A 288,358-nucleotide genomic window follows, 5' to 3' on the forward strand; every position below is an offset into this window, starting at 1 on the left:
TGGATGTAGGAGCAGTGGAAGCTCCGAACCACTATAAACCTTTGCATTTGCGATTGACTGTGCTTACAACTTAATTTTACTTTTGCACATACACTTGTGTGTTTTATTTAATTAGACAAAAAGTTTTAAAACACCCAATTCACCCCCCTCTTGGGTGACCATCTCTGGGCAACAAGTGGTATCAGAGCAGGTGCTCTGTGTATTCTTGAAGACCTAACCGTCTTTGCCAAAGATCAAGATGGCAACACCCTTCAACAATGTTCCTGCTGAGGGGCAGGCTACCAATAGACCTCCACTCTTCAATGGGACAAATTATTCCTATTGGAAGACTAGAATGAGAATTTTTATTCAAGCACAAGATTATGCCTTGTGGAGGGTTATAATCAAAGGACCACACGAACCATCTCACATAGTTAATGGCGTTCAGGTTCCCAAACCTGAGGAGGATTGGGATGAGAATGATAGTAAGATGGTTCAACTCAATGCTAGAGCCATGAATTCATTGTTTTGTGCTCTAGATGTAAATGAGTTTAATAGAGTCTCCACCTGTAGTTCCGCCAAGAAAATATGGGATAGGCTTGAAGTTACCCACGAGGGTACTAATCAAGTCAAAGAGTCTAAAATGAACATTCTAGTTCACAAATATGAGTTATTTAAGATGGAACCCAACGAAACTATTTCATGCATGTTCACACGCTTTACTGATATAATAAATGGTCTAAAGAATTTGGGTAAATCTTACACTAACTCAGAACTTGTGAGGAAAATTCTCAGGTCCTTGCCAAAAGTTTGGGAAGCGAAGGTCACGGCGATCGTAGAAGCCAAAGACCTCAACACCTTGGCACTTGAAGAACTATTGGGCTCATTGATGACGCATGAGCTCACAATGAAGCAACATGAAGAAGATGTGCCAAAGAAGAAGACAATCGCCCTCAAGGCTACTTCAAGTGTTTGTGAAGAAGAAAGCAGTGAAAGTGAAGAAGAAAGTGAAGATGAAGACTTGGGCTTAATAGTAAGGAAGTTCAAAAAATTCATAAGAAGAAAGAAGACCTTCCCAAGAAAGAAGTTTGGAGGGAGAAATGATTGGAAAAAGGAAAAAGAAAAAGAAAGAGACCCAATCATATGTTATGATTGCAAGAGACCGGGACACATCCGCTCCGAATGCCCTCAACAGAAGAAGCACTATGGAAAGAAGAAGAAGAAGGCGTTGAAAGCAACTTGGGATGATAGTGACACATCCTCCTCCGAGGAAGAGAAGGAAGAGACCGCCAACTTGTGTTTCATGGCATTCGACGACGATGAGGTATGTCAAAGCTCAACTACAAATTTTACTTTAGAAGAATTATATGAAGCTTTCTAAGAACTCATGAATGATTGTAGTATGTTAGGAGTAAAAAATAAAGAACTAAAGGCCTCCAATCAAAAACTAAAGGATGATATTAAAAACCTATTGATTGAAAAGGAGAGCTATGAAAATGATAGCATCATTGACCTAAAGGATAAAAATTCAAAACTTAGCATTGAAAATGAAACGGCAAAAACACTCATTAAGGAATTAAATCTAAAAGTCAAATTCCTACTCAATAGTAAAACTTCACTTGCACAAAATGTTGAATCCCTTAAAAATGATAAGGAAGAATTAGCTAAAGAAAATTTGGACCTTAAAGATGAGCTACACAAGTACAAACCAATTGTGCAGAAATTTACACATAGCTCGGAAAAATTAAATCTTATTCTATCCAATCAAAGAGCTGTTTTTAATAAAGCCGGATTAGGATACAAAACTAGCAAACAACAAAAATATCTAAAGAACTTTTTTGTAAAAGCAAAAGATGTCAAAACTGAAAAACCTACATGCTTTTATTGTGGGAAAAGTGGACATAAAGCTTATTCTTGCATTCAAAGAAAGATTCAAACTAATAAGAACACACTTGTAAAAGGTAAAAACACAGCCAAAATATGGGTGCCTAAGGGAACCAACTACACTAACCAAGAAGGACCCAAGAAAGCTTGGGTACCTAAGAGCTTCACATAATTATTTTGCAGGTATGCCTTGCAGCCGGGAGCAAAAAGAGAATGTGGTATCTTGATAGCGGTTGCTCAAGGCATATGACCGGTGACAAGAGCCTTTTCGTCACCTTGAAATCAAAAGAAGGAGGAGTAGTCACATTTGGAGACAATGCTAAAGGTCAAATCATTGGCGTTGGTAAAATCTCCATATCATCCTCCTCATTTATTGACAATGTATTGTTAGTTAATGGATTAAAACATAATTTATTAAGTATAAGTCAATTTTGTGACAAGGGCTTTAAAGTGTCATTTGAATCTTCCCTATGCATAATTAGTAGTCCAATTGACAATGAGATCATACTTATGGGACATAGGCGTGGAAATGTTTACATGGTAGATCTTGATGATCTCACCATGAAGGATGGCCAATGTCTTGTAGCCATGGATGCCAAGGTCAATGAGACAAGCTGGTTATGGCATCGTAGGTTTGGGCATGCTAGCATGGATTTAATTTCTAAATTGATTAGAAAAGATCTAGTCAAAGGATTACCAAAAATAGACTTTGAAAAGAACAAAATTTGTGCTGCATGTCAACTAGGGAAACAAACAAGAAGCTCTTTCAAATCTAAGAACATAGTCTCAACATCAAAACCCTTAGAACTAATTCACATGGATTTATTTGGACCCACTAGAACTGCTAGTCTAGGGGGTAAGAAGTTTGGTCTTGTAATTATTGATGACTTTTCACGTTTTACATGGGTTTCATTTCTTGCCCACAAAGATGAGTCCTTTCCCGCTTTTATCAAGTTTCATAATAGAATTTCGAATGAACTTAATCTTAAACTAAAAGCAATTAGGAGTGATCATGGTACCGAGTTTGAAAATCAGCATTTTGAAAAATTTTGTGAAGAAAACGGTATCAATCACAATTTTTCGGCCCCTAGGACACCCCAACAAAATGGGGTGGTAGAAAGGAAGAATCGCACACTAGCAGATATGGCTCGTACCATGTTGTGCGAATCGGATCTATCAAAGTATTTTTGGGCTGAAGCAATCAATACTGCCTGCCATATTTTAAACCGGGCTTTAGTTAGATCTATCTTAAAGAAAACACCTTATGAGTTGTTGAAAAATAAGAAGCCCAATATAAGTTATTTTCATGTTTTCGGTTGTCGCTGCTTTATTTTAAACAATGGAAAGGACAATCTAAGTAAGTTTAGTGCTAAATCAGATGAGGGGATCTTCTTAGGTTATTCCTCATCTAGTAGAGCATACAGGGTCTTCAACAAGAGAACTCTCGTTGTTGAAGAATCCATTCATGTTGTTTTTGATGAAGCTAATGGAGATTCTTCTAGAAAAGAAGAAGATGGTGATGCAGGTATACTTGAAGACAGAATGAAGGAATTCTCCATACAAGACAAACAACATGAGGAAATCAAAGAAGATACGATTCAGCAAGATGAAGAAGATCAACCCCCAGCGAGAAATCAAGATCTTCCTAGGAAATGGAGGTATGCACATGGTCATCCAAGGGATCTAATCCTTGGTGACCCTTCACAAGGGATAAGGACAAGATCCTCTTTAAGAAACACTAGTAATTATCTTGCATTCGTTTCACAGATAGAGCCTAAATCACTAGAAGAAGCCGAAAAAGATGAAAATTGGATAAATGCTATGCAAGAGGAATTAAACCAATTTGAAAGAAATCAAGTTTGGACTCTAATGAAAAGACCCCCTAATGTTTCAATTACAGGCACCAAGTGGGTATATAGAAATAAACTAGATGAAGATGGAATAGTAATAAGAAACAAAGCTAGGCTAGTAGCCAAAGGCTACAATCAGGAGGAAGGCATAGATTTTGATGAAACTTTTGCTCCTGTCGCCAGGTTAGAGGCTATTAGACTACTTTTGGCATATGCATGCTTCATGGATTTCAAACTCTATCAAATGGATGTAAAAAGTGCTTTTTTAAATGGTTATAAAATGGAGGAAGTTTATGTAGAACAACCTCCAGGTTTTGAAAACCACTTACATCCAGATTATGTTTTTAAATTGCATAAAGCATTGTATGGACTTAAGCAAGCCCCTAGGGCGTGGTATGAGAGATTAAGTAATTTCCTAATTGAAAATAAGTTTAAGAGAGGAAATGTAGACAAAACACTCTTCATTAAAAGAAAAGGGAATGACTTATTGCTTGTGCAAATTTATGTGGATGATATAATTTTTGGTGCTACTAATGATAGTCTTTGTCAAGAGTTTGCTAAGCTTATGCAGGGAGAATTTGAAATGAGCATGATGGGTGAGCTCAACTTCTTCCTTGGGCTACAAATAAAATAATCAGAGGAAGGCATCTTCATCAGTCAGTCCAAATACATCAAGGAAATATTGGAGAAGTTCAAGATGAAGGATGCAAAGGAAATCAGCACACCCATGGGCTCAAGTTGCAAGCTTGACAAAGATGAAAAAGGTAAAAGTGTAGACTGCAAATTGTACAGAGGTATGATAGGGTCTTTACTTTACCTTACTGCTAGTAGACCAGACATATTATTCAGTGTTTGCATGTGTGCTAGATACCAAGCATGTCCTAAGGAATCACACTTGCAAGCTGTTAAAAGAATATTCAAATATCTAGTAGGGACATCTAATGCAGGTTTATGGTATTCTAAACAATCTGATTTAAATTTGATTGCTTATTCCGATGCTGACTTTGCCGGGTGCAAACTCGACAGAAAAAACACAAGTGGCACCTGTCAATTCTTGGGTGCTAACTTGGTTTCTTGGTTTAGCAAGAAACAGAATTCAGTTGCCTTGTCCACAGCTGAGGCTGAGTACATTGCAGCCGGAAGCTGTTGTGCCCAAGTTCTTTGGATTAAGCAACAACTTGAAGATTTTGGTATCAAAATGGACAACATTCCAATTAGATGTGATAATACAAGTGCAATTAATTTAACAAAAAATCCTGTCCAACACTCTAAATCAAAACACATAGAGATTAGGCATCACTTTATAAGGGATCATGTGCTGAAAAATGATGTATTGATTGAGTATGTATGCACTGAAAATCAATTGGCCGATATCTTTACAAAGCCCCTTTGTAAAGATAGGTTCAACTTTTTAAGGAATGCCTTGTGCTTGTATGATCCTAGCAAGTAGATTGAATTTGTAATGCAAGCATGTTTTGATTTCAACACTATAGCTTAAATGATTTAACTTGTCAAGCATATGCAATGCTTTGTATGCTCTAGAGATACATGTGAATGCTACTCAAACTAATAATACACTTCAAGGTCACATATAGCAAACCTAGTGCCTAATAAGTGAAAACATGAATCTATCAAAGTTAGATGACGAATTGTTTGACTTTCCGGAGGATGGTTACCCTCCCTTGGACTCTTCATAGAGATATTTTCAGAGCCTTTTCCATAGGCATTCGAAATTTGGTCAAACATTCCTCATTTCAATATTGATAATTCAAAAATCATTGTCAAGCTTTTATTGGATGTATTATTAAGGGGAAGGATCACAAGCAAGCTCACTTTATATTCGCCAAAAGAAATTAAACTGATCATTGAGGTTGAATAAAACAAATTGGGAAAAGATAGGAATCGTTCTGAAATTTTTCAGTGCCGGAGACGTCTCTGGCAAATCACAGAGACGTCCCCCCGGCGAGACGTCTCGCATTAGTCGCGGAGACGTCTCGGGGACAGAATGAATGTTTTTTTAAATAGGCCGAAACAGCTCGAGCCGTCCCGAGCTGCTTTCCTTCGTCCCCAACGAAACCCTAAACCCTAGCATCCATCTTCTCTCCACCACAAATCGAACCAAAATCACTCCCCATTTCCCTAGATTTTCGATCAATGGCACCTAAGAAAGCTAGGCGTAGTGGTGGGAGGCGTCCTAGGGTGGCAAACGACGAGGAACGGAGGGAAGAGTCCTCCGCGCCGTCTCCTCCGGTTGCTCCGCCAACCGTGACTCCCTCCTGTGCGAATCGCACAGTGACAACAGGTAGGCACATAGATTTTTATTTCTTAGCAAGTGAGGGGTTCTCTATTGGAGAGAGACTCCGTGCCCAAGGTTGGGAACACCTATGTTCCCTAAACATGTCTACCTATCCCGGCCTAATGAGAGAAATCTTTAGTAATTTGGCCTTAGGGAGCTCGGGGTACACCGGATATGTCCGAGGCACATTGGTAGAAATCAATGAGGACATTTTATCCAGTTTATTGCAAAGACCCAAGTACGGTGAGGCTCCGACCTCACATCCTCAAAGGGAGATTGCTTTAAACCTAATTTTAGGTAGAGAGGACTGCGGTCCTCTTGACATAGTTAAGTCCCAAGACCTCAATGCTGAAATGAGATTGCTCTTGAGCATAGTTAACAGGGTCTTGTTCCCAAAAACCGGTCGCTTCGACTTCGTTTCGGAGCGAGATTTAGCCATTATGCACCACATCTTGCTAGGGATTCCCCTAAACCTTCCTAGGCTCATGTTGAACTACATCTCAATATGTCATAGGTATTCCAGATTTAGCATACCATATGGGATGGTCTTCACCCTACTTTTCAAGCACTTTAAGGTTCCTATCCCTGAAAATGAGCCAGAGAAACCCTTGAGAAACACTGATTTCTACAATGTGAGCACACTACATAGGATGGAGTTTCACAAAAAAGACGGGGCTTGGGTTAAGGTCTGTAAAAGAAAATCCCAAACTATAGAGCCTGAGATCCATCATCAGGAGCCTGTCCACCTCTCTCCTCCACATAGCCCTATGCCCTTTCCTGATCATATGGAGAGCTTTCCTGATGTACCTTCCAGCTCGGCTGGACCATCCACTTCCATGCCTCCTCCTCCAGCTTGTGGATCGATGTTCTTATCAGATGAGCAGATGCACACCCTGGCATCTATGATGTGCCAGCAAATGAGGGAAGAAATGAGATCAGTGATTGCTGCTGAGATAGCTCCCATCCGCACCTCACATGAAGCACTCTTAGAAGAGTTGAAAGAAATCAAAACTCAAATGGAAGCTATAGGGTCAGAATTGGTTTGTGTGGCAACAAACCAAACTAGAAGATCATGTGAGATACAGGCTGAATTGAAGATCATATCGGATGGTCTTCAAGAGTTGACGAGCCCTGAAGGCAATGTGGGCAGTGTGGCTGCCCAGCTTAGAGGAAGGATTGACAGGGCAACCCATGAGTTTGAAGCATTAGTGACAGCACTCAATCAATCTCAGGGAGACAACTTTGAAGTCTAATGGATGCAATAAATAGATTTGTAGAGGCTGCTGCTGGGGCTATTGAGCGTGGTCGCCGGTGAGGCACATTTTGTGGACATCTAGGGTTCATCTTTTTGTAAAACCCTAGGCTTATTTGAAACTCCTTCTTTTGTATTAGCAATCAATCCTTGTAATGGCTTCAAATGATTGTAATACTATATGAATGTCATAACCCTTCTTTTTGAATCTGGGTGTATGTTTCTAATTCTGTGATGTGCCATGGAAATGTCATAACATACTTTGAATGTTCAAACTTGACAATGTGCAACCATTTTACAATTTTGCCAACTTGACAATGCATATGAAACAGGGGGAGCACAACTTGTAATAACTGCATTTAAAAGGTCTGAAATGAATTCCAAAACAAAGGGGGAGTAAAATGAATGCTGAATTCATTGATGGAAATAACTTGGAAAGGGGGAGCATAACTTGGAAATCATTGATTGTTTCATGGTAATATGAATGCTGAATTCTAATAGGCATCGCGTTTTTAGGTACCTAAGGAAAATTTGTCCCCTTCATTGTTGATGACAAAAAGGGGGAGTAGAACCAATATGGAATGCAAAATGCAAAATTTACACTCATACTTGAAAGTTGAATTAGAATCAACAAAATGAAAAGATAAAATTGAAGAATATTGGCTTTAAGACAATTGTCCTTCTGGAAAAGAAAGGGGGAGTCAAAAGTATTTGGTTTTTAATTGTTGTTAGCATCAATATTTCATTAATTTACACTTTAACTTGATTTAAATCTAAAAGTGATAGATGATATGCCAAAATTGCTCAAAGAGCTACTAAGATCAATACTTATGCATAAGGATAGAACTGACAGTGGACTATATTGAATTATGCATACTGTATCTAGCTCTAACCAAAACACAATACTTGTACATCTGATCAAATACTGTGTATATGTTTAAATTTTAAATTTTGCATATACTCAGTGTTTTGTCATCATCAAAAAGGAGGAGATTGTTGACCCCCTAATGGATTTTGATGAATACAAAACACTAGAGTATAATTCCCTTTATATTAACAATTTATTTGAGCATTTCAGGTGTTTAACTAAGAATATTGTTAAGAATTGTCAAGGCATGTTCCCATATTTTTTGAGGATTTATTGAAGATTTTTTGAGATGAAGAAAACGGATCAGGGGCAGCCGAGACGTCTCCGGTTTGTTCCAGAGACGTCTCTGGCACGTAGAGGAGAAACTAGCACGTCTGGAGACGTCCCCGGCACCTGCCGAGGCGTCTCGCAGGGTCGGAGTCGACTCCCGGCTTTTCGGAGTCGACTCTCTCAGAGACGGCAGAAAGGCCGATTTCAAGGGATGCGCGTGAGTCGTCTCCGAAGGACGCGGAGTCGACTCTCTCAGGGATTCCAGAGGACTTGTTTTTTCGTTGAGAAAACGTCGGAGTCGTCTCCGACGTCGCGGAGTCGTCCCCACGCATAAAGCACCAACATCCCGAGACGTCCCCAGAAAGCGCCGAGCCAACTCTCTCAGAAAAACAGAAAAACAAGAAATCGAGCTGTTCTTCTTCGGAGTCGTCCCCAGAAAGCGCCGAGTCGACTCCAACATCGTCAAAAGATTTTTTATACAGCCGAGATGTCTCTCGTTCAAGCGGAGACGTCTCCGGAACGCCTGGGACGCGACTGACACACTTTTGCAGGTTTGTTTGAAATTCAAACGGCTATATTTTTGTGTCTAACGGATCTATTGCTTGTAGGAGTATAAAAAGGAGCTTTTAAGTGCCTTTAAACAACTTCTCACCAACCAAACATAAGATCATTCAAGAGAGGAGAAAGAGAAAGTTTTTCAAGGGAGTTGGTGCTTTCAAGAGGAGAAATCAAGAGCATTCAAGTCTTCTTCATCTGATTTCGTGCTCAACTACTCACTCCCACTCGGCAATCAAAGCTCGCATTCAAGCCAACGTGATCCACATCGGAAGAACCACCATCATCCACGCTTTCAACGGCAAAGAGGGTTCTTCCGGTTTTGTTGTTCTTCATTGTTTTATTTGCTTTCACAGAAGCTTTTAAATCCTTGTAAAACACTTGAATATTGTGCTTGTTCCAGTCAAGGGACTTGGAACAAGGGATAGGCGTCCCAAGCCTAGGTTAAATTGGGGGATTGTAGGGTTCGTTGTTAGCCCGGGGTAAAACAACGAGTTGGGTAGTTCACTCGAAAAACTACCGGACTGTAATCGCTGATTATAGTGAAAAATTCCCAAAGGTGTTTGGGGAGTGGATGTAGGAGCAGTGGAAGCTCCGAACCACTATAAACCTTTGCGTTTGCGATTGACTGTGCTTACAACTTAATTTTACTTTTGCACATACACTTGTGTGTTTTGTTTAATTAGACAAAAAGTTTTAAAACACCCAATTCACCCCCCTCTTGGGTGACCATCTCTGGGCAACAAACCTTGAGTTGCAGCAAAGTGTGGATTGAGTCGACCCCAAGGATGATTGGGTCGACCCCGGCACATCAAGAAAGCATCTGGCACACTTCTGCAAAAATGGCACGGATGAACAGTAGTTGGGTCGACCCAAGAAAAGCATGAGTCGACCCAAACCTCAAGCCTCTCAAAGACTCAAGAAAACAGTTCTCTGGAAACACTGAGAGGGTCGACCCAAGAGGAAGTTGAGTCGACCCAAGCTTGAGTCGACCCAAACACTGAGAGGGTCGACCCAAAGGCAATGACAGAATACATGACAGAAAAGGTTCTCTAGAAACCCTGAGAGGGTCGACCCAAGTGGAAGTTGAGTCGACCCAACTGAACCTTGAGTTGACCCAAAGAAATGTTGAGTCGACCCAAGTGAAGGAAGGCTGAATTGCAAGTTTCTGTGGTTCTGAGAGGGTCGACCTAAGGAAAGGTTGAGTCGACCCAAGTGAAAGTTGGGTCGACCCAAGGACAGGTTGAGCCGACCCAAACACGGGCAGAAACATAACGGCTAGTTCTGCAGAAGTACTTTTTGTCCTTCCAACAGTGAGTAACGGCTAGTTTTTGAATTCTAACCATTGGGGCTTGTCCAATGGATGAAGAAAACTATTTAAAGTGGCACTATTCATCAGAGAGAACATCCTTTTGCAAAATATCAAAGAGTACACAAGAAAGACAAAGTGCCCTAATCTTCTTCATCCAAGTGCTTCATTCAAGAGTCAAAAGAAAGTGGTTGAGTAGATTCAAAGAGTCATTAAGAGCTCCATCCACCCTTGAAGAGTGAAGCATCCTTGACAAAGAAGAGAGAAGTCACATCAAGCGATAACTATTCTCTAAACTCTTCTTTGTAGATTATATTGTTATATTTGCTCATCTAGGAGCTTAAATCTTCTTACTTTGGTCATTAAACTCCTTGTAAAGGTTAGTTGGTTAGCCCGCAAAACCAACGGTATAGGTTGATTGGTGAACCCATAAAACCAATTGTAAAGGTTCGTTGGTGAGCCCGGAAAACCAACATAGGTTCGTTGGTGAGCCCGTAAAACCAACATAGGTTTTTGGTGAACCCGGAAAACCAAAGTGTAAAGGTTTTTGGATTGTGAGCCCGGAAAACAATCCAACTGTAATCCGCGGGATTATAGTGAATTTCCAAGGGGTTGCTTGGGGAGTGGACGTAGGTGCTTAGGAGAGCACCGAACCACTATACTTCTTGTTGTTTGTATTGTGATTTGTTTTAATTCCACTAACTCATCAATTAACATAAGTAAGATAGTTAAAAGTAAGAGAAACCAATTCACCCCCCCCCCCCCTCTTGGCTTGTCACCTTGGGCAACAGCCAAAAACTTGCTAAGTCTTTAATCTCGCTCTTTTTTAAAAAGAGAAATTAAATGTAGAATACCCCAAGTATAGGGTGTAGCAAAGTAATATTCTCGGTGAGTCTGAGATCGAATCCACAGGGATTTGACAGTGAACAAAAACTAAAGGCTAAATAATATTCGGATTGACAAAAATATAACTAAGGCATTAGGATTCAGCCTAGCACTTCATCATGCTTTTCTTAAAATCATGAATGGGATTTTAATATTTTTGATTTGATTTATGGTGCAGTAAATTTATAAAAATTATTTCAAACTTATATATATTTTTTTATTTCTTATTTCCCCCGGGTATAACAGATGCTTAGAAATCCCTGTAGTTTAAAATAGAATTACTGTAATGCTGCCCATAAAACTAAATCTATTTTATTAACGATTAATTGGTATTTTCACCGTTCCACTTTTCGGTTAGGTCTTTACTCAGATCTAATTGAGATAATAGGTGATTTTAAGAAAAGCATGATGAAGTGCTACGCTGAATCCTAATGCCTTAGTTAAAAGAGATTTAGCTATCCATATGAGATGCAAACATTTTTATAAAAGGGATTAGCATAGAATAAATAAAATAAAGCATAAATCCCTTTTTTTTTCTTCTCTTAAGAAAACAGAGTGCTCTGTTTTCTTTCTTTTCTTTTTTCTTTTCTCTTCCGATGGTTCCCTGGCTTCCTCTCTTCTTCCGGATCGCCTCTCTTCCTCCTGCCTCCACCGGTCCCTCCTCCCCTTTGCTCCGTCCTCCTCCCGATGCCACAAAGATTTGGGATGCTTCGTTCCGAAGCAGGGGAGAATGGGAAGCCAAACGGCTGTTCGGGAATTTGGAAGAGAAGAGCTGCTAACACTTGGATGGATCCTCTTTTGCTCGTTCGGCTGCCATCTTATAGCATGTTGAAGAGGCTGGATGAAACGCGGCTGAGACGCAGGGTGGAGGGAGTTGTGAATACGGGAAGACTCCTCGCGGATGGATCCTGCTGGTAACAGCTGGAAGAAGATAAAATGATCGGATGCCACGATCGCTTGGAGATGTGATGTGTCGAAGGGACTTTGGGAGATCGCAGGGGAGATCGCAGAAGCTGGAACGCTGCTGGGATGAACCGAATGGATGGGGAACGTGGAATGCGGAGGTGATTTGAGCTGATGGCTTGAACGCAGACGGTTTGGGACTCTTCGGCTGCTGGGACGATTTGGTTGCATGCTGCCACGGACGGTTGGAAGATGCTGGGAAGAAAAACTTGGAGATGACGAACGCTGGGAGGCTCCTCACGCGTGCTCTGTTCGTTGGGAGCCACGGGTAGATGAGATGAAGGAAACGTGGATGGCTGTTGGGGTGTTGCTTCACGGATGAAAGAAAGAGCCGTTGGAATGTTGCATCTGGAAGGTGGATGCATGGAACGAGCGAACGAGATCGCGTCTGAACTTTCCATGCAGGCGTGAAATACGTGGGGGCGACGTGAATGAGCTGGAATCTCCATGACGAGGGTACTTGTGCTGGCTAAAACAGCTGGACGCAGTAATATGGATTGCATGCGGATGACGGGCAACGTGAGGCTCAGATGAGACGCTAAGGATTTGTTGAGCTCGGGCTGCCAGGCATTGGGCTCAAACCCAGCGTTATTGGATCTCTTGAATTACTTGCACTCAAACACAAATAAAATATTAATTAATCAATTTTATTAATAAAGATTAGCTATAATACTAATTAAGATGGTATGAAGATTTCACTTTTGTGCTCTTATCAATGAATTAAATAATTAATAAAAGATTATTTGGCATTATTCATCGCATATATTCTATACATCTTTTTGAATTCTTATGATGTGATAAAGTCCTTAGGACTCTTTTAAGAGATAAAGGAGGATTTGTCTATGAGTCCTTAAACCAGTTCGCGACCAAACGACATGCTATTGCTAGGACAATAGCTTAATCACTAATAGGTCATTGTGTGCCATATTGTTGGTTGTCCTCTTAACCAAAGAGTGTAGAGACACTGATATGCCACACAGGTGAAGTGTAGGAGTACATTTCACTGAACATGACCAGTTCCGGAACGCTCTGCTATCAAAAAATTATTCCGAGTGGATATGGATATATGTGTCCCTCCGACCCGAGATCACCACGGTGACCAGCAAGCAACTCACTGTACTTTGGTACCGGACTATCTGAGTTTCTAATTCAGTGACGGAAGGTTACTGGGTGCAGTCAAGTAATTGCGAAGTCGGTGTGTGAGTCAAGATGGAATTGACCCCTCCTGGTGACAGAGATAATGCCCTTGTGTTCAATTTAGCAAAATCTTGGTCAGGATAATCCTTGTGAAGAGTTACAGGATTTGTAAAGTTGAAACACATTATGGATGAACTAATTAAAGAGTTGACAGTGAACTCTGAAGTTGTCCTGAGCATTTGGAGTCATAAGGATGAATTATACGGTAGCCATAGTCCAAGGATTCTTGAATGTTGTTGTGCAATCATTCGGCCTATCCGGACGTCGGGTACCATTGCAAGATGGTCATTTCGATTAGTACAAGAAGTTGTTCTTGTGCTACCGGCTTAGGTTCGAACCTATGCGGTCACACGCATAGAAATTTCTAGGGTGATCAAATGGTTGATTGATGATTAAGAATCATTCAGGGGTGATTTGGTCAATTCGATTGACAAATTATCCTAAGCAAAAGTTGCATTAAAATAATTATTGAATTATTGAAGGATTAATTAGCAATTAGATTGCTAATGAACTCAATTTGATTGAGTAATTGGGCTTAGGCTGAGCAAAATTGAATAGGTTTCAATTTGGGCTACATCAGGGTTTGACCTAATTGGATTGGGTTCAACCGAAGTAGATTGAGCTTGACCCAATTGATGGAACCTGACCCAATTGGATTAGGCTTGATCCAAATCAATTAGAAGACCTTATTTGATGAGGATTATCAGTCCAAATAATCAGAATTGGATAAGGACAAGAATCCCTAAATTTTAGGAACACATCCTTATCTTTTTTGGAGAAGAATGACACCTTGATTTCCCACGCCTATCCTCTTTATTTTTGGCCAAAAATTGGTGTGAGAAGAGAGGAGGCGTGGGGCTATATTTTCTATAAAAATGGCACCTCAAATATTCCTAAAAAGATTTAGATGAATTTCCTAATTTGTAGGGATTGCATGGCGCGTGAAATAGGGTGGTCTGTGGCTGAATATTGGATGCATGAATTTCTATCTTTTAGGGATCCAAAAATATACAAAATTTGGATATATTTATCTCCTCTTAGCTTCCAAATCACCAAAATTTTTTAGAGATTTTATCAGCCAAATTAATTGGCTAAATTAGGTGTGAGGCGTGGGGGAGTCTTTTAGCTATAAAAGACCCCCATGCCTAGGGTTCAAAATATACAATATTTAGATGCTTCAAAAAATTCTGAAAAAATTTTCTAAGGGCCTCCATCCCTTCTTCTCCTTCTTCCTCACGTCCATCCTCCATCTCCTTGAAGAACAATCAAAGGTTGAGTGTTTAGAAGGAGAAAGCTTCGGCCATTGCAGCGTTCTTACGCGAGTTAGCACTCCCACGGAAGACGATCTACCTAGGGCTTCGCGTGGACAATATATAGAGGCCAGACGCGTGTGCAGCTGCAAAGTGTGATCAAGGAGTCATCCAAGATCTCCAAGGAATCAGGTATAAGATTTGATCACATTAAAGCTAAGATTAGGTCTTAAACATGGTTGCTGAAATTTTAGGATTGCTGAAATTTCAGAATTGTATGTTAGACATACAATCATTGTTTCATACTTTACATAAATATTTAAATCATAGTTCTTATTTTTGTTGTAGAGATATGATCTCTAGCATGCATAAAAATTAAATAGTTTAATTTTTAAATGCTTCCGCTGTAATTTTTTGAAAAATAAATGCATGCAGCCCGCAAGGGATCCTTTCAATGGTATCAGAGCCAGGTTCATTGAATGTTTAAACTATTTATGCTTAAAACAATTGTATTAATCTGAGTAGTTTAGTTAATCTAATTGGATTAATCACCCGGCCGTCCGGTCATAGGAGAAAGAAAGGTTCGTTACCCTTTTTTTCCATTCGATGGGATCTCTTATGGTGTGTAGGGGTGCCACTGTGATAGATCCTTGAAGATGAACAACGAAAGGTAGATTAAAATATATTTTAATCTTTGTAATTAAATTCGAGATTTATAAATGTGTTTAGATTAGATCTAAAGAGTATTTATGAATGATTTAGTTACTGATTTTACATGATTAATCAGATCTGAAAATCAGTTGCATGTGATGCATGAGATCTAGGTAAATTCATGTTGATGTATATATGATATAAAGAACATGAATAAATCTGAAATCATAAACTTGTTTAGATTAGATCTAAATAAAATTTATGATTCATTTATTTTCTGATTTTGTATGACAAATCAAATCTGAAAACAAATGCATATGATGTATGTTGTTTAAGTTAATTTATATTAGTTTGTATATGTGATATATGAACATAAATCATCTAAGATTTAAACATGAATTAAATTTGAATTAAACATGATTAATTGCAAATCTCAGATCTGAAAATAAGTTTTAAGAACTGAAACTTTGTAATTAATATGTAATTAAAAGAATATGCAATGATCTGAAATTTTCATAAGCTTACACTTAATTAAGAATTAAGTAATATGAAAACCTAGATCTAGAATTGTGAACTCAATTCAGTGACATTGCATAATTCTTGGAGCATTTGGGTTAACTCAAATCAAGTTCTTAAGATTGGGTTAGATCTGGGATTAGAATCAAACATGGTCTAATTAGAGTTAATTGATCAAATCTAATTAAGTAGTAACTAGATTAGGTCAAGGAAACTCTAGATCAAATACAATAGTTGTAGTTGATCAAATTCCATATCTTTGATTAGACCAAGATGGAACTTGATTGAGGCTCAGAGGTTGAGCTCGAGTCATTTGAGTAATCCAATTAAAATTGATTAACCAATCGGTGTCTAAGGTAAGTTTGACAGTTTTGACCGGTGATTTTTAATTGGGAGTTACTTATACTGATTCGTCTTTGTCGAGTTAATGACATATCCCTTCCACCGATCTCACTTACCTGGCCGACTTGGTCAATCATTTTTGATTAGATTACTTAATAATTCGAGTTGACCCATGCCTTTAAGGAAAATCAGTCTGACTAATTTAGGTGCCTCCTTAACCGGATTGAATCTAGTTCTTATTAATCTGACTTGATGAAGTCAGTGGGAGGATCTAGATTAACTGGTTCTTCTCTTCTCTTCTCAATTGAATCAAATCCTCTAAAATTATTAGGTCCCTAAAATGAAATAGTTATAGAGATAACTAGCTCAAAGCCTTCCATTAAGTTGAATGATAATGGATCCAATGGTACGATAATCATTGGAGGCGCCACATGCTTGGTGCTTATCGACCATTGGAATTATCATCCACAATATGATGATTCAATTGTGCTCTCTGATAGATAATCAGGTAAGCCGAGCCACACTCGGGCCTGGTCATTTGTTAGTGGGTTACATTAAATTCTGTCATGTTAATGGTTGGACCTAAGCAGGACTTTCAGTGGAGGCGCCACATGCCTGCTGAAGAGGTGCCTGGGGCAAAATTAACACTAGAAATTGTTTGGATGAAATAATTGGTTAAGAACCTACCTATTGATGCACATGGGTTAGCCGAGCCATACTCGGTTCCATATGTGATCAAATGGATTCTGCTGAGTTACGCCCCGTTCGATGTGATGTTCGCAGCGGAATTCGAACGGGACGCCGTTCATCATATGAACGCGCCTCAGATCGTAGAATTCAAAATTTTTTCTAGATCCAAATCCAGAAGATCTTTGAACTCATTAGGGAGGAGAGATTAGGATCTGAGGAGGGTTGATTAAGATTTATAAAATTAAAAAAAAATCAGAAGTTTTAGATTTGAAGATCTCATCTTCAAAAATTCTGCAGGTGTAGAACACCGCAGCCTGATGATCTATTCTAGGTTCCTATTTGAGCCGCACAATTGTCCGGCCTCTACAGGTATCCATACGAGGATCTAATCATCTGAGAATAGGTATTCTTACCGGAGTGCTAGCTCCTTGCAAAGACCTCTCATGACTATCATAAGTTGGAATAAGAATATGCAAATTACCTCCTTGAAGAAGTACCCTTTCTTCTTCAACCTTGCTTGCGATGGAGGAAGAGGAAGGAGGAACCTTGCACGTGGATCTTCCTTGCCTTACTACCGTGGAAGTAGAGGAGGATGAAGATCCCTTGCTACCGTGGAGAAGGAGGAAGAAGAAGGGCTATGTGGCGTGAGGAAGAACTCCTTCTTCCTTGCTGCCGTGTGGTCTTTCTTTCTTTCTTTTCTTCTCAAACTTCCAACGCCTTGAAAGGGGAAGAAGGGAACTCCTTTGCTGTCGTGGAGGAAGAGAATGAAGGCTCCTCTTGCTGCCGTGGGAAGGAGGAAGAAAGGAAGAGGAGGCATGGAGAGGAAGAGGAGAAAATTGATCCATAACCGTCTCCCTTGCTACCCTTTTATAGATTGGATTTAGAGCTTCTCCTAATCTTATTAGGAGTATGGAACTATAACCCACCCTTGGATTAATGCCAAGTGTCCAGTTCTTGTGCTCATAGATGCATGACATGTGTCCACTTAATCAATTGATTAATTCTTAATCACATTAGGACTTTTAATCTCATTAGGAGAATTAATTGATTTGGAAGCATGCATCCAATGACGCCCTGTGGACTTTAAAGTCCGCATAGTGTGAACACGACTTAAGTCATATTCATTCTACGACGACATGTGGAATTTAAAATCCGCATAAACCCTGGTTTAATCCAATTGATCCAATCATGAACCCAAATCAATTTGGGTCAAACCCAATTTGATTTGGCTTATTAAATCAGCCCAATTGCAATCCAATTGCAATCAATTCCACTTAATTCTTCTTCCATTAACTCACTAACACTTAGTGGGTTAATTCAATCACCAATCATATTGATGATTGATTTCTATTGTGATTCCAAATCACAATTATGATAGTCTGACTAACTAAATCCTCTATGTGTGTGACCCCATAGGTTCTATTCTGACTGGTAGTGAGACATATTGAGATCTCCATCTCAATATTACTGAAACTCCTTCCAGTGGACTGAAACAATTTCAGTTCTACTCTTAGGGTTCACTGATCACCAAGTGAATGCCTTTGAGTCTCACAATCCACTAGTGACACCTAGCAGTATGTGGTGGCAACCCAGCAGAATGGAATGTCTAAACCTCTAGGTGCAGTTAGTGTATGATACAGTCCCTTTATTATGGATCCCGATGTGACGGAGGTTATGGATATCTCGTCAAATCCCATCGTCCGTCATATGTTAAATTTATTCGACTTCCAGTTCGAGATATGAAAATCTCTTTTTCCAAAATACCTGGCTAGGAATTTTTCGAACTAAGTCTCATAAATCATATAGGATCACTCCTAATCTATCAAGATCGATAGATCCCATCTAGATGCAACCCTATTCCAAAATGAATCTACTATAGCCAATCCGCACTACAAGAACTTGAATGGCTAGGGCCCAAGTTCACATGCTCGTCAAACTACAGCAACCTCACAGTGAATAGCTGAGGTATCGCAGGTCAAAGGACTAGTCATACAACTGCAGCATAAGTAGTCACTAACGAGTGGATAGACATCCACGTGATTACTATCTTTGGTCACGCTCAGTACCTTATTCTCTAACAAGTACTTGCATAATCACTCCAGTGTCTCTACACCGTGGACTCGAGACTCGTCCATCTGACTAAGTGATCTATGCACTAATCTCAGCAGATCGATCACCGTCCCTCATGATGGATCCATCGATCAGGAGCATTTAGAAATTAATCCCTAATGACACATGCCTTAAATTCTTAACTCCTTGAGAATATGTGTCATCATCTATTAATTTCTTGGACGATTCATGGACACATACAAACATGAATGAAAAATAAATTATCCAATCTTATTTATTGATAAGAGTCAAATTACAAATTTGTGCCCCAGATTACAAATACGCGTCAGCCACATTGGCTTCTAGGGCATACTTCTAACAGATTCTAGTGCCTACTAAAAGGTTAAAAGTAATTCTTCGAATTGAATGTAGAGGTTATTGTATAAAATAGTGGGAGAACCTTTAGACTAAGGTCTAAGTCTTTGGGTCTAATTAATTCATATACTAATTAGGTTCATGATTTTTCTTTATGCAGAAATGGCCACAAATTTGTCGCTCCAATCGCTATTGGATAGTGATAAGCTGACAGGATCCAACTTTAATAGCTGGCTTAGAAAGCTGAAAACTTAGTATAGTCAGACCAAAAAGATTAAGGCTGACCAGAGTTAGGTAGAATGCTTCTATTGTAAGAAGCAGGGGCATTGGAAGAGAAATTGTCCTCAGTACCGTGCCTCACTTGACCCGAACAGGCCAAGCAAGAGAAAAGGGCAATCAGTTGCTGATCGAGGTATTTATATGATAATATCTTGTAATTTCTCTATATGTGATAATTCGACCTGGGTATTAGATACTGAAAGTCCGTTTAATATATGAAATTCGTTGCAAGGACTTCAGGTAAATGAGAGATTTGGAAACAATGAGAGAAATTTCTGAATGTTGGAGATGGAAGATCTGTTCCAATTCTAGCTTTAGAAAATCTCAAACTTGTTTTTAATTCTCATGTAGTTGTCTTGAGTGATTATCACTATTGTCCTAAGTTCTTATTGAATGTAATTTTCGTAGGCCTTTTGGCCATGAACGGTTATGAAATTTCAATAAAGAAATGTTCTTGTGATATCATTATGAATGGTGTTACTGTAATGAATGGACGATTGAGCAATGACATCTACTTATTATCACAACCTGTTAATATAATGTACACGTCAAGTAAGCGCCCTAGAATAGATAGTGTCTCCGATGTTTACTTTTGGCACTATAGGCTAGGTCACATTAACAAGAAAAGGATAAACAAGTTAGCTCAAGAGGGTATCCTCAAAGTTGATGATTGTGAATCATTGACTACCTGCGCATCCTGTCTTTTTGGAAAGATGACCAAGTCACCTTTTACTGGAAAAGGTGAATGAGCCAATGATATATTGATCCTTGTACATTCTGATGTATGTGGGCCAATGAGCATAAAAGCCAGAGGTGGATATTCCTATTTCATTACGTTTACAGACGACCTATCTAGGTATGGGTACGTCTATCTTATGAAACATAAGTCTGAATCGTTTAAAATGTTCAAACTATTTCGTAATGAAGTAGAGAAACAAACTGAAAAGAATGTTAAAACTCTTCGGTCAGATCGAGGAGGTGAATACCTCACCAGTGAGTTCATGATATATCTAGGAGAGAATGGGGTTCTCTCTCAGTGGACTCTTCCTGAAACATCACAGTACACTAGTGTGTCAGAAAGGAGGAATCGAACTTTGTTAGACATGGTTTGATCCATGATGGGCAATGCTAGTCTGCCGATATCCTTTTGGGGATATGCACTCGAAACGGCTTGCTATGTTCTTAATAAGGTTCCGAGTAAGTCTGTGACTAAAACACCACATAAGATGTGGACAGGGCGTAAACTGGTGCTCACTCACCTCAGGATTTGGGGGTGTCCAGCCTACGTCAAATGTTTAAAAGCAGACAAACTCGAATCTAGGTCTGACAGATGTTTCTTTGTCGGCTATCCAAAAGAAACTAAGGATTATTATTTCTACCTTGTTAAAGAACAATTAGTACTCTGGTTGTGTACCACAAAGATCTAGTTGACTTCTTTAAGGGCCCCCTCTTTCAGATTCTTAAGGGAGACAAGAGAGGAAAGCATCAGCGTATCGATCCCCAATTGAATTAGTTGACAGCCTTGCTTTCTAAGTATTGCAAATAAGCCTTGGAGTAAAAGAGGCTCTTCTTGGATAGAGAGGATGGTGAAAGGGAAAGATTGAATGAGAAGTAGAGTCAGTGTAGGAAGAGAAGATCATCATATAAGAAGAGAGAGTAAGAGAGATGACTAAAGGGGGTGAAAGAAGTTTCATCATTTTTCAGAGTGAGATGTGCTCTATCATGAGTTGAAATCTTGTAGTCTCACTTTGAGCCATGAAGTGAGAGGCAACTGCAACTGCAAGCTGGGTATTGATAAAGCTGAAAATATTTGATCCTATGGTGGATGATAGAGCATCATGGGTGGGCTTATCCATTAAAGCTCACCTCCTATTCTGATCTAAGGCCTTGTCGGGATTCGAGATGAGTGACTATGCTCTAGCCCAAGCTAACAAGACAACGAGATACCTTGCACTAAGGCTTGGTATGCGTTCTAGCCCTTAATGCGACTATCGTGCTATACTGCACTAGCAGGACAAGATGCTACTGCAAAGAAAATTGCACTTTGCTCGCCTCAACAAAGATTCCAACAACAGCTTCCCCTTATTTCGTATCATGGTCTATGTGTCATCCTCCTCATTATCATCCTCCTAGAATCCAATGGATTTCGTCAAATTATATCATGTCTTTTCACCTTTGTAGTCCTATGCATAGTAAATACTATAGCCCTAATCATAGCTACTAATAAAATCCTATACATAGCAAAAACTAGATCGAACTCCAACTTCATACCATTCCAGCATGAACCAAATATATTAGAAAGGTCATATTTCTGTGGGTTGGTAGTAATAAAATGGTTTCATTATCTAAAATCAAGAATATTTTCCACCAAAGGATCAATCCAATAATACCACTCAGTGGTAAATAGCGTAATACTTCTTTATGAATCTCCGCTATTTGAATATTGAACATGGTAGTTATGAATAGGAAAAAAATGGCTATAGCTTCTATATGAACTCTTGGGGAGATCATAATGGAGAAGTCGAGACCTAACAAAATAAGCAAACCAGAAGTGTTGCAAAAGAATGGTATGAGAAATGAAATAGAATGTATCATATTTTTAGCACATACAACCATCAAACAAGACACCAAAGCAAGACTCAATGAAATAGAAAGTATCATGATACGTTTTCCTTCCTTGAAAAGGAACTTGAATGCATCTTCTTGCTCCAGCATTCAAGTCGATCTATTATGACTAGTGTGGTTGTTCGTATTTCATTTTCTTCTTCCAAGCTAAGCTCTTCTTATAAGAAAAAGCACTCACCGAATTACTTACAGAATCTTGCCTTTCTCTTGACATTGAGAATTTTTGATGTATCCGGATCGATCATTGGTTCAGCTTGCTTCTCCCCCACCTAGCAAACTCCAACATCAAAGCCATAGCGTGCTAGCACGCTTAAGGGCGAACAAGCTACATATTAAGAATTGGTGAGTTGACTAAACTTTATATTCTTTTGATGTCAATGGCTAAGGATCTATAGCCATTAGCCATCACAATTTGACTAAACTTTTGATACCATTTCTTAGGACCTTGTTTCAATCAATATAAGGACTTGAGAAGTTTACAAACTTTATTTTCTTATCCGAGAACTACAAATCATTTGTGATATTCGATATATACTTCTTCATCTAATTCACTATTTAACAATGCAATTTTCACATCCATTTGGTGAATGACCAAGTTATAAATTGATGCAAGTATAATTAGTGCTCTAATAGTCATGATGTTGGCTATTGGCACATATGTATCAAAATAACCAATTCTTTAGTTTTATGCAAAGTCTTTGGCCACCAATCTGATTTTGAACTTATCAATGACTCCATTCACTTTTATTTTCTTCTTGAAAACTTATTTACAACTTATGTGAGCGAGCCTATTAAGCTACGATTGAGCCTAAGTCTTTCCAAAAAGAGTAACTTTATTGATAAGTTTCTAAAATAATACCTTTCTCATCGATAACTTACAACAAGCAAAACTGAAACTGATGCCCACACCAAACAAGATAACTTAGTTGGCTTAGGGTTTGTAATTACACATGATGGGAGATATACTAATTTCCATGCATTGTTATCCATAATAGAGTCCATTTAGCTTCTTTCCAAAAGGTAGCATCATGAGATTTGATTTCCTCTTCATAAATTGTAAGGGTCTACTTTTGTAAAAGAATATAGTATATGCTTACCGATAGATTCTCTTGTCCCTTAGAACATAAAGAAATCCGGTATGAAGGTTTTTGCCTTTCTAATTATTTTTCCTTCTATGCTCAAAGTTTCTTCTTTGTCATTCTCTAGTTGCTACTTTTCTAGAATATGAATTTGTTCTAGAACATGTTCTTTAAGTTTAGAAATTAAATTAAATCTATTTTTATCATATATGGTATCTCTTTACTCTATTATAGTATTAACTACAAGATTCTATTAATATGAATATATATGCTTTACCGTTCTGCGCATATCCTAAAAATATGCATTCAATTTCTCTCTCATCAAACTTTTTCTTTTTTAGGTTTAGGAACCTTACAATATCTTTACATTCCCTAGACACTTAAATAATTTAGGTTAGGCTTTCTTTTCTTCTAGAAATTATAAGGTGATAGGTTACTCCTTTTATTAGGAACTCTGTTTAATATATGATAAGTACTTACCAAAGTTTCATCCTAAAGACCTTATCTTAGACTAAAATTGGAAAGCATTACATTAACTATTTATGTGAGCACCTTGCTCTTCCACCCTGTCATACAATTCTATTGTGGTATGTATGGTGTAGATGTTTCATGTACAATTTCAGAGGACTCAATATAATTGCTGTCATAGTATTCACTTTCAGTATTAGATCTTAAATATTCAATAGTTGTCTCACTACAAAATTTTAATTCAAATTTATAAGTTTAAATTTTTCTAGTACTTTATCTTTAAAATACAATAAATAAATATAGCAATACCCAGAATAATCATCTATAAATATACAACTATGTACAAGTTCAAGCAATTTTGTGCATCTTTCAACTTTAGAAAAAAGATTTGTTGTAAACTTTGTAAGCATGCATGTTTTACATTTAACAATATCTTTTTTAAATTATGGAATTAAGTCTAATTTAACCATATTATGCATTCTTTTGAAATTTTTATGTTTAAACGATTATGACATAGATAAGAAAATTCAACAATATAAGTAGGAATAACTTTATTCTTATTAATGATATTAAGCTTGAACATGCGCTTATATGTGTAGCTTTTCTTACAAATATTCCACCATTGGATAGAATAAACTTATTTGCCCCAAACACTACTTGAATCCAAACCTATTATGAAGATGACCAGACACAAGATTTTTTTAACTTGTGGTACATAATACACATCATTAGGAGTCAGAATTTTTCCAGCAATGAATTTGAGTTCCACAGTTTCTTTCTCTTTGACTTATGTAGTAGACAAGTTCCTTATGTATAGATCTTGAATAGCCTCTTGTTCTTGCACATATGTTTGGTTGTGCTAGAATCAACCCACCAGGTCTCATCATGTTCAAGAATATTAATTTCTAATGTCATTGCCACAAATTTTTCCTTTGCTGCTAGTGCACCATTCTTTTTGAGAAGACAACATTCTGCTTTATGGTGTCCATATTTCCATCATGGAAACATGCACCTTTCTTCTTCCTTTTGTTCTTGTCAGTATTGGTAGATTTCTTGGCTCTCTTTTTTATGGATTTTGTTTTCACCACATCCTAACACCTATGGATCACTATATGTAGGCGGTGCTCATCACATTCGAAGACTCCGCCAGACTTGGAAAGACTATTTGAAGAGATAAGGTCATCAATTAGGATGATGAGGATCCACTGCAACGACTTCTTTGCCATCCTCACTTCTATAGTAGTATCAATTGATGAGTGGTCAATACAAGCATTAGCTGATCAAAACAATAGTCTAGCTTTGTTACTAACCAGAGACTAGAAGGTAGAAAGATGACCAAGGCCCTTAAAAGAGGATTAGGCTAGTACATAGAAGGATTCTATAGTACAAAAAAAAGATAAATAATATCTCGTGGCTAGCAATTGAGGAGTTGGGTAATGGTGCTTTTGGAGATTTAGATGGAGTTAGGATAAACGAAGGCTCAGACTTATTGGATTGAGAATTGTTAGCCACATCATTAGTCGCAAGGGCCAATGGGTGCTCGGGTACTTGTAGCTCTTGAAGATGGTCAAAATGTGGAGATTGCGAAGGAGTCAATTCGGCCAACGGAGCCTGATCTTTCGAATTTTGGCTTGTGGCAAGTCCACGACATCGAGTGATTCTTCTTTCGAGTCCTCACTGATGTTTAATACTACAGACTTAAAAGAGGTAGCCTTGCTTATCTTTATGGGGCATCTCACTCTACCATTGCATTGAAGAGAAGCAAGCTAGGCTAGTGAACCACTGACATTATCCTCTTTAAGGTGGGACTTCAGCCTTTTAGACTAGCAGAACAGGAGGAATATCAAAGGAGTTGCAAGAAAAAGATTAGTCATAAATGATTGCAAGCATGCAGTCAGAAAAAAAGAATATTGATACCTTTGCCCTTCATAGGGATTGGAGTCTTACTTGCGGATGCCGAAGGCTTACCATTAGTTGGCTATGAACTGAAAAGAGTATCAAGTGTTGAATCAAGAGGAGCGTCGACGTCAATATGATCCAAGATGGAGGTGGCACTCTCATACTAAATGTTTGTTATATGAGCATCCCACCAACTTATAAACTCTTAGGTCATCACACCAAAGGTTAAAAGGAACAAAATGGTAATCGAAGTACCACTGGTCATAGAAAAAGTTTGCTGCAACAATTTGATGCAACTCAAAAATAAGTACCTGAGAAAAAAGAGAAGCATTTAGCGAGTGGAGGGGCAGACAAGGAATGTCTTGGACAAGGCAGAACTAGTGGGCAAAAAACTTTTGGAGAATAGTGCTTGACCAAGCATTTATTGTTGATTAATCTATCTCTAATAGATCCAATATGAAGATCTCTGTGGACTAGGAAATCTCTCTAGAGAAGTCTTAATCTTTTGGAATACTAGCGAAGTAGGCTTAGGAGAGTGAAGAAAAGGGAATTTAAGGTTTACACCTCGATGAGAGGGGCTCTCATAAACAAGCTTGAAGTATTCTAAGGGCCCTCTAAGTGAATATATTATTGATCGATGGGGACAATGTTGGTTACATTGAGCGCAAGAAGGTAGATTTTTGGATAGTAGACATGCAGTCAGATCTAGAGTATCCATAGAGAACCTCCACATCCCCAACACCTATAGGTAATTTTTTTAATGCTCTATTAGAAGTAGGCCCGAACAAAAGGAGATAGGGTTATTGACGGTCTTCAGCAAGGGCCACAACCAACCTAAGTAATGCCTCGACCATTTGGATCAGCTGAGAACAGAGTAGGTACTTATAGAAGAAGGCAATATATTCCTGATGTGAGATCAATGTAGTGAGAGGATAATAAGTTTGCATATAGAAATTGTAATATCCAGATCTACTTAGACGTAGGCCAAAATCATTATTCGGAATGTCGATAGGAGTGTTGGCATTAGAAAGTTCATTACTTGATCTAAGGTTGTAAAGAACAACCAGGTCTAAAAGGATCAAATTAGTCATGACATGGTTAAGGTGAAAAGTATTAGTTGAGGGAGATCAAAAACATAAAGCGCTGGAAAAGAAAGGTCGGTTAGCCACAGGAGGAGAATTGAAAAAGGGATATCCGAAGGTCTATTTTTCTTCTAAACAAACAACTTTTCTTGGGAGATGCTATTGGACCACCAATTCTAAAGGTTCCATCAGAGAGGCTATGGCCAATGGAGATTAAGGTTCTTCCAAATTGATGTTTCGAACCTTGGTCACTCATAATGAAAGGTTTTTTAGGGTGGCAAGAAAATATGGAAGAGAAAGGTCTAGGTAGTTGAGATTTGAAGATGGGACCTAACAAGCAAAAGCCAGAGGGCTTTTGTAATAATACTTGAGGATTTATTGGTGGCATAACCTTAGAGCACTCTAGTTTCTCCTTCTCCTATTTCTCATGGGTGAGGGCATGGATTGAAGTAGGTCTTGGCTCATCTTAAACAGGTAAGCCCATCACCTCATTATGACATGTGGAGGATCCTTGGGAGAAGAGAACATGTATCAGCAAGAGTTATGATCGAGTATCCTTGGATGCGTGGGAACGTTAAAAGAGCAGTGTCGTACTCATTTATGTAGTTGTGCAATACATCCCATCATCCTTCTATTCAACAGCTGATGGGATGTAAGAGGCATTATATACACCATATCCTGATAACTGTGGATCATTGTATGCATGGCAGCTCTAAATTACAACTAGACAAGAACCTCCAACCTTGAGCTAAGATCTAGATCTACTTTGGTTGCCCAAATTGCTGGTAAAAGGGATGCTTGATAGAGTGAAGTAAACAAGTGAGGCATAAGGTGAGCTAACCGAACCAGTCTAAAGAAGCATAGAAGGTCCTACTATAGGATGATTAGAGGGAAACGGTTAAAGTACTTTTTCAGGATAGGCTGAATGAAGGTTAGAAACAAATTAAGGCTAACATGCATAATTATCAGTCTGGCAAGCGATACAAAGTCTGGCAGTTTTGAGGAATATGAGTAGTGGGTGGACTGCCAATAATCAGACGTGAATCATTGCTAGGAGTGGGTAATTATGCCTCGATTGTCTTCTAGTATAAATAAGAAAATTATATTTTAAAAAAGGACGTCGGACATATCAATCAATCCAATTTCATCTTAATTATCTTTACTTTACCATTACTTTATCTTGCACTTAGATTACTAGTAAGACTCTACTATAGGAGTAGTTAAATCTAAAGTTCTTAAAGGTAAATCTAAATTACTTTATCCTGCACTTAGATTCTACTGTAGCCCTACCTACACTATATGTAAATCTAAATTCTGTAAGACAGTGTGATAGTAACGAAAGTTCTTAAAGGTCGAGGCATCTAGACCTATGCTATTCTCATTATCATCCTTTTGTTCATTCTTTTTCTAGTTGCTTGAATGTCAATGGCATGCCTATGCATCTAACTACGAGACTTGCCACCATTCTCCACCGGCAACAAGGTCTTTGGCACACCCAACTCCTGATGGTCTAAAGAGCAAGGAGGGCTGATATAGGTTTGCTTGACTAAACTTTCTCCACCACTTGGACTTTAGAAAGATAAGCATTCTACTCCTTGTTTTCATCATGTTTATGATACTCCTTAAAAGAGAGATGGTTAGCCAAGTTCTTAAGAGATGTATTTTTTTATATATATTTCAGAATTCTTTCAAAGTTCCATAATAGAGGATGTTTATCAATAATAGAAGACACAACTATAGATTCATCCCTGTATATACTATGCAATTTATAACTATCAAGAATGCACTTTATTTCAGGTAGTTGTTTCAAAATACATCTATCATCAACCATCTTATAATTATTAAATCTACTAACAAGAAACATTTACTAGTTGCATCCTTTGACATGTATCTTCCCTCTAGTTTCTCCCACGGACTCTTTTGCAGCAGCAACATTCTACTATTTACTAATGAGTGCATCAAACATTCCATTGAATATGTGTCCTCTCCATATGTAGTCATCATTATCCTATTTTTGTCTAGTGCAAGTGTTTGTCGTAGTTTTATTCTTATTCTCTTCGAGCTTGGTGTGTTCAAAACATATACAAGCTTGAGAGTTGCAAGGAGAAAGTACTTCCTTTCTTCCATCTTAAAAAGTTTCCTCCATCAAAATGTTCTAGTTTGACAAAGTCCATAGCCATGTAAGTGTTGCAAATACCATTTTTACAGAACAAAAGGCCTTAAGAAAATTGAATCACATGGGAGAAAAATCAGAAATTCCTCTAGGACATTATTTGTCCCCACCAATTTGCTATGCAAGGAAAATTTGCGGTAAGCCTCTAGGATGGAACCGTAGGATAGAATAAAGTCCAGTGTTTGATTATGTCTTGCACTGAAAAATCAAACCATTGAGCATTTACATCTCAGAAATGTCTTTCTGAATACACACATCCCATCCCAGAAATACATTAGACACATCATAACAGTTTTATTAACTAATATTTAGTTTTATTAACAGATATTTCAAATTTTAAAAATTTAAAGTAATTTTAACTAAATAAATCTGATTATTGCATTTATCACAAATTGAATTGGTGTCCTTGGTGAGAAATGCCAACCGTTTAGCCACTGCAATGGTTTTCAATTTTTTATGTTTCTGTTTTATTTTAGGAATATACAACGTACACTTTAACCAAACACTTTTGAAGATGGGACCCATTAAGATGATTCCAGGCCAGGTCGTTTTTACCTTCTTAAGTAGATGTATGGATTCAGGTGGGCTACAGACCTAACAGGTTGAGGCTATTAGCAAGCAAAATAAAAAAAGACAAGAGTCATGCAGGCCACGACTAAGAATAGACTTAATTACATAAAGTAAATCTCCTCTTTATTTCCATTACTTAATTCCATTTATTCAAGATGTAACATATAAATAAGAAAGTATCCCTTTTTCGATAGTTCAAATTTGTTAACAATAAAAAAGATAATTTTTCAAATTTAGTATAGATTGTAGAATTTTGGATTAAGTTAGCACTAAAAACAAATTATACATAAATCACATATCAGTATATCCATATCCCTATCTATCCTTCTTTGGCTAATATGGTTATAAATACAGATATTAATTGAATACTAAAATTTATATCCACATTCATTTTAAACAAATATTTGTTCAAATAAGATATTGATAATATAAATATAAAAGCACATATAAATCAGGTAGTTAAAATTTATGGGCCACAAATACAAAGATGGCACTCTATTGAAGATAAATTGAATTAAAACCTTGTTAATTGTCGCTTAGTTTCATTTGAAGTTCATGAGAGCTATATGAGATTAAATAGGTTGGCAAACAAATGCAAATATTTGAACGTGAATTGGATAATTGTGTACCTATACTCAACCTCTTTTCTTTGATGGACACAAATATCGATGCAAAAATCAGTCGGGTGCTAAGGTTTCGATCCATATCTCAATAAATTCCGATATGTCATATGGAAATAGATTCGAACATTATTATCTAATACATTTTCACCCCCTACATTTTTAACTTTTAAAATTCTAAGATTTTTCTCAAATATTAAGATCTATAAATTTAATTATTGCTAAAAGCCAAAAATACGGAACGAAAAGTTTAATGCATTATTCTCCAAGGCATATAATTCATTGTGGTGCTATTCAACTCTTAGCATATTGATGGAAGGGTTCATATTCCAATCTTATACACATATGATTAAAGTATATAATGTGTAATATTTCCACGTATTGCGCCAACTTGAACAATGAATAATTCTCATAATAATGAATAGAGCTCCTTGTTGGAACCCCAAATTGAATGCTAGCATAGGCTAAGTTCACTAACCAGCTGCCCTGGACTTGAAATTCTAAAGATTAGTCCAATAAATTTGATATAAAATGTTATTTAGATATAGAATATTGTAAAGTATGAAGCATGGTCATTTGGATAGTGGAAGTCATTAAAATAATGGATATGGAGAATATTCACATGAAGTAGCAGTATATTCATTGATGATCTACATGCTGATATTGGATTGCTATATGCAATTTCTCATGGTGGTTTCCACATTTCCATGCTAATCTTCTTCGTTGACCAAAAAGAGAAAAAATTGAGAATTATATGACAAATCCATCACTGATTGTTGAGTTCTTTAGTATGACGCTGATGCCAGATCGGATATAGAAGCCTTCAAAAGATCTATCTGCTTCCTGCACCCTCTACAACCACCAATTGAAGAATTGAATAGATGAATTACGAATATTGATCCAAAAAATACAATTGATATATGAAAATAGCAATCCTAAACAAGCACATATATACATAAAATCCATCTAGAACCTGAAATCCCACTAGTATTTGAACAAAAACAGTACTATTAGAAAATGCTCGTTAATATGATGAATCATTTGAATTGAAAAACAATTATTTTTGTCATGCTTTAAAAAAAAAAAACAGACGCTTTTGGGTCATGAGCTACCACATTTGAAATTATCAAAACTTAACATCAGATGCTCTACAAGTTCCTTAATTATGCATCTAGTGGATCCAATGCTATGAAAGCATGAAAATACCTTGTAAGCAATAAAAATTGAAATCTACATCTTTTGATCATGATAATCACATTGTAAAACATTTAGATAATTACATTTTTCTATGAAAATTGTCCTTTTATAACCATATTGATGCATCAAGATACCATAGTATCTAGATCACGATTAAAAATGTGGATTCCAGAATGATCCATCAAGCTTTCTTAATATGATCCTAGGCTAACAAATATATAAAGAAACAATAGAGACTCATGGTAAGTCAGAACATGTGGGTGTCAAATGTATGCATTGTTGAACAGTTACAACTTTATCCGTCAATCATCTTGCTGGAAAAGATCTTAGAACAACATTGTAACCAAGGGTCTGTTTGTGGAAGAGGCGGGGGAGAGAGAGAGAGAGAGAGAGAGAGAGACTTAAAAATACGATATTCAAAATTAATGGCAGTTATGATATAAATTATGACACACATTTTTTTCTTGTGTGGAATTTAAAGGTGCATTTTTCGAAGTACTAAATATACAATAGGTTAAGGCATAATATTTAATTTTCTGAAAAAAGAAAAAAAAACATATTTAATTTTTTCTTGCATAAGAACCTTCACCCTCATTATTAAAAGTCTTATTATGCTACTACATTGATACAAATAAAACACCTCAAGGCATCTAGCATTCTAACAAAAACCCGGGGGTCTGTACAAGTCACTGCTTGGATATCTAAATGGGGTTTCCTAATTGTAAGATTAAGCAAAGTAAATAACTGTGCTTGGAGAAAACCACCTTTTCATGGCCTTATTGTCAAAAATGAACTGCACCATTGACATTTTTAAGCTTTCTTAGTGTGGATGTATTCTAATTGTTCCATACTTTAAATTTGTTCAGGTAAATGTACACTATATACCTATATGTAGGACGCCACTTGATATTCGTATAGGGGGTGGTTGTGCATATTATTTTTTCTAAAGTGGACTGAAGAGGCTTTACCACTAGCTGAAAGAGATACCCAGATTGTAGAAGTTACTTCTAGCAAGAAATAGCTGCTACAACTTGTAGGAATGATGCTTTGTGCAATTATTTGCACTCCTATGATGAAAGTTTATATATATATATATATATAAGATACAATTCTCCAAATTTGGCCTATTGCAACAGAACTAGGTCAGGTCATGCAAATACTAAAGAAATCTTGGAAAGGAGGCACCACAACCTAGTCTTATCTATTTGATGAGTTTCTTTGTACAAGATATAAATTTTGGTAGCTATGTTTATACGAATTAAACAATTTTTGTAATGCATAAATTTACAGATTTTTTTTCATAAAAAGGAAAACAGTTAAAGGAAACCTTACATCTGAGTTTGAAATTATCACATTCTTTCCAATTCTTGCATTCTTGTCAATGATACATTCCCTGCAAGATACGTATATTAATATAACATATAACGAACTAGAAAACATTAATAGCCTAAGGAACAAAAGAAAATACCTTATTTTTGTGTTTTCTCCAATTCCAATAGGAACCCTTCCTTCAGCTAGCAATGATGCTATTTCAGCATCTGTTTCATAGTAGTCAGCACCAAGCATAACTGTGTCCTGCATATGTAGTTCTAACACAACAGTAATATCTACGACAAGTTTAAATGTAATGCTTACAAGTAGAGACACTGATTTCCAATGAGCTGTGATTAGGATTAAAAAAACTAACCTTTAAATGCACATTGCAGTTTATTCGAGATCGAATACCAACAACACTGTGCTCTATCAAGCAGCTGTCCAAGAAACTTCCATGGGAAACAATTGAATCGACAATCTAAAAGGCATGTCAAGATAAAGTAAAAGTGACATGTTCAATATAATCAAACCTTAAAAGTTAAAAAATAATGGGAAGTAAAACTCAGTACTATATGATACAACATGTATGGGGCATATAAGAAGAATATGACGTGAAGTATGGTGGGATAGATGGAATCTTTACCATGTAACTACCAATATGTTGGAGATCCCATTAGAGGCAAAAAAGGTGATGTTTCACATGTAAGTTAATTTGTCATCACTGTTTTTGTGACTTATGAGGGTTGCAGAAATAGTCTTCCAATGTTCCAACGTTCCAATGTCATGACTTCTTAGGATTCTACTCCTTATTTATAAGCATAACATATATAGATCATAAGCATAACTTTGTCGAAGCTTTTAGTATCAGGATTAAAGTATTTAACAATATGGAAAACAAAAATCAAAGCCTTTCTCATCAGATTGGATAATAGTGTTGCATGCATGGTCTGCCGTACCAGTCCGTACAGGCCGGTACGTACCGGTCCGGCCTGGGACCAGTACCGGATCAGCATGGAATCCGGTACCGGTAGTTTATTGTTAAAGAACCGGTACGAGACCGGTTCGGACCGGTACGCCACCGGTGCGGACCGGTACGCCACCGGTGCGGACCGGTTCGGACCGGTACGCCACCGGTACGGGACCGGTTTCGTACCGGGCCGCCACCGGTACGCCGACCGGTACCGATACGGCGGACCTTGGTTGCATGCATTATGTAAATCAATATATTAATGAACTGGAAAATGATCTCACCTCCAGAGATGAACTTAAGAAGTATAAAGAGATGTTAAGTCTACTGCCCAAAATTGAGATTTAAGTGAGATCATACGTTTGAACATGCTCAAGGCCTCACCAAAAAGGCTAGCTAGAAATTATTTAGGTTTCTTGGTCCTATATAAGTACCCAGGATCTATCCATTGTATAGCTGATGTGGGACTAAACACAAATCCACATGGTCCTCACATAACCTAAATAAAACTCGGATAGATGAGGACGGCTTGATAAATCAAAGTTATGTATATGTAATGAGGAGCTAAATAAAACCTTATTAAACTTACTAGAAAAAACAAACAAAAAAAAAATCTTGGATAGTACGTGCAAACATCTAAAGTAAACAATTAAATCTACACAGATATAATTATAATAATGTATCAGTTCTTAGGCAAAATTGATAGGAAGAATACTCATATCAAAATTAAAGGGTAAAGCCTCAAGCCCATTTATAGGTCCAAAGCAGAATGATTTCAAAAATAATAAGAAAAAATAGTAGTTTTCAGAAATCCAACCGTTCACTTAAATCATCTATTAAAAATTATCAACAAGACACATAGGCAACCAGAAACACTTGACTGAAACTCAGCCGCATCCTAATGTGCACATTAAATGAATAAATGATGACAAAAAGAAAAACCATGTTTCCAATCAGTGAAATCACCATTGTGGATCCATTATCAGATCTTCAGCAGAGACAGTTGATTCACAAGATTTTCACTTGTTGTCAATCAGACAAAGAAAACAACCATTAAGATTGACAATTAGAAAAATCCTTACAGGATGGTTGGTGCATGAACAATGATTAAAGTTTGAAACAGCACCCCATGGAGGGCCAAGATCAGCATAACAGTCTAGGGGTTGGTTAAATATTTTAATTTTATCCTTGCTTGTAATTTTCAAAATGATCCAGTTCTTTGATTAAATACCAATTGAGATTTGAATATTCATGGAAGTGGTTGGTTAACTTAGCTTATTAGCTTATTTAATGATTTTTAAATTTGAAGAGAATCAAGGTCTATTGAACCAGTACCGGAACCTATACCAGTCGAGGGACAGGTAACCGGTACCGTACCGACACACGATATGTTTGGGTGTGCCGATTCCATACGGGCACACCCGTTTTTTTTGGAGTTTTTCAAATTGATTTAATTATTAATCAATCTTTTAGAACTTTTTTAATGATTTTAAGTCTAATTTGATAATTTTTTTGATATTTTTTAATATTTTTTGATGTTTCTATGATCCCAGTTTAACCTAAAGGATCCATCTTATTATTTTAAAATGATACAAAACATAAAATGATTAGTGAGATGGTGCATGCTACAAGTAACATGAAATATTCTCAAATCAAATAGTGAGGTAAAAAATATAAAATAATATAATAAATTACATATATTTAAAGTACAACAGACATACGGATATCTAAAAGCTCGTCAAGTAGCGATGCTTTTCGAAGATATCCGGATCATTAGCATAGTTAAGACGCACATTTCCACCCTTCTAACCAAGCGGCCTTATAGTTTTATATGTTTATCCCCTAAGAAACGTGTTCCGCATTATAAGCACTATCGGATCTCTCGCTGAAGCTCTGGCTCTGAGAGGTGTCCTCTGGCTAATAAACTGGCTGATAAAACAACTGTGAAGGGCCCAATTGAATAAGTCGACAATAAAATCTGACTTGTAAGATGTTTCGGGCTGTGTAGGATAATAGCCACTAAAAGATGCCTCAGATCCACCATATCCATATCCGTATGGGTCATAGGTTGTCTGTGGCTGCGGATAATAAGATCTAGTATATGACTCAAAATCTGATACGTCTATGGATTCTACTCCATGCACAAGATCATCTGCAGTTGCATCGTATCCTCTTGAATAACCTCGAGGAGCCCGTCTTCCATATACATTCGAATCCTCGCGGGCTCTACCAGATCGTGAACGGTGGTCCCTATCCTGTATAAGCACTATGGATTAGATTTGTGTACTTTAGCTCCACTTTCTTCAGAATGCACTTCAACCTCAACTTCAGATTGTAGTGAACATATACAAGGTCATTGAGATCATAAAGGTAGATCCGACGTATGCCCAGGAGTACATGGACATTATTGAGTGGCGGTGGGACTACCAGATTGAGTACATGCCTCAGTCCCACCGCCACTCAATAATGTCCATGTACTCCTAGGCATACATCGGATCTACCTTTATGATCTGAATCTTTGTCGTCTCCATCATGTGATACAAAAGCCATCTGAGGGTAACTTTCACTGTCCACGACTCGAAGTACTTCATACAATGGTCTGATAGCCTTCACTATTGTGGTGGCCTGCTACCAGAATGTGTGCCTCGTCACTAAGTCCTCGACAATGCTCCCTTCAGTGTTGGCCCTCACATATCTACTTTCTTGCCACTCAAGACTGACAAACATCTAACGTAGGGCTGCTTTCTTCTCAAGAAAGCTATCAAATGCAACATAGTTGATAGTAAACCGTATGACCCTGGTCTCAAGATCTCTTCCCTTGCAGATCTCCTCATCAGTGAAAGGACCCATATAAGGTTATAAATATATCTAGTGATGGTTTGGGTTGTCTCCATCATCTGTTGCATCCTATGAATCTTTGCAATATCCATCAACATGAAATCAATGCAATATGCAACACATGAGGTTCAGAAAATATATGGTCATTGCTGCATCAAAATCTCTTTGGCGGCCCATTATTAGTGATGACCTGTACGACATTCTTCTTTGCTACCTAACCAATCACCTCCTCCATCAATTTGAGGATGTACGTGGCATCGCGTGTTGGAAATTGTATCCTAAAATGTCAATCGTCAGCATGTTGATGATTGAATTTTGTAAATGAATTGACAAATTAATAAAGTGTTATTTGGCATTATTCATCATTTCATTGTACATCTTCAAATGAACTCTTATATGATGAAGTTCTTAGGACTTGTTTTATGATAAAGAAGAATTTATCTTCAAGTCCTTAAAACTGTTCGCGATCAAATGATATGCTGTTACTAGGACGACAGCATTATCGAGATTAGGTCGTTGTGTGACATATACGTTGGTTGTCCTCTTAACCAAGGAGTGTGGAGACACTGATATATCACACAGGTGAAGTGTAGGAGTACATTTCACTAAATGTGACCAATTTCGGAACGCTCTACTGTCAAAAGATGTTCCGAGTGGATATGGGTATAAGTTTGGCCCTCTGACCTGAGACCGCAACCTGTGACTAACAAGCAACTCACTGTACTTTGGTACTGAACTACCTGAATTTCTAATTCAGTGACGGAAGGTCACTGGGTACAGTCAAGTACTTGCGTAGTCAGTTGTGAGTCAAGATGGAATTGACCCCTCCTGGAAACAGGAGATAATGCCTTGTGTTCAATTTAGCAAAACTTTGGCCAGGGTAATCCTTGTGAGGAGCCACAAGATTTCTAAAGTTGAATCACATCATGGATGCACTTATTACAGAGTTGACAGAACTCTGAAGTCATCCTGGCTTTTAGGAGTCATAGGGATAAATTATACAGTAACCATAGTCCAAGGATTCTTGAATGTTGCTTTGCAATCATTCGGCCTATCCGGACGTCGGGTACCATTGCTAGATGGTCATTTCGATTAGTACAAGAAGTTGTTCTTGTGCTACCGGCTTAGGTTCGAACCTATGGAGTCACACGCATAGAAGTTTCTAGGTTGATCAAATGGCTGATTGATGATTAAGAATCATTCAGGGGTAATTTGGTCAATTCGATTGACAAATTATCCTAAGCAAAAGTTGCATTAAAATAATTATTGAATTATTGGAGGGTTAATTAGTAATTGGATTACTAATAAATTTAATTTGATTGAATTATTGGACTTTAATTAAGCCAAATTGAATTAGATTCAATTTGGGCTAAATTAGGGTTTGACCTAATTCGATCGGGTTCGACCCGAGCCGATTGGGCATAACCTAATTGATCGGACTTGACCCAATTGGATTGGGATTGACTCAAGTCAATTAAGAGTCCTTATTTGATGAGGATTAAGAGTCCAAATAATCAGAATTTATTATGGAGAAGAATTTCTAAAATTTAGGACCCTAGCTTTCTTTATTGGAGAAGAAAGACACCTCATCCTTATCCCTAAAAGCAGTGGTGCCTATCCTCTTTATTTTTGGCCAACTTTTGGCGTGAGGAAAGAGGAGGCGTGGGACTATTTTCCAGAAAAATATGGCGCCTCAAATCTTCCTAAAAAGATAGGAATCAAATTCCTAATTTGTAGGGACTGCATGACGCATCAGGGTGGCATGCAGCTGAAGTTTGGGGCGCAATAACCCCCTGATTTTTAGGGATTCTTGGCACAAGATTAAAAGAGAATTTGTTCATCTCTTAGCTGCCGATTCATCAGAATTTTTTGGAAATTTTATCAGCCAAATTCGTTGGCCAAAAGAGGTGTGAGGCGTGGGGGGTCTTTTGACTATAAAAGGACCCCCACACTTAGGGTTTGCAGAGATGGTCTTGAGAAAGGGTTCTAAATTCTGAAAAAATTCTGAGAGCCAGCCACCTTCTCTCCTCCTTCTCCTTCATCTCCATCCTTCATCCTCTCGAAGAAGAATCAAAAGTTGAGTGCTTCGAGGGAGAAAAGTTCAGCCATTGCAGCACCTCTGCCCGAGCTAGCACTCCTGCAGTTGTGGATCTTCCTAGAGCTTCGCGTGGACTATCCGTAGAGGCCGGACACGTGTGCGGCTATACAAGGTGATCAAGGAATCATCAAAGTTCTCAAAGTAAAAAGGTATAAGATCTGATCTCATTAAAAATTAAAATTAGAAATCAACTAGGTTGCTGAAATTCTGCATGACTACATGTTAGACATAGAATCATGCCTACTTGTTTAGGATAAATGTTTAAAGTTCTGAATCTATTTTTGTTGTAGAGATATGATCTCTAGCATGCATAGGAATTAAATAGTTTAATTCATGCTTCCGCTGTAAAATTTTTAAAAATATATGCATGCGACCACCAAGGTTTCCAACATCGCGCACCTAATCAAAAGCATCAACCGACTTATAAAAAAAATCTTCATATCATAATATATTAAGAAGTTGATAATGCTCCGCCTGGTAGGACCGATTCAACCATCTCACACCACTGTCAATCCATATGTGAGCCACTTGCTCTTGTATGAGGCAATCCATTTTTCTAGCTCTTTGTTATTATTGCCAAGAAGCTCATTGTAGATATCATTCGAACTTGAAAGATCAACATCGGGACCAACAACCTATATGGCGAAAATGGCAGACCTATAGTACGTATTGTTTGCCACATTCGCTGGGATGTGGCTGAAGTAGAACCAGAATCCAATAGCTCACCATATATCTTTCTTCCTATTCTTCTTCAGCATTGTGTCAACCCTCTGCTCCTTCGAATCTCTGCTAGAAAAGGCATATGGATCTAAATCATGGATTGCTGCTCCTAATGGAATCTCTCTAGATAACTTTTTTTTGCTACCAAAAGCCTTCAGCATAGATGCAATACGGCCACCACCTCTGTTGACGGCCTCCATCAGGATCTTTCTAAACTTTGGATCTGCCCTACTGCTCGCAAAATCGGAGCCTGATTCATAATATGAGGGCCCAAAGCGAGCCCTATGCTTGACCACCTCATTCTGTTGCCACTAATCATTCAGGCTCGCCTGTATGGCAGCCTAGATCTATGCCTCCTCGTCATCGGGAGCGGATGCCTCCTCTAACTCCCTAAAGTGATAGGATACTCGCCTTAATTCAAAAATAAATTTTTAATTTTTAAAATTATATATAATCCAAAAATTAAAACTTTTTATGTCATTGTGTAGATCATCCATAGATCTACATGTAATAAAATCAAGTCGAAATCAAAAATTTTGGCATGATCTCTCCTTATTATGTAAATTTTAAGCTATTTTTTCAAGCCAAAAAAATAGAGAGAATAAGATAGGGGAGAGGAAGTGGTGCGGAGACCAGTGCTAGATTGCCCATCACTTGAGTCTACAGTCGCCGTAGAAGGATGGTTCAGCCAGTTTCATTGTGGTTGGAGTGATTTTATTTTATTTAGGCTTATTAGGATATTTTGTTATTTGATAGCCTTGGGGCTTAATTTGGTATTTCGTTATTTGAGGATCTTTTGGGAGATTAGTTTCTTTTTAGTGGGTCTTTGCATTTTGTGGGTCTTATAAATATGTGAACTATATATCGTATGGAGTATGCGATTAATAAAATTGTGATTCCTTTCTTTTAGCTCTGGCATGAATCCCTGAGCAGAGCTAGGTGCGAAGCCTAGTTTCTTCTTCCTCCTTCCTCTCTCCTTCTCAATTTCTTCTTCTTCCCTGTTGTCCGGCATCAGCATTGGTATCAGAGCAGGCTACAGGAAAGAAACCCCTGTCTTCCCATGCCCTCCCTGTTCCGTGGGTTCCTTCTTCCCAAAAGTTCCACTCCAAGCCCTAAACCAAGCGATGCTCCCTCACGGCCACAGTATTTGCCTTGGATCCTATCGTTTCCAACCTCGCCGAATCATCGTTTCCCGCGCGGATCGAGATCCCTCACGGCCAGATCAACCGAACCCTCGCTCCCGTCTTCGCCCGTGACCAGTCACGACCACCGCACACCAGATCTAGGAGAAAAAGAATCTCCCCGCTATTGAGGAGCTCCACCGGTCCCTCTCCGAGCACGTTGTCACACCGTCGTCGCGCGCCAAATTCGAAGAAGAAGCCCCGCGCATCCTCACTATAGGGTCTCTGCTATCGAGCCACCGCCACCCGCGACTCCTCGCTCGGCCGTTACCACGTTCCTCGGAAGCAGGTAACCACCTGCAACTCCTTCCCCTCAAAAGCCTCCACGAAGGAGTCGGACTAGGAACGAGATACCGGAGTGGTCGTGCCCGTTAACCCGAGTCCATTCTACCTAGAAAAAAAATCCGTATCGGGTACGTAACAGGTTCCGAAGTGGGTCGTGCCCGGTAACCCGAACCCTATCGGATCTAAGTTTAAAAAAAAGAAGAAAAAAAAGAAAGAGTTGTTCACCTTCTTCCCCATTTTCCGGATCCCCTTCCTCCGCGACCACCCTGCAGCGCCGCCTCCGCCCTCGCTGCCTCCACCACCGTGACCCCCTGCAACACTGGTGCCTCAACCCCCTTCTTCCCCATTTCCTTCTCTCTTTCTTCCCCGGATCTCTTGACCCGTCATGGGTATCCCGATGCTTCATCGCCGCCGTCCAGCTCCGCCGCCAAGCTCCCTCTTCCCTTCCGCTTCTTTTTCCGCCGCTCCCTTCTTCCCATGCCGCAATCCGAATCGAGAGCTCTTCATGCCTCTCGGCACCTGACCCTTTCCTCTGTGAAATCAAGGGTTCGGCTTCGAACCTACCGCAACCCACTACCTCACCTCCCAACCCCCCCATCTCTAACCTTCAGCCCATCAGGCCCACACCGCCACCATACACCCCACTGTCTCACACTACCATCTTCCGCTCCAGCCCCTCCTATTCTGCAGCCCATCAAGCCCATACCGTATACTTACATCTTCCCCTCCTGCCTTTTCTTCTAACCTACGGCCCATCAGGCTCGCACCACACAAACCGTAGGCCCATCAGGCCTGATCACCCCCCTCCCCTTTTCTATCCCGCAGACCCATCAGGCCTCATCACCACCCCCCCTAATCCGCAGTTCCTTCAGGCCTGCCACTGCACACCCCCCCAACCTCTCTTCTAATCCAACGGGCTGCTGCCACTAGGCCCACCAAGCTACTTTGATCAGGCCCCACGAGTTGCTGAGATCAAGCCCACCGAGTTGATGTGATCAGACCTGATTTGAGCCATTTGACGAGCCTGCTTGCTGTGACCGCGCTTCTACTTGTCGTCCCAGCCCAGGTCAAATCCCTCTATCTCTAGAAAATCTATTTGTTTATCTAAAATTCAACATCAATGAACTCTTGTATGCTCTGTTGATTATCTTACTATGAATTCAACACATACACCCCAACATCCCGAGAAACCCTTGTAATGGCCCATTTTTGCCATTAATTGTAGGGCTGCCTAATCTTTGGGAGTTCTTCGTGAAAGAATAGATGCCCTACAAGCCAATCGCAATATGTATTGCGAAGGACTTTTCTTTGATTTTTCAAATCATGTATGTGACATTTAATTATGAATAAAGGCATTGTGTTTCATCATATGCTGTTTCTTATATTTGTGATGAACCCCTTAGATTAGGGCAATGGTTTTAGGACTATGATGAGATCATACTAGTGAGACCTAAAATCCTAAAACCCTAATCTTAAGTATTCCCAGTCGTTGGTACATTGAGTCGGAGATCAATGCTACCGAAAGACTGGCACATCTTATGTATGCTCGATGCAGAGGATGATTGATCTTGTGTGGAGACACTAATACAAAGATATAGGTGCTCATTAGAGGAATGAGTTCACTGAATTGACCTGCAAAGAGAAATCTTATGAAGTCTTACTTACATGTCAAAAGATGATTCTCTTAGTAGGAGTTATGCAACTGATCCTATAATCTGAGATCACCATAGTATCTTGTGCACATAAATCCATGTTTTGGTTTACACTCATTCATGACAATAAGTTCTATACGAGGTCTTCTAGATATGGTGGATTGTGTACGAAGATTATGAGTAGGTCAACAAGGAATCAATCACTTCTAGTAAGAGAAGATCGCATCCCATTTATTCTAATCATATGATAATTCAGGGAGTCATTGATCAAAGCAGAATGAAAATTAGAAAGAATTTCTAACGTTTCATGATTCGAATTATCATTAGAAGATTAAGAGAAATATGAATATGAAATTGAGTTTGACATACATTCATACTCATATACATATTCGGGATGCAGTTTGATTGAAGGATTGAATTGCACGGTAACTTGCCACTGAAGGGTATATTTGGTATTTCCTCAAAATTTCATATTTTTTGGGTAGACATGACACGTTGCTAGACGTCAATCTTGTTTTATAGGTTTGATCGAATTAAAGAGTTTAATTCGATCACCAATTAGAAAGGATTCTAATTGTTAAGTTCGAGTTCGCGTAGTTTGGACCTAAATCGATTAGAAGAGTTCTAATCAAGTTGGGTCAACTCGTACTCACACCTATTGCTGGCTAAGTATGGAACCTAATGGGTCACACACAAGAAAACTGATCAAGGGTCTAATTGGATTAGATCATGTTTGCAAGATAAATATCCTAGCAGGTGTTGCAAACCTTAGCTCCTGATTCGAATTGGATTCGAATCTAATTCGAATTAGATTCAAATCTGATTCTTAATTGATCTAATTTGATTAGATCATATCCTAATATGGGTTAGCCAAGAGTTGGCACCTAATTGGCTTGGTTTGAGTTTAATTGGATTAGATTTGATAAAATATTTATTTTTGACTGTTGGATCTTCTTCAAGCCGTTGGATGAAGACTTAGTGGATCAAATGGATGGCGCCATGGATTGGAGCCATTGGATTTTCATCATAGGATGATGGAAGATCATGATGGCGTGATGGATACCATTGGGAGGCGTGATGATGAAAAATACGTGAAGGAAAAAGAGAGGGGGGCGTGAAGATTGAATGGATAAGGATGAATCATTTATTTGATCTTATCCATTTTCTCTCTCCTCTCTTCATCACGCCTAAGGTGATTATGGCGCCCTCTTTTATGGCCTTTGGATCATCATCGAGCCTTAATCAATGGATGAGAATGACTCCTACTTTTCATGCGTGAGAAGAAAAGAAAATAGGGAGGAGTACGGCACATGAATGAATTAGCGTTAGAGGTATTCTTTTATTCCTACATTTATATTTATATATTATTTGATTGTTACCATTAAGGTCATCTAGGCTTATAAGGGTTTCATGTTAAGGGACTTTATTAAGAAATTTTTAAAATTCCTAGCTTCCGCTGCCCATTATGACATGTTAGAACCCTTCAGTGGTATCAGAGCAACCCTTAATTGGTTCAATCAAATGATTATGCATGATGTATGATTGTTAATTTACTATGAGATAGTAATGTCATATGTTTAGAAGAATGCTGAATTATATGATATGATATATAATAAAGTGTCATGATATGAATTTTTCATATGAAGATATGTTGAAGCATGTTAATTGATTCAATCAATTGGTAATAATTTGTACATGCTATTAGATAGCTATGATGTATGATAATTGCTTTTCATTTATATATGCTATGAGATAGATATATAGTTTATTGTAGCAATTACATAGATGAGTTAAATATGTTATAATTATAGAATGTGCTTGAGCCTAGTAAACCCTCAATAAAAATTATATTAAGTCATAGTGTTGAAAAACTTTGAGCTAACTCATTCTAAAACAATTAATCTAATTGGTGTCTAGAAAAGCACTAAAGGTGGTTACTTAATTAGGACCTTACTCTCTGAATAAAGGAAGCCTCCCACCTGCTTACCTGGCCAATTGTTTGATTGCCTATTATGGATAAGCTTAATGTTGATAAAACACTACTGACATCCTTCCTTCATACTTCGACATTATTATGTCAAGATCCATGCTAGTTTGTTGTGCAACCACAAGGCTTGCAATGGGGACTGATGTTATACTGTCTTGGTGCATAGAGATGATTATGGCATATTTTAATATGTTGCTTTGTTGTGCAACTACAAGAGCAATATTATTCGAATATGACTATATGGAAATGAAGGGTTTGACTTAACTAAAACATTATAGTTTGTTGTGCAACCACAAGGCTATAAGTGTTTTTTAGAGGACAAGATAAAGTTGAGAATTGCATGAGATGAAATTGAAAAGAGTTTCCTACCTTTGAACTCATAAGAGTTTGTTGTACAACCACAAGGCTTTTATGATGAATTAGGATCTCAACCCTACTAAGAAAAAATTAGGTTTTCTCGTTTATCATAGGAGAGGGCTATGATATTTGATAAAAATAGTAGGAGCAACAATTAGATAAATTCCTTGTCTAATTGCATACATGTCACCATGATTGGTCTGCTTATGTTAGTTTTGTTCTTGCTTATGTAGAATTATTAAATGGCTTCTTCACTTTCACTAAGAGGCATCTTAGATGCCAACAAATTGACCGGTCCAAACTATATGGACTGGTTGAGAAATCTAAAAATAGTTCTCACTCAGGAGAAAATTTTCTATATACTTGAAACCCCTGATCTTGGAGATATAGGAGATAATGCTACTGAAGAGGAGGTTGCCACACATAAGATGTGGAAGAATGACAGTTTGACTGTCAAATTTATCATGCTTGCCTCTATGAGTAATGAATTACAAAGGCAACATGAAAGCATGGACACTCTATCTATACTTCTAAATTTAAAAAAGTTGTATGGAGAGCAAAGCAGGAGTGCTAGATATGAGATATCCAAACAGTTGTTCCGTGCTAAAATGAATGAACTCCAGTGCAAAACCATGTTCTTATGGTTATAGACTTGATCACCAGATTAAGTCAATTAGGTTTTGCTATGGACAGTAAGCTTAGTCAGGATTTGATCCTGCAATCACTACCTGAATCATTCTCTCAATTTGTTGTGAATTTTCACATGAACAAGCTGAACATCTCCCTGCCTGAGCTGTTAGAGTCGACCCCAGTCAGTTTGGAGTTGACCCTGATACTTTTGGCACACCTTAGAACAAGTGGCACACCCTTGGAACACTTGGCACAGAGTTGGAGTCGACCCTAGAAATAATGGAGTCGATCGTGGCATGGTTTGGTACATTATGGCACAAAATGGCACAGAGCTTGAGTCGACCCCAGGTTGAGTCGACCCCAAGAGAAGATGAGCCGACCCCAGCCAAAAGAGCCAGAAAAACAACTCTCTGGAATTCCTGAGAAGGTCGATCCCAGATAACCTTGAGTCGACCCCACTGTAGCTTGGATCGACCCTAGGAAAGCATGAGTCGACCCTAGCTTGAAGAGTCAAAAAATCAAGTCTCTGAAATTTCTGAGAGGGTCGACCCCAGAAAAGCTTGAGTCGACCCCACTGTAGCTCGAGTCGACCCCAAGAAAAGTTGAGTCGACCTCAGCCCAGAATGACAGAAAGATAAGTCTCTGGAAATCCTGAAAGGGCTGACCCCAGCCAAGTTTGAGTCGACCCCACTGTAGCTGGACCCGCCCCCAGGAAAACATGAGCCGACCCCAGTCTGTGGAACAATACCTTGGGTCGACCCCAGCACGACTGACAGCATAATGGCTAGTTCTACAAAAGTACATTTTGAGTCTCCAACGGCTAGAAATGGCTAGTTTCTCTATTCCAACAGCTAGGGAGTGACTATTAGAGGTTGGGAAAGTATTTAAGAAGCATTATTCATCAGGGGAAAGAATCTTTTGCAAAAATCAAGAGTGCATTCAAGAAAAAAGAAAGTCCAAGTGTCTTCATCAATTGTGCTTCATTCAAATTCTGAAAGAAGATGGTTGAGCAGTCTTCAAGTGTATTCAAGAGCTCTACCAACCCCTTGAGGAGTGAAGCAACATTGACAAAGAAGAGAAGAGCAATCTACAAAGCGATAAATACTTTCTTAACTCTTCTTTAAGTGCATTATTGTATTACTTGCTCATTTAGAAGCTTTAAACTCTCTCTCTTTCATTTCTTGTAAGGTTTGTTAGTGAGCCCGCAAAACCAACGGTGTAGGTTGTTGGTGAACCCGTAAAACCAACGGTTAGGTTATTGGTGATCCCATAAAACCAATTGTAGGATTTTTGGATTGTGAGCCCGGTAAAACAATCCAACTATAATCCACGGAATTATAGTGAATTCCCAAGGGGACGCTTGGGGAGTGGACGTAGGTGCTTTGGAGAGCACCGAACCACTATACTTCTTGTATTTGCATTGTGTTCTCTTTTTAATTCCACTGCACATATATAATTAACACAAGCTAAATTATTCATACATCTATCACCTTAAGTAAGATCCTAAAAATTTAGAAAACCCAATTCACCCTCCTTCTTGGGTTGTTATCTTGGGCAACAAGTTTTCTCCTCGAACCGTTAAGAAATTGCAGTCTCGTAGTGCTGATTCAGAGTGTTGCACAGGGTTGGCACTAATGCCTATGTCATTGACCTCCCCTCTGATTATGGTGTTAGCCCAACTTTTAATGTTGAAGATTTAGTTGTTTACAAGGGCCCACCAACAATCCCCGATGACCCTTATGCTGAACACTCTCCTGAGCCAGATGATTTTTCTATTATTGATCCCATACCAGCTTCGATTCCTTTACCCCTCCGCCGAGCACAAAAAAAGCACATTGATGCTATTTTAGATGACCAGACAGTTTTTTTACCAGTGATGGAGGCATCCAACGCTTCTTGGTTCATTGGCGAGGACGACCAGAGTCCGACTCCACTGGGATCACACGCGAGGAGCTTCAGCAGATTGACCCGGACCTCTTGGAGTACTACTAGAGCCACACCAAGCCGCGCTCGTCGAGGTCGACTTCTTTCCACCCGGAGGAAACTGGTGCGAACACCAGTGCCAGATTGCCCGTCACTCGGGTCTATAGTTGCCGCAGAATGATGGTTCAGCCAGTTTCATTGTGGTTGAAGTGATTTTATTTTATTTGGGCTTATTAGGGTATTTTGTTATTTGATAGCCTTTGAGCTTACTTTGGTATTTCGTTATTTTGAGGATCTTTTGTGAGATTAGTTTCTTTTTATGAGGCCTTTGCATTTTTTGGGTCTTATAAATATGCGAACCATATATCGTATGGAGTATGCTATGAATAAAATTGTGATTTCTTTCTTTTAGCTTTGGCATGAAATCTTGAGCAGAGCTAGGTGCGAAGCCTAGTTCCTTCTTCCTCCTTCCTCTCTCCTCTATTTCTTCCTCTTCTTTCCTGATGTCCAACATCAGGAAGCACACCTTATTTAGGCTTGGATTTTTCTTCAATCGTGCTGCATCGGTATGATTTTCACTATAAGGGGAAGAGAGAAAGCTCTTTAGTTTAGAAACACAGTAAGGATATTGGGAAGGCCTTTCCAACATCCTTTTATCACGAAACAAAGAAAGGGGGAGGGGGCCCAGTTTCGAACCAATTCGACTCGGTGCTAACCGGACGGTTCGCGCTAAGTTCAAATGGAACCGGGGGGAGGGGCCCAGTTTCGAACCGATTCGACTCGGTGCTAACCGGACGGTTCGCGCCGAGTTCAAATGGAACTGGCCGGTTCCAATAGTTCCCATCGGTTCTAGGCCAATTTCAGCCAGTTTGGTCTGGTTCGAGCCTTTTCTGACCGGTTTCGGTCGGTTTGGAACCGGTTCTGACCGATTCTGAGTTGGAATTGAATCCAATAGGCAAACCAACCTGGCTTTCTACCGGGTCGGTTCGGTCCGGTTCGGCCTGCCTTGAAGAGAATGTTGAGGACTATAGTATTCTGGAAAGAGGCCTATATATGTCAGGTTTACTTCATGTTATTGCTACAGATGATACACCTATTTCTGCCACCTGGGCTAAGATCATTCTATGAAATGTACAATATTCACTCTTCTCCTTCTATCTTTTTCATCGGTAAGGTGACAGTTACTCTTTTTGATTCTAGAACCATTTCTACTGCACCTATTGATCTGATAGCCAAAATTTATGGCCACCACCTGCCCTTCCAAGGAAGCAGTCGAACAAAATAAATAGAATCTTAGTATTGTTTGAGAATTGTCTCAAAGATAGATTGAGTAGTCGTGCCTCCAACCACCAAGATGGACCTTGGGCTTACACTAGGAAACATGAAAAGAGAGCTGCCTTAATAATGGAGCCTGACTGCTAATATTGAGTTCTAAATATAACATCTCATGGAACATTGACATATATTAGCATTTGAAAGGCATAATTATATCCCACAAAAAAAGGGCATAATTGTATGAAAATGAACAATTGTTGTTTTTAACTATGCATATGAGTGATTCTTTTCCAAAAATATATCCTTTATAATGACAGTGAAAGATAAGAACTAGAAACAAGCCTGTAAAAATAAAAGGGAGAGAAAAGGGCAGTAATTTTCTGGAAATCCTACAATACAGGAAACAGATCTCTTTCTTCCATATTAGGTACTATGATATTTCCTACCTCATAAAATATTCTGGAAAACAAAGAAATCAACAATTACAGAGAGGTAAAATAAAACTTCTATCCAATAGTTAACTGAATACCCACCTTGCTATTGTCAACCGTTGTTGGTGGCAAGTTTCTGCGTGATGTATAGATTGGCTTTGTTGCATCATAAAAGCTGAAGTTTGGTGGCTGCATAATTCACTATATGAGAACAGTTTTTCTGTGTATAATTCAAGTAGTGTAATTATGATATAGAAATGCGTAAGCATTTGTGTATATCTGAGTTGAGGCTAGAATAGAAAAGGTTATACATAAGCAAGCATATTGTGCAAAAATACATGAATTTTTTCCATGGTCCATATTCAGGACATAAAGCAGCCTTCTTGGTGGAAAAGTCACAACACGAAAATTTAGGTGATCCTTTCTTCTGTTTTCATCTCTCTATGATGGGCTTGCTTGTTAAAGTTTTTATCACATCGTCCTGATTCTTTCAGATAATCTTACTGAACTGGGATTTAAAAGTCTTCCAAATTTCAGAATTGATAGGCTTGGATGATTATGACCCTAAAATATTATTCTGCTTTTTAATAAGTAAAAATGTGAAGTACATTGAAACATAACTCTACCTTAGTGGATGGAGATTCGAGTCATTATTTCTTAGAGAATATTGACTGATATTAAACTTAGGTAAAATTATATTCTTTTGGAGAGCATAAAAAGCATGATATGTGTAACAGATTCACAGTCCATAGGAACTTGACCATTGAACCAGCAATATTAAATGACAAACATACTCTTTTTCCAAATTATAAATTGGCATGTCTACTACATAGAAATGTAGGAGGGTGAGTCTTGGTGTAACGATAAGGTTGCCCCATAGTATCTTCGAGGTCACAGGTTCGAAACACCAAAATAACCTCCGCACAAGATTAAGGCTGTGTACAGATCCTCCCTAGACCCCATAATAGCAGGAGCCTCGTGCACTGGGCTGCCCATGCATACTATATGGACATGCAATTGAGTTTTATACAAGGACAATATCAATTTTAGATATACACTTAATACAAAGCAATTCACTTGTTCTAATATCAAAAGATTCAAAACCTTCCTATGTATAAATTTTAGGTCCAGAAATATTTGTGATTCAAATAGAGATTTATGATAAAGTAGTAAAGTACAATAGTAATACTTCTGACATTAAAGAAACCAGATAAACCTAGATTTGCTAAAATCAGAAACATTGGACATTGAGATGTAAGTGGTTTAGACTTACAATTGATAGGAACTTTAAAAGTATATGACGGAAAAGAAAAAGAAAAGCAAAAATTTGAGAAGTATATCTCAAGTACATGTTCATTATCAATAGGGTTGTTAGTTGATATGAGCAGCTTGAATTTGGCTCAAGCTTGGCTTGAATATAAGCCCAATGAGACCTTGGTCAAAGTTAATTGACCCACGCTTAAAATTGCTTTCTGAAATCAAAATAACATTTGAGGCAAGGGATAGATAACCTAGCTCGATCAGGCTTTAAGTGGGTGATTAATGCGCACACGCATGCACAAAAAACTAGCTATTGGAATCAAGGTATGCTGAACCAGTACCGATAGGAGTACCAGTCGCCTACCAGACCGGTTCGGCAGCATGCGGCATAACATGCCGCATGCAGGCAGCGCGCGCGAGCGCGCTGCGGCGAACCAGTGCAAACCGACTGGTTCGCACCAGTTCCTAGCCATACCTCCGTCCGGTACGTATCTAGTACCGGCCGGTTCTGGCCTGGTACTGCTTGGTTCCGGCCCCTACCGTTTTTTAAGGCCGAACCAAACCGGTCAGAGACCGGACCAGTTCGGTACGGGCTAAACCGGCTAGTACAAGCCAGTTCAGCATACCTTTATTGGAATAAGATCCAACTGCTTAAGTTTAGGGAGCTAAGGGTTAGAAAGCTGAAACCTGTCAACTCTGCTCTCTATCTAGAAGACTGCTCCTTCCTCCCCCACCTATCTTTCTCTTTTTTCTTCTTGAAATTGTTGTTCATGATTAAGGTTTTGATTAGTTGATTATTTAAATTGTTAAAATCAGGTTAAAGTTTAACTCAAGTTTGAAATCAGCTATTATTCAAGCTTGAACTGAGCTTTGATCAAGCTCGAACCTCTTATTGAAAAGGAAAGAGAGAGGGAGAGAGCAGAAAGAGAGGGAGATTGTGCAGAGCTTGAATCAGGCTTGACCTGAGCTTGAGCTTGATACAAGCTCAATTGGTTTTGGCTAGATTTAAGGATATAAACCAATCAAAATAGGCAGATGTTTGTTTGGTCCAAAATTGGGCTAGATTAGGTTTGATCAAATAATAAATGACCTAAGCCTAACCTCAAACTTCCGGCTCAAAATTAATCTGAAGCCAAACATCATCCAGACTAGGCTTGACAAGTCTTGTTTTTATCACACCCCTAAGAAAATCAGACCACCAGTATCTTTCAGACTATGTAAAACTACCAAGAATTTCACAGTAATTATACTGTGAAAACTGAAGTGAGGAAAACTTATCTAAAAAGTTAAAACTGCACTCAATTTTTTCATCAATCTAAGTCATTACAGCAAGTTAACCATCAACAAATACAAGAAACAATTAGGCAGGTCACTGCAGTTAAAGAAACATTCGAAAAACATACAACTTGAATGATTTCCATGTACAAAGGACTTACATGTGCAGCAAGGGCAAGGTTCGCTTCAAAGAAGGATTTAATAGTCCCAATATCCTCCCAGTAATCGTTGAAAAGATAAGCCTGCAGAACAGGAAACAGTTTCAAGTTTTCAACTTTCCATTGGACAACTCAATTGGCTTTATAACAAAATGTTGTCATATTATATTTCTATATGCCAAAGGTTGTGATTCTGGTGTAGTGCAAAAACGTACTTTCCTCTGCAACATTTAGTAATAACTTTCTGGTGTAAATAAATCATGCAACCTATTTGGTCACACAGTTTCCATAAAGCTGGGATTTACTTGACTACTTTGAAGTGAAAAAGGTTCAAAATTCGTGAAGAACAAAATATTAGTAGCTCTTGATGAGAACTGTGTACAGACTTATTTGTCATTCAGCTTGCTTACCTCAATCCAAGTGGTAAACTGACCAAGATGCTTCTGTTTGTCGTTTAGTCTTAAGCAAGAAATATGAACATTGGTTTACTTACCTTAGAAAAAACATAGGTTTTAAAGTTAGCTGTCTCTCTCTCTCTCTCATTTCCTCCATCCCCTCCCATCTCTTCTCCTTCATCATTCTAGAGAGTAGAGAGCACTAGGTGTAACCCCTGAAGGACTATCAAAAAACATTATAACAAGGTAAAAAAATACAAGAGCTGATGCATGCTAAAGGGATCTAAAACTCAATTTTTACAATCATTTGATTGTAAAGGTTCAAATTCCAAAGGATGAAGAGGGCTTTGCTATAAAGACATTTAGGAATATTTGCAGCAGGTATATGATTATTGGGACTAATATGCAACCGAATTGAGAGACTGATACAGTGAGGTCTGCTACAGATATCCATTCTTAGTACAATCCTATAAATATTCATTCTAACAGTAAGGTCTGCTACAAATGCACTCTTGTGTATGCAAAAGAAGCCTACACGTGCTGTAGGTGCAACATGCGGCATGTTAATCTTGTAAACATCCTGAATTCCCAACCATGGTATGCGGTTCCAGCACCTGGTTTGGGATCTTTTGGGCCCCTTACTACTCCAGTAGAGGAGGAGGTAAAGAAGGCCTCTCGTGCCTTCTCTTTCTTGCCCTCTTCAAAAAAAAAAAATTCTCAGCAAAACAGGAGGGCGAAGAAAGATTTCCTTCCAAATTTGAGGGTAGGTCCCACCAAAAGCAGGTACAATTCCCTCCATTCTTTCATTTGCTCTTAATCACGCCTAAAATAGGCAAAAGTTAGGAAAATGAGGGGGCATCATGCTAAAATTTTGTATTTTGTCATGGTTTAGCTAATATGCTATAGATGTGTGGATGATCCATGGATTCAAGTAGAAAACTTGATTTTTCATTGAGGTTGTACTTTTTTCTATATTTTTGGATTAAAAATAACAAATAAAATAATGTAAAAAATTGGTAGCATGTTTGAGGGGCATGCATGCTATTTGCTATCTTATCATTATACCAATTTCTTTAAATTTGAGCATTGTTATGGCTACTCGAACCTAAGCCCAATTTAAAATAAATTTCAAAATAAGTGGAGATTAATGCAAACCCATAAGCTGAAAAAATATAGGGTTTTTTTTCAAACATATACTCCTAAATATTGAAATTTGAATGTATACCCTTATAAAATACTTATTTTGCATGTATACCCTTCATTTTTCTTTTTTCTTTCATATATACTCATCCCATCTAACGTCGTAAAATTAAAAGTGACTGAAATACCCTAAATGGGTAGATATGCAAAAAGAAATATTTATAAAGGTATACATGCAAATAACACTTTGTGAGGGTATTCCTGCAATTTCACATATTTAGGAGGGTTTACATGCAAAAAAATTTAATTTTTTTTTTAGTTCAACTTGTTTTAATACTTGGATTTGTCTGGTGCCTGCTCTTCAATATTCTTTCGTAAAAATATTGCTTAAGAAAAAGATTGATTTGACAATTAGATAACAAAAAGAGTTATGGAAGTTCTTTCACTAATCATAGAATTATTGTACTTTATTTTTTTTATTTATAACAACTATATCTTATTTCATCGAAACATAGCTTATAATATTGATTGTTATAGACGCATATATGAAGGCATGTATTAAAATATAGAAAAAAATCAGAATCTCTTAAAGGCACACAATAGATTGCAATGATCTAGCTTCCTTACTACTACTATGCTCATGGGTGGAAAAACATCAATCATCTCCCAGCAAAATCATTGAAGGACTTTAAACCCTAAACTTATTAACAACCTCTGCGGCCATGTAGTAGGCCACCCCTTATGTTGTGTACCTTAAGCTACTTTTCTTTGGATCTTCAATTTTCTAGAAGAATAAAAGATCTAGTATATAGGACCCATCTTGTCACAGTAATTTTAAATCAGCAACTAGCTTGCACATAAGAAATTTTCCAATTCTAAAAGATAAATATTGCAAATCTCATACACTAAAAGATAAATATTGTAAATCTCTCACAACACTTATCTTTAAATAATTCATAAAGCTAAAAGCAGGACCCAACCATCTTCATGTGAAAAAGGATACAATGAAGGGTTGTCTATGGTGGAGAAGGGAGTCGAGGAAATGATTTTGATTTCAGACAGAAAAGTAAAAAAGAGGGTCAAGAGAGAACGAAAAATTTCTTTAAAAAGGTAGAGATATTAGTTTCTAGTGAAACTTGGTAACCTATACCCGCTTCAAGAATAAAAAGATATTTTTATAATTTTAGTTATTTTTTAATTTAAATAAAATATGATTTTGGCTAATCATGTTAGCTGAATCGCTATATTAAAGGTATTCATACAAAAATAGTATTTTGTGAGGGCATGCACGTAAATATCAATTTGGAGGACATTCATGCAAATTTCAATATTTAGAAAGATATTTTGGCAAAAATCCAAGAATTTTTTTGCGTGTATACCCTCCTAAATATATGAAATTGTATGAATACCCTTTAAAATCGCTATTTGCATGTATACCCCTATAAACATTTCTTTTTGCATGTTGCCCATTGATAGTATTTTCGTTATTTCAATTTAAACCGCTAACTTCCTAACGACATTAGATGACATGGGTACATATACAAAAAAAAAAGGATATACAAACAAAATAAGTATTTGATTAGGGTATACATGCAAATATTAATTTTGGGAGGATATTCTTACAAATTCTAATATTTAAGAGTGTATGTATGCAAAAATATATGTAGTACCACCAATAAGATTTTATGTTTTTTTGAATGAAAATTAACTTTTTCCATATTGTATAACTAAATATTAATTTATTATTTAAAGATTAACTATAATAATTAAAAAATATGAAAAATTAATGTTATATATAGATAATGCAGTCATCAAGGTTCGCTCAACCGATATATGAAGGCGTATCAGCCAACTACCAGTTCGGCATGGTATGGATTCGTACCGTGCCATTTCAAGGCACACTGGAATAAGGAGAGCTGGGGAGGGAGGGGGAGGGAGGAGATAGAGGAAAATAGAGAGTCAGAGAGGGAGGGACAAGAAGAGAGAAAAAGGGAGAGAGAGGGAGAGGGAGAGGGACAAAATGAGAGGCTGAGAGAGGGAGGGCACGAAAGCCCTCATCGTCGTCAAAAGGACGGAACCCTAGGCCATAGAGTTAGGGATGATAGAGAGAGAGAGAGGGAGGGGGAAAGAAGGTTACTAGTAATGCTAGGAGAGGAGGAGAGGGCATGTGTCGAGCAAAAGCATGCTTTGAGCAGTCGTGAGCGTAGGTTGGGGGGGGGGATTGCTACAATCGCGAGTGGCATAGGGGAGGGGGTCTCAAAATATCATCAGCCGAAGGGGGCAGGGGAGGCTTTTTAGTGAGTCAAACAAGGGAAAGGGGAGTTTAATCAAATCAAGCCGGGTGGGTGGGTTTTTAATCAGTTACAAGGTTAACATGGCACTTGTTGCACCGGCAACGTGTGTAACCATCTTTTGCCTACGCGAAGGTGTTGGTCTAACATGCCTCTTCTAATTGCCATCAACTAGACCCAATCATATATTTAGTGATTAATGTGCAAATTCAATAACTAAGGGATTAGTATAAAAATTCAGAAGATTTTAGGGAAATTCAATCATATGAATATGACCAAACAATTCAATGTTTTGTATAGAATCTAAACCAACTTATAAAATCTTTAATACAAACCTTGATGAAGAACTCTTTCGCAGAGGCAGGAATTATTTCAGATCCAAAGTCATTTGCAGTTGGAAACCGCCATCTGACCTAACAATGATGCACAATATTTAAGGCTTCTATGTAGCAATACTTTATTGCTTTTATTCTGACGATACATGAATGACTCAACAATATAAGCATTAACCAGGATTAGATAAAAATATGCAAAATGCATACTGTTTCAAAAAAATATCATGCGAACACATTTTCATGCATACCTATGTATCTCTGTGTAATTAATTATTTATGCAAAATTCCAAGTAACCATAAATCATGCGTTTTCCAGCTCATTTACCTATGGATCAACTGGTCCAACCATCCAAGTATAGATAGCTTTAACAGCAATGGCTTGATACAATGTTCTGATAGTATCTACAATAGAAAAGGACCCAAACAATTTGAATTTCAATTTATATATGTTTTAATATGTCCCGTTATATTTAATAATGGTTCAGAATTGGATTTAAAATTTGCATTATTATCCATTTTAACATAATAGCATTCTTGATCTCCAAAGTACATGGTTCTTAGTTTTCAGGTGTGATGAAGGACGACTTAAAGGAAGACTTCAAATCCTTTTCTAAGATGTGATGACAAGCAATTCATGAAAATCTGAAACTAAACTTAACCATGAAAAAATCTATGTAGAGCTAAAATTAATGCTACAAGTAAATATGACAAGTAACAAATGATTCGATGATCTAATATAATGCAAATAAAGCTTAATAAGATGGATGAAACATGCAAATCCAAGATCAAATGTAATTATTGCAGCAATTTAAACTAATAGTCAATGGCTAGAAACCCTAAGAAAAATCAAGGCTCGGAATGTTACCTAAGCAATGGCGTCTGTTAGAAACTCAAAGGCGCCAGGAGGTGGCAAAGCAACATTCATGCCAATCAACCATGCAGAAAGCAAGTTTTTCCACAATCAGTGTTGTTTAGAAACATGGCAAAATCTCTTTTGTGGTGAACTAAAAGATAGGAGACAAGCGGGATGTTGCTGCTGCAGCAAAGAAACAGCAGTAGCCCTAAAACTTAGGGTTTGAATGTGTTTAGAATTGAAGATGGGGGCCAGTCTTAACTGTGGCTGGATAAGGGATCAAAGGTTGACAAACATGCTTCTAAAGGATTAAGAACAACGCAACCAGACCTGGAGTACGGGCTGCCCAGGTTTATCTAGGGCCAGGCAAAGTTGTGTGAGGGCTAGGATTTCTGATGAGAGCACAAAAGTGCAATCTTCATACCATCTTAATTAGTATTATAGCTAATCATTATTGATAAAATTGATTAATTAATGTTTTATTTGTGTTTGAGTGCAAGTAATCCAAGAGACCCAATAACATTGGGTTTGAGCCCAATGCCCAGCTGCCATGCATGCATCCAACTTCAGCCGTCCGAGTCAATCCAACAACCATCTTCAAACCGTCCCAGCCAAGAATTCCCAGCGTCTGTCCGTGGCTTCCGTCTCCCCTGTTTCGAGAACAAAGTCCGAGAGCCTTCCCAAATAAACTCTCCAACCGTCGCACCCCATGCATCCCAGCAGCCGAAGAGTCCCAAGCGATTCGTGGCATCCAGACTTCATTCATCCCGCGTCTCAAGCAACCGAATCATCCGCGGCTTCAACGCTCCAGCAATCTTGTTTCGGCCGCATCCTTTTCTGCAACGGAAACCAACACGTCTTCGCTTCCTTCCACGCATTTCAGCCGCATCCCTGATCCAACTCCGAAGCCAACGCCCCTACATCCGCATCTCCTCCATCCAGTTGGAACCGCGATCTTCCAGCGTCCTTCCGTCTTCCCAGCCACACCTTCAACACGCTGAAGGTGTCTATAAAAGGGATCCGGTGGAGGAAGGAGGACACGAAGAAGGAGCCATTCGGGAAGAGAAAACAATTTCCAGAGCTCTGTTTCTGAATAAGAAGGGAGAAAAGAGTTTATGTTTTATTTTATTGCTAATCCCTTTTTACAAAAATGCTTCCATCTCATATGAGTAGCTAAACCTCTTTTAGCTAAGGCTAGGGAAAAGCCTAGCATTTTCTTTATGTATTTTCTTTAATCATCAATGGGATTTTAATGTTATTGATTTGATTTATGGTACAGTAGATTTATAGAAATTATTTCAAACTTATATATTTTTTTGATTTGTTATTTTCCCCGGGTATAACAGATGCTTAGAAATCCCTGTAGTTTAAAATAGAATTACTGCATGCTGCCCATAAAACTAAATCTTTTTTTTTAATGATTAATTGGTATTTTCACCGCTCCACTTTCCGGTTAGGTCTTCACTCAGATCTAACTGAGATAATAGGTGATTAAAAGAAAAGCATGATGAAGTGCTAGGCTGAATCCTGATGCCTTAGTTATATTTTTATCAATCCGAATATTATTTAGCCTTTAGTTTTTGTTCGCTGTCAAATCCATGTGGATTCGATCTCGGACTCACCGAGAATATTACTTCGCTACACCCTATACTTGGGGTATTCTACATTTAATTTCTATTTTAAAAGAGCAAAATTAAAGACGTAGCAAGTTTTTGGCGCCGTTGCCGGGGATTTGCAACATGCGAACGAGAACAAGACTGCAAATTTAATTTTTAATTTCTGGTTCTTCAAGTTTTCTTTATTTTTAACACGGCTGAAATTTCAAATCTTTTCAGATTCAAGGACGACACAAAGCGGGACTAGTAACGAGGAAGATCGAGATCAAATTTTTGGATTCCCGGAGTGAACGAACTCCGGCTGTGAGTATTTAAATTATTTTTCCTGTTTTGTTCATACTAGTCCTATTTTAATAATTCCTAGATTAGAATTTTACTCTTGCTATAAAAAAAAATTCGAATTCAAATTTCAAATTTCAGTTTTCAAAAATTCAAATTTCAAATTTTATTATTTTTTTTAAAAAATATTAATTAAAATAATAATAAAAAAATAAATTTAGCTAATTTGTTTGATCAACTATTCAAATGCAATTTAATATCATGACATAAAACGTTAAAAATTTTCTTGATTGTTGCATATAGTATAAAGCATTTACATAAAATAATCTAAGGGCTGAACCCATTAAAAAGATAAGGTCGGGACTCGGAATTTCATCACTCGTCCTTAGCCCAAAAAATCATCCCAGTGCATAAATATCCTAAGCCTAACTAAAATCAACTAGACGTTGGCCCCTAAGGATACTCGAGCTCAATAAGACGAAGACCACCGAAAGTTGCACCAATTTCGCTCTGTGGCCCGGTCAATGTCTAGGCAAGCATTGTCCCTCTAAGTGATTGAAGGGAGACAGTTTTTGTTCGAGGAAAGTGGGTCTTAAGTGGGACCTTTGCTACACGCATCGTGACTCCTCCACTTACCTGGGAGCTTACCTGGTCAACTAAGGTTACTAGACCGGATTGGAGGCTTAGGTGTCCTCTTCAAACCAGTTAGGAGCTGTCTAGAATTTTTAGGAAAACATTAGAAATTGTTGGGTGATGCATGTTTAATTTTAATTAAATTTTTGTTAGGGTGTTTGTTTAGATCTCTTTAGGTGGTACTTGTACCAACCTAAAAAAAAAAAAAAATTCAGTATATGCTATTGTGGGAGAGAGATAAAACAAATAGATTATTTAGAGTTGAATCAAAAGATAAAAATTTAATTGTTCAAAATTCAAATAATCAAATGGAAGATAATGATAGTAATCAGGGAGATAATGAATTTCAAGATGACTTACCTATTAGAACGCTTCGTGATTATCTACAACCCACTAGGACCAGTACCCCATCCTGTATGGTTATTCCTACTATTGCGGGAGCTTTTGACATGAAACCAGGAATAATCCAATTACTCCCAAAGTTTCACGGACTTGACTCTGAAAGTCCCTATTTGCACCTGAAAGAATTTGATGAAGTGTGTTCAACACTTCATTTCAACAATGTCACTGAAGAGGTAGTTAAGCTTAAGTTATTTCCTTTTTCTTTAAAGGAAAAAGCTAAGTCATGGTTACACTCCTTAAGGCCTAGGACCATAGCTACCTGGCAAGAAATGACAAGAGAATTTTTAAAGAAATTCTTCCCAACACATAAAACAAACACACTTAGAAGAAATATCATGAACTTTGCACAAAAAGATGGAGAAACATTTTTTCAGTATTGGGAAAGATTTAAAGACCTTCTGCTTGCTTGCCCACATCATCGATATGAAATTTGGAGGGTCATTAGTTTCTTTTATGATGGTTTGTCCTCCAATATGAGACAATTTGTAGAAATGATGTGTAACGGTGAATTCATGAGTAAGGAACCAAATGAAGCCTAGGATTATTTTGATCTTTTAGCAGAAAATGCACAAGCTTAGGATACAATAGATAAAAATGAAAAATCTAAAATAGCACCTAATGCAAAAGGAGGAATGTATCTTATTAAAGATGATAATGACGTCAATGTAAAAATTGCTAATCTAACTAGGAAGGTTGAAGCCATGGAATTAAGCAAAGCCAATATAGGAAAAGCACAAACTATTGTTGAAAGTATATGTGGAATTTGCGAGAGTAATGCACATGTGACCAAGGATTGTCCTACAATCCCTGCTTTTCAAGAAGTGTTGCATGATCAAGCAAATTTCATTAATACTTATAAAAGACCATTTTCAGAAACATATAATCCTAATTGGCGAAACCATCCTAACTTTAGTTGGAGACATGGATCCACTGCCAATGAATCTCAAGGAAATTCTGTTTCTACTCCTTATGTGCCACCACATAAGAAATCCCTTGAAGATACTTTGCAAACCTTCATGCAAGGGCAGACTCAGATAAATCAGAATACAATGCAATCACTCCAAGAACTTAAAAATTCTGTAGGTAGAATTGAGGCTCAACTCAATGTAAGGGAAAAAGGGACATTTCCAGCCCAACCTCAATCTAACCCAAAGGGTCAACATGAGGTCCATGAAGCAAGTTCATCCCAACCTAAATTTGAACAAGTTAAGTCTGTCACGACCCTTCGTAGCGGAAAAATAATTAACAAAGAAATTCCGACGAAGGATGACAAACCTGAAAAATCTATTGAAAAAAAGGATGAAGATGATAATGAACAAGATGATCCAATACCCCATCACAAGATAGTTGCTCCATTCCCTCAGCGCTTGCTTGCAGCTAAAAAGGGAATACCTGACCAAGAAATTCTGGATATCTTTAAACAAGTAAAGATTAACATTCCTTTATTAGATGCCATTAAGCAGATCCCATCTTATGCCAAATTTTTAAAAGATCTTTTTACCATAAAGCGAAAGCTTTACGTACAAAAGAAAGCTTTTCTAACTGAACAAGTGAGTGCTATTCTCAAACACAACACCCCACCTAAGTATAAAGATCCTGGTTGTCCTACCATATCTTGTATCATAGGAAACTTCAGGATACAACGAGCCCTTCTTGATTTAGGTGCAAGTGTTAACTTACTACCCTATACGTTTATGAACAGTTAGGACTTGGTGAACTAAAACCCACCAAGGTTACTCTTGCGGATGATAGTATTATTTCGATGATTAACACAACCATTGAGGGAATATCAAATTAATTGTTGACCCCCTAATGGATTTTGATGAATACAAAACACTAGAGTATAATTCCATTTATCTTAACAATTTATTTGAGAATTTCAGGTGATTATTTAATAATATTGTTAAAAAATGTCTAGGCAAGTTCCCATAATTTTTAAAGGATTTATTGAAGAATTTTTGAGTTGAAGAAAATAGATCAGGGACAGCCGAGACGTCTCCGGGTTGTCTCAGAGACGTCTCTGGCACAAACAGGAAGAACTGGCACGTCTGGAGACGTCCCCGGCACCTGGCGAGGCGTCTCGCAGGGTCGGAGTCGACTCTCTCAGAGGCGGAGTCGACTCTCTCAGAGGCGGCAGAAAGGCCGATTTCAAGGGATGCGCGCGAGTCGTCTCCACAGGACGCGGAGACGTCCCCGCGAGTAAAAAGCAAACTTCTGGAGTCGTCCCCGAGGTAGCGGAGTCGACTCTCTCAGGGTATTCCAGAGGATATCTTTTTCGGTGATAAGGCAGCGGAGACGTCCCCTGAAAAAGCGGAGTCGACTCTCTCAGAGAATTCCAGAGGACTTGTTTTTCAGAGATAAAGCAGCGGAGTCGTCCCCAAGGCAGCGGAGTCGTCCCCATGCAAAAAGCGTAAACATCCCGAGACGTTCCCGTAAAGTGCCGAGCCGACTCTCAGAAAAACAGAAAAACAAGAAGTCAAAGAGTCCTTCTGCGGAGTCGTCCCCGTAAAGCGCAGAGTCGACCCCAAACAACGTCAAAAGAAAGTTTATACAGCCAAGACGTCTCGCGTTGAAGCGGAGACGTCTCCGGAGCGCCTGGGACGCGACTGACACCTTTTTGCAGGTTTGTTTGAATTTCAAACGTTTCTTTCTTTGTGTCTAACGGCTATATTTGCTTTTTGGGCTATAAAAGGGAGCTCTTAAGTGCCTTCCAACTTCTTCTCACCAACCCAACATAAGATCATTCAAGAGAGAAGAAAGAAAAAGAGGTTCAAAGGAGTTAGTGCATTCAAGTGAAGAAATCAAGTGCCTTCAAGCTTCCCAACTGATTTCGTGCTCAACTACTCTCTCCCGCTCGGCATTCAAAGCTCACATTCAAGACAACGCGATCCACATCGGAAGAACCACCATTTCCCACGCTTCCAACGGCTAAAAGGGTTCTTCCGGGTTTTGTTATTTCTCACTGTTTTATTTGCTTATTTAGAGCTTTGAAATCTTTTGTAAAACCTTTGGTTATTGTGCTTGTTCCAGTCAAGGGACTTGGAACAAGGGAAAGGCGTCCCAAGCCTAGGTGAAATTGGGGGTTGTAGGGTTCGTTGTTAGCCCGGTGTAAAACAACGAGTTGGGTAGTGCACTCGCAAAACTACCGGACTGTAATCTTGGATTATAGTGGAAATTCCCAAAGGTGCTTTGGGGAGTGGATGTAGGAGCAGTGGAAGCTCCGAACCACTATAAAACCTTGTGTTTGCGATTGTCTGTTTTCATACCTCTATTTTTACTTTAGCTCATACATTTGTGTGTTTTATTTTTAATTAGACAAAAAATTTTAAAACACCCAATTCACCCCCCTCTTGGGTGACCATCTCTGGGCAACAAGTGGTATCAGAGCAGGTGCTCTGTGTATTTCTTGAAGACCTAACCGTCTTAGCCAAAGATCTAGATGGCAACACCCTTCAACAATGTTCCTGCTGAGGGGCAGGCAACCAATAGACCTCCACTCTTCAATGGGACAAATTATACCTATTGGAAGACTAGAATGAGGATCTTTATTCAAGCACAAGATTATGCCTTGTGGAGGGTCATAATCAAGGGACCACACGAACCATCTCACATGGTTAATGGCATTCAAATTCCCAAACCTGAGGAGGATTGGGATGAGAATGATAATAGGATGGTTCAACTCAATGCTAGAGCCATGAACTCATTATTTTGTGCTCTAGATGTGAATGAGTTTAATAGAGTCTCCACATGTAGTTCCGCTAAGGAAATATGGGATAGGCTTGAAGTTACCCATGAGGGTACAAATCAAGTTAAAGAGTCTAAAGTGAACATTCTAGTTCACAAGTATGAGTTATTTAAGATGGAACCCAACGAAACCATCTCATGCATGTTCACACGCTTCACCGATATAATAAATGGTCTAAAGAATTTGGGCAAATCCTACACTAACCCAGAACTTGTGAGTAAAATTCTCAGGTCCTTGCCAAAAGCATGGGAAGCGAAGGTCACGGCGATCGTGGAAGCTAAAGACCTCAACACATTGGGACTTGAACAACTATTGGGCTCATTGATGACGCATGAGCTCACAATGAAGCAACATGAAGAAGAATTGCCAAAGAAGAAGACAATCGCACTCAAGGCTACTTCGAGTGTGTGTGAAGAAGAAAGTAGTTAGAGTGAAGAAGAAAGCGAAGATGAGGACTTGGGTTTAATAGTAAGGAAATTTAAGAAATTCATGAGAAGAAAGAAACCCTTCCCAAGAAAGAAGTTTGGAGGGAGAAATGATTGGGAAAAAGAAAAAGAAAAAGAAAGAGACCCAATCATATGCTATGATTGCAAGAGACCGGGACACATTCGTTCCGAATGCCCTCAACAAAAGAAGCACTTTGGAAAGAAGAAGAAGAAGGCATTGAAAGCAACGTGGGATGATAGTGACACATCCTCCTCCGAGGAAGAGAAGGAAGAAACCGCCAACTTGTGCTTCATGGCATTCGAAGATGACGAGGTATGTCAAAGCTCAACTATAAATTTTACTTTAGAAGAATTATATGAAGCTTTTCAAGAGCTCATGAGTGATTGCGGTATGTTAGGAGCAAAAAATAAAGAATTAAAAGCCTCCAATCAAAAACTAAAGGATGACATTGAAAACCTATTGATTGCGAAGGAGAGCCATGAAAATGTTCACACCATTGATCTAGAAAATAAAAATTCAAAACTTAGCATTGAAAATGAAACGGCAAAAACACTAATTAAGGAATTAAATCTAAAAGTTAAATCCCTACTTAATAGTAATACCTTACTTGCACAAAATGTTAAATCCCTTAAAAAGGATAAGGAAGAATTAGTTAAAGAAAATTTGGATCTTAAGAATGAGGTACATAAGTACAAACCAATTGTTGAAAAATTTACACAAAGCTCTGAAAAATTAAATCTTATTCTATCCAATCAAAGAGCTGTTTTTAATAAAGCCGGATTAGGATATAAAACTAGCAAACAACAAAAGTATCTAAAGAATTTCTTTGTGAAAGCAAAAGAGGTCAAAACTGAAAAACCTACATGCTTTCAATGTGGAAAAAGTGGACATAAAGCCTATTCTTGCATTCAAAGAAAGATTCAAACTAACAAGAATACATTTGTAAAAGGTAAAAACACAACTAAAGTATGGGTGCCCAAGGGAACCAACTACACTAACCAAGAAGGACCCAAGAAAACTTGGGTACCTAAGAGCTTCACATGATTATTTTGCAGGTATGCCTTGCAGCCGGGAATAAAAAGAGAATGTAGTATCTTGATAGTGGTTGCTCAAGGCATATGACCGGTGACAAGAGTCTCTTCGTCACCTTGAAATCAAAAGAAGGAGTAGTCACATTTGGAGATAATGCTAAAGGTCAAATCGTTGGTGTTGGTAAAATCTCCATATCACCCTCCTCTTTTATTGACAATGTATTGTTAGTTAATGGACTAAAACATAATTTATTAAGTATAAGTCAATTTTGTGACAAGGGCTTTAAAGTGTCATTTGAATCATCACTATGCATAATTAGTAGTCCAATTGACAATGAGATCATACTCACAGGACATAGGCATGGAAATGTTTACATGGTAGATCTTGATGATCTCACCATGAAGGATGGCCAATGTCTTGTAGCCATGGATCCCAAAGTCAATGAGACTAGTTGGTTATGGCATCGTAGGTTAGGGCATGCTAGCATGGATTTAATCTCTAAATTAATTACAAAAGATCTAGTCAAAGGACTACCAAAAATAGACTTTGAAAAGAACAAAATTTGTGCTGCATGTCAATTAGGGAAACAAACAAGAAGTTCTTTCAAGTCTAAGAACATAGTCTCAACATCAAAACCCTTAGAACTAATTCACATGGATTTGTTTGGACCCACTAGAACTGCTAGTCTAGGGGGTAAGAAATTTGGTCTTGTAATTGTTGATGATTTTTCACGTTTTACATGGGTTTCATTTCTTGCACACAAAGATGAGTCCTTTCCCGCTTTTATCAAGTTTCATAATAGGGTTTCGAATGAACTCAATCTTAAACTAAAAGCAATTAGGAGTGATCATGGTACCGAGTTTGAAAATCAGTATTTTGAAAAATTTTGTGAAGAAAATGGTATCAATCACAATTTCTCGGCACCTAGGACACCCCAACAAAATGGGGTGGTGGAAAGGAAGAATCGCACACTAGCAGATATGGCTCGTACCATGTTGTGCGAATCGGATCTACCAAAGTACTTTTGGGCTGAAGCAATAAATACTTCATGTCATATTTTAAACCGTGCTTTAGTTAGATCCATCTTAAAGAAAACACCTTATGAGTTGATAAAAAGTAAGAAACCAAATATAAGCTATTTTCATGTTTTCGGTTGTCGATGCTTTATTTTAAACAATGGAAAGGACAATCTAAGTAAATTTAGTGCTAAATCAGATGAGGGGATCTTCTTAGGTTATTCCTCATCTAGTAAAGCATACAGAGTCTTCAACAAGAGAACTCTCGTTGTTGAAGAATCCATTCATGTTGTTTTTGATGAAGCTAATGGAGATTCTTCTAGAAAAGAAGAAGATAGTGATGCAGGTATACTTGAAGACAGAATGAAGGAGTTCTCCATACAAGACAAACAACTTGAAGATGAAGTCAAGGAAAATACAATTCAGCAAGATGAAGAAGATCAACCTCAAGCAAGAAATCAAGATCTTCCGAGGGAATGGAGGTATGCACATGGTCATCCAAGGGATTTAATCCTTGGTGATCCCTCACAAGGGGTAAGGACAAGATCCTCTCTAAGAAATACTAGTAATTATCTTGCTTTCGTTTCACAAATAAAGCCTAAGTCACTAGAGGAAGCCGAAAAGGATGAAAATTGGATAAATGCTATGCAAGAGGAATTAAATCAATTTGAAAGAAATCAAGTTTGGACTCTAATGAAAAGACCCCCTAATGTTTCAATCATAGGCACCAAGTGGGTGTATAGAAATAAACTAGATGAAGATGGAATAGTTATAAGAAACAAAGCTAGACTAGTTGCCAAAGGCTATAATCAGGAGGAAGGAATAGATTTTGATGAAACTTTTGCTCCTGTTGCTAGGTTAGAGGCTATTAGACTACTTTTGGCATATGCTTGCTTCATGGATTTTAAACTCTATCAAATGGATGTAAAAAGTGCATTTTTAAATGGTTATATAATGGAGGAAGTTTATGTAGGACAACCTCCAGGTTTTGAAAACCACTTACATCCAGATTATGTTTATAAATTGCACAAAGCATTGTATGGACTTAAGCAAGCCCCTAGGGCATGGTATGAAAGATTAAGTAATTTCCTAATTGAAAATAAATTTAAGAGAGGAAATGTAGACAAAACCCTCTTCATTAAAAGAAAAGGGAATGACTTATTGCTTGTGCAAATTTATGTGGATGATATAATTTTTGGTGCTACTAATGATAGTCTTTGTCAAGAGTTTGCCAAGCTTATGCAGGGAGAATTTGAAATGAGCATGATGGGTGAGCTCAACTTCTTCCTTGGGCTACAAATAAAACAATCAGAGGAAGGCATCTTCATCAGTCAGTCCAAATATATCAAGGAAATGTTGAAAAAATTCAAGATGAAGGATGCAAAGGAAATCAGCACACCCATGGGCTCAAGTTGCAAGCTTGACAAAGATGAAAAAGGTAAAAGTATAGACTGCAAATTGTATAGAGGTATGATAGGCTCTTTACTTTACCTTACTGCTAGTAGACCAGATATATTATTCAGTGTTTGCATGTGTGCTAGATACCAAGCATGTCCTAAGGAATCACACTTGCAAGCTGTTAAAAGAATTTTCAGATATCTAGTAGGGACATCTAATGTAGGCTTATGGTATTCTAAGCAATCTGACATAAATTTAATTGCTTATTCCGATGCTGACTTTGCCGGGTGCAAACTCGACAGAAAAAGCACAAATGGCACATGTCAATTCTTGGGTGCTAATTTAGTTTCTTGGTTCAGCAAGAAACAGAATTCAGTGGCCTTATCCACAGCTGAGGCTGAATACATTGCAGCTGGGAGCTGTTGTGCCCAAGTGCTTTGGATTAAGCAACAACTCGAAGATTTCGGTATCAAAATGGACAACATACCAATTAGATGTGATAATACAAGTGCAATTAATTTAACAAAGAATCCTGTCCAACACTCTAAATCAAAACACATAGAAATTAGGCATCACTTTATTAGGGATCATGTGCTGAAAAATGATGTGATGATTGAATATGTATGTACTGAAAATCAATTGGCCGATATCTTTACAAAGCCCCTTTGTAAAGATAGGTTCAACTTCTTAAGGAATGCTTTGAGCTTGTTTGATCCTAGCAAATAACTTGTAATGCAATGCTTTGCTACTCAAACTAGTAATCCACCTCAAGGTCACAAATAGCAAACCTAGTATCTATCAAGTGAAAACATGAATCTAAGTTAAATGACGAATTGTTTGACTTTCCGGAGGATGGTTACCCTCCCTTGGACTCTTCATGGAGATATTTTCAGAGCCTATTTCATAGGCATTCGAAACTTGGTCAAACATTCCTCATTTCAATATTAATAATTCAAAAAATTATTATTAAACTTTTATAGGGTATATTATTAAAGGGAAGGATCGCAAACAAACTCACCCTATATTCACCAAAAGAAATCATGTTGATTAGTGTGGTCAAATAAAATAAATTGGGAAAAGATAGAATTCAGTCTGAAATTTTTCAGTGCCGGAGACGTCTCTGGCAAATCGCAGAGACGTCCCCCCGGCGAGACGTCTCGCGTTAGTCGCGGAGACGTCTCGGAGACCGAACGAGGGTTTTTAAAATAGGTCGAAACAGCTCGAGCCGACCCGAACTATCTCTTTCGTCCCCAACAAAATACAAAACCCTAGCCTCCATTTTTCTCTCCACCTCAAACCGAACCAAAACTCCCCATTTCCCTAGGGTTTCTAATCCATGGCACCCAAAAGAGCTAGGAGAACAAGTGGGAGGCGTCCTAGGGTAGCGACCGACGCCGAGGAACGGAGGGAAGAACCTTCCGCACCGTCTCCTCCGGTTGCTCCGCCAACCACGACCATTTCCTGTGCGAATCGCACAGTAACCACGGGTAGGTTTATAGATTTCCATTTTTTAGAGAGTGAGGGGTTCTCTATTGGAGAGAGACTCCGTGCCCAAGGTTGGGAATATCTTTGTACTCTCAACACATCAACCTACCCCGGTCTAGTTAGAGAGATGTTTAGTAATATGGCCTTAGGGGACTCGGGGTACACTGCCTATGTCCGAGGGACATTGATAGAGATCAATGAGGATACCCTATCTAGTGTATTACAAATCCCTAAAGACGGTGAGGCTCCGACCTCACATCCCCAAAGAGAAATAGCCCTAAACCTAGTTTTAGGACGAGAGGACTGCGGCCCTCTTGATGTGGTTAACTCACAAGACCTAAATGCCGAGATGAGACTACTTTTGAGTATTGTCAACCGGGTCCTGTTTCCAAAAACCGGTCGCTTCGATTTTGTTTCGGAGCGAGATTTAGTCATCATGCACCACATCCTACTAGGGATTCCCCTAAACCTCCCTAGACTTATGCTGAACTACATTTCTATATGTCATAGGTATTCTAGGTTTAGCATACCCTATGGGATGATCTTTACCCTAGTATTCAAACATTTCAAGGTTCAAATTCCAGAAAATGAGCCTGCAAAACCCTTGAGAAACACCGACTACTATAATGAAAGCACAATGCGTAGAATGGAGTTTCACAAGGTAGATGGGTCTTGGGTCAAGGTACCAAAAAGAAAATCTCAAACCTTAGAGCCCGAGATCCCACATCAGGAGCCTGACCACCACTCTCCTCCACATAGCCACATGGCCTTCCCTGATGTACCCTCCAGCTCAGCTGGACCTTCCACATCTGTGCCTCCTCCTCCTCCAGTCAGTGGATCCTTCTCCTTGTCAGAAGAACAGATGCACACTCTAGCATCTGTGATATGCCAGCAGATGAGAGAGGAGAAGAGATCGATGATCACTACTGAGTTGGCCCCCATCCGGACCTCACATGAAGGGCTTCTACAAGAATTGAAGGAGATCAAAACTCAGGTAGAAGCTACAGCATCAGAGTTGGTTCATGTGGGTACCATCCAAACTATACGATCAATTGAGCTACAGGAGAAATTGAAGATCATATCAGATGGTCTTCAAGAGTTGACGAGCCCTGGAGGCAATTTGGGCACCGTGGCTGCCCAACTTAGAGGAAGAATTGAAAGGGCAAGCATTGAATTTGAAGCACTAGTGGCAGCCTTCCATCAGTCTCAGGGAGATCAATTCAGAACACTGCTAGATTCAATTAATGCATTTATAGATGCAGCTGCTAGGGCTTATGAGCAACGTCGCCGATGAGGGACATTTTGTAGACATCTAGGGTTCATCTGTTTTTGTAAAACCCTAGGCTCATTTTGACACTTCTTTTGTATTAGGAATCAATACTTGTAATGATTTCCTCTTTTTTAACCTTGTAATGCCTTCAAATGATTGCAATGACATATGAATGACATACAATTTCTTTTGAAATCTTGTGTTTGTTTCAAATCCTGTGGAATCAAACTTTGTGTATATGATTCTGTGTTGTGCCATAAAAATCTCATAACATACCTTAAGTGTTCAAATTTGACACAATTTATCAATGCATATAAAACAGGGGGAGCACATCTTGTGATAACTATTTTAAACAAAAAGAGGAGTCTGAAATGAATTCCAAAACAAAGGGGGAGTGAAATGAATGCTGAATTCTTTAATAAAAATAACTTGAATATCCTTGAGTGGTTCATGGTAATATGCTGAATTCTACTAGGAATTGAGTTTTACGTACCTAAGGATAATTTGTCCCCTTCATTGTTGATGACAAAAAGGGGGAGTAGAACCAATATGGATATTGAATATATTGGAATGCAAAATTTATGGAGTGTATTGAGTAGATATATATATATGGAGTATATGGAGTAGAACCTAAATATGGAACGCAAAATTTACACTCATACTAAAAAATTGAATTAGAAAAAGATAAAATTGAAGAATATTGGCTTTAAGATAATTGCCCTTCTGGAAAAGAAAGGGGGAGTCAAAAAGAACTTAGCCTTCAATTGTCTTTAGCATCAATATTTCATTAATTTAAATTTTAACTTGATTCAAATTCAGTTGATATGCTAAAATTGCTTAAGAGCTATTAAGATCAATCTTATGCATAAGGATAGAACTGAAAGTTGACTATTTTGAATTATGCACACTGTATCTAGCTCAAATCAAAACATTATACTTGTACATCTGACCAAATACTGTGTATATGTTTAAATTTCGAATTTTGCATATACTCAGTGTTTTGTCATCATCAAAAAGGGGGAGATTGTTGACCCCCTAATGGATTTTGATGAATACAAAACACTAGAGTATAATTCCATTTATCTTAACAATTTATTTGAGAATTTCAGGTGATTATTTAATAATATTGTTAAGAAATGTCTAGGCAAGTTCCCATAATTTTTAAAGGATTTATTGAAGAATTTTTGAGTTGAAGAAAATAGATCAGGGACAGCCGAGACGTCTCCGGGTTGTCTCAGAGACGTCTCTGGCACAAACAGGAAGAACTGGCACGTCTGGAGACGTCCCCGGCACCTGGCGAGGCGTCTCGCAGGGTCGGAGTCGACTCTCTCAGAGGCGGAGTCGACTCTCTCAGAGGCGGCAGAAAGGCCGATTTCAAGGGATGCGCGCGAGTCGTCTCCACAGGACGCGGAGACGTCCCCGCGAGTAAAAAGCAGACTTCTGGAGTCGTCCCCGAGGTAGCGGAGTCGACTCTCTCAGGGTATTCCAGAGGATATCTTTTTCGGTGATAAGGCAGCGGAGACGTCCCCTGAAAAAGCGGAGTCGACTCTCTTAGAGAATTCCAGAGGACTTGTTTTTCAGAGATAAAGCAGCGGAGTCGTCCCCAAGGCAGCGGAGTCGTCCCCATGCAAAAAGCGTAAACATCCCGAGACGTCCCCGTAAAGTGCCGAGCCGACTCTCTCAGAAAAACAGAAAAACAAGAAGTCAAAGAGTCCTTCTGCGGAGTCGTCCCCGTAAAGCGCAGAGTCGACCCCAAACAACGTCAAAAGAAAGTTTATACAGCCGAGACGTCTCGCGTTGAAGCGGAGACGTCTCCGGAGCGCCTGGGACGCGACTGACACCTTTTTGCAGGTTTGTTTGAATTTCAAACGTTTTTTTCTTTGTGTCTAACGGCTATATTTGCTTTTTGGGCTATAAAAGGGAGCTCTTAAGTGCCTTCCAACTTCTTCTCACCAACCCAACATAAGATCATTCAAGAGAGAAGAAAGAAAAAGAGGTTCAAGGGAGTTAGTGCATTCAAGTGAAGAAATCAAGTGCCTTCAAGCTTCCCAACTGATTTCGTGCTCAACTACTCTCTCCCGCTCGGCATTCAAAGCTCACATTCAAGACAATGCGATCCACATCGGAAGAACCACCATTTCCCACGCTTCCAACGGCTAAAAGGGTTCTTCCGGGTTTTGTTATTTCTCACTGTTTTATTTGCTTATTTAGAGCTTTGAAATCTTTTGTAAAACCTTTGGTTATTGTGCTTGTTCCAGTCAAGGGACTTGGAACAAGGGAAAGGCGTCCCAAGCCTAGGTGAAATTGGGGGTTGTAGGGTTCGTTGTTAGCCCGGTGTAAAACAACGAGTTGGGTAGTGCACTCGCAAAACTACCGGACTGTAATCTTGGATTATAGTGGAAATTCCCAAAGGTGCTTTGGGGAGTGGATGTAGGAGCAGTGGAAGCTCCGAACCACTATAAAACCTTGTGTTTGCGATTGTCTGTTTTCATACCTCTATTTTTACTTTAGCTCATACATTTGTGTGTTTTATTTTTAATTAGACAAAAAGTTTTAAAACACCCAATTCACCCCCCTCTTGGGTGACCATCTCTGGGCAACATTAATAATACAATCTAACATGGTACATGACTAATGAATACGACACCCTCGATACATTCATGATATATTAAGAGAATGAGATCAAGACGTCTTCCAATGATTAACAACGAGATAAAATTTGTAGTAGAAAAGGGATAGAGAACTCTTAATTCTAATTCAGCAAAGTTTCAAGTGAAATATACTCTCAAGGGCAAAACAGTGATTTTCATTGTTAAGAGTATGTAGCTCTATCGTGGATGTGAGACCCCGGAACTGGGCCCGGTCCATTTGACCGGCCCAGTCCCAGGTTTCGGCCTCACGTGCGTGGCACGTGAGGCACCGGGATGGAAGGATCCATCCCGAAGGAGGAAGCCCTGTTTTTAGGGCTTCGTCTCCTTCTCTTTGAGGCCACCCGAGTCCTCTCTTCTTCCTCGTGCAGCCGCCCAAGAGGGAGAGAGGGAGGGAGCCATTGAAGCCGGTCTTCTTTGATCCGGGTGGTTCCATTGCCGCCGGAGAGGAAAGAGCCGCCGAAGAGGGAGGAAGCCGCCGGATCTTCGCCGAGGCAGAGGTAAGGTTCCTAATTTCATTTCTCTATTAAACCATTTGAAAAAAAAAAGAAAGAAAGAAAGAAAGAAAGAAAGAAGAAGAGAGGGAAGATGAGACTTACCCGTGTGCGGCCGCGAGCACCGCCGATGCTGCGGGTCCCCGCCGCAGGCTCTTCCTCTCTTGAGCTCTCTTTCTCCTCCATGGGAAGAAGGAGAGAGCCAGCGGACGTCTCCCGAGCTCGCCGACCTCCCTTCGTGGGAGAAGAAAGAAGAAGAGAGAAAGGGGGGGAAGGAGAAGAAGTCGGGAGAAGAGGAGGAGAAAGAAAAAGAAAGAAGAAAGAAAGGGGGGAAGGAGGAAAAGAAGTCAGAGGAAGCTTCGGGAGAAGGAGAAAAGAAAAAGAAAATGGAAGGGAAGGAAAGAAAAGAAAAGAAAAAGAAAAGAAAAAGAAAATAAAAGAAAAGAAAAGCAAGAAAAAGAAAAGAAAAAAAATAAATAAATAAATAAAGGGAGAGGGTGGTTTACGGGTATGAACCCGAAACCGAACCCGAACCCGAACCCGGGGCGCTAGACACTTCTGCAGGATCGGCCCTGGGAGAATGTTAAAATTTAAGTTTTATAAATATATATTGTGATGAAATTTAAAAGAAAAATATGATTTTTGGATATTAGGTTCTGCGAGAAATTTGTGAGATTAATTGGATTTACTGTGGATCGCGTTCAATGTAAGTAACGAACTGCCTTCTCTAGACTCTTCATTTATATAATATTATTTTTGCATTGAATAAATTGTTAATGAATTTATATTTGATTTATGAATTTTACGAGATGATGATTTGAATGAAAAATGGATATGTGAACTGGAATAATATTTTTCGGATTATTGCTATATTTACTGTTCTTGCATCGTATATGCATATTTAGATCGGATTATGATACATGTATTATGTTACAAAAGAATTTTGATGTACATCAGATTTAGAACTCTCAGCCTGGCTATGTTCTGGACCCTGCCAAGAGGGGGTTATGCATTGGCAATTCTGGCCCCACCACGGGGTATAAGTGTGGTATTCTGGCCCACTCCGCAGGGTATAAGTGCGGTATTCTGGCCCACTCCGCAGGGTATAAGTGCGGTTCTGTTTCTGGCCTAGCCACAGGGTATAAGTGTGGTCGTAGCTAAAGGCTGATGAGATGAATGTGATTTGTTTCGAATCAGATTTATGATTATGTATATGGATATTTGAAAGATATGGATTTTAATGAATTTGTGCTTGAAAAGGAATTGATTATGTTATTATGTTGAGTCATCGTAATTTGTATTTATATTTTATGTTATTATATGAATTGACTAGTTAAGGTGTTTATTACTTACTGGGCTGTCTAGCTCATTATACAATTTCTTGTTGTTTTACAGATTCCGAGAACTAACCTATCAGGGATTTAAAATGGGAGAGCGACTAGAAGAATGGAAGCACAAGTTATCCTAGATTAGGCTTTGTTTAAATTGATGTTTTATCTTTATTGTTCCGCTGCGTATTTAGACTTGTGAGACCTTATGACTTGAGTTAGTCAATGGTAAGATTGCATTTATTTCAGTTGAATAATTTAGAATTACATAATTGAGGTGTTTTGGTTTAGATGCCTTGCATGCTCGTGGGGAGAGTTTCCTACGGGTGTGCGGCGGTTGGCGCAACCCCCGGCTCGCGATCTCGGGCCGGGGGCGTGACAGTGGCATACACTCAAAATTGCTTGAAATATGTTTCATTGATTATATGAATTAGTCTAACCTTAAGATGCAGGAAAGTGTGGATTGAGTCGACCCCAAGCTAAGTGGAGTCGACCCTGGCACACCATGGAACCATCTGGCACACCCCTGCAAAAATGACACAGATGAACAGTAAGTGGAGCCGACCCCATGTATCTTTGAGCCGACCCCAGGTGAGGAGCCGACCCCAAAGAACCTTAAGCCGACCCCAGTTTGAAGCCTCAAGAAAACAACTCTTTGGAATTCACTGAGAGGGCCGACCCCAAGATTCCTTGAGCCGACCCCAATGGAGCCGACCCCAACTAAACATGAGTCGACCCCAAGGTTGTGTTCAAAACCATGTCTCTGGAATCCCTGAGAGGGTCGACCCCAATGGAACTTGAGTCGACCCCACTGTAGCATGGGTCGACCCCAAGAAAGCTTGAGTCGACCCTAGTGAAAACAGCCGAAAATACAAGGTTCTGTGATTCCTGAGAAGGTCGACCCCACTGTAGTAGGGGTCGACCCCAGAGAAAGTTGGGTCGACCCCAGAGGAAGTTGAGTCGACCCCAAGTCTGATGAACAGTAAGTTGAGTCGACCCCAGAAAAGTTTGGATCGACCCCAGCACAGGCAAGGGCATAACGGCTCGTTCTGCAGAAGTGCTTTTTGACCTCCCAACGGCTAGTAACGGATAGTTTTTCAAATCTAACCAATGAGGAGTGACCAATAGAGATGGGCAAGTATTTAAAGTGACACTATTCATCAGAGGAGGTATCTTTTGCCAAGAAATCAAAGTTCATTCAAAAAAAAGCAAGCCCTAGCATCATTCATCAAGGTTCTCCATTTAAGTCTCAAAAAGGAGGTGGTTGAGCAATCTGAGTGTGTATTCAACAGCTCCACCAAACCATTGTGAAGTGAAGGAACCTTGGCAAAGAAAAGAAGAGCATCCTCAAAGCGATAACTATTTTCTCATCTCTTCTATTAGTGTAAAATTGTTATATTTGCTCTTTTAGGAGTTTCAAACTCTTTCTTCTTTATTACTTTGTAAGGTTTGTTGGTGAGCCCGTAAAACCAACGGTGAAAGTTTGTTGGTGAGCCCGCAAAACCTGTTAGATGTATGCCCTAGAAGCCAATCTGGCTGACACATTGTTAATTCTAGGGACATAATTTTGTACTTGATTATTTATTATTGAATAAATAAAAGGCATCTTTTCATTCATATTATTTATGTGTCTATGAATCATCCAAGAAATTAATAAGATGATGATGCATATTCTCAAGAGTTGAGAATTTGAGCCATGTATCATTGGTGATTAATTTCTAAATGCTCCTGATCAATGGATCATCATGAGGACGGTAATCGATCTGATCAGTGCACAGATCACTTTCCTTCTGGATGGACGAGACTTGAGTCCACAGTGTAGGGACACTAAAGTGATAGTGCAGGTGCTTGTTAGAGAACAAGGGTACTGAGCGTGAACAATACAAGAAGTCACTTGGATGTCTATCCACTCGTCAGTGACTTGCTTGATGTTGCAGTAGTGTGACTGGTCCTTTGACCTGCGGTGCTTCGGCTACTCACAGTGAGGTTATTGTAGTTTGACTGCACACATACATGGTCTCTAGCCATATGGGTCCATGCAGTGTAGATTGGCTGCAGTAAGTTCACTGTAGGAGTAGGGTATGCAGCTATAAGGAATCTATCGACCTTGATAGATAAGGAGAGATCCTATGTGATTTATAAGACTGGGTTCGTAAGACCTCGGCCGGGGCAGTATGCACAGTGGAGAAAGAGTTTTCCACTCTCGAACTTAAGTCGAATAAATCTTCACATATGACAGACGATGGGGTTTGACGAGTTGTCCATGACCTCCGTCCTGTAGGGATCCACGATAGTAGGACTGTATCACATGTTAACTGCACCTAGAGGTTCATCTTTCTATTCTACTGGGTAGCCACTACATGCTGCTAGGTGTCACTGGTGGATGGTGGGACTCACAGGGATTATCTCGATGATCGATAAACCCTAATGAGTAGAGTTGAAATCGTTCCAATCCATTAAAAGGAGTTTTCAATGATATCATGATAGAGATCATGATATATCTCACTACCAGTCAGAGTAGAACCTATGGGGTCACACACACTAGAAGTATTGACCGATCCGATGGTTGAATCGTGATTAGGAATCACAAGTAATCAATTCGATTGATATTCAGTTGAAGAAGGAACAAAGGGAATTAATTAATTGGACTTGAAACAAGAGTCCTACTTCGAGTAGGATTCCTAGAGTCCTAATTGGATTAGGACTGGGAATCCTAGTTGGATTAGGACTGGGATTCCTACTTGGAATAGAATTTCTACAATCCTAATTAGATTAGGATTTTTGAATTAAAATTGGATTCCTACTTGGAATAGGATTCCTAGAAGACCTAATTGGATTAGGACTTCGGATTCAAATAGAGTCCTAATTGGATTAGGACTAAAATTAAATGTCCTAATTTGGATTAGGGTTTCTTAAGTCACAATTAATTATTAATCTAATAAATCAATAAGACTCCTAATTGGATTAGGATTGAAGAGTTCAATTGAGTCAAAATTGATTTAAGTTCTAATTGGATTAGGACTTACCTAGATTGGATCCAAATTGGTTCACCCTTGGGCTAAGCCTAATTGGATTAGGGCTTGACCACATTAGGGCATCCCAATCCTTACTTAATAAGGATTAGGGCAACCATGAAGGAGGGGCACACGCCCCTCCTCCTTTTCTTGGCTTGTGGCGGCAACACAAGAGGGGCTTGAGCCCCTCTTGGAAGGTGATCAAGGGCTCCTAATTTGTAGGAGCCCTTCATACCTTTAAAAGGGGAGCAAGGGGGCCGGCGCCCTATTCATGTGAACCCTCTTCTCCTTGCTGCCGTACGCCTCCTTCTCCTCTCCTCTTGGATCAGCCGCAAGCAAGAAGAGAGGAAGCCCCTTGGCGGTCTCCTTGTTCCTCCTCGGTTTGGGATTCAACACAAGGGAAAAGAAAGGCTGTAGTCTGGCTTTTGTTTCCTCTTCATCATCCCTTCTTCTTCTTCCTCCTCTCAAGCACAATCAAGGGTTGATTGAAAGAGAGGAGATCAGCCATCAAAACATATCTCTGCAAGGGAGCTAGCACCCCGGGAAGATTAGAGCGATTGGATCGGTCCTCTGCTTCGTGTGGATACCCGTAGAGGCCGGGCACTTGAACGGCTTCAAGCGAACCTTCATCCTAAACCATGAACTTCAGTTTGCGGTGATCATCTACCCGCACAAGGTGAAGATCTGATCTTCTAATTAGATTAAAAGTTTTTAATCCTTACCCATCTACGAACGGTTCATGAAACAACGTTCATGAGATGAACGTCGATCCCGCACATGCCGATTCCGCTGCCATCTGAATTTTTTTGAAATATCAGCGGCATGGGCGGATTCCCAACAAAACCAACATAGATTTTTGGTGATCCCGGAAAACCAAAGTGTAAAGATTTTTGGATTGTGAGCCCGGAAAACAATCCAACTGTAATCCGCGGAATTATAGTGAATTCCCAAAGGGACGCTTAGGGAGTGGATGTAGGTGCTTAGGAGAGCACCGAACCACTATACTTCTTGTGTGTTTGTATTGTGTATTGTTCTAACTTCACTACACGCACTCAATTAATATTAACTAAACCACTTACTCATCAATTGACTTAATTAAAGGATTAAAAATTTAGAAAAACCAATTCACCCCCCCTCTTGGCTTGTCACCTTGGGCAACAACTCTCCAACTTGCCGATCGATCTATAAAGATACCAAGAGGAGTAGTCGAGGATGTACTTGTCCAAATTGATAAATTCTATTTTCCAGTCGACTTCATAGTATTAGATACCCAGCCTGTCATGAATTGTACCACTCCAATACCTGTCATCTTAGGCCATCCATTTCTAGCTACTTCCAATGCTTTGATCAACTGTCGAAATGGAATAATGAAAATGTCATTCGGGAATATGACTATAGATTTTAATATATTTAACATTTGCAAACAACCCGATAATGACGACGAAAATGATGAAATTCATGGAGTTAATCTGATCGACTCCATTGTAGAAGATGCTCTTGTCCCATCTCCTTCTTGTGATCCTTTAGAAACATGCCTAACTCATTTCGGAAATACAGATATAAACCAAAACTTTAGAGAAATTAGTGCTATATTAGATTCAGCTCCTTTGTTGGATACAGATAGGTGGAAATCTCGTTTCGAAGAGTTGCCCCCACGCAACAATAGTCCTCTACCATCTAGTGTTCAAGCACCTAAACTTGAGCTAAAACCTTTGCCATCTAAGCTCAAGTACGCATACCTTGGTCAAGAAGAGACTTTTCCTGTGATCATATCATCCCAACTCGAACAAAGTCAAGAATTAAAATTGTTAGAAATTCTCAAGGAACATAAGGGAGCAATAGGGTGGAATTGCTGATATCAAGGAAATTAGTCCCTCAATTTGCACTCATAGAATCCACCTAGAAGCTGATGCCAAACCTTCTTGTCAACCTCAACGTCGATTGAACCCAAACATGAAGGATGTGTTTAGGGCAGAAGTTCTGAAACTTCTGGATGCGGGTATGATCTACCCAATTTCAGATAGTAAATGGATAAGTCCAACCCAAGTGGTCCCAAAAAAATCTGGTGTTACTGTAGTCAAAAATGCCAACAATGAATTAGTTCCAACTAGGGTCCCCACTAGTTGGCGTGTATGCATTGACTATAGGAAACTTAATTTTGTCACTAGGAAGGATCACTTTCCTCTACCTTTTATTGATCAAATCTTAGAAAGGTTGGCAGGCCATAAATTTTATTGCTTCCTAGATGGCTATTCAGGTTACAACCAAATTGCAATTGATTTTGAAGATCAGGAAAAGACCACTTTTACATGTCCTTTTGGCACTTTTGCTTACAAGAGAATGCCATTTGGATTATGTAATGCTCCTGCAACCTTCCAAAGATGCATGCTCAGTATTTTCTCTGACATGGTTGAGCGCTTTTTGGAAGTCTATGGATGATTTTTCGGTTTTCGGCTCCTCTTTTGAAAACTGTGTGGACCATTTAAGACTAGTCTTAATTCGGTGTGAGGAGAAGAATCTAATCTTAAACTGGGAAAAGTGTCATTTCATGGTAACTAGGGGAATTGTTCTCGAGCATGTCATTTCATCTGAAGGGATTGAAGTAGACAAGGCTAAAATTGACTTAATTGCTAACTTACCCAACCTAAAAACTATCAAAGATATACGCTCATTTTTGGGTCATGCAGGATTTTATAGGAGATTCATTAAAGATTTTAGCTCAATATCTAAACCCTTATGTAATCTTCTTCAAAAGGAAACCACCCGACTTAATTTGCGTGGTCTGAAGAATGTCAAAAAGCTTTTGATAAACTTAAAAGCTTGCTGACCTCTGCTCCCATCATGCAACCACCCGACTGGTCGTTTCCTTTTGAAATCATGTGTGATGCTAGTGAATATGCAGTTGGGGTAGTTTTAGGGCAAAGAAAGGAAAGGAAGCTCTATGTTATCTACTATGCAAGTAAGACTTTAAATAGTGCACAAATGAATTACACCACTACGGAAAAGGAACTACTCGCCGTAGTATTTGCACTAGACAAATTTAGGTCTTACTTGATTGGATCCAAAATCATTATCTACACTGACCACGCTGCCCTTAAGTACCTTCTTTCAAAAAAGGATGCTAAGGCGCGCTTGCTTAGGTGGATCCTTCTACTCCAAGAATTTTTTCTAGAAATAAGAGATAAAAAGAGGGTAGAGAACGTAGTAGCTGATCACTTGTCCCGTCTCCCTCTTCCAGATTCCATAGACAATTCACTCATAAGAGACACTTTCCCTGATGAGCAACTCTTTGAGATCACGTCGTCACCCTGGTTTGCAGACATTGCAAATTTTCTTGTCACGGATGAACTTCCGATTCATTGGAATAAACAGGACAAAAGAAAGTTTCTGACCGAAATAAAAAATTTCTTCTAGGATGATCCTTATCTTTTCAAATACTGCCCAGACCAAATTATTAGGTGATGTGTACCTAATGACGAATTTATTAGTGTCATTTCCTTTTGTCATTCTGAAGCTTGCGGTGGTCATTTCTCTACTAAAAAAACAACTGCAAAAATTTTACAGTGCGGTTTTAATTGGCCCACCTTGTTCAAAGATTCCCATAACTTTTGCAAAGCTTGCAAGCGTTGTCAAAAGTTAGGTGGGATAACTCGTAGGAATATGATGCCCCTCAACCCAATTTTAATTATCGAAATATTTGATTGTTGGGGAATAGATTTTATGGGTCCATTTCCTCCTTCATTCGGAAATTTGTACATCTTAGTAGCTGTAGATTATGTCTCCAAATGGATAGAGGCAATTCCTTGCAAGAATAATGACCATAAAACTGTTTTAAAATTTTTAAAAGAAAACATTCTCTCCATATTTGGAACGCCTCGAGCCATCATCAGTGATGGGGGTTCACACTTCTGTAATAAGTCTTTTGAGGCTTTAATGCGAAAATATGGGATCACCCATAAAGTCGCCACCCCTTATCATCCACAAACAAGTGGACAAGTTAAAGTATCCAATCGATCAATTAAGAATATTCTGGAAAAAACGGTTAACCCAAATCGCAAAGACTGGTCTTTGCATTTAACTGATGCACTTTCGGCTTATCGTACTGCTTTTAAAAGCCCAATTGGTATGTCTCCGTACCGTCTTATTTTTGGCAAACCGTGTCACTTGCCTATGGAATTGGAGCATAGGGCCTACAGGGCTATTAAAAGATTTAATTCTGATATGGATAAGGCTAGTTCACTACACAAACTTCAACTTAATGAACTAGAGGAAATCAGGAATGAAGCATATGAGAATGCTCGATTTATAAGAACAAAATGAAAGTCTTTCATGATAGAAATATTATAAGGAAAACATTTGAGCCTTCCCAGAAAGTTCTATTGTATAATTCAAGACTTCATTTATTTCCAGGAAAATTGAGATCTAGGTGGACCGGCCTGTTTATAGTTAAAACTGTTTATCCTTATGGAACCGTTGAGATAGAGAATCCAAACAACGGTAATATTTTTAAAGTAAATGGCCAACGTTTGAAGTTATTTTTGGACAACTTTACCCCAAAGGTTGAATCGACCAATCTGGGAGATCTTATTTATCAGGATTGATCTCTATATCTGCTAGAGATCCTCTGTTTGCATCATAATTTATCTCTCTTTCATTTTCTGTTGATATGACAATTGGTGAGCAACAACAGTGTGCAGTCATTCTATCAGGTAAATTCTAACCTTCATCCTTATTATCCTTCATACAATCATTAATGCCATATTTCATGCATTCATGTTGCAACATTGGGGACAATGTTGAATTTAAGTTGGAGGGAGAGATTACTGATGTATTTTTTTTTCTATATATCATACCAATTTTCATATCTTTAAAAAAAATATATATATATATATAATAATAATAATAACAAAAATATATTTTGTTGCATTTAATTACCACTTTAATTTTTTCTAAGCAAATAAACATGTGCAGCTATTAAGGCAAGGAGCACGTTATGACTTATTAGAGACCTATTATTAGATCCCCACACAAGTATTCAATGACAATAGGAAAGCCTCAGGAGTTCACTTGTGTTACCTATATGTTTGTTAACCTTATTCGCAAAAGAAGTACGAGTGTTCTTGTCCTAAAGTTCATGATTTGGTTTTCATATAAAGATATAGTTTGAAATTCCCGGCTAGATCACCTGGGTGCCTTATGTTCTGACCTTGGTTGACCTATAGTCACAATACAGTCATGTTATATATATGTATATATTAAAAAAAAAGAGAAATAATACAGTTTGCCTTCACTGAGTAACCGGGCCTCTTGCCTACAAAGCAGCGAGTGTTCGCGTAAAAAGGTGAAAATGACTTAAAAAAGTGACTAGTCTAGCCTCGTGGCGTAGTCTGGTTCGAGTAAATTAAGTCCGAGGGGTGTTTCACCTAATGCCTTGAGCCAACTGGATCAAGAGTCATTGACCCAAAGCTCGTTACATGGACCTTACTAGAGCCTAATGGAGTTGGACCGTTGTAGTCACTGTGAAAAAAAAAAAAATCTTATTATTATTAAAATAAACATGAGTGGGTTAGTTAAACTAAAACCAAGTGACATACGGATGACTGGTTTGACTCCATTGTTTTAGAACTCTGTGAACCTAAAATGTCTAGTTGGGATTGATAGCTTCATTTTTATGTGCGAACCATTCTAGACAAATAACATGTGATATTCGGAAAATTTAGTGGATCGGGTTCTAACAAATGGTAGTTAACACTTGTAAATTTGAGTAGTGCACCTAGAACTCAAGCGGTACCCAATTGTGGTGGAGGTATAGGTAATCTGAGACGTCACATTTACATTTGCCTTAAGGGTTGCTATGTTTTAGAGTATCTTTTAACTTAAAAATGATGTTTGTGGGTAACATCACTGCAAACCCTCACGAGACAACACTCGTCCACTAGGGTAACCTAGGAGTTTAACGGCTTGTTGCACGTGCTAAGTGCAATCGTAATGCTCTACGAAAGTGAGTATTTATTTTAATTCATGCATATTAATATATATTAATAAAAATAAACAATACTTTTGCACCCTCATTTTATCATTTTCACACTAAATTGCTAGAAACTAGCAATAAGCTAGTTGGGGGGTGTGATGAGAGCACAAAAGTGCAATCTTCATACCATCTTAATTAGTATTATAGCTAATCATTATTATTTGTGTTTGAGTGCAAGTAATCCAAGAGACCCAATAACATTGGGTTTGAGCCCAATGCCCAGCTGCCATGCATGCATCCAACTTCAGCCGTCTGAGTCAATCCAACAGCCATCTTCAAACCGTCCCAGCCAAGAATTCCCAACATCCGTCCGTGGCTTCCGTCTCCCCTGTTTCGAAAACAGAGTCCGAGAGCCTTCCCAACTAAACTCTCCAACCGTCGCACCCCAAGCATCCCAGCAGCCGAAGAGTCCCAAGCGATTCGTGGCATCCAGACTTCATTCATCCCGCGTCTCAAGCAACCGAATCATCCGCGGCTTCAACGCTCCAGCAATCTTGTTTCGGCCGCATCCTTTTCTGCAACGGAAACCAACACGTCTTCGCTTCCTTCCACGCGTTTCAGTCGCGTCCCCGATCCAACTCCGAAGCCAACGTCCCTACATCTGCATCTCCTCCATCCAGTTGGAACCGCGATCTTCTAGCGTCCTTCCGTCTTCCCAGCCACACCTTCAACACGCTGAAGGTGTCTATAAAAGGGATCCGGTGGAGGAAGGAGGAGGACACGAAGAAGGAGCCATTCGGGAAGAGAAAACAATTTCCAAAGCTCTGTTTCTGAATAAGAAGGGAGAAAAGAGTTTATGTTTTATTTTATTGCTAATCCCTTTTTACAAAAATGCTTCCATCTCATATGAGTAGCTAAACCTCTTTTAGCTAAGGCTAGGGAAAAGCCTAGCATTTTCTTTATGTATTTTCTTTAATCATCAATGGGATTTTAATATTATTGATTTGATTTATGGTGCAGTAGATTTATAGAAATTATTTCAAACTTATATATTTTTTTGATTTGTTATTTCCTCCGGGTATAACAGATGCTTAGAAATCCCTGTAGTTTAAAATAGAATTACTGCATGCTGCCCATAAAACTAAATCTATTTTTTTTAATGATTAATTGGTATTTTCACCGCTCCACTTTCCGATTAGGTCTTCACTCAGATCTAACTGAGATAATAGGTGATTAAAAGAAAAGCATGATGAAGTGCTAGGCTGAATCCTGATGCCTTATTTATATTTTTATCAATCCAAATATTATTTAGTCTTTAGTTTTTGTTCCCTGTCAAATCCCTGTGGATTCGATATCGGACTCACCGAGAATATTACTTCGCTACACCCTATACTTGGGGTATTCTACATTTAATTTCTGTTTTAAAAGAGCAAAATTAAAGACGTAGCAATTTCTGCAACAAAAAGAGGGAAACGAAAGCACTTTAACAGAATAGAAACAAGGAATGTGGAAAAGAAGATGCATGATGGTGGAGAGAGTGGAAAAATCAGACCAGTATATGCTATTTATGTAAGAAGCCCTGGAAAATCCCTTTCCTGACTCTGCTACCAGACATCAAAATTCTAATTCTTACACCACTACATTTGTTTTAGGCTCACCTCCTATTCTCTCCTTGCCTTGTAGCCCTACTGTGTTAGCTTCTTTTATTAGTTTCCTAAAAATCCACTTAGGTACTCAACTGCATAACACTCCAATGGTACATTCATGTAAGAGAATCATGATAGCTTACATTGTTTTAAATATAGTAAGTGTAGAATATTTGCTGGTAAAGTAATTTTTATCCCTCAATGTCTCAACATGAAGATTCAGATATCCAAGCATATGATTGAATTAGGATCTCAACGAAGAAGCTTAAGAAAGTTCCCCTCTCTCTAGAAAAGTACTTATTGCAAACTATACATCATACCTTAGAAGATTTAGAAGTATCTCCTTCTTGAATATATATACTCCCATAGAAGCAATATATGGTTTCTTTTCTGCCTCAATTCGTGACAACCCCAATACAGTAGTGTCCACTTCCTGTAATAAAATAGATGAAACTTAGTTGTGATCAATCTTAACACATCTCGCTGCAACTTAACTCCATCACTAGCCTAGCTACATGATGGAATCAAGAGAAAGAACTATGGTATCCAGCCACCAATGCTGTTGGTTGAGGCATATTATCAAAGGCTGACACTCTTGTGGAGGAGTGGAGAGGAAAGCATAACAAAGAAAATAAATCAACAAATTAATGAAGTTTACCATTGCTTTCAAATCTTCTCCTTTTGGCTTTTCACTGAACGAGATGACCCTTCCTTTGTTGTCTATTTTCACCATACCAAAATCTGATGCACGGCTGACATTGGAAAGAAAAACATTCAATCTGAAGTCTGATTCATCTTGTGCAAGACCAAATAAAAGATGTAGACAACAGCGTGGTGCATATGTCTACACAGATATGGTTATAATACACATTAAGTAAATAAAGGACTTTGCACCTGCTGCAAAACTTATGTTGGATGATTGAAAAATACAAGTGTAAACTTGGATGTGATCTTCAAGGCCTAAAATGCCTGTGTACAGAAATATATATTTTTATGAATCTATGCATAAGGTTACATTACACACTGACATTAATATCTTTAACCAAGCCTCAACAATTATAACATCAATGCTAGGCCATTCAAATTAAAAATCCAAAAAGTTGATTTTGATCTAGACCCCCAAAAATGCCCAGGAACCAAAAATCATATGTTTTGAAGATCTCTAACCTACACATCAAGTGGGTTCAAAAACAAACAATATTGATTGTGCTAATGTGCTAAAATACAGATAGGGAACCAAAAACTGAAAATCTACTTCATTGATCATGATACACACATTAAAACATGGATAGATCTGAAATCAATAGGTTTAGATGATCAGATCATAGCAGAATTTAGTATCATGATATTAAAATGTCCATATGTGCGCCAACCTGATGCTTAGATTACCGACCACCAGAAAATATGATCTCTGATTTCTAGGCAGTTCTTGTGCAAAGATCATGTCCAATAGTTTGCATAATCTATTCAGACTGTCCATCATCAGTTTTCAACTATTAAATCTTTTACTAAAAATTTAATATTTAGTGTGTGGCAAAGATCAAGGTCCTTGTATCAACGCCTGTCCTGTTTTGGTCCCAGGTATATGGTATCAGGAAGGACCAAAATGACCACTAACAGTAGGAAAGAAGAGAAAAAAATGCCATGGGATTTCAGGCTGTCCTAAGTGTCAAGATGCAACCATAAGCCCCCAAATTCCGGTGAACGATGGATTTGAACCTAGGTATTTGGTTCCAACACCAAGAGACTTTTACCAATAAGATAATAGGGCACCTTTGGTTAAGCAAGACAATATGCAAATGTTGTTGCTTAAAGAAGTAAGTAACACCTAATTATTGCTATTGCTGGGTTTCTGAATAAATTTAAGTAGATTATTGGTATTGCTCAAAGAGCACCAGACACTCGTTTATGCAAGGTCTGCCATACCGCCCGGTACAGTACGGTATAGCACTTACCGTACCGTACCAAGAGAAAACTAGTATGAAACATATCTTTAAGTCGGTACAAGCTCCGTACCGCACATACTGAGGCATACCGAGGTGCATACCGATCCATACCGAAGCATACCAGGATAAATATTGAGAAAAATGATTAAAGAGGTATTTTGGCATAGAGGTTTACTGTACCGTACTATACGAAACTAATAAGGTACCAATACGATACCTGGTACCGAGATTGCAGACCTTGCATTTATGCTTCAATATGCCTAGCAATTAATTACATTAATTGGTATGGGATTCACTGATGAACAAATGTCAAAATAATATGTTGGTAACAATTTAGTGATTATTTTATTGAATATCATAACCAAAAAGCCTTGTCCTAACAACATGGAGTCGGCTTCATAACACTCCTAAGTCCTAAATCCTAACTAATTAATTGAACAAAAATAAAATCAAAGAACTAGAGACTTTGATACATTATAGGAACCACCAACAATTAAAACTTATGATGAATAATGGGGCAATGATACATCTTTGTACTACATGCACATCTATGTTCTATGAATTAGGCAATGTAACATATATGCTGCATTGCTTTCATACCTAACCCCTTAAGGGAGGCGAATATGCACCAAAATTTTTTTCTAATGCAGCAAAACCAAAAAGGGATGAAAGCAAGGATTTGAATACTGCTGATTCAGTAAGGCATCATTTCTGACAGAAAAGCAGTTTTAGTATTTGCAGGTTATCTCTCTTGAATCGGTCCATACCAACTGTACCGAACCATACCAATCTATGGAAATTGTATACCAATAGTCTATAACGACCCTACGTATTGTTTTTTACTCTTGTTGATATTTAAACCCTTGGACAACAGTGTTGACAAGTTAAAATATCAAATATCAATGATTTTGCTGAATATTAGTTGACTCATGAAATACCAAAGGTCAATAACAAAGAACTCAAGTCGTTATTTGGAATTCAAACATAAATATCAATATAGTAATGCATTGATAGACCAAGATTGGCAATTTGTAATGCAAACCTGCAAAGTTCAATTTTTAAATGTTCGGTTTCAAACTAAGCATTCTTTCCATTTACATTCAAGGATTCCACCATGCAATTAGCAATTATAGTTCACAATTTTATCCAAATATGAATAGAAAATATTAACTCATCACAAATACTAAAGGAGCTTTTAATAAAGCTAGTAAAATATCTTAGTAATTCTAGTATGATGAGACGGTCAGAATTATGATGTTTAAAGGATCTAAAATTGTATGATAGAGTTGATATGCAATTAATTATTCAGAAAAAAGTAAAGACAGATGATTATATTCATCCATTCAGGCATTTGTTGGAGTCATGAGAATGTATTTCTGCTATTATGCCAGTGTTACTAAATTTTTCGAGTTCACTAACAAAAGTATAGGTAGCTAGCCTATGAGATGTCATGGATCACAATCTTTAGGTATGTGTCACATTTACTAAAACTAACAGCCAAATGTTGCCCATGCACTAAACTACAGGAAAACTGAAGAATTGAGGAATTCCTTGCCTATACACTAGGTCATCTCAAAATGGACAGTACAGATGTAGCTGCTTCCCTAAAATGTCGGCTACTTAAACTGAAAATCCAAATCATTGATCCTGAATGAGGCACTATAAAGTAGACAGAAACGAAACCTCAACTTTGGATGTTGATAACCTATAAAACAAATAAAAGCATCATAATATTTTAATTGTCCAGTTTAGGACGACTTGATGCATAGCAAAGGGGTCTCAAAATAAATGGTTTAACAGTTCAGATCCAGATTTTTTCGAATCCCCATCTTCAATATTCATCTGAGCATATTTGACACCAAAGTCGAATGGTTGAGGGCTGAGGCCAAACCTGAAAGACATCACATTAGTCTCTACTCCCACCCCCCTTACTAACTCGAAAAAGTGATGCATAAAATAGAAAACATAGCATTAGTGCATAAGCCTAAGAACATATATATTGCCCAGCAGTTCATGCATGACCTCCAGAGACCACCGAGCCAGAGGAGTCTCATGGGGATCAAGCTAGATATGGAGAGGGCCTACGACAGGATGCGATGGGATTTTGTGCTGAGATTGCTAGTGAGTTTTGGTTTTCAGAGGATTGGATTCGCTGGGTGATGGGATATATCAGGCACCCTTCCTTCGCTATTTTGATGAATAGAACGCCCACACATTTCTTTGAATCCACTGTTGGACAGCGGCAGGGTTGTCCACTATCGCCACTGTTTTCATATTATGCTTGGATGCTTTGTCCAGAGCCCTTCGGCATGCAGCGGAAACTCAAATCTTGAAGGCGTACAGACCGGTGTCGGGGTCTATTCAGATATCTCACCTTCTGTTCGGTGATGGCTGCATGCTACTGGTGCGGGCCACAAGGCAGGCAGCCAGGACAGCAGGTAAATGTGGCCAAGTCTGCAATTACTTTCATCCCAAAGACTAAGGTGCAGGTAAAGGAGTCCATCAGAGAGATCTTGGGTGTGGGTGAACAGGAGAACCCTCTGCAGTATCTAGGAGTTCCCATCACTGGGCACCGACTATATGGCAGGGACTGTGCGGACGTTGAGATGAGCATCAAGCGCAGGCTTAAGGAGTGGCAGATGGGGGCACTCTCTATGATGGGCAGAATTATCCTGGTGCGGTCGGTTCTCAACTCGATCCCAGTCTACCTACTGTCGAACACAATTGTGTCGGTCGCGCTGCTGAGGTCCCTGGATCAGCTGCTCAGGAACTTTATCTAGGGCAGACGAGAGGGCAGAGGAGGCATCCACTTGTTGGCATGGGAGGTGGTATGTCAGTTGACTAGGCAGGGCGGATTGGGGGTTCATTCATTGATGGCGAGGCGAGGTGTTGGCGATGAAACATGCAGCCAGGTACATTTTGGAGTCTGATAGCTTGTGGAGTGCCTTTCTAAGAGCCAAATATGGAGCCCACAGGAGGAGAATGAACTTCCAGGCCGAGCGATAGAGTTCACATGGAGGGAAATATGCCTAATGCTCCCCGGGTACTTGTAGAGATCAAATGGGCGGTTGGTGATGGGCGGTCCATAGATGTACTAGGGGACAACTGGGTGATAGAGCAGCCGCTCGGCCGTATGCTGACTTTGATGGACTCTACTAGATTGGAGAGGAGTCGAGTTCGGGATTCGATGGTTACAAGGGAGAGCAGATGGAATGAGGCACTGATCAGGAAAACCTTTGAGGAGCAGCTAAAGGAGAGTATCCTGGCGATTCCACTACCTCTAGGGGCAGCGCCAGACAGGTCGGTGTGGGCGGCCACTAGGAGGCCCAAGGTGTGTGCCCGAGACATTCAGGGGATGTTAGGAGTTGGCATGGATCGACATTTGAGGGCAGATGGATCTGGAGATCGTGGATCCATCCTTGGGTGGCCTTATTCCTATGGAAGGTAGCCTGGGGATGCCTTCCGACGAGAAGCATGCTGGCCAGGAGGGGCATCAGGATCTCTCCTTGCTGTGCCAGGTGTCCCAACGTTGAGGAGACTATCAGCCACATCCTACTAGAGTGCCCGAGGGCAGTACAGATATGGAGGGCCTTTTTTTTCTTACCTCGAGTTGGTTGTTCCGTCGACGACCTCCTCCGTCAGATGAGGGAGGCCATGCGAAACCCGAGGAGGATTGAGTGGGGGATTATTGGCGCCTACTTGGCGTACCATAGATTGTCGAACAGGAACGCCTAGGTATTTGAGGATGTACAGGTGCCCTTGGGGAGTGTGGTGGAGAGAGCCCTTCTTCAGGCAGCCGAGATCATCAGGGTTATCACGACAACATCATCTAGGATGGCCAGAGACATCTCGGACCCCCCTTCTGCTGCTACAGCATTCAAGATTATTCTTGTCTCGTGGGAGCCCCCACCCCCTGGCCATCTGAAGGTGAATTTCGACGAAAGTGTGTACGGTGGCGTGGACGGTGTAGGTGTGGGGTTTGTGATAAGGAGTAATAACTCGAGGCTGATTGCGACTTAGGGGCAACACATAGCCGGACTGACGGCCATTGGAGCGGAGCTTAGGGTAGCATAGGAGGGCATTACCTATGCGAGACGGGTGTTAGGGGCCGAGCGCATCCTGTTTAAGGGAGACTCAACCACAGTGATCAACTAGATTTGTCTGGGAAAGCCGAGGAGGGGAGACTGTTAGATTTATGCCCTAGAAGCCAATCTGGCTGACACGTAATTAATTCTGAAACATAGTATTATACTTGACTTTATTATTATTAAATAATAATGGGCATCTTTTTCATTCATATTGTGTATATGTCTATGAATCATCTAAGAAATTAATAAGATGACGACATATTCTCAAAAGTTGAAAATTTGAACCATGTGTCATTGGTGATTAATTCCTAAATGCTTCTGATCGATGGATCATCACAAGGACGGTGATTGATCCGATGAGATTAGTGCACAGATTACTATCCTTTTGGATGGACGAGTCTCGAGTCCACAGTGTAGGGACACTGGAGTGATAGTGCAAATGCTTGTTAGAGAACAACGGTACCGAGCGTGACTAAAGCAAGAAGTCACTTGGATAGCTATCCACTCGTCAGTGACTTACTTGATGCGGCAGTAGTATGACTGGTCCTTTGACCTGTGGTGCTTCGGCTACTCACAGTGAGGTTGCTGTAGTTTAACTGCACATTTACATGGTCTCTAGCCATATGGATCCTTGTGATGCAGATTGGCTGCAGTAGGTTCACTGTAGAAGTAGGATGTGCACCTATATGGAATCTATCGACTTTGGTAAATAAGGAGTTGTCCTATGTGATTTATGAGACTGAGTTCGTAAGACCTCGGCCGGAGTAGTATGTACAGTGGAAAAGGAGTTTTTCACTCTCGAACTTAAATCGAATAAATCTTGACATATGACAGGCGATGGAGTTTGACGAGTTACCCATGACCTCCGTCTTGTAAGGGATCCACGATAGAAGGACTGTATCATATGATAACTGCACCTAGAGGTTCATCTATTCAATTCTGCTGGGTTGCCACTACATGCTGCTAGGTGTCACTGGTGGATAGTGAGACTCACAGGGATTATCTTGATGGTCAATGATCCCTGGTGAGATGAGTTAGAATTGTTCTAACCCATTGAAAGGAGTTTTCAATAATATTGTGATAAAGATTACAATATATCTCACTACCAGACAGAATAGAACCTATAAGGTCACACACATTAGAGGTTTTGACCAATACGATAGTTGGATTGTGATCTGGATCATAATAGATCTTAATTATCAATTTGATTGATAGTTGGTTTAACCCATTAAGAGTTAGTGAGTTGAAGAAGGAATAATTGCAATTGGATTGCAATTTGATTGAATCAATTGGACTTAATTAAATTGAGCTTGATCTTATTAAATAAGGTTTAAGAGTCCTACTTGGAGTACGACTCCTAGAGTCCTAATTAGATTAGGACTGCGAATTATTAGAGTCTTACTTGGAGTAGGACTCCTAAAGTCCTAATTGGATTAGAACTAAAAATTATATGAGTCCTACTTGGAGTAGGACTCCAATAGTCCTAATTAATTTGATCTAACGGATAAGGATTAAGAGTCCTCATTGGATAAGGACTCTTTGTAGCCACCTAATCCTCTTTAGAAGAGGATTAATGCACCCAAATTAAATCAGCCGCACGCCCCTACTTAAATTGGTTTGGGGCGTGCGTGAGCCCAAAAGAAAGGAGGGGCGTGCGCCCCTCCTAATCTGATTAAGGGGGCTGATGGCGTGGGGCTCTTCCTAGTTTTTAGGAAGAGCCACGCCTAGGGCAAAGGGAATAAAAAGGAGGCTGGAGGCCTCTCTCTTTGTTCTTGGTTTTTGGTGTTGGCGGCCTCCTTCTCTCCCTCTTCCTCCTTCCACCGCAAGCAAGGAAAAAGAAAAGAAGTGGGGCGTGGCCTCTTCTTCCCTCTTTCTCCTTCATCTTCCTCTTAAGAGCAATCAAAGAGCTGGTTGTTCAAGAGAGAGTTTCAGCCATCAAAAGTAATCTCTGCAAGGGAGCTAGCACCCTAGGGAGAATCAACCGCTTGGATTGGTCCTCTTCCTTGTGTCGATACCTGTAGAGGCCGGATACGTGTGCAGCTTCAAGCGAGCTTTTCAATATAACCACGATCATCAAATTACAGTGAACATCTACCCGCACAAGGTGAAGATCAGCTCTTTTCCTTTAAAGTTTTAATCTTAATCTATCCATGAACGGTTTTAAGATATATTCATGCGATGAACGGACCGTGCATGCGTATTCCGCTGCGGTTTTAATTTTCTGCGGCATGCACGGTTTACCAACAGTGGTATCAGAGCCATGTTTGCGTAGATTAAGATTAAGATTAATGATTAAAAGTATGATAGATCTGAAAATTTAAAGATTATGCTTGCTAAATTTTTCTGAATGCAGATTTTTCAGTTTGTTGATTTTTCTGCTTGCTGATTTTTCTGCTTGCTGATTTTTCTGCATGTTGATTTTTCTGCATATAGATTAATGATTCTATTGCTGCGTTAATGAGATTACAAGTAAATAGAATCACGTCTTGCAGAATCATGTCTTGCAAGATCAGCGAATCATATGATGACATAAATAGTTAAATATTCAAATCTGTAATTTTATTCATGCATGAGATGCATGTGGTGATGATCATGGATGGACCCCTTATGTGTTGAAATGTTCTGCAATGTTCTGTGATGTTATGTGATGACATGTAATTCAGAAATTCAGATGCCTGCAAGCATCTTATATTGATGTATTCAGAAACCTGCGAGTCTCATCAAAAAGGGAATGTAACTATTGTTTTAATTAGCATAGTTTTCTGGGTTGTAATCTGTGATGTGTTTGCACGTCAATGGTTGATCGATGCATGCCTCCACAAGCACGAATTGCGCGGATCAAGATCAAGAGTTAATTGGAGATAGATCAAGGAGTTGATCATGATTGGATCAAAGGTGCTCTAGATCGAATCAAGAGTTGAAGACGATCTAACCAATTGACATGCATGTGCTTGTACTATGACCCTCATCCTGGATCCATGATCATCACCAGTTACTTTTACGTTTATGTTTAGCGGATAGATTATTATTTGCATGAGATGTAAATAATTAAAATGATGATAGAGACCTAAATAAAATCTCCTCGGATATATATTAAGTCCAGCGGTCTTCCACCGTAGTAGAGCTGCTAACGTCTTTCCGATGTTGACTTGTCTCGGCTGGTCACAGTGGTCAGTTGCATCGGAGGGTGGGACCACTCTATTAGCATGAGATGTTGCGGGGTAAAGATAGGGTTGGGCCCAATTAGTGTAAGGTGAGGGACCCAATGACGGCTTTGCTTCTGCGGTTATACGGTGAATCTGACTTAACTAAGGAATGGAACCAATAACTATTAGGTGAGGCCTTCATGACTTAGAGACTGGATAGTGCTGCAACTTGCTTGAGAAGCATTGTACAAGAGTTGTACACTCATCATTTTATGTCGCCAATAACTGTGAGATGAGGTCGCATGTAAATCGATGGGACCGCAGTACCCACTTGAAACTCTAGTCGCGAAGGATTTTCGTTTCTCTACCTAAGAAGTATGAGAGATTCGAGGAAATAGTGAGAGGTGTATTTGTTTTAAAAGACCCTAAAACAAATTAAGTCCAAGTACAAAATCTAACTATAATCTTTACTCTCTACAGATCACAATGTCAGCTTCTAACCCTTTGACCCGAATTCTCGAGACCAACTGTCTGACTAGAACCAATTATAAAGATTGGCTAAGAAATTTGAAAATTGTTTTGAGTTGCGAAAAAATAGATCATGTACTCGACAATGATATCTCCTCATTACCAGCCTGTCCGACTACTAATCAACGTGCTACACATAATAAGTGGACGGATGATGACATCAGGGTCAGGTGCTACATTATGGCATCTATGTCCAATGATCTCCAATGCCAGCATGAGAATATGAAAATTGCCAGGGGCATATTGACTCACCTGCAAAAGTTGTATGGTGAGCAAAGTCGCACAACACGTTTTGAAGTGTCTAAAAGGCTCTTCAAAACAAAGATGCGCGAAGGGCAGTCTGTCCATGATCACTATTTGACTATGATCCGGGATCTATAGGAGCTTGAGAAGCTCGGCATGACCATGCATAAGGAGCTGCAAGTGGATTTGATCCTGCAATCCCTTTCAGATTCATTTGGGCAGTTTATTGTAAACTACCATATGAAAAAAATTGATTGCACCAAGACCGAATTGTTAAATATGTTCGTAACTGCTAAAGGGGCCTTGAAAGGTTCAAGGGGCATTATTCTCGCTGCAAAGTTGGCTTCTACTTCTAAGAGAAAGTCTACTTGGAAGAAGAAGAAGTCCGTGAAGAAGCAGAAGAACGAGAAAAAGCCAAAGAAGAAAGTTCAAAAGAAAAAGGCTGATGATAAAGAAAAATATTTCCACTGCAACGACGACGGCCATTGGAAGAGAAACTATCCTTTATATCTGAAGAGTCTGAAGAACGAAAAAGGAGACACACCTTTGGAAGGTATGTTAGCCCTGCTCGTTATTTAAACTAATCTAACGGTTTCTTCTACTTCCAGTTGGGTTATTGATTCTACTTCTAATGCTCACTTATGCACTACGCAGGGTCTAAAGGAGAGTAGAAGGTTGATGGTAGGTGCAGTAATCCTTCGGATTGGCAACGGGGCAAGAGTTGCTGCTGTGGCTGTGGGCACCTATCCTTTGTGACTACCGTCTAGATTTAGTTTGATACTTAGAGACTGTTATTATGTACTTGTTGCTAGCAAGAATTTGATTTTTGTTTCATGTTTAGCACAGGATGATCATGTTTTTACTTTCAATAAAGACTACTGTTCCATTTATTTTAGAAATAAATTGGTTGCACGAGGTTTTATGATTGACAGTCTTTATCACTTACATATGGATGTATCTATGAATGTATTTGAGCAAGTAGTGAGTGCCATAGGATCCAAAAGATCCAGAGATGAGATAAACCAGACGTATTTGTGGCACCTCAGACTTCGCCATATTGTAGAAGACAAAATAAACAAATTGAAGAAAGATGGGCTTCTCGGTCATATCCAGTTTGTGAATCCTGCCTTCAAGAAAAAATGGACAGATTATCATTTGTATGACATGGGGAGAGTACCACTGAGATACTTTTTTCTGGTACACACTGATGTGCGTGGCCCATTCGATGTGCAAGCCAGGGGTCGTTATTCATACTTCATTACCTTTACCAATGATTTTTTACGATATGGGTATGTGTATCTTATGAGACAAATCTGAAGCTTTTGAAAAGTTCAAAGAGTTTAGAAATGAAGTAGAAAAACAAACTGGAAAACCTCTTAAAGCTCTTCGATCAGATCGAAGAGGAAAATACCATAATGAAAAATTTCGTGACTATCTCAAGGAGAATGGCATAGTCTCACAATGGACCCCTCCAACATCTCAACTCAACGGAGTGTCGGAGAGGAAGAATCGGACTCTATTGGATATGGTCCGGTCCATAATGAGCTTCACTGATTTATCCTTGTTTCTTTGGGGAGATGCCTTAGTTTCTGCGATTTACTTATTGAATAGAGTTCCCTCTAAATCCGTTCCTACCACATCGTATGAGATATGGCATGGTAAGAAGCCGAGTCTTGGTCATCTCAAGATTTGGAGATGTCTGGCCCACGTCAAGAGACTACAGGCGGACAAGTTAGAAGCTAGGACCATGAGTGCTCGTTTTATAGGATATCCTAAAGAGTCATTAGGATACAAATTTTACGTCCCAGAGAATCACAATATTTTTGTGAGTCGACAAGCTATCTTCTTGAAAAAATAATTTATCCATGATAGAGGCAGTGGGAGAAAAATTGAGCTTGAAGAGAAAGTCTCTGAAAAGCAACGAATCATGAAACCTATAGAACCAGTTCATACTGAGCCAGTACATGTAATACCTCCTCCACCTCGTAGATCTAGTAGGATCTCCCATCCTTCTGAAAGATACTTAGGTATGCTTACAGAGGATACTGAGAAAATGTTCCTCGTGGGAGATAGAGAACATATACAGGATCCCAATACCTACAATGAGGCGATGTTGGACATTGATTCCGAGAAATGGCTAGGAAGCTATGAAGTCAGAAATAGACTTCATGCATTCCAACCAAGTTTGGACCTTAGTGGATCCACTAGAAGGTATAGTACCAATTGTTTATAAATAGATCTACAAAAGAAAGATAGGTTCGGATGGAAAGGTAGAGACCTATAAGGCACGGTTAGTGGCGAAAGGTTATAGTCAGCGCGAAGACATTGACTATCAAAAAACCTTTTCATCTGTGGCCATGCTGAAGTCCATCCGAACATTGTTTGCTATTGCAGCATATCATAATTATGAAATCTGGCAGATGGATGTGAAAACTGCTTTTCTAAATGGATATCTTGAGAAAGATATCTATATGGAGCAGCCTTTAGGTTTCACTTCTAGTGATGGAGATCATAAGGTCTGCAAACAGCAAAAGTCCATCTATAGACTCAAGCAAGCATCTCAGAGTTGGAACACTTGTTTCAATGATGCGATCAAATCGTTTCATTTCATCAAGAACGAAGAGAAACCATGTGTTTATAAGAAAGTCAGTAGGAGTGCTGTCATATTTCTCGTATTGTACGTGGATGACATCCTCCTAACTGGGAATGATATTCCCATGCTAACTTCGGTCACTAATGAATTCTCTATGAAAGACCTTGGGGAAGCATCCTATATTTTGGAGATTAAGGTCTATAGAGATAGATCTAAGAGGATGCTAGGCCTATCACAGAAATGTACATTGAGGAGGTGCTGAAAAGGTTCAGCATGGAAAACTCTAAAAGGAAACTTCTACCCCTTAGGCATAGGATACATCTCTCCAAGAAGATGTGCCCCATCACATCTGAAGAGATTCATCGAATGAGCAAGATCCCTTATGCTTTGGCTATAGGGAGCCTCATGTATGCCATGCTATGTACACGACCTGATATAGCCCTTGCTATGAGTGTCACGAGCAGATATCAATCGAGTCCAGGCAAGGAGCACTAGATAGCTGTGAAAGACATTCTTAAATACTTAAGAAGAACTAAGGATATGTTTTTGGTCTTTGGTGGAGGATCAGAGTTAAAGGTAGAAGGATACATAGATTCAAACTTTATGACTGATATTGATGATAGAAAATCTACATCGGATATATGTTCTTGTGCAATGGTGGTTCGTAAATTGGAAGAGTTCCAAACAACCGATCATTGCTGATTCTACTATTGAAGCCAAGTATATCGCCGCATCTGAAGCTGCAAAGGAAGCCTTCTGGTTCAAGAAGTTTATTGTAGAGTTAAATGTAATGTCATCAGATGCTATAACACTCTACTGCAATAATAATGGCGCCATAACTCTTCCTAAGGAGCCTAGGTCTTATCAAAAGTCCAAACACAGAGCGGCGGTTTCACCTCATATGCAACAACCTCGAAAAAAATATGTCGAGGTGCAGAGAGGACTCCACGGACAATGTGGCGGACCCATTCACTAAGCAGCTTAGCCAGTAGAAGATTAAAGCCCACCTTGAGAAGATGGGGCTTAGATATATGGTTGATTGGCTTTAGTGCAAGTGGAAGATTGTTAGATGTATGCCCTAAAAGCTAATCTGGTTGACACATAATTAATTCTGGAACATAGTATTGTACTTGACTTTATTATTATTTAATAATAATAAACATCTTTTTCATTCATATTGTGTATGTGTCTATGAATCGTCCAAGAAATTAATAAGATGGTGATATATTCTCAAAAATTAAGAATTTGAGCCATATGTCATTAGTGATTAATTCCTAAATGCTCCTGATCGATGGATCATCACGAAGACGGTGATTGATCCGATGAGATTAGTGCACAGATCACTATCCTTTTGGATGGACGAGTCTCGAGTCCACAGTGTAGGAACACTGGAGTGATAGTGTAGGTGTTTGTTAGAGAACAAAGGTACCGAGCATGATCAAAGCAAAAAGTCACTTGGATGTCTATCCACTCGTCAGTGACTTACTTGATTCGGCAGTAGTATGACTGGTCCTTTAACCTACGGTGCTTCGGCTACTCACAGTGAGGTTGCTGTAGTTTGACTCCACATATACATGGTCTCTAGCCCTATAGATCCTTGTGGTGCAGATTGGCTGCAGTAGGTTTACTGTAGGAGTAGGGTGTGCACCTACATCGAATCTATCAACCTTATAGATAGGAGTGGTCCTATGTGATTTATTAGTCCTTGGATAAGGATTAAGAGTCCTCATTGGATAAGGACTCTTTGTGACCACCTAATCCTCTTTAGAAGAGGATTAATGCACCCAAATTAAATCACCCGCACCCCCTACTTAAATTGGTTTTGGGCATGCGTGAGCCCAAAAGAAATGAGGGGCGTGCGCCCCTCCAAATCTAATTAAGGGGGCTGATGGCATGGGGCTCTTCCTAGTTTTTAGGAAGAGCCACGCCTAGGGCAAAGGGAACAAAAAGGGAGGCCGGCGGCCTCCCTCTTTGTTCTTGGTTTTTGGTATTGAAGGCCTCCTCTCCCTCTTCCTCCTTCCACCGCAAGCAAGGAAAAAGAAAAGAAGTGGGGCGTGGCCTCTTCTTCCCTCTTTCTCCTTCATCTTCCTCTTGAGAGCAATCAAAGAGTTGGTTGTTAAAAAGAGAGTTTCAGCTATCAAAAGTAATCTTTGCAAGGGAGCAAGCACCCCGGAGAGATTCAAATGCTTAGATTAGTCCTCTTCCTCGTGTGGATACCTGTAGAGGTCGGACACGTGCGCGGCTTCAAGCGAGCCTTTCAATATAACCACGATCATCAAATTGCAGTGAACATCTACCCGCACAAGCTGAAGATCAGATCTTTTCCTCTAAAGTTTCAATCTTAATCTATCCACGAACGGTTTTAAAATACGTTCATGCGATGAACGGACCGTGCATGCGTCTTCTGCTGCGGTTTTAATTTTCTGCGGCATGCACGGTTTTCCAACAGGGACAACCCTCTGTTGCGCGACATCTGGAGATGGCGGGCGAGTGCAGGGCCTTTCACGCAGTACATGCATACCGTGAGAAGAACAGGGCTGCGAACTGGGTTGCCTCCTTTGCTGCGCAGCATTCCAACGAGGTCCTCGAGACACACCAGGGGCTATCCTCTCCATTGCTTTGTCATTTCTTGTCTCTGAATTCTGTTGGCTGTACTCAAGCTAGAGTAGTGTAAACAGCTGTTGTAAACAAAAAAAAAAGAACATATATATGTGTGCACATGGTATTGCCACTACCAAAATGAACATACTTATCCTAGAAGATATACCACAGGACTATGTAAACCAAGTTCCACCGAAGCCAATACCGGGATCCGAACCGGTACCGTACCAACACACAATATGCTTGGGCGTGTCGATTCCTGATTTTTCAAGTTTGATTAATTGGTAATCATTTTTTCCAACTTTTTCAATTATTTTAAGTATAATTTGTATTTTTTGACATTTTTTGATATTTCTATGATTTCGGTTTAACCTAAATGATGCATCATATTATTTTAAAGTGATACAAAATATACAATAATTAGTAAAATATTGCATGCTACAAGCAACATGAAATATCCTAAAATCAACTAGTAAAGTGAGAAATATAAAATAATATAATCAATTATATTTACCTAAAGTACAACAGACATATCGATATCTAAAATCTCGTCGAGTGGCGATGCCTCTCGTAGATATCCAGATCACTAATGTAACAACCTAGGACCTCACCCAAAATAGCTAGCCAGAAAGTATTATTTGGGTGCCTTAATTCTGTATAAGTATCTAAGATCAACCCAGCGAATAACCGATCTATGACTAAACACACACTCGCACGGGTCCTCGCATACTCTTTCCGTTCAAGCCCTAACGTTCTCACCAGGCTAAGAGTTTAAATCTATTCAAATCTAATCACAAACACCATGATCGGCCTGTGGTCAGCCCTAATGGATCCATGCTGCAGTGTCTCTTAGTCCACATAGGTTATGGGCCGGGTCCGCTCTGATACCATTTGTAACAACCCAAGACCTCACCCAAAAAGGTTAGCCGGAAGGTATTATTTAGGTTCTTTGATCCTGTATAAGTACTCAAGATCTACCTAACAAATAACCGATACGAGACTAAACACGTCTGCACGGATCCTTACATACTTTCCCATGTTCAAGCCCTGACGTTCGTGTCAAGCTAAAGATTCAAATCCATTCAAATCTAATCACAAACACCACGATCAGCCCATGGTCAGCCCCAATAGATCCGTGTTACAGTATCCTCTAGTCCACATAGGTTATGGACCAGGTCTGCACTGATATCAGTCTTAACTCAGAAACTCACCTAAAAAGACTTGCCGGAAGATATTATTTGGGTTCCTTGATCTTGTATAAGTACCCATGAGCTACCCAGCGAATAACCAATGTGGGACTAAACACATACCCGCACGGATCCTCACATACTCCCCCGTTTAAGCCCTGACGTCCTCGTCAGGCTAAAAGTTCAAATCCATTCAAATCTAATCACAAACACCACGATCAGCTCGTGGTCAGCCCCAATGAATCCGTGTTGTAGTATCCTCTAGTCCACATAGGTTATGGATCGGATCTGCTCTGATACCATTTGTAACAACACAAGACCTCACCTAAAATGGCTAGCCAGAAGGTACTATTTGGATTTCTTGATCCTATATAAGTATGCAAGATCTACCCAGCAAATAACCAATGTGGGACTAAATACACACGCACGAGTCCTCACATATTTCCGCCGTTTAAGCCCTGACGTCCTCGTCCGACTAAGGGTTCAAATCCATTCAAATCTAATCATAAACACCACGATCGGCCTGTGGTCAGTCCCAATGGATCCGTACTACAGTGTCTCCTAGTCCACGTAGGTTATGGGCCGGATTTGCTCTGATACCATTTGGAACAACCCAGGACCTCACCCAAAATGGCTAGCCAAAAGGTATTATTTGGGTTCTTTGATCCTGTATAAGTACCCAAGATCTACCCAGCGAATAGCCGATAGGACTAAACACATGCTCGCACGGATCCTCGCATACTCTTCCCGTTCAAGCCCAAACGTCCTCGTCAGGCTAAGGGTTCAAATTCATTCAAATCTAATCACAAACACCACGATCGGCCTGTGGTCAGCTCCAATGGATCCATGCTGCAGTGTCTCCTAGTCCACATAGGTTATGGGCCGGGTCCGCTCTGATACCATTTGTAATAACCCAAGACCTCACCCAAAGATGCTAGCCGGAAGGTATTATTTAGATTCTTTGATCCTGTATAAGTACCCAAGATCTACCTAGCAAATAACCGATATGGGACTAAACACACGCCTGCACGGATCCTCACATACTCTCCCCTGTTCAAGCCCTGACGTCCTCATCAAGCTAAAGATTCAAATCCATTCAAATCTAATCACAAACACCACGATCAGCCCGTGGTCAGCCCCAATGGATTCCTGTTACAGTGTCCTCTAGTCCATATAGGTTATGGGCCAAGTTTGCTCTGATACCATTCTTAACTTAGGAACTCACCTAAAAAGGCTTGCCGGAAGGTATTATTTGGGTTCCTTGATCCTGTATAAGTATCCAAGAACTACCCAATAAATAACCGATGTGGGACCAAGCACACGCCCGCACGAATCCTCACATACTCCCTCCGTTTAAGCCCTGATGTCCTCGTCGGGCTAAGGGTTCAAATACTGTATAACATGATTATGAGGACATCCAGTATAAATCAAGATATGCTGACCAGCACCGGTAGGCATACCGGTCGCCTACCGGACTGGTTCGGACCGATGCCGAACTGGTCTACATAGCACGCTGGCGTGCCGCCCTGCATGCGAGCGCGCTGCCCACAGCAAACGGTTCGCACCGATTCCTAGCAATACTAGGGAACTTTGTAGTTTGAAGGAAGAGAGACATTGAAGTATTCTTGGGTGTTGTAGTTATTTTCAAAAAGGGTGGAAAAATTTGTGTTAATGAAAGTATGAATGTCATACATGTTTTAGCAGAAATAGGTATACTTGGTCAGGAAGTTGCTCACATTTCCATAGGTCCTAATACTGAGTTTTGCTCAAAACCTCTTTGTAAAGACCTAGGATGCATCATCATAATGCAGTAATCAAGAATCTCCAGTATCTAAAAGGTGGAAAAGTGAAAATGTTACACAATTAGCTAGAGAAGTATATATTATGTGAACAGAATGGTCATGAAAGAGTAGAAGAATATGAAATTGTTGATAGATATATTCATTAGAAGAGGGGGGGGGGAGGAGTGGAGGGGAGTGGGAGAGGACTGTAAACTGGAAAGTGAAAAATAATGTATAGCTGCAAGATCAACTTCTAAGCAGACCAATGGGCAATGGCTCAGTATGTAAGCTTTAAAATCTGATATATATGATTAGTTGAGCCTTTTCGCTTCTCAAGGAAAGGTTGTTCATTGAGGATTGTCTTGTTTGAAAAGAAATTAAACTATCATTAATGATTCTAAATTTCTATCAAAATGCAGAACATAAAAATGAATTTTTATACAAAGTTTGGTCCTGTGTTTCTGTTTGCAGATAACAACAGCCATGTTAAAAATGAATCCTTGCAAAGTTTATATGTATCATTGCAAGGAAGAAAAATTATCCCCAAAAAAGATAATATTGGTACAGCACTTGGTAGAATGACATCAGTGAATCTATTAGTCGTTGTTAAAGAAAGAAAATAAACCCATAATTATGCTATCAATTACCTATCATCCATTGGAAGACATGAAATAGTAATATCAGCACCACTTTGTCGGTGACTCTGGAGGTAAACTGGAGTTCAGTAATCTGATAGTGATGAAAACTTGATGGAAAATGTTGATTATTCAGTGCCTACCTGAACAAAGTCCATATAGTCCATACGGTAAAGATGGTCCCCAGAGAGGATCAATACATCCTCTATCTCCTTACCTTTGGCATCCTACAGATTCAAAAGAAACCACAATGCCAATATTAGGATATATGTTGTTCCAGACCTCAAAGTTTTGCTATCTAGATTTTTAGAATATCAAAATGGTTTGCATCATAGAACTGGGCCATTATTTTAACTAGAAATCTGTATCTATGTAATGCAGAAACATACATTCGTACATACAAGTGTACGCATGTATATTTATGTAGGGATTAATGTGTCTATGGTTGTGAGTTATGGGTGCATAATGTATAAATTTGTATATCTATTAATATCAATACATGTCTGCATGTATATGCATGTATCTGTGCAAAAAATGAATTTGTGTTTTAAAATATATTTGAGGATAATAACACAAACAAACACAAAACACAAATCAACATCAATAAACAACAAGTAATTTCTGTACGAAGTACAGACAGTCATGGAAATATAAACACATAATATCCAACACAAGTCATGAACAATGATAATGGAACTCGACAGACAACATACTTGCAATCAAACAACACAACACACAAGCACTGCACACAATCACAAAGGCATGCCCTTTTTGTGCCTTGACACCTCAATAAGTAGCAAGAAGGCATGCTTTTTGTGTGCTTAGATGAAGTCGCATGAGTTCAAGGTAGGCAACATGCTGAGGTTGTGTTGGAACATCCTGCATGTCACACCTCATCTCTACAATATAGTATTTATGACTACTTGTATAATTGAGTGAAACCCACCCTACCTTATAGTCATGAGCATGTGTAATGACCAGATATGCATAGGAAAATATAAATATACATGCGTGTGTACAAAATATGAAAAATGACCAACTTATTGAGGTGCTAAGTGTTATCAAGCATTATTTCAGATGACGTGCTTTGGTAATTAAGACTTCTCTACATGGACGTTTTTGATTTAGTAACATTCAAGTATAAAAGAATTTATGAAACTTAAATTTTTGTGAAATGCCTTAGCATTTGAACGTTGAAATTTTGGCACAGAGCCAAAAATCAGTATTTGGAACTAAAGTTGGAAAATCAAATTTTTTATTCTTGAAGAATTGAAATATTTAAGTATTTTTATTGAATTCAAATAGGGGTAACTTCCTATTTACATGTAATGTCTTAAGTACATTTGCTAAAGGACATTGCAAGCAATTAATTCATGTTCCTTTTAGCAAGTTTTCCGAATCAGTCTATCTTCATTACTATATCTTGAGTCACTAGCAATACCCACTTGACCATAGAGGTAAGTAACTTTGGCTTTGGGGGCTTCTTTACTTTGGCTGATTTGGCTTTGGGGGCTTCTTAAAGGGGAGAAAGGGAAGTGTGCTTTGGCTTGAAGAAGAAGAAGAAGAAGAAGAAGAAGGGAGCTTGGGCTAGGTCTTGTTGATTTCTTTGGCATTAGACGTAAGTAACCTTCTCCATGCCTTTGGGTTAAGACCTTGCTTGATGAGTATTGTTCTGAAAGCTGAATATGTGGTCAGTTTTAAACCCCTACATGGTTTTGACGTTCTGAATTGCATGCTTTAGAATCTAAGTTTCTAAGAATTGCCTCATATTATTACTAAGACTAGTGGTCACTTTTGAGCTCAAGTACCAATTTGAATCCTAAACCCGATAATCCTTCTAAAAATTTATAATTTTCATCACAAGGATCTCCTTCATGTACCTCAACCTAAAATTTCATGACTTTTTTTAAAATGTTTATATTTGATATGAAGTTACATGTGGTAAATATTACAGTCATTTTCAAAGTTTGGTTCAAAATTTCGATGACGTCTTTTGCATCAATTTTCAAGATGTTTTGAGACTCATTGCTAGTTGCAAAGCCCTTGCCAATTTTTATACACAGATCTGGACTTCTGCCAGTTTCGATATCATTTATGGTTTCTACTTGAAAATCATGAAGTCACTTGAGTTTTCAAAATGATGTTTTGAACTTGGTTGTCCCTCGACTTGAAATCATATTTTTGTTTGCAAGGATCGTTGTGCCGGTACTGGGGCCCATACCAGTTGGCCGGCGGCACAGTTCGATACGCCCCCGTGTCGTTCCGTGTCGGGCTCGTACCAACATAGCAGAGAGAGTGGGGGAGAGGGAGAACAAAAAATGGAAAAGAGAGAAGAGGGGAGATGGGGAGCAAGAGAGGGAGATGAAGGAAAGGAGAGAGGGAGAAGGCCGGCGGAGGCCGGCAAAGTGTAGCCCGACACGGCAGAGATAGCGGGGGAGAAAAAGAATAGAAAAAACGAAAAGAGAAAGGGGGGAAGGAGGGAGATGGAGGGTGACTGACGACCGGTGGAGGGCCGCGGAGGGCCATAGAGGGGTGTGGAGTGGCAAAGGGAAGTTAACGACAACTTAAAATTTTCAAAATAAAAAAAGACCCTGTTCGGGACCTCTATTTCGAGCGAAACAAGTGTCCGAATGGCGGAGCCCCTCCTTCGCCCCTCCGTGCCCCTCCGCGCCACTCCGATGACCTTCGTCGGTCATCCACCACCCTCCATCTCTCCCTCCCTCTCTCTCTTCCTTCCCCTCTCTCTCTCTCTCTTTCTCTCCTTCCTTCTCCCCTCCTCCTTCGTCGGTTTCTCATTTTGAATACCGGAACTATCCCGATCCACCATCAATATGGCTCGGCACACCCTGAACCGGGCAGTTAAGGACGATTCCACATTCCTTGCTTATTTGGATCTTGTAAGCATTAGTTTTGAAATAGTGTATGTTATGATTGGAACGTCATTACATCTATCTATTTCTATTGGAGCTTCCAAATAAATAATCCATCTAGAATGTAGGAATAATTTGAAATATAAAAGAAAAATCATAACGAAAGAACATGAATGAACCCTTAACCAGGTGGCATATTAGTGGCCTCACTTGAATTTTGACGAGGAACCTCAAGTTGATGATCATATGGATTATCAATGTGGATCTATGTGGACCCATGCCAGATGGTATATGAGTGGCCTCAGCCGACATCAATGAGGAACTTCTAGCTAGGTGATATTGTGGACCCTCAGCCAAGCGGTATGAGCGGACCCCGAGGATACGAGTGGTCTCATTTGCACTAGAAGCGAGAATAATAACTGGCCTCATTTTAATTATTGGTGAAGATATGAGTGGCCTCTCTTGCATTCGCAATAAGGTTATGAGTTGACCTCGAGGGTATAAGAGAAACTTTTAAGAGAATGTGAAACTATATGAAATATTAGAATTTGATGTAAAATATGTTTTGGGTTGTTTATTGTTTCTTCTTTATTAGTGGATTTTAATTTCTGGAATATTTATCATCAAAATGATTCAATGAGGCTTCGCCTAAGCTTTTGAAGAATATATAACTTGGGACGCATTGTGAACTATATGAACTCTTCTTAACAATGATGTTTTGTGGCTCTTTTACCATATTTGTTTTTTCTTATTGAAACATTAGTGAACTAACACTTGGATTTTTGGTGATAATTTGATTTATGTTAACATTTAAGAGTCATATGTTTTTCAATAACTTAAATTATTGACAATGGTAGAAGTTTACTTGCTAATTTATAGCTTACCTTACCTCATATACCAGTTTTTCAGAGTGATTAGTGAAAGCCTTGTTGATCTATTTGAGGTGGTGGACTTGATATTTCGAAGTTAATATTTAGATCTAGTGATTTCCAAAGCAATACCAAAAACATTGTTTTTCACGTTGTGTTGACATCATTGAAGATCTAGTATCGTGTTATAACGGATATATTCAAGTTAAAAACTTGATTTCATCTAAGTGTTTTGAGTTATGTTATATTTTTAGTTATATATTGTTGGATGCCATGGTTTCTTTTGAGGATTTTAGATTTTAATGAAATTTTGATAACTTATGATGGATCAACTTCGAATTTCGGATTGTGATAGCATGCATATGATTGAGTTAAGCAATGTTAGATTGGTAATTGTGTGGAGTTATTTTAGGACTAACTGATACTTAGAACTATAAGGAAATCATTGATGAAATCCTAAGGAAAGGACTGTATTAACTACTAAGATTACATGTTGAATACTGAACAGTTGGACACCTTGTGCTTTCATAGGCTGCCACCTCATGCCTCTTAAGTGAATCACCTCCTCATACTTACTGCCACCACATGCTTAGTACACATCCGGCTGACTATTAAATAGCCATCTCATGCTTGTGCCATCTCATGTTGAAGCTGCCATCTCATACTTGAAAGCCAACTTGTGTTTAAGTATGTATTAACATCTCATGCTTGATCTAACACCTCACGCTTGTTCAAGGTAAGCTGAACTGACTGGAACCGGCCGATTCAGCCCGTATCGGACCAGTACCGACAGACACCGGTCTGATACAGCCCTTGAAATCGGTTCCGACCCCATCTAGGTCGGAACCGATCGATTCCAAATTCGTACCGGTGCGAACCGGGTATGTACCGGTGCGAACCAGGCCGGTTCCCATCAGTACAGGTTAAAAATGAATTTTGCGACACCCTGTGGCCTTTTTGACCACAGCGTGCAGCCTTCTCCGCGGCCGACAGCGCATGGCCACTGTGCCACGTGCTATCTTCCTCTCGGCCACATTACGTGGCGCTGTGGCCAAAAGTGGCACAGGGCCATGCGTTTTTCCGACAATGCATGGTTGTCCATTCACTTCGAGTTTGGCCTTTTCCCGTTCAACTATAAAAGCCAAACGAGGACATTTCAGAGGCGAGGCAAGGGAAGGGAAGGAAAAGAGCCAAAAAATTGAGGAAGGAAAGGGAAGGGTAGGGATTAGCCCAAAAAATATTGAGAAAAGAAAGGGTAGGGATTAGCCAAAAAAAAACGGAGGAAGGGAAGGAAAAGAAAGGCATCCAGCAGAGGAAGGGAAGGCGGATCGAGCAGGGATCCTACAAAGGCCATGTGAAAAATATTGAGGAGGTGAGAGAGCGTCGTTTCCCTTCCAAAAAAATCCAGCAAAGGCTAATTAAGGTGTGGTTTCTTTCCCCTATATTTTTTTTAATATTTTTTTTAATGTGCTTAAAAAAATATCAAAAATTACCAAAAAATAGGAAATGATGCCCAATATTTTCATTTCGTCTTGAATTTTTTATATGTTGTTGATCTATGGACGATGTGCATGATGACATTAATTATTTTCAGAATATATATAATTTATATTTTAATTAAAAATAAATAAATTAAAAATTAATTTTTTAACAAAAATAAAAAAAAATAAAAAAATTTGTAGTGCATTGTACATAATTTAGAAGTCATTTTGGAGGCAGAATTTTTTTGGTAAATTTAAAATAATTAAAAAATTAAAGATTAATTTAAAATTTAAAAATAAATTAATGTCCTCATAGGAATGGAGTCATCAAGTAGAGGACAACTCCCAGAGCATGATATTGACTGGAAGCATGAGAAGATGCCCGATGAATGGCACCAGTTTCAGCGCAATCATTGCTGCAAGTGCTTCAAGGGAAGAGGGATAACCAGCTTAAAACAGCACTTAGTCGGTAATTCCCGTGAGGTATCTGCGTGCCCCAATTGCCCACCGGAGATCCGTCTGCTGATGAAGTAGAACCTTGCTGAAATCAAAACAGCCAAAGAGAGGAATGCCAAAAAGAAGGCAGAGGTGGAACGCGAAGCCGCAAAGCCACCTTCCTATCACTTTATGGAATCAAAGAAGGTCGAGGGTCCAGATGAGGAGGCACAGATCCAGGCCGCCATGCGGGCGAGCTTGGATGATCAGTGGCAGCAGGAGGAGGTAGCGAGGCATCGGGCTTGATTTGGGCCTCGTTTATGAGTCAAGCATCGGTTCTGGTGGAAGCAGACAAGATCCAGAGTTCAAAAGGATAACCTCAATCAGCAGAGGATGTGGCCGGATTGCATCAATCCTGGGTGGTTTTGGTAGCCGAAAAAGATCTTCCGGAGGGATTCCGCCATGAGCGTCAATTCATGATGCAGATCTGCAGGCCTTTTCCAGCAGAGATTCGAAGCAGCAGAGGGTAGACATAATGTGGAAAAAGAAGAAGAAGAATATGTGGCGAGCTATTGGATCCTGGTTCCACTTCAGCCACATTCTAGCGAATGTGGCAGACAGTACATACAAGTCTGCCATTTCCGCCATACAGGCTGTCGGTCTCGATATCAATCCTCCAAATCCGAAGGACATCTACGATGAGCTACTTGACAACAATAAGGAGTTAGAGAAATGAATTGTCTCCTGCAAGTGGCCCACATATGGGCTCACTTTGATGTGTGATGATTGTACCGGTCCGACAAAGCGAAGCATCAACTTTCTGACATACTATGATGCGAAGACCTTCTTTCACAAGTCAGTTGATGCTTCGGATAAGGTGCACGACGCCTGATACATCCTCAGACTTATGAAAGAGGTGATTGATCAGGTAGGAGAGGAGAATATCGTGCGGGTCGTCACTGATAATAATCCGCAATATAAGTTGGCAGGAGAGATCTTGATGGAGCGGCGACCACATATTTTTTGGACCCCATATGCTGCACATTATATCGACCTCATGCTGATGGACATTGAAAAGATCCGTAATGTCACGCCTCTGACCCGAGATCGTGAGCCGGAGGTCGCGGCAACCGCCGCACACCCGTAAAAAACTCTTTGCACGAGCATGCAAAGCATCTTAATAAAATATCTCAAATACGTAACTAAAATAACTCAACTAATAATATGCAATCTTATTTCACTAACTAACTCAAGCTATAAAGTCTCACAGTTCTACATGCGCAGCAGAATAATAAACTACTAACATGCAAACTTAGTTCTTTAACTAACACAACCTTGCAATGTCTCACAATCATAACAATTGTTTAAGGTAACGATTCAACTTAAATAAATCCTAGTCTAAGATAGCTTGCACCACAATCCTTCTAGTCGCTCTTCCATATTGAAAACCCCGATAGGCTAGTTCTCAGAATCTATAAAACAACAAAAAATTGTATAATGAGCTAAACAGCCCAGTAAATAATGAACACTCTAACTAGATAAATCAGACAATAATATGCAGAAAATAAGTGCATATGAAGTATTAAAATAAAAATCAACATTTTTTTAAGTTCTTAGAATTCTATTCATGGAATCAAATTCTTTCAAATATTCAATTCATCTTGTCGATCTTGGGCTATGACCACATGTTTCCTGTAGCATGGTAATAACACCGACTAATCTTCTTGCGGTAAGTCCTTCGGGATGGATCATGTGCCAAGTATCTGCCCCCATTGGTAGGGTCCTCAACATAGCCAGGTCGAAGTTCAATTAATTCTGTGTTTCATATTTCAGTTTTGAAATCATGCAGTGTCAAAACCCAATTATTGTTCACAGCTTAATTTCTTTCAATTTATCAGATTTAACTCAACAGCCAGAAACTATGACCACATGTTCCTTGTAGCAGGGAAATAGCACCGACTAATCATCTTACGGTACCAACGTATTAGCCCCTATTGGCAGGACCTCAACATAGCCCGACTGCGAGTCCAAATCTATTTTGAGTTATTATCTTTTCTCACATTATGTTTAGTGTTCCAGACCGAAATATACGATATCGAATCAATCAAACACAATCCATATCAAAAGTAATACGTTCAATCAGAACCATACAATATTCTAAAAATATACATATAACACCATGCATCAATTTCATAATCAAGGATAATTCAATTCGTAAAACATGTATAGTTTGCCGATAAATCTAGAAAAGAGGTTACATTACTTACCTTGCGAACGCGATCCACAACAAATCCAATTAATCCGGCAAATCCTTCGTAGAACCTAATATCCAAAAATCATGTTCTTTTAAAATTCAACATAATATAGGGAACTTAAATTCTAACACCCTCCCAGGGCCGATCACGTAGAAGTGCCCGACACTCCAGGATCAGGACCCTTCCCCAGGGTCAACCAAAATCACTGCGAAGGGTTCTCTACTAGAGAGAGAAGGTTCAAGTGGAGAGAGAAACAAGAGAGAGAGGATGGAGAGAGGAGAGGGGGGGAAGAGATAAACCCCTCTCTTCTTCTCCAAAATAGGGGATCTGTGAAACCACCCTTCTTCCCTCTTGGTCGGTCCCAGGGGCGGCCGCGGTGGCTAGCCTCGACGGCGGCAACAGACGGCGAGGCAAACTCAACCGCCCCAGTGGCTGGCAACGGCGAACAGGATCGGTGGCAAAGCACTCGGCCGAAATAGAGCTCCTTGTTTTCGGACCAAGTTTCGGCGATTGGCCAGCTCAAAACCACTAACAATGGCTAAGCACTAAGAGAGGAGGAGAGGAAGGATAGGAACTCATATCTCAGCCCCGACAAAGATCCAGCAGCTCTTTTTCTCTCCGGCGGCAATGGAAGAAGAGGACCACCCGTACCGAAGAAGACCTGGCTTTAACGGCTCTCTCTCTCGAGCGGCATCACAAGGAAGAACCCCCAAACCAGAAGGGAACTTGGGGTTTCGCGGCTCTACATCGGATGGCCTCAAAGGAGAAGAAGCCCTAAAACCAGATGATCTCGGCTTCTTCGAGATGAATTCTTCCTCATCGCGCGCCCTCATGCGATGCACGTGAGGCCCAAAGCTTATGACTGAGCCGATCAAGTGGATTGGGCCCAGTCTCAAGGTCTTGCACGTAGGGTGCAGCATACGGTGGAGATAGCCCAGCACATCACTAGGTATATTTATAACCATACCTGAGTTCTTTCGCTGATGAGGAAGTTTGCAGGGGGAGAGATTCTGAGACCAGAAGTCATACGGTTTGCTACGAACTACATTGCACTTGATAGCCTTATCGAGAAGAAAAGAGATAGATTGTTGTATTAATCAAGCAGATCATAATATAGAAATCCAGAATTTGCTGATAGAAAATTAAGCAATATCAGCAATCAAAAATAAACAAAATAAAGAAATAGAAGAGGAAGATGAGAAACAAATAAAGATAGGGAAGAAGAAATGGGAGGAGAGAGAGAGAAGAGGATAGAGGTAGAAGCAGCAAGAAATAGAGAGAAGAGGAAGGCCGGAAGATCACTTCTTCATAATTTCCAGCATGCATGCTCTTCCTAGTGACCCTCTTGGACTCTTTATGGACAAACCAATCTCCTAGAAAGTTCTTAACACCATCAAGGACTATGGTATGCAGTACCGCCTCGAACCACCCAGTTTGGGGCATACCAAACCGAACCACCCAAAAATCAGGTCGATTGCCTCCAAAAAATAGTTTATGCACCGAACCAGAGCGAACTGCTCCAAACCAGAACGAACCAAGCAGTTCAGAGCAGAACTGACATGAACCTACTGATTTGCACTTGATAGCCTCCTTGATAGGAAAGCAGACCTGCGTCAAATGTTTATCAATGTCGAGTGGCACGAGAGCAGATTTGTGAGGGTCCGCACTGAAGGGAGCAATGTGGAAAACTTGTTGACAAGGTAGACGTTCTGGCAACGGGCCAAGAAAATAGTAAAGGCTATCAAGCTATTATACGAAGTGCTTCGGACCGTGTACGACAAGAGGTACCTCCAGACGGGCTTTCTATATTATATGGTAGAAAAACCAAAGAATCAAAACAGAGAGGTAGATCCGAAGCATGCACAGGAGTACATCAACATCATTGAGCAGTGGTGGGACTACCAGATGGGTAAAGACTTGCATCTAGCAGGTAAGCAAGAATATTGAAAATTTGATTACATATGTATTTGCATAATTTTACTCCAACAATTACGAACTCTATCTACAGCTTACTATCTAAACCCGAGGATCCAATACACCATCCTTGAGATCGATATGGACAAGGAACTTCTAGCTCCCTGCATGATGTGATCTACAGGATTGAGCCTAATCCAGAAGTCACAGCTCTATGTCTACAAGAGTTAACATAACTGGCATGCATAAGTTAACTCCTGGCTTGAATTATTAACATATTATTGAGAATCATAATGTTATTTTGATGTTTACAAAGCCATTAAGGTCATTTGGAAGTGCTAAAGCCATTAACTCAAACGTTTAAGTATATAAGCACTCAAGAAAGAAAGAAACGATACATATTCGATACATTCACAATACGCCATGTATACAAGGTCAAAACAACTCTCAAGAGTTAATTTCGAGATAAAATTAGTATTAGAGCAAGAGAGAAAACTTAGAAATTTATTATGAAAAAGTTTCAAGTTAAGATTACCTTAAAGGGAAATTCTGTAATTTTCACTGTCAAAGGTATAAAACCCTGTTGTGCCAAGCATCCCAATTTACTTGGAATACATTTTATGAACCCTATATGTAAGGCTAACCTTAAGATGCAGAGAATCATGTCTAGAGTCGACCCCAAAGAGGTTTGGAGCCGACTCTGATACATATGACACGCATTGGCATGGAATGGCACAAAGTGGCACACTTGGCACGGAGCTTGAAGCCAACTCAAGATACTTGGCATAGGGCTAGAGTCAACTCCAGGAAAGTTAGAGTCGACCCTGAAACATTTGGAGCAATTTGGCACAAGAATGGCACACATTGAATCATTGGCACAAAGTTAGGATTGACCCCAGAAATGCTTGAGCCGACCCCAGCTTCAGAAATCAAGAATACAGCCTTCTGGAATTCACTAAGAGGGTCGACCCCAAGAATGTTGGAGCCGACCCCAGAAAAACTTGAGCCGACCCTAGGTTGAGCCGACCCTAGGTTGAGCCGACCCCAGAAAGACTTGAGCCGACCCTAGGTTGAGCCGACCCCAGAAAAGGTTAAGTCGACCCCAGCTTGAAGCGTCAAGAAAACAAGTCTCTGGACTTCCTGAGAGGGCCGACCCCACTGTAGCTCGAGTTGACCCCATTGTAGCTCGAGCTGACCCCAAGAAAAGTTGAGTTGACCCCAGCTTGAAATGTCGAGAAAACAAGTCTCTGGATTTTCTGAGAGGGCCGACCCCACTGTATCTTGAGTCGACCCCACTGTAGCAGGAGCCGACCCCAGTAATCCTTGAGCCCCCAGCCTATGGAACAGTAACTTGGGTCGACCCCATATTTGCTCGGATCGACCCCAGCACGACTGACAGCATAACGGCTAATTCTGCAGAAGTATTTTTTAAGCTCTCAACGGCTATAAACGGCTAGTTTCTTCAATCCAACGGCTAGAAAGGACTATTTGGAGGTTAGAGAGGTATCTAAGAGGCACTATTCATTAGGGGGAAGAATCTTTTGCAATCAAGAAGTGCATTGAAGTGGAAACCTAAGCCTAGAAGTGCTTCATCCAATTGCTTCATTCCAAAAGCTAAAAGAGGGTGGTTGAGCAGATTTAAAGAGACACCAAGAGCTCTACCAACCCTTGAAGAGTGAAGCAACATTAGCAAAGAAGAGAAAAGCTTCAAAAGCGATAACTATTCTCTATCTCTTCTTTGATATTCATAATTGTTTTATATGCTCATCTACGAGCTTTGTTCTTTGTTCTATTACTCTTGTTGTCAGGTTTGTTGGTGAGCCCATAAAACCAATGATGTAGGTTGTTGGTGAGCCCGCAAAATCAACGGTTAGGATAATTGGTGATCCCGAAATACCAATTGTAAAGATTTTGGATTGTGAGCCCGGAAAACAATCCAACTGTAATCCGAGGGGTTATAGTGAATTCTCAAGGGGTCGCTTGGGGAGTGGACGTAGGTGCCTTGGGGTGCACCGAACCACTATATATCCTTGTGTTTGTGTGTGATTGATTTTGTGACTCTTGTGTTGCCCAAGATAACAACCCAAGAGGAGGGGGTGAATTGGGTTTTTCAAATTTTTAGGACCTTAATTTAGATGATAGATGTATAAGTAGTTTAGCTTGTGTTAATTATATAGGTGCAGTGGAATCAAAAAGAACACAATGCAAACACACAAGTATAGTGATTCGGTGCTCTCCAAAGCACCTATGTCCACTCTCCAAGTGTTTTCTTGGGAATTCACTATAATCCCGCGGATTACAGTTGGATTGTTTTACCGGGCTCACAATCCAAAAACCCTACAATTGGTTTTACGGGATCATCAATAACCTAACCGTTGGTTTTACGGGCTCACTAACAACCTACACCGTTGATTTTACGGGCTCACCAACAAACCTTACAAGAAATAAGTAGAGAGGAAGTTTGAAGCTCTCCTAAATGAGCAAGTAATACAGTAATGCACTTAAAGAAGAGGTAAGAAAATATTTATCGCTTTGTAGACTGCTCTTCTCTTCTTTGCCAATGTTGCTTCACTTCTCAAGGGGTTGGTAGAGCTCTTGAATGCACTTGAAGACTGCTCAACCACCTTCTTTTAGAATTTGAATGAAGCAAATTGATGAACACTTGGACTTTCTTTTCTCTTGAATGCACTCTTGATTTTTGCAAAAGATGCTTCCCCCTGATGAATAGTGCCTCTCAAATACTTCTCCAACCTCAAATAGTCACTTCCTAGCTGTTGGAATGGAGAAACTAGCCGTTTCTAGCCGTTGGAGACTCAAATTGTACTTCTGCAAAACTAGCCGTTATGCTGTCAGTCGTGCTGGGGTCGACCCAAGTTACTGTTCCACAGACTGGGGTTGGCTCATATTTTTCTGGGGTCGGTTCCAGCTACAGTGGGGTCGACTCAAGCTTGGTTGGGGTCGGCCCTCAGAAATTTCAGAAGCTTGTTTTTCTTTTATTTTGGGCTGGGGTCGACTCAACTTTTCTTGGGCTCGACTCGAGCTTATCTGAGGTCGGCCCTCTCAGAAATTCCAGAGACTTGTTTTTCTGACTCTTTAGGCTGAGGTCGACTCATACTTTCTTGGAGTCGACTCAAACTACAGTGGGGTCGACTCAAGATTATCTGGGGTCGGCCCTTTCAGAAATTCCAGAGACTTGTATTTCTGACTCTTTTGGCTGGGGTCGACTCATGCTTTCTTGGGGTCGACTCAACCTAGGGTCGACTCATGGTTTCTTGGGGTCGACCGAAGCTCTGTGCCATTTTGTGCCAGAATGTGCCAAATTGTGCTAGGGTCGACTCCATTTCTTCTAGGGTCGACTCCAACTATGTGCCAAGTATTTCAAGGTGTGCCACATTGTGCCAAGTCGTGCCAAATGTATCAGAATCGACTCCAAACTAACTGGGGTCGACTCTAACCATGTTTTTCTGCACATGAAGGTTAGTTTAGCACATTAAAGCAATAAAAAGATATTCCAATTAATTTAGGATAAATGGCACATTCAAGTTTCATTTCTTTAACTAACAAAAATACAGAAAAACCCTTTATAAAGAAAACTTCACTCTTGGTTTGGTCTAACTGAAAATTAGATTTTCTCTGAAGTTGTTCTAATAGAATTATCCTTGGAAGAATTCTAAAGAAAACTTCACTCTTGGTTTGGTCAAACTGAAAATTATAGGATGTATCGAGAATGTATCACTTCTCTCTTTCTTGAGTGTCTATTTACTTGATTAAGTTTGTTAATAGCATTGGCACTTCCATATGGCCTTCATAGTTTTGTAAACATCAAAATAACATTATGATTCTCAATCTCCCCCTTTTTGATGATTACAAAACATTACTTATTGTCGATTTGCCATTCAAAAGAAAGATTTGATTTAATATCATAAGATGCTTTTGGTTCAAGATTTTCAAAATAGTCAAATTTTGGAGTATGTATCAAGGAACCAAGAGCTCCCCCTATCGTAATCAAATTGATGCCAAATCTGTTTTAGCTTTACTCCCCCTTTCTCTTAGGTTTCATTGAGTCAAAATTTTCAAGGATTTGTGCCAAATTAAAAGTTTCAAGTTATGTATCGAGGCAATGAAACTTTCTATAGTTGTGTGCCAAAAGCTTATGTATCATGCCTTCTAGAATATCTAGACTTATGCATTGTGAGTTTCCATGTTCCATAAGTTATGTATTATGAATTCTTATATATCAATATTTCAAAATTTAGATATTTATTTGATGAAAATTCAGATTTGCATGTTGTCAATGTTCTCCCCCTTAAATATTGATTTCTCTTCTTATATTTGTCTCCTTATAAACTCTTCATATTTTTCTTTCTTATAGAATCTTATAGAGTATCTTGCATATATTTCACTCTTATATGTTTCTACCTTTTCTTATATCTTTCTCCCCCTTTTTGTCATCATCAAAAAGAATATGTAATACAAAGGTGAATAGTATTCCAATGACCAAGATCACAAGCCAAAATAAGACATTGTATTTCATAAAAGCCAAAATTACAATGTTCTAGTAATCCAAAATGCCATAAAGGATAACATCGTTTACAATCAACAAAAGGCAAAATACATAGAGAACTAGAATGACTCTAGGCACTAGTCTAAATGAGCTCCTGTAGTGCTATCAGTAGGCCTAGAGGCATCCAATGGTTGTGATCTGACTCTAGATCTCCTAGTGTAGGTGGCGAGAGGAGGTCTGGTCTGATACGACTAGAATGGTCTGTGAGCCCTATGAACTGGCTGGCTCTGTGCCGAGACCTCTGACTCAGCTACTCGAGCTCCAGGGGGACCATGATTCTCTCTAAAGTAGTCATCCGGTCCGTGAGGCTCGTCACCTGAGCGGATACTCCCCTAACCTCAGCCGTAATACTATCCAACTGACTCATCATCCTATCGGAGAGACCCATCACCTAAGCTGCTACTATCTCAGTCATCCTACTTCAGTACTCCGTGTATCCAATAGGTGCAGAAGATGACGGTCCTACCTCTGCATGTGATGAAGGATGGTCAGCAGGCATCTCAGGCTCTGGAATGGAGTCTTCGGGCTCTGGTACATCAAGCTCTGGTGCCTGTGGCCCTGCAACTCCGTGCACCCAGTGACCATTCAGCTTCTCGTAGCCCATGCGCATAAGTGATCGTGCAGTGTAGGTGTCGGTATGCAATAAATCTCTGAAGATCTCTCCAACTAAACAAATGTCATACTGTCTAAAAATCAGTGTGAGTACCATACCATAGGGTAAAGAAGCCCTCGCCCTAGTCATGGCCTCACGCATCTGTCTGATCATCATAGCCGAGAGATTCAAGGGAATGCCCTGAAGAACATGCTCCATAATCGCCATATCTCTCTCAGACACATGGTCGAATCTCCCACTCTTCGGAACAGTATCCGACCTATAAAGTTATGAAGCAATCTCATCTCAACAGAGAAGGAACTAGCTACCAGATCATCAGAGTAGTCTATCTCATCTCTCTCCATGATCATCTGTAGAGCTCTAATCCTGTCCTCCGGTCTATCTGGTATAGCACCTTCACATGGGAGATGGAGCAGATGTCTTAGGCTCTCCTCTAATTGTTGCTTAAACTATAATACTTGAGCACAGCAACTTCTAGCTGCAATGTATTCGGCCTCAGCCATTGACAGTGCAACTGAATTCTGCTTTTTGCTAAACCATTGAGACTAGATTAGCACCTAAGAATTGACATGTTCCACTAGTGCTCTTTCTATCTAGTTCGCATCCAGCAAAGTCAGCATCTGAGTATGCAATAAGTTCAAAACAGAAATCTCTAGAGTACCATAATCCTATGCTAGATGGTAGCCTGCCGGGGCCAAGGAAGGAAGAAAGAGGTCGGCTAAGGAAGAAAGAGGCCAGCCGGGGCCTGCCGGCGGAGGCTGGGGAGCCTCGAGCGGAGGAGGCGGAGGCCGGAGAGCCACGGAGGCAGGCTCCACCTCCGATCCCCTGTTTCATTCGAAACAGGGGCCCTTTTTATTTTTGCAAATTTTAAGTTTGGTTTGCCGACTTTCACTTAATATTGGAAAAAATAAAAGGAGCCCCCTCTAAGCCCCTATTTCGAATGAAATAGGGGACCGGAGGTGGAGCCCCACCTTTGTGAATCTCCGGCCTCCTCCGCGCGGCGGCTCCCTAGCGCTCCGCTGGCTCTTCGCCGGACTTCCTCGTCCTCTCGTTCTCTCTCTCTTTTCCTCTCTCTCGTTCTCCCTCTCCTTTGCCTTTACTGTGTCGATTCAGGGCCAGCACGGCACAGGACAGGACCGCATCGACCCGTGCAGCCGGGCAAACAGTCTGGGGCCCGGTACTGGCACAATAGATGTTGTTTGGATGGCTTGTGGGCCAATAGCCAAATTCAAAGCTTGATGAGCCAGAATCACCTCTATGACCAGCTAGTTTCATAGCCGGTGAGGCTAGGGTGGATATAGGGCAATGGGCAGATCGCAACATTCTACACATCAACCATAGCCACAAGGGTCAATGGGGAGCCGATCATCACATGACTTCTTGTGTGAAACATCCTCTTAGAAATATTATCGAGAGTTGCTTAAATGAGGCCACCACGCTAACCTATCAACTCAATCAGGAGGGCGATATCTATCCTCCCAGCATAGCCAAGTAGAAAGGGGCACGAAGTGAAAAAGGGCAGCTGTTGAGCATAGCCTGAAAGAAAAAAAGAAAGGCAGTTGCAACCCTGATAGAGAGCATGGAGGAGTCAGTTCACTCAAATTCAAAGACCAAGAAGAGCAGCAATACAGTTTTGCTTATCATGGATCTGGTGGTCAGAAAGGAAATAGAGGATATAAGACTGCTGTTTATGAGACATGGCCGTCGCGTGGTCTTCGATTCACCGGTGTACAACCTAGTAGAGCCTGTGAGCAGTGCCGGCTCGAGCCTTAGGCGATCGAGGCAGTCGCCTAAGGCCCCCGGCCCAGGGAAGGCCCCTACCCAGCCTTTTTTTTTTTTATTCCACCATGGCGCTATGGCAGACCGCAGATGAGACGGGGAGTGGGTTTGGGCGGCGACGTGAAAGGCTGAGACTGAGCTGGGACTGGCAACGGGCGACGGCAGTCGGCAGACGGGGACTGGCGACGGGCGACGAGCGATGGCGTGGTCGAGCGGTCGAGTCGTCGACAAGCAACGGGCAACGCAACGGCTATTTCCTCCCCGGCTCCCCCCTTCTCTCCCCCCTTCTCTGCCTTTTTAATGCTGGAACCTTCTCCGGTTCTTCATTCTTGGCACTCGGCAGTCGGCAGTCGGCAGAATCGGCTTCTAAAGTTGCAGAGCGGCGAGCGCAAAACCCTCTCCAGCTCTCCTCGCCAACGTCGCCGTCCTCGGCTCCGAGCTCCGGCCTCCGACTCCGAGCTCCGATCCACCGTGCGTCCGTGCAGAGTCCCGTCCTCTCCTCGCCGACTCCGAGTCGCCGTCCTCGGCTCCTCCGACCTCCGACTCCGCGGCGACCGAGGCGGCGAGGCCTCCCGAGTCCCGACTTCCGACTCCGAGCTCCGTGGCTCCGGTCTCGTCAGCTCCGCCGCTCCGCAACTCCGACCTCCTCGGCTCCGCTCTAAAGTCCACTCCACTGGATTTTCAATTTTGACAGGGAAGGTGAGACCGTGAGACCCTAATTTGTGCTTATTAAATGTTAAATAGTTGAGCTCTTCGCCTCTTCCTATGCTTGCTAATCCTACTGAATCCTTCCTTCTTTATTGAAATTTATACCCGTCGCTCTAAGTCTCTGATCCGGGTTTTGTTTGGGTTGTCCACAGTCCACACATTAATCTTTTAGCCATCAAATCCCCCTCTTTCTGCTGCGAGAGTCTTAAAAATCTAATTTTTTTAATGCTTTCTTTCTCTGTCTTCTCTCAAATATATTAGATTTGGAGGAATGAGATACCAGGGGGCAGGGGCCGCTGAAGGAGAGAATAGTTTCATTTGAGGTCAGTAAGAGCATTTAGTTCTCATACCTTGTTTTTGACATTCAGGGTTATCTTTTTGTTCTTCTTTTTGGCGTTCATATGATAAAGATTGAATCTTTTTTCCTGTATCTGGTTTTTTCTGGAGAGTTTTGGGGTTCTTCACGCTTTTGATCATGCTTTGGATTGAGTTGAGGCTGGCTTTTTTTTAAAAGTCATTCTCTCCCCAGAAGTCCAAACTCTCAGACATCCTTTCAAAGTTTAGAATGGTTGTCATCTAAGAGAGCTAGGGCCGGGCAAATTTGTCTCGCACAGGTCTCTACATCTCAGAGAAATAATTGACCAATGCCCTCACCTCCCTATCGTGTTGAAGGCCACCCAGCTGGCTAAACTTTTTCTACATCATGATGACTTCGAGCCTCTTCACTATGAAGTCTATCATCAGGTGGACAAAGGAGTCATAGTTGCTGGATGTAGCCACACCATATTGGGCACTTCCAAGTTCCAACAAGCAATTTTTGCTTGCAATTTTTGTTGCTTACTCCTGATGAGTTTCTTCAAAGATTTGACTTTTTTGATCAAAGATTGAGGTCTTTGGGTTACATTGCACTTATTAAAAATTTTTCATAATTAAAAAAAAAAGGCCCCTCTTACTGAGTTCGCCTTAGGCCCCCAAACGCATTGGGTCGCCCCTGCCTGTGAGCATACGATTGCATATAGGAGACAGGTTCCTCAAGATCATTCAGGATACACGATGCAACTACAAATGACCTTGCATGTAGAGTAGGATCTATAGACATATCAAGTTCTGAGTAGTATGCTGGATTTTATTACCTGCAGCCACAAACAAACCCATACGAATATGGATATGATGTATCTAAGACATCGACTTTCAATGGCTACTATTCTACGCAATCCAGAGCACCTTATGAGATGGATTTTGCTATCGACATATTCAGATGGGCCCTTCTACAGGCATATTATCAATTAGAGAATACCTTTTAGAACCAAAACTTCAGTAAGAGATCCCAGATTAGTTATAACTTAAAGCACATTTCTTATGGAATGAGCGTACAGGACTCCAATGCCGCTTGGTTAAAGGGATGAGTTGATGTGCCCCCTGATTATACTAATGATTTAGATATCTACAACAGATAACGCCACTCGACGAGATTCTAGATATCGGTATGTATGTTGTACTTTAAATACATATAATTGATTAGATCATTTTATGTTTTGTATCTGACTAATTAATTTTAAGATATTTCATATTTCTCCTAGCATGCAAAGCTAGGATCGCTGGCTTCCTTCTTTACATTTTGAATTTGGCCAGATGCTAATGCAAAGCCTACGGAAGGAAAATCCAATGAAACAGATTTGCCTGGTTTTTGCCTTTCCAAGGTAGCATTGTTTTAGAGCAATGCCATAGTGATGCAAAAAAATCCCTCCAAAACACCAAAAAGTATAATTTAAAATGTACCAAGAGATAGAAACATCAAAAAATATTAAATTACACTTAAAATCATTCAAAAACCAAAAAAGATTGATTACTATTCATTAAAGCTTAAAAAAATGGCATGTCGGATCATGTCGTTCGGACCCGGCATGCCATACCATACCATGTGTTGGTACCAAGAACTGTTGTGTCGGTACTAGGCCCCGGACCGATTGTCCGACGGCATGGGTCGGTACGGCCCCATGTCGGGCTTGTACCGACATAGTAGAAGAGTCAAGAGAGGGAGAATAGGAGAGAAGAAAAAAGAGAGAGAAGGGGGAGGCCGGCCGAGAGCCAGCAAAGGGCCAAGAAGCCGCCACATCGAGGAGGCGGAGGGGCTCTGCCTCCGGTCCCTATTTCGTTTGAAATGAGGGCCTGGAGGACTCTTTTATTTTTGAAATTTATAAGTGAAAGTCAGCAAACCCATTGAGGCCCCCTCCAAGCCCCTATTTCGAATAAAACAGGAGAACAGAGGTGTAGCCCCTCCTTCGCCTCCTCCGTGTGGTTGCTCTCCGGCCTCCGTCCTCTCCACGGCACGGCTCCTCGGCCTCTACAGGCCAGTCTCCACCTTCCTCTCTCTACCTTCTTCTCCCTCTCCCTCCCTCCTCCGCTCTCTTTTCCTCTTTTTCCTTCTCCTCCCCTTCCGTCGCTCGTTCTCGTTTTCTTTGCCGGAACCATCCTGGTCTACCGCCGGTACAACTCTGGACGCCCCAAACCGGACGGTTCGGGATGGTTCCGCCGACCATGGTTGGTACAGTACCGAACCAGTACCATACCAAACCTATTGCTACCGATACGGATTTTAGTACCGATTTGGCGAACCTTGTCAAGGACTGTTCACTAATCTCACTTTTTGGCTCTTAGTAGGATTCTTAAAATTTCGTGGTTAGTGGTTACCATGTACTTTCATACTAATGATGTGAACAGCATCATCAAGTAATGAATTAAATAAAATACATAAACCAGACTCTTAAATAATTTCTAAACCAAATAAAGTAGAAAAAAAGCTGGACTACTGGACTTATATTAACCACTTTATGGAATCAAAGGATGCTCCAGCATCAATAGATCTCTAGTCCACGAAAATTATTTCTGATGGAGATCGATCAAAAATTGATAGTCTAGCTAGTGTTCCTCTTTATTAGAAAAATTTCTGAGGCATGTGTAATGAATGAAAAAACACCTACAGTTGAAAATACAACTTGAGCAAAGATGGTAGAGGAATGAAAAAGAAAAAGGTCAGGAAAGACTAGAAAACATAATATCTTATCAACCTCTGCTTGTCCAAAAGATTAAAAGACTGATGCAAAGTAAATTCCAGAGGTGCAGCTCATGCTAACTGTCACCATGGGTTCTTAGATGATTTAAGATTCCACAATAAGCAAATCTAAGGAATTTCATGTTGACTATTATGAATTGAGAGGATGGTATTGCAGGGCATAATTTGTTAAGAACCCTTAAAATCATTAAAGATGAAATCTTGAATATTAACATTAGAAAGGCATGAAGATATCAGAATCCTAAAATATGTGCAAAACCCATTTATGAGCTACAATATTCATGAGGATTCGTAAAGCTGAAAAAAGGCAAGACAGTTTAGTAGTTAATGCAATCAGTACTAGTTAAACTGCAGAAGAATTCACATATTGGATTTGCTCTATCTTGGCACTACTAGCATCTTCATGGAAAAGTTGTAATGAATTGCTAATGTTAATTATCTGCATCTATTGATACTCTCCAATATAGATTTTCTCTTTCTTTCTAGTTCTCATGCAAAGGAGTTGCATGTGGCTGTATTTCTATTTTCAATGAATAACTACTTTTCAACCCACTTGACATATAATTATATGTAGTACAGACATTCTTCGATTTTCTACAACAAGGGAGGATGTCAAGAAGATCACATACAATGAAACAACATTATAGAAAAATAATGTCACACTGTAAGTCAAAACAAAACAGAATGAGTTACCAACAAAGACAATGATATTGCTGGAAACCAACTATACGAAACAAGATTGAGATACCTCAAAAAGCCAATGAAATTGCCGAACAGCATCTGCAGTACCCTGAAACCACCTCTTTCCTGCCTCACCAGGAGTCTGAGTGGCTGCTAAGACCTGAAATGAAATAAATTAGAACGGCATTAGCCTTTTTCCAAAAAACAGCATACTTCTTTGAGTTTTTGAAAACTAGGGTACATGTTCAGATAATCATGTGTTTGCTTCTGCAATTACATATGATACAAAGCCTTGTAACTACTCATACGTAGCATTTAATCTAATCACCACTAAACTCATTACACGAGTATGTGGATACAAAATAACTATTTATACTCCATATGTTATAGCTGTAAACTATCAAGATCATTAACAACTGGTTTCCACCCTAGCGGGACTCATAAACTAAGAGTTACCCTAGTATGTAATGAAAGCAAAGGTATCATGAGTTTTCATGACAACCATAAGTTGCTTAGGTAAATCCATGGAATTCATAGACAATATTATTATAGCCATATATACAAATGCAGGCCATCACCCTTACATTTTTGTGTACTTTATGATTATAAACAGTGTTGTTTCATGAAAAGGCATTAAATACTATAGCTATAAACAATCCAGAAACCAGATCATTGGTGATCTTCTCCCACCCAACTTCTAGTTGCTTTTATATCAGGACTGCCCAGTAAATATCAAAATAGGTCATAAATTTTCTTGAAAAATACTATAAGCTGCTTATTATTCTAGGCATAGATAAGTCATGGTATTTATATATACAAGCGTTAAAGATTAAGCAAAGAAGCAGTTGATTTCATATGGATAGTTGGTTTCAATAGTGTTATGTTGGAGAATCAAAAGAGAAAGGCAAGTTGGAGATAAGGAAATGATGCTACACAACCTCCATGATAATGTAACACTCCAGATGATGCTAAGTTGTTATTGATAAATTGCTCCACAACTTATATCATGATAAGACCACACCATGCATGAGTGCAATGGCTGCTCATAGGATCACCAAAGTTCATCTTCACAGCCTTGGGTATTGGGGGGTCTCCAAGACAGGAAGATGTTAAAAAAGACGTTCCAGTTGGCTAGGACAACCAAAATGACTGACAGACTGAGGATGAGACAACTAGCTTCCAATGAACTCCTACATGAGCATGAAAGCCCCTCTAAGAATGAACATAGAAAGACAGGCCTGTTTGAAAAATCTATTCACTCCTGCCTCTCCAAAATAACCAAGCAGCAAAAGAAAGCAACATGTTGCACTTTTCCTCCAGAAAAAACTTAAAATCTAAAGGTATGCAAGACATAAGATATAGACATATTTCCAATTTCACGGATCACTTACATAAGAATGGATATAACTATATGACAATGAGAAAAATCATCCCCCGTGCAATAAAAAGATGAAGAATGCAAGTAACAATTTGTTAGAAATGATTTGTTCCAACATCACCAACATCAATCATACACAAGTTCTACCAACTAAGATGAATGAATATAAGCAACATTTATGTATTTACCTCAACAAAGCCATCTCCAAAGTTTACACCATTGCTGAAGTTGTAAGCTCGTGAAAGATGTCTATTAAGCGATGCAGAGTTGAACTGAGTGAGGATATACACTTTATTGATTCCACTGTTTATGCAGTTGCTCATTGGCACATCAATTAACCTATATGCACCTCCTATAGGCACCTACAAAAGCATGAAGATCAACTAAAATGCTATGCTTAGTAGATGGGGAGTTTTAGCAATAGCATTATTTATAAGCTTAGGTTTCAATAGATCATAAGGGAGACTCCATGGCTAGCAAGTAAAAGTCCACAAACATGCTATTCATTGTTTACTGATACCAATATGCATTACTAAACAAGTGCATCAACCTCTAAGAAAGTGGAAAATAAATAAATGATGTACAAACCAAAATGTTTGGGTGTAATTGAGTGATGTGTACTATAAAGACAGGTTCTAGGCATCATCGAAAATTGACTGAATACTTAAAACACAAGAAGAGAAGCAATTGACAAAAAATGATCATGAATATGCTTCTCAATTTTCTTTGATCATCAATAAAAAATGAACAATAAATAAATTGGTCCTTCAATCATACCAATTTGAGAATCAAAGAAACTCAAGTAATGAATAGTTATTTGAGAACCCTTCAAAAGATGGACTACAACACTTCACACAAAAATCCATATTATAATTGTATCACTTGTTTGATTACAAAAATCATGAAAAAAACTAATTAAAAAAGTGGCCCAATTTACGAAGCTCCAGCCATTGCAAGGTCTAGGGAGGGTGAGATGTGCGCAGCCTTACCCCCATGTTCAAGCAGACTATTTCTATGTTTTGAACTTATGACTGCTAGGTTACAATAGAGCAACCTTACCATTGCACCAACGCTCACCCTCAAAACAAAGTTGTTAAAAATAACTAAAATAAATAAGATAGGAACAAAGATAAATGCCCTCTTGGTGCATAAATGTAGGGTCTAGGACCATTCCTATTGGGCAGAAGGAAATTAAAGAAGAGCTTGTAAAATATTACCCTTACACATATCACCATCATGCATTTGTCAAAAGACAATTGTATCCATAACTATGAAAGTGCAATGTGGCATGTTTAATGAGTTATTCATCGAAATATGACAATAGCTCATAGCTATATAAGTAATTTTGAGGTGCTCTTCTAACTTAGGGTATCTTCTTGTGTAATTTAAGTCGTATCAGAGTAAGCCAGGTACTCTTTAGTTTCTATTATGATTCTAGAGTAGATTCCTCTAACCATATCTACGTTGTTATCGAGTCCTATTTCTAGCAGGATTAGTTCCAAAGTTTTATTCTGGATATAAGAAGGGCCAGGGAATATTTTAAGTCATTACAATTTAGTTCTGAGCAAGGTTTGGAATAATGTTGTTCAAGGAGCTTGCATAGGTGCCTAGGTGCATATTTTGGCTTGGTTACCTAGGCCATGAAAACTTAAAACCTTAGACTTCTTTCACCTTTTTGCTTCTCTATTCGAACAACCAAGGTACGCCATCTCGATACCGGAGCCCGTACCAGTGCCACCTTGTCACTCTGTTAGTATGCCCGGTACAGGAACCAATTCAATGTACCAAGGGTTGGTATGCCCTCCATACCGAGCATCAGTACCAAACTGGTACGGTACACGGTATACCCCGTACCGTCCGGCTCGGTATTGTATGGCGTACCATGACAACAACCAATGCCAAGAATTGAGGCAATGATTGACCCGAGCCGCTATAGGAGAGAGATTAGTAACCACTAGCGATTCCAAGAGCAATAGTGAGCAATAGAGGCAATGGCAATAGCCATCAATTTTGTCAGGTCGGTTTTTTTCTATTTTTCGTCTTTTATTTTTCTTCATTCCTTTTTCCTCATCCTTCTTCCTCTTACTTTGCATCCACTTGTCCTCCTAGTCCTTATGTTTTCCATGCCGATGATAGAGTCCCTACTCTCCATTCCCCCTCTCCTTTTTCTTGGCTTTTTCCTCTATTTTCCTTAGTCTATCAAATGCCTTTTCTTGCTGCATTACTGCTAGGTAGGTTGTTTGCTCTTTCTTTGTTTGCTTGATTGAGTGTCCTTTTACTTATATAGTGCTACCAGTAGACTAGGAACTAAGCTAGGCAAGCTTGGGTTTCCATGTATCCTAGGCCCAGCCCAAAAAAAAAAATCAGGCTTCAATCGAGCCTAGGCCCAGGAACTTTTTTCTAAGTTAGGCCTAACCCCGACCCAAGCCTGAAGCCGAGCATGACCGAAGCGTAGATGGGCCCAAATCAAACCAAGCTCGAGCAGGCCAATCCAATCTTAAAGCCAATGGCCTGCAAGGCAAACGAGTGCCCAAAGATGGCTCTCTCCACCATGAACCACTCCATAGCCCTTGGTGGTTGAGTGGTTGCCGCCATTGAGATAGAGAATCGATCAACCAAGCTCCCAAACCCAGCCCCTCCCTCCATTAGTGGGATCCATGGTTGCCAAGGCTCTCGGCCATAAGAGGCCTCCTTCTTTAGGTTAGAATCGTATGTTCTCATGGGCCTCAAATCTGAAGACTCGCCCCTAATGCTGAATCTATTGGAGGGACCTCAAGAAACATGGGTTGACCAACAAACTGGGCACATTGGACCTTACAAGAGAGTGAAGAGATGTACTGCAAAAACCAAGAAATTGAGGGGAATGGAGGAATAGGGGGTTTGGGGGGGCGGGGGAAGAGAGATTGTTACTCTATTTTGATTAGGGTATATAATTGAATGAGTTCATGGCCTTCTTAGGTAGGGTATATAATTGTGCTACACCTTGGAGACTACTATATTAGCATTTATTATGGGCCACAAATATAAGAATTGGACTATTCTCTGCATATACTCATGAAAATAGGATACTAGCACATTTCTGGCTCAAACCAATCTTATATTTGTATTATTCAATGTATTCATTTATTTATTGCAGTTTAATCCAAAGGTCCTAGTTCAAAACTATGCTAGCTAACAAACATTTAGGTTATAGCGGCCGATCCTGATAAGGTTAGAGTTATTAGAGAGTGGCTTGAACCTCATCTATTTTTGAGGATCGTAGTTTCCATGGTTTTGCTTCTTTCTGTAGGTGCTTTGTTAGGGGTTTTAACACTATTGTGGCTCCTATCATTGATTGTCTTACGAAAGGACAGTTTCGTTGGACCCCTACGGCTAGTTGAGCTTTTGTGGAAATTAAGCAAAAGATGACTAAGGCGCCTATTATGAGGCATCCTGATTTGGAAAGGTTTTTGAGGTCGCTTGTGGTACTTCTAGGATAGGTATATGTGCAATTTTGTGCTAGAAGGGATATCCCATAGCTTTCTTTAGTAAGACTTTTTGAGGCAAAGCAGAAGTATTTCACATATGACAAAGAGTTTAATATTGTGGTCTAGTCCCTCAATCATTGGAGATATTATTCGTTACCCACAGAATTTGTACTCTATTCTAACCACTTAGCATAGTGGTACCTAAACTCATAAAAGAAATTAAGCTCTAAGCATGCTAAGTGTGTAGAGTATTTGAATCACTACTCCTTTGTTCTCAAACATCATTCAGGTGTTGAGAATAAAGTAGCTTATGCTCTTAGTAGGATAGTGCTGAGGTTATAGGATTTGATAGGTTGAAGGATGATATGCTATCTGCCCTGATCTTGGTTTGATTTAATAGGAGGTTAAGAGTGGTCCCCTTAGCTAGTAAGTTGACTTCGTTATCCATTAGGGTTACCTGTTTGGAGCTAACAGGTTATGCATCTCACGTACTTCACTTAGGGAGTTCTAGTTTGGGATATGCATGCTGAAGGTCCATATGATCATTTATAAAGAGATAAGACCATTGCCTTAGTTGAGGATAGGTTTTATTGGCCTTCATTGAAGAGGGACGAAGCTGGGATAGTTTCCTAATGTCGCACTTATCAGCTAGCTAAAGCCAAGAAATAAAACATCAGACTTTATACCCCTCTACTAGTGCTACTTGAACATCAACTTTGTCCTAGGATAATCTAGAACAGCCCGAGGTTATGATTCCATCTTTGTTATGGTTGATACGTTACCCAAAACGGCATATTTCATTCCATGTGGTAGGACATATGATGCCTCACATGCAGCCAAATTGTTCTTTAGGGATGTGGTCAAGCTGCATGTGTTACCTAGTTCCATAGTGGCTGATAGGGATTGTCAGGTTTGTTAGTTACTTTTGGAAGATACTTTAAAAATTGTGGGGTGCTAAATTGATATTTTCCTCTGCAGACCACCCCCAAACTGATTATCAAACGAAAACACTTAATCATAGTTGGGGTGATTTGCTTAGATATGTTGGAGACAAACTGGATAATTGGGACTTGATGCTACCTGCTGCTGAATTCATTTATAATAATTCTGTTCAAAGGTCTACAGGTAAGAGCTTATTTGAGAGTGTTCATGGATATCAATCCCATAACCCTATCAATGTTGTTCTTTTGCAACCCGATACCCATGTTTCTCAATCTGCAGAAAATAATAGAGAGGATCTAGAAGCAGTAGCTTGCACCAATAGCTATGTTATGGTAGCTAGGGGTGGGGGGGGGGGGGGGGGGGGGGGGGGGGGGGGTGCTGCAATCGGAGCTCTACCAAATAAAACAGCCAAGGATGACACTGACATGGATAATAATAGAGAAAAAAGTGGGGAGGCAAAGAGGGTGATGAAGGCAAACCTCATATGAACCCTCTCATGCCGTCAGAATGAGGAGAAAGCTTCTTCCCAGACCTTCCACCGACAAGATTGGGCTATAGAGGAAATTCACAGCTAGTCAGGGCTAGATTGAATCCTAAATCGGAGGCCAGGAAGGTGGGAGAAGCCAGCAGCAAGCCCAGAGAGTATGTCAATGGTGCTGGATGCCACTACTCCACCAGACCTTTGCCTTCAACAAAATTGGGCTCAGAAAAAACAAAAAGGTGGCTCGCTGCTAGGCTGGTGACAAGGCCTGAGAACTAGGGCGTGGGTGTCTCCAGCCACTAGTAAGAGCAGCTCATAACCAGAAAGGGATGCTCTGATGGAACCTAAAGAGGCCGAGAGGAGAGAGAATGCTGCAGTAAAAAGTGAGGGATGGTAATAAAGAAGCAATAAAAAATATCCATCCAGGGCAAGGTCTGCTGAACCGACCGGAACCGGTCGGTTCAGCCTGTACGGAACCGGTGCCGACGGGCACCGGTACGGTACAGCATATAAAAACGGTTCCGATCCAAACTGGGTCGGAATCAATTGGTTCCGTGCTTGGACCGGTGCGAACCGGGCCGGTTCGCGCCGGTACAAGCCGGTACCGGTGCGAACCGGGCCGGTACAAGCCGGTACCGGTGCGAACCGGGCCGATTCGCGCCGGTACAAGCCGGTACCGGTGCGAACCGGGCCGGTTCGCGCCGGTACAAGCCGGTACCGGCCGGTCTTTCCCCGCTGCCCGCGTGGGCCTCTTAATGCCACAGAGTGGCATTAAAAGCCACTCTGTGGCATTTAACGCGTCCGCGCGGACGCGCAGTTTCCCCGTGTAGGAAGCGCGCCCGAGCGCGGTTCCCCGCGCGGGGCACCGTACCCACGCGGGCTGCCAGCCCACGTGGGGGCATTAAATGCCACAGAGTGGCATTTGACGCGTCCACGGACGCATTTTTTTTTTGGGAAACGCGCGCGGACGCACGAGCGGAGAACGCGCGCCCGCGCGCGATTCTACACGCAGGAACCACGCCCGCGCGCATTTCCCCAGCAGGGAATCGCGCCCGAGCGCGGTTCCCCGCATGGGGCACCGTGCCCACGCGGGTTGCCAGCCCGCGTGGGGGCATTAAATGCTAAATGCCACTCTGTGGCATTTGACGCGTCCGCGCGCGGACGCATTTTTTTTTTGCTTTTTTTTGAAGTCCGCGCGCTCGCCGCCGCACGCGCGGCTCCGGTTCGGTACCGGTCCCAAGCCGGTACCGTACCGGTGCCGGTGCTCACTGGTACGCCGGTACAGTCGGTCCGGCGAACCCTGATCCAGGGTAAATTTGGAATAGAAAAATAGCGGCTGGAGAGGCTAAAAGGTTGGTTAAGTTATTTTACTATCCCGCAAAAAAATATTAACCTAGTTATCTAACTTTTTGGCTCATTGGCCGAATAAGATTATTCAAACCTTTTTTGTTTGGCTAGTTAGCTAGATAACCTTGTATTATCCACCCTCTAACCAGCATCCCCCCAAAGTGGGGAGATATCCTACCAAAGCCTCAAAAATAGGGAGGAGGGAATAGACTTATAACATAGGAGGGATAAGCGGGCAATCAAAAACAAAATTACATTCCATCATTTTGGTGGAATAAACTTATACCATAGAAAAGAGAAAAGTTGTTCCCTTCAAATTACTTTTTCGTATCTATCCCCTATCTAAAAATAGTAAAAGTGGAAGGGCAATTTCATCCTTGTGGTAACATTCAAATCATTGTGAAATCTCATGCACATTTTATGCACTTTATTACCTGCACTTATCTATCTCACCAAATGCCAAAAATCTCAAATAAGTCCTATCCGTCCGCTAGTACCCAGTTAAGTTTCCCTTGTCCCTACAAAATTTAGTCTGCAACGAAATACAGCTATACAATCTAATGCTATTATTTCATCCTCCATATAGCACCTGAAAATTAAGCTTGCCTAACAAAAATTCAAGAAATTGCACCATCTTTTAAAAGGAAAACATAGCCAATTGTAGATTTAGTATCGAGGGAATATCTAAACCAAATGATGTCACAATCTCCCCATAATGCTAAGAGGAGAGGAGAGAGAACATAGTAGTTTAAATATTATAATTATCAAATTCTAAAAAAATAAAAGATTACAAGGTTCTAAAGACTCTTGAAATATGACCATTTCACTGTCCTCTCTACTTCAAAATCTACACCCCATAATCCCATTCAATTTGTACCTAACTAAGGCTGCAAATGGGTCGGGTTGACCTGTAACCCGTCCAGGCCTGACCCGTTTTGGAGGACCCATGGGGCCGAGTCGGGCCTTAAAATTGGACCTGTTCCATTTTTTGGATCGGGTCTGGGTTTAATGAATTCAGATCCGACCCAACCCAAATTTATAAAATTATTTGTGCCTACGGGGTGCAAACAAGTTCTATTAAGGCACGACCCAAGCTCTGTATCCCTATGAAAATTGAAATTAAGCTCAGGCCTCAGAGAGTTAGAGGCCAAAGGCCCAAAGCCGAGCGGGCGTTTACAAAATAAATAGCGAGGTTGCAAGGCCCATGACTCGCAACTCGCGAGGATTTCCAATACCATGAAGGCAACCCAGGCGAGGGGGAGGGACAGCCGGATGGGCGAAGAAGGTGTGGGAGAGAGAGGGAAGGTAGGGGAGAGAGAGCTTGTAGATGGGAACCGGCCGGCCTAGGAGGACAATAGGGCGATGGAGGTGGGGAGGCCGGTCTCCCTGGCTCTGGCCCTCGTGGCAGGGAGGGCGGCTTTGATGAGGTGGAAAGAGCAATGAGGTTAACGTCCACCACGAAGTGAACCTCCTCCAGCAACTGGGCCTCCAACTCTGGAGGCACGAACATGCCTTGGTTGCAGATAAGAACATCGACGAGGCCGGCCTCCTCGAGGGCCCGAGCTACGACTGCAGGTCCCGCACGTCGGTGGCAAGGGTGACGGCGTCGATGTCGGTGGCGAGTCGGATGGCGTCGCAGGCCTCCTGGAGGCGGGGGGTTGCGCGCAAGGATGGAGACGTGGGCGTGTTAAGGACCCCCGCAAGCCACGCCGCAAGAAAAGCCACAACTATGTGCCAACCGAAGGCCAAAGTAGCCATGCCAACCAAGGAGGGCCATCGGGCCACAAGGAGGCCAACGGAGGGTTAAGCCAAGGCCAACTACTTTGCTTGGAAAGCCTTGGCCAAGCCCCTTCAATCGGCCGAGCACGCCCAACCTCGGCCGAGCCAGACACGCGCCCATGCGTGCCCAAGCCTCGGCCAAGCATGCCCAACCTTGGCCGAGCCCGCCGCACGCGCAGCCCCGCCAAAGCCATGCCACAGCCAACCTCACCTGTTACAGTGCGGCGAGGTTCTTAGGCAAGAACCTCGCCATCTACAGTGTCTGCGCACAGCCAGCCGCGCGCCAGCCTGCTAAAGTGCGGCGAGGTTCAGCCGAGGTTCGGCCAGCCAAACCTCGCCTGCTAAAGTGCCCGCGCGCGCCCGCCCGCACGCCCGCGCCCGCACCGGCCTGCCGCACGCCCAGTCCCAGTTCCACCCGAACTGGGAAACGTCCAGCCGGGATGCGCGACCCGATCAACCGCGCCCGCACCGGCCTGCCGCGTCCCTTGCACCCAATCCGCGCGACCCATGCAGATCCAGCCCTCCAACCTCTTCCATCCAACGGCCAAAAATCAAGCCAATGACCAGCCGTGGGAGGGCCCTTCTTGAGTGATTTTCAGCCACTAATCTTATGCCAATCGACGGTGGAAAAGCCTTGGATCCATTGAAAGACAATTTGCCATGTTTACCTAAAGGGTGTTACTTAGTTTTGTCTAGGGCTTAGCCTATAAATAGGGATGTAGAGGGCCATTGAGAGGCATCCAGAGTTATTCCAGAGTTATGTTATTTTGTCGGCCGTAAGGCTTGGGCGGCACTTGTGCCGATTTCCGTCCTTAGATCTTGTGTTCTAGGACTTGGGCTAGTGGTGGATTCATCAATCTCCACTAGATTGGGCTAGGAAGAGATCTCTTCAATCTCTTGCTAGATTTCTTTTGCTTTCTTTGTTCTTGTTCTTCGTTCTTCAATTTAGTGGAATATAAATCAAGTTTGCTTTCCTTGTTGATCTTTCTTGAGTTATTCCACCGGCGTTGCCTCCAATCGGTCCATTATCATCGTTTTTGAAGGCGCACGTAAGGAGCGCAAGGAAAGGGGCTTGGTGAGAGGCTTTGAACCATGAGCCTCCATCAAATTGGTACTTTCATTGAGAGAATCCTTCAAGGAGGTAACGCTTGAATACCAATCTTCCAGATCTGAATTTGCCTTGCATATTCTTTTAGATCTAAAGTTAAAAATCAGATCATAGTTATTGGTGAAATTCATAAAAATTCTGCATCCTATATTGGGCTTGAATTTGTATTCGATTGGGGGATTTTTAGTTTCTATTTTTATTATTGTAAAACCCCTGTCGGAGGTTGATTGAGTGGTGTACAAATCAGGTGGGTTGGTTCATCCTTTGGGTGACAACGCAGGAGGCTTGGGGACTGATTTGGAGAAGTTTCTATGTTGCAGAAAAATTCTGCAGCAAGGTCTGTGTTTGGGTTGTTAAGATCAGGGTTTTCTGAAGCTTTGATTTTGATTTTTCGTGGAGAGTTTCAGAAGTTATTAGTTGCTGTAATAGGCATCTTTGGGTGGTGATTTGGTTCTGTTTTGAGGGAAATATTTGCTGCTGAGGTCGGTGGACTGCCGCAGAAATTTTCTGCAGTCCAGAAATTTTTTGTGCAGCAAGATTTTGGGGCTTGATATATTTGGGAGTTAGAGGGGCTGTTGTCTCAGGGTTTTAGAGTCCTAAAACAGAGGGTTAAAAGGAGATGGAGTCCCCCCAAAATAGCAACCAAGATAAGAGGTTAGAAGCCCTTGAAGTTAGTTTGGCCAACCTTAACCGGGCATTGGAAACTTTGTCCAATATTTTAGCTGCAAATATAGCTGAAATAAAGAGGGAGAACAATGCCAACATTGAGAGGTTGGAAAGGAGGATGCTAGAGAGGGAACATAAGAGGGTGCAAGAAGAAGTGCCTAGGTCGCATGCCGCACGGCAGGGCCGGGCAAGGTATGAGAGCGATGCCATTAGTGTTCAGGGTACACATCATGTAGATCATGGCATTAGGCATCATGGCCGAATGGGAGGAAGGATAGAAGCCGAAGGCTTAGTGTTTGAGAGGTGGCTTGACGATGAGTGGGTTAGTAATGGCCATAACAATCATGATGAGGCCGATAGTGAACCCGAAAAACGTCCCTTCCATGCTCAAAGGCCTCCCGGCTGGAGAGAACCCATGGCAAGGAGAGGAAGAAACATGCGGGGTAATGACTTTGGAGATGATGACTATAGGGGTCCACGGCCTAGAGAAGAAGGGCTTAGGAAACCCAAAATTGACTTCCCAAAGTTTGGTGGAGGAGACCCGTATGAGTGGCTTGACAAGGCGGATCAGTACTTTGACGTTTATGATATCCCATGGGCTGATCGGGTGACCCTAGCTAGTTTCCACTTAGAAGGTAAGGCTAGCCGACGGTAGAGGTGGATCCGGGCCTTGTATGAGAAAGAAAGAAAAAGATTGGGTTGGACTGCCTTTATAGATGAATTTATGAAGCAATGGGGACCTTCCTCCGTTGTCAATCACCATGGTCAACTTGCAAAACTCAAACAAGAGGGCAAAGTCCAGACCTACATCAATGAGTTCCGGCGATTGCAAACTATGGTCAGCGGATGGTCCGACGAAGCCTTGCTTGGTACCTTCATCGACGGCCTCAAACCGTGGTTAGCCAAGGAGATCAAACTCAAACAACCAACGCGGCTACAAGAAGCGATGCGCATGGCAGAGATTCTAGACCAAAGCTACAACCCGAAACGACGTACAACCAAGGATGGTGCAATCAGCAAGTTCACCAAACCACAACCATCCAAGGTAAATTTCAGATCCAAAGAGATGACTTCAACAAGTTCCAAAAATCAGCAAAAGGAGGTAAAGAAGTTGTCACGTGATGAGCTGCAAGATTACATAAAAAAGGAACTATATTTTAAGTGTGGTGAAAAGTGGAACCGGAAGCATCATTGCAAGACCGGCCAAGTCTACGTTCTTGATGCAAGCAGCGACGAAGAGCCCACTGCATCTGAAAATTCAGATAGCAGCAGCGAGGAGGAAGATCACCCCAAAGAGCCCAAACCATGTGCAGAAAATCAGCATGCTGAATTGTCACTCAATGCACTTTGCGGCGCATCAAAACCATCTACAATAAGGCTCATGGCTTGGATCGGCAAGCATGAGGTCTCCTTGTTAGTGGACAGTGGCTCTTCTCACAATTTCATCAACTCAGTGATCGTACGAAAGGTTGGACTCAAAAGTACATCGGTTTCACCGTTTGAAGTCAAAATTGCTAGTGGTGAAAAATTACTATGTGCTGAAATTGTTAATAATGTAAAGATGAATGTACAAGGGGTGAGAGTTAAAGCCGACCTACATGTACTTCAATTAGTCGGCTTAGACATTGTATTGGGAAATGCATGGTTTCATAGTCTAGGTCGGGTGGTGACCGATTTCGACGCGAGTGGCCAAAAATTCAGACCATGCTCGATTGGCCATGGCCGAAGGATATCACGGCCCTAAGAGAATTTTTGGGGCTAACCGGCTACTACCGATGATTCGTAAAAGATTATAGGCTGATTGCAAAGCCGCTGACCACCATGCTGAAAAAAGGAGGTTTCATGTGGACCATTCAAGCGCGCAAGGCATTTGAAGACCTCAAGGAAGCTATGACACAAACACCGGTACTTGCCTTGCCTGATTTTTCCAAACCGTTCGAGGTCTACACCGACGCGAGTGGCGAAAGTATAGGTGCTGTTTTGGTGCAGGAACGACGACCTTTGGCCTTCATTTCCAAAGCATTAGGGCCAAGGAAGAAAGCTTGGAGCACCTACACAAGAGAATTGATGGCGGTTGTACATGCGGTGAAGATTTGGAGGCCATACCTTCTCGGCCGATGCTTCACCATCATCATGGACTAGCAAGCGCTTCGCCATCTACTTCAACAAAAGATAGTGACTCCCGAACAGCAAAAATTTCTTGTAAAGTTGCTGGGTTTCGAGTACGACATCATCTATCAACCCGGCAAAGAAAACAAAGTGGCTGACGCATTGTCGCAAAGGGAGAACGACCAGATTTTGTGGGTGGCTGAAGACATGAACGAGCTGCAGAATTTTGCAGCAATCAGCGGCGTTGATTGGAGGATTTGGGACCAAGTTCGCGAGGCAACGAAGCTTGACGCCCGAGCACAAGAAATCCAAGAAAAACTAGATGCAGCGGCTATGGGTGTTGCAGAATTTAAGGTACGCGAAGGTCTGATTTTTTACAAGAGAAATGTCTATGTCCCCAACGTCCCCGACTTGAGGAGGAACATCTTAGACCACATCCACAACAGCAAGGAAGGGCCATTCAGGTTGGCTTCGCACCTACCTTCATGTGAAGCACTTCTTCTATTGGGAAGGGTTGAAGCGCAACGTCAAATCCTTGGTAGCTGAGTGCGAGATATGTCAGAAGACCAAATATGATCCACGGGCACCAACCGGACTGCTGCAACCTCTTCCCTTCCTGAACATGATATGGGAGGATCTGACCATGGACTTCATCGAGGGTCTACCGACAAGCAAGGGCTATGAGGTGATCCTAGTGGTGGTTGATCGGCTGAGTAAGTATGCGCTCTTCATACCTCTTAAACATCCTTACACAGCCAAGTCAGTTGCACATGCATTCGTGGAGACCATTGTTCGACTCCATGGAGTAACAAGGAGCATCGTCACCGACCGAGATCGAGTCTTCATGAGTACCATTTATCCATTAAATTGAGTCCTTTTGAACTTGTGTATGGGAGACCCCCTCCACTATTGACTACATATGAGAGGGGCACGGCCCGAAGTGAGGAAGTTGAACAAGAATTGTTGGCAAGGGACGAAGTCCTAGCAAATGTAAAAAGGGAGCTTTGGAAGGCACAAGAAAGGATGAAAAGATACTACGACCAAGGCCGCCGAGACGTTGTCTTCACCCCTGGCCAGTTTGTCTACCTAAAGCTGAAGCCCTACCAACAAAAATCATTGAAAAATAAGTTCAACCACAAGTTATCTCAAAAATTTTATGGGCCATTCAGAATCATAGAACGCATCGGAGAGGTCGCCTACTGACTGGAGTTACCGGCCGCATCTCAGCTTCATCCAGTCTTCCATGTATCTTGGCTCAAAGAGAAGGTTGGTGACCCAGCGTTAATAGCACCAGACTAACCCACATTTGATGAGGAGGGCTGGCTACTTCTTCAACCAGTTGAAGCCCTCAAGTACCGCATATGGCGACGAGGCCGAGAACGACGCAAAATTTGGCAAGTCTTGATTCAGTGGGGCGGCTTGCCCAAGGAAGATGCTACATGGGAGGACTATGACGAGGTCACTCAGAGGTACCCCAACTTCATCCTTGAGGGCAAGGATGTTCTTCAAAAGAGGGGAAATGTTGAGGACCCCCGCAAGCCACGCCGCAAGAAGAGCCACAACCATGCACCAACCGAAGGCCAAAGTAGCCATGCCAACCAAGGAGGGCCATCGGGCCACAAGGAGGCCAACGGAGGGTCAAGCCAAGGCCAACTACTTTGCTTGGAAAGCCTTGAACAAGCCTCTTCATTCGGCCGAGCACGCCCAACCTCGGCCGAGCCAAACATGCGCCCATGCGTGCCCAAGCCTCAGCCAAGCATGCCCAACCTTGGCCAAGCCCGCTCCGTGCGTAGCCCCGCCAAAACCATGCCGCAGCCAAGTCCTGCCGCGGCCAACCTCACCTGCTACAGTGCGGCGAGGTTCTTGGGCAAGAACCTCGCCAGCTACAGTGTCCGCGCACAGCCAACCCGCCAGCCAGCCGCGTGCCAGCCTGCTACAGTGTGGCGAGGTTCGGCCGGCCAAACCTTGCCTACTACAGTGCCCGCGCGCACAAGCCCGCACGCGCCCACCCGCAGGCCCAGCAGGCCGACCGCCCGCGCGCCCGCCCGTGCGCCCATGCAGATCCAACCCTCCAACCTCTTCCATCCAACGGCCAAAAATCAAGCCAATGTCCAGCCGTGGGAGGGCCCTTCTTGGGTGATTTTCAGCCACTAATCTCATGCCAATCGATAGTGGAAAAGCCTTGGATCTATGGAAAGACAATTTGCCATGTTTACCTAAGGGGTGTTAGTTTTGTCTAGGGCTTAGCCTATAAATAGAGATGTAGAGGGCCATTGAGAGGCATCCAGAGTTATTCCAGAGTTATGTTATTTTGTCGGCCGTAAGGCTTGGGCGGCGTTTGTGCCGATTTCGGTCCTTAGATCTTGTGTTCTAGGACTTGGGCTAGTGGTAGATTCATCAATCTCCACTAGATTGGGCTAGGAAGAGATCTCTTAAATCTCTTGCTAGATTTCTTTTGCTTTCTTTGTTCTTGTTCTTCGTTCTTCAATTTAGTGGAATATAAATCAAGTTTGCTTTCATTGTTGATCTTTTTCTTGAGTTATTCCACCGGCGTTGTCTACAATCAGTCCATCATTATCGTTTTTGAAGGCGTGTAAGGAGCGCAAGGAAAGGGGCTTGGTGAGGGGCTTTGGACCGTGAGCCCCCATCAGGGCGCCCTTGGCGGTGGCACGGCGAGCGAGGGTGAGGCCAATGCCACTAGACTCGCTAGTGATGAGGATGTGGCGGCCCTTGTGATGGGGATCCCGACGCGTCGTGGGACCTTCGGGAAAGAGACCCATGACGGAAATGCGGCATGAAGGCTCGAGAGACCATATTTAGATGTTGGGGCAAGGCAAACCCAAGGAAAGTATAGGTTGGCTCCCAGCTCCATCTCGGCCGGGAGTTCTATATGGAAGCATAATCCATCTTGGAAAACGCCTATCCTGTCTGTGATCCCCCCAAAGGATCTACTTTCTTCCAGGCATCAAGAGGTCTCTCTCTCGAGCCTTCAGGCTCCAGAGTCTATGATCCAGTCCATGCTATTTGCGTGATGGAAAATAGTAGGAACTGGACGTCGGAACGGACGATGGCGGCCAGGAAGAGGAGGGTGGCGAAGGGGACGAGGAGGAAGAGTAGGAAAAGGGAAGCCATGGATGGGTTGATCGAAACAAGAAGAGATTTCCAAACAAACAAACATACAATGGTGTTTTGGCTGCTGAGACTCGTGCACTCCGCTAGCAATTAAATTACTACTTTAATTGCCGGTCCCTATGCTTCCCCTTCACACGAAAGTGTTTAACTACTTCAGTTACCGCTCCCTTTCCTACCTCTCCTCACACAAGAATTTCAACATTTCCCTTCCTCTTGCAAGTGGACCCTCTTTTGCCCCTCATACCCACACTTCGGAAACCCTACCTCGTCTCTCCTACCCCGCCATCCCCCAAAACCACCTGTATCCTAAAACCGCAATTGGCTCTTCCAAAGCCCATTGACAATGATGACAAACGTTTTGGATATGGCCCTCAATGAACTCATCAAGAAAAACAATAAGTCGGCCACCGGCAGCGGTAGCAACCAAAGGCGAGGAAGAGGGCCGAACAGCCCTGTCCGTCGATTCTCCAACCGGCCCAGGAAGCACCCCGTACCAAGCTCTACTTCTCCAACTTGGATGATGGTGTCTCCAACGAGGACATCAAAGAACTCTTTTTCGAGGTTGGTGATCTCAAACGTTGCTCGATCCATTATGATAGGAGCGGAAGATGAAAGAAAATGGCTGGAGTTTACGGAGGACAGGGACAATAAAAGTGCTAGCCTTTGATTTTGGAATTAATAGTTGTTATTGTTACAAATAATATGGAATTTTTCGTCAAGACCCGAACCCAACCCAAACCTGAATTTTTCGAGTTGGGTCTGGGTTATACATGGACCCAACTAGACTCAACCCGAATGACCCGTTGGATCAAAAATTGTAGCCGTGGACCCGAACCGACTGGCCCGATCTTCTATTAGGTTAGGTCTGGGTCCAAAATTAGGACCCGAACAAAAAACTGAGTTGGGTCGGGGTCACCCATGACCCGGTCGGACCTGACCCATTTGCACCCTAACTTTCTCTCTCTTTCCTTCCCTGCATAAGCACATTATTTATTAAGATATATAATGAGGGAAAACCACAAAGAAATTTAAGACCGCTGACCCGTACTCTCATCTAGTTACAAAAATATAAAATTAAGATCCCATCAACAAACTAGGATAACCCAACTAAGAAATTTAAAGATCTATTACCCCCTTTTGCCTATGTTTTTTTAAGAATAAGAAAGATGGCATCCTCTCGTAACTCACTATAAATAGACCAATTTCTCATCTCTCTCACACACACACATATGTGCGCACACGCACAACCTCAAATCAAAACTTGATCTACTTCATGCTGCTTCAGGACTCTAGATTATTAGGTTAAGTATGCACAAGGCTAGATCATAATCACGAGTTGTAAAATCACAAAATTATCCCATCAGATTTCCATGTTTGGTCTTAGAGCATCATCAACTATCAATATGTCACAAATTGAGTTATAAGTTTGATTTCTAATCCAAATTTTATACCTCAGCCATTGCATGTCCATTTGAATCATGCTAGATTGAAGCATTTAAAACATAGAATACGTATATATTAACGAAGGAAAGATTTAGAAAAGAACATGAAAAACAATAAACACATAGAAATAGATGACAACCAATATGCTTTGTTGCTACCACAAAAGAATTTTATATTAAGCACGTGCAATTTCTTCTTCTTCTTCGACTAAATCAGATTTTAATTCCTCGATTGGATCAACATGTATTCTCTTGTATGAGTAATGGGTTAAAGCAAGGTCCGCCGAACCAGTACCGGGACCCATACCGGTCGACGCCCGGTACAGATCGGTACCGGTTCGGTATCGTACCGACTCGATACGGGTTGGGCATGCCGGTTCCGTACCTGCACACCCAAATTTTTTTTAAGTTTTCAAGAATATTTAATTGGTAATCACTCTTTTTGAACTTTTTCAATGATTTTAGTCTAATTTGATGTTTTTTTGATGTTTTCTTAATATTTTTAGATTTTTTTTGATGTTTCTATAATTCCGATTTAACCTAAATGATGCATCTTTTTGTTTTAAAATGATACAAATCATAAAATAATTAGTGAGATGTTGCATTCTACAATGAAAAATATAAAATATCCTCAAATCAAATAGCGACGTAAAAATTAAAAAAATAATACAATTAATTACATACATTTAAAGTACAACATACATGCCGATATCTAAAATCGGATCGAGTGGTAATGTCTCTTGTAGATATCCGGATCATCAGCAGAGTTAGGAGGCATATCAACCCACCCCGCTAACCAAGCGGCATTGTAATCTTGTACGCTCATCCCATAAGGAACATGTGTCGGGTTATAAGCACTCTCGGATCTCTCGCTAAAACTCTACCTCTTAGAGGTATCCTCTGGCTAATAATACAGCTGTAGAGGAGCCTATCCGAATATGCTAGCAGCAAAATTCGACCTGTAAGATGCTCCAAACTACGTAGAATAGTAGCCATTAGAAGATACCTCAGACACACTATGTTCATATCCGCATAAGTCATAGGCTGCCAGTGGCTGCGGAAAATAGGATCCAATATACGACTCAAAATTTGATACGCTTATGGATCCTACTCCACGTGCGAGGTCATCTGCAACTGCATTGTGTCCTCCTGAATAACCTCAAGAAGCCCATCTCTTACATGCAATTGTATCCTCGCAGGCTCTACCAGATTCTGCACCATGATCCCTATCCTATGTAACACGCGTAAACTAGGACTCACCGGTGAATCGAAGACTACCCTATGATTGTATCTAATAAACAATGATCTCATGTCCTCCACTCTCATTCTAGCCAACAGATCCATGACTACCAGAATTGCTACTTCTGATCTCTGAATCTAAGTAAACTGACTCCTCGACACTCTCTATTGGGGTTGCATGTGCCTTTTATTTTCTTTTTTTAGTGTGTTGGGCAGCTGCCTTCTTATCTTTTGTGCCCCTCTTTGCCTGGCTATCCTAGGAGGATGTGTTGGGATTTGTATCCTAAATGTCAATCGTCAGCATATTAATGATTGAATTTTGTAAATGAATTGACAAATTAATAAAGTGTTATTTGGCATTATTCATCATTTCATCTTCAAATGAACTCTTATATGATGAAGTCCTTAGGACTTATGTTATGATAAAGGAGGATTTATCTTTGAGTCCTTAAACTTGTTCGCGACCAAATGATATGTTGTTACTAGGACGACAGCATTATCGAGAGTAGGTCGTTGTGTGATATATACGTTGGTTGTCCTCTTAACCAAGGAGTGTGGAGACACTGGTATGCCACACAGGTGAAGTGTAGGAGTACATTTCACTGAACGTGACCAATTCCGGAATGCTCTACTGTCGAGAGATGTTCCGAGTGGATATGGGTATAAGTTTGGCCCTCTGACCTGAGACCGCAACCTGTGACTAGCAAGCAACTCACTGTACTTTGGTACCGGACTACCTGAATTTCTAATTCAGTGACGGAAGGTCACTGGGTGCAATCAAGTACTTGCGTAGTCAGTTGTGAGTCAAGATGGAATTGACCCCTCCTGAAAACAGAAGATAATGTCTTGTGATTAATTTAGCAAAACCTTGGCCAGGGTAATCCCAGTGAGGTGTCACGGGATATCTAAAGTTAATCACATAATGGATGTACTAATTATAGGGTTGACAGTGAGCTCTAAGTCATCCTGACATTAGGAGTCAAAGGGATTGAATTATACAGTAACCATAGTTCAGGGTTCCAGAATATTTGCTTCGCATATATTCGGCCTATCCGGATGTCGGGTACCATTGCTAGATGGTCACATCGATTAGTGCAGAAAATTGTTCCTATACTACCGGCTTAGGTTCGAACCTATGAGGTCACACGCATAGAAGATTCCTGATTGATCAAGAAAGCTGATGAATGATTAAGAATCATTCAGGGGTAATTTGGTCAATTTGATTGGCAAATTATCTTACAAAATAATTAAAGTAATTATTGAAGGATTAATTAGTAATTAAATTACTAATAAACTCAATTTGATTGAGTAATTATGCTAAGGATGAGCCAAATTGAATTGGATTCAAGTTTAGGCTCAATCAGGGTTTTGACCTGATTGGATTAAGTCAGAACCAAAAAGGACTTAAGCTGATCAAATTAATTTTAAATTAATTTATTCTTAATTGGGGATTGACCTAATTGGATTAGGTCCAACACAAAGTAATTAATTCAATTTGATTGAGTTTGGATGAGCCAAAAATTGAATTGGATTCAATTTGAGCTCAATCAGGGTCTGACCTGATTAGATTGGGTTCAACCAAATTGCTTTATTTTAATCCGGGTTTGACCAAATTTGATTAGGTGCAACCCAAGAGGATTAGGCTCAGATGATGTGGCAATTAGTGGTGACATGGAATTGGATTTCATGAATTTTAAATAAACCAAAATTATTGCATGGCGCATGGACCCATTGCTTGACACATGGCGACATTGTTTGTTGTTTGAATTTGAATTCAAACATTAAGCAATATATTAAATGATTTCATACATCAAATAACTTTCCTAGCTGGCGTGTGAACCTCTGAATCATTTAAATTCGAATTTCAAATGAAATATATGTGACAAGAGGTAGAAAAATTCTGCTGCATGGATTTCAAATTCCTCCCCTCTTGCACATCTGTTTAAAATTTGAATTTAAATCAGATTTGGTTGAGATCTGATTTGGGTTGTTCCTATTCCTTTGCATGCGCCAACTAAAGAAGGTTTTCTGAAAATAAATTTCGAATTTTGAATGAAAATTCGGAGGCCATTAAAAGGGGTCAAACATGGGCACCGAAAACACATCCATTGCAGCCTTCTTCCTCACCCGCCTCCTCCTCCTCTTCTTCTCCATTTTAGATAGGATTTTCAGGGTGAATATCTAGAAGATTCAAGATCAGATCTGAGTCCTCTACTTCCCTTACAAACCTCATCTCTATCTGCTTCAAGACGATTGATCAAGAGTTGATTGAATCCCGGCGGGCAGATTTCAGCTTTCAAGTGTTCTGCAGCTGCTAGCACTGTTGCGGAAGAAGATCCTTCAGGACTTCGCGTGTACTTCTCGTAGAGGCCATTCGTGTGCGTGGCTGCGAAGTCAAGAATCAGATTCACAACTTTCATCCATCATAAAAGGTATTAATCTAGCATTAATCATTTATTATGGTGTCAAGGTCTAGGTCCGATTCCCCGAGGTTTTACCCTCTTTTGGGGCTCCTCACGGAGATATCTCCAGAATCCATTCGATGGATATTCGGAGATTAATTGGAATAGAGTTCTTAAGTTTCAGATCTGATAGTTAATCATGCATAAAAGTTTTAGCATAATTGTTTAAACGATTCCGGCATAATCCTATGTGTTCTTAATGTGCTGATTTCTAGATTTGATCTTGTAAGCATGCATGAATTAAATTGTTTGATTCATTTTTCCGCTGTATTTTTGAAACTTTAAAAGAACTACGTGTGGCTTAATTCCCCTTGTGAAGGGGTACGTAGGCAACCCGATCAGGTTCAGCCATGGTTTTCAAAAAAAAAAAAAAAATTCAGCATTCTAAACACCGAAGAACCTAGGAATAACTTTCAGGATGTATGTCGCCCTCCTGACCGAGTCGACCGAATAACATAGTCGCCTCATCTAAGCAACTTTCGATAATATCTCTAAGAGGATGTCTCTAACAAGAAGTCATATGGTGACCGGATCTCCTTAGGCTGTGGCTGATCAGCTGAAAGGATGCGTGAAATATTGCTCCCAGCCCATTGCCCTGATCGACCCTAGCCTCGCTGGCTACGAAACTAGCCGATCGTAGAGGCGATCCTCGCTAATTAAGCTCCGGCTCCTGCTACTGGTCCATAAGCCATCCGACCATAGGATCATCCTCATCATCTACGAAAGCACTATAGATCGGATCTATGTACTTGAGCTCCACTTCCTTCTGAATGCACTTCAGCCTCAACCTCAGATTGTAGTGAACATATACAAGATCGTTTGCGCTTCAGTGTCAAACGGTTCCTCTGCCTGCTATAGATAAAGGCAAAAGTGGACCATTTGTGCTCACAACCACTCGAAGAGACTATCTAAAAGAGGATCCGGATAACTAACCGCTTAAGATTTTTCGCAGATATCCCAAAATAAATCCACCATTCAGTTGCAAAAATATTGAAAAAAATTGCATATAAGATATACAATATTAGTAACCATCTAACGCCAGATAAATATCCTCCTGATGTGTAACATACCTGAATTCATACTTTTCTTACTTACGATAGCTGTCGAGACTCCAAAGTTGTCGCTACCCTCTCTAAATATTTTGTTCTGTGAAAAAAAATCGTATTGTACTATGTTAATAATAGAAGATATCAGTTAAACTTATACATGTCACTTAACTTACCTCTTTGAGATATAAGGTTGCGACTTCTAGATCTGGCTCCATCTTGTAAATCACGTTATGCAGAGCAGCCAGAAGTCCATTATCCATATCGATTTCAGGTACGATGTACTAGAACCGAGGGTTCAAGTAGTATGTTGCACATAGAGTTTGTTATTATTTTAGTAAAATTGTACAAGTACAAGAGCAATCTAATTTTCAATATTCTTGTATACCTGCTAGATGCAAGTTTCTACCCATTTGGTAGTCTCACCACTGAGGTACCTCTCGCTGTCCACAATCCGAAGCACTTCATACAATGGTCTGATAACCTTAATTATTGCAATGGCCCGCTGCCAAAATATCTGCCTAAATACCAAATCCTTGACGCTGCTCCCTTCAATGCCGGCACTTGCATATCTACTTTTCTGCCACTCGGGACTGACAAACATCTGACGTAGGATTGCTTTCTTCTCAAGAAGGCTATCAAGCGCAACACAGTTGGTAGCAAACCATGTGACTCTTGATCTCAAGATCTCTTTCTGTGCATACCTCCTCAACAGTGAAAGGACCCACGTATGGTTATAAATATACCTGGTGATGGTTTGGGTTTTCTCCATTATTTGCTGCATCCTACGAATCTTCGCAATATCTATTAACATGAAATCGATATAATGTGCAACACATAGGATCCAGAAAATATAAGGTCGTTGCTCCATCAAGATCTCTCCGGCGGCATTATATTGGAGCCTATTATCAGTGATGACCTGTACGATATTCTTCTCTTCTACCTAATCAATCGTTACTTTCATCAGTTTGAGGATATACACGGCGTCATGCACCTGATCAGAAGCATCAACCGACTTATGTAATAAATTATTCGTATAACAATATATCAGAAAGTTGATAATGCTGTTAGATATATGCCCTAGAAGCCAATATGGCTGACACATTAATTCTGGGACATAGTTTTGTACTTGACTTTATTATTATTGAATAATAAAAGGCATCTTTTTCATTCATATTGTTTATGTGTCTATGAATTGTTCAAGAAATTAATAAGATGATGCATATTCTCAAGAGTTGAGAATTTGAGCCATGTATCATTGGTGATTAATTTCTAAATGCTCCTGATCGATGGATCATCACGAGGATGGTGATCGATCCGATGAGATCAGTGCACACATCACTTTCCTTATGGATGGACGAGACTCGAGTCCACAGTGTGGGAACACTAAAGTGATAGTGTAGGTGCTTGTTAGAGAACAAGGGTACTGAGCGTGACCAAAACAAGAAGTCACTTGGATGTCTATCCACTCGTCAGTGACTTGCTTGATGTTGCAGTAGTATGACTGATCCTTTGACCTGCGGTGCTTCGGCTACTCACAGTGAGGTTATTGTAGTTTGACTGCACATATACATGGTCTCTACACATATGGGTCCATGCAGTGTAGATTGGCTACAGTAGGTTCATTGTAGGAGTAGGGTATGCACCTATATGGAATCTATTGACCTTGGTAGATAAGGAGAGATCCTATGTGATTTATAAGACTGAGTTCGTAAGACCTCGGCCGGGGCAGTAAAAACAGTGGAGAAAGAGTTTTCCACTCTCGAACTTAAGTCAAATGAATCTTGATATATGACAGACGATGGGGTTTGACGAGTTGTCCATGACCTCCATCCTGTAGGGATCCACGATAGAAGGACTGTATCATACGATTGTATCATACGATAACTGCACCTAGAGTTTCATCATTCCATTCTGCTGGATAGCCACTACATGCTGCTAGGTGTCACTGGTGGATGGTGAGACTCACAGGAAATATCTTGATGATCGATAAACCCTGATGAGTTGAGTTGGAACTGTTCCAACCCATTTAAAGGAGTTTTCAATGATATTGTGATAGAGATCGCAGTATATCTCACTACCAGACAGAATAGAACCTATGGGGTCACACACATTAGAAGTATTGACCGATCCGATGGATGAATTGTGATTGTGAAAAATCAATTCGATTGATAATCAGTTGAAGAAGAAACAATGGAATTTAATTAATTGGACTTAAACACGAATCCTACTTGGAGTAGGATTCCTAGAGTCCTAATTGGATTAGAACTGGGAGTCCTACTTAGAGTAGGATTCCTACAATCCTAATTGAATTAGGATTTTGAATTCAACTTGGAGTCCTACTTAAAGTAGGATTCCTAGAAGTCCTAATTAGATTAGGACTTCGGATTCAAACTAGAGACCTAATTGGATTAGGACTAAAATTGAACAAGTCCTGATTGGATTAGAATTTCTTAAGTCCTAATTAATTATTAATCTAATGAATTAAGATGACTCCTAATTGGATTAGGATTGAAGAGTTCAATTAAGTCATGATTCATTTAAGTTCTAATTGGATTAGGACTTGCATAGATTAAAACCCAAATTGGTTCACACTTGGATCAAAGCCTAATTAGATTAGGACTTGACCATGTGAGGGCATGACTAGGTTAATCAAGAGAGAGGGGCGTACGCCCCTCCTCTTGTTTTTCCTTGGTGCAGCAAACAAGAGGGGCCGGCGCCCCTCTTGGAAAAACATCAAGGAGCTCCTAATTTGTAGGAGCTCCACATGCTTTATAAGGGGATATGGGGCGGCACCCTAGGGCAATTCAAGCCCTCTCCCTCTCCAAGCCGTGGCCCCCTACCTCCTCTTGGTTTCAGCCGCAAGCAAGGAAGAGAAGAGAAAGATGTTGGCGGCCCTCCTCCCTCCTCCCTTCCTTCTTCCAACACAGGGAAAGGAGAAAGGCTGCAAGTAGCCTTTGGTTCTTCTCCTAGATCCCTCCTTCATCCTTCTTCCTAAGGTAATCAAGGGTTGATTTAAAGGAAGGATTTCAGCCATCAAGAGTTGTTTCTGCAAGGGAGCTAGCACCCCGGGGAGACAAGGAAGCTTTGATCGGGTCCTCTACTTCGTGTGGATACCCGTAGAGGCCGGACGCGTGTGCGGCTTCAAGCGAACCTTCATCCAAAACCACGAACATCAGTTTGCGGTGATCATCTACCCGCACAAGGTGAAGATCTGATCTTCCTAATGGTTTAAAAAGTTTTTAATCCTAATCTATCTACGAACGGTTTTTGAAATACGTTCATGAGATGAACGTCGATCCCGCGCATGCTCCTTCCGCTGCAATCTGAAATTTTTTTTTTCTGCGGCATGGGCGGGCTCCCAACAAATGCTCCTCCTGATAGAACCATTTCAACCATCACACATCACCGTCAGTCTATATGTGAGCCACTTGCTCTTATAGAAGGCAATCCATTTATCTAGCTCCTCCTTATTACCATCAAGAAGCTCACCATAGATTTTTTTCGGCCTGAAGGATCTAGACTAGGACCGGCAACCTGTATGGCAAAAATGATAGACCTATACTACATATTATCTGCCACATTCGCTGGGATGTGGCTGAAGTGGAACCAAGATCCAATAGCTAGCCACATATTCTTCTTCTTATTCTTCTTCAGCATTGAGTCAACCTTCGGCTGCTTTAATCTCTATTGGGAAAGGCATGTGGATCTAAATCATTAATTGCTGCTCCTGATAGAATCGCTTTGGATGACTTTTTTTTGCTACCAAAAGCCTCCAACATAGAGACAATCCGACCACAGCCTCTGTTGACGGCCTCCTTGACTGTGGAGGTCCTCTTGAACTCTGGATCTGCCCTGCTGCTAGCAGAACCGGAGCCCAACTCGTATAACTAGGGGGCAAAGCGAGCCCTATGCCTGGGCACCTCATCCTGCTCCCATTGATCATCCAAGCACGCCTACATGACAACATGTATCTGATCATCTAGAGCAGACGCCTCCTCTGACTTCCTAGAGTGAAAAAAAGATAGCTCTGTCGCTCGGCGGTCCACCTCGACCTTCTTCTTCGCAACCCTCTTCTTCGCTGCTCTAAAAGCAGCAAAGTGCTTCTTCATCTGTTGTCGAACCTTCCGTCGGCATTTTCGACACATAGATACATCGAGGTAACCACCAGCTAAGTGCTGTTTCAACCTAGTTACCCCTCCTTCTTTGAACTCTATGTTGCACCAGTTGTACTTCCAATAGTGCCGATCCGAGAGCATTTGTCTATGATTCCAGCAAATATCACTCTCTGGCTCTTTTTTTTCTTAATGGCTAACATCTGTCTATCAAATATTTAAAAATAGAAAAATTTTCTTATGACGAAGATAATTTTTTTTACCCCAAAAAATACATCTAATTTATCTAAAAAATAATACTAATTGTTATATTTTTTATTTATTTATATATTTTTAATAATTTTCATATTTAAAAATATATTTAAATTTTATAAATTCGAAAAAATATGATTTCTAGCTCAAAAATTATTTTTAAATTATTTAATATGTACAAGTAATTTTTCATAATTTTGAGAATTATTTATATATTTTTAATTTTTTTGAATTTAAAAATAATTTTTTTAATATTAATATTTTAAAAAATTAATTTCAGCTTAGATCTGTGTAGAACATAACAATGGATGGTATATATATTTTTTAGGTCCTTGGGCATGCATCAAAGATTACTTATTTCTCATTTTTTAAAATTTAGGCCTAGACCACTGTGTGCATTACCGCATCTAAACTTAAATGAATGGATACCAAACTTTTATAGAAAGTAGATTGTATGCCCCAAAATACCTTTCCGATTTTACCTTTTTTTAATTTTTATTTATTTTTTAAAAAATTATTTTTTAATTCGAAAATATATTTCTAATTTTTAGAAATTATATATAATTCGAAATTAAAATTTTTTATGTCATCGTGTAGATCGTCTATAGATCTACAGTATATAATAACATTAACCACAAATTAAAAATTCTAGCATGATCTTTCCTTGTTTTGTAATTTTTGAGCTATTTTTCCATGCCCCTCCAAGAAAATGAGGGAATGTAAGATAGAGAAGAGAAAGCACACCTTATTAGGCTTGGATCTTTCTTTTGAACTGCTGAATCAGCGAATTTTTTGAGTGGTTGGGAAGGAAAAGTGGTAGAAATCTCTTCACCACTTTCAATTGTAGTTGGGAAGGCCCTCTCGGGCCTTCCCAACTATAATTAAAGCATAAGACAAGTCACTATTGGGGGCCCAGTTCGAAACCAGGTTGACTCAATGCGAACCAGCTGGTTCGCACCGAGTTTGAGCTAAACCAGCCAGTTCCGACCAATTCAGACCCTTTCTGGCTGGTTCCGGTCAGTTCGGTACCTGTTCCGTTCGGTTTAGGGTTGAAACCGAAAATAATAAGCGAACTAACCCAGTTTCGCACCAGGCTAGCTCGGCACTGCCCAAACCGGGCAGTTTGGCCCTGTTCGGCAGACCATGGGTGAAATTCATCTTTTCTAAAGCAACTTGATTTGAAAATAAGGTTACAACTATTCACATTTCTTCCATGTTTTCTCAGGATCATCCATGGCATGCTAATTTTTTTTTCTTATGAAAACTATACGAGAGTTTGAGGGCATAGATCTTAGTTTCCTTTGCAGAGATTGACCAGCTTTATTTATCTCATTGAATGATGGTTTTAGGCAGAGGGGGAGAGGGGGGGCTAGGGACAAGGGGGCCGTGGGATGTGGGTTTCGAAGTACAGAAAAAGGAAAGCTTAGTTTCCAAGATCCTTGAGCTATCCCTTCTGAATACCCAGTTATCCATTTTCGAGAAATTTTTTATATCTCTAGATTCAAAATTTGTTGATAAGATTTTATTTTTTTTTCTTTTTATAAAAACCAAATAAGAGAGTGGGGTCACAGTTCTTAGATTTCTTTGATGGATTTCACTGGTTTCATTTATCTTCAAATTGGGTCAGTTTAGGCAGGGGAAGAGGAGGGAGAGAGTGAAGTAGTTATGGGCAGGATAAAAGGGAATTGAAATGTCAGTTCCACAATAGAGAGGATAAGGAAATGGTTAGCTTTAAATAGCCTTGAAGTATCTCCTTCAAGAACCCTGTAATTGCTTTTTTCTTAAGAATTTGATATCTACTAATTTAAACTATCATTTTCTCACTTCTCTCCCTTTAATAGTACAAAACTATTAGAAACTAAAATGGAGAGTTCTCTCAGTCAAATCAAAGACAAAGAAATCAACATTAAAAATTGATGATGATGATGGTATCTTATGAATTATGTTAGGCATAACCTGAGTGGTACCTTATTCCTGTGGGTCCTTATAACTGCCAAAGTTTTTAAAATGCAAAGTTGAAGACAAAAAGAAAATTTTAGAAAAGGAGGCATGGAGAATTTGCATGACAGAGTGTTTCATGGTTTATAGCCAAAATCCTGAAGCCACTATTTGAATTTTGAACTCTCTGTTTCTACAAAGCACATAAAACGAGCGGTATTGGTTGGAAGAAGAGGACAAAAGTAGGTGCATAAAACGGTTGTTAGCACTTACTGCCGGTTTGGCCCTTTGTTTGGTGAGAGGAAAAAGACGGGTTCCAGCTCCTCCACCAAGAATAACTGCCACAACCGTCCGGGGGTTTCGCCACTCTAGATCCAAATCCTTGAACTGCATACATACCAAGAATTATCTTACGCAAATAAATTTTGGCATCCATATTATATGCCACTTACATTTAGTTGAGAACTTTATTGTAACATGTAAGGCAAGATATCCCATGCTTAGGGAAAAGAAAAAGAGGGAGGCTCCTGAGCAGCCAAAACTGTGGCTCTCACATAGAACCTAGAATTTTATTCAAGCCAACGATGCAGTTGGCTTGAGCCAATACAACCATTGGCTTATTATACTGATAATAATATGCTACCGAAATGGGTATGTCTAAAACAGTGCATTGTATTGAGTGTCTCCTGTAACACGTTCTGTTTATTTTCAAGAAGAAATCTGCAAAAACAAATGTATAGAAGTTTATGTTTAGTATTAACAGTAATCTCAAGGAATATTACTTTAGTGACATGCCTGTGGAGTGGGGACACCATTTATTTAAGAATGCACTGCTAAGCCAAAATAACCAAAATATATATGTATATATATTTCACATTTTTACATTCAAAAGAAACATACATAAATAAAAACACATTTAAAATGCAGTTTTGTTGTTGATCCACGAAGCAAAGCATTTTGCATCGCACCAATAGTTTGTATGATAGCTTAGGTTTCACACTTTTCTTGGACCTTCATTAATGTTACCTGCTGATGTTCTAGTAGGTAGCATGATACAAGAATAGAGGACCAATTACATGTGAAGGTGATTGACATGATGGTATGGCACCATCTATCCAACCAAATCTGGTTGAAGTTGTCAATCTTACTTCACATCAAGTGACAAGCTGCATCAAGACTTGAAGAAATTGCTGTCCTCAAACTATCGTGAAAATTTTCTCCTACTCATGCTATAACAGACAATTTTCAAATAATAAGCAGCTCAAAATTAGCCATTTCACAATTAAGCTAAAGTCATCCAGTTCAACTTCTGGGAACAATGTTTAGTAGAGTGGTTTGAGCAAGAAAATTGCCATTAGATTTCTGTTTTCTTTCCAATGCCATCATCGCAGCCAACATCTCATTCTCAGATAAGGCATTCCAGTCTGATTGGGCAAATGATGGCCCCCATTTCTGATATAGCAGTAAATTAACGGTCTTAGCGGATCCATTATACAGGGATATCGGCATTATTGAGATGTTGATCCAGATTAACCCAACTAGGAGCAACAACATGAAGAAAAGGACTAAACAACATGAGGAGTCTTGTAAAGCAATAGAATCTAACAAACTTGAGTACCAGTTAGCCAGAATATTAACCCGGTCACCCTGCATGCCCGCTGCCAACGATTTAACAAGTAGCAGACATTGCAAGGCCGAAAGCGTGGTATATTCTTGTCCGCCAGCAAAATCTTTGCCCGCTTTTGGAATTTCCACAAGGAAGCCAGACTTGATAAAGAGGGCCACCTGGGTGCGTGGGCCTCCCTATCGCCAAAAAGTCTAATTTTCTATTGGCAAGAGGGCCCTATACTCCGTAACTCCAAGATAAAAATAACAAACGAAACAGTAAAATAAAAGAAGAATAAGGAGCCAAGATGTACCTTGACCTCGGAGGCGAGGTCGGCGGTTGCAATGGACATTCGGACGGAGTGCTTCCGGCCACCGCTTGGGCGGTTGTGGTGGCGGTGGCGACACCAGTCCATCCTCTTTCCCATCATCTCTCCTTCTCGGAACGCCCCGATCCCGGCCGCACCGAGGCGGTGGTGGGCCGTGGCCGACGGGGAGATCCGGCTTCCCATCGACACTACCATTTTGTCACTCTTTCAAGACGGAGGAGGAGGAGAAGGGGGGGTTGGAAATGGATGCTGTTATCTGCCTCTACTCTGGTGAAAGAGACCGAGGAGTTTGGATCAATTTCAAATGCCCGTCTTTCCGTCTGGCCACGCTATCCATCGAGCTTGATTTCGTCCACTGGTTTCTAAGCCGGTGGGTCCTCGCGCCACACGGATATTCCGGCTCAAGTAAATTAGGCCCAGTTCCTTATTAGCTGGGCCGGGTGTTACATTTTCCATTATAGTAAAAAAGCAAAGGAGATTCAAGACCATAAATAATCTTTATATTATAGGTCGATGGAAGTGCAACTACTTCTAGTAGTGCAATCCAGAGTGGATTGGATGTGCACTCAAGATAGTAAGCAAATTATAGAAAAGAATTGATATGTTAGAGCATGAGAAGCGACTGGTTTAGATTGAGAAGGAAAGTGTAGAAATAGAGAAACTTCTACTTGAAAATCATCTTACTGAGATAAAAAGGCAATCTTAAGAGAAGAAAAGTTGGGAGAGAAAGAATAATGTAATAGATTTGTGGCCTTATCTTGGATAGTGACAATTATTCTGATTTTGCTAGCATATACGCCTAATGCACCTCATTCTTTATAACCTTACGTACCATGACAATGTATTAGCTTCTTGCAAAACCTTTTAATGACAACGGACTTGTTCCTTATGTTCAGATTTTAACCATTTTCAATTATAACTGGATTGGGCTTCAATTATACTAAAATAGAAATCTCTTGCCTTATTTTGTTGCTGGTTTTATAAACTCTATTCCTCCTATAATCATTTTTTTATTCACTTCTACTTTCATGAATAAACGTTGAGTCGTGTTCAATTGTTCAAGACATGGAACTAAAATTCAGTTCCATACATGGAAATAACATGGACAAATTCTGTTATACACTAAAGCCTAAACAAACTCACTTCTGATTTCATTAAAGCTAAAAGCAAATTCTATCATGCACTGATTTCTGTTCCATACATTGAAGCAATATGAACTGAACAAACTAACATCAATGGTTCCATATGCCTGGTCAATGAACCTGTAAAACCCTGGAACTGGGCCCAGTCCAAGTGACCGGCCCAGTCCCAAAACCTCAGCCTCACGTGCAACGCACGTGAGGCGACGGGATGGATTTGTTTCCATCCCGAAGAAGAAGGAAGCCCTGTTTTTAGGGCTTCCTCTCCTCCTTGCGGCCACCGAGAAGAGCCGTCGAAAGAGAGAGTGGGGGAGAAAGGCGGCAGTTGGGGTTCTTCTTCTTCTCCTTCTTCTTCATTTCCGTCGGTACGAAGGGGGGATCTTCTTCTTCTTTTCCGTCGGAGAGGGGGAGGCGCCGGTCTTCGTCGGGGCTGAGGTAAGAATCTCTCACCTTCTTCTCCTTTTCTTCTGATGCTTGGCCACGATGTGTGGTGGGTTGGGGCCGGCCGATCGCCGGATTTGGGTCCAAAACGGCTGCCCTAGCCGTCGGCGTGTTCGCCGCCGCCCGTCGCCGGGGGTGGCCGAGCTTGCTCCGCCACCTCCTGCTGCTGCCAAGGCCAGCCACCGCGGCCGCCTTGGGTCCGACCGAGAGGGAAGAAGAAGGGGGGGCGGGGGCTCACGGGTCCCCTGTCTCGCCGAAGGTGAAGAAGGGAATCGGGAGAGAAAAGAAGAAAGAAGAAAAAGAAAAGAAAGAAAAAGAAAAGAGAAAAGAAAAGAAAAGAAAAGAAAGAAAGAAATATATATATATATATATATATATATATAAAAGAAGGGTGGTTTACGGGTATGAACCCGGATCCGAACCCGAACCCGGGGTGCTAGACACTTCGGCAGGGTCGGCCCTGGGAGAATGTTAAAATTTAGGTTTTATATATATATTGTGATGAATTTTAAAGAAAATATGGTTTTTGAATATTAGGTTCTGCGAGGAATTTGCGGAATTAATTGGATTTGTTGTGGATCGCGTTCGCAAGGTAAGTGATGTAACCTCTTTTCTAGATTTATCGGCAAACTATATACATGTTTCACGAATCGAATTATTCATGATTTCGAATTTGATGCATGGATTATATGTGTATTTTAGAATATTATATGATTATGATTGAACGTATTTGCTTCTGATTTGAATTGTGTTTAATTGCTCTGACATTGTATCTTTTGGCTTGGAACACTAAACATAATGTAAGAAAAAATTATGACTTGAAATAGATTCAGACTTGCAGTCGGGCTATGTTGAGGACCCTGCCAATGGGGGCTAATACATTGGTACCGCAAGAAGAATAGTCGGTGATATGACCCTACCACAGGGAACATGTGGTCATAGTTCCTGGCTGTTGAGTTGAATCTGATAAATTGAAAGAAATTAAGATTGAACGACATTTGGTTTTGACATTGTATGTTTTTTTTATATATAACTGAAATATGAAATAGAGAACAAGTTGAACTATCGACCTGGCTATGTTGAGGACCCCGCCAATGGGGGCAGATACGTTGGCAATTGACTGTCCTGAAGGACTCACCGCAAGAAGATTAGTCGGTGTTGATGACCCTGCCACAGGGAACATGTGGTCATAGTCCAGGATCGACATGATAAATTGAATATGTGAAAGAATCTTGAAACCGCGAAAAGAATCTTTTGAATTTAAGAAATATTTGACTTATACTTTGGAACTGCATATTTATTTATTTTCCACATATTAGTGCTTGATTTATCTAGCTAGAGTGTTCATTACTTACTGGGCTGTCTAGCTCATTATACCATCTCTTGTTGTTTTACAGATTTCGAGAACTAGTCTATTGGGGATTCAAATTGGGAGAGCGACTAGAAGGATTGTGGCACAAGTTATCTTAGATTAGGGTTATTTAAGTTGATTTGTTATTATGGACATTTATTATGATTGGTGGACTTTTATTATTTTAAGAACTAGGTTTCTGCATGTTGGTAAATGATTATTCCGCTGCATATTTAGACTTGTGAGACATTATGACTTGAGTTAGTCAATAGAATAAGATTTTAATTTATTCTGTTAAATTATTTTGGAATTTCATAATTGAGGTGTTTGGTTTAGATGCCTTGCATGCTCGGGGGGAGAGTTTCCTACGGGTGTGCGGTCTTGGGACGGGGGCGTGACAACTTAAGTGGTATCAGAGCGGACTTGGATAGAATCTAAGACAAAGAATCATACACGATATGAGTGTAGGTGGGTAGACACTAGGGACATTGGGACGTTAGGTGTGAAGAATGTGATGATTATTCTTATATATATATAAAAAAATAATAATAATAATTTAATTCGGTGAGCTTTCTTTTTATGAGTCTGCTGTTATTTGATGCATATAGGTCAGGATGCCTCAACGTCGGGCGAGAAAGACTACTGTTAGTGCTGCAGATGAGACACCGAACCGGCATGCTGACAGCACACCCCAACGGGTTGGAAGTATCCCTCAGCAGGAGGGAGTCATGAACCCTCAAACGGGACAGGAACCGGGCTTAAGCCAGGTTATGCAGACCATGGTGGGCCTCATGCAAATGCAACAGCAGGTGCAACAGCAGTTGCTCCAACAACAAGCGCAGTTGCTCCAGACACAGCCACAGCAAGGACGAGGGGAACAGTGTGAACATCGTAGCAGCATAGCTGAATTTAAGAGACTGGCTCCTCCAGCTTTTCAGGGGACTACAGAACCTTTGGAAGCCGACAATTGGCTTATAGAGATGGAAAAAGCATTTGCTGTCTTAAGATGCCGGGACGATGAAAAACTTTTGTTTGCATCATACATGTTGCAGGGAGAAGCATTTAATTGGTGGCAGATGTTGGAGCATAAATTTGAGCATGATGGGGAACCTCTTACTTGGGATAAATTTCGAAATGCATTCTATGATAAATATTTTCCTCGGAGTGTCAGGACACAGAAGGAACAAGAATTTATCCATTTGAAGCAAAGGGGCATGACAGTGGCCGAATATGAAGCCAAATTCACAGAACTAGCCAAATTTGTTCCGAAATTGGTAGAGGATGAGCAAGACCGAGTGCACAAGTTTGAGATGGGATTGAAGACTGAAATTAGGAAGCAAGTGGTACCCTATGAGTTGACTACCTACGCAGCTGTGGTGAATAAAGCTTTAATCATTGAAAGGGAAGTCAACGAAGCTTTTGCTGAAAGAGAAAGAAACCAAAAGAAAAGAAACAGACCTGCTGAATTTAAAGGGGGAAACAAGAATTTCAAGAATCCAGCTCAGAAGCCAAATAAAGATAGAAATTCCAAAAATGAGAATGGAAAGTGTTCAAGATGTGGCGGTAATCATGAATTTGCAAATTGTCCCTGGGTTACAGGTTCTTGTTTTCATTGCGGACAGAAAGGTCATAAAATTGCAGATTGCCCACAAAGAAACGAGATTAAATCTACGCAGGCAATGGAAGGAAGCCAGAGGCCAAAGACTCAAGGAAGGGTGTTCGCACTTACACAGCAGGATGCACAAGCTTCTAATGCAGTGGTGATAGGTACTATTCCCGTATTCGATATTTATGCTTATGTCTTATTTGATCCGGGTGCCACACATTCATTCATATCCTCAAGCTTTATCAAAACACATAATATATTGTGTGAATCTATGACCACTAAGTTCTATGTGGAGACGCCAGTAGGTGGTATGTTGAGCACTGATGTTATATGCAAGTCATGTAAAATTGAAATAATAGATAGGGAGTTACCTGTGGATCTGATTGTACTTGATATGTGGGATTTTGATGTCATTCTGGGGATGAATTGGCTTGCTACCTATCATGCCTCAGTAGACTGTCATGACAAGAGGGTAAACTTTCAAATTCCGGGGGAACCGGCATTCAGTTTCTGTGGGAACCAGGGAACTGCTTTTCCTCATATTATCTCGGCTTTGCAAGCTGGACGAATGTTAAGGAAAGGATGCACAGGTTATCTGGCCTCAGTAATTGATATACAACAAGATGAACTAAAGTTAGAGGATATTCCTATAGTGAATGAATTTTCGGACGTCTTTTCCGAGGAGTTATCAGGATTGCCACCGGACAGAGAAATTGAATTCACTATTGATTTTGTACCCGGTTCAGGTCCGATTTCTAAAGCTCCTTATCGAATGGCCCCAGCTGAATTAAAAGAATTGAAAGATCAGTTACAAGATTTACTGGACAAGGGTTTTATACGACCTAGTGTGTCACCTTGGGGAGCTCCAGTGCTCTTTGTGAAAAAGAAAGATGGAAGCATGAGACTCTGCATTGACTATAGAGAATTGAATAAAGTCACTATAAAGAACAAGTACCCTTTGCCTCGAATAGATGATTTATTTGACCAGTTGCAAGGTGCACATGTTTTCTCTAAGATTGATCTCCGCACAGGATATCATCAGCTAAAGATCAAAGCGGAAGATGTACCCAAGACCGCATTCAGAACTCGTTATGGACATTATGAATTCTTGGTGATGCCTTTTGGATTGACGAATGCCCCAGCAGCTTTTATGGACTTAATGAACAGAATATTTAAATCCTTTCTAGATCGATTTGTGGTGGTGTTTGATGCGGGTTCGGAAGAAGGGGATCACGGGCTCGGAAGCTGTGGAGATGATCGCGGGCGGAAGAAGAGCAGGCGCAGATCCGGGAATGGCTCGCGGAAGAAGAGGATGCACAAAATCATCACGGACAGCTGGGAGTGATCGCGGGCGGATGAAGAGGCTGGACTTGCGTGGGATCGACGCTGGGACGAGTCGCCGATCTGCAAGACGCCGAGAAGGAAACTGATCGCGGACTGTTAGGGAGGTCGCCGAGATGGTCGCGGACGCGGACGACGTGTGGATGCTGGGGCTGCGCAAGATTGCTGGGGATGAAGCTTGGACTCGTGGACGGTTTGGGATGCTTCACGATCGCGCGAGCTGGAGTTTGGGAGAGGCAAACGTGGACGAGATGAGTTGGACACGAACATGATGCAGGGAGGCGCGGATGGAATGTGATGACGGATCCGCTGCTGTGAGCCCACGGGCTTTTGGGTCCTCTCGGATAATGAAACAAAACCCTTGGCGAATCCATTATGTGGTGCCTCCGAATGACTGCCAAGTGTTGCTCGAGTGCAAGTGTAATTGATCATATTAATTATGCTCCGGCATGATCAGGTTCGGGGTTATGTATCATCCAAATTTGTACAAAATTCGCATCTTAACTCTGATTTACGATCAACTGCATCCACCAAAAATATAATATTAATGTAGCACTTTTATTATTATTTATTAGCAACAATACCAATTTAAGTGATGTGTAGATCGCACTTTTGTGCTCTCATCACACCCCCCAACTGGCTTATTGCTAGTCTCTAGCAATTAACGAGCAAACGATAAAATGAGAGCGCAAAAGGTGTGGTAAACCTATGACTTTTTATTGAAGCTAAAGATACAAAACAAAGATACATGCCCACTTTCGTAGGGAATTACGATTGCACTTAGCACGTGCAACAAGCCGTTAAACCCCTAGGTTATCCTAGTGGACGAGTGTTGTCTCGTGAGGGTTTGCAGTAATGTTACCCACAAACATCATTCATAAAATGATATACAATGAAATCTAAGTCAATACACATGTGATATATATATTTTTCTCAAGCTTGGCAACTATCAAAGCAAGGGGAATACTAAAGTGTAGTATGCATAAACAGAATGACTTTCTTAGAGCACTAATACCTCCACCACAACATAGTACCGCTTGAATTTTAGGTGCACTACTCAAGTTCGCAAGTGTTTACTACAGTTTATTAGAACCTGATCTATCAAATTTTCAGAATATCACATGTTGTCTACATTCGTCAAGAATGGTTCGTATGTAAAGAAAGAGCTATCAATCCCAACTAAATATCCAAAGTACACAAAGGTCTAATACAATGGAGTCAAACCAGCCATTACCACATGTCACTGGGTTCAGCCCGACCAACCCTATTCATGCTTTTTTTTTTCTTTTTTTTTTAAGATATATATTGGAAACACATATGGTGATTACAATAGTCCAACCCCCTTAGGCTCTAGCAAGGTCCATGTAGCGAGTTTTCGGCCAATGACTCTTGATCCAGTTGGCTCAAGGCATTAGGTGTAAACACCCCTCGGGCTTAATTACTCGAACCAAACTACGCCACGAGGTTAGACTTGTCATCTCCTCATTTATTTATTTATTTAATTTTTTTTTTTCAAAATAGAGAAGGTAAACTGAACCATATAATGTGACTGCAACGTGACTATAGGTCAACCAAGATCGGAACATAAGGCACTTAGATGATCTAGCCGGGGTATTCAACCTCGATCTTTATGTGAAAACCAAATCAAGAACCTTATAGTACGGACAAGGATACTCGTACTTCTTTTACAGATATAGCTTAATAAAAATGCATTAAACAAATGTGAACTCCTGAGGCCTTCCTATAATCATTAAATACATGTGCGGAGATCTAATAATAGGTCTCTAATCAGTCATAGTACGCATGTATTCCTTGCCTTAATAGTTGCACAAACTCAATATGAAAATACATGTGCATTTGCTTAGAAAAGAATGCAAAAACTTTTTTTTTATTTTTTTATTTTTTTATGCAAAATACTTCCCTCCCCCCAACTTAAACATTGCATTGTCCTCAATGTAATAGATACAAGAAAATTATAATGAAAGACAGTAGAGAAAATAACATTGGAGAGAAGAGGAATACCTTGAGCTGTTGATATCCAGAAAATAAAACCTACAAAACTAGAAAAATAATCCTAACTAATATACACATACCTTTGCCTTCATGTTCAGTCATAAGAAGGCTCCCCCAAGAAAAAGGAGTCTTCTTCATCTGCAAAATTCTCAAGAAAAGGTTTAAGTCTGTGTCCATTTACCTTAAAAATTCTACCATCCCGTGGATTCTCAATCTCAACCGCCCCATGTGGAAAAACAGTTTTTATAATGTAAGGACCTGTCCATCTCGATCGCAACTTACCAGGAAACAGATGTAAGCGGGAATCATATAAAAGAACTTTTTGCAAAGGTTCAAAAGATTTTTTTAAAATTGATTTATCATGTAAGATCTTCATTCGTTCTTTGCAAATTTTAGCATTGTCATAAGCATCTCTGCGAATCTCATTAAGCTCGTTTAATTGCAATTTTCTAGCTAGACCGGCATCTTGTAAATCAAAATTCAATTTTCTAATTGCCCAATACGATTTATGTTCTATTTCTACGGGCAAATGACACGCTTTTCCGTAGACTAGCCGGTAGGGAGACATGCCAAGATTGGTTTTGTATGCAGTACGATAAGCCCATAATGCATCTGATAGTTTCAAGGACCAATCTTTCCGTGATGGGTTCACTGTTTTCTCTAAAATACGTTTGATCTCTCGATTGGCTAACTCTACCTGGCCACTGGTTTGCGGATGATATGGGGTAGCAATTCTATGGGTGACACCATATTTTTTCAATAAGGTTTCGAAAGGCTTATTACAAAAGTGTTTTCCACCGTCACTAATTATGATTTTAGGCATCCCAAATCGTGAAAAAATATTTTCTTTTAAAAACTTCAGGACAGGTTTGTGATCATTGGTCTTACAAGCAACAGCTTCTACCCATTTGGACACATATTCGACACCGACTAAAATGTACTCATATCCAAAAGATGGTGGGAAAGGGCCCATAAAATCGATGCCCCAACAATCGAAAATTTCGATAATAGTAATGGGTTGAAGAGGCATTATTTGCCTACGAGTTAGACTTCCAATACGTTGACATGGATCACATGTTCTGCAGAACTCATGGGCATCTTTGAACATAGTAGGCCAATAGAAACCACATTGCAAGACCTTTGCAACAGTTTTCTTAGAGGCAAAGTATCCACCGCAAGCATCAGTGTGGCAGAAAGAAAGTACGCTTTGTATATCATGATCCGGTATGCATCGTCTAAAGATTTGATCATTGCAATATTTAAATAAATAGGGTTCGTCATAGTAATAATTCTTTACTTCGCACAAGAAAATTTTTCTATCTGTCGACCCCCAATGCTCCGGAATCCGGTTCGTAACAAGAAAATTTACAATGTCAGCGTACCATGGCACAATAGAGAGTGCAAACAACTGCTCTTCAGGGAATGAGTCCTTGATGGGAAACTGTGGCACTGAATCATTAAAAACTAATCGTGATAAATGGTCAGCAACCACATTCTCTACTCCTTTTTTATCTTTGATAGTGATGTCAAATTCTTGGAGTAGAAGTATCCATCGTATTAAGCGTGGTTTGGCCTCTTTCTTATCCAACAAATATTTTAGTGCCGCATGGTCCGTAAAGATAACAATAGGAGCACCAAGGATATAAGAGCGAAATTTATCTAAGGCAAATACTACTGCAAGCAATTCCTTCTCGGTGGTAGTGTAATTCATTTGAGCATCGTTTAAGGTTTTGCTTGCATAGTAAATGACATATGGCTTATTATCCTTGCGTTGTCCTAAGACAGCTCCTATTGCATAGTCGCTAGCGTCGCACATAATCTCAAAAGGTAATGACCAATCGGGTGGTCGAACGATGGGTGCAGTGCTAAGCATAGACTTTAACTTCTTGAATGTATCTTGGCAAGTTTCAGTCCAATTGAACGATGTATCAAGGGATAGGAGGTTACATAATGGTCGAGCTACGACACTAAAGTCCTTGATGAACCTCCTATAAAATCCGGCGTGACCCAAAAATGATCTAACATCTCTAACCGTCTTGGGTGCAGGTAGCTTAGCAATTAAATCAGTCTTAGCTCTATCTACTTCCATGCCCTTCGATGAAACAATATGTCCAAAGACAATTCCCTTTGGCACCATGAAGTGGCATTTCTCCCAATTCAGTATCAAATTCTTTTCCATACATCGAGCTAAGACAGCTTGTAAATGTGACAGGCAATCATCAAATGTGTCGCCAAAAACGGAGAAGTCGTCCATGAACACTTCCAAAAATTTCTCATTCATGTCCTCAAAGATGCTGAGCATGCATCTTTGGAATGTTGCAGGTGCATTACACAACCCGAATGGCATTCGTCGGAAAGCAAATGTGCCAAAAGGACAAGTGAAGGTAGTCTTCTCTTGATCTTCCGGTGAAATTTCAATTTGATAATATCCCGAATAGCCATCGAGAAAACAATAGAAATCATGCCCTGCAACCGTCTCCAATACTTGGTCTAGGAAGGGTAGAGGAAAGTGATCCTTTCGTGTGACCAAATTCAGCTTTCGGTAGTCAACACACATGCGCCAACTCGTCGGGACACGAGTTGAAACTAGTTCACCTTGTTCATTTTCTACTACCGTCAAACCCGATTTCTTAGGAACGACTTGAGTAGGGCTTACCCACTTGCTGTCGGAAATTGGGTAAATAATACCCACGTCAAGCAACTTGAGGACTTCTACCTTAACCACATCTCTCATTGTAGGATTTAACCTTCGTTGCATTTGCCTTGTGGTTTTGGCATTGTCCTCCAAATATATCCGGTGCGTGCAAATTAAGGGGCTAATTCCCTTCAAATCGGCAATAGACCACCCTAAGGCTCCTTTATGATTCTTTAAAACATCAATTAATTTTCTTTCTTGGGTATGATCAAGTCCAGACGAGATGATTACAGGAAAAGTATCTTCGGGTCCAAGAAAAGCATACTTAAGTTCCTTTGGTAAGGGTTTCAATTCGAGCTTGGGTGCTTGCTCATGGGATGGTACTATTTTCACCTCTCGAGGCGACAATCTCTCAAATTCTCCTTCTTTTGGTCTCCACCCATTGACCATCTTGATATCCAGATTATCCACAATAGGTGTGACTGACAAATCATCATCATTGGTTCCATTAGGACACCAATCAATTAAGCTATCATTGAATGGGTCGTTAATTGCTTTAGCTAACAAATAATCTTCTGCGATGGTTTCAACCCAATCAACCTCCTTACTCTCTTCGGGATCATTGGGTTGTTTGCACACATTAAAAATGTTCAATTCTAAGGTCATGTTACCAAAAGAAAGTTTCATGACGCCATTCCTACAATTAATCAATGCATTAGAAGTTGCAAGGAATGGACATCCTAAAATGACCGAAATCTGAGACTGTGAATTCGAAGCCGGATGTGTGTCCAATACAATAAAATCGACAGAAAAGTAGAACTTGTCTACTTGGACTAATACATCCTCGATAATCCCCCTTGGAATTTTAACTGACCTGTCAGCTAATTGCAAAGTGACGGAGGTTGGCTTCAACTCACCTAAACCAAGTTGCTCATATACAGAATATGGCAATAAATTCACACTCGCCCCTAAATCTAACAATGCTCGCTCTATCCTAAAGTCACCTATGATGCATGAGATGGTTGGGCAACCTGGATCCTTAAATTTAGGGAGAATGTTGTGCTGCAAAATAGCACTCACATTTTCAGTTAAAAATGCCTTCTTCTTAACATTTAATCGGCGCTTAACAGTACACAAGTCCTTCAAAAATTTGGCATATGAGGGTACTTATTTGATTGCATCAAGAAGAGGTATGTTGATCTTTACTTATTTAAAAAGCTCAAGAATTTCAGAATTAGGTTCGAGCTTTTGCAACGGCTTTAACTGTTGTGGAAAAGGTGGAAGAAAAGGACATTCAACTTTCTCGGTAGAAGTTGGAACCTCAACTTCTTCTTTGTCCCTTTCATCGACTTTGGGAGCATCAGAATTAGAAGTGACTTGCGGTCTCAATTGGACGGTTTGATCAATGACTTTCCCATTACGCAAAGTCATGATGCTCTTTGCATGCTCTGTATGCGAACTAGAAGGAGCCGTATTATTACTACCGTGCATTTGTGGGTTAGGTTGGGGTTGAGCTGGAAGCTTACCCTTCTCTTGGGTACTTAGGACGGTAGTCAACATTGACAATTGGTTCCTTATGTCTTCAAAATTTTGAGTATTTTGAGCATTGATATTAGCTTGACCTTGTAGAAAAGTTTGTATGGATTGCAAGGTACCCTCGATATTTGGCTTTTGAGAAGGTGATGGTGCATAAGTAGGATGTGCAGGTGGAGGAGCTGAATGGTGTGACTGTTGAGGATGATCATTTCTCCACCTAAAGTTTGGATGATTCTTCCAACCAGGGTTATAGTTATTCGAGTATGGATCGTTATAAGGCTTTTGGTAGGAGTTCATAGCATTTGCTTGATCGTGCAAGACTTCTTTGAATGCCGGTATGGTGGGGCAATCTGTAGTGGTATGACCCGACATATCGCAGATGCCACAACACTCGTTTCTAAGCTCTATAGTTTTGACAGGCTCAACCTTCCTAAGCTCAATTTCTTCTACCTTCCTAGTGAGGGCTGCCATTTTAGTGTGAAGATCATCCTCAGTTCTGAGGTTGTAAAGGCCTCCCTGTACAGAGCTAGTAGGCTTATGCAAAGACTTGTTGTTTCTATCCCCGTTATCCCAAAGTTGGGCAGTCTCAGCAAGGGAATCCAAATACTCCCATGCCTCATCAGGTTGTTTTTCTAAGAATCTACCATTGCACATGGTCTCTACAAACTGTTTCAACTGTGGAGATAAACCTTCATAAAAGAAGCTAATGGTTCTCCAAGTTTCGAATCCGTGATGAGGGCATGAGAGAAGAAGGTCTTTAAATCTTTCCCAACATTCATAAAATGTTTCATTATCTTTTTGTTGGAAATTGCTGATATGTCTTTTCAAAAAGTTGGTCCTTTGTGTGGGGAAGAACTTCTTTAAAAACTCTCTCTGCATATCTTGCCAATTTCTTATTGATCTAGGTCGCAAAGAGTTTAGCCATGTTTTGGCCTTATCCTTTAGAGAGAAAGGAAACAATGTCAACTTGAGGACATCCTCGGTGACATTTGGCACTCTAAATGTAATGCTCAATTATTCAAAATCCTTTAAATGAAGATACGGACTTTCGGACTCTAACCCGTGAAACTTGGGCAGCAATTGGATTACCCCTGGTTTGATGTCAAAATGTCCTACATTATCAGGAAAAATTATGCATGAAGGCTGACTAGTCCTAGCCGGTTGTAGGTATTGTCTTAGAGTCATAACATGGGGTTCTCGTTCTCGATTGTGGTGACTCCCCGCATCTTCATTTAGATCAGCCATCTCACAAGGTGTGAGATATTGCGAAGGAATTTCAGAGGTATGTCCAAAGGGATGATCTAAAGTTGTACGACTTAATCGACCGGTGTCGTCCCTATTCCACTTTAACATGCAAAATAATTCCCTCTCTTTTTTTTTTCTTTTTTTTTTAAATAAAAAAATAAATATAAGTACCAACTAAAGATACCCTAAAACGACATCCTAAAACAAAAATCCTATTCACAATCAAACATGCAACAAAACATTACACCTCAATTTCTAATGTTTTTCTTAAATTTCTAGACAGCTCCTAACTGGTTTGAAGAGGGCACCTAAGCCTCCAATCCGGTCTAATGAACCGAGTTGACCAGGTAAGCTCCCAGGTAAGTGGAGGGGTCACGATGCGTTCGCAAAGGTCCCACTTAAAACCCACTTGCCTCGAACAGATGAACTGTCTCCCTTATAGGGACAAAGCTTGCCTAGACATCAACTAAGCCACAGAGCGAAATTGGTGCAACTTTCGGTGGTCTTCGTCCTATTGAGCTCGAATGTCCTTAGGGGCCAACGTCTAGTTGATTTTAGTTAAGCTTAGGATATTTATGCACTGGGGTGATTTTTAGGCTAAGGACGAGTGATGAAATCCCGACCTTATCTTTTTAAATGGGTTCTGCCCTTAAAATATTTTATGCTGATGCCTTATACTATATGCAATAATCAAGAGATTTTTTTTTTTAATATTTTATGACATGACATTAAATTTCATTGAATAGGTGATCAAGCAAATTATTTATTTATTTTTTTTAAAAAAATTTTACGAGTTGAAGTCTGAAATTTGAAATTTGAATTCTGAAATTTGAAATTTAAAATTTGAAATTTTAGGTTTTCCCTCTTTTTTTTTATTTTTGAATAATGACCCTTGATCTTTTCTTAAAGTTTTTTTTCTTAAATTTTCAATTAGCAACAAGGGTTAATGAGATATGATAACAATAAAATTCTGATTCTAAAAAAAAAATAAATGCAGAAAATTTAAAGTAGATAGCAGCAAGATTTCGTATTAATCTGATGGTCTTAAAAATGTCAGAATGTCAATCCGACCGTTCAGATTATCTAACAATGTGTCTTGCACTAGCTGACCAAATTTGAGTCAAATCAGACGGCTAATTTCTATGATATCAGAGTTTGATGCAAACTATGCAGGGAATTAAAAAATAGTAGTAAAGATGCAATTTTTTTTTTTTTAAAAGAAAAATACTAACTACTAAGGTAAAAATTAAATCTAAAATTATACTAATAACTCAGCCGTTCCCCGGCAACGGCGCCAAAAACTTGGTGCAAAAATAAAACTGCTCTCCCAAGTGCAGGAGATTCGCACAAGTAATATAACTCGGAAGTCCGAGGTCGATTCCTCAGGGAACGATCTAAAGATTATTAGCGTAATTTTTAGATGTAATTTTCAGTTGATTTTCAAAAGTTAAAAGCAGAGGATTAATAGATAATTAAACAAAGTTCAAGAATGTAGAGAAGGCTAGGGATCCGGAATCCTCCTTAACAATATTACTTTCAATAAATAAACTCGGTGATTCTTGATTAAAGATTAATAAGATAGAGTAGTTCTAATCATGGAGTATACAATCTGAAAACATGAATTCAACATCTAAGTATTTATCGTGCCGGTTACGTCTACGACAAATCAAAAATCGAAACAATCCATGCATCAATACATATATAAACCATAAAAGATCTATCAAATAAATAAATATTCAAGAATTCAAAACATACCAATAGATATAAAACAATTAGAATAAAAGATTAGAGTATACTTGATGAAAGCAACATGACAAGGATTCATCCATCACCCTTTGCCAAAGGAATTAGCAAGCCATTACAAACATCAACATCCCTCCCTTTCTCACTCTCTATTTTTTTCTTCTTTTTATTTTCGGAAACAGGGCATCCCCTGTTTCCTTTCTTTTTTTTTTTCGTTTGAAACCAAGAGGCCGGCAGCTCTCTTCTCCCTTTCTTCTTTCTTGTTTTCTTCCACTGCAGCAGCCCGGCGCCTCTGTTTTTCCGAATGAGGGATCCCCTTTCCAGTCGAGAAGGCCCTCTTCATATAGATCGCCCCAGAGCCATGGAATCGATGGTTTCACTGATCGCGCGTGGGGAGGAAACGTCACCGAGGATCGTGCATTGCGGACGGCTGGAACGGAGGAAGAAGCGGGCTGCTGGGAGGCGCTGTGGGTGAGGCGAATGGCAGGGCGGTGATGCTGCTTGATCCGGAAGCTAGGATCGGCTGATATGCCTGGGAGCCGTGAGATTGGCGGAAGAGGAGCGTGTCACGGATCCGACGCTGAGAACGGATGCCACGGATCATGCGTGGGAGGCGGCAAATGTGGAGCGGATGCTTTGCAGACGGCTGGGGAGGTCTGATGCGGGTTCGGAAGAAGGGGATCACGGGCTCGGAAGCTGTGGAGATGATCGCGGGCGGAAGAAGAGCAGGCGCAGATCCGGGAATGGCTCGCGGAAGAAGAGGATGCACAAAATCATCACGGACAGCTGGGAGTGATCGCGGGCGGATGAAGAGGCTGGACTTGCGTGGGATCGACGCTGGGACGAGTCGCCGATCTGCAAGACGCCGAGAAGGAAACTGATCGCGGACTGTTGGGGAGGTCGCCGAGATGGTCGCGGACGACGTGCGGATGCTGGGGCTGCGCAAGATTGCTGGGGATGAAGCTTGGACTCGTGGACGGTTTGGGATGCTTCACGATCGCGCGAGCTGGAGTTTGGGAGAGGCAGACGTGGACGAGATGAGTTGGACACGAACATGATGCAGGGAGGCGCGGATGGAACGTGATGAAGGATCCGCTGCTGTGAGCCCACGGGCTTTTGGGTCCTCTCGGATAATGAAACAAAACCCTTGGCGAATCCATTATGTGGTGCCTCCGAATGACTGCCAAGTGTTGCTCGAGTGCAAGTGTAATTGATCATATTAATTATGCTCCGGCATGATCAGGTTCGGGGTTATGTATCATCCAAATTTGTACCAAATTCGCATCTTAACTCTGATTTACGATCAACTGCATCCACCAAAAATATAATATTAATGTAGCACTTTTATTATTATTTATTAGCAACAATACCAATTTAAGTGATGTGTAGATCGCACTTTTGTGCTCTCATCATTGTTCATTGATGACATTTTAATTTATTCAAAAGGAAAAGAAGAACATGAGGAACATTTACGAAGCGTACTTCAACTCTTAAGAAGGGAGAAGCTCTATGCTAAATTAAAGAAGTGTGAGTTTTGGTTGAATGAGATATCGTTTTTGGGGCATATCATATCCGGAGATGGGATTTCTGTGGATCCAGCAAAAGTGGAAGCTGTAGTACAATGGAACAGGCCTACTAATGTTTCTGAGATTCGCAGCTTTCTAGGAATGGCAGGCTATTACAGACGATTTATGGAAGGATTTTCCTCTATAGCTATACCTTTGACTCGCTTAACTCAAAAAGGAGTTAAGTTTGAATGGACTGAAGAATGTGAACGAGGCTTTCAGGAATTAAAGAGGCGATTGGTTACAGCACCTATTCTTACTATACCTACAGGTGATGATGGATTCACAATTTATAGTGATGCTTCAAGGAAGGGACTCGGCTGTGTTTTGATGCAGCATGGTAAGGTAGTAGCCTATGCCTCTAGACAATTAAAATCTTACGAGCAAAATTATCCTACTCATGATTTGGAGTTAGCAGCTGTGATTTTTGCTCTCACGATTTGGAGACATCATCTATACGGCGTGCAATGCGAGGTGTTTACAGATCACAAAAGTTTGAAATATATATTTACCCAGAAGGAATTGAATTTGAGACAAAGAAGATGGCTGGAATTGTTGAAGGACTATGATCTAACGATAAATTATCACCCTGGAAAAGCTAACGTTGTTGCAGATGCCTTGAGCAGAAAGTCAATAGGAAATATGGCTACTTTGATTACTAGCCAACTACATATTTTGGAAGATGTGAGGAAACTTGAACTAGAAATCCGAGTACCTGGCACAAGGACTCAATTCGCTTATATGCAGGTTCAGCCGACACTCATAGAGAGGATCAAGACAGCTCAGCGTAATGACCAGCAGTTATTGAAGATTCGGGAGTCAGTAGAAGCAGGAGATATATCTGAATTCGGGATACATGAGGATGGATCTTTGAGGTATCGGAATAGAATTTGTGTACCTATGGATTTGGAAATTAAACAGAAAATTCTTAAAGAAGCCCATCGGTCTGGATATACAGTGCACCCGGGAGGAACTAAGATGTATAGAGATTTAAAGGAATTATATTGGTGGAACAACATGAAAAGAGAAATTGCTCAATTCGTGGCACAATGTCTAGTATGTCAGCAGGTTAAAGCTGAACACCAAAGACCAGCAGGGCCGCTTCAGCCCCTTGACATTCCAATATGGAAGTGGGAACAAATTTCCATAGACTTTGTAACAGGACTGCCAAAGACTCCCAGTTCTAACGATGCCGTGTGGGTGATAGTGGATAGGCTAACCAAATCGGCACACTTTTTACCTATCAAAGTTGGGTTTGGTCTGGAAAGGCTAGCTAAATTATACATTAAAGAGATTGTGAGACTGCACAGTATTCCAGTATCCATTGTGTCTGATCGAGATACTAGATTTGTATCACAATTTTGGAAAAGCTTGCATAAGGCTTTGGGAACAAAGTTATGTTTTAGTACTGACTTTCACCCTCAGACCGATGGCCAGTCTGAGAGGACCATTCAGATACTCGAGGACATGTTGAGAGCTTGCGTCATAGATATGAAGGGTTCTTGGGATGAGCATCTACCTCTGATAGAATTTGCATATAATAACAGTTATCAGAGTAGCATACAGATGGCGCCTTATGAAGCTTTATACGGAAGAAAATGTCGTTCGCCAATTTGTTGGGATGATATTGGTGAACGAAGATTGTTGGGCCCTGAATTTGTACAACAAACAGTTGAGAAAATTCAGCTAATCAGAGATCGCCTTCGGACTGCACAAAGTAGACAGAAGAGTTATGCGGATAATAGAAGACGAGAATTAGAATTTCAAGTTGGTGACCATGTATTTCTTAAAATATCACCTACAAAGGGAGTTGCAAGATTCGGTATTCGAGGAAAATTGAATCCCAGATTTGTTGGTCCGTTCGAGATCTTAGAAAGAATTGGTAAGGTGGCTTATAGACTTGCCTTGCCGCCTTCTCTGGCTGGTGTACACGATGTTTTCCATATCTCAATGTTGAAGAAATATATACCAGACCCAAGTAATGTCACGGAGCTTGAGCCTTTACAAGTTAGAGAAGATTTATCATATAAGGAGCATCCAGTGCGGATAGTGGACAGGAAAGATCAAGTTTTCAGACATCGTGTTATACCTTACGTCAAGGTGCAGTGGAGCCATCATACAGAAAGAGAAACTACCTGGGAACTGGAAGATGAAATGAAGCAGAAATACCCTCAACTTTTCGAAACTGCAGGTACGCAAATTTCGTGGACGAAATTTTTTTTTAGGAGGGTGGGATGTAAAACCCTGGAACTGGGCCCGGTCCAAGTGACCGGCCCAGTCCCAAAACCTCAGCCTCACGTGCAACGCACGTGAGGCGACGGGATGGATTTGTTTCCATCCCGAAGAAGAAGGAAGCCCTGTTTTTAGGGCTTCCTCTCCTCCTTGCGGCCACCGAGAAGAGCCGTCGAAAGAGAGAGTGGGGGAGAAAGGGGGCAGTTGGGGTTCTTCTTCTTCCTCTTCTTCTTCTCCTTCTTCTTCATTTCCGTCGGTACGAAGGGGGGGGGTCTTCTTCTTCTTTTCCGTCGGAGAGGGGGAGGCGCCGGTCTTCGTCGGGGCTGAGGTAAGAATCTCTCACCTTCTTCTCCTTTTCTTCTGATGCTTGGCCACGATGTGTGGTGGGTTGGGGCCGGCCGATCGCCGGATTTGGGTCCAAAACGGCTGCCCTAGCCGTCGGCGTGTTCGCCGCCGCCCATCGCCGGGGGTGGCCGGGCTTGCTCCGCCACCTCCTGCTGCTGCCAAGGCCAGCCACCGCGGCCGCCTTGGGTCCGACCGAGAGGGAAGAAGAAGGGGGGCGGGGGCTCACGGGTCCCCTGTCTCGCCGAAGGTGAAGAAGGGAATCGGGAGAGAAAAGAAGAAAGAAGAAAAAGAAAAGAAGGAAAAAGAAAAGAGAAAAGAAAAGAAAAGAAAAGAAAGAAAGAAAAAATATATATATATATAAAAGAAGGGTGGTTTACGGGTATGAACCTGGATCCGAACCCGAACCCGGGGTGCTAGACACTTCGGCAGGGTCGGCCCTGGGAGAATGTTAAAATTTAGGTTTTATATATATATTGTGATGAATTTTAAAGAAAATATGGTTTTTGAATATTAGGTTCTGTGAGGGATTTGCGGAATTAATTGGATTTGTTGTGGATCGCGTTCGCAAGGTAAGTGATGTAACCTCTTTTCTAGATTTATCGGCAAACTATATACATGTTTCACGAATCGAATTATTCATGATTTCGAATTTGATGCATGGATTATATGTGTATTTTAGAATATTATATGATTATGATTGAACGTATTTGCTTCTGATTTGAATTGTGTTTAATTGCTCTGACATTGTATCTTTTGGCTTGGAACACTAAACATAATGTAAGAAAAGATTATGACTTGAAATAGATTCAGACTTGCAGTCGGGCTATGTTGAGGACCCTGCCAATGGAGGCTAATACATTGGTACCGCAAGAAGAATAGTCGGTGATATGACCCTACCACAGGAAACATGTGGTCATAGTTCCTGGCTGTTGAGTTGAATCTGATAAATTGAAAGAAATTAAGATTGAACGACATTTGGTTTTGACATTGTATGTTTTTTTTATATATAACTGAAATATGAAATAGAGAATAAGCTGAACTATCGACCTGGCTATGTTGAGGACCCCGCCAATGGGGGCAGATACGTTGGCAATTGACTGTCCTGAAGGACTCACCGCAAGAAGATTAGTCGGTGTTGATGACCCTGCCACAGGGAACATGTGGTCATAGTCCAGGATCGACATGATAAATTGAATATGTGAAAGAATCTTGAAACCGCGAAAAGAATCTTTTGAATTTAAGAAATATTTGACTTATACTTTGGAACTGCATATTTATTTATTTTCCACATATTAGTGCTTGATTTATCTAGCTAGAGTGTTCATTACTTACTGGGCTGTCTAGCTCATTATACCATCTCTTGTTGTTTTATAGATTTCGAGAACTAGTCTATTGGGGATTCAAATTGGGAGAGCGACTAGAAGGATTGTGGCACAAGTTATCTTAGATTAGGGTTATTTAAGTTGATTTGTTATTATGGACATTTATTATGATTGGTGGACTTTTATTATTTTAAGAACTAGGTTTCTGCATGTTGGTAAATGATTATTCCGCTGCATATTTAGACTTGTGAGACACTATGACTTGAGTTAGTCAATGGAATAAGATTTCAATTTATTCTGTTAAATTATTTTGGAATTTCATAATTGAGGTGTTTGGTTTAGATGCCTTGCATGCTCGGGGGGAGAGTTTCCTACGGGTGTGCGGCGGTTGGCGCGACCCCCGGCCCGCGATCTCGGGACGGGGGCGTGACAGAACCAATATGCACCAAACACACATATACTCACTTTATATACCTAAACAATATGCATTGAACCAATATGCCTAAACACTAAACTAATATGCCCTGAACACACATTTAGTTCAACATATATGGAAAGTGAAGCTGTCTTCATTCACTTTAACTAACATTCAATTCACATTTATAGTCAGTTCATGTTTACAGTCAATTCAACTAACATCGAAGCTAGATTGTCGTAGGCCGTTCTTCATTGCGGACATTGCAATAGTCTGATCTAGGTCGTGGACCTCTAGGGTCGTTGCATTGAAGCGGCTAACATATCAAAATCTCAAATTCTCCAACTGATCAGTCCCACTACGATAATGATGTATCATGACCAGATATGCTACTTGATTTTTGTTTAAGGAAAAGGAGTGGAACTAGGACCTTACTTTGCTTTTAAATATAAAATAAGTCACCATGGTTGTCCAAATCAATTTGGTGTCTCAAGTGTAAGAAAACAAATTTCGAAACACATCGTTTGTTCATAAAGTTTATCCCCCACAATAGCCCCTTTCATGTTATCATTCACCCAAGCCTACCAAGAAGTTGTTGCCTAGCGATACAACCTGAGAGGGGGGTGGGGGTTGAACTGGGTTTTTAAAGTTTTACATTTATGTGCAATTGAAAAACCAACTTACAAAGTATTTGTAAGGTGAATTACAATATGTATGTGCAGATGTAAACTTAAGGAGTTGAATAAAAGATAAGAAAAAATGCACAATATAACAAATACAAAGGTTTTATAATAGTTCGACGCCAAACTCAGCATCTAAGTCACTCCCCAAGACACCTTTTTTGAAAACTTTACTATAATCTATTCCAAGATTACAACATGGTTGTTTTACCCGGGCTCACCATAGTTGATTTTCTACAAAAATCAATCAAAAACCATCCAAATCAAAGCCTTTCCTAGGCTTGATTATAACCTACAATCCAATTCAAGGTTTTGATGGACCTTTTCCCCAAGTTTCTAAACTTGTTACAACACAGGACATTCAATGTAATAACAAAAGATAAAGCTCCTTAATGAGCAAATAAAAAATAATTAATGCACATGTGGGAAGCAATACAGGCTCTTCTTGGATGCTTTTATGTTTGACTTCAATTCTCTAATCAATTCTCTCAAGAGTGGGTGGATGTGATCTTGAATGCTCTCTTGAAACAAACTTAATCGCACTTATCTCTTTTTTTTTCTTATTTTTTGTTATGTCCCAAATTGATTTTAAGGTATTTGTATCTCTAAAAGTGGTTGAAACACCTTTACTAGCCATTGGAGGGGCAAAAATAGTAGTAGGGAGTGAGAAAATCTATTTTAGGCTTGCAAAAAAACTAGCTATTTGAAGTGTCAAATGCGAAGGGATCGACTCGAGTTCTTCAGGGATCGATTCATGATCTTTAGGGGTTGATATTAGATGTATGTCCTAGAAGCCAATCTAGCTAACACATTGTTAATTATAGGACATAATTTTGTACTTGACTATTTATTATTGAATAAATAAAAGGCATCTTTTTCATTCATATTATTTATGTGTCTATGAATCGTCCAAGAATTAATAAGATGATGATGCAGAGTTAAGAATTTGAGCCATGCATCATTGGTGATTCATTTCTGAATGCTCCTGATCAATGGATCATCACGAGGACGGTGATCGATCCGATGAGATCAGTGCACATATTGCTTTCCTTGTGGATGGACGAGATTCGAGTCCACGGTGTAGGGACACTGAAGTATTAGTGCAGGTGCTTGTTAAAGAACAAGGGTACTGAGCGTGACCAAGACAAGAAGTCACTTGGATGTCTATCCACTCGTCAGTGACTTGCTTGATGTTGCAGTAGTGTGACTGGTCCTTTGACCTGCGGTGCTTCGGCTACTCACAGTGAGGTTATTGTAGTTTGACTGCATATATATATGGTCTTTAGACATATGGGTCCATGCAGTGTAGATTGGCTACAATAGGTTCATTGTAGGAGTAGGGTATGCACCTATATGGAATCTATCGACCTTGGTAGATAAGGAGAGATCCTATGTGATTTATAAGACTAAGTTCATAAGACCTCGGCCGGGGCAGTAAAAACAGTGGAGAAAGAGTTTTCCACTCTCGAACTTAAGTCAAATGAATCTTGACATATGACAGACGATGGGGTTTGACGAGTTGTCCATGACCTCCGTCCTGTAGGGATCCACGATAGAAGGACTGTATCATACGATAACTGCACCTAGTGGTTCATCATTCTATTTTGCTGGGTAGCCACTACGTGCTGTTATGTGTCACTAGTGGATGGTGAGACTCACAGAGAATATCTTGATGATCGATAAACCCTGATGAGTTGAGTTTTAACTGTTCCAACCCATTGAAAGGGGTTTTCAATGATATTGTGATAGAGATTACAATATATCTCACTACCAGACAGAATAGAACCTATGGGGTCACACATACTAGAGGTATTGACCGATCCAATGGTTGAATAGTGATTATGAATCACGAGTAATCAATTCGATTGATAATCAGTTGAAGAAGGAACAATGGAAATTGATTAATTGGACTTAAAACACGAATCCTATTTGGAGTAGGATTCCTGGAGTCCTAATTGGATTAGGACTGGAAATCCTACTTGGACTAGGACTGGGAGTCCTACTTGGAGTAGGATTGCTACAATCCTAATTAGATTAGGATTTTGAATTCAATATGGATTCCTAGAAGTCCTAATTAGATTAGGACTTCGAATTCAAAGTCGAGTCCTAATTGGATTAGGACTAAAATTAAATAAATCCTAATTGGATTAGAATTTCTTAAGTCCTAATTAATTATTAATCTAATGAATTATGATGACTCCTAATTTGATTAGGATTGAAGGATTCAATTGAGTCATGGTTCAATCAAATCCTAATTGGATTAGGATTTGAAGGGAAAGCAAATAGGTGCACCTAATCCTCTTTGGAAGAGGACTAGACCACCTTACATTAGACCCCACGCCCTACTTGATTGGATCAAGTAGGGCATGCGTGATGAGGAGAACCCCCTCCCTTGGCCGAAATCAAAGAGAAGAGAAGAGGGGCGTGCGCCCCTCTTCTTGGCTCCAAAAGGAAAAACATAAAGCTCCTAAAATGTAGGATCTCCATGTGTCTTTATAAGGAGGTAAAGGAACAACCCCTAGGGCAATTCTTTTCCTCCTCTTTTCAGCCGTGAGCCACCTTTTCTCTTGGTTTTTTCAGCCGCCATCAGCAAAGGGAAAAGAAGAGGAGGCGTGCACCTCCTCTTGGTCTTCCTCCTTGGTGCCAACGCAGGGAAAGCAAAAGGCAGCAACTAGCCTTTTGGTTCTTCTCCCTAGAGCCTCCTTCTTCTGCATCCTTCTTCTTCCTCCTCCCTCTGGGATTCAAGAGTTGGTTGAAAGGGAGAAAATCAGCCATCCAAAGTTGTCTCTGCAAGGGAGCTAGCACCCCGAGGAGACAAGGAAGCTTTGATCGGATCTCTACTTCGTGTGGACACCGTAGAGGCCGGACGCGTGTGCGGCTTCAAGTGAACCTTCATCCTAAACCATGAATTTCAGTTTGCGGTGATCATCTACCCGCACAAGGTGAAGATCTAATCTTCCTAATGGTTTAAAAGGTTTTTAATTCTAATCTATCTATGAACGGTTTTTGAACAACGTTCATGAGATCAACATCGATCCCGCGCATGCCACTTCCGCTGCATCTGAAATTTTTTTTTAATTTTCTGCGGCATGGGCGGATTTCCAATAGTGGTATCAGAGCCTAGGCTTCGTAGTTTAAGATTAGGATTAATTATTAAAAGGCATATAAGATCTGAAATTTAAAAGGTTATGCATGCTGAAAATTTTATGCATGCAGATTTTCAGGGGTTGCTGATTTTTGCATGCTGATTTTTATGAGATAAGTTGATGATTCTATTGCATTGTTAATGAGATTACAAAGGTTTAGAATCATGTCTAGCATGATCAGCAACCCATGTCATAACGTAATAAATTAGATTTCAGATCTGAAAATTATAATTACTGCATGTGGTGATGATCATAGGATTCAAACCCTTTTGGTATCAAATGTAAAGACCTGCGATATGATCTGTAATATCATGTAATTTTTCAGATGCTTGCATGCATCTTATTTGATATTTTGAGAGGCCTGCGTGCCTCCTAGAAGGGATGTAATTTATTATTATATATCTGGTTGTATTTCTGTGATGTAATGTACGTCAACGATCAAGTCAAAAACAATACGTGAGATGAACGGCGATCTGAGCGGTTGATGGCGATTGGATCAAGAGTTGATCAGGGATCGAATCAAGGAGGCTCGGGACCAATTCAAGAGTTGAAGACCAGCTGATTGATTGACGTGCATGTGCTTGTAATATGACCTAATTAGAATCCATGATCATCACCTATTTAAATTCTGCTTTTATTTATTGCTGCAATTATAACTGCCTACGATGTGCTATTTGCATGTGATGCGAATGTGAGTAGGGTAGATAGGTTTACATATGATGCAAACTAGTAGAGCAATCCCAATGAGACCTAAACTAAAACCTCCTCAATCAAGTCGAGAGTGAACCAACATGAGCGAGTCATATTAGATTAATTGATCTAATTGGTGTCTAGGAAAGCATGAAAGGTGGTTACTTAATTAAAACCTTACTCTCTGAGTAAGGAGAGCCTCCCACCTGCTTACCTGGCGAATTGTTCGATTACCTCTTATGAAGAGCTCAAGTTGCAAACACTAAGACATGATTAACCAATATTAAGTCCATAGGTCTTCCACCGTAGTAGAGCTGCTAAGGTCTTTCTGGTGTTGACTTGTCTCGGCTGGACACAGTGGGCAAGTTGCATCAGGGGGCTGGACCTCTCTATAGACATGAGATGTTGTAGGGATAAAGGTGGGGTTGGGGACCAATAACTGTTAGGTGAGGACCCAATGACGACTTTATTTCTACGGTTATACGGTGGGTCTGACTTGACTAAGGAATGGGACCAATAACTGTTAGGTGAGGTCTTCATGACTTAGAGACCAAGTAGCACTGCAACATGCTTGAGAAGCATTGTACATGAGTTGTATACTCATCCATTTATATGTCACCAATAACTGTTAGGTGAGGTGGCATATAAATCGATGGGACCGCAGTACCCACTAGAAATTCTAGTCGTGTAGAATTTCCATTTTTCTACTAGGAGAGTGTGAGAAATTCGAGAAAATAGTAGGAGGTACATTTGTTCTAAAATACCCTAGAACAAATTAGGATCAAGTATAAAAATCTAACTAGAATCTTTACTCTCTGCAGATCACAATGTCAGCCTCAAACCCTTTGACCCGTTTTCTTGAGACCAACAGACTGACCGGTACCAATTACAGAGACTGGCTTAGAATTCTCAAAATTGTTCTGAGTTGCGAGAAAATAGGCTATGTGCTCGACAATGATATCCCCACATTACCAGCACGTCCGACCGCTGATCATCGTGCGACGCATGAAAAGTGGACAGACGATGACATTAGGATCAAGTGCTACATCATGGCATCCATGTCTAATGAACTCCAATGCTAGCATGAGAATATAAAGACTGCTAAAGACATACTGGCACACCTGCAAGAGTTGTATGGTGAGCAGAGTCGCACAGCTCGTTTTGAAGTGTCCAAGAGGCTCTTCAAAGCAAAGATGCGCGAGGGGCAGTCTGTTCATGATCATGGTCTGACTATGATCAAGGACTTAGAGGAGCTTGAGAAGCTCGGTATGAACATGCACAAGAAATTGCAAGTAGATCTGATCCTGCAATCCCTTCCTGATTTATTTGGACAGTTTATAGTAAACTACCACATGAATAAGATTGAATGCACTAAGACTGAACTGTTAAACATGTTGGTAACTGCTGAGGGAGCCTTGAAAGGTTCAAAGGGCAATGTCCTTGCTACTGAGTTGACTTCTGGTTCCAAGAGAAAGTCTACTTGGAAGAAAAAGAAGCCTGCTAAGAAGCAGAAGAAAGACAAGAAGCCAAAGAAGGAAGTTTAAAAGAAAAAGGCTAATAACAAAGGAAAATGTTTCCACTGTAATGTCGATGGCCACTGGAAGAGGAACTGTCCTTCATACCTCGAGAGCCTGAAGAACAAGAAGGCAGACACACATTCAGAAGGTATGATAGACTTGCTCATGATTGAAATTAACCTTACGATTTTCTCTACTTCGAGTTGGGTTATAGATTCTGGTTCTAGTGCTCACTTGTGCACTACTATGCAGGGTCTAAAGGAAAGTAGAAGGCTGGCGGAAGGTGCAGTAATCCTTCGGGTTAGCAACGGAGCAAAAGTTGCTGCTGTAGCTGTGGGCACCTATCCTCTGCGACTACCGTCTGATTTTAGTTTATTACTTAGAGACTGTTATTATGTACCTGCTACTAGTAGAAATTTGATTTATGTTTCATGTCTAGCACAGGAAGGTCATGTTTTTACATTTGACAAAAACTGTTGTTCTATTTATTTCAGAAATAAAATAGTCGCACGTGGTTTTATGATTGACAGTCTCTATCATTTGCATATGGATGTATTTGTAAATATGTCCGAACAAGAAGTGAGTGCCAAAGGATCCAAGAGATCCAGGGATGAGATAAACCAGAAGTATTTGTGGCACCTTAGGCTTGGCCATATTGGAGAGGACAGAATGAACAAAATGGATAAAGATGGGCTTCTCGGCTCATTGACTTCCGAGTCATATCCAGTTTGCGAGTCCTGTCTTCAAGAAAAAGTGGCTAGATTGCCCTTTGTAAGACATGGGGAGAGGACCACTGAAATACTTACCCTGATACATACAGATGTGTGTGGCCCATTTGATGTGCTAGCCAGGGATCGTTATTCGTACTTCATTATCTTTACCGATGATTATTCACAGTATGGGTATGTGTATCTTATGAGACACAAATCTGAATCTTTTGAAAAGTTCAAAGAGTTCAGAAATGAAGTAGAAAAACAAACTGAAAAATCCCTTAAGGCTCTTCGATCAGATCGAGGAGGAGAATACCTTAGTGAAAAATTTCGGGACTATCTCAAGGAGAATGGCATAGTCTCACAATGGACTCCTCCGGGAACCCCTCAACTCAACGGGGTGTCAGAGAGGAGAAATCAGACTCTATTGGATATGGTCCGATTCATGATGAGCTTCACTGATTTATCAATGTTTCTTTGGGGAGATGTCTTACTTACCGCAATTTATCTACTGAATAGAGTTTCCTCTAAATCCGTTCCTACCACACCGTATGAGATATGGCATGGTAAGAAACCAAGTCTTGGTCATCTCAAGATTTGGAGATATCTAGCCCACGTCAAACGACTACAGGCGGACAAGCTAGAGGCTAGGACCATAAGTGCTCGTTTTATAGGATATCCTAAAGAGTCATTAGGATATAATTTTTACGTCTCAGAGGATCACAATGTGTTTATGAGCCGACATGCCATCTTCTTGGAAAAACAGTTTATCCTTGATAGAGGCAGTGGAAGAAAAATTGAGCTTGAAGAGAAAGTCTCTGAAAAGCAACGAGTCATGGATCCTATAGAACCCATTCATACAGAGCCAGTACACGTTGTTTCTCCACCTCGCAGATCTAGTAGGGTCTCCCATCCTCCTGATAGATACTTAGGTATGCTTGAAGAGGATACTAAGGAAATGTTCCTCATGGGAGATAGGGAACACATACAGGATCCCAAAATCTACGATGAGGCGATATCAGATATCGATTCCGAGAAATGGCTGGAAGTTATGAAGTCAGAGTTAGACTCCATGCATTCCAACCAAGTCTGGACTTTAGTGGATCCACCAGAAGGTATTGTACCTATTGGATGCAAATGGATCTACAAAAGAAAGATAGGTTCGGATGGAAAGGTAGAGACTTATAAGGCAAGGCTAGTAGCGAAAAGGTATAGTCAACGCGAAGGCATTGACTATCAGGAGACCTTTTCACCTGTAGCCATGCTGAAATCCATCCGAACATTGCTTGCCATTGCAGCATTTCATGATTATAAAATTTGGCAGATGGATGTGAAAACTGCTTTCCTAAATGGATATCTTGATGAAGATATCTATATGGAGCAGCCTTTGGGTTACTTCCAGTGATGGAGATCACAAGGTCTACAAGCTGCAAAGGTCCATTTATGGACTAAAGTAAGCATCTCGGAGTTGGAACACTCGTTTCAATGATGCAATCAAAATGTTTGATTTCATCAAGAACGAAGAGGAACCGTGTGTTTACAAGAAGGTTAGTGGGAGTGTTGTCGTGTTTCTCGTACTGTACGTGGACGACATCCTCCTGATAGGGAATGATATTCCCATGCTAACCTCGATCAAGGTCTGGTTGTCAAAAGAATTCTTCATGAAAGACCTTCGGGAAGCATCCTATATTTTGGGGATAAAGGTCTATAGAGATAGATCTAAAAGGATGCTTGGCCTATTGATCGGTTCTTTCAATTTCAAAAGTAAACCATGCAATAGCACGTATCCTGTAGGATAGTGATTACGGGTGTCGGTCCACAGGGATTGGAGACAAATTATTTTTCTTTAAAAATAAATCAAAAAGAAGGATTTGCTAACTTGATTTAACTAAATTAAACTATGAGTGTGAATTGGAATTGATCAGAGTAAATAGATCTAGGGTTTGGAATCCACCACATAGCATTGCATCAAGGACTGTGTTCTTAATTTTTGTCTTTTGGAGAGGCATGCAATTTGGCTACAAGCCTTTTAAAATAAAATCATAAAGAGTGTTAGGAAGATCCATCTTCGGTATAGCATGAAGTGTCTACCTAAGTATGCTAATCTAGGGTGCAGCACACCTCATCTTCCTAGGCATGGATCATCTTAGACTACTTTAGCAAACATGAATAATAAATAGCATGCTCAAGGTTTAAACATCATAAAAGAAATATTTTATTGAAGATAAGAATTTAAACAAGCTCCAAAATAATAATAAAAAGTAAGAACTATAATGCCCTGATACATTGCTATGGCTTCATCCAGCCCTAGATTGGACGTTTAGCCGAGCATGGCTTCCGGACGACCTCCCGTCTTCAAATGAAAGCCTTCACCTCCCATTATTCCCAAAATATCACAAAATATTCTCTTTCCTCCCCTCTCTCTTCTTTTTTTATTTCTTTCTCTCGGCTTTCTTCTTCTTCTTCTTCTTCACCGAAACAGAGCCTGCCCTGTTTTTCCTCAACCGAGCTCTCCCCCCTTTCTTCCCTTCCTCCCCTCTTCTTATAGATCGCCCGAGCTTGCGTGGATGGCTGGATTATGGGCGGAAGGAGAGGGCGGACGCGGTAGAGGGGGAGGGCAGCCGCTGAGTACGCCTCGAATCCGGACGGCTTGGATCACTGGAGGAGCCGGGGTATGTTGTCGCGGGATGTCCGGACGCGGAGGCTGCATTGGCGGGATCGCTGGAGCTCCGGGATCGATCGCGGAATGAAGGAGGCGCGGGCTGAGAGGAGGCATTTTCGGACTGTATTGCGGGAGGTGGATCCGGACTTGGACAGCTGAGGACGCTCCTTGAATCGGCTAGGCGGATCGCGGGATGGTGCGATGGATGACAATGAAGGCTACCGCGGGCTGAGGCGGAGGAGGCTGCTGTGAGCGTTGATCACGGACACGGTGGAGAGGGGCTGGCCGTGGAATGAGCTAGGGTGACTTGGAGGGCGCCGTGGAAGATGTTGGGACGTGGATCACGGGACGGTGGCGCTGATCCAGAAACTGCCCGGAAAGAGAGGATTTGGGAGATGATCTGTGAGCCCGGGATGGCGGCTGTGCGGAGGCGGGGATGCAGGCGGATGAAGAGGCGGAGGATCTGGTCGCCGGCTGCACCGCGTGGAGGATTGGAGCGTCGGCTGGAACGGGCAGGGGGGCGCTCTGTGAGGCGGGATCACGGGAAGGATGGATAACGGGAGGAAGGAGATAAACAGTGAAAGATTTTTATATTTTTTTTATTATTATTATTACATTATTTCTCACTGTTCATGTGAACAGTGTTTTTACGGGACACTGTTCATATGAACAGTGAATAAGTGATTCTCCCCGAAATTATTTTTATTTATTTTATTATATTCATTATTTCCCTTTTTTTTGTTTTAAATTTATAAATTTTATATGAAGGTAGGTAAGGAATTGGTTGGAAATTGACTTTGGGTTTGAGGTGGGTCATGATGGTTGACTTGTCCTTGAGCCCATTGTCATTTAAATTTAATTCTTGCTAAGCTGCTTCAGATCGAACTCGACTAGACAAGACTAAAAACAGGACCGTGACCTAATAAAAAGGGTTAATCAAACCTCTGCCCCATACAAAATAAATTATAACTTTCGATCGAATCAGGACCAAAACCCATTTAATTATAACCTTAGCTTGACTACAATTCTATCAAGTTACCAAACCGGGTCAACACAATCTCCTCCTTATATGTTTTCCTGTAATTTTCATGAAAGATTGCAAACAAGAGAGAGACAAGTTCAGAGTCTGATTTAAGAAAAGAATTATTTGCTTTTTACCATATTTTAAATTTATTTCAATGATCATTTATTATTATTGTTATTATATATATATATATATATTTTAGATCGATTGATCTATGAAGTGAAAATCAAATTCCAAATCCATACTAGTAAAGAATTTCAAAAACTCTCTTTTTTATTATTATTATTAAAATCTAATTTAAGATACATAAATGATAAGAGTTTCAAAGCACACACGGTTTTATTTCCTAAGTCAGCCCAAATCCTAGGTCAAAATGCAATTCAAGTTGAAGTCATTTAGTTTCCGTTAGGGAGTTGTAAGACTTATTTATACTGGAGTGCTCGGTGAAATCTGAACCGTACACAAGCTAAGGGTTCGGATCAACAAAATATTGCAAAGACTAGTAGTTTCCAAGGATTGGTCGAAAGGACCTGTTCACTGATTCAAAATCATTTTATCTGCAGGATTTCGAGAGTTGTGGATATTTACTTTAGTACCTCACGGGCTTTATCTGTAATATTCCAGTTTACTCGAATTTTTACAACGACGGCTTTCACACTATTGTCTTTTTCAAGGTCAATACAGAGTTTTTTTTTTATATATATATATATTGTGCACTTTTACTCTTGTGGTGATTTCTCCGTGTAACGAGCAATCAGTCGACAACTCTCACACCAGTTGGTATAAGGTGTCGGGCATCAAGACTCCCCTACGGACTTATGCTCAGAGTCCTCATCACAAGCCCACCTGACCTTTGACAATAGGTAGCCCTTTTCGATGTTCCTGACTAAATCCTTTTTATTGATTTTTTTTTTTTTGAATTAGATAAGTATGATTCATCAGGGTCCAAGGTTGCTACTATACTATCAACATATTGTCGAGCCTAGACCTTAGAAGGGTCGGCCAATGTGTAGTGAAATTCCAAAGTATTAATTAGCTTACAACTCCCTAAGAGAGACTTAATAAAAAGAACTTAAATTTATATTACTTCCGACTAGTCATTGGGCTTTTTAGATTTTATATACCTTATGTATTTATCATTCTCGCATTCATGTATAGAAATTAGGTAATATATATATATATTTAATTTTTTTTTTTAAAATTGTAAAAATGAACACAATTTTTTTTAAAAAGATATTTTTATATTTTTATATTTTTATTTCTTTTGATAAACCTGACATTATGAAGTGAAAACGAATGCAAGAGATGCAAACAAAATAAAAAATAAAAAAAAAATACTTAAAAATACCCCCAAATCTAAACCTAACATTGTCCTCAATGTTAAAGAAATCTAAGAGAATTGGGTTGCCTCCCAACAAGCGCTAAGTTTTATTGTCTTCAGCCAGACACGGTGCATCCTTAATTATTTTGATAAACAGGGTTCGTCAAATTAAGGGATTCGATCAATTGCCCATCGGTAACACAGTCCACATAAGGTTTTAACCTTTGACCATTGACTTTTAAAATATGTCCACCATTGAGGTGTTGGATCTCTACTGCACCATAAGGAAAAACCTTTTTCACTACGAATGGTCCATCCCACCTAGAGCGAAGTTTACCCGGGAAGAGTCGCAACTTTGAATTGAACAGCCAAACCTTTTGACCAGGTTCGAAGGACTTACGGTTAATATTTTTATCATGAAAAGCCTTAGTCCTTGCTTTATAAATTTTAGCATTTTCATAAGCCTCATTGCGCAATTCTTCAAGTTCACTTAGTTGGAGTTTTCGATGAGGACCAGCTACTGTCATATCTATGTTAAACTTTTTGATAGCCCAGAAAGCTCTATGTTCAAGTTCTACCGGTAAGTGACAAGCTTTTCCAAAAACTAAACGGTAGGGAGACATGCCAATAGGAGTTTTGTAGGCAGTACGATAGGCCCAGAGTGCATCATTTATCCTTTGAGACCAATCTTTCCTATTGGGACGTACCGTTTTCTCTAAGATGTGTTTTAACTCCCTATTGGACACCTCGACTTGTCCACTCGTTTGGGGATGATATGGGGTAGCAACTTTGTGGGTGATGTTATATTTGCGAGCCAAAGCCTCGAAAGACCGGTTGCAAAAATGAGATCCCCCATCACTGATGATGGCTCGGGGTGTGCCAAAACGACAAAAGATGTTTTCATGTAAAAATTTAATCACAACCTTGTGGTCATTAGTTTTAGTGGCGACAGCTTCTACCCATTTTGAAACATAATCAACCCCTACAAGAATATATTCGAAACCAAAGGATGGTGGGAAAGGGCCCATAAAGTCAATACCCCAGACATCAAATATTTCTACAATTAAAATAGGATTGAGAGGCATCATATCTCTACGGGAGATGGTACCCATCCGTTGGCACTGTTCACAAGTTTGGCAAAAGTTATGGGCATCTTTGAAAAGAGTGGACCAATAAAATCCACTCTGTAAAACTTTTGCTGCAGTTTTTCTACCCCCAAAATGTCCCCCACAAGCTTGTGAATGGCAGAATGAAAGAATACTTTGAAATTCGCATTCGGGGACACATCGACGGATTACTTGATCGGGACAATACTTGAATAGATCGGGATCATCCCAATAATAGAACTTTACTTGTGAAAAGAATCGGTTCTTGTCTTGAGTTGACCAATCATCAGGAATTCGTCCTATGGCAAGGTAATTTACTATGTTTGCAAACCATGGCATTTTCATTCCTTGTACCCCAAATAATTGTTCATCCGGGAAAGCATCATGTAAGGGTGAGGTATTCTTAGAGGGTTCAAGAAGAATCCTAGATAAGTGGTCTGCTACGACATTTGCAGTTCCTTTCTTGTCACGAATTTCTAGATCAAATTCTTGTAGTAAAAGAATCCATCGAATCAGACGGGGTTTGGTGTCCTTCTTTGCAAGAAGGTGTCGAAGGGCAGCATAATCAGTGAATACGGTAACCTTGGATCCTAAAAGGTAAGATCGAAACTTGTGTAGTGCGAATACTACAGCTAGCAATTCTTTCTCAGTGGTGGTGTAGTTCAATTGTGCATCTGAGAGTGCTTTACTAGCGTAATAGATGATATGAGGTACCTTATCTAGCCGTTGCCCTAAAACTGCCCCAATGGCATAGTCGGATGCGTCACACATTAATTCAAATGGAAGGGTCCAATTAGGGGGCCGTATGATAGGTGCAGTGGTCAATTTCGAGCGAAGATTTTCAAATGCCTCCTCGCATACTTTATCAAAGACAAAGGGAGTGTCCTTGGCAAGAAGATTGCACAAGAGTTTGGAAATCTTGCTGAAATCCTGAATGAAGCGACGGTAGAAACCAGCATGGCCAAGGAATGATCGGATTTGTTTCACAGTTTTGGGTGGAGGGAGATTGGAAATAAGATCGACTTTGGCTTTATCTACTTCAATGCCCCTCTTGGACATGACGTGTCCTAAAACTATGCCTTCTTGAACCATGAAATGGCTCTTTTCCCAACTTAATACTAAGTTGGTCTCCTTACATCTTTTCAAAACTAAGGTCAAATTGTCCAGACAATCGTCAAAGGATAGGCCAAAAACTGAGAAATCATCAATGAACACTTCTAAAAAGTTTTCCACCATATCTGAAAAAATGGCCATCATGCATCGTTGAAAGGTTGCGGGTGCATTGCATAGTCCAAAAGGCATCCTCCTATATGCAAATGTCCCAAATGGGCAAGTAAAGGTGGTTTTCTCTTGATCGTCCGGGTAAACAGGTACTTGATTATATCCAGAATAACCATCTAAGAAACAGTAGAAACCTTGACCAGCCAACCGTTCCAAAATTTGATCTATGAAAGGTAGAGGGAAATGGTCTTTCCTAGTCATTGAATTAAGTTTTCTGTAGTCAATGCATACGCGCCAACCCGTGGTTGTGCGTGTTTGTATCAATTCTCCTTCCGTATTTTCAACCACAGTGATACCTGATTTCTTGGGAACCACTTGTGTCGGACTCACCCACTTACTATCAGAAATTGGATAAATGATTCCGGCATCTAATAACTTCACCACTTCTTTCTTGACTACCTCCTTCATATTAGGATTGAGTCTTCTTTGCATTTCTCGGGTGGGCTTTGCATCATCTTCGAGATGAATTCGATGCATGCAAACAGAGGGGTCAACCCCTTTCAAATCGGCTACAGACCATCCTATGGCATGTTTATTCTCTTCTAGCACCCTTAAAAGTTTACCCTCCTGTTCAGTAGATAAGTTGGCTGCGATGATTACAGGGAGGCTATCTTCTGGACCTAGAAAGGCATACTTAAGATTTGTCGGAAGTGGCTTCAACTCAAGTTTAGGTGGAGAGTCAATGGAAGGACAAAGTGGTGTGCTAGCAATGGGGGGGAGAGGTTCAGGTTGGATCTTCCAAGGAAGGGAACTCATAGGGGATTGATTGTCGAGTAAGATGTTAACTTCTTCTATGGCCTTGTCTATATCAAAGTTGTCAATGTCAAAATGGGCCAAACATGCCTCTAAGTGGTCATCTGCTAAGATATAGGGAAGGGCTTCCTCTACAAGATCATCCATTTTGTCAATTAGGTAACACTCGTCTTCCCTCACATGTTGGTCAGCGGCATGAAACACATTCAACTTAATTTTCATGTTCCCAAATGATATATCCATTGCCCCGGTTCTACAGTTGATACATGCATTGGCTGTCGCTAAAAAGGGACGACCAAGAATCACAGGGATTTGTTTTTTTAGGTTGGGCACATGTTCAATGTCAAGGACGATAAAATCTACTGGAAAATAGAATTTGTCTACCTTGACAAGAACATCTTCAATCATCTCCCTTGGCATCTTCACCGATCGATCAGCCAATTGTAAAGATACCGAGGTAGGTTTCAATTCACCCAACCCAAATTTTTCATAGACTGAATAGGGTAGAAGATTCACACTTGCCCCTAGATCTAAAAGTGCTCGATCAATGGAGTTATCTCCTATGACACAGGAAATAGTGGGAGCGCCAGGATCTTTGAATTTTGGAGGGGTGTTGTGTTGAAGAATGGAACTTACCTGTTCAGTAAGTAGGACCTTTTTAGGCACATGTGTCCTAGATTTCCGCTTTTGGGTGCAAAGGTCTTTGAGAAATTTGGCATAGGAGGAAACTTGTTTGATGGCATCAAGGAGTGGGAGGTTGATTTTAACTTGTTTGAAGACCTCCATCATCTCTTCTAATGAAGTTCCCTTCTTGCCAAAGGGAGAGGGTGCATTAAGTGCTTCAGGGAATGGAGCCTTCGGAATGTGGGTTGTGGCAGATGGTGGACTAGCTGAAGAAGGTTTTGGGTTTTCATGTGATACATTCTTCTCTTCTTCTTTTCCTTCCTTATTGTTACCCTCCCCAACCTTATTATCTATTATACGTCCACTCCTTAGGGTAGTCAAAGCATTGGCTTGCTCATGATTTAGTTGAGTTTCTTGAGCCACGTATTGTCCCCTAGGATTACTCATTGGTTGACTTGGAAGCTTATCTTCCTCTCGCTTGTTTAATGCATTAGCTAGTTGACCCATTTGGGATTCTAGCTTAGCAATTGATTGCGTGTGAGAGTGCAATAGTTGTGTGTTTGCCTCCAAACCTTGAAGGGCAGTCAACACCTTCTCCTCAAAGGCTGTATTTCTTTGGGTTGGAGGAGGAGGATGCTGAAATTGAGTTGAGGGACGGTAGAGATGAAAATTCTGAGGGTTTTGAAAATTTTGGGAGAAGGGTTGGGAGGTATTAGAAGCCTCCAAGAAAAATTTGGATGATTCCGCCATCCCGGATTATATGTATTGGAAAATGGATCATTACCCGGTCTGGGCTGTGTTTGGGCAGCATTGATGTGTTCTTGCACGAGTTCGGGATATTGGGGTGCTGAGGGGCACTCATGAATAGGATGCGATGGGCTAGAACAGATAGCACACACTTGTGCTTGGAAAGAGCTAACGACATGTCCTCCTATCATTAGTTGGTCAATCTTATGGGACAATGCATCTACCTTGCTAGACAGATCCATAAAATGACTTATTTCACAAATGGCCCCTTTTCTTTGAAAATTTGGGGGTGCTTGACGAGAACATGAAGCATGGTGGAGGGAGTTTTCATTAAGATTTTCGAATAGTTGCCATGCTTCATGCTCATTTCGAAGCATGAAAGTCCCCCCGCATGCAGCATCGATCATCTGACGGTTTCGTTCCGTCAAACCGTCATAGAAATATTGCACTAGCTGCCACTTAGGTATTTGATGATGAGGGCATTTACGGATTAGGTCCCGAAATCTCTCCCAAGTTTCATGAAATTCTTCTCCCTCGGTTTGGGAGAAGCTTGTAATGGCACGTCTAAACTGGTTCGTTCTTCCTATAGGAAAGTATTTTTTAAGGAATTCTTGTTGCATTTGATCCCAAGAACGAATTGAGTTAGCTTCTAAAGAATTCAGCCATTGTTTGGCTCTATCTTTAAGGGAGAAGGGGAATAACCTAAGTTTCAGGGCATCATCAGTGAAGTTCTGAATCTTGACAGTGGTGCAAATCTCAAGAAATTCATCTAAATGTTTGTATAGGTCTTCGTTGGTGAGCCCATAAAAAGATGGGAGCATTTGGATCACACTAGACTTTATTTCATATTGTACAGCTGCTACCTCAGGTAATCGAATGCAGGATGGGGAAGTGTAAATAGTGGGAGTAAAGTACTCCCTCAGGAGTTTGGGTTGTTCTTCAGCCATTTTAAGAGGTGGGGATGATCCTAATGTTTTGATCTTAGCTCGAATGTTCCTAAGGGTTCGTTCTATTTCAGGGTCAAAAGGTAATAGGTTTCGTACTCTAGAACGACTACCGTGCATACACTAGTACTCGATCAATCAAGCATGCAATAAAAGAGAAAAGCATATCAATCCTAGTCTTTGTCCTAAAATCACTAGACATCTCCTAACTGGTTTGAAGAGGGCACCTAAGCCTCCAATCCGGTCTAATGAACCGAGTTGACCAGGTAAGCTCCCAGGTAAGTGGAGGGGTCACGATGCGTTCGCAAAGGTCCCACTTAAAACCCACTTGCCTCGAACAGATGAACTGTCTCCCTTATAGGGACAAAGCTTGCTTAGACATCAACTAAGCCACAGAGCGAAATTGGTGCAACTTTCAGTGATCTTCGTCCTATTGAGCTCGAATGTCCCTAGGGGCCAATGTCTAATTGATTTTAATTAAAGTGACACTATGTGAGATTGAGTTCACCTAAGTTGGGCAAGAGTCCGGTGATGAAATCCGGCTCTTATCTTGTTGGGGTGATTGCCCTTACTAAGTGCAGATTAGTTGGTGTATGTGTATCAGGCATATATTCGCACTTCTGCTAAAGTTAAAAGCAAACAATCACCACAAAATTTCAAGCTAATAATTAATTTAAATAAGAAAGGTTTAGAGGTTACCAAAGGAAATTTCCCCAGCAATTTAAATTTTTTTTTAGCAAACCCCCAAAGCATTCCTTTTTGATAGCCCAGATCTCCTCTTCGATTCCTGATCAAATAAGACCAAAAGAAAAATTAAAAAAAATTAGTAGAAGAGAAAAAGGAGATAAGAAAAGTAACAATAATAGAGAATAATTTTATATATATATATTTTTTTTTTGAAAGTTTTTTTTTAATTAATTAATTTTTTTTTAATGATAGAAAAAATAACTATGCAAGCAATCCCCGGCAACGGCGCCAAAAATTGATCGGTTCTTTCAGTTTCAAAAGTAAACCACGCAATAGCACGTATCCTGTAGGATAGTGATTACGGATGTCGGTCCACAGGGATTGGAGACAAATTATTTTTCTTTAAAAATAAATCAAAAAGAAGGATTTGCTAACTTGATTTAACTAAATTAAACTATGAGTGTGAATTGGAATTGATCAGAGTAAATAGATCTAGGGTTTGGAATCCACCACATAGCATTGCATCAAGGACTGTGTTCTTAATTTTTGTCTTTTGGAGAGGCATGCAATTTGGCTACAAGCCTTTTAAAATAAAATCATAAAGAGTGTTAGGAAGATCCATCTTCGGTATAGCATGAAGTGTCTACCTAAGTATGCTAATCTAGGGTGCAGCACACCTCATCTTCCTAGGCATGGATCATCTTAGACTACTTTAGCAAACATGAATAATAAATAGCATGCTCAAGGTTTAAACATCATAAAAGAAATATTTTATTGAAGATAAGAATTTAAACAAGCTCCAAAATAATAATAAAAAGTAAGAACTACAATGCCCTGATACATTGCTAGGGCTTCATCCAGCCCTAGATTGGACGTTTAGCCGAGCATGGCTTCCGGACGACCTCCCGTCTTCAAATGAAAGCCTTCACCTCCCATTATTCCCAAAATATCACAAAATATTCTCTTTCCTCCCCTCTCTCTTCTTTTTTTATTTCTTTCTCTCGGCTTTCTTCTTCTTCTTCTTCACCGAAACAGAGCCTCCCCTGTTTTTCCTTAACCGAGCTCTCCCCCCTTTCTTCCCTTCCTCCCCTCTTCTTATAGATCGCCCGAGCTTGCGTGGATGGCTGGATTATGGGCGGAAGGAGAGGGCGGACGCGGTAGAGGGGGAGGGCAGCCGCTGAGTACGCCTCGAATCCGGACGGCTTGGATCACTGGAGGAGCCGGGGTATGTTGTCGCGGGATGTCCGGACGCGGAGGCTGCATTCGCGGGATCGCTGGAGCTCCGGGATCGATCGCGGAATGAAGGAGGCGCGGGCTGAGAGGAGGCATTTTCGGACTGTATTGCGGGAGGTGGATCCGGACTTGGACAGCTGAGGACGCTCCTTGAATCGGCTAGGCGGATCGCGGGATGGTGCGATGGATGACAATGAAGGCTACCGCGGGCTGAGGCGGAGGAGGCTGCTGTGAGCGTTGATCACGGACACGGTGGAGAGGGGCTGGCCGTGGAATGAGCTAGGGTGACTTGGAGGGCGCCGTGGAAGATGTTGGGACGTGGATCACGGGACGGTGGCGCTGATCCAGAAACTGCCCGGAAAGAGAGGATTTGGGAGATGATCTGTGAGCCCGGGATGGCGGCTGTGCGGAGGCGGGGATGCAGGCGGATGAAGAGGCGGAGGATCTGGTCGCCGGCTGCACCGCGTGGAGGATTGGAGCGTCGGCTGGAACGGGCAGGGGGGCGCTCTGTGAGGCGGGATCACGGGAAGGATGGATAACGGGAGGAAGGAGATAAACAGTGAAAGAGTTTTATATATTTTTTTTATTATTATTATTATTACATTATTTCTCACTGTTCATGTGAACAGTGTTTTTACGGGACACTGTTCATATGAACAGTGAATAAGTGATTCTCCCCGGAATTATTTTTATTTATTTTATTATATTCATTATTTCCCTTTTTTTTGTTTTAAAATTATAAATTTTATATGAAGGTAGGTAAGGAATTGGTTGGGAATTGACTTTGGGTTTGAGATGGGTCATGATGGTTGACTTGTCCTTGAGCCCATTGTCATTTAAATTTAATTCTTGCTAAGCTGCTTCAGATCGAACTCGACTAGACAAGACTAAAAACAGGACCGTGACCTAATAAAAAGGGTTAATCAAACCTCTGCCCCATACAAAATAAATTATAACTTTCGATCGAATCAGGACCAAAACCCATTTAATTATAACCTTAGCTTGACTACAATTCTATCAAGTTACCAAACCGGGTCAACACAATCTCCTCTTTATATGTTTTCCTGTAATTTTCATGAAAGATTGCAAACAAGAGAGAGACAAGTTCAGAGTCTGATTTAAGAAAAGAATTATTTGCTTTTTACCATATTTTAAATTTATTTCAATGATCATTCAATTTCATGGTAAAATACGTATTTATCAGTTTAAGAACATTGATAAGTGCTATGGAAAGATAACTAAATTATAGATTATCAAGCACTTATCACCTATCACAAAAGATGTATATAGAGGAAGTGCTGAAAAGGTTCAGCATGGAAAACTCCAAAAGAGGTCTCTTACCCCTTAGGCATGGAATTCATCTCTCCAAGAAGATGTGCCCCAACACATCTGAAGAGATTCAACGCATGAGCAAGATCCCTTATACATCGGCAATAGGGAGCCTCATGTATGCCATGTTGTGTACACGACCTGATATAGCCCTTGCTGTAAGTGTCACTAGCAGATATCAGTCGAATCCAGGTGAAGAGCACTGGACAGCTGTGAAGAATATTCTTAAGTACTTAAGAAGAACTAAAGATTTATTCTTGGTCTATGGAGGAACATCAGAGTTAAAGGTAGAAGGGCACACAGATTCAGACTTCATGACTGATATCGATGATAGAAAGTCTACATCTGGATATGTGTTCTTGTGCAATGGTGGTACAGTGAATTGGAAAAGTTCTAAACAACCGATCATTGCTGATTCTACTATGGAAGCTGAATATATCGTCGCCTCTGAAGCTGCTAAGGAAGGCTTCTGGTTCAAGAAATTCATTGCGGAATTGGATGTAATGTCATCGGATGCCATAACACTCTACTGCGATAATAATGGCGTCATAGCTCTTGCTAAGGAGCCAAGGTCTCATCAGAAGTCCAAGCATATAGAGCGGCGCTTCCACCTCATACGCGACTATGTTGAGAAGAAGTATGTCGAGGTGCAGAGAGTAGACTCCGCAGATAACGTGGCGGACCCGTTCACTAAGCAGCTGAGTCAGCAAAAGACTGAATGAGGATGATAGTGTTATTTTGATGATTAACAAGCAATTATCTAGAGTATGTTATAAGTTAAATTGATACTTCATTTATAAGACTATTACTCTCAGGATATTTGTATAAATTGATATAGATACATTTCATTGTTTATTTGAATGAATCTAACCTTGAGATGCAGCAAAGTGTGGATTGAGTCGACCCAAAGGATGATTGGGTCGACCCCGGCACATCAAGAAATCATTTGGCACACTTCTGCAAAAATGGCACAGATGAACAGTGAGTTGGGTCGACCCAAGGAAAGCACGAGTCGACCCAAACATCAAGATCCTCAAAACAAGACAGAACAATGGTTCTCTGGATTCACTGAGAGGGTCGACCCAAGAAGTAGTTGAGTCGACCCAAGCTTGAGTCGACCCAAACCCTGAGAGGGTCGACCCAAAGGCAAGACAGAAAAGAAGACAGAAAATGGTTCTCTGGAATTACTGAGAGGGTCGACCCAAGAAGAAGTTGAGTCGACCCAAGTGAACTTTGAGTCGACCCAAAGAATGGTTGGGTCGACCCAAGGGAAGGAAGGCTGAATTTCAAGTTTCTGTGTTTTCTGAGAGGGTCGACCCAAGGAATGTTTGAGTCGACCCAAGTGAAAGTTGGGTCGACCCAAGGACAGGTTGAGCCGACCCAAACACGGGCTGAAGCATAACGGCTAGTTCTGCAGATGTACTTTTTGACCTTCCCAAAGTCAGTAACGGCTAGTTTTTGAATTCTAACCATTGGGGCTTGTCCAATGGATGTAGGAGACTATTTAAAGTGGCACTATTCATCAGATAGAACAACTTTTGCAAGGAATATCAAAGAGTACACAAGAAAACAAAAGTGCCCTAATCTTCTTCATCCAAGTGCTTCATTCAAGAATCAAAGAAAAGGGTTGAGCAGATTCAAAGAGTCATCAAGAGCTCCATCCTCCCTTGAAGAGTGAAGCATCCTTGACAAAGAAGAGAGAAGCCACTTCAAAGCGATAAATATTTTCTATACTCTTCTTTGTAGTTTATATTGTTTCATTTGCTCATTTAGGAGTTTAAATCTTCTTTCTTTATTTGTTAAACAACTTGTAAAGGTTGGTTGGTGAGCCCGGAAAACCAACGGAGTAGGTTGATTGGTGAACCCGGAAAACCAATTGTAAAGGTTCGTTGGTGAGCCCGTAAAACCAACAAAGGTTTTTGGTGAACCCGGAAAACCAAAGTGTAAAGGTTCGTTGGTGAGCCCGTAAAACCAACAAAGATTTTTGGATTGTGAGCCCGGAAAACAATCCAACTGTAATCCGCGAGATTATAGTGAATTCCCAAGGGGTCGCTTGGGGAGTGGACGTAGGTGCTAAGGAGAGCACCGAACCACTATACTTTGTGTTGTTTGTGTTGTGATTTGCTTTAGCTTACTAACCATCCATTTGACTTGAGTAAGATAGTTTAAATTTAAAAGAAACCAATTCACCCCCCCTCTTGGCTTGTCACCTTGGGCAACACTGAAGCCCACCTTGAGAAGATTGGACTTAGATATATGACTGATTGGCTTTAGTGCAAGTGGAAGATTATTAGATGTATGCCCTACAAGCCAATCTGACTGACACATTATTAATTCTAGGACATAATTTTGTACTTGACTATTTATTATTGAATAAATAAAAGGCATCTTCTTCATTCATATTGTTTATGTGTCTATGAATCGTCCAAGAATTAATAAGATGATGATGCAGAGTTAAGAATTTGAGCCATGCATCATTGGTGATTAATTTCTGAATGCTTTTGATCAATGGATCATCACGAGGACGGTGATCGATCCGATGAGATCAGTGCACATATTGCTTTCCTTGTGGATGGACGAGACTCGAGTCCACGGTGTGGGGACACTGAAGTATTAGTGCAGGTGCTTGTTAAAGAACAAGGGTACTGAGCGTGACCAAGACAAGAAGTCACTTGGATGTCTATCCACTCGTCAGTGACTTGCTTGATGTTGCAGTAGTGTGACTGGTCCTTTGACCTGCGGTGCTTCGGCTACTCACAGTGAGGTTATTGTAGTTTGACTGCACATATATATGGTCTCTAGACATATGGGTTCATGCAGTGTAGATTGGCTACAGTAGGTTCATTGTAGGAGTAGGGTATGCACCTATATGGAATCTATCGACCTTGGTAGATAAGGAGAGATCCTATGTGATTTATAAGACTGAGTTCGTAAGACCTCGGCCGGGCAGTAAAAACAGTGGAGAAAGAGTTTTCCACTCTCGAACTTAAGTCAAATGAATCTTGACATATGACAGACGATGGGGTTTGACGAGTTGTCCATGACCTCCGTCCTGTAGGGATCCACGATAGAAGGACTGTATCATACGATAACTGCACCTAGTGGTTCATCATTCTATTCTGCTGGGTAGCCACTACGTGCTGTTATGTGTCACTAGTGGATGGTGAGACTCACAGAGAATATCTTGATGATCGATAAACCCTGATGAGTTGAGTTTTAACTGTTCCAACCCATTGAAAGGAGTTTTCAATGATATTTTGATAGAGATCGCAATATATCTCACTACCAGACAGAATAGAACCTATAGGGTCACACATACTAGAGGTATTGACCGATCCAATGGTTGAATAGTGATTATGAATCACGAGTAATCAATTTGATTGATAATCAGTTGAAGAAGGAACAATGGAAATTGATTAATTGGACTTAAAACACGAATCCTATTTAGAGTAGGATTCCTGGAGTCCTAATTGGATTAGGACTGGGAATTCTACTTAGACTAGGACTGGGAGTCCTACTTGGAGTAGGACTGCTACAATCCTAATTAGATTAGGATTTTGAATTCAATATGGATTCCTACTTAGAATAGGATTCCTAGAAGTCCTAATTAGATTAGGACTTCGGATTCAAAGTCGAGTCCTAATTGGATTAGGACTAAAATTAAATAAATCCTAATTGGATTAGAATTTCTTAAGTCCTAATTAATTATTAATCTAATGAATTATGATGACTCCTAATTTGATTAGGATTGAAGGATTCAATTGAGTCATGGTTCAATCAAATCCTAATTGGATTAGGATTTGAAGGGAAAGTAAATAGATGCACCTAATCCTCTTTGGAAGAGGACTAGACCACCTTACATTAGACCCCACGCCCTACTTGATTGGATCAAGTAGGGCATGCATGATGAGGAGAACCCCCTCCCTTGGCCGAAATCAAAGAGAAGAGAAGAGGGGCGTGCGCCCCTCTTCTTGGCTCCAAAAGGAAAAACATAAAGCTCCTAAAATGTAGGAGCTCCATGTGTCTTTATAAGGAGGTAAAGGAACAACCCCTAGGGCAATTCTTTTCCTCCTCTTTTCAGCCGTGAGCCACCTTTTCTCTTGGTTTTTTTAGCCGCCATCAACAAAGGGAAAAGAAGAGGAGGCGTGCACCTCCTCTTGGTCTTCCTCCTTGGTGCCAACGCAGGGAAAGCAAAAGGAAGCAACTAGCCTTTTGGTTCTTCTCCCTAGAGCCTCCTTCTTCTACATCCTTCTTCTTCCTCCTCCCTCTGGGATTCAAGAGTTGGTTGAAAGGGAGGAAATCAGCCATCCAAAGTTGTCTCTGCAAGGAAGCTAGCACCTCGGGGAGACAAGGAAGCTTTGATCGGATCTCTACTTCTTGTGGATACCGTAGAGGCCGGACGCGTGTGCGGCTTCAAGTGAACCTTCATCCTAAACCACGAATTTCAGTTTGCGGTGATCATCTACCCGCACAAGGTGAAGATCTAATCTTTCTAATGGTTTAAAAGGTTTTTAATTCTAATCTATCTATGAACGGTTTTTGAACAACGTTCATGAGATGAACGTCGATCCCGCGCATGCCACTTCCGCTGCATCTGAAATTTTTTTTAATTTTCTGCGGCATGGGCGGATTCCCAACAGTTGACTCTTCTTCTCGGGTCGACTCGAGAAAGCACTAATTTTCACTATATTCTATCTTTCAATTGAGACCATTCCAGAATCAACTTGACTGATCCTAGGGTCAACTCGTGTCCAGTGTTCGATTCTTGAGCTGCTTGGGTTGACTCATATAAATGTTGTTTCTCGCTGCATTCTATCTTTCGCCTGAAGTTATTATGGGGTCAATTTGGTTGAACCTGGGGTCAACTCATGAAAGTGTGCCATTCTTCTCCACTATGCCGAGGTTCTCTTATGTAACTTTGAGGTCGACTAGCAAGATCCTTCAAAATCAAGGTCTTCTCTCTAAGCCTATGGGCATTCAGGGATCGGTTTCTCATGAGTTGGGTGGACTCCTCTACTTCAAAACTACAAAAATACTTATCAGATCCTTTCCAAGTTGAGAATTTAATTTGATTACTTCTTCATATAATTAGATCATTTTGAGATTATTTTTGCCTCATGTATGCATCCTTAAGGACTCCAAAGTAAACTTATACTCAAAGGTTTTGTATCATCAAAATCAAGCTTTTTGGGTCAACAATTTCTCCCTTTTTAATGTTGACAAAATCTTTGAGTACCAAGAATAAATAATGTGTGCTAGGGTAAACATAACCAATGTATTCACTATTTAAAAAATTATTTACCAACTTGATATCCAATTAAGTCCATTTTCTTGATACCACCGATATATTTTCAATATTACCAACTTATTTTTATTGTCCAATTGATTTGAAGGTTCATTTAAGTCCATTATCCATGATTATGTTCATATCTCTTTGTTCAATTTCTTATTCCTTTTGTCATTTTATTATTTCTCAATTCCTTATTTCTCTTTTCAACTATTATTTGAAGGTTCATTTAAGCCCGTTAATCCACAATTATGTTCATATCTCTTTGTTCAATTTCTTATTCAATTTCTCAAATTCTTATTTCTCTTCTCAACTCTTTTTTTTTCATTTCTTATTTCTCTTCCTAGTTCTTGTTTCTTCCACTTTTTGTCACTATCAAAAAGAAGCATACACTTGAATTGAAGAACAAAGCGATATAAGTAAAGTAAGTAGCTTCATTAATATTATAATAAGTAACATGTATAAAAAAGAAGTACATCATCCAAAATGGAATACATGTAAAAGATTAGTATATCATAGTAACAAAAACAAACATCTAAGGCATCTAGAGTGAAGTATCTAGATACTATAAGGTAAATTCCTAGATGAGTAATGAGAAGACAATGAACTATGATAAGGATGATGGATGGTAGAGCGTCTAGATTTGGGGACGTTTCGGCCTTTTTGCGAGTCGGCTCGTCTCAAGTTGGAGACGTCTTGAGTCTGTCTGGAGTCGACTCGAGATTGGGCTCTTTAGAAATGAGTTTCTGATCATCCTGCGAGAGACGACTCGTGTATGTCGGGAGTCGGCTTGCGCTGTGTCTCATTCAAATCGGATTTCTTCTTTCATCTGCGGGAGATGGCTTGCAACAGTCTGGAGTCGACTTGCGCTCTGTCTTGTTGAAAATGAGTTTCTGTCTTTCTGCGGGAGACGGTTCGCAATAGTCTATCTTCTATCTTTTCTCTGAGGAAGACGACTCGCGTATGTCGAGAGTTGGATCACGTTCTGCTCGGAGAAAAGTGTTGTTTTGTTCTTCACTGCGGAAGACGGCTCGCACTTAGCTGGAGACGTCTCGCGCACTAGCACATTTGAGATAGTCTTCTGTCTTACTGCGGAAGTCGACTCGCCTCGGTCATGAGTCAACTCGAGAATGTGCCAGTCCATTTTCTAAGTGCCAGAGACGTCTCGTCCACAGTGGGAGACGTCTCGTGGACTGTCCAATTGCAACTAAGGTTCATTCTAAGTGTTTAACTCATCTTAAGTCCTTTGAACCTTTTTCTAATGAATTCCTCTTAAGTTTTTATGTATTTTCTTCTGAAACACTCACTTAAATTCATTAGTACAATTAGAAATATACTCATGTGTTTTGGGCTCATCAAAATCAAATAGAGGATCAAACACAATTGATCAACAGACTTCCTAAGACTCTTTAACCTATTAATATATTAGCAAATCTAGTGAATGTTTCAGTTATGGATTCATTAGGTTGCATTTTAAATAGTTCATGTTTATTTATAAGCATATTTATTTTAGATATTTTTACTTAATTTGTGCCTTCATGTGTTATTTCTAACCAATCCTAATTTTTTTTGCAAAAATAAAGTATAAATTCTACTAACTCATTAGCATCCAATGAATAATATAACATATTCATGGCTTTAGCATTAAGCTGGGCCATCTTCTTATCAAAATCATCCCATTCTCTTTTGGACTTTGGAGAGGACACATCATCAACTATTTTGGTAGAGGTGTGAAGTCCATTGATTATGACATCCCATATATCATAATCAAGTGGTTTCCAATAAGTGTAATGGGAGCCATTGAAAAGCAGGGGACAGTTATGTCCCTCAGTAAGGAAAGAACTAATTTGGGTTGTTTTCCTTTTGACGGTTAGGTCAATAGGGGGCAAGAGTACCAAGCTCTAATATCACTTATTGCCAAGTAATGCAACCCAAGAAAGAGATAGTAAATTGGGTTTTTAAAATTTTACAATTATGTGCAATTGAAACATCAACTTGCAAAGTATCTGTGAGGTAAATTATAATATGTGTATGCAGATGTCAACTTAAGAAATTAAATGCAAGATAAGAAAAATGCACATCACAATAAACATAAAATTTTTATAGTGATTCGGTGCCAATACAGGACGTACGTCCACTTCCGAGATACCCTTATTGGAAATTATGTTATAATTTATTTCAAGATTATAGCGTGATTATTTTAGCTAAGCTCACAATCAAATCCTGTTGATTTTTATAAAAAAATATCCAAATCAAGGCATTTCTTAGGCTTTATTACAACTTACCATTCAATTTAAGATTTGGATAGACCTTTTTGCCAGTTTCAAACCCTTTGAAACGTGTTATAATATAAAAAGTGAAGATATAGTCAATGTAATAACAAAAGACAAAGCTTCTTAATGAGCAAATAAAGAACCGTTGATGTGCGTGTGGGAAGCAGTGGAGGCTCTTCTTAGAGGCTTCGATGCTTGACTTCAATGCTCTCAAAAGTGGGTAGATGTGATCTTGAATATTCCCTTGAAACTAACTTAATATCACTTATCTTTTGTTTTCTTTTATTTTTTATTATATCCCAAATTAATTTTAAGGCATTTATATACCTCCGAAGGTGGTTGGAACATCTTTACTAGCCAATGGAAGAGCGAAAATAATTGTTGGGAGTGAGAAAATCTATTTTGGGCTTGTAGAAAAACTAGCCGTTTGAAGTGTTAGATGCAAAGAGGTCGACTCAAGTTCTGCAGGAATCGACTCATGATCTTTAGGGGTCGACTCTTCTTCTTCTCGGTCAACTCAAGAAAGCACTAATTTTCAGGAGATTTTGGTCTTGACTTCATACCCACCAAATGGAGTTTTTTAGTATACTAAGGATGACCCATATCGAGAAAGGGCCCGTCCTAGTAACACAACGATTAAATTTGATTTAAACTTCATTAGAATAGTCTCTGATTCAGACTGGATTTCGAATATTGTCCCGATTCAACATATAAACCTATTTCTTGGTCTTCTGGTTGAATAAGAGAGACTTTTGCTTAACAATAGTTGTCTTTGCTGGAGAAACGAAACAAATACCTGCTAGAATTGGACGACTACTCACGTTATGGTATGATTGGCCAGGAAGAGCGCTAAGAGAACGGGTTATAATAATAAAAAAAAATGCCAGCCGTGGTAACTAAACAAATCTGTGTCGTTAGGGCTTAAAAGGGGCACCAGAGCTTGTTATAACTCGCGCATGCAGCTATCTATAGTGTGTTCTCGTGTTGCGATGCCCAAAATAAAAAGCAAATATGTTCTAATAAAGACGTTCCTCAGTAATATCATCATGACTCTCGAAGTCATGTGCGGTAGCAATACCAAACCAAATACGACGAGTAGTGGGGTCCTGAGCTAAGCCGAGACATTTCAAAATTTATAACTATTTATATTTATTTATAACTTTATTTATTTATTTATATTTATTTTATATATTTATATAAAATTTTTGGGATGCGGATTCGAACCACGTGGTTTATTGGTTGATCGATCTACCATTGATCCCACGGGGAAAAAAAGAGCAGGCGCACCCCGCTTTTGCAAAATTTCAATTGGAAATCTTCTAGAGTGAAGAAAGTTCTTTACCACTGGAGACCGACTTTCGTGAAAGCACCTTTAGGCGATGGTTTCTTGATCCTCTCTGTCACTTGAAGGAAGATAGCCACTGTAATTATATAATTCTTTTAATTTTCTATTTTTTTTAGGTGGCAACTCTATTTCTATTTTAGGGTCCCTAACGAGTAGTTGCTGATCTACCTCATGGATGGATAGATAAATATTTGGATTTCTACGATTATTCTTTAACTGGAGTTGTTGTTTGATATGTTAGTATGTATACGTACGTATTAGATATATAGGATCGTCCTTTCTATAATTTCGATAGAGGAATTTCAGCTACCAACACAATGTAGTCAACTCCATTCATTAGAATAGCTTCCATTTGAGTTTTTGCACCTATTCTTTTTTTATTCTAGTTTTATAAACCTTTCATATTGATAAAAAATCTAGAGAACAATTTGAAATGAAAATCAAGAAACAATTTTTGGTCATAAAAACAGAAACGCATGAATTGCGCAAGAAGTTCTTAGGACTTGCTTCTAGTTTTCAACTGGCCTCGGATCCGACCGGTCTTTTTTTTTTTCTAAAACATTATTTTTGACTAGTGTGCTTCCATAGAAAGTGTTTTTTTAATGATTACACGCACGAGATGAAGGCTAGAACTATATATGATGTTCCTTTTTTGTATACCATACTATTCCGTCTGTTGAGATTGCTCCTACCCGCATCCGATTGATCACTAACACCATTTTTTTTATGTTTTTATTTTCGAACCGTATTTCATCCAATACATTGATTCGTGTCTCCTATCCTTGCCTTAAGGACTGGGCGGACCCACTTGTTCGTCCTTCTCACAAGCCACCTATTCTTTTTGAATAAGAAAACAGGTCTTGCTTACCAAGTGTAAGGAGGACTTCCTTTTCTTCCCTTCCCACTACCCTTCTTTAGGCTGAAAGGTCTTATAATGCACTCACAATTGTTGGATCAAGGGCTAGATCAGCTCACACACCACCAACAACTCAATTAGAAACAAGATTTCATCACTCAACACACTAACCAAATTAAGAAACCGATTCAGAAAGATCAACACATGAAAGCCGGATAACGAGCACCGGCACATTGGTCTAGACCCCCATCCGAAGGAAAATCTCAACTAGAGAGGGTGAGGTAATGAATCGTAAGGGGTATCCCTGCTTCAGTCAACCTGATAGATTTTATGCAATGTCTGCCCAGGGAGCTCGCAAAAAGTTCCTTCTGTCTTTCGTCTGCGGTCATTCTAGTGTTAATTTGGCAAATCTTGGGGTCAACTTATGTTTTGCCGGGATGGAATCTTGAGTTGCTTGGCTCAACTCATAAAAATGTTGTTTTTCATTACGATCTATCTTTCGCCTGAGACTATTGTAGGGTTGGCTTGGCTGAACCTAGGGTTAACTCATGAAAACATGTCAATCTTTTTCACTATGTTAGGGTCGACTGGTGTAACTTTGGGGTCGACTTTGAAACTCTTCAAAATCAAGATCTTCTGTCTAAGCCTATGGGTATTTAGGGATCGGCTCCTCATAAATAGGGATCGACTCCTCTATTTCAAAATTTGAAAAATACTTGTCAAATTCTTTCCAACTTGAGCATTTTAAATTGATTTTTTCTCTATATGATTAAATCATTTTGAGACTATTTTTGCCTCTTGTAGCATTCTTAAGTACTCCAAAAAAATACAATTAGTATACTTATACTTAAATATTTTATAACATTAAAATCAAATTTTTTGGGTTAACAAAAATCTTCCAACCTAATAATCTAGTTGAAATTGAGCCTTTCAATTAGCACACTTTCTATTACCAAGATGAGTTAAGGATGGTTTCTTCGGAGATATCCGATAGGATGAGGCAAGGATGTTTAGATCTTGGTTTCAAATGATTTGCACCATTACAAAATCAATCATGGCTACATCGTAGCGTGAAACAAAGCATTTATAGAGTTATATTTTGGGGCAACATCTCCTTTTTGTTGTAGATCAGTTTCTTTGGTGAATATTTCAATTAATTTTTATACTTCCAAACCATTGGTTTATCTTCGCTTTCTTATGAATTTTATATTCTTGGGCGTGCAGGCAGCTAACCGGTCCGAACCTCTAACGCGTTCCGGTTCAGCTTCCCGGTTCATTGCTGCGCTCCTTATCCAAAGGCACCGGCGCACTCGAGATAAAAGATAGTGCAGGCGGTCGCTTCCCTTGCTCAGCCGCTCTCTCCCCACCTTCTGTTTGGTTGCATCACCCCAAGGAGAAGTACTTCGTTCTCTATCCTCCAATCCAACAGTCCAAAAGGCAGAGCGAAGCAAATCAAAATGCTCTCTGTTTCAATTCAAGGCAGCAACCTGAGCCCTCTTAACCCTCAATCCACCTTTCCCCCTACCTCGCACCAAATCCTCTCCCCAACAACCAAACCGTTCTTCTTCTTCTCCAAACCCAACCCCATTCCTCTCATCCTCGCATCTTCCTGTCCCCACATAACCTCCACCCTTTTCAAGAGACTCACCCCCCTCCGCCAATCCGCGTCAGCCGCTGCCGCGGAAGCCCTCGAGACGTCCTCCGATGCCGACCAACCGGAGCCTGTGAAGGAGGAGGTCCAAGTAGAACAAAAAGAGGTGAAAAAAACGTCTTGCTTTAACTCTTTTGCTTCTTTATTTCTTTCTTGAGCGGGGTTATAAAAAATTAGAGAAACGGGTGTGTGGATTAGAAGCTAGGGGTGGTCGTGAAGGCGATGGAAAAGCCGAAGCTGGTGCTCAAGTTCATATGGATGGAGAAGAACATCGGGCTGGCGCTGGACCAGGTGATACCGGGCCACGGGAGCGTCCCGCTGAGTCCCTACTACTTCTGGCCTAGGAAGGACGCGTGGGAGGAGCTCAAGTCCAAGCTGGAGGAGAAGCCCTGGATCTCCCAGAAGCGCATGATCATCCTTCTCAACCAGGCCACCGATATCATCAACCTCTGGCAGCAGAGCGGCGGCAACCTGCAGTAGAACCCCCTCTCCGCTTCTCGAACCTGTTTTCCTTTGGTTTCTTTAATCTATCTGTTAAGTGTGTTGAATGTTTGTATCTCAATTCTTCGCTTAGATCATCTGTTCTTGTATAATTATTTTAGAGTTGTACTTCTCTTGCTGAGTTATATGAAACATTTTCATTCTGTTTTATATGAACACAATTTCCTTGGTAGAAATGGATTATTTTGCTAGCGAAGACCAACCGATTTATCTACTGATTTTGTTGATGATATGGAATGTGACTTGTTTTATTGACCGGAGGAGTGCAGTGTCTGTAATGCAGTTTTTTTTTTTTTTTCATTGCTTTCCAAAGGAGAACACATCAAATTTTGTATATAAAATAAACAAATAAATATAGAGAATATGACTTTGGAATGGTGTCGTAGCTTGATGAAAAGTATTTCTGCTTGATGTTGCATATGCCTGTTTCATCTTCCTGCATGCAGAAAAAGTTCCTTACTTTCAGAACTTTTGCTGAAGTTAATATGTGCTTGAAGTTCTCGTATAAGTTTAGTTAATTTGGTAATTTTTACATGTATAATTGGCCTGCTTTAGTGAATCTATTTCTGCAATTCATTCTTGATAAGGGATATCACAAGATCCATCCATGTTATCTTAGGTTCAACTCTTTCTTTCCCCGTTGTCACAAGTCTGAATAGCACTCCTTAAGTAGACTTTCTTAAATCATTGTTGCAATGTTTAAATAACATCTTTGTCGATTTTCCACCATTTTATTCATAAATTGCAGCATTCTTCCTAGTTCCACTGAATACCAACCTCAATATTTTGATCTTTGCTTTCTTTGATAATTTTTGCTTGGACCCTCTTTCTTCACAATATTCCAGTCCATACAACATTCTGGATTTGGACACTCTTTCCTTCATTGTTGTCTTATAAGATCCTTATTCAAGTCTCAAAGGTTTACAACAATCATATGGCATTGGGCAAGTAACTTCCAATTTTCCTAAACTTCTGTTTTTCCTGTTAGACATGTCTCTGAAGTATCAAAAAGGATCACCAATGAGTATCTCTTCACCATAGAAGTCTCTTTTTTAATTTTCCCATAGTAAGTTTACATTTTTTTTTTTCTCTGACTGTTTCCAGCTCTGAACTCCAAAATATCCCTTGAAATTCCAATGTGCAATTTAGAAATGTTGATTTCATTCATGATATAGGTGAAGATTATGGGGTTGGAACCACTACAACCAAGAATTCACCTTGTATCAATGGCTTGTGACATTTTTCTTTTTCTTTTTTTTAAGCTAATGCCATTCCTTCTATGATGCGAACATATATAACTATGCTTCTTTTTCATTTGCATCAAAAAGATTGCTTTTCAAGATAGTCTATCATATGCTTTTGCAGGTCAATAGTAACTGTTTAGTTTATTCTCCTCTCTGAATTCTTTCTTTCCCTTTTCTCTAGCATCTATGGTTTATCTATTAAATCCCATTGGTTCCCACATAATAATTGCCATTTTATTCTTTGTTCATCATCACCTACCATAACTTTAATGTATGTCCGTGATTTTTTTCGCAAATTTGCACATGGCCTATATTCTCATAATGTCACTCTGGAACTTTTTTTAGTATTTGATATTCTCTTTTTTATAATCACTTTAGCGATTCTCGTCTGCCAAATAGTTTGCCCCACAAACTAGTATGCTAGTTGGTATTATTAAAGGCAATGCCTTAGCCATCTGCATGGTACTTGTTGCTTTCTTTATATGCAATTGTGTTCAAGGACAATGTGCATTTCCTATCTATATGTAGAATTGTCTGAATATTTGTCTTGTATAACATTTATCTAATACTTGACGCGAATAACTTATTCTTTGTTTATCACTTTTATACAAGCAGCTTGTAACCAATTTTTATGCTGATATGAAGCGAACAACATTTGGGGCTGGTGAACAAAATTTATTCCACAACTAAATGCAGCCTTAGGATTTGGCAAGTTAGAGCTTTGAGAAATTGACTTGTAGAACCAATACTTGCTTATTTTAATTTTGGTACTGAGATATGACAAATTTCTGTTTTGTTGCCTTGTTTGACAGTGAACAAATTTTGGGTTTATTGTGTTAGAAAGTTTGTGGGAATGTTGTTCATGGTCCATGAATACTTTTACATGTATTTTGAATTACTAAAGGAGACCTTAGACAACTCTAATAATTATACCCTGCCTGTATGATTCAGGAATGTTGTTGGGACTGAATTACAGGTTGAAACCTTCCATGTTCATGGGACTTAGCTCTACATGCATACAGATGTTGCCATGTCTCTAGCTTGTGCGTTGAAGTTGGGGGTGTGAGAAGGATCCTCTTGATCCTTGGTATGAGAAATGAGAACATAATAGAATCTGACTCTTATTCAAATAATCAATATGATAATAATAAATATTTTACTACACTATGGAAAGCTAATAGAATCTAACTCTTATATCCAACTCTTATTCAAATAAAAGTACATATTGATTGGATCAATCTCAGAGATTGACAATTCATTTTATGTAAGCAAAATTTGAAGATTTTTCCTGCTCATACTCCCTAAGCTGTGGAATGAATAATGCATATAAATTAGAAAATGCTTCATTTGGTCCCTCTAAGTGTATTTGTGGAGTTAGAAACTAGTCAGCATTCTGGCCAAGCAAAAGATTGTTCAGCTGGCCTCCAGATGCGACATTTAAAAGTTCACTGCAAGCAATTGATAAAAGTGGAATAATCAACAAGCGAGAAACTCAGGGCCTTCAATGCCCTTTAGCTGCAAGCATACGGGAAGAAGCATGACAGGTAAATTAAGAAGCCTGCAATGCTCTTCTTATGGAACTTGGATATCTCTTGGGCACATGATGGCGAGAAAAGGTGTTAGCAACAGACGATTAGTTTGGCTCTTTGATTGATTTTGATTACAGAGGATATCATGTCACTTCCTTCTCTAGTCTCCGAACAGCCACACAGGCTTCGTTTGGTACTTCAACCTTGCCAGCTGCTTTCAGCCTTTTCTTTCCTTCAGCCTGACATCATGCAAATGGTGAGAATTGGTTCATAAAATTCTCAAGTTCCTATTTGGTGCTTGATTGGTGTTCATGATCGGTCAATGAAATGTCATTTTCTAAGCATAGAATTATCATCCGTTACTTTACGTGATAATGGATGCTTGGCCTCTTTCACATCAGCATTCAGAGGAATACGAGTAACAGTAACACATCAGAAGTTGCACTTGACTTAAATTTATGAATCATGCTATCATATGCATTTTGTATAGACCCACATTTCTAACCCAAACTCTCATTGGATGCCGAATTTAATTTGAGCAACAACTATAAAATTTTAGACCTTCGATTTTTTTTTTTTTTTTTATATATATAAAGATTATGATTCTAATGTCTCACTCCCTTTCTCTTTTCATTTGATGTGTAGATATGAAAGAAAATGTGATATCGGGATACAAGAACCAAATAATGTGTATATGCAATGCATGTGCAAAGTTTAAGGAGACCGTAGCCTGAAAAATGAGAAAGAAATATATAACCCATTTTTGTTCGGTAAGACCACATTGAGAATCAAATTATGAAATATCATTGCTTTTAAACTCAAAATCCTAAAGTGTAGGAAATCAAAAAATAAAAGTAAAGAAAACACAAAAACTAAAAAGCACATGCATTCACTTGAATTGAAAATATTGTCCTGCAAAATAATTGAAAGACAGAGAAAAATTAATTAAAAAGTTATATGGGGGGAAATAAAAGAATATTTTGAGAGGAATAATTAACAAAGTTATATGACAAGACTGAAAACATGTAAAAGGCATGCATAATTGAAGGCCAAGATGGACGATTTGAAACTACTTTCTTGCTCTATAAATTGCTTAAAAAAACCCTGTGTCAACCAGTACAATAGTTGGTTCAAGTAAATTCTTAGCTAATGAATCCATCAATTAATGAATTCTTAACCAATAGGTGTAATAGTTGATTACTGATGAATTGGTTAGCTTGAGACATAACTCATAACGACCTAAAGTTTCGGCCCGGCCCGAGTTGGTTCCTCCGTCGTAACCCAACCCGATGGGCTCCATGTTGGCTCGAGGCTTCTAGCCCGATAGGACCTCCGCGGCTCATCAATCGGTCCCAGCCTCGGGGAAACCAGCCGATATTTCTCTCCTCGAACGGGCGGCGTAACCTCAATAATAATTTCTACCTCTTAATTTTTGTGGGCAGACGTTCTCCATTTTCCTTTCGCTGCTGCTTCCGCGGAGGGAGCGAGCGAGCGGCGAGAAAGGTGAGAGGAAGGGCGTTGGGTGGGCTCAGCAATTTTAATGGAGACGGCTATCTGCAGTAGAATCGCTCTCTCGCCGAGTCACGTACTGAGCCCCAAATCAGGTTACCATCCGCTTTTTCCCGACCTTTTCTTTTTCCCATCTAAAGTTCTCTCTTCTCGTCACTTGTCGGGTTCCTTACGCTGTTTCTTGTGAGAATACAATTGATTCGTTCTACCCCATTTCTAATATAATCGATGGTTAGCATACTACATTTCCACTATAATCTCCGCATCTACTATGTTACCGCTAACCATATTTTATGATCGCTTGTGGTGAGAGTGGAAGTAGCCCGCAATAGGAAAGATGAATGGTGAAGAAGGGTTGATTAAGAGGACCCAAGTAGTTGGGGTAGTGTTTGCAGTTTGCACATTTTAAATACTCCCTCTTTGTAATTAATCATGGCTTAGATTGATTTGCCTGGTCCTTTTTCATGCTTCTTGTAAGATAATTCAGAATTTGCTGATCAATTGATATGAAGGAAGTAAAAAGGGAGTGATGGGAAATACTAAATGGATTTGATCAAGAATGATTATGATACAATATGATAAAAGAATTAATCATGATAAGTGGAGGAGGAATTCATCGTCTCCACTGCTCCAATCATGACCGATTCTATCACTCGAATTCTACATAAAAGGAGGAGTACATTGATTTCTTTGCTTGTAAGTGAGACTCAAGCCAGTTTCTTGATGATAGAAAGACATCATCAACTTCACAAGTTACTTGATCTCTTACTTTATGCCCTTTTTTATTAATTTTTTATTATGACGTTTAAAACTAAAGTTGAACTTCTTGGAACTACTGAAATTAAAATTCAATAGGCCTAGCAAAAACCAGAATAAAAACTAAATTCTTTTACTGACTATTCATGGGAAAATAGGTAGATGTGGCGTATAAACAAAAAAGAAATTGAATTGGTCTATCAAGATGCTAAGTGTTGTTACCATCCTTTCAGGTGACATGCTTTGGAGACTAATGTATATGAATTTTGTTATCAAAGCATTGGATTTTGGCATAATAAAATTTATGAGACCTTATGATTTGAGATATGCCTTATCTTTTAGTGGTGCTATTTTGTTCCAATGTCAAAAATCTAGAATTTGAATGAATTAGGAAATCAACTTTTTATTCTTGATTTTTTAAGTATTCTTGTTGAAGCCAAATGAGGGATTCCTTCTTGTTTTTTTTTTTTTGCTTAAAACAGGTGCTTCATACAGTGCGTCTGTGAATACACCCAATAAGATCAAAATACAGTAACTCACGGAGTGCCAATGGCAACTCCCCCTCCCCCGACCAAAGGGCATACCCCGAATGGTGGGCCGCGTAGGCAGCTACCCAATCGGCTGCCTCGTTGGCCTCTCTGAATACATGCTTGGCCTGGATGGCCATCCCATCTCTCATCATCACCACTATATCGCGGATGGATTCCTTCTTGTTTTTTGGTATTGACATTTAAACAAACAATATTACATGCAAACAATCCTTTATGCCTATTTTCCTATCTACTTTTGCAAGTCACATGCCTTGGACCCAACCTAGCTGACCTTAACTGACTTATGAGGGGGAACTGACTTGCTCTAGCAACCAACCTAGTGGGCCTCACTTATTTTGGATCGCCTTGCCTTGCCTATAATGGGGACAAGGGAAGAAAAGGGAAAAGGTGCATGGGCCTGAAGAAAAGGAGAAATGAAGAAGAGTAAAGGAAGCATGGTTTGGTTTTCATTGGCGTCAATGGTAAGTAGCTTTTCTATGCATCTCGAATTTATGTCTTTTGTTTTTGAGTCTTGGAATCAGACTCAAGCCCATATATTTGATTCTTTCATAAGGATTCTTTTCATATTTTGAATTTAAGTTTGCTTCACTTTTTGAGTTCTATATTTCTTTTCAAGTTTGCATGTTGTTTCCAATCTCTTTGCATGCTCTTTCCCATCTCTAGTCAATTTTAATATTTAGGGTTCCTTCATGACATTCCTTTATGCCTCTTCAGTTCGAGGTGATTATGATTTCAAACCTAGAAATACTTTGAAATCCTAAACTCTGCTTCTTTTTGAATTCTCTCTAGAAATATTGTTTTGCATCTGAATTTTGAGATAATTCAATTCTTCAAATCTTTTTTGAATCAAGTAATATTTTGATACTCCAAAATCACTTTTTAAAATTAGGGTTTCCTTGAATTTTGGACTCTACAATTGATATTTTGAGGAGTTTGACTTCCAATGTGGTCCCATGCTGCCTTGAAATATGTTCTAGTCTCTTTAGGAAATTATGAAATTGCACAAAACTTTCTAATTGATATTTTTGAACTTATGTTCAACTTGAGATATTCTTCTCGCTATAACTTATTTTAGGTACATGTATTTTTGTTGGAATTTCTAATAAGTGTTCCATCTGATATTTGTGAGTATAGTTTCAAATATAATATAAATGTCTTTATTAAAGAATATAAGTGGACCCCTAGACAGGTTGCATATGAGTGTCCTCGCTCTATTTATTTATGAGAAACCTGTGGTTGTTTGATAATTGTGGCCTTGTCTTGATTAATAATGGGGATATATGTGAACATGTAGTTAGGTGGTATGTGATTGGTCTCACTTAATATTAATGAGGAACCTCTAGGTAGGTGGTATATGTGAAACCCTGTGTAGGTGGTATGAGTGAACCTCAAGGATAATTAATGGCCTCATTTGTGTTAGTAACGAGGATAAGGAGTATCCTTGAGGGATTAGGTGAATTTTATAAGAAAATGTGAAACTATGTGAAAAATTCCGAGTTTAATGTTAAATGTACTTCAACCATGTAATATTATTTTCTTCCTTATTAGAGAATTGTGATTTTTCAAATTTTCATTATTAAAGTGTTTAGGTAAACTTTCTCCTAAACTTTTGGAAATTTATTCGTCTTATGATTCAAGATCTATCATCTTACCTCTTCTTTATAATCATGTGTTTTGATGCTTTCATATTAAATATTTATCTGATTGGAACTTTTGGTTGTATTTTAGTGAACACACTTGGACTCTTGGTGATGGTTTTTTTTTATATCCTATGATTTAGGCAGTGTTTATTATAGAAACTTAAATTCTTGACCATGGTAGAAGTTTACTTGTTGAGCTTTTTGGCTCACCTTTTCTTTTGTATAATTGATTTGTTAGAGCCTCAATAGACCTACTCTGATAAGGTGGATTTAGATATTTGAAGCTGCCTTTTGGACTTATTGATTGTTGAAGTGGTCTATGCAATATTTCAGTTTATGTTTAGTTTCTTGAAGTTCAAAAGCTATAGTGTGTTTAGTTATACATGTTTGAATCATATGTCTTGTTTTGAAAATTTTAAAATTTCAAGGACATTTTGAATTAACTATGATGGATACTTCTTGAAATTCATGAAAGTTCCAATCTCAGGGCCTGACAACCTCGGTTCCAATTTCATGGGTACCAACTTTGACCTATAAGTTACCAAAATGAATTTATGAACAAAATATAGGCTTGAATTCGGCATAAGTAGCAAACTCATAATTTTCTAGTACTTTTGTTTCTATTGCATGGCTGATCACAAGAAATGCCTATTAGTCATACTTCTTTGTCTTGACTTTATTCTAATGATTCTTGATGCGTGAGAAGTCATAACTGCTCAATTGATGGTCTTGGTCTAATATTCAAGTTTCTAATGGTCTGATTTTGGTGAAGGTTTCTTTTTATTACTGCCTTTTTGCTATGGACTACACCTCCATTTTCGCCATCGACTTTTACATTTGGACCATGACTTGAACTCATCAATTTGCATTTAAGGAATAAACTTTAAAAATATCCCATCTAAAGGTTGTAGTAACGACCTAAAGTCAACCTAAACAAATATAGAAATATAAAATGATAGCAAGGCTTGAAAATCTTGTTTTCGCTGGGTTTGGCATATTGACTTTTATATTCAAAAAGTTTTGAGTTTTGAGCAAACAATCAGGAAAAATATTATGAGCAGTAAAAATATGAAAAAAGGTAAAGAAAGCATGCAAGGTTCGCCGTCTCGATACCAGACCCCATACCGGTGCCACACTAGCACAGTGTCGACACGATATGGTACGGTATGAATTTTTTTTGACTTACCGAGTGTCGGTACGCCATCCGTACCAGATAGCGATATTGGTACCGAACCGATATAGTACGGTACACCCTGCACCATCCGGTTTGAACCGGTACAACGTACCATGAAAGCATGTATTAGATAATTTTGGAGTATTTTATTTTGTTTGTTAGCTTTGAATGCACAGAATTGGTGTTTTTAGCTAATTACTTGAAATATTAAACTACCAAAGGTTGGAAATAAATATTAAAAATGGGGAATGAGGAACAAGACTTTGAGCTTTCAATTCTAGATGGTATAATTGCAATTGTGGCTTGTGAGGGAGAAACCTTCTAGTGTTGGACATATGTACTCTTGCTTAAATGAATATTAAGGAGATGGAATAGCTTGAATTCGATTTTTCCAACCATAGTTTGAATTCTACCTAGCTATTCTTCAAACCCAACAAAAGCCACATATCTCCCTCAATTCACTTGAATAGTATTGGACAAAGTGCCTCCTAATGATGGTTTTTTGCTCCTATTCTAGAAGTCCACAATTTCCAAGAGAATTCTCATTGGAAAAGGTTTTGATAGTTTATGTCATATTACATGCACCCTCTCTGATCCCAATTTGTAAATATGTCTTTCCTAGAATAAACATTATCTAATGATGTTATGCTTAGTTTAATTCTCCATATGGCAACATTTTTTGAATTTAAGATAATGAAAGATCTGGTCTGCTTATTTTCAGTTGATTGAAGAGGCTAGCTTTAGTAGCTTCTAAATAACACATAAACATGATTTTTGTGGCACATATCCCTAGCTACATAGCCTGGAAAATTATGCATGTCTACAGAAATTTTGACTTACTGATACATCCAAATGGCTTCTTTGACTATAAATTGATTTTTTTAAAGCTGAAATGATTATCCGATTAGCAACTTTTATGGAATTTTCTATTATTGATTAATGCCTTTCCTATAAGTCAGTTTTAATTAAGATAATTTTTGGCAAGAAATGCAAATTTTGATGACCAAGGGCGGTAAATCTAGTTAGGATTTTCAGTTGAAGGCAAAAAATGAATGAAGTCCCATGAGTTTTATCTTGTTCTTCTTGCTTGTTTTGATTTTTCCATATTATTGTCAATTTGCCTTCGTTAATTCTCATCTCAACATTTGGATAGTTAAAGTTGGCATCGATTCTTATCTCAACCTTGGGCATTTATGCATAGGTATGTATGTGTATATATGTATGTATATATGTGTATGTAAATATCTATGTGATATAATTAGTGCAAGAATGTTATTTATTATGTTATGAAACGTATCTTCAAGCATTTGCATATATGCCTTCAAACTTCTATGCATTTAAAGCTTATTGTGTTGACCGTGATGCTGAAACTGTAGGTCTTTAAACACGAGGGGAATGGGTTGGGATAGAGAGAAGAAAGTAGGAGAATGGAGGTAACAAGTGAAACCTACCGCTAGGTTCTGATAGGCATAAACTCAAACATATCAATTCTTTATTGCTTTCCTTCTCAATGACATGGTTTGACATAGACATTGTGTTTCTCTTCATATGCCTTATATTGATACATTAGAGCTTTTCGAAAGATAAAATAACTGCTTTTATACACTCTAAGAGACACATGAACCATAATTAATAAACCTAGAAATTGTGAGTCACTTTCCACATTCATGAACACATATTTAAAGCTAAAACAGTAGCTATTAACTATCCAATAAATATATTTGATTGGATTTTGACTTACACCAAAATGGATTACTTCAAAATGGGTTGATTGAGATGGGGTTCCATTCCTTTTGTGTCAGAGAATGTCTCTAGTAACCTTGTTGTTTTGGCACCAATGCCAGATTATCATTCATAATAGAAACAAGCTAGTTTTTGTATTCTGCCAACATAATTACAATTCTTACCTGATAAATTCTCCAAGTGTCTCATTAATTAAGGAAATGTTTTCCAAATGCTAAAAAAATTAAGATGTTTATCACTGCACAATCAGGTGGATTTGAAGAAAAGATGGAACTAATGCTCATAGAAGAGAATGAGATACGAGCTTCTCATAAATAATCTCTGGTTGATTTGAGATTTATGACAGTAACCACCTTCTTGAAAATTCTCACAGAAGAGAACGAGATACAAGCTTGTTTAATCCCACAAATCAAGTCTTATTCATGGATTACTAGTACTTGCTAGTTGTGTCATATTGTTCTCATGTCATACAGGGGATAGGCTCTCTCTCTATAAAGGGCATTGTGCAAACCATGGCATTCCTACGGCAATATTAGCAACAGGACCAGGCAAAGGAGGTGGTTTGCTGGAAAGGCCAACCATAGAAAAAACTACTCCTGGTCGTGAATCTGAATTTGATTTGAGGTATGTGCACTGAAAGTGAGCTTGGTTCTTTTGCATTTGTTGGCACCTGTTAGCTAAAATGATTCCTTATTACGCAAGATTTATATGCATTTCAGTTGTACGCGCTACATGATGCTTTGAGCTTTATAGGTTATCATGAAAGCATCTTGCACCACAGGACTCTTAATAAGCATCTTGCACGCTGAGAACTGAAATTAATATTATCACTATCAAAATCCAGAAACTAAGTTAACCAATTGCTTCTTTCAAGATAGATGCATGTATGCTCATAACTATTGAATAGTTTTTTGGGGGTAAAATTGGAGATTTATGTGATTTAATAACAGCCAAAACCAACAAGTAGGACAATGTTGCAATAACAATAACAAATGGAACAGAGCAAGTGCCAGATTTACCCCATGGACAAGCATTGTTATGAAGAACTGCAAAACAAGGTTACACACAAGGAATACATATACAAGTTTAGATCCCACCAAATTCCTCGAGAAGGTTAGTGTCACTGAAACAATCTGGCTCAAGGAAGTGACTAATCCACATGTACAACTCAGAAATATTTTCCAATGTAACATGTTTTTTTTGTTTTTTTTTTTTGCGACATGATAAGGAACAATCATTATTATGGCCAATCCACAGTGAAGCACTTTACGTTTGACCTCCAGCTTGGCTAGATTTGAGCTCTGTGCCAAAGGGCAACACAAGAAAAAGACACTAATTAGTTATGGTTCTGATATTACTAATTGCCGTGCTCATATTTCCAGCAATGAAAGTAAATATACAACTATGTTATTAATTAGCAAACATATACAATGTCCATCTATTTCTTTTATTAGTTGTGAGAAATCTTTTGGTTCAGGATTTATGTAGGCAAGCTTAATACAAGCATGTTTGTTGTATATATGCATATTACTGTAAAGTTCTCCTTTCTAACACTCGACAGAATTATAAGATATGCCTCCAGGGCAGCCTTATAAAGGGATGTCTTGTGATATGAGTACAAGGTTGTAGAAGCATTTGAAATATCATGCTTATAAATGAAGTTATGCAACTAACACAATAATAGTTTTAGGAGCAATAATCAACCATCATGTCTAAATAAAGTTTGCTGATAAAAAGGACATAAATTGGAAATATGTTTTAAAGTTTATGCATCCAGTCATATGAGAAAATAGGTATCTCTTGCGTATGATATACAATTTAAAATAGGCTTTATAATAAATTAAAAAGAGTGAACCGAAATAATGATAGCTTTGAAGAGATGAAAAAATGTGAAGCACTATTGCTGGATGTGCCAACTGAGGTTAAGAAAATCATGGGAGACATTTGGTTAACTTGGCTTGCTAGATTACTTAGTGGGATTCTAAAACCAATGAAAAACCAAGATGATTAGAGAAATATTTTATTAAATAACTGTTTTAATATCATGTAAATAAAATTATTAACCACTTAAAGAAGTTATGAAAGTAATAAAATGAATATTAAGAAAAAGGAAACCTTCTTAGAGTACACAAATTTGTTTTCATGGCAGGAAAGTGGACAGCAAAAGCTTTCTTCTTACTTAAACAATTTATCAAAATACAGAGAAAAGGAGTTTACACTTGTTTTCTACTAACTTGGAGGAAACTTATAGTAAAGTAACAAGGGAAGTAATTTGGTGGGTTATAAGAAGAAAATATGTGAGTAATTCGTATCTTTAAATTATCGGAGACTTGTATGTTGCAGTGTAATAGGCATTAGTGGTAGCTATGGCATGACTATGTTCCACACTAAGCCCCTTTCATGGGAGATGTTTGATTGATGGTGTATGCTATCCGCGCATAATACTTTGTTGATTAATGAGGAAGGGACACAAATAAATGCTAAATAGGATTTCTAAAGGAAGGACTTCAATGGATAAAAGAAAGTATATGGAATGCAATTTTACTTCAAAGGAATTGAAGATGAGACTTGATCAAGCAAGATTGATGGACAAGAAATGCCATAGAATGACTGGTGCCAGTCATCCATAAATACCCCATACAAAAGAATGGAGAGAGAGAGAGAGATGAAGACATGTCATAGAATTGGAGTTGAATGAAATGAAGAGGTGATTCTACTGTGTTATGCAACCAAGGTTCACTTGTCCTGATGAGTGCATCTCTACATAGAGTCAAGACCAACAATTAGAGAAGGTTGTAAAGGAAATAAGGTAATGGTTGAAAAATATGAGGAAAAGGTGGAGGAAGGGCAAGGCTAGTAAGTGGCAGCGTCCATTGACTCGGGTTAGTCTAATCGGGATAATCCAACCGTCCAAATCATGAAATGAGTGTTAGACTGGAAAAAAAATAATGCGACAGGGGCTATTAATGGTGGGGTCCAATGATAGTCGACGAAGGCTGGGATGGAGGCTGACATGCTAGGCGATCGCTAGCTCAATTCATGACATTTTTCTTGGAGTTAGCCGAAAGACACAAGGGAAAGTCCCTCTGCTAGGGTCCATCGAACACAAGAGAGAAAGTGAGAGAGAAAAAGAAGAGAGAAAGAGAAAGGGGGCGATAGAGAGGACATGAGAAATAGGGTTCTCATTGGCTTCTCTTATGAAGAAAGAAGAAGGGGAAGAAGGAGAACTGGCGGAGTCTAGTGGTGGTGCTGGCTGGAGGACTGGCAGCAGGCAGTGGCGGTGGCAGGAAACAACAATGGGTGGTCGACGAAAGTAAAAAAAAAGAAAGGAATAAATAAATAGGGGATCAACTTCTTGAAATAAGCCTCCGCATTGAATTGAGCTTCAGCCTGCTCACCCACAGTTACAGCTTTCACGCTGGCTGTAGGTCGTCAAGGAGAGACGACCGGGGAGCGAAGCAACAATGAGTGGCTTCAAAAGGAGGGAAAGAGGGCCAACGAACACGGAACAAGGAACGACATTTTCAATTGATTTCCAGCAAGGATCTAGTCGGCAACGATAGCTAGGGTAGAGAGAGTGAGGGAGAGAAGAGGATAAGGTGCCATTACCTTGTCTATAGCAAGGTCTGGTTGTGTCCATGGTGAGCAAAGAGACGGTGGCTGACGATGGAAAAACTCAAGAAAGAGGTTGAAGAATAGAAAGAGAGAGGACTTGGGATGTTAGATGCATGAGAAGTGGAGGGGATATATTGACAGAGGCTAAAATTTCCTAGTCCACATTAAAGTCCAAGGAGGAGCCGTTGCGTATTTTGCAAGCGGGCTTGGGCCTCACTTTGGCTCTTGACTGGAGCCAAAGGGCTGGTCCTCATGTGGTCTAGGTTTGTTGGTCAATGGATCAAGCTAGGCCTCACATTCATGATAGGCTGTTTGTTAGTTTCGAACATCCCCTATCTATTATCAAATGACTAAAGTGCTTTTACTTGGGTTGGTGACCATAACGTTGCAAGGAATTAGACATTTTAATTTGATACATGCATGTCATGGTATCTAATTTTCGGGAGTAAAGAATGAGATACAATGAAATATAGGAATAAAGTTCTTTGCAATTGATTATTTATTACTATGAATTACAAAAATGTTAAAATTTAATAATTAGTATGATATCTCATCATATGTATAATGTACTTCTGCTTTTAGATGTTACTATTAGTTACAAACTAGTCACCTCATACCACCACTGCAATGTCTTTTCAGTTTTCATGTATTAAAAATTGGTGGCAAATATGCGGGAAAATGAGTAACAATAATTTATACGTGATTCTTCATGGACAATAAAATATGGTCATGAGTTAAATCATGAAATATACAGTAGTTCATTTGCTATTTCTATTTATAACGAGAGGGCATTAGTGTGAGGATCCGTGCGGGCATGTGCTTAGTCCCACATCGGTTACTCGCTGAGGAGATCTTGGGTATTTATACAGGACTAAGGAATCCAAAAAATATCTTTCGGTTAGCCTTTATAAGTATTTGTCCTTATCGAGTCTTTCTTTTGATGGGATGGTGGGAAAGTGAACTGAGAAGGTGAAGTTCGATTGTCTAAGAGCAAATGCTGTGAATTGGTAACTTGAATGGTTAGGAATTAAAATGAAGCGAAAAGAAAAACATTTGCATCTAAGGGCTGATAAGGAATTGAACATGTTTTTATGCCCTAGAGGGAATCACTTGTAGTGTGACAAAAATGAGCGGAGTTTGTGGATCAAGTGGGATATTGCATGTGAAGCTTCTACAAGGACTTGTTTTGTGGCAATATTTTGAGTAGTTCCCCATGAGGTGATAATTCAAGGACATAGGATGTTGGATCAAGACAAGATTTTTGGGGTGGGTTCCCAAGTGAAAAAGGTCTCTACAATGCAAATTTAGGTGTACTTTCAACCATGGTCAAATAGAAGTCACAAGTCAATAATAGTCAAACTGCTATCAATGATTCAATAAGGCTCATATTTACGTGGCAGGAGCTTGCTAAAGCCTACTCAAGTCCTAGAGGGTGCATGTGGTATTGGGAATAGGGTTTTGAGGTGGCTAATTGGCGTAGGTGCAGGGTTGACTAGGTTTGACTAACGGGAAAAGCATGAAAGTAGATGGTGGTTTTAGGCTTGGATGAGGTAACTGGCAATTCCTGCATTGAAATGGTGTGCTTTCTAGATAGAGAAGAGTAATCAATAGAGCAAAAACATTCTTCAAGGGGCGCCCAAGGTTGTCTTCACTGTAAAATGGATGCTTATCTTTGAGATGGGAAACCAGAGTCTATCTTCGTACTGAGCACTTTGGAAAGCTAATAATTTTGTGCTTAGGCATCCATTTTGCGTTTGTGAGCAATTGTCAAAAACTTCTTTAGAACTTATAGATATATGAAATCAGTTATAATTATTAGTTCACGGCCATCCAAGGTAAAGTCATGATGAGGTGCATAGTAGCTTGAGGCTTGCTGCAGTCCAATTCTTGGATTATACTCTCACAGCAGTATCTATCTGAGATTGCCCAACAATAAGTTATTTGAGATGGTTCCCAGGCATGGAGAAGTAATGCCATGTTATAATCTTCAAGGGTAGCAATAATAACGAAACATGTCTTTCTATTAGTCTTCATGGTTATGTGATTCTCTAGATCATCCTTATGTGTTTTTTTCATTGGACTAGTGTTTATTTTTCTTCTAACTTTAACCAAGTAATCCGAACCCAGCATTTCATCAGATGAATTCTGGAGACATGTAAGATTGCTAAATATAGGGGATCTTGGCCATGGTATCCTTGCTTCTCACGAGACTTGAACAATTTAAAGATTAGTTTATCTTACACCTTTTTCTCCATTTGTTTTGACTTTGTGAATGTTGTTTCTCATATGGTTTTTTCCTTTTTAGTATTTCTATTCCAACTAATCTCGGCAAATCTTAATTTCTGATTTGGTGATTCTTCATGCATGAAGATTGGATTGAGAATGCAAACCTCAAGGAAGTATGGGGTTATGTGATATTGTGATAGGGTGCGTGTGGACTCAAAGAAGAGGCTGTTTGATATGGGTTACTACCCCTTGATCATTTATAGTACCCCAAACATCCGACTACATTTTCCAACTGAAATGGAAAATGACCACCGAAATTGAATTGGCTAAGTTTTGAATGGAACAAAAGCAATGTCTTAGTAAAACTGTAGGTGGTAGACAAGAGGCCAGTGGATTGCTAGCATCTAGGCACTAGGCGGGTGACTAGGTAGCTGCCTAGATGTCAAGGTGGCCCAAAAAAAAATCAAAAATTGATAATCAATAAGAGGAGAAGCCTAAAAGGATTATCATGATCTGATAAATGAAATTATCAAATAAGATATAACAAGTCAATGAAAACTATCAAATTGGAAACATGCAATACTAATTTGTGAATCAATCTCATTATGCATATTTAAACATGATGCAGAATGTTAAGATGGGTGCCTAGATGGACTATCTAGATTGCCAAGGTGGCCCTCTTAAAAAGTGCCTGTAGGGGGCTTTTTAGTTTACATCCCTTCAAAAAAAAGTTGAATAACAAAAGTGATAAGTTGTTGAACAATAGGTATGTGGATCACAATTTTAGTCTTTGAAATGGTATATGAAAGGTAATTATAAAATTACTGTAAAATGCAGATTTCTGCTGAACATTTTTTTTTCCATATCATTTATGTGTAATTTTTTTTTAAATTATGCATGCGAGGAAAGATTAAAGAAGGCAAAGTCAGCATTTACCTTGTGGCTGTTTAAACCAAGGTTTCAAATGCCAGTACTGGACCTTGTACCCATTTTTTGTCGGAACAATATGGTACCAGGTACAGGCACAACAAGGGACTGCATCCCTTACCGACACACTGTGTACTGTTCATACATCCTGTTCCTTCGGGAAAAAAACTGTATTTTGTTTCATTTAAATCAAAGATAATCTTTAGATTGATTACACAGGCTTTTTAAATAATCTTCAAAGTATTTATGCATAATTTATTTAAGTTAGTGGAGCATGAAAAACTCAAGACAAAGAAAACTTAAACAAAAATGGCTGTTTAAATGTTTTGGCGGCAGCTTAGACAATTGAGTGTTACCTCAACGTTAAAGTGGTTCCTTTTAAACATTAAGTGCTTTGTGAGTCTGCCTAGCTGTTTAAGTGGCTTTTTGAATGAATGTATAAGCAGCCTTTTTTTATTGTTTGATATGTACTTACCCTTTTAGGAGTCAGTGTTGTGTTAAATGTTTGATATATTTTATCAAATATCAATTCAATATTTCTTTCATAACATCTATAATGTAAATTAACAATTAAGTTGTGCTCTTATATAGTGTAATCTTGTTGCTTTTCAATATACCACATAACCTGGAATGTATTGCATAAATTTTTGTTTCTTTTTTTTCTTCTATTTCTAAATTATTATCATCTTCTTCTACATATGCATTTCTACACCTTCCTCTAATCAGTTTCTCCTAATACTTCTGGAGTTCATAATAATTCTCTCTCTCTCTCTCTCTCTCTCTCTCTCTCTCTCTCTCTCTCTATATATATATATATATATATATATAGACAGCCATGGTTTAATGGTTTTGTTATCTGCAGCGATTACTTTATAAAAAGAAACTGTCTTAGAGTTACATATATGTTTTCTAACAACTTAAACGTTCGGCAGTCTATATAAAAGAATAAAATCATTTAAACACTGAAGGAGGGAGGGCATTTAGCAACTGTTTAACTTTTAACAACTACAAATCAAAGAAAATAAAAATTATCGATATGCAAAATGTTAACAAAAAAGGGATAGCCTCCACCAGCAAAAATCATATGAACTGTTTGATTTTGATGAACCCAAAAATTTCCTTAGGACAAATATAAGAATTATTAAAAGATGAAATTTAAAGGACAAGATTCATTTTCCTAGGAAGAGATCAAGTTCCTAGTGTCCAATTGGTTGAAACATGATTACATAGATGAGGAAGTTTTGTGCTGATATGGAGTGAAGGCACCAATCATGGTGTAAAATATTGTCTATTTACCATGTCTGATCAATTCAGTGTTGATCATCTCTGTCAAGGAACAGCTAGATTATTTCACTAAAAAGGAAGATGGTTACTTGACTAGTTGCAGGAATCTCAAATGGACAAAAAAGGGTCAAATGCCACCAAAGTGGATGTACTTGTTACTCCACAGTCCAAGTGGAGTTTGCAAGCCCTATACATTTTCATGGAACTATGCAATTGTCAGTCTTTGTGTGAAAAGCTCATGTTACATGAAGAATATAAGTATGAAAAAATAACTAGCTCACAATTTAGCATCTCTCATACTTTAAGTGCTATGGAGCAAGCTTATTAAGGGTGGTATATGGGGGGTTGTTGGGTTTATGTCTGAACATGTCTACTCTAGCTAGTTATGATGTAACTAGCCAAATTATTTGAGGGCTGCTTGAACCATTATATTGTTAGTGCGGTCATAGGACTCTAATGGATTTCCATTACATGCCTAATGCACGTATGCATTTGGGGGAATGGTTGATTTTGTGAATAATGTGCTGATCCCTCTGACTGGTCAGTCCTATTTTAATTCATTGATTTACATTTGATTAATCTGCTGAAGATTTAAGTTTGTTGAGTTTGAAGCTTATCTTATGCAAGTTTTCATCCCATAGACAACCAAATCAAAAGGATTCATTGTGTGCTACATCGATATTGGATACATTAGGTTCATTTGGAGAGACTGATTGAAACTTCCTGAAAGAAGCCATAACTTTTAAGAGGAGCTTCCCATTGAGCAAAAGCACTATAAAGATACAAGTTGCCAAGCTGACAACCCTGAACACTGCATGGCCTTGTAACTGAGAGTTTGGGGTTTAGCCAATACATTTCTTGTTCTGCTGATAGTTGAATGACATCTATGGAAGGCATTGCAGAAGAAATCAGCCAACAAGGGCGAAAAACATCGAGGCATTGCTGGAACTTCAACAAGCATAATAGAGCATTTTTTTTCTAATATTCCAAAAGTATTTCTCTAATTATTAAGGCTTCCTAGCCTTAACAAGCTGAAGGCAACCTCTAACGAAGCAGGTCGGGTACTTGTGGTTTCTCGATCCATGTGGTTGACATCAATATGTGCCATGTGCAGTGTGTTTAAATTAGGTGGGAAATTGATCAAGCGATCATTGTTGCTCTGATCAGTGTGGTGATACTAGCACGTGCATACAAAACGACGTCTGCGGCTTTCAAAAATCCTGCAACATTTTCCGTTTCCTGGTATCTTTGATTTGGAACAGTGTGAATTTGATTGCTGATTGAAGTCTAAAGCTAATCTAGAAAATGACACCTTGCAGCCATAGTTGCAAGTTCGAAACTCAGGAATAGTCTTGCTAAAGGCTTAGATCCAGAATTATGATAGAATGTGGAGAATTTGCCAGAAGTTAAGACAGAACTCAATAACTTAAGGGTGGGAAGATAAGTTTTACAAGAATAACGAATTTAAGATAAATTTTATATATTGATACATTTATTGGTAAAGTCAAGTATTGAAGTAAAAAGAATGAAAAACAATAATAGCAAAGAGAACATCATCACTAGCATTATATGGCATCCTTAATTTGTAAATCATGTGTTTCTTGGTTTAGCAATGAGTAACTTGTGAATTAGTTGCAAATTTCATAAATAATCGGAATAATTCTTGACTAACTGATTACCTGTAGGTAATTTAAAGAATTATCAGGCCAAGGAAAAAATTGTGAATAATTTGAGATTTTTCCAATATTTTGGAGAATGATGTCATTGTGCATGCAGCTTTATGTGCAGTTCATTTGGTTCATGTGAATGGTTTTGCTCTTTGATAACAAGTTGTCTTTTTGGGGGCAAAGATGTCGATTTATGATTTTGTGTGATAATTAAACCCTGCTCAGGAAGTTAAAATAATTCAAAGAGCTCCATTTTCCGTCATCTTCATGATTCACATGATTTGGACAACTGGCTGCTGAGTTTTTCTTCTTTTCTGGTTTGCAGGAAATCTAGGAAAACTGCACCTCCATATCGTGTTATATTGCACAATGATAACTACAACAAACGCGAGTATGTTGTCCAAGTTCTGATGAAGGTTATCCCTGGAATGACTCTTGATAATGCAGTCAATATCATGCAAGAGGCCCATTATAATGGCCTAGCTGTTGTGATCATTTGTTCTCAAGCAGATGCTGAGGAACACTGCATGCAGCTGAGAGGCAACGGTCTCCTAAGCTCAATTGAGCCTGCAAGTGGTGGTTGCTGAAATCAGGTGGTAAGTCATGTATGGATGAATCCTGTACTAGGTTTGTCAGCTTATATGTACATACACCATATGGATAATAATGGTGTTCTTGAAACCAATTGTACCATAAGAGATGTAGCACGCCAATGTAGATTGTATATAGGATTAAGTTGTCCTTACTTTTGGGTTGATATTCCACCTACTCTCATATGGTTGCCATATGAACATAATAATAACTTTATGGCACCTCTAATGTTTCTTGCACTTGTCATTAAGACTCGGAAAAGGAGATGAGGAGAAAGAAGCGAGAGAGGAGGTAATGGGAAACAAGCGAGTGCAAAGAACTTGAGAGTGATGAAAGGAGATCCTTCAAAATCCGAGTTCCAAACTACTAGTGTTTGCTATTTGCTGTGTGGTTTATTGAAGATAGATTGGAAATGTGATACCAGTGTCTGTGACCCAGGTCTATATAAGGGTTTGCATGTAAGGTGGTGTCTTTTTTTTCGGCTATATTTTTTACAAGATGGTCATTGGAGCTGCGAATTGGGTGGCATCATATGTGACAAATTATTAAATTATTTTGGAGTTCTAGCTGTTTAGAATTTTTAAGATTTATTATTTTTTAATTTTTTTAAATATATTTATATTAGATATGAATGATAAGGGGAAAAAAAAAATCACGTCTTTGTTGGCTCTTTGATTGATTTTGATTACAGAGGATATCATGTCACTTCCTTCTCTAGTCTCCGAACAGCCACACAGGCTTCGTTTGGTACTTCAACCTTGCCAGCTGCTTTCAGCCTTTTCTTTCCTTCAGCCTGACATCATGCAAATGGTGAGAATTGGTTCATAAAATTCTCAAGTTCCTATTTGGTGCTTGATTGGTGTTCATGATCGGTCAATGAAATGTCATTTTCTAAGCATAGAATTATCATCCGTTACTTTACGTGATAATGGATGCTTGGCCTCTTTCACATCAGCATTCAGAGGAATACGAGTAACAGTAACACATCAGAAGTTGCACTTGACTTAAATTTATGAATCATGCTATCATATGCATTTTGTATAGACCCACATTTCTAACCCAAACTCTCATTGGATGCCGAATTTAATTTGAGCAACAACTATAAAATTTTAGACCTTCGATTTTTTTTTTTTTTTTTATATATATAAAGATTATGATTCTAATGTCTCACTCCCTTTCTCTTTTCATTTGATGTGTAGATATGAAAGAAAATGTGATATCGGGATACAAGAACCAAATAATGTGTATATGCAATGCATGTGCAAAGTTTAAGGAGACCGTAGCCTGAAAAATGAGAAAGAAATATATAACCCATTTTTGTTCGGTAAGACCACATTGAGAATCAAATTATGAAATATCATTGCTTTTAAACTCAAAATCCTAAAGTGTAGGAAATCAAAAAATAAAAGTAAAGAAAACACAAAAACTAAAAAGCACATGCATTCACTTGAATTGAAAATATTGTCCTGCAAAATAATTGAAAGACAGAGAAAAATTAATTAAAAAGTTATATGGGGGGAAATAAAAGAATATTTTGAGAGGAATAATTAACAAAGTTATATGACAAGACTGAAAACATGTAAAAGGCATGCATAATTGAAGGCCAAGATGGACGATTTGAAACTACTTTCTTGCTCTATAAATTGCTTAAAAAAACCCTGTGTCAACCAGTACAATAGTTGGTTCAAGTAAATTCTTAGCTAATGAATCCATCAATTAATGAATTCTTAACCAATAGGTGTAATAGTTGATTACTGATGAATTGGTTAGCTTGAGACATAACTCATAACGACCTAAAGTTTCGGCCCGGCCCGAGTTGGTTCCTCCGTCGTAACCCAACCCGATGGGCTCCATGTTGGCTCGAGGCTTCTAGCCCGATAGGACCTCCGCGGCTCATCAATCGGTCCCAGCCTCGGGGAAACCAGCCGATGTTTCTCTCCTCGAACGGGCGGCGTAACCTCAATAATAATTTCTACCTCTTAATTTTTGTGGGCAGACGTTCTCCATTTTCCTTTCGCTGCTGCTTCCGCGGAGGGAGCGAGCGAGCGGCGAGAAAGGTGAGAGGAAGGGCGTTGGGTGGGCTCAGCAATTTTAATGGAGACGGCTATCTGCAGTAGAATCGCTCTCTCGCCGAGTCACGTACTGAGCCCCAAATCAGGTTACCATCCGCTTTTTCCCGACCTTTTCTTTTTCCCATCTAAAGTTCTCTCTTCTCGTCACTTGTCGGGTTCCTTACGCTGTTTCTTGTGAGAATACAATTGATTCGTTCTACCCCATTTCTAATATAATCGATGGTTAGCATACTACATTTCCACTATAATCTCCGCATCTACTATGTTACCGCTAACCATATTTTATGATCGCTTGTGGTGAGAGTGGAAGTAGCCCGCAATAGGAAAGATGAATGGTGAAGAAGGGTTGATTAAGAGGACCCAAGTAGTTGGGGTAGTGTTTGCAGTTTGCACATTTTAAATACTCCCTCTTTGTAATTAATCATGGCTTAGATTGATTTGCCTGGTCCTTTTTCATGCTTCTTGTAAGATAATTCAGAATTTGCTGATCAATTGATATGAAGGAAGTAAAAAGGGAGTGATGGGAAATACTAAATGGATTTGATCAAGAATGATTATGATACAATATGATAAAAGAATTAATCATGATAAGTGGAGGAGGAATTCATCGTCTCCACTGCTCCAATCATGACCGATTCTATCACTCGAATTCTACATAAAAGGAGGAGTACATTGATTTCTTTGCTTGTAAGTGAGACTCAAGCCAGTTTCTTGATGATAGAAAGACATCATCAACTTCACAAGTTACTTGATCTCTTACTTTATGCCCTTTTTTATTAATTTTTTATTATGACGTTTAAAACTAAAGTTGAACTTCTTGGAACTACTGAAATTAAAATTCAATAGGCCTAGCAAAAACCAGAATAAAAACTAAATTCTTTTACTGACTATTCATGGGAAAATAGGTAGATGTGGCGTATAAACAAAAAAGAAATTGAATTGGTCTATCAAGATGCTAAGTGTTGTTACCATCCTTTCAGGTGACATGCTTTGGAGACTAATGTATATGAATTTTGTTATCAAAGCATTGGATTTTGGCATAATAAAATTTATGAGACCTTATGATTTGAGATATGCCTTATCTTTTAGTGGTGCTATTTTGTTCCAATGTCAAAAATCTAGAATTTGAATGAATTAGGAAATCAACTTTTTATTCTTGATTTTTTAAGTATTCTTGTTGAAGCCAAATGAGGGATTCCTTCTTGTTTTTTTTTTTTTGCTTAAAACAGGTGCTTCATACAGTGCGTCTGTGAATACACCCAATAAGATCAAAATACAGTAACTCACGGAGTGCCAATGGCAACTCCCCCTCCCCCGACCAAAGGGCATACCCCGAATGGTGGGCCGCGTAGGCAGCTACCCAATCGGCTGCCTCGTTGGCCTCTCTGAATACATGCTTGGCCTGGATGGCCATCCCATCTCTCATCATCACCACTATATCGCGGATGGATTCCTTCTTGTTTTTTGGTATTGACATTTAAACAAACAATATTACATGCAAACAATCCTTTATGCCTATTTTCCTATCTACTTTTGCAAGTCACATGCCTTGGACCCAACCTAGCTGACCTTAACTGACTTATGAGGGGGAACTGACTTGCTCTAGCAACCAACCTAGTGGGCCTCACTTATTTTGGATCGCCTTGCCTTGCCTATAATGGGGACAAGGGAAGAAAAGGGAAAAGGTGCATGGGCCTGAAGAAAAGGAGAAATGAAGAAGAGTAAAGGAAGCATGGTTTGGTTTTCATTGGCGTCAATGGTAAGTAGCTTTTCTATGCATCTCGAATTTATGTCTTTTGTTTTTGAGTCTTGGAATCAGACTCAAGCCCATATATTTGATTCTTTCATAAGGATTCTTTTCATATTTTGAATTTAAGTTTGCTTCACTTTTTGAGTTCTATATTTCTTTTCAAGTTTGCATGTTGTTTCCAATCTCTTTGCATGCTCTTTCCCATCTCTAGTCAATTTTAATATTTAGGGTTCCTTCATGACATTCCTTTATGCCTCTTCAGTTCGAGGTGATTATGATTTCAAACCTAGAAATACTTTGAAATCCTAAACTCTGCTTCTTTTTGAATTCTCTCTAGAAATATTGTTTTGCATCTGAATTTTGAGATAATTCAATTCTTCAAATCTTTTTTGAATCAAGTAATATTTTGATACTCCAAAATCACTTTTTAAAATTAGGGTTTCCTTGAATTTTGGACTCTACAATTGATATTTTGAGGAGTTTGACTTCCAATGTGGTCCCATGCTGCCTTGAAATATGTTCTAGTCTCTTTAGGAAATTATGAAATTGCACAAAACTTTCTAATTGATATTTTTGAACTTATGTTCAACTTGAGATATTCTTCTCGCTATAACTTATTTTAGGTACATGTATTTTTGTTGGAATTTCTAATAAGTGTTCCATCTGATATTTGTGAGTATAGTTTCAAATATAATATAAATGTCTTTATTAAAGAATATAAGTGGACCCCTAGACAGGTTGCATATGAGTGTCCTCGCTCTATTTATTTATGAGAAACCTGTGGTTGTTTGATAATTGTGGCCTTGTCTTGATTAATAATGGGGATATATGTGAACATGTAGTTAGGTGGTATGTGATTGGTCTCACTTAATATTAATGAGGAACCTCTAGGTAGGTGGTATATGTGAAACCCTGTGTAGGTGGTATGAGTGAACCTCAAGGATAATTAATGGCCTCATTTGTGTTAGTAACGAGGATAAGGAGTATCCTTGAGGGATTAGGTGAATTTTATAAGAAAATGTGAAACTATGTGAAAAATTCCGAGTTTAATGTTAAATGTACTTCAACCATGTAATATTATTTTCTTCCTTATTAGAGAATTGTGATTTTTCAAATTTTCATTATTAAAGTGTTTAGGTAAACTTTCTCCTAAACTTTTGGAAATTTATTCGTCTTATGATTCAAGATCTATCATCTTACCTCTTCTTTATAATCATGTGTTTTGATGCTTTCATATTAAATATTTATCTGATTGGAACTTTTGGTTGTATTTTAGTGAACACACTTGGACTCTTGGTGATGGTTTTTTTTTATATCCTATGATTTAGGCAGTGTTTATTATAGAAACTTAAATTCTTGACCATGGTAGAAGTTTACTTGTTGAGCTTTTTGGCTCACCTTTTCTTTTGTATAATTGATTTGTTAGAGCCTCAATAGACCTACTCTGATAAGGTGGATTTAGATATTTGAAGCTGCCTTTTGGACTTATTGATTGTTGAAGTGGTCTATGCAATATTTCAGTTTATGTTTAGTTTCTTGAAGTTCAAAAGCTATAGTGTGTTTAGTTATACATGTTTGAATCATATGTCTTGTTTTGAAAATTTTAAAATTTCAAGGACATTTTGAATTAACTATGATGGATACTTCTTGAAATTCATGAAAGTTCCAATCTCAGGGCCTGACAACCTCGGTTCCAATTTCATGGGTACCAACTTTGACCTATAAGTTACCAAAATGAATTTATGAACAAAATATAGGCTTGAATTCGGCATAAGTAGCAAACTCATAATTTTCTAGTACTTTTGTTTCTATTGCATGGCTGATCACAAGAAATGCCTATTAGTCATACTTCTTTGTCTTGACTTTATTCTAATGATTCTTGATGCGTGAGAAGTCATAACTGCTCAATTGATGGTCTTGGTCTAATATTCAAGTTTCTAATGGTCTGATTTTGGTGAAGGTTTCTTTTTATTACTGCCTTTTTGCTATGGACTACACCTCCATTTTCGCCATCGACTTTTACATTTGGACCATGACTTGAACTCATCAATTTGCATTTAAGGAATAAACTTTAAAAATATCCCATCTAAAGGTTGTAGTAACGACCTAAAGTCAACCTAAACAAATATAGAAATATAAAATGATAGCAAGGCTTGAAAATCTTGTTTTCGCTGGGTTTGGCATATTGACTTTTATATTCAAAAAGTTTTGAGTTTTGAGCAAACAATCAGGAAAAATATTATGAGCAGTAAAAATATGAAAAAAGGTAAAGAAAGCATGCAAGGTTCGCCGTCTCGATACCAGACCCCATACCGGTGCCACACTAGCACAGTGTCGACACGATATGGTACGGTATGAATTTTTTTTGACTTACCGAGTGTCGGTACGCCATCCGTACCAGATAGCGATATTGGTACCGAACCGATATAGTACGGTACACCCTGCACCATCCGGTTTGAACCGGTACAACGTACCATGAAAGCATGTATTAGATAATTTTGGAGTATTTTATTTTGTTTGTTAGCTTTGAATGCACAGAATTGGTGTTTTTAGCTAATTACTTGAAATATTAAACTACCAAAGGTTGGAAATAAATATTAAAAATGGGGAATGAGGAACAAGACTTTGAGCTTTCAATTCTAGATGGTATAATTGCAATTGTGGCTTGTGAGGGAGAAACCTTCTAGTGTTGGACATATGTACTCTTGCTTAAATGAATATTAAGGAGATGGAATAGCTTGAATTCGATTTTTCCAACCATAGTTTGAATTCTACCTAGCTATTCTTCAAACCCAACAAAAGCCACATATCTCCCTCAATTCACTTGAATAGTATTGGACAAAGTGCCTCCTAATGATGGTTTTTTGCTCCTATTCTAGAAGTCCACAATTTCCAAGAGAATTCTCATTGGAAAAGGTTTTGATAGTTTATGTCATATTACATGCACCCTCTCTGATCCCAATTTGTAAATATGTCTTTCCTAGAATAAACATTATCTAATGATGTTATGCTTAGTTTAATTCTCCATATGGCAACATTTTTTGAATTTAAGATAATGAAAGATCTGGTCTGCTTATTTTCAGTTGATTGAAGAGGCTAGCTTTAGTAGCTTCTAAATAACACATAAACATGATTTTTGTGGCACATATCCCTAGCTACATAGCCTGGAAAATTATGCATGTCTACAGAAATTTTGACTTACTGATACATCCAAATGGCTTCTTTGACTATAAATTGATTTTTTTAAAGCTGAAATGATTATCCGATTAGCAACTTTTATGGAATTTTCTATTATTGATTAATGCCTTTCCTATAAGTCAGTTTTAATTAAGATAATTTTTGGCAAGAAATGCAAATTTTGATGACCAAGGGCGGTAAATCTAGTTAGGATTTTCAGTTGAAGGCAAAAAATGAATGAAGTCCCATGAGTTTTATCTTGTTCTTCTTGCTTGTTTTGATTTTTCCATATTATTGTCAATTTGCCTTCGTTAATTCTCATCTCAACATTTGGATAGTTAAAGTTGGCATCGATTCTTATCTCAACCTTGGGCATTTATGCATAGGTATGTATGTGTATATATGTATGTATATATGTGTATGTAAATATCTATGTGATATAATTAGTGCAAGAATGTTATTTATTATGTTATGAAACGTATCTTCAAGCATTTGCATATATGCCTTCAAACTTCTATGCATTTAAAGCTTATTGTGTTGACCGTGATGCTGAAACTGTAGGTCTTTAAACACGAGGGGAATGGGTTGGGATAGAGAGAAGAAAGTAGGAGAATGGAGGTAACAAGTGAAACCTACCGCTAGGTTCTGATAGGCATAAACTCAAACATATCAATTCTTTATTGCTTTCCTTCTCAATGACATGGTTTGACATAGACATTGTGTTTCTCTTCATATGCCTTATATTGATACATTAGAGCTTTTCGAAAGATAAAATAACTGCTTTTATACACTCTAAGAGACACATGAACCATAATTAATAAACCTAGAAATTGTGAGTCACTTTCCACATTCATGAACACATATTTAAAGCTAAAACAGTAGCTATTAACTATCCAATAAATATATTTGATTGGATTTTGACTTACACCAAAATGGATTACTTCAAAATGGGTTGATTGAGATGGGGTTCCATTCCTTTTGTGTCAGAGAATGTCTCTAGTAACCTTGTTGTTTTGGCACCAATGCCAGATTATCATTCATAATAGAAACAAGCTAGTTTTTGTATTCTGCCAACATAATTACAATTCTTACCTGATAAATTCTCCAAGTGTCTCATTAATTAAGGAAATGTTTTCCAAATGCTAAAAAAATTAAGATGTTTATCACTGCACAATCAGGTGGATTTGAAGAAAAGATGGAACTAATGCTCATAGAAGAGAATGAGATACGAGCTTCTCATAAATAATCTCTGGTTGATTTGAGATTTATGACAGTAACCACCTTCTTGAAAATTCTCACAGAAGAGAACGAGATACAAGCTTGTTTAATCCCACAAATCAAGTCTTATTCATGGATTACTAGTACTTGCTAGTTGTGTCATATTGTTCTCATGTCATACAGGGGATAGGCTCTCTCTCTATAAAGGGCATTGTGCAAACCATGGCATTCCTACGGCAATATTAGCAACAGGACCAGGCAAAGGAGGTGGTTTGCTGGAAAGGCCAACCATAGAAAAAACTACTCCTGGTCGTGAATCTGAATTTGATTTGAGGTATGTGCACTGAAAGTGAGCTTGGTTCTTTTGCATTTGTTGGCACCTGTTAGCTAAAATGATTCCTTATTACGCAAGATTTATATGCATTTCAGTTGTACGCGCTACATGATGCTTTGAGCTTTATAGGTTATCATGAAAGCATCTTGCACCACAGGACTCTTAATAAGCATCTTGCACGCTGAGAACTGAAATTAATATTATCACTATCAAAATCCAGAAACTAAGTTAACCAATTGCTTCTTTCAAGATAGATGCATGTATGCTCATAACTATTGAATAGTTTTTTGGGGGTAAAATTGGAGATTTATGTGATTTAATAACAGCCAAAACCAACAAGTAGGACAATGTTGCAATAACAATAACAAATGGAACAGAGCAAGTGCCAGATTTACCCCATGGACAAGCATTGTTATGAAGAACTGCAAAACAAGGTTACACACAAGGAATACATATACAAGTTTAGATCCCACCAAATTCCTCGAGAAGGTTAGTGTCACTGAAACAATCTGGCTCAAGGAAGTGACTAATCCACATGTACAACTCAGAAATATTTTCCAATGTAACATGTTTTTTTTGTTTTTTTTTTTTGCGACATGATAAGGAACAATCATTATTATGGCCAATCCACAGTGAAGCACTTTACGTTTGACCTCCAGCTTGGCTAGATTTGAGCTCTGTGCCAAAGGGCAACACAAGAAAAAGACACTAATTAGTTATGGTTCTGATATTACTAATTGCCGTGCTCATATTTCCAGCAATGAAAGTAAATATACAACTATGTTATTAATTAGCAAACATATACAATGTCCATCTATTTCTTTTATTAGTTGTGAGAAATCTTTTGGTTCAGGATTTATGTAGGCAAGCTTAATACAAGCATGTTTGTTGTATATATGCATATTACTGTAAAGTTCTCCTTTCTAACACTCGACAGAATTATAAGATATGCCTCCAGGGCAGCCTTATAAAGGGATGTCTTGTGATATGAGTACAAGGTTGTAGAAGCATTTGAAATATCATGCTTATAAATGAAGTTATGCAACTAACACAATAATAGTTTTAGGAGCAATAATCAACCATCATGTCTAAATAAAGTTTGCTGATAAAAAGGACATAAATTGGAAATATGTTTTAAAGTTTATGCATCCAGTCATATGAGAAAATAGGTATCTCTTGCGTATGATATACAATTTAAAATAGGCTTTATAATAAATTAAAAAGAGTGAACCGAAATAATGATAGCTTTGAAGAGATGAAAAAATGTGAAGCACTATTGCTGGATGTGCCAACTGAGGTTAAGAAAATCATGGGAGACATTTGGTTAACTTGGCTTGCTAGATTACTTAGTGGGATTCTAAAACCAATGAAAAACCAAGATGATTAGAGAAATATTTTATTAAATAACTGTTTTAATATCATGTAAATAAAATTATTAACCACTTAAAGAAGTTATGAAAGTAATAAAATGAATATTAAGAAAAAGGAAACCTTCTTAGAGTACACAAATTTGTTTTCATGGCAGGAAAGTGGACAGCAAAAGCTTTCTTCTTACTTAAACAATTTATCAAAATACAGAGAAAAGGAGTTTACACTTGTTTTCTACTAACTTGGAGGAAACTTATAGTAAAGTAACAAGGGAAGTAATTTGGTGGGTTATAAGAAGAAAATATGTGAGTAATTCGTATCTTTAAATTATCGGAGACTTGTATGTTGCAGTGTAATAGGCATTAGTGGTAGCTATGGCATGACTATGTTCCACACTAAGCCCCTTTCATGGGAGATGTTTGATTGATGGTGTATGCTATCCGCGCATAATACTTTGTTGATTAATGAGGAAGGGACACAAATAAATGCTAAATAGGATTTCTAAAGGAAGGACTTCAATGGATAAAAGAAAGTATATGGAATGCAATTTTACTTCAAAGGAATTGAAGATGAGACTTGATCAAGCAAGATTGATGGACAAGAAATGCCATAGAATGACTGGTGCCAGTCATCCATAAATACCCCATACAAAAGAATGGAGAGAGAGAGAGAGATGAAGACATGTCATAGAATTGGAGTTGAATGAAATGAAGAGGTGATTCTACTGTGTTATGCAACCAAGGTTCACTTGTCCTGATGAGTGCATCTCTACATAGAGTCAAGACCAACAATTAGAGAAGGTTGTAAAGGAAATAAGGTAATGGTTGAAAAATATGAGGAAAAGGTGGAGGAAGGGCAAGGCTAGTAAGTGGCAGCGTCCATTGACTCGGGTTAGTCTAATCGGGATAATCCAACCGTCCAAATCATGAAATGAGTGTTAGACTGGAAAAAAAATAATGCGACAGGGGCTATTAATGGTGGGGTCCAATGATAGTCGACGAAGGCTGGGATGGAGGCTGACATGCTAGGCGATCGCTAGCTCAATTCATGACATTTTTCTTGGAGTTAGCCGAAAGACACAAGGGAAAGTCCCTCTGCTAGGGTCCATCGAACACAAGAGAGAAAGTGAGAGAGAAAAAGAAGAGAGAAAGAGAAAGGGGGCGATAGAGAGGACATGAGAAATAGGGTTCTCATTGGCTTCTCTTATGAAGAAAGAAGAAGGGGAAGAAGGAGAACTGGCGGAGTCTAGTGGTGGTGCTGGCTGGAGGACTGGCAGCAGGCAGTGGCGGTGGCAGGAAACAACAATGGGTGGTCGACGAAAGTAAAAAAAAAGAAAGGAATAAATAAATAGGGGATCAACTTCTTGAAATAAGCCTCCGCATTGAATTGAGCTTCAGCCTGCTCACCCACAGTTACAGCTTTCACGCTGGCTGTAGGTCGTCAAGGAGAGACGACCGGGGAGCGAAGCAACAATGAGTGGCTTCAAAAGGAGGGAAAGAGGGCCAACGAACACGGAACAAGGAACGACATTTTCAATTGATTTCCAGCAAGGATCTAGTCGGCAACGATAGCTAGGGTAGAGAGAGTGAGGGAGAGAAGAGGATAAGGTGCCATTACCTTGTCTATAGCAAGGTCTGGTTGTGTCCATGGTGAGCAAAGAGACGGTGGCTGACGATGGAAAAACTCAAGAAAGAGGTTGAAGAATAGAAAGAGAGAGGACTTGGGATGTTAGATGCATGAGAAGTGGAGGGGATATATTGACAGAGGCTAAAATTTCCTAGTCCACATTAAAGTCCAAGGAGGAGCCGTTGCGTATTTTGCAAGCGGGCTTGGGCCTCACTTTGGCTCTTGACTGGAGCCAAAGGGCTGGTCCTCATGTGGTCTAGGTTTGTTGGTCAATGGATCAAGCTAGGCCTCACATTCATGATAGGCTGTTTGTTAGTTTCGAACATCCCCTATCTATTATCAAATGACTAAAGTGCTTTTACTTGGGTTGGTGACCATAACGTTGCAAGGAATTAGACATTTTAATTTGATACATGCATGTCATGGTATCTAATTTTCGGGAGTAAAGAATGAGATACAATGAAATATAGGAATAAAGTTCTTTGCAATTGATTATTTATTACTATGAATTACAAAAATGTTAAAATTTAATAATTAGTATGATATCTCATCATATGTATAATGTACTTCTGCTTTTAGATGTTACTATTAGTTACAAACTAGTCACCTCATACCACCACTGCAATGTCTTTTCAGTTTTCATGTATTAAAAATTGGTGGCAAATATGCGGGAAAATGAGTAACAATAATTTATACGTGATTCTTCATGGACAATAAAATATGGTCATGAGTTAAATCATGAAATATACAGTAGTTCATTTGCTATTTCTATTTATAACGAGAGGGCATTAGTGTGAGGATCCGTGCGGGCATGTGCTTAGTCCCACATCGGTTACTCGCTGAGGAGATCTTGGGTATTTATACAGGACTAAGGAATCCAAAAAATATCTTTCGGTTAGCCTTTTTAGGTGAGGTCATGAGTTGTGATGCATGATATTAGAGCGAACTCGATCCATAGTCTATGTGGACTAGGGAACATTGCAGTACGAGCTCATAGAGATTGACCACGGGCCGATCGTGGTGCTTGTAATTAGATATGAATGGATATGAACCCTTAGCCTGACGAAGACGTCAGGACTTGAACTGAGGGAGTATGTGAGGATTCGTACGTATTTGCTGAGGAGATCTTGGATACTTATACAGGACTAAGGAACTCAAAAAATATCTTTCGGCTAGCCTTTTTAGAAAAGATAATTAAGGTTGCTAGGAGCGGGGAGGAATAAATGAATGAAGGATGAAAAAATAAAGCTTGAAGCATAGTTGCAAGCTAGCAATAAGTGTAGTTGTGAATTCATATGTGGATTTAGATGCTCTGTATCCGCTTCTTTTTTAGCAAATGATATTGGACATTTTTTTTATTATGCCATATGAAGTGTTGCCCAAGGTGACAACCCAAGAGGGGGGGTGAATTGGATTTTCTAAATTTTATGGCCTCAAATTAATTCTTAAGTGAGTATATAGTTTGGCCTATGTGAATTATATAGGTGCGGTGGAAGCAAGAGAGATTAAGCTCTAGTTAGGCACAATTAAATCACTTTTAGAAATTAAGCTAGAGCAACTACACAATATAATGAAGAGAGTAAGCGAGAGGCACAAAATGAACACAATACAAACACAAGCATGTATAGTGGTTCGGTGCACCCCAAGGCACCTACGTCCACTCCCCAAGCGTCCTCTTGGGAATTCACTATAACCCCTCAGATTACAGTTGGATTGTTTTACCGGGCTCACAATCCAAAAATCCTACAATTTGGTTTTCCGGGATCACCAATAACCTACGTTGGTTTTACGGGCTCACCAACAACCTACGTTGGTTTTACGGGCTCACAAAAAATCTACACCGTTGGTTTTACGGGCTCACCAACAAACCTACAATGAATAAGAAATCAAAGGTATAAAGCTCCTAAATGAGCAAATATAACAAATATGCACTAACGAGAAGAAAAGAAAAATGTTATCTCTTTGAAGGCGCTTTTCTTTTCTTCATTGAGATTGCTTCACTCTTCAATGGATTGGTTGAGCTCTTGAAAGTACTTAAATTCTGCTCAACACACTTCTTTTGGGTTTGAACTTGAAGCAATAAATTGAACTCTCTTGGATTTTCCTTTTCTCTTGAATGCATACTTAGATCTTCACCAAGATTACTTTCTTTGATGAATAGTGGCTCTTAAATACTTTTCCAACCTCCAAAGATCACTTTCCTACCGTTGGAATGGAGAAAGTAGCCGTTTATAGCCGTTGGGGACTTAAAAAGTACATCTGCAGAACTAGTCGTTGGGCTGTCACCCGTGCTGGGGTCGACCCAAGCTTTTTTGGGGTCGGCTCAAGTCACTATTCATTAATCTGGGGTCGGCTCAAACTTTTCTGCGGTCGGCCCCTGCTACAGTGGGGTCAGCCCTCTCAGAAAATCCAGAAGCTTGTTTTTCTGACTCTTCACGCTGGGGTCGAATCATGCTTTTTTGGGGTCGACCCAAGCTACAGTGGGGTCGACTCAAGCTACAGTGGGGTCGGCCCTCTCAGGGATTCCAGAGACATATTTTTTGAGTTCTTAACCTGGGGTCGGCTCATGGTCTCTTGGGGTCGGCTCCACTGGGGTCGGCTCAAGATTTCCTGGGGTCGGCTCCACCTGGGGTCGGCTCAAGGAAACTTGGGGTCGGCCCTCTCAGTAAATTCCAGAAGGCTGTATTTTCAGATGGCTGAAGCTGGGGTCGGCCCGAGCTTTTCTGGGGTCGACCCGAGCTGGGGTCGGTCCGAGCTTTTCTGGGGTCGACCCGAGCTGGGGTCGGCCCAAGCTTTTCTGGGGTCGACCCGAGATCTGTGCCATTTGTGCCAGAATGTGCCAAAGTGTGCCGAATTGTGCCAGGGTCGACTCCATCTCTTCTGGGGTCGACTCTAACTCTGTTTTTCTGCATCTTTAGGTTAGATTTGCACATTAAACATATAAAAGAAGTAACAACATTGCAAATCATTTTTTTCTCCTTAGGATGCTTGGCACATTAAAGTTTAAGCTCATTAAGCATGTAAATGACAGAGTTAAGCTTCAATCAAAAGAACTTGACTCTAAGGTATATTAAACTCTAAATTAGTTCTTTCCTCAAGTTCTTCCAATATAATTTGTTTTAGATGTGTTCTTGAAAGTTCTTTTAAATATATCAAGCAAAGCGTATCAAGGATGTATCAAATCTTTCTTTCTTACTTACTTATGTATTAGATCAATTGAATTGAAAGCATTAGTATTTCCATTTGACCTCAATGGCTTTGTAAACATCAAAATCACACTAGGATCCTCATGAAGTTTCATTATGGGCTTCGTGTTATTGTGGGCAATACCCTATGGTAGCACGATCATGTCATGCTCCGAATTTGGGGCGTGATATTTTGTGGTATCAGAGCGAACTCGACCCATAGCCTATATGAACTAGAGAACACTGCAGCACGAGTTCATGGAGGCTGACAATGGGCCGATCGTAATGCTTGTGATTAGATTTGAATGGATTTGAACCCTTAGCCGATGAGGACGTCAGGGCTTAAACTGGGAGAGTATGTGAGGACCTATGTGGGCATGTATTTAGTCCCACATTGGTTATTCGCTGAGGAGATCTTGGGTACTTATACATTACTAAGAAACCTAAAAAATACCTTTCGGCTAGCCTTTTTAGGTGAGGTCCTGAGTTGTGACAATTAGTGTCAAGGTTAATTATAGAAAACACTCATATTATAAATGATGCATTTTGATTTAAATGCTTCAGGGAAACTAAAACGTTAATGTTGTATGGCTCGTCAATGCTGTTCTTATGAATATACATCTTCCTTATTGAAATATAAATATTAGCTTAAGGGCAAAAATTGTATTGTTTTTAATGCCTCTAAAACCTTAAACAAGCACCAAAAACAATCAAAGCCCATTTCAAACAATGATGGGATTCTGAGAGCCTTTTCAAATCATCATAGAATTAATCCAACTCTTCACCAGTCTTTGATATCTGGAATTCAAGAGCTTGATATTCATCTAAAGTGTTTCACATGTCTGACTTGAAAATAGATGTAAATACAGAGCTTCTGAAATGGTCATGGTTGTTTATGTTACAGTAGCTACTGCTTGTATAATGTAACTTCCTAGTAAGTTGGTAAAGGATATTAGTTATGACTTAGCTATATGAATTATGCAATATTATAGTTAGAAAACCCACGAACACAATTCATATTACTTAATGAGAATTTTATTAGAACTCAACTAGAAGAACCAGTAGATTGTCAGTATTCCCCCACAAGTTGGAGGATAAATATCATCAAGGTTTTAAGTAGTGGTGGGACTGCTCGGTGTTCCGCAATCCCAAGCATCAAGATGGGGCACTATGCCGAGTGTTGGGAAGAGATGAGTCAGGAAATAGACTAGGACAGGATGAAACATTCACCTTCTCAAGTGTTGGGACACGGCATCTAGTTCTCTAGAAAAACCTGTCCTGTGGTAATTAAAATTTTGAATATCATGTTCTGTCTTAGGAATAGGACTCAATTAGTCGTCTCATTGCAAAAGCTTTGTCAAATGAATCATCTAATTTGTTTTTGGACATAATTGTGGAGCAATCACTTGTTCTTCATTTTGCGTTGGAATAAGGCGGCGGTTTACCTCAATATTTTTAGTCCATTTATGAAGACCATATTCTTTTCTTTGTCTTGCTGCTTGATTATCAAAATACAATTCAGACAACTAACAACTCCATCATGGCTATAAAAGGATTAAACTATATGATTTCGTGTATTTAGACATCGCTTAATATTCAGTCTGAACAAAATTGGTAATTGCAATTACTTGTAATGAATTTATGATCCATAAGAAAACCAGCCTAGTTTGCTAAAGAAGTAAACTTTTTAATGATCATTTTGCTAGTATAAATGCCTTGGCATTGAGTTCTTCAAATGTGATCCAAGACATCAAGGTGAGGTTTCTCGAGAATTTCATAGATAAGTTAACAATACTGAGTGTGAATTGATATCAGAATGAGTTATGTAAGATTAAATCAGCTTAGTTACCAGTACCTATATGTCGTTGGATAATTTAATGATGCTTGATTGGCTGATAGGGTGAGCAACTGCAAGTTTCAAATCAGTATTCATTGGAATATTCAAAGGTCTCGCTTTCAGGCATTCTAGCCTCAAAAAAGATGCGCATAAAATATTTCTTAGACCTAAGTTTGTCCACCTGGATAGTTTGATTTCATGGAACTTTCTTTCGTTTGACAAGGTCCTTTATTTGAAAATGATTGGTGACAAACTTGTTCAATGTCTGTGGTCTCTTGGCATCTATTCCACCTATATATGATGCCAAATTATATCAAGTATTTATTTACCAATATTTACTGGTCTTTACATATGATACATACCATATAGCAAATATGTGCACAAAATAGAAGGTTTATGTTGCTATCCTCTACATGCATGTTACTGCTGACATGGACTGCCACCTGTAATTCAGCATGTGACTAGTATAGCATGCTCAAGAAGATAAAAAATGGTATTTGATCAAGCTAAGCTGTGACTAGTGACTACAACTTGCAATACCTAAGTCCACTAAGCCGTAGGATCTATACTTCCGATAGTCGAGTGATCTACATGACACCCCTTGGTCCGTTCAATGTGAACTACATTGAAACTTGATGAATTAGGCTCTTAGTGATTGTCTGAAGACATGAGTCTACCTTTTTTACTTTTCAATCCACAAACTGTTGATCTCGTTCCGTCAGAGTTTGAATCTGCTGTAACTCCATGTAAAATTCATGTACATTCTCATGGAGGAAAGCATCTTAACTTCCAAGTTCCATTTGTTGGAGAATCACCCATTTTCCTTCTAACTTCTTAGTTTGTTCATTAATATGTTCAGTTCCCTGCTTATGTGCTAGTTTAGTATTTCAAAATTTTTATTTGGTATTGTTTGTGGTTCATATTGTTTCCTTTGGTAGTAAGTTGATTACAGCAGTACAATTATGCCCTTGCAAATTTGAGCTGATGATGCACATTTTCAAATTTAGCATTTTGAGCTCTTCAAATTTGATTTCAAGTTCTCCAGTAAAAATACTTAAAATCCTCAATTTCAGTATTTCAAAGTTCACATGTTAAGCTACCTCTTGTTGGACATGCTCAACCAGATAAAGGATGAAGAGTCAAGTATAACCTCAGATGACTATAGTGGAAATTCAGTTAAGGTGAAATCTCAAGGGATTTCTGATCACTAGTTTAATACTTATGTTGTCAAAAGAGTATAGTGTAGGAGTCATCTCCTTGAAGGGACTATAGCCAATTATTGGTTATAAATCACTAATGGTCGTATTATTAGGCGTGGACCAGAAGCATTTGAATTTGTGTTTTGCATTCGATTTCTTCAAGTTGTGACTTTTTTTTTATACTCAAGGTATAAAAGTTTTAAATATTCCAATTCGATATATCTAGATCTGCTCAAGTGGTATGCCTAAGCATATATTTTTTTTAGTTGAAAGCTGTGTAGCTCCAATCTCTGTCTAAGCATATGTGGGTTTTCGATAAATTAGATGCCCACTTTTGGGTGCTCGCAGAATTATTTCCACAATTGTATATTCTATATGTGGGCATCCAGGAAGGGTGGATGCCACAGCCTTGGGAAGTTTTGGAGTGCCACCTGCTATTTTTCAAGGGAAAAGTAGGTAAACCTAGAGAATGGAAGGGGGTAATGCCAATCCCCATATCGAAGATTGGGACAAGGCCAAATGTACTGCTGGGGAAGGGATTGGCACCCATAGAGCAACCTGATAAGGGATTCTTGACATTACTTACTCTCTGGCTGGGAATATGCCATTGTGAATGCCTATTGAACAAGCATTCAGAAGCTGCACCTACACATGAAGGCTTGTTATTTATAGCCATGCTCCTTCCCAAGAGGGAAGCTAGTGGAGTATGCCATGCACCTGGGGTCCTATGAGGCTACTGACTGATGCTCTTTTTTTCTTGCTGAATTTTTTTTTTGCTGAAAATTCAGGGCTCTTTAGGGCCCTTTAGGAAGATAAATCAGGGATTTTCAACCCTAACCACTCCTCTAAAGCCTTAAACAAATGATAAGCAACATGAAGATAACATGAAATCATATAAAGCTGAGCTAATGTATGTCTACAGAAGGGTCAGCTGGTCTGGGGTGGAGGAAGATGGGTGATAGGCCAGTCTGGTAGTCTCCTTTATACTTTATAATTTCTTATCTTAATTTCCCTTCCATTTAGGGGGGTATTCATAGTGGTGGGTGGGTAAAATTTATAAGTATTTGTCCTTATCGAGTCTTTCTTTTGATGGGATGGTGGGAAAGTGAACTGAGAAGGTGAAGTTCGATTGTCTAAGAGCAAATGCTGTGAATTGGTAACTTGAATGGTTAGGAATTAAAATGAAGCGAAAAGAAAAACATTTGCATCTAAGGGCTGATAAGGAATTGAACATGTTTTTATGCCCTAGAGGGAATCACTTGTAGTGTGACAAAAATGAGCGGAGTTTGTGGATCAAGTGGGATATTGCATGTGAAGCTTCTACAAGGACTTGTTTTGTGGCAATATTTTGAGTAGTTCCCCATGAGGTGATAATTCAAGGACATAGGATGTTGGATCAAGACAAGATTTTTGGGGTGGGTTCCCAAGTGAAAAAGGTCTCTACAATGCAAATTTAGGTGTACTTTCAACCATGGTCAAATAGAAGTCACAAGTCAATAATAGTCAAACTGCTATCAATGATTCAATAAGGCTCATATTTACGTGGCAGGAGCTTGCTAAAGCCTACTCAAGTCCTAGAGGGTGCATGTGGTATTGGGAATAGGGTTTTGAGGTGGCTAATTGGCGTAGGTGCAGGGTTGACTAGGTTTGACTAACGGGAAAAGCATGAAAGTAGATGGTGGTTTTAGGCTTGGATGAGGTAACTGGCAATTCCTGCATTGAAATGGTGTGCTTTCTAGATAGAGAAGAGTAATCAATAGAGCAAAAACATTCTTCAAGGGGCGCCCAAGGTTGTCTTCACTGTAAAATGGATGCTTATCTTTGAGATGGGAAACCAGAGTCTATCTTCGTACTGAGCACTTTGGAAAGCTAATAATTTTGTGCTTAGGCATCCATTTTGCGTTTGTGAGCAATTGTCAAAAACTTCTTTAGAACTTATAGATATATGAAATCAGTTATAATTATTAGTTCACGGCCATCCAAGGTAAAGTCATGATGAGGTGCATAGTAGCTTGAGGCTTGCTGCAGTCCAATTCTTGGATTATACTCTCACAGCAGTATCTATCTGAGATTGCCCAACAATAAGTTATTTGAGATGGTTCCCAGGCATGGAGAAGTAATGCCATGTTATAATCTTCAAGGGTAGCAATAATAACGAAACATGTCTTTCTATTAGTCTTCATGGTTATGTGATTCTCTAGATCATCCTTATGTGTTTTTTTCATTGGACTAGTGTTTATTTTTCTTCTAACTTTAACCAAGTAATCCAAACCCAGCATTTCATCAGATGAATTCTGGAGACATGTAAGATTGCTAAATATAGGGGATCTTGGCTATGGTATCCTTGCTTCTCACGAGACTTGAACAATTTAAAGATTAGTTTATCTTACACCTTTTTCTCCATTTGTTTTGACTTTGTGAATGTTGTTTCTCATATGGTTTTTTCCTTTTTAGTATTTCTATTCCAACTAATCTCGGCAAATCTTAATTTCTGATTTGGTGATTCTTCATGCATGAAGATTGGATTGAGAATGCAAACCTCAAGGAAGTATGGGGTTATGTGATATTGTGATAGGGTGCGTGTGGACTCAAAGAAGAGGCTGTTTGATATGGGTTACTACCCCTTGATCATTTATAGTACCCCAAACATCCGACTACATTTTCCAACTGAAATGGAAAATGACCACCGAAATTGAATTGGCTAAGTTTTGAATGGAACAAAAGCAATGTCTTAGTAAAACTGTAGGTGGTAGACAAGAGGCCAGTGGATTGCTAGCATCTAGGCACTAGGCGGGTGACTAGGTAGCTGCCTAGATGTCAAGGTGGCCCAAAAAAAAATCAAAAATTGATAATCAATAAGAGGAGAAGCCTAAAAGGATTATCATGATCTGATAAATGAAATTATCAAATAAGATATAACAAGTCAATGAAAACTATCAAATTGGAAACATGCAATACTAATTTGTGAATCAATCTCATTATGCATATTTAAACATGATGCAGAATGTTAAGATGGGTGCCTAGATGGACTATCTAGATTGCCAAGGTGGCCCTCTTAAAAAGTGCCTGTAGGGGGCTTTTTAGTTTACATCCCTTCAAAAAAAAGTTGAATAACAAAAGTGATAAGTTGTTGAACAATAGGTATGTGGATCACAATTTTAGTCTTTGAAATGGTATATGAAAGGTAATTATAAAATTACTGTAAAATGCAGATTTCTGCTGAACATTTTTTTTTCCATATCATTTATGTGTAATTTTTTTTTAAATTATGCATGCGAGGAAAGATTAAAGAAGGCAAAGTCAGCAAAAATAATTGATACCTTGTGGCTGTTTAAACCAAGGTTTCAAATGCCAGTACTGGACCTTGTACCCATTTTTTGTCGGAACAATATGGTACCAGGTACAGGCACAACAAGGGACTGCATCCCTTACCGACACACTGTGTACTGTTCATACATCCTGTTCCTTCGGGAAAAAAACTGTATTTTGTTTCATTTAAATCAAAGATAATCTTTAGATTGATTACACAGGCTTTTTAAATAATCTTCAAAGTATTTATGCATAATTTATTTAAGTTAGTGGAGCATGAAAAACTCAAGACAAAGAAAACTTAAACAAAAATGGCTGTTTAAATGTTTTGGCGGCAGCTTAGACAATTGAGTGTTACCTCAACGTTAAAGTGGTTCCTTTTAAACATTAAGTGCTTTGTGAGTCTGCCTAGCTGTTTAAGTGGCTTTTTGAATGAATGTATAAGCAGCCTTTTTTTATTGTTTGATATGTACTTACCCTTTTAGGAGTCAGTGTTGTGTTAAATGTTTGATATATTTTATCAAATATCAATTCAATATTTCTTTCATAACATCTATAATGTAAATTAACAATTAAGTTGTGCTCTTATATAGTGTAATCTTGTTGCTTTTCAATATACCACATAACCTGGAATGTATTGCATAAATTTTTGTTTCTTTTTTTTCTTCTATTTCTAAATTATTATCATCTTCTTCTACATATGCATTTCTACACCTTCCTCTAATCAGTTTCTCCTAATACTTCTGGAGTTCATAATAATTCTCTCTCTCTCTCTCTCTCTCTCTCTCTCTCTCTCTCTATATATATATATATATATATATATATATATATAGACAGCCATGGTTTAATGGTTTTGTTATCTGCAGCGATTACTTTATAAAAAGAAACTGTCTTAGAGTTACATATATGTTTTCTAACAACTTAAACGTTCGGCAGTCTATATAAAAGAATAAAATCATTTAAACACTGAAGGAGGGAGGGCATTTAGCAACTGTTTAACTTTTAACAACTACAAATCAAAGAAAATAAAAATTATCGATATGCAAAATGTTAACAAAAAAGGGATAGCCTCCACCAGCAAAAATCATATGAACTGTTTGATTTTGATGAACCCAAAAATTTCCTTAGGACAAATATAAGAATTATTAAAAGATGAAATTTAAAGGACAAGATTCATTTTCCTAGGAAGAGATCAAGTTCCTAGTGTCCAATTGGTTGAAACATGATTACATAGATGAGGAAGTTTTGTGCTGATATGGAGTGAAGGCACCAATCATGGTGTAAAATATTGTCTATTTACCATGTCTGATCAATTCAGTGTTGATCATCTCTGTCAAGGAACAGCTAGATTATTTCACTAAAAAGGAAGATGGTTACTTGACTAGTTGCAGGAATCTCAAATGGACAAAAAAGGGTCAAATGCCACCAAAGTGGATGTACTTGTTACTCCACAGTCCAAGTGGAGTTTGCAAGCCCTATACATTTTCATGGAACTATGCAATTGTCAGTCTTTGTGTGAAAAGCTCATGTTACATGAAGAATATAAGTATGAAAAAATAACTAGCTCACAATTTAGCATCTCTCATACTTTAAGTGCTATGGAGCAAGCTTATTAAGGGTGGTATATGGGGGGTTGTTGGGTTTATGTCTGAACATGTCTACTCTAGCTAGTTATGATGTAACTAGCCAAATTATTTGAGGGCTGCTTGAACCATTATATTGTTAGTGCGGTCATAGGACTCTAATGGATTTCCATTACATGCCTAATGCACGTATGCATTTGGGGGAATGGTTGATTTTGTGAATAATGTGCTGATCCCTCTGACTGGTCAGTCCTATTTTAATTCATTGATTTACATTTGATTAATCTGCTGAAGATTTAAGTTTGTTGAGTTTGAAGCTTATCTTATGCAAGTTTTCATCCCATAGACAACCAAATCAAAAGGATTCATTGTGTGCTACATCGATATTGGATACATTAGGTTCATTTGGAGAGACTGATTGAAACTTCCTGAAAGAAGCCATAACTTTTAAGAGGAGCTTCCCATTGAGCAAAAGCACTATAAAGATACAAGTTGCCAAGCTGACAACCCTGAACACTGCATGGCCTTGTAACTGAGAGTTTGGGGTTTAGCCAATACATTTCTTGTTCTGCTGATAGTTGAATGACATCTATGGAAGGCATTGCAGAAGAAATCAGCCAACAAGGGCGAAAAACATCGAGGCATTGCTGGAACTTCAACAAGCATAATAGAGCATTTTTTTTCTAATATTCCAAAAGTATTTCTCTAATTATTAAGGCTTCCTAGCCTTAACAAGCTGAAGGCAACCTCTAACGAAGCAGGTCGGGTACTTGTGGTTTCTCGATCCATGTGGTTGACATCAATATGTGCCATGTGCAGTGTGTTTAAATTAGGTGGGAAATTGATCAAGCGATCATTGTTGCTCTGATCAGTGTGGTGATACTAGCACGTGCATACAAAACGACGTCTGCGGCTTTCAAAAATCCTGCAACATTTTCCGTTTCCTGGTATCTTTGATTTGGAACAGTGTGAATTTGATTGCTGATTGAAGTCTAAAGCTAATCTAGAAAATGACACCTTGCAGCCATAGTTGCAAGTTCGAAACTCAGGAATAGTCTTGCTAAAGGCTTAGATCCAGAATTATGATAGAATGTGGAGAATTTGCCAGAAGTTAAGACAGAACTCAATAACTTAAGGGTGGGAAGATAAGTTTTACAAGAATAACGAATTTAAGATAAATTTTATATATTGATACATTTATTGGTAAAGTCAAGTATTGAAGTAAAAAGAATGAAAAACAATAATAGCAAAGAGAACATCATCACTAGCATTATATGGCATCCTTAATTTGTAAATCATGTGTTTCTTGGTTTAGCAATGAGTAACTTGTGAATTAGTTGCAAATTTCATAAATAATCGGAATAATTCTTGACTAACTGATTACCTGTAGGTAATTTAAAGAATTATCAGGCCAAGGAAAAAATTGTGAATAATTTGAGATTTTTCCAATATTTTGGAGAATGATGTCATTGTGCATGCAGCTTTATGTGCAGTTCATTTGGTTCATGTGAATGGTTTTGCTCTTTGATAACAAGTTGTCTTTTTGGGGGCAAAGATGTCGATTTATGATTTTGTGTGATAATTAAACCCTGCTCAGGAAGTTAAAATAATTCAAAGAGCTCCATTTTCCGTCATCTTCATGATTCACATGATTTGGACAACTGGCTGCTGAGTTTTTCTTCTTTTCTGGTTTGCAGGAAATCTAGGAAAACTGCACCTCCATATCGTGTTATATTGCACAATGATAACTACAACAAACGCGAGTATGTTGTCCAAGTTCTGATGAAGGTTATCCCTGGAATGACTCTTGATAATGCAGTCAATATCATGCAAGAGGCCCATTATAATGGCCTAGCTGTTGTGATCATTTGTTCTCAAGCAGATGCTGAGGAACACTGCATGCAGCTGAGAGGCAACGGTCTCCTAAGCTCAATTGAGCCTGCAAGTGGTGGTTGCTGAAATCAGGTGGTAAGTCATGTATGGATGAATCCTGTACTAGGTTTGTCAGCTTATATGTACATACACCATATGGATAATAATGGTGTTCTTGAAACCAATTGTACCATAAGAGATGTAGCACGCCAATGTAGATTGTATATAGGATTAAGTTGTCCTTACTTTTGGGTTGATATTCCACCTACTCTCATATGGTTGCCATATGAACATAATAATAACTTTATGGCACCTCTAATGTTTCTTGCACTTGTCATTAAGACTCGGAAAAGGAGATGAGGAGAAAGAAGCGAGAGAGGAGGTAATGGGAAACAAGCGAGTGCAAAGAACTTGAGAGTGATGAAAGGAGATCCTTCAAAATCCGAGTTCCAAACTACTAGTGTTTGCTATTTGCTGTGTGGTTTATTGAAGATAGATTGGAAATGTGATACCAGTGTCTGTGACCCAGGTCTATATAAGGGTTTGCATGTAAGGTGGTGTCTTTTTTTTCGGCTATATTTTTTACAAGATGGTCATTGGAGCTGCGAATTGGGTGGCATCATATGTGACAAATTATTAAATTATTTTGGAGTTCTAGCTGTTTAGAATTTTTAAGATTTATTATTTTTTAATTTTTTTAAATATATTTATATTAGATATGAATGATAAGGGGAAAAAAAAAATCACGTCTTTGTTGCTTCCCACGAACACCTAGATATCCTCGCTCCTCACTGCTTCTCCTTTTACGTGTGCCCGAGCATCTTCCTCTCTCTCGTTCCCAACTCTACCCACGCCTGACTCCCCTCCCCTCCTGTCACCCTCGGCGCCCGCACCCCCCCCCCCCCCCCTCCCTCACTCTCTCGTCTCTCTCTCTCCTCCCACTCTTTTTTTTGTCTCCTTCTGTCCTTGCTATTGTGGTCCTTGAGTGCTCCCCCTTCTCCTTCGCTGCTACCTCATCTAGGCCTAGGATTATATTAGATCGGATCTAATTAGATGACCAAACTATTGAAGCAATAAACAAGGGAAGACTCCAATTCTTTCTTCAAGTCAATTTTTTGATTTTAGGACTAAATATTGAAGGGTTCAGGGTAAAAATTAATACTCAAAGCTTTAGAGATAGCAGATAGCATCAGATGAGGGAAGAGTAAGGGTTTTTTGTGTTATTGTGTAAGTATTTTAATCTTATATTTTTGCTGGAAACTGTTAACTCACGTTTCATTAAACATGCAAAATTTGAGAATTTTTAGATGATGTTTTCTTAGTAAATTAAATCGTTAAAGTGACTTGACGTGCATGGAAAGGCAGAATGTGGTGCTAATTTTTAATTTGATTAGAACCTTAATATTTAGGTGTCGTTTTTGGTGATATTGTAGTAATAATATTTTTCTTTGAATCTGAAAAATATTAAGCATTATTTCAAAAGGAAAGTACGGGAATTGCTAGATTATTACAATTATCCATAGAATAGTGCTTCAAGGTTCTGACAATAGAATATAATTCCATATCATAGGCAATGTTTTTTCTTAGCGTCTATAGTTTTTTGGGTAAATAGGTACACGGATGCCCTTCTTGGCTGAGCACTCTATCTATGCCCATATGTGAGGCATAGCATGTGATTTCAAAGTTCTGTTGAAATCAGGCAGTTAGGAGCTAGGACTTCTATCATCTTCTTCTTTATCATCTCAAAAGCCTTGTTTTCTGCCATTGACCAATTGAGCAGACCTCAGTTCATGCATTCAGTAATAGATTCCATGATGATATTAAAATTGCAAATGAAGCACCGGAAACAGTAACAAGTCCGTTGAAGCTCTTTAGTTCATGGATGTTGGTTGGCATGGACCAATCCACAATATCCTTTATGTTCTCAAGGTCGGCTTCAGCTCCACCTAACAGGACCAAGAACCTTAAGAAGAACCTTGGACTACATGAAGGTGCACTTCTTCATATTAATGTAGAGCTTTTCCTGCCGAATTACATGTACCACTTGCCTGTATGTGCTCAGATGTTCTTCAGGTTTGCTATACATAAAGACATCATCAAAATATACTGCAATAAATCTACTAGTGAAGGATTTCAGAACTTGGCTCATTACCCTCATGAAAGTGCTAGGAGCATTGGTTAGGCCGTATGACATAATAAGCCACTCATAAAACCCATCCTTGGTTTTGAAGGCGGTCTTCCACTCATCTTTAAAGCAAATTTGGGTATGATGATAATTGCTTCTAAGATTGATTTTAGAGAAGAATGTAGATTTTGATAGCATATCTAACATATCATCAATTCTCGAGATGGGGAATTAATGCATCATGGTGAATTTTTTGATGCCTATGCTACTGATGCATACACAATGAACCATCGTTCTTTGGTCCAAGAAGAGAAGGATTCCACAAGGACTTCGATTTTTCACTTATGAACCCCTTGTAGCCAGAAAACCACCTACTAATTGAGTTATTTCTACTCCATTGGGCTTATCTAGAATTGTGCAAGATTTGGCAGGCTAGATCTTGGAACAAGGTCGATGACGTGCTAGATATCCCACATAAGAGGTAATCCATCAAGTGGTTCTTTAGGAGTAAGGTTGTTAAAGTACTTCAAGATGCCTCGAATAGCTTCTTTATTCTTTTCTGATTGGGAGTCATCTTTTATGATTGGTGTACATATAGCCTCTGCCTTCTTTCCTTCTCGAATTATTTGAAAGTAAGAACTTGTGGAACTTTTAGAATTGCCCAAGCTTTTTTGAAACAGATAGGTCTTCTTTCTTATGCAATACGATGACTTTCTTGGCTACTATTTATACCACATCCAAATTGATGATCATGTTTCAAAGATCGATCAGCACTAGATCTCGGAAGGCCATCCAAAATAGGCCGACTAATAGTAGATATTTAAAAAGAACATCTTATGCAGGCTGAATAAGAGATTTTGGAAGGATGTCAACCTTCGTCAGTACCAAGGTACGGACCAAGAATTGGTCAGCAGGGTGAAGTATTTTGCCAATAGGTTAAAGTTGTACTTAGCCAACAAGCCAAATTTTACTTAGTAAGTAAATTGTGGTTGTATTTGATAAGTAGACTGAAGTAGGCGAATAATAGGATTGTTGGCCAAGTACTACTAGAAGGATGCCATCCTCCAACTAAATATCAAAGAAATAGGTCGATGCACCAAGGATGCAGGTCGTACACTAAGAGTATGGGTCGATAGATCAAATAGGTTTAGACCGAAACACCAAGGATGTAGGCTGATATACCAAGGATACATACTGATATATTAAAGGTACATGCTGACTAACCAAGGTGTAGACCAAGAGGCCTTGAACTTTTGGCCTAAGGCGAGGCCTTTGATGGAGCAAAACCTAAGATGTGGCTAGTCAGTGGTTATCACTAGCCAGTAAGTGGAGGAATGGTAGCACTACCAAGAATATAGGGGTAGTGGAAGAAAGGTGATTATCATGTATAACAATAGTAGTGCACGTCATGCAAACCAATAAGTATCAAAACCAAATAATTATACCTATTTTAACACTATGCAGAGCGTGGAAGGAGTGGTAGCATTGCCTAGAATATATAAGTAGTAGAAGGAAGATAATTACTATGCATTGCAATAGTAGTCCATATGGCATAAAATAGTAAGAACAAGTATCAAAGTTTAGTGGTAACCCATATCACAACAATTAATGGGAGCCACTTATAAGTTTCAGAATGTAATACTGAAAAAAAAACCCTTGGCCGATCAAATACCCATTATCGTTATTTGTTTTTTATCTTTATCATGGTATGTCTTTATCATAGCTTAGCTTAGATCTGTAGCCTCGATTACCTCCTTTTGCGCAAAAGTGGCACCTTGGTATTGAAATTTCTTGAAACTTAAGGTGGTAGGATCCACTATCATCCTTATCTCTTTTGGTTTCAAATATCGGTGGCATGCTTGCACAATCGCATAACCTAGAAAGAGACTTGTTATCCACCTTCCATCCTCTCATGGTTGGAGATTATGCTAGGAGAGACTAGTTCTTTTTTAGCACACCTGGTGGGATGGACGGGTAGCTACTAAGATACTGCAGTGAAGGAGAAATGGTATTTAGTTGTCAAGATTGGTAGGCAATCCACTTCACCATACTACTATAGAACTCTAGACTTCCCGGTCAGAGTCAAGTGGATAAGGTCCTTAGGCTCAACTAAAAATTGAAGTTTTTGGCGAGTAGATTACCTCTACTCCTCCTTAGGACCTTGGCTTTGAAAGCCATGCTCCTCAAACAGGGATGATCTATCTGTCAGCCAGTCCCTAACAGGAGATGGTCTCATAGTTCAAGTTCTACTTGGACAATCAATAGCGAGACTAAATGTTGTTATCAGCCAATTGGCCACTATTTTGAGGCATATTTGGCCTCAATGGCAAAGCAGGAGATATAAGGTCAATATTAAGTGCCACAACATGCTCCAATATATCATGTGGTGAACTCGATCAACAATGCTGCCCACATGGAAGACAAATCGGCCCATCAACCTCTTCAGTATGGAAGCATCAAGATTTTTATGAAGCATGACTTTTAAAGTTTATACCCTATAAGAAGGGCAAAGTCAAATATTACCTTGTAGAGTCCTCAGGATAAACTTTGGTCAACCTCAAGCTGATATCCAAGCCCAAGATAGGCTTTGACCATGCTAATCTACAAATGTTTGTTAGAAGAAATATTGGTGGAATCATACGACACAGGTCTCTACTACTAGAGTTGGCTGCGCCCTAGTGGTAGTAGATGTGCAATCAGTGCATAATGCAGCTTGCTCCTATTCCAAGGGCTGACATCAACTATCCTAATGGGTGCCACCACCTCTACTTAATCAGCAGCCATGCATGCTAAATCCATATACCGGGCTTAACTTATTAACCAACCAATGGCCTATGTTCCTCTAAATCTATGAGTTTTGAGGTCTAGCTATATTAAGTACCTCCACTCAAATTAGCCATATCTGCCATACCCATGGGCTGTAGGACAATCATGTGATGGGTCTTACCTCCACCATATTTGCTATGGTTTTTACTTGCTGTGCAAGTTTGAGTCTTGCCCCCACTGGACCCTTCATGGTCTATCTATGTTGCTCAAGCTTACCTTTCCTAAGAGGTGAACCAATCAACCTCCTTCCTAAGTTAAGAAAGTAATTGATGGGTCTACAAGATCTCAGTCAACTTTTCTTTCAAATCAAGTAAGTTAGATGATTGCCAAGTCCAAAATTAGACCGATGGATGTGGTACAAGGTACATACCATCATCCTCCTAACCATTAATTGATGATATATGCGGACATTGTTTACACCATATGTAAACTGATAACAATGATCCATGGTCTCCAAAGACTCCATATAAATCGATCATTGTATGTCTTCAAAAAAGACATCTTGTGTAGGCCGAGTAAGAGGTTTTGGAAAAATTTTAACCTTTGATAAGTATCAAGTGTTGGAAACCCGCCCATGCCGTAGAAAAATCAGATCAGAAGGCGCAGCGGAAGGGGCATGTGCGGGATCGGCGTGCATCACATGAACGTATTTCAAAACGACGTTCGTAGATAGATTAGGATTAAAAAATTTTAAAACCATTAGGAAGATCAGATTTTCACCTTGTGCGGGTAGATGATCACCGCAAACTGATGATCGTGGTTTTGGATGAAGGTTCGCTTGAAGCCGCACATGCGTCCGGCCTCTACGGGTATCCACACGAAGCAGAGGACCGATCAAAGCTTCCTTGTCTCCCCGGGATGCTAGCTCTCTTGTAGAGACAACTTTTGATGGCTGATCTCCTTCCTTTGAATCAACCTTTGATTGTGCTTGGGAGGAGGAAGAAGAAGGAGGATCTAGGAAGAAGAAACAAAGGCTACACACGGCCTTTTTACTTTCCCTTCGCTGGAACCAAAAAGGAGGAGGGAAGAGGGCTGCCAAGGGTTCTTCTTTTCTTCTCCTTGCTTGCGGCTGAAACCAAGAGGAGGAAGAGGGTGGCGTACGGCTGAAAGGAGGAGGGCTTGAATCCCCTAGGTGTTGCCCCCTCTTCTCCTTATAAAGGTATGTGGAGCTCCTAACTTTTAGGAGGTCCTAATTGATTTCCTAAGAGGGGCGCCGAGCCCTCTTTGCATGCCGCACCAAGGAAAACAAGGGAGGAGGGGCGTACGCCCCTCCCTCTTGATTAACCTAGTCCTCCTTAGAGGAGGACTAGGATGCCCTCATATGGTTAAGTCCTAATCTAATTAGGCTTAAACCAAGGGTGAACCAATTTGGGTTTAATCTATGCAAGTCCTAATCCAATTAGAACTCAAATGAATCATGACTCAATTGAACTCTTCAATCCTAATCCAATTAGGAGTCATCTTAATTCATTAGATCAATAATTAATTTGGACTTAAGAAATTCTAATCCATTAGAATTTGTTCAATTTTTGTCCTAATTCAATTAGGACTCTAATTTGAATCCATAGTCCTAATCAAATTAGGACTCTAGGAATCCTACTCTAAGTAGGACTCTGATTCGAATTCGAAATCCTAATTCAATTAGGACTCTAGAAATCCTACTCTAAGTAGGACTCACAGTCCTAATCTAATTAGGACTCTAGAAATCCTACTCCAAGTAGGATTCATGTTTAAGTCCAATTAATCAAATCCTATTATTCCTTCTTCAACTCATTATCAATCAAATTGATTATTCGTGATTCATAATTACAATTCAACCATCGGATCGGTCAATACCTCTAATGTGTGTGACCTCATAGGTTCTATTCTGTCTGGTAGTGAGATATATTGCGATCTCTATCACAATATCATTGAAAACTCTTTTCAATTGGTTGGAACAATTTCAACTCAACTCATCAGAGATCATTGACCATCGAGATAGTCCCTGTGAGTCTCACCATCCACCAGTGACACCTAGCAGCATGTAGTGGCTTTTCAGCAGAATGGAATGATAAACCTCTAGGTGCAGTTATCGTATGATACAATCCTTCTATCGTGGATTCCTACAGGACGGAGGTCATGGACAACTCGTTAGACCCCATCGTCTATCATATGTCAAGATTTATTCAACTTAAGTTCGAGAGTAGAAAACTCTTTCTCCACTGTGCATACTACCTCGGCCGAGGTCTTACGAACTTAGTCTTATAAATCACATAGGATCACTCCTTATCTATCAAGATCGATAGATTCCATGTAGGTACATACCCTACTCCTACAGTGAACCTACTGCAGCCAATCTACACTACAAGGTCCCATATGTCTAGAGGCCATGTATACGTACAATCAAACTACAATAACCTCACTGTGAGTAGCCGAAGCACCGCAGGTCAAAGGACCAGTCACACTACTACAACATCAAGCAAGTCACTGACGAGTGGATAGATATCCAAGTAACTTCTTGTATTGGTCACGCTCAGTACCCTTGTTCTCTAACAAGCACCTGCACTATCACTTCAGTGTTCCCACACTATGGACTCGAGTCTCGTCCATCCATAAGGAAAGTGATGTGTGCACTGATCTCATCGGATCGATCACCGTCCTCGTGATGATCTATCGATCAGGAGCATTTAGAAATTAATCACCAATGATACATGGCTCAAATTCTTAACTCTTAAGAATATGCATCATCATCTTATTAATTTCTTGGATGATTCATAGACACATAAACAATATGAATGAAAAAGATGCCTATTTATTATTCAATAATAATAAAGTCAAGTACAAAATTATGTTCCAGAATTAATAATGTGTTAGCCAGATTGGTTTTTAGGGCATACATCTAACATCAAGGTATAGATTGAGGATCAGTCAAGTTAAGTTGAAGTTATACTTGGCCAGTACACCGAAGTTGTACTTAGCCCACAAGTCAAGTTAGGTTGTACGCGGTCAGAAGGTTGAAGTTGTACTTGGTTAGTAGGCCAAAATAGTTGGGTAGCAGGTTAAAATACATGTCTAATAGGCCAAGTACTACTAGAAGGATGCTAACTTTTAATTGAATATTAAAAAAGTAGGCTAATGCACTAAGGATGCAGACCAATACACTAAAGAGGGTGTACGCCGAAACTCTAAGGTCTTCAGAGAGGGTTCGACCTGTTGAAGAAAATAGAAAGCACTTTCTCCACGTTGGATGAGTAAACACCTTGTTAATTAAGGGTCAAGGCCAATACACCAAGGATGCAAGAAATACAATAAGCGTACAGACTAAGTAACTAGGATGTAGGTCGAAGGGGTAAGAGTTATTGGTTTAAGATGAGGCTTTTAATGGAGCAAAATCTAAGATGTGGCTAGCCAATAGTTACTACTACCTAATATATCGAGAAATGGTAGCATTACCTCTAATATAGCAGTGGAAGGAAAGTGATTGTCATGCATAATAATCACATGGGCCAACCACCATAACCGAGTAATGGCATCTATTTTACCATTCTTTAAAATATTGAAAGAGTCGTAGCACTACCTAGAATATAAAAGTAGTAGAAGAAAGATAATTATCTTGTATGGCAATAGTGGTCCATGCAACACAAAATAAAAAAAAGCAAGTGTCAAAATGAGTGGTAGCACTTGTTCTAGCAATTAAGAGGAGCCATTTATAAATGTCAAATTATAATGCTAGAAAAAGCACCCTTGGCAAATCAAACACCAGTTATCTCTATTTGTCTTTTATCTTTATCATACTTTGTCTTTCTTTATCTTAGCTTATCTTTTGTTCATAGTTTGTAGTTTAAATTTGTATCCGCATCTGCCTCCTCCTCCACAAAGGTCATACCTCAATAATGAAAGTCCTTAAAGCTCAAAGCAGCAAGACCCACTACCATCCTTATCACTTTTCGGTCTCAGACATCAATGGCATGCCCATAATCACATGACCTAGCTAGAGGCTTGTTATCTACCTTCCATCATGTATTGGTAGAAGACCACATGCGGGAGGGAAACACCAGACAATCAAAAGGTGTAGAATTTTGCATTCCCCTCATGTGCATTATGGTCATAGAGCTAAGGTTTGCCCAAACAATATGTAGTTTACAATCATTAGGGGAATGTCACTCTTTGTACCCTTTTCAACAATAGATGGTGATATGCCACTTTGATACGTGGGGGTGGTGTAATTTCCCACCTAGTCTACTTGGAGGGCTATGGATGCTTCTCAGTTTGGCACTATTGTGGATAAAAGTGAAAAATTTTGTTTTGCACCGGTCCTTATCTTCAGTATTTGGGGTCACGAGCAGTCGGTAAAGCACATAGAAAAGTTTATCATACTCTCGTTCATCTTGGTATGGGCTATTGCCTTCATTCAAGACTTTTTTATTAGGTTCTTCGGAGGGTCTTTTACAGTTGGGAGTTTTATCGTAGGCTTCCACTCATAGTAATTGAGGCTTTTGGGAGGATACTGGCTGGTGAAGTGGCCCTTCTTGTATTTGACGCATTAGATCTATTCCATGTCGATCGTAGTCTTCTTCTCCTAGCTCTCTCTGGATCTTGGCAAGCATTGCTAGTTTGAAGAAACCCTAGATTGAGTGGTTGGCCTCCTAGATCGGAAGCAAACGATCTTTTTCAACTGGACGGCTTGCTATAGGGTTCATGTAGATCACTGATTTTGATGGAATGCCAATTCATCTTTGATTTCAAGTTGTAGTTGTTGGGAATTGTATCCTAAAAGTCAATCGTCAGCATATTGATGATTGAATTTTGTAAATAAATTGACAAATTAATAATGTGTTATTTGGCATTATTCATCATTTTATTGAACATCTTCAAATGAACTCTTTATATGATGAAGTCCTTAGGACTTATTTTATGTTAAAGGAGGATTTATCTTCGAGTCCTTACACCTGTTCGCGACCAAATGATATGCTGTTACCTAGGACGACAACATAATCGATATTAGGTCGTTGTGTGACATATACGTTGGTTGTCCTCTTAACCAAGGAGTGTGGAGACACTGATATGTCACATAGGTGAAGTGTAGGGGTGCATTTCACTGAACGTGATCAATTCCGGAATGCTCTACTGTTGAGAGATGTTCTGAGTGGATATGGGTATAAGTATCCCTCAGACCTGAGATCACCACAATGATTAGCAAGCAACTCACTGTACTTTGGTACCGGACTAGCAGAATTTCTAATTCTAGGACGGAAGGTTACTTGGTGCAGTCAAGTATTTGCAAAATCATTGCATGAGTCAAGATTATATTGATCCCTCTTGAAAATAGGAGATAATGCTTTGTGTTCTGTTGGTGGAAAAATGGACCACCCCACAAATGCAATTATAGCACCCAAATCCGTCAGCAAGCTCGAGCTCATCCAAGTGATCGGGTTCTTCGGCTCTCGAGCTCATCCAAGTGATCGGGCTCTTCCGCTCTCGAGCTCATCGGCCGAGACCAGAAAGCCGAGACCAGAGAGCCGAGACCAGAAGGCCGAGACCAGAAGGCCGAGACTAGAGAGCCGAGACCAGAAGGCCGAGACCAGAAAGCCGAGACCAGAAAGCCGAGACCAGAAGGCCGAGACCAGAAAGCCGAGACCAGAAAGCCGAGACCAGAAGGCCGAGACCAGAAAGCCGAGACCAGAGAGCGCCGACCAGAAAGGCAACCCCGCCGAGCCCATGCCTTAGCCAAATATCCAATCCCTGCCTAAACCCTCTAAGGGACTTGACAGCTCCACTACCACCTGCCACTATCTCTGAGCTATCAAGGCACAAGATCTCCGCAGGTATTTGGCACGACCTATCATAAATGCATGAGACCCCCTCAAGTCTCCGATGCACTCAGTCATTTAATGAACACGGCTCAAGATGATTTCCGGATCACTGAACCATCAAAGCGTATGGCTCTTCCTGACCGTCGGTTCACTCGGTAATTAATGCACTTACCATCTATGAACCCCAGGCCCACTACGGCCGACGGTTCAACCACTCCAATGGGTCCGATCAACCGCGACAACTCCCTGACTCCAGTCTGATCTGGCCTTATCCTCCACTACACCATTAATGAGCCAAATCGTGCTCAATTATCACAAAAGAGGACAAACCCCCTGTCACCTCCCAGGTAACATAATATCCTTCTATAAAAGGGAACCTGGGGGGAGGGAGGGGGAGGATGAAAAAGAAGTAAACAGCACAGACACAATTGAGCACAATATTCTCTTCATCTTCTCCATATATCTCTTCCTTGCTCTCTCCACATATTTGCCCCCTCTGACTTAAGCATCGGAGGGCCGGCGCCGGGGAGCCCGGCCACCGGCTTTTTTGCAGGACAGGACAGGACAGGACGCACTCTCCTTCGCTCACCCTCTTCCTCCACGGAGGACGCAGCCGGCCGGCGCACCGCCGTCCGCCCTCCCGGCAGCGGAGCTCCTCCTCCCCTGGTTTCGCGGCGGCCCCCGGGTCCAATTTCCAGCAACATGTTCAATTTAGCAAAATCTTGGCCAGGGTAATCCTTGTGAGGAGTCACAAGATTTCTAAAGTTGATCACATAGAGGATGTACTTATTACAGAGTTGACAGTGAACTCTGAAGTCGTCCTGAGCATTTGGAGTCATAGGGATGAATTATACGGTAACCATAGTCCAAAGATTCTTAAATGTTGCTTTGCAATCATTCGGCCTATCCGGACATCGGGTACCATTGCTAGATGGTCATTTCGATTAGTACAAGAAGTTGTTCTTGTGCCACCGGCTTAGGTTCGAACCTATGGGGTCACACGCATAGAAGTTTCTAGGTTGATCAAATGGCTGATTGATGATTAAGAATCATTCAGGGATAATTTGGTCAATTCGATTGACAAATTATCTTAAGCAAAAGTTACATTAAAATAATTATTGAATTATTGGAGGATTAATTAGCAATTAGATTGCTAATGAACTCAATTTGATTGAGTAATTGGGCTTAGATTGAGCCAAATTGAATATGATTAAATTTGGGCTGCATCAGGGTTTGACCTAATTGGATTGGGTTCAACCCAAGTAGATTGAGCTTGACCCAATTGATGGAACTTGATCCAATTGGATTGGGCTTGATCCAAATCAATTAGAAGACCTTATTTGATGAGGATTATGAGTCCAAATAATCAGAATTGGATAAGGAGAAGAATTGTTCGTCCGATTCCTATCTAACTAAAAATATGCTAAACAGATCGTTGTTAGAACCGACAAACAAAGTTTAATTTAATTTTACTCTTACCTTTCCTACTCGAAGAATAGCGGTTGTAAGAGGTCGATCTACAGGAAGGCGATTGGAGTTGCATAATGTTGCCCAGTAGATACAACCCAATTGGGGGGGGGGGTGAATTGGGTCTTTTAAAACTTTTATACTACTTCTAAAACTTTTCAATTAATTATGCTAAGTTGTATAGATGCACAGTGGAATTTAAACTTAGCAACAGTTTGATTTATTGAATGAGACTTGATTAAGTAAATTGAATATGCTTGCAACTAAAGGATGCGCGGATAAGAGTTAAGCAAGCAATTTATCTAAGTAAGTAAGTGAGCAAGTTAGACAATGACAAAAAGCATCACAAACACAACAAACATATAGTGGTTCGGTGCACCCCAGCACCTACATCCACTCCCCAAGACCTCTTGGAAATTTCACTATAATCCTCCAGATTACAGCCGGTTGTTTTACAAGCTCACAACCCAACTTGTTGTTTTGCGAGATCACAACGAACTCAGTCGGTTTTCACAGGCTCACCGACTAGAACCAACCGATTGTTTTCACGGGCTCACAATCCAACCCAGTTGGTTTTCCCAAAGGCTCACCAACCACAACCTTACAACGATTGTTTTCCGGGTTCACAATCAACCCAGTTGGTTTTCCCAAAGGCTCACCAACCACAACCTTACAATGTTGGTTTTCCCTTTGGCTCACCAACAAACCTTAACCCCTTGATTCAATCCCTTGATTGAATCAAGTTACAAGATATTAGAACACGAATTTAAAACAAATCAAAGCTTCTTAAACAAGCAAATATAACAATATAAACAAACAGGTAAAGAGAAGCCCTCAAACAAGTTGTGTAGATGAGGAAACTCGGCTTCTTCTTTACTTGACCCTCTTCTGATTTCGCACGAGGTAGAGGATCACTGAGGCAGCACACAGTTGGAGAGGAAGCTTTGGGATTCACTCGGATGCTCTTCTTCTCTCTATTTTGCTTTGAATGGCCCTTTTGTGCTTTTTGTGAGATTCTTCTTTGAGATCTCTTTCCTAAGTGTTCTCTCCCACTTCGATCCCTTCTCCCCTAGCTCTCCTCTTGATTTTATAGCTTTAGATGGCGTGGAACCAAAAATCTAGCCGTTAGAGACAAAAATAGAGCCGTTGGACACAGTCTGTACCTCCTGACAATATTTCCGTTGGGATCGGAGTCGACTCGCGCGATCTGGAGTCGACTCGCCTGTTGCAGGAGTCGACTCGTGCTTGACTGGAGATGACTCGGCCACTGTTCCAAATTTGAATTAATGTGCATGCCTTGTCCTCGGGTCGACTCGGACCAGACTGGAGTCGACTCGCCAATAGCTGGAGACGACTCGGGCACTTGGGGGTCGGCTCATTCTCAGAAATCCAGAGGACATACTTTCTGATTTTCTTCCTCGAGTCGACTCGGATTCTCTTCGAGTCGACTCGGCTCTCAGAGCTCGAAAACTGATCCTCTGTCTTTGGAGTTGAACTGCCTCGGAGTCGACTCGGACTTTGCGGGAGTCGACTCGGCTCTCAGTGTCCGAAATTGTCTCTCTGACTTTTTGCCTTGCTTTTCTCTGGGAGTCGACTCTTGCACAATTAGGAGTCGACTCGCCTGACTTCGGAGTCGACTCGTGGTCCTCTGGAGTCGGCTCGATTGCAGGGTCTAAAATTCTTTGTTCTGTCTTTCCTCTATTACCCTTTTGAGTCGACTCGGAAACGTTGGGAGTCGACTCGGCATGTATCGGAGTCGACTCGAATTTTCGAGGAGTCGACTCGAGAACTATTCTTTTGAATTTTTCTTTAGAATTTGCTCCTCCAACTTGAATACTTTAAACTTGAAACTTGGGCCAATAAATTGTAGCTTTCTTCCAACTTTTCTTGAGAGCTTTGGAGGCCTTCTTGTATTCATCCAACTTGCTATGTTCCTTGCAAAATAAATATCTTTCTCCTTGCAACACAAACATTAGTATTTATACTTCAAGATTTTGTGATCATCAAAATCAATCTTTAAATCAATCTTTGGGTCATCAGTCTCCCCCTTTTTGATGATGACAAAACTTGGAGTATATGCAATATAAAATATATTGTGTTCTAGAAGTAATGCATAAAAAAAAAATATATCTTTAAAATATACTTCATGATAATGCTTTTTAGATTTAATCTTAACATAATCAACACATAAAGCAATATGAGCATATACTCAGATATTTCTCCCCCTTTTTGACAACATCAAAAAGGTTGTAAAATAATGAATCATTAAGCACAAGGTTAATGGTACTCAAATATTTCTTTTCCTTATAGTACTCTGATTTTCAGTTAATGCATGTTAAATTATTGCAAGTATGAATCATATAACTCAAGGCAATAATGTCAGAATAAGATTAATTAGCATAGATCAGGGCCAATTAAGATGATTTCAGAGCAAATTATGATGAGAGCACATCGAATGTGATTCCAAAGATAGTTTTCAAATCAAGTACAGGTGGAATCTTTCTTAAGTTAATTCAAGAAGTACCACAAATGATATTCAAGGAAAGTACGAATGGAAATCTAACCTCTTTTCAATAATAAGTATGAAAGCTTGTTCATTTAAGATATTTTGCCCAATATATTAAGTATTTTAGCAACTTGAGAGCAATTTAACTAATTTTCAGAGTATAAGAGCAATATATTAAGTATGATTGCAAAGTTCTTTTATGGTGTAAAAATATTGTGGCATACATGCCAAAACATGAATTCATGCAATTTATGATATATCTTAGAGCATACATAAAATTCAAAGCTTTGAAGGTTCTTTTAAGGACTTTATTCCAAAATTTTTTTTGGTACATATAATAATGAATTGGCACAAGATTGAAGTTCTGAAGAATAAGTCAATAAGAACACATTAATGAATTCCAAAACGAGGTTTTCTAAGAGATACTCAAGAGAATTAAACACATTATTCTCCCCCTTTTTCAGTAAGTTAGAGGCTCTTAAGATCAACTGTTTGAATTGCAATTTGGTTCATGATATATGCATAAGATATATTAACCAAATAACAAGCCTCAAGGTGTATCATAAAGATTTTCAGATTTTAAATTTCAGATGATACATATTGGAGAGTATTAGGATCACTTTTCATTTAGTATTCTTTCTCTCTCCTTTAGTTATAGATTTATGCGATTAAGTTCCATAAGATCTCTCCTTCTGAAATTTTCTTTCTCCCCCGCAATTGATCATTCTATTTGAGAGTTTAGAATTTGAAGATAATGTTCAATAAAATTGTCAATCTCGAAAATATATTTTCTATAAGTTTCAGCTTATATTCATAAAACTCAATGTTTGAGATAAGACAACCTTTATAGAACTCATCTCAAGGTATAAACTTATTATATAAATAAAGCAAGTCTTGCAATATAAGGAGGTTCATCAAAATCAATCCATAAAAACATTCAAGAAATGCATCAAGTGATGGTGGCTTTTGAATAAGATGTAAAATCCTGATATGTCTAAGCTCCCCCTTAAAAGATGCATTCTTCTTTAATCATTCTTTTCTTTTTGTTGAATTTCAGATTTTAATGATAAGCGTAAATAAAAACAGAAATTCTATGATATCAAGAATGTAGAGTGATCTAGATCTATTCAAAATTTATAGCAATCACTCTTTTTAATCCTTCAAGAACAAGTTATGCTTTCTCTTAATCTTTGAGAAAATGTATAGAGATATTAATCAGAAAATGATTCATTTGAAGCTCAATTTCTTTTAAAAGCAATTACATTTTCTTTCTTTTAAGAGTCATTTGAGTGAGTTAAAATATTTCTAGCTTTAGGAGCATTCACTTTCTTTTAAAAATAGCTTTTTTCTTTTAGTGATGGAAGCAACATGCAGAAAGGGATATAGAAGATCATTCAATGTGAATGTTTATAGGATTTAATTTCTTACTCATAGATTCATAGCAATGTATACATGAGACATAATAAATCTTTTTAATATCAAAATAAAATTATATATTTAAAAATATTTGTTTGCAATCAAGATCATTGAACGACACATCATTTAGACCAATATTAGTACATTTTAACGATAAGAAAAGATATGTTTCGGATGCGTATCGAGACAATCAATGTTGCCCAAGGTGACAACCCAAGAGGGGGGGTGAATTGGGTTTTCTAAAAATTATGTTTCCTAATTTTTACTTTGAATAGAATGCAGCAGAATAATAAGATGTTATTTACTTAAGCTCTAGGCAATTACAAGTAAAGCAGTGGAAAATTAAGCTAGAGCAATTATACTATGGCTTTAGGGTGCAATTGATCTAAAATTAACTTATAGTTGTATGATCAATTTTAATCTATGTGTATGGTAAGAATGGAGTGGAAGCTAAGCAAACTCTAAACAATCACTTATAACTCTATAGAAAACAAAGCTAGAGATATTACACAATCAAGCATGAATGTAAGGCATGAAATACAAGAGATAAGGCATCACAAACACAAAGATGTATAGTGGTTCGGTGCACCCCAGCACCTACATCCACTCCCCAAGACCTCTTGGGAATTTCACTATAATTCCTCAGATTACAGTCGGTTGTTTTACAAGCTCACAACCCAACTTGTTGTTTTGCGAGATCACAACGAACTCGGTCGGTTTTCACAGGCTCACCGACTAGAACCAACCGATTGTTTTCACGGGCTCACAATCCAACCCAGTTGGTTTTTCCAAAGGCTCACCAACCACAACCTTACAACGATTGTTTTCCGGGTTCACAATCAACCCAGTTGATTTTTCCAAAGGCTCACCAACCACAACCTTACAAAGTTGGTTTTTCCTTTGGCTCACCAACAAACCTTAACCCCTTGATTCAATCTCTTGATTGAATCAAGTTACAAGATAATAGAGCAAGAGTTTAAATCAAATACAAGCTTCTCAAATAAGCATATATAGCAAATATAAATAAGTAAAGTAAAGAGATGAAGCCCTCAAACAAATTTGTAGATGGAGGAACTCGGCTTCTTCTTTACTTGACCCTCTTCTGATTTTGCACGAAGTAGAGGATCACCGAGGCAGCACACGGATGGAGAGGAAGCTTTGGGATTCACTTGGATGCTCTTCTTCTCTCTATTTTGCTTTGAATGGCCCTTTTGTGCTTTTGGAAGATTTCCCTTGTAATCTCTTTGAAATCTCTTCCCTAAATGTTCTCTCCCACTTCCATACCCTCTTCCCTAGCTCTCCTCTTGATTTTATAGCTTTAGAGGGAGTGGAAACAAAAATCTAGCCGTTAGAGACAAAAATAGAGCCGTTGGAATCAAGAAAAAACTAGCCGTTATGCCTCCCAGCGTGCTAGAGTCGACTCGGCTGAAGCAGGAGTCGACTCGGCTGAAGCAGGAGTCGACTCGGCTGAAATAGGAGTCGACTCGTGAATAGTAGTCTGCCGGCACTGTAGCTGGGAGTCGACTCCGCACTGTAGCACTGAAGTTGGAGTCGACTCGAGATCACTGTAGCGCTGAAAATCAACTCTCTGTCTTTTTGTTTGTTCTCAGTCGGAGTCGACTCGTAGAGTATCGGAGTCGACTCGAGCACTGTTTCTTGAAACTCTAGAGTGCCAGAGTCGACTCTAAACTTCCCGGAGTCGACTCGAGGACTATTCTTTTGAATTTTTCTTTAAATTTGCTCCTCCAACTTGAATTCTTTAAACTTGAAGCTTGGGCCATAAATTGTAGCTTTCTTCCAACTTTTCTTGAGAGCTTTGGAGGCCTTCTTGTATTCTTCCAATCTTGCTATGTTCCTTGCAAAATAAATTCTTTCTCCTTGCAACACAAACATTAGTATTTATACTTCAAGGTTTTGTGATCATCAAAATCAATCTTTAAATCAATCTTTGGGTCATCAGTCTCCCCCTTTTTGATGATGACAAAACTTGGAGTATATGCAATATATTGTGTTCTAGAAGTAATGCATAGCTAAGTTGCATGAAGTAGAAATTATATATCTTTAAAATATACTTCATGATAATGCTTTAGATTTAATCTTAACATAATCAACATATAAAGCATTATGAGCATATACTCAGATATTTCTCCCCCTTTTTGACAACATCAAAAAGGTTGTAAGATAATGAAACATTAAGCACAAAGATAAGGGTACTCAAATATATATATATATATATATATATATATATATATATATTTATAGTACTCTAATTTTCAGTTAATGCATGTCAAATTATTGCAAGAATATGAATCATATAACTCAAGGCAATAATGTCAGAACAAGATTAATTAGCATAGATCAGAGTCAATTAAGATGATTTCAGAGCAAATTATGATGAGAGCACATCGAATGTGATTCCAAGGATAGTTTTCAAATCAAGTGTAGGTGGAATCTTTTTCAAGTTAGTTCAAGGAGTATCAAGACTGATATTCAAAGAAGGCACGAATGGAAATCTAACCTCTCTTCAATAATAAGTATGAAAGCTTGTTCATTTAAGATCTTTTGCCCAATATATAAAGCTTGTTTATCAACATGAGAGCAATTTAATTAATTTTCAGAGTATAAGATCAAAACTTATATACTTGAAAAACATACCATCATGTTGGATCATTAATTCTTAATGACTTCAAAGTTCTTTTATGATAATAAGAGCATTGGGGCACAAATACCAAAATATGGATTCAACACATTATTCTCCCCCTTTTTCATTAAGTTAGAGGCTCTTAAGATCAACTGTTTGAATTGCAATTTGGTTCATGATTTATGCATAAGATATATTAACCAAATAACAAGCCTCAAGGTGTATCATAAATTCTTTCTCTCTCCTTTAGTTATAAATTTATGCGATTAAGTTCCATAAAATTTCTTCTTCTGAAATTTTCTTTCTCCCCCTCAATTGATCATTCCATTTAAGAGTTTAGAATTTGAAGATAATGTTTAATAAAATTGTCAATCTCGAAAATATATTTTCTATAAGTTTCAGCTTATTTTCATAAGACTCAAGGTTTGAGATAAGACAATCTTTATAGAACTCATCTCAAAGTATAAACTTATTATATAATTAAAGCAAGTCTTGCAATATAAGGAGGTTCATCAAAATCAATCCATAAAATTCAAGGTATGCATCAAATTAAAGTAACTTTAGGATAAGATACTGAATATCTAAAGCTCCCCCTCAAAAGATGCATTCTTCTTTAATCATTCTTTTCTTTTGTTGAATTTCAGATTTTAATGATAAACGTGAATAAAACTGAAACTTTATGATATCAAGAATGTAGAGTGATCTAGAATTATTCAAAATTTATAGCAATCACTCTTTTTAATCCTTCAAGAATAAGTTATGCTTCCTCTTAATTTTTGAGAAAATGTACTGAAATATTAATCAGAAAATGATTCATTTGAAGCTCAAATTCTTTCAAAAGCATTTACATTTTCTTTCTTTTAAGAATCATTTGAGTGAGCTGAAATGTTTCTAGACTTAAGATCATTCACTCTCTTAATATATATATATATATATATATATATATTGATGGAAGTATTTAATAATGTAGGAGAGAAAAACATATAGATGATCATTGAAGTATATATATTTATAGAACTCAATTTCTTAATCATAGTTTTTCAGCAATGTATACATGAAGCACAATAAATCCTTTTTAATATCAAAATAAAATCATATATTTAAAAATATTTGTTTGCAATTAAGATCATTGAAAGACACATAAGACCAATATTAGTACACTTTAAGGATAAGAAAAGATATGTTTCGGATGCGTATCGAGACAATCAACCAAGGCGTCAAAATTAATTCTGTTTTTCTTATATTAAAATTTTCATTTAGAAATCATATTGAGTTATTCTCCTGAATGACGTGATCATTGAAGCATATAACTAAGGTTACAAAGATGTAATGATATAAGCATTTTTAAGTTAAGTTTAAGCTTTTATACAAAATCAGATTCTGAATTTTCATAAGAATTTCCAAGAAGGCTTTCACAATTATAATTTGATATATGTATCTTCTACATTGTAGCTCATCTTAAATCACTAAGATTGAAAACACATATTTCAATAACATTCGAGCACTTTCAGAATCTTTGTATTTAATATTGAGTTTCGATACAAAATAAAGGATATTTTAACAAGTATTAGGACATTATGTATCAAAGTTAGGCAAGTAGAAAGATAGATCAAGATCAATACATTTTGCCTAAATAGAAATATCCTTCTCTTCTTCTTTTTGTAAATCTATTTAACTTTCAAAGATAATCGTGAATGATAAAACTGAAATTTCTTTTTAATATTACCTAAAAAAAAACTTTATGTAGTATTTTAAACATTCAAGCATTGGAACACAAGTTAGTTTGAGGCAAGGGTGAAGCAAAGACTTGTGAGCAAAGTTAAGACATATTCCAAGTTAAGACATATTTCAATCAACTTATCCAAGCATGGAGCATTACAAAATATTGAGAACCCATAATTCAAAACATCATGCCATATGCAAAATATATTATGTGTTAAGTCATGCATTAAAATATTAAGAACAAGCATGTCAAGGATCAAAATCAATTCTTTTCAAATAAACTCCCCCTATTTAAATATAATCTTGCATTGATTTCATCCTTAAAGTGTGTTTTCAAGTGATTAAAAAATTTGACTTGATTCTTCTTATATACTTTCATTTACTTTGTCTTTCATTTTTACTTTCTTATGCTCTATACTCTATTTGCTCCCTATCCGGTGGAGTTGGAAGGGGCACGAGGTACTACCACTAGCCTCCCTCTTGTGCCGTCCCTAATATACCCTACACCGAATAGTTGGGTCAAATAGTACCGGGTACTACCACTAGCCTCCCCATTGGCACCATCCCTATGATGAGCAATATAGAAATGTTAAAATGTTTACTTCAAACTCTCCCTGTTTAAGTGTAATTAATTGCAGATTTTATCCCTTTCGCGAGTCTCATAAATGTCCCAAATATATTATGCTTGTTTTGCTTTTCCTTAAGATTGAAGTATTTGCCTTTACTTAGATTTTACTTCTCTTGAATAATATCTATTTTCTTTTCTTTATCTCTCTCTCTTTTCGTTATTCTCAAGTAATTTACATGAAAGAGCAGAATAAAGAAATAATCTTATATATCATATAGATGTATATCATGCAAACAACATTTTCATTGTGCTCAAGGATTCATACTTCTCACAAGTTATTTTACATCAAAATTTTAAGCATATACTTGTGTATTTCATGGTTATGATATAGGCAAAGAAATAATTTAGTTTGGGCAAACCATGAAACAATTTCTAAAGTATAAGTCAGTCAATACATATATAGACATGATATCAAAAATTAATAATTAAAGAATTTAATCATGCCATAATAAGATTTAAGTTATTGACTTTGCTCAATTAATGTATGAGAGAGGTATCTAAAATTACCTATTCATTCTATATTCTTCAAGCCAAATACCTACTAGATTTCTTATGTACGAACTTTTGGCTGAAGGAGGTCCTCTCTCTTGTTTGCATGTGAATGTTTATTGTATCTTACATGGAGATATCCTTCAAGTTGAAATCTCTCATTTTCTTGCTCAAGGATCCTGCATTATTAACAAACTCCTTTTCTTTCTTGAAAGAAAGTCATTAGTTTCTTCAAGATACAAAATATTCATCCAACATATTTTTTAACTAGATGACTCAATATAAGATATGACAATAGTTGCATGTTGAGTCACTTTACTCAAGAGATTGCCTAAATATAAGCAAGCACATATCACTTGAACTAAAGAGATAGTTTCATTAATCAAGATGGTTCAAGGACAAGCATGTGAGGCAATAGAAAGATTCATCAAGATCAAATCAATTTCTTATTTCCAAAATCAATTTAGTTTAGATTCTATTTGCTTAAGATAATTATCAATAAGACATGTTAGCTAAGTTTTAATCAACTTATCTTAAACGGTTGTTTCTATCAAAATTCAGATTATGATTTATTTGTTATCAATAAAATATGATTCATTAAAGTTAGATTGAAATCTTGCACAAGGGCATATAATGAGCATACAATCTGGTCTACTAGCTGTATGATAAAATGATTATTCTATCATGCTTCAATACAGCTTTAAAAACAATAGATCTACTTTGCTCATTCTTTTTAAATTCTCCAAGATGGGGTCATAGACATACCTTCTTCATGCCAATCTTCTATAAGAGTTTTCTTGTGGACTAACTTTGGTCAATGAAGATCCCCTTTCTTGTTTGGCTTAATTTGGAGTTCGAGAAAGAAAATGTTAATTTATTCATTATACATATTTCAAACTCACTTTGCATGAGCTTAGTAAAATCTCCATATAAATTTTCATCAGTAGAACAAAAATGATGCCATCAATGTGTGCTTTGAGCAAGCAAGATATCACAGATTCATCTTTTTAATGTATAGATTTATCATTATTACTTTTTATCAAAAAGTTACTCAAGCTTTTATATATCATGCTTTTGATGCTTGTTCCAAATCACATATTACTTTATCATATATGTAATGAGTGTTTTTAAATAAGGTGGTTGTTTTACATAGATCTTTTCTAATGAAATAACCACATAGGAGTGCATTCTACACATTCATTTGACAGAATTAAAGTTCATAAAGCAAGCAAATGATTATGGTGATCTTTACTTCTAATCATGCAAGAATCTTATCAAGATCTATTTCATCTTTTCTTGATTCATCAATTTTTCTTCATTAAGTGCATTTCTGAAAAATCCAATTTGGTTCTAATTATTAACAAGTTTATTTAGATTGTTATATGTAATAGATTAACCATATACATATATAATTTGATTTTAGTATCTTGATAATAAATCATTAGTCTCATAAAGAATAAAATGAATTGATACTTCTACAACTAGAATCTTTTTATGAATGTTCTATATGCATTGCTTGATGAATGATATCCAAGGATAGAGATATCTTTATCAGATTTGGCATTATTTTCATAAGAACATATCAAGCATAACGTGTATGACTGAAGAATATGAAAGATATGCAATGGTTCATTTTTCATTTTTTTAGAAGATCAAAAGAAGTTTTCATCAAAAATAGATCTAATAGAAGTCATATGTATGACAAGCAGTGATGATAGCTTTTAAAAATCATTTAAGTAGATGACTATCATACTCAATTGTCTTTTTCATTTCTTCAAGAATTCTATTAACCCTATTTTACTTATGGTGTCCTTAGAGCTGAAATAATTGAATTTAATATTATTTTCTGTATAAACTTTATCAGGATTTTGGTTTTCAACACTGTGCCATGATACTCTTTATCTTCATAGTTTGGAAACCTTTTTCTTTTGAAACACTTTTACAAGATTTAGCAAATACAGAAAATACTTCAATTTTATTTGCCAAGAACAAATCCAATGTAAGCTTTTGAAAACTTAGTGATGGAAACATCTTTAGATTTAGAAATTGATTCTTGTTTGTTTCCTTAGTTAACATGCATAGCAAACTTTGGCCTTTCAGAAGATAATCTAAGTAAGTCAATGGCAAGGTCTTTTGAGATTAAGTACATACTAGCATGAGTTGATTTTATATGGCAAAGATGGTTTCTTTAATCTTGGTATTCATAGTGCACATATTCAAAAGCATACCAAGTACACATTATCATATCTATGATCAATAAACAATAATGCCATGGATAAAAACTCTCAATCAAGCATATAGAGAATTCATAGAGTTATTCTTAATAGATTGATTAATCATTTAGCAACTTATCCAATAGTGAGTAAAGCATACTATAAAATGAAGTGATTTGATTATATTTCCAAAAGTATTTTTTATATCACAAAATTGATCAATACTTGCAATTCAGATTTTAATCAAATACTAAAGCAAAAATAATGATGAGATGCAAGGATTACTGATTTCATTATTATTATTTTTTATTTAAAATTACTTTTCATAAGTATATTTTAAGTTTCATTTTTTGACGTGTGTCTAGAGCACCCATTTGTATGAAAGTTCTATTTGTTCCATGGGTATCTTGGCACACCTATGTCTACATCCTCATATTTTCATTTTGGGTACCCAAGCTTGCTTGGGTCCTTGAGAGTTAGGACATATGGTTCCTTTTGGAACCCAAATCTGTTTAATAGTAATAACTTTACCATTTGATTTAATTGTACTAGAACTATAGGTAAGGTTGTTATGTCCATTCTTTTGATGTTTGAAATACGTTATCCTTTTTGATGATTTGCTTGACAAATTTAAAACCTTTTTCTTTAGGGATTCATTGCTAAGTGAAGGAGTTAAGCCAAATTTTGATTTATCAAAATCAGCATGTTGGCTTTCAAACATCATTTTTAATCTTTCTGAACTTACAGTGAACTTGTTAATAAGAGATTTCAGTTGGTCAACTTCTTCCCTCAAGTTTTGGTTTGTTTTGATTAAGCTATGATTTTTCTGAATCAACTCTTCTGAATTTAACCTTAAGCTTTTATTTTCAGAATTTAGTTTGTCTTGTATTTCAGCAATAGAATTTCTTTCTTTTGAAATTTGCAAATTTAGCTTTTTAAGATTTTTATTTTTCATAGCTAATTTTCTACATTCACCATACAAATCATGAAAAGCATTTAAAAGTTCATCATAAGAAAATTCTTCTTGAAAATTATTTGATGTAAAAGTAGATTCAGATTTTACCTTATCTTCTTGTGCCATAAAGCAAAAGTTAGTTACCTCTTGTAGTTCTTTGGAGCTAATATCATCATTGTTGCTCCTAGCTTTCATTTCCTTGCTTGACTCTTCCTTGGTCAAAACTTTCTTCCTTTTTATCTCTTTCTTTATTTCTTCTTGCTTCCTCTTCTTCTTTGTCTTTAGGAAGCTTTTGAATTTTTTTGTTGTTCTTTCTTCCTCGAGTCGATTCGGGTTTACTTGGAGTCGACTCGACTGACTTGAGAGGCGACTCGAGATCTTTGGGAGACGTCTCGTTCTCAGAGGCCGAAGAGTTTGTTTTCTGTCTTTTGAACTGTCCTGCCTCGGAGTCGACTCGGGCTTTATTGGAGTCGACTCGGCTAACTTGGGGGTCGACTCTGAAATACTTGGAGTCGACTCGTTCACAGGGTCTCCAAAACTGAGTCTCTGCCTTTCAGACTGTTTTCCTCTAGGAGTCGACTCGGACAAACTGGGAGTCGACTCGGCTGATGTGGGAGATTCTGCAGTCTCACTATTAGTATATAATTGAAGCACATGTGAGCTAATTTGAGATTTATCATAAATAATTTCTAAAGTATCCCAGATTTCTTTAGCAGATAAGCATGCAGAAATCTTATTAAATATAGTTTCATGGATAGCACAATATAGTATGTTCATAGCATTAGCATTCAATTGTGCTAAGTCTTTTTCATTAATAGTTTGAGAGAGTGTGTGAAGGTCATTTATTATGATATTCCATAAGTAATAGTTTTGTGATTGAATAAAAATGCGCATGCGTGCTTTCCAATATATGTAGTCTATGCCATTAAATAGTGGAGGCCTATCAATTAATTGTCCCTCTTCTAGAAGACTATCTATTTGAGTTGTCATGATCTTTGGCTTTTGATCGTGAGATCAATAATTAATCTTAGAGCACCTGCTCTGATACCACTTGTTGCCCAAGGTGACAACCCAAGAGGGGGGGTGAATTGGGTTTTCTAAAAATTATGTTCCCTAATTTTTACTTTGAATAGAATGCAGCGGAATAATAAGATGTTATTTACTTAAGCTCTAGGCAATTACAAGTAAAGCAGTGGAAAATTAAGCTAGAGCAATTATACTATGGCTTTAGGGTGCAATTGATCTAAAATTAACTTATAGTTGTATGATCAATTTTAATCTATGTGTATGGTAAGAATGGAGTGGAAGCTAAGCAAACTCTAAACAATCACTTATAACTCTATAGAAAACAATGCTAGAGATATTACACAATCAAGCATGAATGTAAGGCATGAAATACAAGAGATAAGGCATCACAAACACAAAGATGTATAGTGGTTCGGTGCACCCCAGCACCTACATCCACTCCCCAAGACCTCTTGAGAATTTTACTATAATCCCTCAAATTACAGTCGGTTGTTTTACAAGCTCACAACCCAACTTGTTGTTTTGCGAGATCACAACGAACTCGGTCGGTTTTCACAGGCTCACCGACTAGAACCAACCGATTGTTTTCACGAGCTCACAATCCAACCCAGTTGGTTTTCCCAAAGGCTCACCAACCACAACCTTACAACGATTGTTTTCCGGGTTCACAATCAACCCAGTTGGTTTTCCCAAAGGCTCACCAACCACAACCTTACAAAGTTGGTTTTTCCTTTGGCTCACCAACAAACCTTAACCCCTTGATTCAATCCCTTGATTGAATCAAGTTACAAGATAATAGAGCAAGAGTTTAAATCAAATACAAGCTTCTCAAATAAGCATATATAGCAAATATAAATAAGTAAAGTAAAGAGATGAAGCCCTCAAACAAATTTGTAGATGGAGGAACTCGGCTTCTTCTTTACTTGACCCTCTTCTGATTTTGCACGAAGTAGAGGATCACCGAGGCAGCACACGGATGGAGAGGAAGCTTTGGGATTCACTTGGATGCTCTTCTTCTCTCTATTTTGCTTTGAATGGCCCTTTTGTGCTTTTGGAAGATTTCCCTTGTAATCTCTTTGAAATCTCTTCCCTAAATGTTCTCTCCCACTTCCATACCCTCTTCCCTAGCTCTCCTCTTGATTTTATAGCTTTAGAGGGAGTGGAAACAAAAATCTAGCCGTTAGAGACAAAAATAGAGCCGTTGGAATCAAGAAAAAACTAGCCGTTATGCCTCCCAGCGTGCTAGAGTCGACTCGGCTGAAGCAGGAGTCGACTCGGCTGAAGCAGGAGTCGACTCGGCTGAAATAGGAGTCGACTTGTGAATAGTAGTCTGCCGGCACTGTAGCTGGGAGTCGACTCCGCACTGTAGCACTGAAGTTGGAGTCGACTCGAGATCACTGTAGCGCTGAAAATCAACTCTCTGTCTTTTTGTTTGTTCTCAGTCGGAGTCGACTCGTAGAGTATCGGAGTCGACTCGAGCACTGTTTCTTGAAACTCTAGAGTGCCAGAGTCGACTCTAAACTTCCCGGAGTCGACTCGAGGACTATTCTTTTGAATTTTTCTTTAAATTTGCTCCTCCAACTTGAATTCTTTAAACTTGAAGCTTGGGCCATAAATTGTAGCTTTCTTCCAACTTTTCTTGAGAGCTTTGGAGGCCTTCTTGTATTCTTCCAATCTTGCTATGTTCCTTGCAAAATAAATTCTTTCTCCTTGCAACACAAACATTAGTATTTATACTTCAAGGTTTTGTGATCATCAAAATCAATCTTTAAATCAATCTTTGGGTCATCAATCAACCAAGGCGTCAAAATTAATTCTGTTTTTCTTATGTTAAAGTTTTCATTCAGAAATCATATTGAGTTATTCTCCTAAATGACACGATCATTGAAGCATATAACTAAGGTTACAAAGATGTACCGATATAAGCAATTTTAAGTTAAGTTTACGCTTTTATACAAAATCAGATTCTGAATTTTCATAAGAATTTCCAAGAAGGCTCTCAAAATTATAATTTGAGATATGTATCTTCTACATTGTAGTCCATTTTAAGTTACTAAGATTGAAAACACATATTTCAATAACATTAGATCACTTTCAGAATCTTTGTATTTAATATTGAGTTTCGATACAAAATGGAGGATATTTTAACAAGTATTGGGATATCATGTATTAAAGTTAGGCAAGTAGAAAGATAGATCAAGATCAATTCATTTTGCCTAAATAGAGATATCTTTCTCTTCTCCTTTTTACAAATTTATTCAACTTTCAGATTTTAAAGATGATTGTGAACGACAAATCTGAAATTTCTTTTTAATAATACCAAAAAAAAAATTTTATGCAGTATTTCAAACATTCAATCAAATTATCTAAGCATGGAGCATTACAAAATATTGAGAATCCATAATTCAAAACATCATGCCACATGCAAAATATATTATGTGTTAAGTCATGCATTAAAATATTAAGAACAAGCATGTCAAGGATCAAAATCAATTCTTTTCAAATAAACTCCCCGTATTTAAATATAATCTTCCAATAATTTCATCCTTAAGATGTGTTACCAACTTGACTTGATTCTTCTTATATACTTTCATTTACTTTGTCATTCATTTCCTCATTTTTTTTTTGAATTTTTTTTCTTAACCAATTAACGAACATTTTGATATTGTTTTTCGTTTTTACTTTCTTATGCTCTATACTCTATTTGCTCCCTATCCGGTGGAGTTGGAAGGGGCACGAGGTACTACCACTAGCCTCCCTCTTGTGCCGTCCCTAATATACCCTACACCGAATAGTTGGGTCAAATAGTGCCGGGTACTACCACTAGCCTCCCCATTGGCACCATCCCTATGATGAGCAATATAGAAATGTTAAAATGTTTACTTCGAACTCTCCCTGTTTAAGTGTAATTAATTACGAATTTTATCCCTTCCAAAAGAATGCTCACACAAGTCTCACAAATGTGCCGAATATATTATGCTTGTTTTGCTTTTCCTTAATATTGGAGTATTTGCCTTTACTTAGATTTTACTTCTCTTGAATGATATCCATTTTCTTTTCTTTATCTCTCTCTCTTTTTGTTATTCTCAAGTAATTTACACGAAAGAGCAGAATAAAGAAATAATCTTATGTATCATATAGATGTATATCATGCAAACAACATTTTCATTGTGCTCAAGGATTCATAACTTCTCACAAGTTATTTTAAATCAAAATTTTAAGCATATACTTGTGTATTTCATGGTTATGATATAGGCAAAGAAATATTTTAGTTTGAGCAAACCATGAAACAATTTCTAAAAGCATAAGTCAATTAATGCATATATAGACATGATATCTAGAAATTAATATTTAAAGATTTTAATCATGCCACAATAAGATTTAAGTTATTGATTTTGCTTAGCTAATTTATGAGAGAGGTATCTAAAATTACCGATTCATTCTGCATTCTTCAAGTCAAATACCTACTAGATTTCTTATGTATGAACTTTTGGCTGAAGAAGGTCCTCTCTCTTGTTTGCATGTGAATGTTTATTGTATCTTACATGGAGATATCCTTCAAGTTGAAATCTCTCATTTTCTTGCTCAAGGATCCTGCATTATTAACAAAATTCTTTTCTTTCTTGAAGGAAAGTCATTAGTTTCTTCAAGATACAAAACATTCATATAGCATATTTCTTAACTGGGTGACTCAATCATAAGATATGACAACAATTGAATGTTGAGTCACTTTACTCAAGAGATTGCCTAAATATAAGCAAACACATATCACTTGAACTTAAGAGATAGTTTCATTAACCGAGAAGGTTCAAGGACAAGCATGTGAAGCAATAGGAAGATTTATCAAGGTCAAATCAATTTTTTTATTTTCAGAATCAATTTAGCTTAGATTCTATTTGCTTAAGATAATTATCAATAAGACATGTTAGCTAAGTTTTAATCAATTTATCTTAAACAGTTGTTTCTATCAAAATTCAGATTATGAATCATTAGAGTTAGATTGAAGTCTTGCACAAGGGCACATAATGAGCATACAATCTGGTCTACTAGCTGTATGATAAAATAATTATTCTATCATGCTTCAATACAGCTTTAAAACAATAGATCTACTTTGCTCATCCTTTTCAAATTCTACAGGATGGGGTCATAGACATACCTTCTTCATGCCAATCTTCTATAAGAGTTTTCTTGTGGACTGACTTTGGTCAATGAAGATCCCCTTTCTTGTTTGTCTTAATTTGGAGTTCGAGAAAAAAAAAATGTTAATTTATTCATTATACATATTTCAAACTCACTTTGCATGAGCTTAGTAAAATCTCCATATAAATCTTCATCAGTAGAACAAAAATGATGCCATCAATGTATGCTTTGAGCAAGCAAGATATCACAGATTCATATTTTTAATGTATAGATTTATCATTATTACTTTTTATCAAAAAGTTACTCAAGCTTTTATATATCATGCTTTTGATGCTTGTTCCAAATCACATATTGCTTTATCATATATGTAATGAGTGTTTTTAAATAAGGTGGTTATTTTACATAGATCTTTTCTAATGAAATAACCACATAGGAGTGCATTCTACACATTCATTTGACAGAATATAAAGCTAATAAAGCAAGCAAATGATAATGGTGATCTTAACTTCTAATCATGCAAGAATTTCGTCAAGATCTATTTCATCTTTTCTTGATTTAGCCTTTTAGTAGTCATCAATTTTTCTTCATTAAGTGCATTTCTGAAAAACTCAATTTGGTTCTAATTATTAACAAGTTTTCAGATTGTTATATGTAAAAGATTAACCATATACATATATAATTTAATTTTAGTATCTTGATAATAAAACATTAGTCTCATAAAGAATAAAATGAATTGATATTTCTACAACTCGAATCTTTTCATTGAATGTTCTATATGCATGGCTTGATGAATGATATCCAAGGATAGAAATATCTTTATCAGATTTGGCATTATTTTCATAAGAACATATCAAGCATAACATGTACGACTGAAAAATATGAAAGATATGCAATAGTTCATTTTCTATTTTTCAGAAGATCAAAAAGGAGTTTTCATCAAAAATAGATATAATAGAAATCATATGTATGACAAGCAGTGATGATAGCTTTTAACAAAAATCATTTAAGTAGATGACTATCATACACCATTGTCTTTTTCATTTCTTCAAGAGTTCCATTAACACTATTTTACTTAAGGTGTCCTTGGTGCTGAAATGATTGAATTTAATATTATTTTCTGTATAAACTTTATCAGGATTTTGGTTTTCACCACTGTGCCATGATACTCTTTATCTTCACAGTTTGGAAACCTTTTTCATTTGAAACACTTTTACAAGATTTAGCAAATACAAAAAATACTTCAATTTTATTTGTCAAGAACAAATCCAATGTAAGCTTTTGAAAACTTAGTGATGGAAACAACATCCTTAGATTTAGAAATTGATTCTTGTTTGTTTCCTTAGTTAACATGCATAACAAACTTTGACCTTGCAGAAGATAATCTAAGTAAACCAATGACAAGGTCTTTTGAAATTAGGTCCATACTAGCATAAGGTAAGTTTACATGCCAAAAAGGATTCTTTGATCTTAGTATTTAAATACATATATTCAAAGGTATACCAAGTACACATTCTCATATTTATGATCAATAAAAATAATGCCATGGATAAAAATTCTTAATCAAGCATATAGAGAATTCATAGAGTTATTTTTAATAAATTAATTAATCATTGAGCAACTTATCCAATAGTGAGTAGAGAATACTATAAAATGAAGTGATTTGAATATATTTTCTTTTCATACCAAAAAATATCACTTATATCACAAAAATGATTAATACTTGCAAGTTATGTTTTAATCAACTAATAAAGTAATTTCAATACGAGAGGATGCGAGAATTACTTATTTCATTATTTCTTTCATTTAAATCATTCTTCTTAATTACATTTTAAATTCAATTCTTTAACACATGTCTAGAGCACCCATTGTTTAGATAACATCTTTCATTAGAACCTTGGATAGCTAGACATACTTGCTAAAAAATAATCATATTTTCAACTTAGAAACCCAAGCTCTTTTGGGTCCTTGTAGGTTAGCTATAATTGTTCCTTTTGGAACCCATATTTTCTTAATAGCTATTTTGTCCATAAATTTACAGATTTTAGGATTACAAGGGATGTATTTCTGTATCCTCTTGTTGAATTTAACAAACATAGATCTAACATAAGTAGTAGATAAACCTTCAGTTTTCTGTTTTTGCCTTTTAGGTTCATCAAATTTGTAATGTATAGATTTAGGAACAATAGAAGAGATTTTACTTGGCTTTTGTTCCTGTTTATCAGTATTATAGGAATCAGTTTTAGAATAATTAAAAACTGTTTTAACAAACATATTCTTGAAAGATTTTTGGGTGTACCAAGGTTGATATCCTAATCCAACTTTATCAAATTCAGCTCTTTGATTATTTATCATTAGGTTCAATTTTTCAGAGCTGAAGGTAAATCTTTCAACAACAGGTTTTAATTTGTCAACTTCTTTAGTTAATCTTATGTTATCTTCTAAAAGTAATTCATTGTTTTTCTTAAGTTTATCATGGCTTTCAGTGAGAAGTTGATTTCTTTGATTTAGTTCTTGATTTTCTTTAATTAAGATTTCAGTTTTACTAGTTAGTTTCAGTTTTTCATCTATTAGAATTTGATTTTCATTCTTCAAGTTCTTGTTCTTACAAATAAGTTTCTTATATTCTAAATACAAATCAGAAAAGGCATCGTGAAGTTCATCAAATGTAAAATTGCTTTCAGTTTCAGTATGTACCTCATGTGCCATGAAGCATGGATTTGCAATATGATACTGCTCTTCTTCTACACATGATGTTTCAGATTTGTTAGTGCATTCATATTTGTCTTCAAGCATATTCCATATTTCTTTAGCAGTCATGCAAGAAGATTTGCAATTAAACTCATTCCTATCTAATGCACAATATAATAGGTTCATGGCTTTTGAATTTTGTTGAACCATTTTCTCATTATGACTAGTGTTTGTGTGTGTTCCATTGACTATAATGCTCCATAAATTATAATCAAGTGATTGTATGAAAATGCGCATGCGTGCTTTCCAATGTGTATAGTTTATGCCATTAAATAGTGGAGGTGTATCAATTAAGTGTCCTTCTCCTAGAAAACTATCTATTTGAGTTGTCATGATCTTTGGCTCTTGATCGTGAGATCAATAATTAATCTTAGAGCACCTGCTCTGATACCACTTGTTGCCCAGTAGATACAACCCAAGGGGGGGGGTGAATTGGGTCTTTTAAAACTTTTATACTACTTTTAAAACTTTTCAATTAATTATGCTAAGTTGTATAGATGCACAGTGGAATTTAAACTTAGCAACAGTTTGATTTATTGAATGAGACTTGATTAAGTAAATTGAATATGCTTGCAACTAAAGGATGCGCGGATAAGAGTTAAGCAAGCAATTTATCTAAGTAAGTAAGTGAGCAAGTTAGACAATGACAAAAAGCATCACAAACACAACAAACATATAGTGGTTCGGTGCACCCCAGCACCTACATCCACTCTCCAAGACCTCTTGGAAATTTCACTATAATCCTCCAGATTACAGCCGGTTGTTTTACAAGCTCACAACCCAACTTGTTGTTTTGCGAGATCACAACGAACTCGGTCGGTTTTCACAGGCTCACCGACTAGAACCAACCGATTATTTTTCTGGGTTCACAATCAAACCCAGTTGGTTTTCCCAAAGGCTCACCAACCACAACCTTACAACGATTATTTTCCGGGTTCACAATCAACCCAGTTGGTTTTCCCAAAGGCTCACCAACCACAACCTTACAATGTTGGTTTTCCCTTTGGCTCACCAACAAACCTTAACCCCTTGATTCAATCCCTTGATTGAATCAAGTTACAAGATATTAGAACACGAATTTAAAACAAATCAAAGCTTCTTAAACAAGCAAATATAATAATATAAACAAACAGGTAAAGAGAAGCCCTCAAACAAGTTGTGTAGATGAGGAAACTCGGCTTCTTCTTTACTTGACCCTCTTCTGATTTCGCACGATGTAGAGGATCACTGAGGCAGCACACAGTTGGAGAGGAAGCTTTGGGATTCACTCGGATGCTCTTCTTCTCTCTATTTTGCTTTGAATGGCCCTTTTGTGCTTTTTGTGAGATTCTTCTTTGAGATCTCTTTCCTAAGTGTTCTCTCCCACTTCGATCCCTTCTCCCCTAGCTCTCCTCTTGATTTTATAGCTTTAGATGGCGTGGAACCAAAAATCTAGCCGTTAGAGACAAAAATAGAGCCGTTGGACACAGTCTGTACCTCCTGACAATATTTTCGTTGGGATCGGAGTCGACTCGCTCGATCTGGAGTCGACTCGCCTGTTGCAGGAGTCGACTCGTGCTTGACTGGAGACGACTCGGCCACTGTTCCAAATTT

General features: G+C 39.1%; 5 protein-coding genes, 1 long non-coding RNA gene and 3 other non-coding genes across 15 annotated transcripts; 7 read left to right on the plus strand and 2 right to left on the minus strand.

The window, feature by feature from the left end:
• Positions 1 to 30,551: 30,551 nt before the first annotated feature.
• LOC103696273 (glucose-1-phosphate adenylyltransferase large subunit 3, chloroplastic/amyloplastic) lies at positions 30,552 to 156,100 on the minus strand. 6 transcript variants are annotated; one of them, XR_005507013.2, is made up of 15 exons: positions 155,775 to 156,086; positions 154,129 to 154,242; positions 126,519 to 126,692; positions 125,020 to 125,112; positions 103,854 to 103,937; positions 103,723 to 103,778; positions 85,621 to 85,714; positions 85,283 to 85,395; positions 55,686 to 55,758; positions 51,528 to 51,608; positions 48,934 to 49,020; positions 32,861 to 32,965; positions 32,642 to 32,762; positions 32,506 to 32,566; positions 30,552 to 30,828 (listed from the first exon to the last, which is right to left on the minus strand). XR_005507013.2 is itself a non-coding variant. In XM_088721708.2 (15 exons), exons 1-15 carry the CDS (start codon positions 155,982 to 155,984, stop codon positions 30,727 to 30,729), a joined length of 1,545 nt encoding a protein of 514 aa, XP_088577834.1. In that variant the 5' UTR covers positions 155,985 to 156,094; the 3' UTR covers positions 30,552 to 30,726. The 6 variants fall into 6 exon arrangements, 5 of the variants coding, with proteins under 5 accessions (XP_088577834.1, XP_038972034.2, XP_038972035.2 ...); XM_088721708.2 differs by having other exon boundaries at positions 30,552 to 30,819; positions 32,642 to 32,748; positions 155,775 to 156,094; XM_039116106.3 differs by having other exon boundaries at positions 32,642 to 32,748; positions 155,775 to 156,094.
• On the minus strand, positions 59,786 to 59,892 carry LOC149753477 (small nucleolar RNA R71). The gene has a single exon (XR_016395592.1). It is a non-coding gene; the product is annotated as a small nucleolar RNA R71 (small nucleolar RNA).
• Positions 156,101 to 159,334: 3,234 nt separating the features above from the next.
• On the plus strand, positions 159,335 to 161,671 carry LOC148703416 (uncharacterized). The gene has a single exon (XM_088722969.2). It carries the CDS (start codon positions 159,335 to 159,337, stop codon positions 161,669 to 161,671), a length of 2,337 nt encoding a protein of 778 aa, XP_088579095.2.
• Positions 161,672 to 168,575: 6,904 nt separating this feature from the next.
• On the plus strand, positions 168,576 to 168,684 carry LOC113461417 (small nucleolar RNA R71). Its single transcript, XR_015987770.1, has one exon. It is a non-coding gene; the product is annotated as a small nucleolar RNA R71 (small nucleolar RNA).
• Positions 168,685 to 174,906: 6,222 nt separating this feature from the next.
• Positions 174,907 to 176,523, plus strand: LOC148703417 (uncharacterized). The gene is made up of 3 exons (XR_015987006.2): positions 174,907 to 174,964; positions 175,496 to 175,550; positions 176,356 to 176,523. It is a non-coding gene; the product is annotated as an uncharacterized LOC148703417 (long non-coding RNA).
• A 16,921-nt stretch (positions 176,524 to 193,444) lies between these two features.
• On the plus strand, positions 193,445 to 193,550 carry LOC148703418 (small nucleolar RNA R71). Its single transcript, XR_015987772.1, has one exon. It is a non-coding gene; the product is annotated as a small nucleolar RNA R71 (small nucleolar RNA).
• A 14,708-nt stretch (positions 193,551 to 208,258) lies between these two features.
• Positions 208,259 to 209,322, plus strand: PSRP3/1 (Ribosomal protein PSRP-3/Ycf65). 2 transcript variants are annotated; one of them, XM_008780303.5, is made up of 2 exons: positions 208,259 to 208,690; positions 208,783 to 209,322. In XM_008780303.5, exons 1-2 carry the CDS (start codon positions 208,391 to 208,393, stop codon positions 209,062 to 209,064), a joined length of 582 nt encoding a protein of 193 aa, XP_008778525.1. In that variant the 5' UTR covers positions 208,259 to 208,390; the 3' UTR covers positions 209,065 to 209,322. The 2 variants fall into 2 exon arrangements, with proteins under 2 accessions (XP_008778525.1, XP_008778526.1); XM_008780304.5 differs by having other exon boundaries at positions 208,786 to 209,322.
• A 3,928-nt stretch (positions 209,323 to 213,250) lies between these two features.
• LOC103724139 (ATP-dependent Clp protease adapter protein CLPS1, chloroplastic-like) lies at positions 213,251 to 229,769 on the plus strand. Its single transcript, XM_039116104.2, has 3 exons — positions 213,251 to 213,462; positions 219,705 to 219,855; positions 229,276 to 229,769. The coding sequence occupies exons 1-3, from the start codon at positions 213,399 to 213,401 to the stop codon at positions 229,535 to 229,537; spliced, it is 477 nt and encodes a 158-aa protein (XP_038972032.1). The 5' UTR covers positions 213,251 to 213,398; the 3' UTR covers positions 229,538 to 229,769.
• Positions 229,770 to 231,487: 1,718 nt separating this feature from the next.
• Positions 231,488 to 254,390, plus strand: LOC149753478 (ATP-dependent Clp protease adapter protein CLPS1, chloroplastic-like). Its single transcript, XM_089930693.1, has 3 exons — positions 231,488 to 231,699; positions 237,942 to 238,092; positions 253,897 to 254,390. Exons 1-3 carry the CDS (start codon positions 231,636 to 231,638, stop codon positions 254,156 to 254,158), a joined length of 477 nt encoding a protein of 158 aa, XP_089786819.1. The 5' UTR covers positions 231,488 to 231,635; the 3' UTR covers positions 254,159 to 254,390.
• Positions 254,391 to 288,358: the final 33,968 nt, after the last annotated feature.

This window comes from Phoenix dactylifera, chromosome 5 (assembly GCF_051530095.1).
Source record: "Phoenix dactylifera cultivar Ajwa chromosome 5, Ajwa_hap1_PhDact_Kaust_v1.1, whole genome shotgun sequence".
Lineage (NCBI taxonomy): Eukaryota > Viridiplantae > Streptophyta > Magnoliopsida > Arecales > Arecaceae > Phoenix > Phoenix dactylifera.

Excerpts from the sequence above, each read along its gene's own strand:
- LOC148703416 (XM_088722969.2), top strand. The coding sequence starts at position 159,335 with ATGCCTCAACGTCGGGCGAGAAAGACTACTGTTAGTGCTGCAGATGAG.
- LOC103696273 (XM_039116106.3), bottom strand. The coding sequence starts at position 155,984 with ATGGTAGTGTCGATGGGAAGCCGGATCTCCCCGTCGGCCACGGCCCAC. Across the intron at positions 125,113-126,518 it reads TTGGAGATGGCTTTGTTGAG|GTCTTAGCAGCCACTCAGAC; the intron begins GTAAATACATAA and ends ATTTCATTTCAG. Across the intron at positions 32,966-48,933 it reads CAACGGTTGACAATAGCAAG|ATTGTCGATTCAATTGTTTC; the intron begins GTGGGTATTCAG and ends CATGCCTTTTAG.
- PSRP3/1 (XM_008780303.5), top strand. The coding sequence starts at position 208,391 with ATGCTCTCTGTTTCAATTCAAGGCAGCAACCTGAGCCCTCTTAACCCT. Across the intron at positions 208,691-208,782 it reads TCCAAGTAGAACAAAAAGAG|AAGCTAGGGGTGGTCGTGAA; the intron begins GTGAAAAAAACG and ends TGTGTGGATTAG.
- LOC149753478 (XM_089930693.1), top strand. The coding sequence starts at position 231,636 with ATGGAGACGGCTATCTGCAGTAGAATCGCTCTCTCGCCGAGTCACGTA. Across the intron at positions 231,700-237,941 it reads CGTACTGAGCCCCAAATCAG|GGGATAGGCTCTCTCTCTAT; the intron begins GTTACCATCCGC and ends CATGTCATACAG. Across the intron at positions 238,093-253,896 it reads GAATCTGAATTTGATTTGAG|GAAATCTAGGAAAACTGCAC; the intron begins GTATGTGCACTG and ends TCTGGTTTGCAG.
- LOC103724139 (XM_039116104.2), top strand. The coding sequence starts at position 213,399 with ATGGAGACGGCTATCTGCAGTAGAATCGCTCTCTCGCCGAGTCACGTA. Across the intron at positions 213,463-219,704 it reads CGTACTGAGCCCCAAATCAG|GGGATAGGCTCTCTCTCTAT; the intron begins GTTACCATCCGC and ends CATGTCATACAG. Across the intron at positions 219,856-229,275 it reads GAATCTGAATTTGATTTGAG|GAAATCTAGGAAAACTGCAC; the intron begins GTATGTGCACTG and ends TCTGGTTTGCAG.